A 259,005-nucleotide genomic window follows, 5' to 3' on the forward strand; every position below is an offset into this window, starting at 1 on the left:
GTACACACGTCAGTGCAAACGTTGGGTGGAACCATCCTTCTGAACTTCACATGGTCCACCTTCTTCTGCGCTATACCAATTTGCACCATAAGGGGGCGGTGGACACAGTCTGAGCCCATGCAAAGTCGAGTGTAAAAGGGGAATAATAATAATAATAATAATAATAATAATAATAATGAACTACCTTGATAAAAATACATTATATACATCAGTGTTATTGCTGCTGGCTAGATTTTTATTACTAACAGTTGTTTAGTACGAATTTAATACAAATTATATTTATAAATATGTTTATACTATTGTATTAAGTTCTCAAAAAGCGAGGGAATATCATTTCAATTTATCTGTTATTAACTAATTTATAAAATATATATTTTTAATTGCATTATGTTTCATTTTATAATGATAAAATGCAAAATAATATTTAATATCCTACGACAGAATATTTTTATCACTTGAAATAATATTTAGCAATTTTAAACAAATTAATTTGTGGAAATGCTTACAGGCAATCAAAGTGTATTACATGATGTAATGGTACTGGAAATAAAAAGGTTTAAATGCCAGTAAATAAGAGGCATTGATCAAAGACAACCAGTATTGATGAGGACTGCAAGGAAAAGTCTTCACCAAATTTTTTTTTGTCCAAGACAAATAACAGATGTAAAACTTGTTTTTCAGTGTAAATGCAATTTAAGTAACATAATTTCCAGTAAGAAACAGGTTGCCTAGTTTGCAGATGTAATTTGTCTCATTTCTCCAGAAGTCTGATTGTCAGCAACAGCCTCATAGGTCGATGTGCTGATGTGCCTGAGCGGATTACTGAGAAATGACTCATATGCTCAAATACGCCTCAAATTCCTTTTAGCTCTTGTGTGTCAATTAAGAAATGCAACTAGAAAGCAGCACGTGAGAGAGAACAGACCGATGCCTGAACTGGTCTTCTCGTGTTGGAGATAACCCCCCTCCACCAGTGTGTCAGTGACACGGTGGGACACAGGGATCCTAACACAAATGCAGGTGTCCCCTGACGCCTGCCAAACCATCTCCTTGACAGGGACGCCATTGATTAGGATCAGAGGATGCACGGCAGGACGTGGGAGTTGGGGGTGTGACGCCGTGGTGATCAAGCACCTGGATCCCCCCCTCAATGCTCTGTCCTCTGTTTATGGGGGTTTCCCTCCGCAGCCTTTCATGTGAGATGCAGAGCGAATCACCACAATGCTCCTTTCATTCCTCCGTATGCGTCTCCTCCCTCTTTCCGTGCCTCCCATGAGCTCGTCCCTCCTGCTCCTAATTAGAGGAGAAGGGCCAGTCACCCAGGCATATGGGGGATGTCACACTGTTTACTGTAAACTTCAGAAAGGTCTCTGCAAGCTGGGATGGGATGGGATGTGCGGGTGGGGGGTAGCAGGCAAACAGCGCTTCATTCAGAAGCTTTTTGGAACCTTCCCTTATTCGAGAATCTTCCACGCAGCAACATCATCATGGATCGAGAAGCTCTTCAAAAGCACATTATGAGAAGTACAGACTGCAGATGACAAAGGACACTGAGCACTGGAGTGCGTCCTGTCCAGGGAGTCACCAGGCATCAGGTGTTGGTGGTGGGGCTTACAGCTTATGCTGCTTTTTCAGACTATGGTAAACAAAACAAATTGGAAGTCAAATGAAAAAAGGAAAACGCAGACGGCACTCGGCAGTCCAACAACCGCTGAATGCACAAAACCGAGTGCCACCCATCTTCTCCTCCTCAGTCCAATGTCCCTTTTCAATGGGAATATCCATAAGGGTAGCAGGTGGTGAAGCAGTTAGAACCTTCATCTTATTCTCACAGGACCCAGGTTTGAATCCCAGATTCTGCTGCAGTATCCTCAATCGTACTAGCCCTTGTCCCATGGTGAGCTAGAGCCGAACCCGGCAACACAGGGCGCAAGGGACACACCCAGGACAGGATGCCAGTTCATCACAAGGCACCCCAAGCAGGACTCAAACCCCAGACCCACCACAGAGTGGGACTCGGCCAAGGCCGCTGCACCACCACACTGTCCTTATCAGTAACAATGACCAAACTATAAATGAATGAATGATGAATGAAAATTATTAATCCCCAGAGGGGAATGGCACCAAGTTGCAGCAGCACACAGTATAAAACATGTATAAATTCATAGAGCAAACACCGTGAAGGAATAGGTAAATAAGTCGAGACAAAAGAAGGGGTGGTAAACATGAAAGGGGAGATGAAGCTCGCCATCACTCAGTCATTAAGAGGTCACCACCCCAGTAGTGTGATGACCATCATACAGTGTAATAAATGTGTAAATAACTTTAATAGCTTACTTTTTAAACCTGGGATTCTAAGTCTCTTTGGAGAAAAGTGTCAGTTAAATGAATAAATTAAATTTAAGGAGCAAATGATGGACATTGCGCCCATTTCCTCCCAGCTTTCCTTCCTAACTGGTCTAGCTTAGCAGGTGGAAGGTTGTATAGAGGTTAAAGCTGCTGGCTTTGCATGTGAAGGTTGTGGGTTTGAAGCCCACCTATGGTTGTAGTCTCGCTGAGTATGGTACTCCCCCGATTGCTTAAGTGAAATTGCCCAGCTGTTTCAATGGGTAAATCAACATTAAATGAAACAGGGCAGCTGGCAGTATAATGGTTAGCCCTTCTGCCCAGGGACCCAAGGGCTGTGGGTTTGAATCCCACTTCTATCTGCAGTACTTTTGAGAAAGGTACTTACTCTAAATTGCTCAAGTGAAATTACCTAGCTGTATCTTTGGGTAAATAATACAATGTAACAAGTTTTTTTCAAAGTTCTTAGTTATGTTGACTTTTGCATTGATTATGATTAGTTAAAGTTTACTGATTACAAAAATGCCACTAGTTCTTCTAGAGGGATAGTTTTAACCACAGAATCTTGCAGCCATTCGAAGATTCTAGAAAGTACTGGAATATTTGGTGCTTGCAACCCGATGCCAAAATTTGCTAATTTCAAGAATGTGGGATATTTTTCTAAAAACTGACATACATATAGTACAAACTAATGCCAAAAGTAGGCTTAATCTAACAAACCTGAATGGAAAAGGCAAAAAATCCGCACAAAAAATTTTTTGTTACATTGTGTTATTGCAAGCAGCTTAACACTGTAAGTTCTTTGCAGAAAAGTGTCAGTTATATGAATAAATGCTGCCTATGACAGAGATCCTCTTTGTTATACTATTTCTGTGCCAGCTTGCTTTTGACTTGTATAACTGGGAAGGATGAACGAGAAAGTGGCTGCGATCACGTAAGGGATATCGGCACTGGCTGCGAATTTCAAGGCGTAGCACAGCGGGACGAGCGCGGAGCCCACCGGGCCCCTGTGAGCAGCAGAATCGGGGTCTGCGCTCTACATGTGTACAAGCAGGACTTGCTTGTAGCAGCAGTCGACCCTCTGCACCATCATTAGTGTTCAGTCGATAGAGGGACTGCGGCCCTGTCGGCCCACCCTGCTGCAGAGTCAATAGCGTCAATGATGGAACCACGCTCCGACATCAATCTCTCCGGTAAAGGGCTGTGGAGGAGTTAATGTGAGTGGGCTGGGGGCCCCCAAAGGGTCCATCAACCTGCTGCAGCCATCCGGGCTCATGCGTCTGTCTGTCGCTGCATGGGGGGGTCAGAGGTCAGGCCGCACCTACACAGTTAATGCAGACATGCTTCTGCAGAGGTGTAGAGCCCACTGACAAAGCAGCTGTAACATCACTACACATGAGCCTGTGTGTGTGTTTATCTATGTGTCAGAGAACCTTCTGGATCTTCTTCCCACATTCAGTAGGCCCTTTTTCACAAATCAATACTGTGCTTAAGTTGAGACAAAGAAGTCGATGAGCTGATGGCTCCTTGGCCGTGGGTTTGGATGTGGGTTCACATCTCGCTCAGCTTGTGTGGAGTCTGCATGTTCTTCTCATGTTCAGTGCATTTCCTCCAGACGCTCTGGTTTTCTGCCGCTGTCCAAAGACATGTTTCAGCTGAACAGGGACTCAATATTTTTCCCGTAATGCATCTGTGTGACTCAGTGAGTGTGTCATTGCCCTGCTGCGGACTGGTGCCCTGCCCAGGGTGTACCCTGCCATATACCCTATGCTTCTGGGATAGGCTCCAGACCACCACAACCCAGCCCTGGACAAGTGGTTATTGATAATGGATGGAAGCGTAGCCTGTATATTTGTGTGTCCATGTGTTTCAGAGGTCCTTGTAGACTTTCTTGCCATATTTAGTTAGACTGTTTTAACCAGTCAAGAATGAGCTCAGATTAAAACAAAAAACATTGATGGATAATGAGGGTGAAAATGGCACGGTGGTACAGCAAGTAGTGCTGCTGTCTCACAGCACTTGGGTGGTGTGAGAGAATGTCAGTTCAATCCCTGCTCAGTCTGTGTGGAGTTTGCATGTTCTCCCTGTGTCTGTGTGGGTTTCCTCAGGGTGCTCTGGTTTCCTCCCACAGCCCAAAGACATGCTGTTGAGGTTTCACCATAGTGTGTGAGTGACAGAGAGAGTGTGTTTCACTGGTGTATGAGTGACCCATCGTAAGTAGTGTATCTAGCAGTGTAAGTCACCTTGGTGAATAAGGTATGTGGGCTAGTAACACTACATAGTATGCATTCTAAGTTGCTTTGGATAAAAGCATCTGCTAAGTGAATAAATGTAAATGTATAAGAGATCCTGAGCTTTCGCCCAATGGAAGAGTTTAACTATCCAGCTGATCTTATGCAAGTTGTGCACCAGGGCACTGACGGAAAATTAAATGTAGATCTCCAGAGCGCCCACACCCGTTGTTCACACCCTACGCTCCATCACAGCCCCTCCGTGTGCAGAGGGTCGTCTCAGCAAAGCACAGGATTAGACTGAGAAACAAGGAGCTGCTAATGAGCGGCGGCCATCGAAACGAGTGCATCAGCAGATGCTATTGTTTGAGCCGAGAGGATGGTGATTGCTTTCCGTCGGGAAGGACGCCGAAGGACAGAGGCAGAAAGCGAAGCGCGGACACACGCGGTTCGGGCGTGAGTTTCAAAAGTTACCGTCGGCTTGGCTCTGTTTACATCGCCAGCTGTCTGGTTCATTTCCCCGCACTGGGTGCTGGCATTCTGCGTGGAAGAAACTGGCCAACATGAAGTTGCTGTCATGGGAATCAATCTTCAAAAGAAAGTGGTTGCATGAGCATGTCTGTTTAATAGAAGGGATGGTGTCCATGCTAGACGTGCGGGAGCAGAAGATAGACTTGAGAAATGAGGACATAGTGCTTCCTAGATTGGATTCTATGTCGGTGTGTCAGGGAGATGCGGAGAGGTGGTTAACGCACCCTAATTGGCCCGGAACTAGGCGCACACATGCAGCGTGCATTGGGCTTCCCAGAACAATATCTGGCCCCCTCCCCGCTCCCTCCCCCAACCCCCACGTATCCAGGGGGCTCGTCCACCATCACCTCCCGCCCCTGAACAACAGGCAGAAATGCAGTCGTGCCAACGAAGCTGCGGTGGCAGCGCTCCTTCCTGAAAATTGATAGCAGGAGAGGAAGCGAGCGGCTGCCTGTAGAATGATGTCAAACCATGTCCCTGCATGCAGTGCGGTGCCCCGCTGTCTCTCAGCATTAGCCCCACACTCAGTGAGGAGCGTGGCGGCCGGAGGGAGGCCAGGCTGATGAGCAATGATATTATTTCTGTGGGAAATGGAATATTATTATGTAGACGGGGGCGAAGATTACTGCTGTCACTCAACAGAGAAAACTTGCAGGCCAATAAGACGGAGGACTCGGGATAACGGTTTCGATCCCGTTTTAATGGAAATGAACAAACTCGCTGTAATTCCACTCGCTTTAATGAATTGGATTCCGTGCAGAAACAAACAAGCAGTAATTAACAATTGCCGATAAAGCATTGCTCAGCTTCGGACCGTAATTAATTGAATGCTTCCAGAACGTTCCAGACTGAGGGCAGAACCATGTTGCCAACATTTGTGAACAGGTTTATTTCTCTATGGCCACAGGAAGACCCTTAAAGGATGGAAGTCTGGCTCTCTCAACAGAAATAGTGTGAAATAACATAGTTCCCCAGTCCACTGGCTTCATTTGCGTTAATTAAGCCACTTTTCTCGAAAGCAACTTACAGTGCTAAGCTTCTCACCATTATTTACCGATTTATATAGCTAGGCAATTTTTAAGTTTATTGATTTTGCTGACATGTTTCTCAGAAGTGTGGGTTGGACTGGGTCCTGCTCTCCAGTAGGTCTGGGGTTCGAGTCCCACTTGCGGTGCCTTGCGATGGACTGGCGTCCCATCCTGGGTGTGTCCCCTCCCCCTCCGGCCTTACGGCCTGTGTTGCCGGGTAGGCTCCGGTTCCCTGCGACCCCATATGGGACAAGCGGTTCAGAAAATGTGTGTGTGTTTCTCAGAAGCAGCTTACAGTGTTTATGCTGCCTACCATTATTCACTCTTCTGTATAGCTGGCTTATTTTCAGCATCTTTCTCAGGGGAGCTATGGTAGTAGGTGGAATTCAAACCCGCATCCTTCAGATTCAGAGGCAGCAGTACTATGTATGCTTCAGCTTCCTCATTTTACTGGAGCAATTTACGGTCAGTACCCCTATGCAAGAGTACTACAGCAGGTAATGGGGTTCGAACCTGTTTGCTCTGCATGGCCTAGAGAATTCTGGGTGTGCTGTCATTATAACACTGTCCTCCACAATACCCCTCTTTTCAAAGCATCCTATATGATGTTACTTAATCCTTGACTTAATGCCTTCCTTCTCTTAACTTCGACTAATAGCTAGTCGACGGAATAACTGCTGCAGATGAGCTGCCAGAAGAAACGCCGAGACATCGGGGTCGCAATTGATTGTAGTTGCCATGGTAACAACTGTTACAATACAGGCTCTGTGTGTCTGAACGTGTCTGTGTGTGGCATGGGAGTTCTACTGTACCGTTGCTATTTTTACATTTTGGAGTTCACAAAGCGGATACAAGATAGGAGAGAACAGTCAAGGGTCCAAATGTAGCTACGATGGAACACAACGCAATAATGTCAACAGCGTCTTTCCAGTGAAGTGGTGTCATTACAACACTAACAGGCACAATCCACCTAAAGCAGACCTCAGGTAATCTTACTTCTGTCCACAAAGATGCCCACGTCTAAAACAGGAAGGAGACCATCTCTCCCAGGCCAAGATTCTCAATTAAACCTTGCTTTTTATTACTGCAACAGTGCATTATGGGTTAGAATGTCCACTCTCGCAGTTAACCAGACACCGGCTTTTCTTAATGAAATCTTTGCTTGCTAATCTGCGCTGCCAGATAAGCAAAATATGATATTGCATCGCTCACGAAAATGAAATTAATTTGCTGATAGATGTCTCTGGCTGGCCGTCCCTATGGAGGAGGGCAAAGTAAAAGCGAATTGAACGTCTTTGCTAAACGAGGCGCATTCATTAGAAGGAGAAAATGGATGGTTGATGAACAGATGAGTCCTCCACTCACGGCACGTCCTCCTTCCGTGCTTCATAGTGGTGAAAGGCTCTTGAGTCCTACAGTGGTGAAAGGCACACGAGTCCATCAGTGTGGTAAAATGGGTTGATGAAGTGGCAAGAGACTCAGCGTGCCGTTCGTCACGGCGGCCGTGGCACCCTCGAGTTTTAAAATGTCACTGTAAAACAAATGGCTGTCAGCTGGTCCCTGTGCGGAAGTATGTTGGCGGCAAAGTTCGGCCGGGTCATACAAACAAATGATGTAACTGCGAAGAACAACACCCCCGTGGTCTTAACTCATATCATTGCGTGCTTTGGAGAAAAGTGTCGCTCACATGAATAAATAGCAATACTGGATGAAAAGAAGGTGGAAAAGGACACAATGGCCCTTCTTCTGCTTCGACAGTTCTGTAGGATCTTAACAATTAGGCATCATTACATATATTCCCATGGTCCATTGTCATGGTCCGCTCTACGGCCCACTGGTGCGCTCCCTGTGGGCGGCCCCTCACGGAGCCCGAGTTCTCGACGTAGCGCAGCTGCCTCAGCTCAACAGCCAGTGTTGTCGCGCTGCTGCATCTGGGCTGACCCCTATTAGTTTCCTCGAGACTGAGACAAGTTCAAGCAGAAAAACTGGCTGGCTTGACCGATAAAACCAATTAAGCAACTGCGCTGCACATTCTTCCAAAAATTCTGGAAGGTGTCCTCATGATGACGTCACGGCACGCGCTGCCAAGAGTGCATCCCAGCCCTGCCGGGCACTTCTCTCTGTTTATGATTGCTTCCAGACTTGCTAGCTCTGACGCACATGCTTGCGGGGGGGGTGCGGAATGTGTGCGTGGAGGGGAAGGTGTCAGTTGCCCCTGTTTCTCTGCCCTCCATATCCCCTGCACCCCATTTGGCAATTTGGGTGCATGGGCAGGAAGGACAAGCTTGGACCCGCTTCCTTATCAGAGATCAGACAAACAAGACAGAGCCTCTGCAGTGACCAGGTCGACATGTGCCTCAGACTACCTGGAGAAAGCAACAACCCCCCAGCAAACAAATAAACAGTCCCCAAAAGCCCAGAGACAATGTGCGTGATCATGTGGGGGAGAGTTGGTGGTGGTGGGGGTGTAGTCACCAGTAAACAAACACAATTAGAATGGGCTTTCTGTGTTTAACTGTGGTTCGTTTAAATAGCAAATAAATACTTCATATGTTGTTGTGCCGGCGTCAGTGCAATCTGATGTAGGCCGCTGATGTATTTATTTTTTTTAGGAGAGAAAAACTGACCCATGACCTCTGACCTTTGCCTTGGAGCCCAAGCAGAGGCTCAGTCTCCCGCTCACAATACGGCGGACCGCGAATCTGCCGCGTCTCGCACTGTCAACGGCGGTCTTTGGGCGCTTCTCCTAAACGGCTCTTAATTGATGTGCACAGTCCTTTTGTTTAATAATTTAAAAGCTTGTCTCATTATTCTGCCATCCCGAGATGTGAGTACATCTTCCCTGTAATAAACAAATCAGCTGAACACTGCAAATGGCCTTGTTTCATCACTCACTCGGTGAGAGTGTGTGCATGCGGGTGTGTGTATCTGTGTTTATGTAGGTCTGGACCTACTCTTTCTACCCATTCTCATTTGTCCCTGAAAAGCTGGCAGCAAATGGAGAGTCAGACAACAAAGTTAAACAGCACATTTGGAAATTTCAGTTTTAATCAAAAATACACTTTGCGAAAGCACAGAGAGAAGTAGGCGACTTGTTTCTGGAAGTGCTTCCCAAAGCAGGCAAAATTTACCTTGAAGTTCATTCACTGAAAGATTTATTGTGGTTTCTGCTGCCAAACAACTGATGAGCCTAGAGTGGAGAAACTTAGCAAAGTGCAGGAAGCCACGAAGGACTGCATGTGTCCTGAGCCGGCTTCTTGACACCTTCGATCACCAGCCCCCGTCGGAAGAAGACAATGCTTTTACTTGGGCGGCAAGTGGCGTCATGGTTACAGCCACTATCTTGCACTCAAAAGACAGTGGTTTGAATCCCACCCGCTACTATAGTACCCTTGATCAAAGTACTTACCTGAAGTGATACAGTAGAAATTACCCAGCTGTACAACTGGGCAAATAACTGGAAGTAGCTTAATGTACAAGCCTATCACGGCATGTCATCTTGGAGAAATGGACCAGATAAATGAATAAATAATAATATTGCAGAAAGAGAAAATGACTTTGACAGTACTGTAGGAGCTTAGCAATCGGGTAGTTTCACAGTCTACAAATAACCGCTAAAGACACCGTGAGTTGGGTGGAAGTGTTGTATCCGAATGATATATTCCTTATATTCAGTCAATTTCTGTGTAGTTTTTGCTTGATTAGGTGCTATCTGGATTTATGTTTAATGCATGAGAAATAGCTGTCATCTCCCATCCCCTAGCAGTGGAGACCCACTGGGCACTGTTGAGCCACCGCACCCAAGAAGAAGAACACTGGTCCTTCCCCTCTCTCATCTTGTTTCACAGATGGATAACAACCAGAGCTCCTCCCTGTCATCCTCAACCTCACACCTGTTCTGTGCACACAGTCCTCCCAGAGATGCGTGTCTGCACAGCACCAGTGGGCAGCGTGACTCCACCTGGATGACCTGGACAAGAAATAAAAAAGCGACACACGGGCATCATACATTTCTGGGAACTGCTGCAGAAGATCTGAGAAGACTTGACACCTCATTTCCTGATCAAACTTGCTCACCAACTGGCTCGTCGGAAAAAACCACTCACATTTTACACCGGGATTCTGTGCATCCACATTTGGATCGGTAAGTTAATTCTACCTTACCAGTATTGCTTCCATTTTCAGCAGCGTAGGCCCCTGCGTTCCCGTGTAGTCTGTGTGAGCGGGGAAAGGGCCCGGATGCGCAGACATTAAAAAGCTCCAGCTTACGGCTGTCAGCCGCTGCCTGTTGACGTGACCCCGACAGGTGAGTGTCGGCCGAGCTGACAGAAACTCTAACGAGTCAATTACGGCCCTGCTTGCGAAAATGTCATGGCTGCATTCATCCCGCGCGGGCAGCGCCGTGCGCCGCAGCCTCCCGGCCGCATCAATATGCACTTGACATTCGGCTGATCTCACCGCGATTTTACGGGAGAACGAGAGGGGAGGGATACAGCGAGAGGGAGAGACAAAAAGAGAGAGATGAGCCTTTTCCCTGGGAGGAAACGCAGAAAGGAAAGACAGGGCAGCTGATGAGCGTGGTGCAGTAAACAAAGCAAACAATCGCAAGAGCACAGGGCGACCTGGCTTGTGCGCCGCGCCGCGCCCTTTCTGCTCTCCTCCCCTCCCGCTGAGGGGAACCCGGAGAACTGAATCTGCCGCTCTTTCGCTAAGAGGATTTCAGGTGCGTCTTTGAGCAGACCGGCCTCTGTGTGCCGCACGCCCGGGGCCAACTCTGCCTCCTGGAGCTGTCAGATATACGTTTCCATGAGCGTATTAACCGTGCGCAGCTTCACCTGAGAGGCAGGAGTTTTAATGCTGCCCCTGGGAGAAGTAGGACTCGGGTTGGGAGAGACTTCAGCTGCTCCAGGCTCCCGTGGAGGAGTGAAGGGGGCAGAACCCCACCGAGGCACAAATACTAAACCCTTTTTTCAGATTTAGGACCAGATTATCAGATTTGTCACTTTTACGCATGATGGTGCCACTGCCTGAGACTGAACACCTTTGTGTTCATGGTTATCTCGATCTAACAGCGAGGGGAGATGGGGCGGAGAGGAGAGACGGGGCGGGGAAGGGGGGTCCACTGCTTTGCGCATGACTTTGCAGCTACAGAAAGGCCTTTCATTGCAATCTCAACACGCTGGGCCGCAGTGCAACTTCCGGGTTGCCCAGGGACAAGCCCAGGGACGAGCCCTAGGAGAAGACGCGGGATAGTCATTGAGTGGTCACTTTCACAGCCTGGGAGGGGGGGGATCTTTTCATCCGTGTGGCAGACGAGACCACATGGAGAACAGGCGGGCTTCAGGCCACCAGGAGAATGAATGAGATCAGAAAAAAAGGATCTCTATTAAAATATATATATATATACATATATATAAAAGGAGAAAGGAGCTATTTGGTGTTTCCATTTAGATTGTTTATAAAGTCTTTGAATATTGATTTTTTTGGATGGACAACTGGTAGTGTAATGGTTAGAGCTACCATTGGATCCAAAAGTCGCAGGTTCGATCCCCACCTCCAGCTGGAGTACTCTCGAGCAAGGTACTCACCCTAAATTGCTCCAGTCTGCCAATAGGAGCAATTTAGGGTAAATTATCCAGCTGTATATATGGGTAAATAATTGTAACCTTAACATTGTAAGTTGCTTTGAAGAAAAGCATCAGTTAAATGAATAAATGTAAATGGAGGATAAGGTACACAAAGTACTATTTGAAGTACAGACGCTGCCAAAATGCATCTCTCGAACGAGAAGACGGTTGTAGTTGGCAACAGACCATGTAGTGATTAAGGAGCTGGACAGATAAGTCAAAGAGTGCCCATTCGAACCTCACTCCCTGCTGCTGCTGTAATACCTTTCATCAGGTTACGTGTCCTGAACTACTCCGCAAAAATACCCAGCTCTAAATGGGTCAAATACTGTAAGTTGCTTTGGAAAAAAGTGTCACTAAGTATTGAATTAATAATAATAATTTGCAGAACTGCTTCCTGGCCCTGTTTATTTCATGAACCCACAAGCAACAAGAACATTTTTAAAGCCGTTTGTGATGCTGAATAGAAATAGAAAACAAATTCCAGTCACACGTCTCATTGGCTTCAAAGGCAGAAGTGAAAAAAAAAAAACAATATTCCTCTTTTACTCCATTAGTGGAACGCAAGCAGACCCACAAATCAGACCTAAAAACCAGCGATTCTGTGTCGATCGGCTAGAATCCACTGACACTTCTGGTTGTGTTGCTATACGAAACAGGCCTCGTTTTTGTGAGATCTCGCTATGGATGTGTTTGATCAACAACAGCTACCTGGACGTATCTAACTGCTATACCACATAAAACATGACAACAGAGCAGAGCTTTTTTCACACTGGAACGTCCCTCTTGCACCATTTCGGAACAATCCGTGTCATTGCAGTAATTCTGTGCGGTCAAAACATCTTTCCTTTCATTGCGAGTGTTCAACGCTCATTTCCTCTTCAGCATCGCAACACAAAGAGACCAACGAAACATTTGACAAATTGGATTAATAAACACAGAAAGAAGTATCTTCTCTTACGTCTCCACCATTACAGGCTGACAGTTGAGTGACTAATAAAAGGCATGTTAAACACTGTCAAACAATCACACTGCAACCTTAAACACTGGCACAAGTGACAGCAGCAATGTGATATATGAGCATATACTGTATACACAAAATAATACAATGGTTAGGGTATTATTTTGTTGTTTCAAGATAAACAAAATCGGCCAGGGAAAAGGGGTTAATTTTCATAAATTACAACGAAATAATAAAATGACCCAAAATGATGTCTCTCAGGAAATAATACTTTAAGCCCAATCCCGTTCGGCGGAGTCTCCACAGGACGGCTGCAAGCATGGCGTTTTCAAAAGCACCTTCACAGAGTTTCTCTCTTCTCCGACTTTTTACTAAATTACACCGGCTGTAATAAGTTCAACAAATGCATTCAGTCTAACATATTACCATGTTTCCAAAAACGGTTTCATGCCATTTGATCAGGTACAAAAAGTCCACTCGACAATGGAACTTTTATTGACTTCAAAAAAGCGGAAAAAGAAGTTCAGCAAAGCTCTTGTTGCCTGAAGACAAAAATCCCATGACTCACCAGAACCAAACGTGTGGGTATTTCCTCAGCTGAGGAAAAACCAAAGACATGTGGACTCATAACTGACCAAGAGCAAATTGTTATCCCGAGAACACTACCTCAGCTGCTTGCTTTGGCTCTGCTCGCGGGTAACTAACACAAACACTTACCAGAAGGCCTCACCCTGGACTCCTAAAAAAACTGTAAAAATGTATGACTATGTAAGTAAACATCATGACCTTTTAAAAACAAAATGCACCGGAGTCTAGAGAAAATCTCGGAACATAAACACAAACATTTATTTACATGACACCTTTCTCCGAGACAACCGGCAACATTTGTACGTTACGGTATTAACTATGATTTATACAGCAGGGTGTTTACACTGTAGCAGTTGAGGGTAAGAACCTTGATCAAGGGTATTGCAGCAGCTACAGGGATTCAAACCTGGGACCTTCCAGCTGCAAGGCTACACCTCTATCCACTACACCTTCTGTTGCCACCTGCTGCTCCAGATTTCCTCACAATATTGGTGGGAACAGGTAAATTAAATTTCCTTCTCTTCTGGTGAACACCTTTAATCACAATCCACATTTTGTTGTGAAAACTGTTAGGTTCTCTACAAGACTCCTGTAGAAGGCAATAAGAACATTTCTTTCGGACGTGGATGTTGCCGATCTCGCCCGCGGCGTAAGGAGAATTAGATCTTAATAAAACAAAGATAATTTCAGCATCCTTTCCCTCCTGAACAATAACGGTTCAGCCGCGGTTGCCATGGCGCTGCCGGTCAGGCGTAAGAGCAGGAGGCGGCAGACTCTCACTGCGTGGCCACCGCTGGCGGCGGCCTCCATCCACATGGAGCGAGACCCGCGCAGATGAACCCAGAACCGGCCCAGGGCTCCAGTCGCGCTATTACCAAGTGCTCTCCATCACTGCCTCGCTCTGCTTGCAGAAACAATGACTCAGTTAGCAGGCTGCAATTAGCAGCAAGTTGCGGGAGTTACTGTAGCACCGCTCCTGCTGCTATTAGATTAAGAGCGTGCAGCTCATGTCAGTAAGTGAGTTGAAGGCAGAGGTTCTGGAGAGGAGCATATCACATGACAGGATATTATGTCATTTATGATGTGGTCGCAGTTGTGCCGGTGTCACTGTCCTATCCGGCAGGGTGGTGTCCGGGGTTCCTGTCCCATCCTTGTGCTCAGCGACGAAAAGGACCAGCTGGAGTGGCAAGGGTCACCGTTGCTCATCCCCGCGCTCTGACACAATCACTCATTTATCTGCCCCGATGAAACACCGAGTTGTTTACACGACGAGAAAACTCAATCAAGGTGCTGAAATGCGATCGCACCTATAAGGGCCCTCCCCTTGTTTCTGAGGCGAATCCAAACAGCATTTGTGGTTTATCCTTAAATCGGTCAACGATGGGCGCTATTCTGCGTCCGAGGATGTAACGCGTCGCATCAACGCACATCGAGAGCTGTGACATCATTTAGCTGAGCGTTCAAGTGGTTTATCTTGTTATCAAGCACATGATTTCAGCTTCCTTTCTTCACACCGCTTCTTATCCACCCACCCGCGCCTTGATCCATGTGTCATTCCTCTCCAACTTCACATTCCTTTTACAATGTTACCGCTTTAAAGACAGTGTTTACTTTAAAACATGAGAGTTTTCAACAAATTTGTCAAAAACGACAAGAACCAGTGAAGTGAACTCATGAGCTGTTTCAGCCCGCAGGCAGCTAACTCGCGACTGATTAACTCGGTTAACTTTAACTGGCCTGTGACTCTGTCAAGGCTAAATCTAAACAGATTCTAAGTAGACGAGTTTCATACAGAAAACTCTGTGGGATTTTATATTTACTTTTCAGTTTAACTGATTTTGATATGGACTCTACAGCACATTGCTTCTGTAACAATGCTGAGAAATAACTTTTCCAGGTGTCCGCCTCCATGGTTCAGTACCGCAGAGGTGCCCTTTGACCTTTCCCAGTGCACGCGTTGCCAGAGTCGCTCGGGGCCGGTCGCTGGAGCGAGGCGGAGACAGGTGATAATGAGCCCTGCTGGACCGTACCTTGGAGCCTAGAGCGTGGCGAGCTGGCAGCACTGAGCCGCGGAGCAGCTCGCTTCACTACCTTCTCCCATGACCACCTGGGAGATGGGGCCCCTGGGATTGGGAGGGAGGCAGCAAGGTAAATCGCTGAGCTTCGGTACCGTGACTCATGTTGTCGGTAACACTGGAAATCAGCCTTGTGAAGTAAAATAAACACAATGAAAAGAGTGTGTCTCTGACCTGGGTAAAGCAAACACACTTGATTGGTGTGTGTTTGAAGAAGAGGGGCGTTGGGGTGACCGCAAGGGCAGACAGCCCACACGCAGGGCCCCATGTCCCGTGCAGCGGATGGGGTGATGCTGGAGCTCTCTCTCTCACCCCTCTTCAAGTTGTCTGACGCCCAGAACTCCAGACCCTGCTGCCAATCTGCTCTCCAAGGCCAAGCTGAAAAGAAGCAAGGGCCACAAGGGCCACAGGGGCCACAGGGGCACGAGAGGAGGATGTGAGTAGAGTGAGAAGGGCAGGCAGTTGGGGGCGCGACGGCTGAGGGTGATGGACGGAGGGGAGAGGTGAAGCTTTTGTTATGTCTTACAGTTCTGCTGCAGCCATTAGCGCTCTGCGGAATGTATATGGAGAGACTGCTGGAGGGAATCATGTCTCAGAGGAAAGGTCAAGGGTCATCAGAAACCGATTAACAGATACCGGCAGACTGCACAACACACATCCTTCAACCGGCTCCGACGCTACGGTATGTATCGCTGCCGTATTTATTCACAAACAAATTTTGAGCCGGTCTGCAGGCGACGTTACTCCGGCAGACACTTATAACAGACAGCAACAGGCCGAGATTATTCAGGCCTGTAAAGAAATACCGAGGAATGTAGGTCAACTATGTCCAGAAAATACAAAATGAAAAACAAATAAAAGGTCAGCGAGTTCCCCCACTTGGGGTTGGTATTAACAACTGCAGAGTGCGTGAAGAGATTTTCCTCAGGGTTCTTGGATGAGAATTTAAGATTCTGTATGGGTACCAAACCCATAGCCGGGGCCAAACCAGCTGTTGAGTTCACGCACGGTGCAGAACTGTTATTTATTATTCTCATGATGCATAGATTTTATTTGTAATGGCAAACAATTTTACCAATTTATGTGCTTGGAGATTTTAATTGAGCAATTCAAGACAAGTACATTTCTCAAAGTCTTTTACCAGAATGCCCAATCGAGTAGAACTTGAACCAGCAACCATCTGGTTACAATCCATCTTCCGAGCTTACGAGGCTTCTCGCCTCTCAGGCTGTTCGAAATAAACAAGACTGTGCACAGCAGCACTGAGTTTCTGTAAAAATGTTGTTCCTCCTTCATCTGTGAGCTTCATTTTCTTACAGTGATGAAATTTTAGCAACATCTCTGAAAAAAAGGAAAAATTTGACCCTTTTTTTCGTCACAGGTCCGATTCCAAAAGAAAAGAAAATATGCACCAAGTAAATGAAAGTACGCTAAGGTGAAATTACAATAACAAACGTAACCCCAAGAATTTATTTTTTAACTTTGGGTCACAATAAGGGCTAATTGCCTGCTTTACCAAAAGTGACATTTTTCAAGTTTAATGAATGTCTCGGAGGTGACGGCTCCACAGAAATCAGGTGAGCGTGTTTCCAGTATAAGCCCCATCCATCTTCACAATCTACCCGCTTTACCCCCCCCCCCCCCCCCACACACACAAACGGGTCTGTCTGACATCCTTGGTCTGGTGTTTATCAGCAGCTTCGGTAATGGATACCAAAGTAATGGCACACCAGGGAATATCAAACGCCGGAATTCCAGAAAATCATCCGAAAGTGAGGGACCTGCGGACTCTCAGGGTGTTTTATGGAGTTCATGAGTATCTAGTCTGGGGTGAAAGAATTAAAGGCTGTGTTTGCAGACCATGTTCGTGTACAACATGACAGCGTGATCAAACAAAACTGAAAGAAAGCCGTAAGATTTAGTGATGTAGACCAGGTTTTTACTGTTGCCAGCACTGATTTGCAATTCCATCCAAAGTATAATGATCTCGCAGGTACTGTGGTCGCCAGGTCACATGTGTCAGGTTGACACCTACCTGGCAGCAAAGGTAATAACACATAATGAGGTCAACAGGCCACAGTACATGTGGTATTTTATCAGGAAAAAAAACACATATATATATATATATATATATTATAATGTATAATGTAAAAGCTGAACATTGTAACTGTTAATTTATCCCAAGGCATGATGGGATTTCCTTAGTCCTCCAGCTGCATCTCCCCATCACGGTCCCACTTCCACACTCTACAGAAGTTAACGGTCGGCACCACAGACAGAAAAGGCTTTGCGTCAGAGGGTGGAGTGTAGAAAAGAGAGGAGGGATGCTTTGGACTCCATGAGAAGAAACTGAGCGCTCTGAGCGTGACCACAGGTGCGCCCTGCTGACTGCCTGGAACAATTTGAATCTCTAGAAGCTCAGCATGAAGTTCCCGGTGCGTGCCAGGTCGTTGGTGAGGGTGGGTAAACTCGGTCTCGCAAGTGGCGGTGCACGGGGAGGGGGTGAGGCTCAGGAAGACTCGGCGGTCTGTGTTTACACTGGTCTTGACAGAAGCCTGGCATGCACACGGTCCAAGTCAGATCAACGCTCTGTGCCGGTGTTGCGAGGAAAAGAAGATGAATGTGTTCTTTACTAGTGGAATTTGTCCGTGGAGTTTCCAGTACTAAACCCTGGCTATTCTGGCCCATTTGTTTATAATCCCTTCCATTATTTGCTGTAGGAAGGCAGAAGTTATTGAGACATCAGTTGAAAAACTCAAAGCCAAGCCACCAACAGCCGGGCCGTTGTAAAACAAACGACATTCCCCCTGCATTTACCCATGTTCCAGTACAATTACTCCAGTAATCCATCGAGGATCCTTGCATGACAAAAAGAATATTTACATACGGGACCTGTCAACTGGGCAAACTGGACAACACTTTCATGAGACAGAGGAAACAAAACAACACACAGTGTTGTAAATCTCTGGGACCTGCTGCAGAAGAGTGGGGAAGACGTTTACTTTTATTCATTTAGCCGACGCTCTTCTCCAAAGCGACATACAACGTTAAGCTACTTACAGTTATCTACCCATTTATCCAGCTGGGTTTTACTGGAGCAATTTAGGGTAAGTACCTTGCTCAAGGGTACTACAGCTGGAGGTGGGACATGGTGCCTCATTTCCTGATCAGACTTGTTGTGGAATGTCTTTTGGAATAAAATAGTTTCAGGTAAGTGGACGGAAATTTTGGACTGTGAAGGTACAGAATGTGTATATTAATGTATGAATGCTTCCGTAGGTCAGTATTAAAGTAGGAAGCCTTTAGTGGTTCTTGGCATGTGCAGTGGATGACTTGGTCTGCCGGTTTGATGACCACTTCCCTGCTCTATGGGCCAATACAGAGACATCCTCAACCTCAGCCCCACTCAACCCACTTCCACCTCCACCCTTAGCCTTTGGACCTGACTTACTGTGTTGAAGATGCTCCTGGCACATGTCCATGGCAAGACATACAGTTTTGAGGTTGCCATAGCAACCGCTTGGGGGGTGGGGGTATATGGTTGCATGTTTCCATGGAATCTTACTGCCTTTCTCCAAAGAGCGGGAATCGAAGGGAGGACAATCTGCGCATACTTTAAGGCTGGGGATTTAAAATTTACACTCCGTTAACAACCCCTGATAGGTCTCAACAACAGAGAGGATTAAAGCTGAAAACTTTTAACAGGGATTTAACAGGGATGTAGAGGGGAAATTCACACTATCCCCTTCACCACACAGGCGGCGTATGCAGGGCTGTATGGCGTTCGCCATCTGATTTAACGCTTTCCATTGCAAAAATATTGTGCAGAGTGTCAGATTTTTTGGAAACGATCTCCCTTCTAAGTCGTTACATGGCTGCGATGCACCATTAAACAGATGCTGCCGGTTCAGCCAGTAAATTGAGTGGAGCTGAATGAGATTTTTTCTCATGAAGACGTTCAAACATTTCTCACTACGGAAAAACTTATTTAAAGTGTTCTTAAAGCCTTCCCAGCAAAAGGCGGTTTACTTACATTTCGAGCCAAGGACCCATTTCGGAGTCTTTTTACCGAAATCCCGAATGACTCCTCTCTCCAATCACCTCAGCTGGACACTCAAGCGGTTTTGGATCGGATTTAGGGCCTCTTAACCAAATCCGTTTTAACCATCAACACATGTTCATGCGCACAATCTACACTTGCGCTGACTGTCCAAAAGTAAATAACAAAATAAAAAACGAACATTAAGCAGAATTTCTCATGGCTAAACATCCATCCATCCCCACAATGCGGTATGTTGTTGCCAGCAGAGCTAAACCGGCCCTCAGACATGGGTTTGTATTTCTCAGAGCGTGGTGGTTAAGGATGTGGTCATCTTTAACCCCTGTAGTAAAGGAGAACAGAGTCCTGTGGTGGTTCACCGATGGAGAGAATTCTGCTGGGAACACGCAAGGAACCGGTGGCAAAGACTTAAAGCCACATGATTCTGGCAACCAGTCTGCTTCCTGTACCCAAATCCACTGGAAAATGAGGGGCGCAGGTGTTTGATACCAGGGGGTCAAAGTTACTACCTATAGTGATCTCACATTGTGCATCAGCTGTAGTCCACAAATGATCCTCTGGTCTCTGGCCAGTGGAGCTGAAGCAGAGGGATATATAAAATGAATTCAGATTTGTGGGGAATCATACAACCTATTTTTAGGTCTGATGAAAACAAACAAAAAAAAAATGCTCTGGCAAGAAATAATTCAAATATTGTATTTCACATACACAGAAACAACAGATGAAAGGTAATTATGAAAGACAGCGAGAATGAAAAATATCAGTCTAAACAAAACAAAAAAGTAACAGTTTCATAAATAATGCTGCAATGAGAAAAAATAAAGAGGTGTTCCAGTGTATGCAAGTTTTTCTATCTTGTCTGAGAGAACAGAAGACTTGAGGACAGCATTTCGGAAAGTGAGTCAAGGTCTGGGTCACTGCTTTGTCCAAAGAACGAGTCACAACAGGACACATCTGTTATGGTGCGACACACAGCCAGATAAACGGGAACTTTTCAACCACAGAATCCATAACTGAGTTTAATATAACAATGAGCACCATCCAAGAGAATGATAAACCAACAAAAATCACATGGTTGGACTCCAATGAGTTCACAAAGCAGTTTGGTGTGGGATGGGTCACCTTGTTTCACTAACACGTCATCCATGTAAAACATTGCACCGCTCTTCCTTTCTAGGTCTTGATTGACTGATAGTAAGAAACTGAAATGTAACACAAATTGCTGGATAAATCAAAATTCTACAGAAAGCCGAAAACAAGAAGAAAAAAAACACACTGTCCAAGAATTTACATACTTTTAAGGATTCGGAAACTAATGAGAACATCTTAAACCACATCTCCAGAGAACACGCATGAATATAAAAAAAAAGAATCACAAAACCGGCTAATGTATGCCGGGCCTCTCTCCACTCAGCACATCTACAAAAACATGTTAATCGACAGAAACCAAACAGATGAATTAATGCAGCACAATGCCGCCACGACATCGCAGAGACAGCAACAGTGGCATAAATCACCCTAGACGGCAATGGGGCCACACCACAATTCTGTGTCCCAGGTCCTCAGAAAAACGTGCCATTCTCTTGCACTGTATCACTCGCATTTTGAAAAAGACCGAAACACCTTGAAAAACGCAAAGAAAGACCTTTTCTACAGACAGGAGCAGCGGGTAGCTCTGGTGCCTCGTCATTCCAGGGCTGCAGGTTCAGAGATGGGTTCATACCCAGCTCAGTTCTGTGTGGAGTTTACACGTCCGACCCATTTCCTTCCACTGGTGGCAAACTGGTGACTTTATATTCCCTGTAGTGTGTGTGTGAGAGACTGCTCTGTGATGGATCGGCATGCATCCAGTAAGTACCCTGCTCACATGCTATGCTTCTGGGATAAGCTCCGGACCACTAAGACCCTCCACTGGACAAGATTTTGATGAAAAAAAGTCCTCTGTGCCATAATCCACCATCATTCTTAAAAACATAACTCTGTGGCCTCTTGAAAGAGGAAGGAGGGAGAAGCTAGTCAGTGCCTTCGATACACCACGCGTTTGCTGAGCAAGACATCGACACGCATGACCTCATCTTCCTATTTTTAGTGAGTTGTTTAACGGAAAAACAGGAAGGTCAGCAGAACAACCTGGAAAACCTCTGATGTATCATCAGAGCCCGAAAGGTCACGTTAGGTTATGCGAGGGTGGAGGTTCAAGCGAAGGCTGAACTTCAGCACTGCGGTGGTTGTCTGTGTTCTCACTATCTGCGCTCCACGGCGGTGGGGGGTCTTGCGGTTACTCTGACACGATCTCAGGAAGTGGTCCCAGCACTCTGCTGCTTGACCCCACATCATGAGACTGCTGGCGAGGAGCCTAGCCGCAGGAAGTGTGATACACAACAACCTCCAACCATCCCTAGGGATTCAGGCCGACCCTCCAAAAAAAAAACACAAAGATTGACTTGTTTCTCTGCAAAGGCCTGTCCTCAGTAAGTCAGAAGGGCTTTCCCTAATGACAGTTTATGGTTTTCATGGGTGCCAAGCCCACGGCTAGGATGGAAACAGCTGCTGAAATCACACAGGGCACTCTGTTGTATTTATTAACATTCAGCTGTATAGCTATGCTCACAATTTTACCCCTGTGCGCAGATTATTGAAGGAATCTGGTTAAAGTAAGTCGCTCGAAGGTTCCTTCAGCGTGTCTCCTTTCGAGAACAGAATCAGCAACCTACTGGCTATTCTGCTATCAAGCTATTATTGTTTAACGGAACGCTATTTCTGGCCTTAGGTTCTACAGTCATGGCGTCGTGTGGACAAAGTTGTGGCTACTCATTCCCTAAAACACGATCCATTGGAGACCATGGGAGCGAGTGATGCATCCAGGGTGACGTTCCGCAAGTCATAGTTTGCTGAAGTCTACTGGTCCCGGGAAACCAGCATTCACAACGAAGGGAGCAATTAGGCAACGGTTATTTTTATTTCCATCCTCCCACTGGTAGGAGACCCATATTAATGGATAATTAATGTGGAACCCTGGGTGGTCAGAATGTTTTCTTCAAAGAGCATTTGAATTCTGTGGGCTACAGGGAAATTAAGCAGGGAAAAAAGAATCTTTTCAGAGAAAACTTTAAGTTTAAATGCATCCCTACTTATAGATGCACATCCTTTAAACCTCGGGAGAGGGCCATGGAGGTGTGTTCCAGCTCGGAGGGTAGGAGTCGCTGAGCTATGGATCTGGTGCTGCAATCTGCAGCACCTGCGCTCCACCCGTAAAGCATTCAATTACGGCAGCACACCCCACCCCACCCCACCTGCAGGATCAGCCCGGTTACCTTCAGGTAGGGTACCGCACTCTTTATGTTGCAACATGACACCTCATTCACCATCCAATCAGCCGACATGCACACGCACACACGCATGCACACCCGCCAACGCACTTCACAAAGCAAGGCAGGCGAAATCTCAGGCAGGCCATTACTGTCAATTCTCCAAGGTTCCACACTTTTTACCCCTGACCAAATCTACAAAGGTGGTGCTCCTTGGAAAAGGCCGCACTCTCCAGATGTCTGCTAAGCTGAGATTCCCGAGTGAGACTGTGTGTGCTCCCTCCACGTGGCACTCGACAATTCTTGCAGAGGGTTTCTGCAGAGGCTGTACCCTCACCAGTCCCCCAGATTAATGCTGCAGGTCTGATAATGCACAGCGGCAGCAAGTTCTCAAATCCATACAGGTACAGATGCCTGAGTGTGTGCGTTTGCTGATGCAAAACGAGTCTCTTGGAAATGAAGCACTCTTTGTACCAGCAATGCAAAAGTAAGAGTAAAACACATAGCGCATCACTGCTCCTTTAAAAGCACGCTTGGATATTTTCACAGAGAGAGATGTGGATTTTGTGCAGCCATTAAGAGATGATGAACAAAGGACACAAATCAACAACAAAAAGATGAAACAGCAACACAACAGCTAGAGCATCTGTCTGCTGGTAGCGAGGTGTGGCGAGAAAAGCAGACAATTGCCAAGGGAACCCAAGCCGTCGGATGGGAAGGCAAAAATCACACAGGAGGGAGGACATTTCTGAGCAAGTGTGTGTGTCTGAGTGTCTAAGTGTGTGTACGGAGTAGCGTAACTGAATGCTGAACAAATCATCGCCCTCTCCCTAAGGCCAATGACAGCTGGATGGCTGCGCCCATCGCTTTGTGTCTGCTGTGCGGAAGACACACAGAACATCCATGGGGAGCCTCCGTTTCAGGCCTTTGCTGAGTCACTCGCATCAGAGCTGTCGTCCCATAACTGTTTTAAAGGCACGTGTCGTCGGCGCTCCCAGTGGAACTTTCACTGAAACGGAGACAACAGAAACGTATCGAAAGGACTGTTATCCATGTGCGGACGCCGGTCTGTGCACTTGCTGGTTGCGGAGGAAAAGAATGCACATGTGCTAAAATAACATTCTTCGGCATTCGGCGGGAAACAATATATGATACTTCATTGCAGCTGTTGATACAGGACAGGGGTTTTCACACACTAATGGTGCGCCTTTGCATTAAACAAGTGGCTGTTGGTAAACCGAATCAGCGAATAATGATGAAAACTTCAAATCGCTGTAATAACTTTCAATAATAGCGGAAACGGCACTATCATTTTCCTCCCTAAATGACTTTGCAGGGAGCTGTCAGCCAGCAGGGATTATGTCGTCTTTCTTTCGCCTGCAGAATCATAAAAGCCACCGAGCAGGGAAAAAAAAAACCTAAAAACTAATAACAGTTTTATTGCTGTAAAACCAACCCGCGCACAGTGATGAAAATACAGTTTTCTGCAGGCAAGTCAGTTCAGGCTATTCTTTCAAAGGTATTTTTCTGTAGGGGGAAACTGCAGAAAAGGGAAATTATTTTTTTTTCTCTCAATTTTTTCATTCCTACTCCCACACTCCTGTTCAGTCACTGCAGACAGCAACGTATATTGTTATGAGGTTCATTAGCTACACAGCACTTTGTCAATAATAAATATGTACTTTATAACAACACAAAAGAGAGGTTATGACTTGTGTAAAATTTTCAGGCGCCGCTCAGGCAAGCATCCATCCTTGTGTTTTACCATCTGCCCTGTTCAAAAGTAAATGGAATATTACACTGAGGTACCAGCCAGCACGATTTGGGAGGGTGACCATTCTCATTGGCTGTAGAATACAGTAATAAAAAGTGGAACATCCGGTACATCAGAGGGAGCTCGGAAGGATATGGATGGGATCAGGGTGTCAATTCATTAGGAAAGTCACACAAAAGACCATGTGCTAAACCATGTCTATCTCTCCGGTAAACACAACATCACATTTCTACAACACAAAGAGGACCAGGTTACATGATGCTTAAGTTCGTGCATCATCCAACCACAGCAGTGCAGAATGACAGCAATTTCCCATGTTTAGGACAAAAGGGTCTTGCTGGGATGAGCCAAGAACCTGTGGCATGCAGGAGCAAAGACCACGCCTTCTGGATTGTTGGCTACATGTGAGTAGGAGATGAGGCCCAGGTGTGGCCAAGGCTGCTGCTACACTATTTTGTGCTGAACTTAAAACTCCAGAAGTCCACTCTTTGCTGCTTCATGTCTGGTAACTCCCTGGACCTGAGGCACGCCGATGTGTCACAGAACCCCTTTGGTGCTCATCTTGCCCCATTAGGCCCTGCTTCCCGGGCCCTTGGGCACTGGATCGTGGAGCATATCTGCTAATTAAACACAGGCCGATAAAATGGCCTGTGCCATTTCAAATTAACGATGCAAAGGCTGCCGCGCATGATCAGCCAAATTAAATTCCTAAGCGAGAGCCCGTAGACATTCACAGCACAACTTAATTGTTAGAGATGATTTAATAATTAGCTGAATGTTAGGCTCGTTTTATCTCGTATAATTAAGATATACTTTATCTTTGTTTGATGGGTTAAGTAAGGGTGAAAATGTTAAAACATCACATTGGAAAGGACGGACGGCAGATTGTGAAAACCGACGAGGAATCGGGAGCTTTTACGCAATGACAAAAACGCGCAAATACGTAAATTTTAAAATATATATTTAATGCAAAATGCTATATATGCACAATAGCTGTGATGAAACAATCAGGTTAATCTTGTTACAAAAGCTCAGAGTGAATCTTGATAGTAGAAAATGGTTTTATGCTGTAGCTAAACAACGAGGGAGGATGGACCACCTGCTGTGTTTTACGGGTAAATGATGTTACACAACAAACCACCCACTGTGAAGTTTTCTTTTGGATAGCAGCCTCTGTGCATCAAATGCAGGAGCACCATATGATGGTTGACTGTTATAAACATATTCACAGAAAAACAACATTTTATATACGCTTGGAGTCATTTCACAATGTATGCATAATGATTCCAGACATCATCCACAATGAGTAATTGCTTGTCCAATTCAGGGTTGGGATGGTCCAGAACCTATCCAGGAAACACAGGGAGCCAGGCAGGGCACACCCTGGACGAGAAAGTATTATAATGCATTTGTGGTTATTAACAATGGTTAGATCAGTGCCTAGCATCAACAGTCAGTTTCCATTAGAGAAATGCTACCCACAGTATTACCCTATTGGTACACTGTTGACCATTTTCCTCTGATTCCTCGCATTCTCACTGCTCACGAAGATGTCGTGGAGTGGCTAGACAGGATAAAAGGGGTCTCATCTCTATCCCAAGGGCTTGTCTGCAAACCTCAAGCCCTGATACTGATGCCTTTCCTGCTACTCCAGACTCCAGATGGTGTTCCTTCATAGTCTCAGGGATGCTCTTCCTCTTGCTCATACAGCAGCTTGTTGAGGCTGTCAAGTGTTGAGGCTGCTGAGGTCTGTTTTAGCATCTCGTGTGCTACAGAAAGCTGAGTTGCTTATGTATACGGCCATAACACAGTTGCAGTCATAGTCTGTTTTATTGTTAAATATGTGCAAACTTTCAATAAAAACAGCAAAGCAGTCCTTCATCAAAAATTGAACGACTTGCGAGTTTTGGGAAGCACTGACAGGTGGCAGTGACACCTGGAAGGAAGTGTCTCCAGGGGCTGCAAAGTGAAAGAAGAGGTTTGAACAGTAAGTGTGATGGTGTGGCACCGTGCCAGCACCAGCTCGGCCCACAGCGGGCTCCGAGCCCTGAGGGAGCGGGCGCCTCTGACATGGCCGTATTGATGCGTCCGCAGAGCGTCGTATTCCAGGCCATGGAGCACTCAAATCAACACTGCCAAGTCCCGGAACAGCCGTCAATCAGCCTGGCTGCACGGCCGCGTCTTTCGTCGTGTACCTGCAGTGCAGGCGAACTGATGGAATGGGCCTAAATCACCTCACAGACATTCAATTTAAAACGCCGCTCAAAAATTTAATTCTGCCCTTCACAACATCGCCGGAAGGCATCACTCAAGCAGCTCATGAATAGGAAGTCTGTGTTTATAACGCTCAAAGAGAGATGGCCAATCCAAACGGGCACACAGACCATCTGAAAAATAAAAGGCCGCCTTCCCGAAGCCATCATTTTCTTTCATGTCCCTTTTTTTTGGCAGAATTTGTGGCCACGCGACATGAAATTCCAGAATATAGACAAGACATCCAGAGGGCTATAAAAGGCAGAAAAGAGCCCCGCTTGACATCTATAGTACACATAGATGAGCGCTAACAGCTGTTAGCATCTTAACGTGCGAGGCAGAAGCTGGGCTTTATATTCCCTGTTGGCACAGCACCAGCAGGTGAGGATTACACTGCTGCTTTTATGTTCTCCTGTCGAGGGTCCTGGTGCTGCTCTTCCCCGTAGGTGAACCGCTCCAGACGGCCACGATTCATGGACTTGTAGCGAGTGGATCTGAGGGGCATGGGAGGCGAAGGGGGCACATCCTGTCGTAGAGGACCCCTCCGCTGAGTTGGGGGCAGGTGCTTCCCAAAGTCACCGTGCCTGGGCTGCAAGGGCCTTTGCTCTGGCTCTCGGGGTTGGTAGTTATCTTGGGAGGGGTAACTGAGGTACCCAGACCGGGAGCCTGAGAAATGTGCAGCATCCCCTTGGACACCCCATGATTGCGAGAGGTAATCCTGAGGATCCGATTGTCTGTAAAGGGGGGGGAAAAAAAAAAAAAAAAGAAAACACAGGATTTTGTTAGCGCAGTCATCATTCTGCCATTCGGCTTCTCCTCTGCAATAGCGTTTTCTGAAAGGTTTTTTTTAATCACATTTTACCCACAATCTCTTAGTGCTGTCTCCCTCACAGAAGTCACACAGCAGGTTTCACACAGTGGGCACCTGTTGTTTCAGAAGGGGTCAGTGATCTGAGACTTGGAGGTCTGCTCCACACAGACATGGGCCAACATGGGTCTATAGATGAGGGTGAAGGGTAGTGGAGGCATGGAGGAAACACAGGGTACGAGGCACAGACTGCATGCTAACACAGTGTTCTTGTTCCTTCACTGAGCTGCCAGACTGTGATGGACTCACTGAAACTAAACAACACATTCAAATGTTCTGCTAACTGTTGATTAACAATGATAATTAACGGTAAACAAAGGGCTTGATGCGTCTGTACAGCAGGGCCCGTCACATTGCCTTCACACCGCCTACTCTTTTCCACTGCTCCTAAGGGGGGAGGTGTTGGATGGGCAGGCAGCCGGCTGGATGCGGTCCCGGGCATGGGGGTTGCACGGCAGGTCTCAAGGGGGGTGGGGTAGGGTGGAGAAGGGGAAGTTGGGGTAAGGGACGATTAGAGGTAATCCCTGGTAACATGAGGCGCATGGCTGCAGCCTGGGACGGCTCCCGTTTCATAGCAGTGTGCGGAATTTTCCAGCTCAGATGGACTGGTGAGATCTGCAGCCAGGGGTGGGGGCAACCCCTGTGGTCAGCACCTGGATTGCACCTGGGTTCCAGTGACTGGAGATGGCAGGCAGGGCTTACGCTCTTCAGTTCACCCGAACCTTATAGAGCACACATATATAAAATATACAGCATGCGACAGTGTGTGTTAGCACGTGTGGGCGGGTGTATGTGTGTGACAGGCACATCTCTTTTCAAGACTTACTGTTCATCTTGCTGTTTTCTGCAGATATCAATTAGCTGTTGTACACTTTGCAGGTGTGAGCCACACACACAGAGCCCTGCAGGACTGGCAGGAAACCACAGCTCCCGAGGCTTGAGCGAAACCAGCCGTCCCTGTATGTATCAAGACCTCCCAACACTCCACTCTCAGAGATACGAGAACAGTCATCTCAAACACCATGTGCTTCACCTGTGGTGATCAGCCTCAATCAGCTTAACAGTGGGATGGCCATGGACATTGTGAGGGTGTGGGATAAGGTCGTCTTTCATGTGTGAGATTATTGACCAAGACTTTCCAGATGGAGACCTGATTACTGAACCATCTTCATGACCGCAAGAAAAGTCTGATACCTCCATGTGAAACCTCCTTTCAGCACCTCTCACTGGATCTCCATTTGGAATAGTGCTTCACAGATGTCCTGCTAAGATAAAGTCTATTTCAACACCATGGTTTCAGAGCCATTATGCCTGCTAGAGATGAGACCACCTATTGTTTATGACTAGGCCTCAGAGAGGCAAATGGGCGCCAGTATCAGGGGTCAAGAAGGCAGAGTGGTAGTGGTGGGCTACTATTGTATGGAAGGTTGCTGCTGTAGAAACACTCTGTGAGGTCTCCTGAACTGGACAGATGTGCAAGGGAAGCTTTGGCGGAAGGAGAGAGGCTGGGTGATGACTGGTCTAAAGCTCAGCAGCAATGTAGGAACCTGAGTTAGAGTTAAAAAAGAGCTCATTAAATTGCCTGTAACCTATTAGGTCTCACCCCCGAAAAGCATCCCTTCTACACCCTGGACAAGGAGCTGCACATGATCTGCACATAGGAATACTTTCCATCTCACACCCATGATGGATTCCTAGCTTCCCGGAAATGGAGCTCCTTGCACCTGCTTGCGGTATCAGAAGGAAATTCCACCAAGTTCAAGTTCCCTCCTTCTGCTCTGCCTGTAGGATGGCTGCTACCAGCTGCCCTGCTGAAGAGCGTGAGGGAGTTAGAATAGGTATCAGATAGAGGAACACAGAGTAATATACACTGAAATGCTGTAAACCCCACAACAAAAAGATGAAACACCGATGCTAGAGACGTGTGGGAGTGACGACTGTGGAATCAACAGCTCGGCGGCTGTAGCTCCTCAGGTAAAGTCAAACGCAGTATGACGGGCTGATTGCCACCAAACACACATCAGTGTCACGGAGTTCAGGAAAACAAGTGTGGTGAATGGTATGGTGAACGCTGGAATTACACTCACAAAGAACAAATACGGAAAAGGGTTAGAGGATGGTCACAGGACCGTGTCTGCTCAGTTCTGCAGGGACATGAAAGAGGCACCAGAGTCCTCTTCAGCTCAGCTCTCGGTGATGGCGCTGACAGAGGTCAAAGTGCATGGGAGAATGCTGTCTCATTAACTGGAACTGTGCTGGGTAAGGGTTGGATTTACCTTTCTCAGTCTTACATTTCAGACCTCCAGTACTTCAGGAGCTCTAATAGCTGATTTTAATGCCATTAGTAGTTAATATTGGATCTGTTTGCATAGCTTTGGATCTGCTGGGATTGAGGCTTTTGTTTTGCTTATTGTCTTATTTATCAGGATAATTTCATTTGCGACGAACAAATGAAAGTTTGAGTGGAGGAGAAGTGAGTACTGCTGTTGGCAGCTGGGCTTCTCTGATACAGTTTAGCACTTATGAAACTTGAGGTAACCAGGTTTCATCTCCAAAATCAGATTTCATTACCGCCTCTCCATTTCACCGTAATCCATTTAGAATGAAATAACACCGGAGGTTTATTTATTCTGGGCAGAATGAGAGACCACAACAAAAGTGCAATGGGGGGTTGGGGGGTGAAAATAATGAAAGAAAAACTGGCTGTGTCACGGACAAACCTAAAGACGCAACCTGTAAAACGATAGAAGCTATGAGGGAATATGCTCAGCACCCGGTTAGGGTGGGCATAGCTTCTAGCAAAGTCCTTTAATGTTGGACAGGTTGACGCAAGAAAGGCTACGAATGCTGCCCCTTCATGAGTCCTCCTCATCAATCAAATGCAGGCAGGATGGGGGCACAGCGGGCAGCACTGGTGCCTCACAGAACCTGGGCTATAGTTTTGGGTCTGGATTTGCATTTGGATTGTGTGAAGTTTATTTTTTCTTTCTCCCTATATTTGTTTGCATTGGTTTTGGGTGGATGCACTAGTCTCCCTCCAAAGACATGTGTGGAAGAAGACAAAAGCAGACCCCTTCCATACCCACTTCTAACATGTAAACCACACAAATGGTTGACCTTGATTCAATGGCACTAATCCTACCCGGGAGGCCAGTTTTTTCACCTTATCATCTGCTAGAAGGCAAATTTACCACCTATTTAGGTAAGACTTGAACTGTCCTGCTGATTAACATAAATAAATACAAAGAAACTGTGTTGCTTACATAACCCTTTTTGTGTCCCTATGCCTAATGTGAATGACACTTCCCCAGAAAGGAGCTTGTTACCCAGGGGACACCTGGGTGCATGGCTAACACCTCGTCCTGACCCTCTTGCTCGGTTGGAAGCCCTGTTGTTTCAGCTGTCTGCAAAAACTTTGTGCTTTAACTTCTTGCCCCACAGACAACCCCTTGACCCTGAGGGTCAAATGACATCACTGCACTTCCCCCAGCACGGATTATGGGATTGGGAGGACCACGCAGGTCTGTTGGTTTTCCATTAGAGGCAGGTCATAGAGGGTGATGAACAAGGTTCAATTTCAGAGAAAATAAGAATTCTTACTCTATTTATTTATATACTGGGGCTTTAGATATATCTATAGCAGAGCTGCCTGAGCAAAAACCTTTTCAACTTGAATGAATTCCGTGAGCTCTTATGAAGTCTATTAAGTGCTAATTGTTTGCTGGAGCGTTAACAGATGGTAAGGTCCTGGCTCTTGCAGAGTGGACACAAGGATGTGAATCCTGTCACTTAGTTCACAGAACACAGATAATAGGGCCCTCTGATGTACTTTTAAGCAAAAAGGTCACATAAACGGTGGAGTGAGATGGAGTAGATCAGTAAATCAGTGGCAGTTTCATAGCCGGCAAGGAGAAGTGGCCTTTGTGGGATCTTCCACACGTGTGTGGAATACTTTGTGGCCACAAAGGCGCGGGACATCTACAGGTGTGTGAGCAGGAGGAATCCTGCATTGCACGAGAAACAGGAATAGCTCTGGAGGCCTGCAAACAAAATACCAGCCTGAATGGGTGGAATTACCCAAGGGAGATCTGGGAATGCCAGAGGTCAGCACCTGTTGCTAATAATGTCTGGGATGGGGATTTTCAAAGACGCCCGAGATATGCCAGGCCTTTTGAACACCTAAGCACACATTCTAGAGATTTCTATAACACCCAGCCTCTCCTTGTGAGCTTCACTCAGAAATGATACCTAGGTACTTTGGGAAGGCGCACAGACGTTACAATTAACCCAGATTTCTCAAAGTCATTAACCCGGCGTTTGCCTCGCATCACTGGGCCGGCTCGGAGAAGGCGAGCCGAGAAGCGTTCCAGGGAAGACGACTCTAATGAAAGTCACGCCTGTGCTCTTATCCCTCTGATTGGAGGGGGTGAGACTCTGTGCCGTGGCTCATATTTCACAGCCCATCAGCCACGGGGGACCCTTTATTCTCACCTCGGTGCGCTCCCGCGGGAAAGCGTGCTGAAGCCTGGATCAGCACCTTGCAGCTGCGTTTGCTGCCGTGTCTAATGCGTTTGCGTCAAGGTGTAAACTTAAATCTCACGTCCTGAACCCTTTCAAAGGAAAGACCACTGAGACACATGAAAGGTTTGAATTTTAACTAATTGCCCATTTCTACTTAAAACACTGTCTTGTCTTACCCAACAACCCCCAGAAATGTCCTCTCTGTGTGTGTGTGTGTGTGTGTGTGTGTGTGTGTGAGAGAGAGAGAGAGAGAGAGACTGAGTGAGGGGTACTGTACCAGCCTTCATGGGTGAGGAGGGGGTGTGTGCTGGTTGCCACAGCAACACCAAATAGCCAAGACAATAAAAACACATCTCTGCTTCCTCTACTCACATGGTGAGTTTTCTACACAGGTCTGCAGTCCAATATACCATCTTACTCTTTTCTTCTTTTCCCCACTATTTACTTCTCACTCTACAGCAACAGTGCTTAGCATGCATTTCTTATTCAGATGAATAATAATGAAAAGCTGGTTTCCAGTGATTGCTTCTGAAAGAATTGTCCATTTCGGTTGCAGTAAAGCACATATTAATGGTGCCGTTAGTCGCAGGCGCACATTTGATTGCTCTAGCAGGACAGAGCCATCAATCACACCCCCAAGGATGCCTGCTCTTTCAGAAGGGCATTAAATGTATTATTTTTTAAAACTCTAAAAGATGATGATGTTCAAACCGATTGCCATCTGTAACTTATCTATAAAAGGTTGAGGCAAAAGAATAAGAAATGAGTCTTATCATCTTTCCTCCCACCTGATGCCAGCTTGCTCTAGTATTAAGACTAAACATTTAGATTACACGCTGCATTCAGACATGCAGACTTTGAACTCTGCAAGACATATATCAGATGTTAACATGATACTCCAGTCAGGGTTGCCCATACATCTTTCAAATTTTATGAGATTGTAAAACAGAGAAAAAGCAAAAAAAAAAAAAGAAAAGATGGATTTTTTTTCAGTAAGTCTTAGTAGATTAAAGTACCGCTCCACTTTCCATTTCCCAACATTCATCATAAGATCAAGATCACTATACATCAATGATATGTCAAGAATTAGACCCGGAGTCTTCAATCTGCTGTCGGCAACCTGGTGTTCTTACTTCTCATGTTACACATGGTGCTGTCTACGCCCTTGGGAAGATTTAAGAACGTATGGCAGACTGCTTGGTTGCCCTCATGCACCTCAAGACAGAAGCACCAGGACGTGTACAAACAAAGGGAGTAAACAGCAACTCTCCAGATCACCTGCCTGTACGCCCCGGCATCAGAACATGCTCCAGGTTGATTTTGGCCCTTCAGAGTACGGAAGCAAGCGGTGTGGCAGGTTTGTGTGGAACTGGGAGTGGGGTTGCTTTTTAACTAGAATGCTGAAGAGGCAGGGCAACACATCTAGGTGAGAAGTGCAAATCCAAATACTGTTACTACTATTCTGCATTGGGCTGTCATCCCACACAGGATGTACCCTGCCTTTTGCCCAGGATAGGCTCTGGATTACCGTGACCCTGAATTGGACAAGCTGTTACTAATAATGAATGAATGAATTCTTTTAATTAATAGCCTGTGCTTTTATCCAAAGTAACTTACCATTTTTTGTCATTTATGAATTTGGATATTTTACAGTGCAAATTCAGGTTAAGTCTCTTTCACGCAAGACCCTCCATGCCTTGACAGCTAGCAACCTTCAGGTTACAGGTGTGTGTCCTTAACCGTGCTACCTGCTGCACAGCGTTGGAGGGGAGTGCGCTCCCTCTCGGCCGAGGTCAGACATGGAGGCCACCATCTGTGCATTAATCATTCAATTATCGCTCCTGCAGGGAAATCAAAGGGACTGCCGAATCTGCACAGAACTTTGCCTCAGATGGATAATCCGATAAGCTGCAGGGAGAGGTCAAGGGCCAGCTCTGATTGGATAGCCCAGCACTTTGCCGCATGGTCGGTGCCCGCACGCTTTGCCTTGGTAACGAGCTTAATTGGGTTCATATGGAGGAGCGAGCGGCTGGTGACCGTGGGCCCTGCGATGCAGCCCCTCCCGCCATCCCCCCAGTGCAGCCACCAAACCACAGGGCTCCTGGGATCCCACCAGACTGCAGCGAGACACTGACTCACTGCTGACTGAGGGGCGGAGGGAGATCACCAGCGGCAGCGTGCTGAAAGACCAGCCAGACTGAAAGCTTGACCTGTTTGTCACAGACAGGAACACTGGTGCTGAAATGCCCTGTTGCAGCAAAGTGGAAGAAGAAAGAGGCATGAATGAAGACCCTATGGGGTTTTATGCAAAGTTCCGTGTTGAAAAATGCATTCCTCTCTTTTTTTTGTTGGGAATAAATGTACCGCGGTGCAGTATTGACGCTGCGGGGCACTGGGAGCCACTGGCTGAGTCGCCACTATATTTTGGCAAGAAATTGCAGTCAGTCTCAACAGAAGAGCCTGATACATCCCCTCCCTCTGAGTGAGAACTGTCCCAGGTGAGAAAACGTGAAAGGGTCTCACCCCCCACCCTACCACCTCACGCTGGAGTGAGGCCTCAAGCACGTTGGCGCACTCACATCTGCGAAAGCAATAACCCAAGAAACCGAGGAGCTCTATAAACGCGACCGCTGTTTGTTCGGTGATGGGGTAGGGGTGGAGGTGTGGGTGGGTGCTGGGGGAGGCACAATGAACGTTTTTCACTGCATTCGACGTGCTGCTTCCCGCTCTGCTCCACTGCTTCTCTGTCTTGGTTTTTGTTATGTCTGGCCTAGCTGGTTTTTGGTTGCAGGAGCAGACGAGCCCCGAATAAGTGGATGTTTACCGTGTTACTCTCCTGGGACTAGGCCAGAAGAACTGTGCAAGGTGTCCGTTCATGTTTCATTGTTGGTACTTTTACACTCCTGAGTGTTGGTCAGGCAAATTCTTGGTGTGCTTAGAAGAAGGAGATAACTCCAAAAGCAAAAACTTCACTTTAATAATGAGCCTTAAAGAGAATTACTGTGGTATGTCAGAGCTGGACAGAGTTGTGACCTATATTGGTGCCCCAGCTCATCCCTTAGTTAACCCTGAAAACTCACAGGGTCATGAGAGAGGGCCAACACCAGCGAGGGGTGGGCTTACCTGGGGAGAGAGGCATACTGTCTTTCCATGCTCTCATAGCAGGTCACTAGTTGAGTGTTGTATCCCCCCGCAGGCTCCTAGAGCAGGATAATAAAAAGGATCAGAGATGGAGACCGAAGGTGTGGTAGTTGAGTCTAGAGCAAAATGTACAGTAAGGGGGGTAGGTGTGAGTGGTAAAATGACAGGGTAAAGACAAATGGGCCAGAGTTCAATGAGGTACGCTGGGCTGTGTATGTGGGTTAGCTGTAGGGTAGAGCAAGTGCCGTTGAGTGGTTTTCATGGTAATGGAAGGTATACAGAAGAGGTTTACCATTTACTTCTTCAATGCATGCCTTCAGACTGCAATCACAGGGAGAACATGCAAACTCCAAATACCATGATCCAGGTTCTAACCTACACCTGAGCTGCCACGTATGGGTTTGCTGTAAGCTTATGAAATGGCGGCTCCACTTCCTGTTCATACAGATGCTTGAGCCTGTAATTAAGGGCTAATAGAGGCTGAGAGTGCAGAGGGGTCCCCAGGGGCACCTCGGCATTCAGACTGCTGTGGCCCGGGCCCTGAATCCATATAGAGTTACTGCAAACAGGAAGCGGCTGGCCGCCATCCCGCCCAAAGTGCCGCAAGCAGCTGGAGGAAGGGACATGCTGAGCTTGATGATCGTGGCGACCTGGTTGAGTACAATAATCCTCCATCCTCATCCACTGGCAGAGGAGACTTATTGCAGAAAGGCCTCTGAAAAGATCCCAGCTTCTTCCAGCAATGTGATTTGTTTAAACCAGTGTCCTATTTTTCAACACTCCTTTGCTCACGCACTGAGATTTAAACTTTACAAAGGACCAGTAGAATGGAAAGGATGACTTTCTCCTCTTTCAGAAGGGGAAGGAAACAGAGAGACCAAACAAGCCCGAAATGATTTGAGATGCATCAATTTCCGACTAAAACGACCAGCATGTCGACACAGTAATTTCCCACACTGTGAGCAGTACCACCCGACGCATGGAAAAAACGACGCCGGCGAGATGAGTGCCGTTCGACAGAGCAAGGTTAAAACCATTACGGGAAACGGACTTCTCTCTCCGGGGGCAACGTGGGGGAAAATGGTGCCATCCGTCTCAATGATCCCGGCTTAAGCATCCTTTCTCCCCGCTCCAGCATCACTCCCAGATCCCCCCCTTTCATAACGGCCGCGGGCCAGGCTGCATATTAAACATCTTCTCCGATACAGCGATGCCTTCGAGGCTTCGGGGCGGCAGAGGGAGAGACTGAACGTGGTGGCGGTGCGAGGGTGCCTGGGAACAAGAGCTTAAGAAACAGACGGCTGGGGGGAGAGCTGTGACACTGACGGGAAGGTCTATATCACACGTGTCAAACACAGTCCCAGGGCACCCATGAGTGCAGTGTTTCGCCATGGTCCATTCCCATTGGTCCAATGAGTCCCTTAATTATCTTCACTATTTATACCACTGGGTTTCCTGCTAAAACACTGCACCAAAATAAGGCATTTCCTGCATATGTAGCACAATGACAGATGTACTTAATTTTCCAAAAAAACTCCAAATATGTAAATGAAGCTATTTATGTCATTAAGGGAGAACGATGGAGAGATAGAGTCTGGCAGAACTAAGCCTGGTCTTCAATCAATCAGTCAATAAGCCAATCCCTCGATGACTCAATCCATCGTTATCTTCTCCTTATCAGGGAACAGAGAGTACAGCAGACACAAGCTTACAACGGCCCTGAGGAATGCCTAGCGAGGCTTTTCGAACCCAAGACATAGCCTCGCGCAGATGAGACCTCAGGTTCGCCATGGAAAAGCACAAGGTAGGCGGGGATGTAAAAGCAGGGTCCAGGAGAATGGAAAAGGGAGTAGGTCAAGGTCAGTGCACCACATCTGACAGGATAGAGAACTTCATCTGATCAGATTAAATTGTGATGTTCTAGGTCAGATCTGCCTTATGTAAAACAATCTACTGCTGCTCTGGAACTCAGCATGTTCTGTGGAGCAGGCGTGATACTCCAGTTGTCTCCACATGCGCGTGCGTGTGTACACACACACACACACACACACACACACACACACACACACACACACACACACACACACACACACACACACACAACCGGAACATCCAGTGGTCAGCCGTTCCCAGGACACACTAGGCTGTGTTCTGAACTGACCTTGGCACAGTCCTCACATTGGCAGCTCAGCACCGCTCACTTTTAAGACGGGGGAAAAGTGGGAACTCGACTCGACTCCTTGCTATGGTAACGATGCCTGGGGCCACAGTGCAAGTGATTCTAAGCTTGTTAATGATCTGTTTACATTCCTTTATCGGAACACATCTGTAATTTTTGCCATCAATTCATTCTGCGTCTGCGCCTGCGTATGTGTGCCTACCAGCTGTGCGGCAGCAGCACGCCGGAGTTTGTGAGCACTCGAATCCCGACTCCTGAATTGCATATGCATCTAAAGTGATTAGATCAATGAGATTTAGCGTGCTCCAGGGGCTGAGCAAACAGAAATGGGGGAACGTGAAAAGCAATGGGGTCACCGAGGCCACGATAGCTGGGGTGATTTACTTGACACAGTAGCATTACTGCGGCGTCATTAGCGCTAGGAAAAGAAGAAAAAAAAAAAAAGAAAAAACATAGAAACAAAATCTGGCCAGCAACCATTCTCCGTGAGTCATTTAGTATTTATGCCAAGTGAAGGAACGGGGTTAAAAAAATGCCACATTAGAATTTAACAACACCTCACCGAGAACGTTCCGGAACAATAGGAGTCCTGGGTGCAACACAGGACTTAACTGTTATGTTTTCCAAAGGTAAAAGTGGAGAACATGGACATGAGTGTTTGGCTCTGACTGCAGGACTCTTTTAAATTTTTCAGATTTACCCAATAATATGTCAGATCAGTTAAAGAAGTGGCAACGTACTCCTTCATTTACTGTTTCATTGAGACAGGACGTGAGAGGGGAACATTTTCAGCTATCTGTATGACTAATGGTTTTCTCAAAAAAGACTTACAATATTGTTAAAAATAAGAGTTATGTACTGAGTTGGCCATTTATAGAGATCGGTAATTTTCGATCGAAGTACCTTGATCGAAGGTATGGCAGCAGAAGCAGGGATTCAAAGCTGAGTCCTTCCAAGTTGCCTATTTATTCACTCACTTATTTGGTTACTTTCTCTGTGTATATATATGTCATATTTGTGTATCAGTGTACATTGCTGAAAAGTGAATTTCTTTCTGGGATTAATAGTTTCATTAATTTAGCTGATACATTTTGCCAAAGCATCTTAGAAGTATTTACCCCTTTATACTACTGTGTAACTGTACTAGAGCAATTTAGGGCAAGGGCCTTGCTCAACAGTATTACAGTGGGAGGTGGGTCTTAAACCTACAACCTTCAGGTCTAAAAGCAGGAGTTCTAACCACTATTCCCCTTGCTGCTACACATTCAGCCCTTCTGAATACCTTTCTCTGAATCATTGTATAATTTAGCAGACGCCTTTGTCCAAGGTGACTTACACTGATAGACACTATATTAAGCTGGTTATAACAATGTTCCCACTCACACAAAAAAAGCAATGTAACACACACGCTCATTCACTCACATGTTCACACACCGTTGCAATTCAGGGTCACCAATCCACTCGAAACATGCGTCTTGGGACTGTGGTAGGAAACACATATGAACACGGGAAGAACACGTAAACTCCACAGGCTGAGCCACGTTTCGGTCTACACCTGAACGCAGAGCCCAGGAGCTGTGAGGCGCCAGCGCTACCTGCTGAGCCATCGTGCTTCCCCATCGTTGTGAGTCCTTGAGTGGAATGTTCTTCATGAATCAATGTTACACATTCTGCTCGCACCACTGAGGGAAAAACAGAAGCATAACAGAACCAACTGCCCTTTGTGTACAGCTCTGCAGCTTGCTAGTATAAGTATAGCTCGAGGGTGGAGAGCAGAGAGAAGAGCTCCCCTGACACACCCCTCCTTGCCCTACAATACCCGTGGAGGGTACTGCTCTGATCTGGGAAGGGGAAACTCGTTTCTGTGTCCGCTGCTCTGACCCCCAGAGTGGAACGCTTCCATAATGAGCCCCCAGAGCGCTTCGCTGCCACGCACCATCAGGTCTCGGGGGCAATTACAGTTATGTCGTACGAGTGTGATGTCGTGAGCATGTCCTCCCAGAGAGGTGATCACCGAATCCTTCCGCCGGAGTCCTACCACAGCTCAGCTTTGATGGAAATCCCATCCCTTGGGCGTGAGGCCCAGGGGCCCGGAACGGTGGTCTAATGGCATCTTTATTTACAGGGAGTGAGGGCCAGACGGCTGGATTGGCCTCCGGCGTGGGGAAAAAGGGAGGGCAGCCAATTCCTGCGGCGCTAATGGCAAAAGAAAACCATTTCATGCGGTGGTGAGCAGGTGAGTGGCACCAGCGGTGGGGCCACATGGTCCCACTGGACTGACAGGTGCACATCTCCCACTTCGGCCCAAAGGCGTCCGCAGTCTCCCATAGGGAACAGCAACGGGGTCCATCAGTGCAAGTGATTTATAGGAGGCACGCAGCAGCGGCCCAAAGCGAGAGCTGACAGAGATTTAATACGTGTGCCAGGCGCCGAGTACGGGAGCTCTAATTGAATACAAGGCCAGGAGAGGGGACCTGTGTCAGATTATCATGCAGAGAGGTGGCCTGAAATACTCTGAGATTTCCTGGCAGGTAATATTTAAAGAGCTGTGTAGCCCTGACAGGTGAGGGATCTGGGCTATTATTAATATCAGCCCTGATGAATAGGCCACATTAATCCATCACAAACTGCGCTCGTAAAACCAAGTAAATTACACGCCTGGCCAAGAATTACACAGGAGCCCTTTAAAATATCCCGTGGAAACAAATAAAGGTATTTAATTTGCGTTAGGCTCTGGCTTTCTTGGGTAACGAGGCGTAAAGGACGCGCTCGGGGGCGCTGTTTCAAGGTGTGCGCGGTGGCACCTGCGGCCTCTGTGACACACAGCAGTCATAACTGTGGTGTAAATGTGCATGAGACACGTTTCTGGGACACACCACTGCTGAGTCACCAGTGGCTTTTTCTTTGACGGCGCGGGATAATTGAAAAAAGGACCTGCAGCAGCAGCCAGCAGTGGTTAAGGACATGTATGTGTCCCAGGAGGGGTTCTTGCTGTAGTACCCATGAATAAGTTCTCACTCTCAGAGGTGGAACCCCATGTTGCAGTCATTTGGGTCCCTGCTTTACCCACACACACACACACACACACACACACACACACACACACACACACACACACACACACACACACACACACACCCTTATTTCTTAAGTCTCTTATTTGAGATTAGCCAGAATGCTGCCAATAGGGAAGTGATGTGAGATACAGACTATATTTAAAAAAAAAATAGGAGGAGGTGGGATGGAGGCGTGAGAACTGAACAGCACTCAGTGGAACTCTCCAATTTAATCAAGAGGAGAAGGGCAAGGGTCAACGATACGCTGACGCTAACGTGCACGGACATTAATCCCGGCCAGGTGGCTCTAACTGGCAGCGTGTCGGTGGAGCTGTGAAAACAGCCCTCTCACATGGATGTCTGCTGAACAGAAACATGGGCAAAAAAGTTCCTGATTATTTATAATCTCTATCCCATCATGGAGAGCGTACGAAAATGAAAATAATGAAGACCTGACTATAAAACTTGTGACATACCTACAACTTGTACATTCAGAGAGGAGCTTTACATCAGTGAAATGCTCCTAATGTATTCAGCAGGCGGCAGAGCAGTCTGTCGCAGCACGAAAGTCAGCTTTTAAATCAAAGCTGAGTGCTGAAAACCGAAGGACTTTGAGCAAATGGCAAATGCGGATCATTAAGTCACGTACTGGAGAAACTCGAGTGAGAGTCGTGGGTACAGCACTTTTCCCTCATCTCAAGGAAAAGAAAGGTTTCCAAAATGCAGACCGCACCTCTGTGACATGGGTGGGAGGTCCGCCAGTCTCCGAAAGGCCCACTGGCGTCACGCAGAGAAACCCTTCAAATGATGTGCAGTTGCCTCTTTCCCATTGAGCACTCTCCTCGTGAACGTAGCATCTGCTGTTCCTGTTGCCGGCGTTTTCCGTGAAGCACGGCAGCACCCGAGCGCACGCTGGTGTCTTCCACTCCTCCACCAGGTGCTCTCCAGGGGCGTCCATTTTCGGAGCTAATTAGCAGAATCCCGCTGCAGGGCCGCACCCGCTAGTCCCAAACACAGCCCCTGCCAGCATCAATCAGGAAGGCTCCTGTGGCTGTTTACACACCCCAAGCACAATCGCACTGAAGCCTTCACATTCCAGAAATGTACTGGAAAAACTCTGCATTTAGACTGGAGACTGGAACCTTCTGGAGACCATTAAGGCAGTGTGAATGGGAGAGCTGGTAGTGTAGTGGTTAGAGCTACTACCTTTAGACCCAAAGGTTGTAGGTTTGAGTCTCAGCTCTGGTTGCAGTACTCCTGAGCAAGGTACTTACCCTAAAATTGCACAAGTAAAATTATCCAGCTGTATAGATGGGCAAATAATTGTAAGCTGCTTTGGAGAATGGTGCAGTGGGTTGGACCACCGTCCTGCTGTCCGGTGGGTCTGGGGTTCGAGTCCCGCTTGGGGTGCCTTGCGATGGATTGGCGTCCTGTCCTGGGTGTGTCCCCTCCCCCTCCGGCCTTACGCCCTGTGTTACCGGGTAGGCTCCGGTTCCCCGTGACCCCGTAGGGGACAAGCGGTTCTGAAAATGTGTGTGTGTGCTTTGGAGAAAAGCATTAGCTCAATGTAAATGTTTATCCTCTAAGCTGCATTTGAAGACCCACCTTAGTGCGAGATGATGATTGACACTTTTATCTAAAGTGACATACAATGTTAAGATATTTACAGTTATTAACCAATTTATACAACTCCGCCGTTGCCGGTCCCAAGCCTGGATGAGAAAGGAGGAGGGTTGGGCATCGGGCTAGCGACCCATCCCATAAAACCCATGCTGCTAAAGAAACGACGACTATCTCCTCAGCTACTATTCCTGCGAGCAAATCAGGTCCTTGCCAGATGACGGCGTCGGAGCAAACCAGCGATGGGGTCCAATGCTTGAAGAAGGATGCGATTTTCTTGGCAAAAACGATTACTAGACTTGGCACCTGGAACATTCGCACACTTTACCAAGCCGGCCGGCTTGCCCAACTCCTCCGGGAATTCGACAATTATCGTCTCCATGCACTGGGAATTAGTGAGGTACGGTGGATCGACAGTGGACAATTGGTCAGTGACAGTAAGATCATCCTGTTCTCCGGTCCTACAGAGTGCCATGAACGAGGTATCGGTATCGTTCTGAGCAAACGAGCGGCTGAATCCCTCATCAGATGGAAACCTGTGAGTGACAGGGTAATCACCGCACGCCTCCAGACCAAGAACATCCAAATTACTATCGTTCAAATCTATGCACCGACTGACAACGCTGATGACGCTGACAAGGATGAGTTTTACGGCCAACTACAAGATACTCTCAACGAAATACCTCATCGTGACTTGAAGATCCTCCTTGGTGATTTCAACGCACAGCTGGGCGGTGATCGAAACGGATTTGAGTCTATCGTTGGTCCTTTTGTATCATCGGAACGTCTGAGTGACAACGGCGAGCAGCTGATCTCGTTCTGCGACCATAACAACCTGGTAACACCTTCTTTCAACATCGTCTTATTCACAAGAAGACGTGCGTGTGCCGGACGGCGTCACCTTTAATGAGATCGATCACATCTGCATCAGTCGACGATTGCGGAAATCTCTCCGCGATGCACAGGTCTACAGGGCAGCGGATGTTGGCTCTGATCATTATCTAGTCCGGGCGAATCTCAAGCTCAGACTCAAACACCAAAGACAAGTCGTGGTCAAGTGTCCATTTGCCTTAGAAAAGCTTAAAGAGCAAGATACCACCAAAGGGTTTGCACTTGACCTCCGAAATCGGTTCGAGACCCTTGCTGATATTGCCAACATTGAAGACAGTTGGACGATGATGAAAACCATCTCATCCAGAGTTGTGCAGACAAGAAGATTGGGCGCTGACGGGGAAAGATTAAAGAACGATGGATCCAAGACAGGACATGGCAACTGATCGATGAAAGACGAAGAGCGAAACAGAGTAGGGATCAGGCTGACGCTGGGAAAGAACAAGCACTCGCGACTACACTATACGCCGACCTTGACCGTCAAGTCAAACGATCATGTCATCGAGACAAGAAAGACTGGCTCCTACGAAAGGGGGCGGAGGCCCAGGACGCGGCGGATCGTGGCGACTCCAGAACACTTTACCGAATCGTTAGCGAGCTCACAAGATTGCGGCGCTATTCGAACATTCCAATTAAAGATAAACATGGAAAGCTTCTCCTGACCAAAGCCGAACAGGACAAAAGGTGGATGGAACGTTTTCGAGACATCCTCAACCAGCCTGACCCACCTGCCACGTACGATTTCACCGTAGAAGAGGCGCATAACGACCTAAATGTCAACATGGGCGATATGTCGATCGAAGAGATGAAGATGGCCATCAAAGGGTTCAGGAACAATAAGGCGGTTGGATTCAGTGAGATCAACCCAGAGCTCCTGAAAGCGGGTGGTCAGCCCATGGCTGTGCAGCTGACCCGCCTATTCAACATCTGCTGGCACCAGGGGAAAGTCCCCGAGGATTGGAGAAAAGACGTCATTGCTCGGCTCCCCAAGAAAGGCAATGTCACCGACTGTGCAAATTGGCAAGGCATCACGCTCCTTTCGGTTCCAGGGAAGCCTTTCTGCGCTGTTCTTTTATGTCGTCTGCGCTGCGCCATCGACCAACGGCTGTGAGAAGAGCAGGCGGGTTTCCATAATGACCGCTCCTGCTGTGAGCAGATCTTCACCCTACGAAATATCATCGAGCAATGTGTGGAATATCGCCATCCAATTTATATCAACTTTATCGACTTCAAAAAGGCATTCGACAGTAGCCATCGAGACTCGTTTTGGGCGATCCTCCGGGTCTATGGCGTCCCAGAAGCCTTCGTCACTGTCCTTAAGGATCTGTATCTAAACTCCTTATGCTGCGTAAGGACCGATGCAGGGCACACAGCTTTTTTCGAGATCACTACTGGCGTCCGCCAGGGCTGTATCCTTTCACCGATCCTCTTTCTCGTTGCCCTTGACTTCCTCATGAAAAAGGCAACTGCGTATGTTGAAGCAGGCATCCCTTGGACGGATCAAGATCGCTTGACAGATCTAGATTTTGCTGACGACGTGGCCCTGCTCGCCGAAGACGAAACCCAGCTCCAAAACTCAACCGAGAGACTCAGCCACGAAGGCAGTAAGATCGGCCTGCGTATCAGCTCGGAAAAATCAAAGATCATGAAGACAGGACCCGTAGGCGTGCCAGCCAACATCACTGTTGATGCGACACGACTGGAGACAGTGGAGAAATTCACCTACTTGGGGAGCATTGTTTATCACGATGGTGACGCCAAGACTGATGTCCGGTGCTGGATCGGGAAAGCTTCGGCCGTGTTCCGTCGCCTCCAGCACATCTGGACATCAGCTTCAATCTCTCTCAAGATTAAGTGATGACCATACGACCAATTTATACAGCTGTGTAATTTTACTGGAGTAATTTAGGTACCTTGCTCAAGGGTACTACAATAGCAGGTGGGATTCGAAATTACAGCCGTTAAATCCACAGGTGGTTGATCCAACCAATATATTCCCAGCTCTTCCTATCATAATGTCAATGATGATGATGATGATGATCTTGATGAGGAGATAATGTGATGTTGTGACAAGAGGGCTAAGTGGCTAAATTGATGGATTGCTAATCTATTGTGCTCTACAGGTGTGGGTTCAATTCTCATGGATGTCTTTTAGGTCTCAGTTTGGTTTGTGTCTTTCTAATGTGTCCCCATGTAAATGAGTGCAGAGTGATTTTTCAGGACAGCAGGTAGCATAGTAGTTAGAGCTACTTACTTTGTATTTGAAGGTTGCAGGTTTGATCCTCAGCCTCTAGTACCTTTGAGGAATGTAATTACCCTTCATTGCCCAAGTAAAATTATCCAGCATTCTATGAATGGGTAAATAATTGTAACTTTAACATTACAAATTGCTTTGGAGGAAAGCATTAGGAAAATGATGAGCCTCCTTTTCTGTCTCCAACCACATGGGATTCGGTCAGAATCACCTCATTGTGGTGCAGCACTGTAGCAACTTTCCCACTTGTGCCATTCTTTTCGTTCTTCTTTGTACTGCCACCACTTGGGTTGGGTGCATTATATAAAACCTGGGAGACCCTTGAGTGTGCGGGTGAATGGAAATGGGTTTGAGAAGTGGAGATGGTAAAATTCCATACGTTGTGTCTCTTCTCCATTCGCCTTCAGTTTGGAAACATTAATTAGGCTCAGCGACATCTTTACTGGAGTCCAGCGGAGCTCTTGTTGATAGAGCCGCAAACGCCAAACAAAAATCCACTCCACTTTAAAAGGCAAAGTTAAAACCTAATTCAGAATGTCAAATGCCCATGACAAAATCCAGACTAATTAGAAATACGTCAGACGTGTGGCGCACACTTAAATCCTGCATCCCGGCAATTAACATCCCTGAGGGATAACATGCAGGAAGTTGATGTACTTATTTGCTGCGGCTTCTTTAGCGCCAGTGGGTTTCACAAGACCCACTTCATTTATCCCAGTGTTTGTTAAAAGCAGTCGTTTGAAAAAAAAAACATTTTTAAATGTCATCTCGAAACGGGTGCCAGATTAAACAATCTTCCCCCATAGTCTCCTCTCATGTGATAATGTTCTTATGCTAAAAGCTCTCAGAATATAAACTGGACATTTATTTCATTATTTACACTTAAATAAATAAAATAAATTCATACATAGTTTTCAGGTCAGCGTGTTCCTCTAAAAGTTGATTTTTTTTCCCCCCTTTTTTTTTAAAGAAAACTTTCCCCAGGAATTTATCTCCCTTTGTTCTTGTAATCCATGGGAGGAACTTTAAAGAAGGGGAAGTTTGGGATGAAAGGGTCTATCTGAGTGGCTTTGGCTTAGAGAAATTATCTCCTTCTGCTGCCCCCACCCCCACAGCTGCCACCCCCCCTTTTGTTCGCTCTCTTTATCAACCATCCACCTTGAGCACTTTCAAGGACAACTGGCAGGTTTATAAAAATTTTAAACACAAGTATTCCAAACCTGACAGGTAGGTGAAATTAATTTCACAGTCCTTTGATTCCCCTCCCCCTGGCCAGCCCTCTATGATGCCGGTGAGAACACCATGTTAATTCAGGGGAGAAACGGGCTCTCTGGCTGGAGCGGGGCTGCATCCACAGCGCGCATCCCCTGTCCTTTTACGTTTAGGGAGTTTGACGGTCAGCCTGTGCTCAAGATGCTTTCTCAGCACCTGAGCTGCTACCAGATGGAAGCTTTCTGCAAAGACTCTGATTTCGGCGCACGCTGACTTTGAGGGAAAGTCCTTGGCTAAGAGGCAGCTGGGTACTGGGAGGCAGTGGAGAACCAAAACTTATCCAACGTCCACTATTCACTAATACCTTTAGTCATTTCACTGAGGTTCGCTGGAGACAAAAATAACGGTGAATCATGTAAATATTGCACAAGCAAAGATTTTCCAAGCCTTGTGTTCTTCCGTGACGTATATAAATATTTAACAAGAAGTGAGTACAGTAAAAAAATTAAAACGGACACGTGTCAGCTCCATAACACAACGTCCATGGAAGGGTGACGAAGGACTCATTGGGGTCATAATGCCGGCGCTGAGCTGTACTGCAATAAGTGTGACGTTATGGTGGTCACAGAGCTGCGAGGGTCTTGTCACTTTTTAAAGGGTTAAGGTGAAAAAAGAAGCAATAGACCAAATCTTGGGTAAAAATGCTTGGCCTAACTATGCCTTATTTGACCTGACCAAGTCATTCCAGCTCTGTAAGGAAGGGTCAATAAGAACATTATCAGCTGTCATCCTGTCCGTTTCAGCTGGATTCATTTAAGTGGACAATGGCCTCCTCACTGGTATACATGCAAGTCCACATGTGGCATACAGAACCGGCATGGAAATCCCTCGTGTTTCTCCTGAACTTGAGACATTTCCTGCTTATTAGCTCAATGGGTGGTATAAATCCTTTGATGTCCTACAGCCCAAATATGGAATGCTAATGTGTACCCCTTAACCTGGGTCCCAGGGCCTATTTACCCCTCATTTGTGATCCCTAAATATTTCAGGCTGCCCTGTCTCTTTTGACACTTTACACTTGATGGAAAACACATCTGCCATGAAGCCGTCATAGAGCTCCCGCCCAATTTGAGAAGTTTTTTGAGCTTAACAGTCTGCAGACTTTCAGTTTGGTCTCCTGAGGCACAGAGAGCTTCCTCACCCCTGATGCTGAAGAGCTGTCCATTGGAACTTGTCCAGTCGACCTCCATCCATGAACATGCTCATCTGAAGCTCTTTGGCTTCATTTGGTTCATAACAACTTCACCCAAACGTTAGCTTCCAAGCTCAAAACTGTAACGGGGACCTCTCAAACAGGACCAACACTCAGGCTGTATAGTATGAGAAATTCGGTTATTGGTGGGGGAGTAGAGCAACAAACCTTGAGTAATCCATCTTAACTGTTAACAGAGACACCAGAGGGCCTCATTGATAATGGTCAGCCTGCAGTGTGAAGAAAGTGTAAGTCTACCTGGAGAGCTGAAACAACATGTTCCACAGGCACAAAACAAAGCAAAGAATTGCTTTTGGGGAGGTATGGTCCCAGTACACGCTCCGTCAAGGATGGATGGCATCCTACCGTCTGTCTCATTCTCCTGCTGAAAGTGCCCCTCTCTAATTGGCCCTCTGGCCTCCCGAGAGGAGCAGCGTGGTCCTGTCAGCTCGGATAACCAAAGGCATTAACTGCAGACTTATCTCACCCTCCTGTTGGAGCCCCAACATCTACACAGATCTCCTCAGCAGGTATGTGTTGGTTTCCCCCAATGCCTTCACACAAGATCATGTGACTGACATAGCACATGCCTGTTGTAATGATGACGTATCATGATGGAGACTAAGGGGTTGCTCCTCCCCGTTGGTCCTCGCTCCCGCGCGCGCAGGCTGATATACTTGGCCGTGTACACATTTAAGTGCGCGAGGCAAGGAAATAAAAAGTCGAATTCCAAAAATAGTTCGCCTGCTTCCTTCGTCATCCACCAAAGAGATACTCCAAATATACTCACTGTCCAGTGTCCAAACCTTTCCTTCTAAGGGTGTTCATTCACAGTTCGGGCGCCATTTGTAACGATCCGGCTAATGAGTTAGCCCAGATCCTCACGTGGATTCCAGAAAGGCGTATAATTATATAAATCCAGACGGACACGGACAAAAGGAAGCTCTTCTTTTTAATATCTTGTAGGCAACTATGGATGACATATTTCACACAGCTGTCCTTACAATAAAATAAACAACATTAAAGTAATCTCCAAAACGTGCGAGGCACAAAATGTGTACACGGCCAAGTATATCAGCCTGCGCGCGCGGGAGCGAGGACCAAGGGGGAGGAGCAACCCCTTAGTCTCCATCATGATACGTCATCATTACACTGTCCCAGAGCAACAGTGAAAATACCTGAACCCATGCTGCTGACTACAGCTTTAACAGCAGAAATCAAGACGACAAGCGGTTAAGGAGCTGGACTGGTTGTCTATAATCCAAACCACATTTACCTGGTAAGGAACAAAAAATAACCACTGGCTGAGAAATTTGGATTAAAATCTCATTACTGTGATCCTCATCCAAAAATAGTCCTTATATAATATGTCATTATCAGAAACCTGAAGTGATAGCCATTTATTGATTAATTGCATTGGCAAACCAAGATTGGTATCGATTTGTATTTCTGAGGTGGCCAATTGCATAAAAATTCAGTTTTGGGCAACTGGACTGTCATCGTCACCAACATGGATGCAGCAATAACTCCTTTTCCACCTCTCCTTATCGCGAAGAAGTGATGAGAAGGAAGATAGCTGTCACCTTGCGACGAAGGGTCCAGGGTTTGAATCCTGACTCCTGCTGTATTACCGTTGATTAAGGTACATATCCTGAACTGATAAAGTAAAAATCATCCAGCTGTATAAATGTGCAAATCATTGTATTTAGCTTAATATACAAGCATAACATTGCAAGACGTTGAAAAAGCATCAGCTAAATAATTAAGTCACTCACAAGTTCACCCATAAATACAGATCCAGAAGGGTCTGCTGGGACAGGCACGCCCTCTTTCTTCATCCACAGGAACAAAATCCTCTAAGAGTTCTGACACAGAACACAAACTTTGACAAATCGGTTAAACTTCCACACACGTAAATACCCAGAAACGAAAGATGACGTCCTCTCACTCTGGCTCATAGTCCCCCTTTCATCTGCAATCCACATCAGTTTTGTGCACGGCAGGAAATATACATTTCAATGTCAGAATCCCAACACTTATGGAGGGGGAGGTGAGGACAGACTGTAGCTGTTCTTTAAGGCATTGTTACCCAGACAAACAGTAGTCACTTCCAGGCTAGGAAACCAGACACTTAGATTCCATGGAGGTTCAAAGTCCAATGTAGTGGAATCAGTAAACCTGGGGGTAGGGGTGACTCAGAAACCAAAGTAGCACAACCGAAGACCAGCTGGACACTCCAAGTAGCGCAAACAAACAACCCACCAAACCATGCCTCAATACATCACTTAAAAAAGCCAGGAGGATATCAGAAGAGACCAAACTTCAGTATGGCCGCCCGATACTGGTCATCTCGGTGAGATTGGATCGAGAGTGTGTCCCTGGGTGAGGAGCTGGAGGGCAGGTCAGCGGTGAAACATATTTGACCCCCCATTATCACAGAGGGGGCTCTGTTCATTAAATGTGTTGTGTAAAACCTACAGCCGAGGCCAACAAGACCACCCTCAGAGGTCACATGGGGTTACTGAGGGGGACAACAGAGGCCCTGTTTCTCAGAGTCCCCTCAGCTGCCCCCCCCAGGGGATCTATGGTGGCGCTGAACTTCAAACGGTAATCAGTCGCAAATCTGCCTACAGTGCCACGCACACCTAAATACAGGAAGAGAGAAACACATGAACACACACCAGTGCAGTACAGAAAGGCAGGAAAAACCTGGACTCAATTACAGAAACACACAGAAACACACAGAGATACCGAAATGTAGAAATACACAGCCAACTGGATTCATTTAAGCGCAAAAAAACGAAATGGAGCCCTACGTGCACACACAGAGATGGCGAAAGAGAAGCAAGAGAGACACACACATAAGTGAGCGAACGTATGGATGCAGCCCACTTCTCAGCAGGAGAACAAGTTTGGGAATGCTGTTGCTTAAACTTTTCACACAAACACCATGATGTGTAGAGCTGAAAGGCTCTGACTCCTGTCAACCCCACACAAAAAGTTATTTCAACATCACGACTTAAAATAGCCCCACATAAGATTATTGTTTTTGGTCTGTAATTTTTTGTTATTTGCTGTGCTCATGCTGACCCCTGACTCATGACACTCAGTAGTTTCCTGGATTCCTCTGAAATGTCAGACAACAGATCCGTTCTCGATCCGACGTGACGCAAGAGTCGGCACCGAGGGGTCCGAGGGGCCCCAGCCAGGCTCCGGGCTGAGCGCAGGCAGTAATCCAATTAAAACGGCCCAATTATGACTTATTGTGGAGTGCATGCCATTCTTCCCCCCTGCCTGTCTGCATCTGGGTCCAGACAGTCATCTGACCCAGTGCTGAGACGCCCAGGGCCCTGACATCCTGAACTGTGGATGACCACGTGTCCACCACTCGTTCCCTCTTCCCCCTCTGCGCCCACCTGCCCTGCCATTCATCGTTCTCCTTTCGATGCACTCGTTTCCCTCCACTTGTGCAATTTCCTTTGGGATTAATAAAGTTACGAACGATGCATCCATCATCCCTTCCTCCTCTCCCTGTACCATGGGACGTCTCTCCATTTTATACCAACTTGCCAAATGAGTTGTTACCACTCAGGATCTAATCATCTCAGTCATGCCAAGCACTTCATCACACACTTCATATGCATCCATAGCTGTTGTGTTAAAACATTTCTGAACTGCACAATAGCCATCAATTATATATGCTCTAACTTAAGTAAAACCACGGGGGGTGTGGTGGCGCAGAGGGTTTGGCTGGGTCCTACTCTCTGGGGGGCCTGGGGTTCGAGTCCTGCCTGGGGTGGCTTGCGACAGACTGGTGTCCTGTCCTGGGTGTGCTCCCTCCTCCTCCAGCCCTCCGCCCTGTGCTGCTGGGATAGGCTCCGGTTTGCTGTGACCCCCTCTTGGGATGAGCGGCTTCAGACAGTGTGTGTGCGTGTTAAGTAAAACCCAGCACTTAGAGGCCCTTCCTACAGGCACTTCTTCCTCAGATTCAGGAGCATATTTTTCAACACAGGGATCTAGGTTGAGGACCTTTGACTCAGTCTGGCTTTGAGTGCTTGTGTTGATCCGACAAGGTCTGAACTATCATTTTGCAGCAATATTGTTTAACTAGGGTTGGATCACACGCAGCAAAAACACGGTACAGTTCCAATAAAGCTACTGAAGCTGCATTATGTTGTACTACTCATCAGTTAGATACTTCTGATCCAAGCGGCATCCTTTCCAGTCTGTTTTCATTCTTCACCAGCCAACCTAAATGCAGGTTATTTTACTTGGCACAGTGTGCTTTGTTCGCTATAGCCGCCTTGAAACATAAGACAATATACAACTGGAAATTCCCCAGAATACATTTCTGTTTATAGACTCGTAGGGCTAGGACGACTGCGGTGTGCTCCCCACACAAAGGCAGAGCAGATGGCAGTGGGTGTAACAGAGCCACCCGAGATGGCACCACGCAGACGGGACACCTGGGGAGTGTGCAGTCTGGCGTCGACCAGTTCTAAATGCCCGCACCCATCCACCTCGGTGGAGTGTTCAGAAACACGGGTAACGACGGAGTGGCTGTGCAATGCAGGCAAGTCAGGTGTCTGAGGCTGAGCGGTCCTACCTGTGTGTACGAAGGCCTTGGGGTAAAAAGAAACAGCTGGATGCTCCCCGGGCCTCTGCTCGGAACTGTAAGGCTCACAGTGGCTTTTCAATAAAATTTACAATGACTCGCAACAATGAAGACTCTGCACAAACAGCACATGAGGCCCAGGACATCTGGTTTCATTCACTCGGTTTTCAGCAGCCGAGGAGTTCTGCATTCTGAAGTCAGGATGACATTATTAACTATTATTTATCTGACATCTTTGTCTAAGGTGATGTACAAAATCTGGTTTGTACTTTCAGCGATTTACACGGATTTACCCATTCATACTGCTGGGTAATTTTTACTCTGTCAGTTCAGGGTATGTACCCTGATTGAGGATAAAACATGCAGAAGCCGAGTAATTGAAAACTGAACATTCAGGCTGCAAGATGACGGCTACAACCACTGCACTACCTGTTGCCCAAATGTCACGCTTTCATTGGTTTACATGAAAGCTGCTCAGAACCTCCAGCTTGGCTGGTCCATCGTGGTAAATACAATGCCAAAAAAAGGGGCCCCGGAGCAACACATCCAAACCTCTTACTGTTGAAAGAAGTATACAGAGAGCTGAGGAGAAGTTGTGGTGGAAATAGCATGTTCTCACAAGGTGGCATTCCAGTACACCGGAGTAGAGCAGTCCACTTCATGAGCAATGGGTGCAGTAAGACCCTCCTGCTCATCTCCGGCAGGATTTCACAGACCCGAAAGCAGCACTTCCAGGTTGCTAGAGTAGAACCAGCACCAGTCCACCGGATCCAGCCACATTCCAGTCCTCCCAGGTGCAGAAAAAAGCCCATTAGCCATTAGATGGGCCTATGGTTGCATTTGAGGGGTCACGGTCACACCAATATTCCACCATAATCAATGCTCTTGGTATAAATTTCAGTAAAAAAAAAAAAAACTTAAGACACATCATGACCACTGCACATTGTTCATCACCTTATTTCATGCAGATCACATCATAGTTATTTCCAAGCTCTCAAATGTTCATTACAGTGAGCTTCTTCTAAAATATATTTTTTTGAATTGTGTTTGCTTCTGTTTTAGTCAAATGCATAATTTCCCACAATCTCTGATTTAGACATTTAAACTTATGCCCATCCTTCACAAGTAACCACTTGTTCAGTGCAGGGTTGAGGTAATCTAAAACCTATCCTGGAAGTATAGGATGTGAAGCAGAGTACACCCTGAATGTGACATCACAGAGTACAAATAAAGATATGACAGATTTACAAACTGAGGCAAACTGCATGATTTGATTCCATTTTGCTATTTTTTGTGCAAATATACATGCAGTGTCTTTTTAATAGAACATGGGCAACAACTTAGCTTAGCAGGACCTATGGACCAGTGTAAGGTGGTGTGTTTTTGGAAAGCCGGCACTTTCTCTTTCAACCTTGGTCGGGCTCTCACAAAGGGCCCCAGATTCACACCAGCATTCTCATGTTCCCACTGGTGTTGTGAAAGCCTTACCGAAGTGCTTCCCTCCCACGCAGCCCATCGTCTGCTGCAGACCTCCAGCCAGGCCTTATGTGGAACGTGGTGGACTAGGATAAGAGAAGCACGGGGCTTTCCAGAGGAAAGTTACACCACGGACCTCAGAGCTCACTTGGGTCATCTGTCATGTCTCCTGGCACAAGGTGAGGGGGACAGTGAGATAATGAACAGGAGCATCTCAATTCCCAGCACAAGACACTGGTGTGTGCTACACCACCATTACAGAGCTTCGGTGGACAAGTCTTGTGCTGAAACAGGAATATCACCTACCCATCAGTTATGCCTCTCTGGGAACGTTTATCAGATGTGTTTTGGGCCAACACAAACTGGCGGAGAATATTTTAATGCCTTTTTACGCATCAAACGCCAGCAAGACAGAGACCGCCTCCTGCACTGACGGCAGACAAAGGGATCCTTGAGCGTTGTCAGAGGCGGAATGGGCGTCCCGCTCAGACTCCATTAGCTCTCATAGCTTCCTCTCCGCCCAGCTCGCAGAAACAGCACGATTTGGGTCAATCAACGGGAAAATTAGCCTGCAAATTAATTCTCCAGCATTCTGATCCCATCACAGCCGTACGCTGATCAAGAGAGCATGTTGTCAGATAGAATCTAACGAAACATTACACTCCTCACGTGCACATCTCTTTCCCACTATGACCACCCTTGCAGTAAATTTGGAGAACCTGCAGTGAGCGGCACCATGGTTAATCCAGACCGAGGCCACAGAAAGATATGCTTTAATTTCTTTGTACTTGTTCCTTCACTTGCTATTTCATAGACTGGTTTCCAATTATCAAACAGACCAATTTCCTGCAGAACCTAACCTGAGAAAGTGAAATTTAATAACTGTCCAGCGTCTCCCTCTGTAGGACTTCCTGTGTTATCTGTTCAGTTCAAAGTCATGATTTCCAAAAATATTTTTATCACCGCAGATTAGAACTGTCTCCATATAAACAACTATATTTGCTTTAGAGAAAGCTTTTACACATTAACACGTGGTTTGATTATTTTTCCCTACTCTGTGTGTGACACAGTCCTCCCAGGCACAAGTGCAAACAGTAACTGTTTTAGTAAGAGCGGTCATCCCAACTGGAAGTCCCACCCGCAGCTCTCTGCCTGAGCAGCCGCTCTGACTCAGGTGGGGGTTTGGAGACAAAGTGGAAAAGCTGACGGTCAGTTAGTCATCAGAGAGGTCATTCAGAGGGATGCGCCCGGCAAGAGCAGCTCACTGTACCATTGCCCATCTCTGTGAAGCTGTAACGCCCTGGGGGTGATGATTCTTTGAGATCCAGTTGGAGTTCCATAAGGCGGATATCTTTAAAGTCTAAGTACTGCAGTTCTTGGATCCAGCGCCCCTCCTTCTACCCACGAGCACCCTGGCCACACCCTGCATGAGAACGAGAGCTGCGGTAAATGTGACTCGGGTGTGAAGCCCATCAGCCGAGACTGCGCCAGCGGCCAGACAGCTGACTCTCTTTGCCAGCTCCACACACACTTTGCCACAGCAAGGAACAGTGCTCCACTAAGAATCTGCAACATCGACAATAAAAGTTAAAAAAAGCTAATAAAAACAGAGCTGCTGAAACTACATGAGACATTCTGGGGGAGATTACATCACAAGCATATTCATGCACAGCCCAAATTCCAGTAACTTTAAAAAGGCTGCTTGCGTTTCAGGCCCAGCAGGTTTTTGGATTTATTTATTTTGCCTGTTGCGCTGTTATGTAAAAGCCTGTTATATATCAAAAAGGGCTTATGTGTGACTGTCAGGCATAGCTGGGGTCTGACGGAGTAGCGAACGGAGGACAGGAACAGACAGAGAAGAGAGCGGAGGAGAAGAGACTCAGGCCTACGGCACGTTAGCTACGAACATGGCTCTGCCCCTTCTTGCGCTCCAGTACATCACGACTCCTCCGCACAGCTCAGCAATGTTCATAGGTTCAAACATAGAAGCTCCTAACAAAGACCTAACAAGTCAGTTAGAGGTGCTTAAGCAGAGTCACAAGACCTCCTTAGCTGTAAAACCTTTGGAGTGGAGGCTACATGGAGCGCTACCTACAGCTACTCTTCACGACAAAGTCTGGAACTGAACTGTGAAAGGAGGCCTTTGAGGAGATCTGGGTGGGGAAAAAACAAATGAGAAACACTTTTTTTCAGAGAGGAAGTCTGCACTGACACCGTCGATGCTGTTTAGCGTAGAACCGGATCTAATTAGCAACTTTGTGGCTCTTGAGAAGAAACACTTGACGAGGGTAGGATACGACTCGATAACATGAGATCCTGACATGAGAACTATGCATTGCTGTCACACACTATCACTGTGATACACGCAGACGTCTCCCTGGAAAGCCAGACCCTCGCGTGCTGGTTCAACACATTAGAGGATGTGTGAGAAAGGTGGAGAGGTATGGTGAATGCATCTGTGACAACTTGAGGCACTTTTAGGAGGAGCAGCGACAAGTGTTGAACACATGCTGGCAAGTCAGGCATCCCTGTATGAGTCAAACTGGACAGAAGAGTGAAAGCAAAGCAACACTCTGGTGTCCTACATCTGTGCGAACTGCTCAGAAGATCTGGGAAGACATAGCACCTCATTTCCTGATCAAACCTGTTAATGGAATGGCTTGTGAGCAACAACTAGCTTCCAGCAGGTGTACTCAAACTTTTGACTGGTACTGTACTTCCAGCGACAAAATCTTCCTCAAATGGTTGTGGTCCCAAAGCACGGATGTTAAGATACGGGTGGTCAGCCAGAGTACCCGAGGTTATATAAACATGTTGTAACTGAGATGTACACAAACAAATTAAACTAGCGGCTATGACCACACAACCCGGTGCATTTCTGAGAATCTGCGAGAGCTTATCCTCCAGTTCAAGAAAATCATAGAAAGGATGGAAACTTCCAAGTATGACAACATTTACTTAAAAGGAAATTTCAGCATGACCGAATGAACTGTTATTGTTAGACAGCTCTGGTTTTATTTACATCACGCTGGATTGCAACATTATTCAGAGTTTCGGACAGAGTTTACGGCACAGGCAGATAAATCAGCCGCTAGACCAACACGCACTGGGTAGCCGCCCAGAGAGCCATTAAATCCTTTAAATATTTAACACTGGAAAATGTACTGAAAGAAAGAAAAATAAAGCTTTGGAGGGGAAGAAACACTTTGAGAAGAGTTGCAGCAGATCAGAACACCAGCAATAGCAGGAGGCAGGGATCCGCCTCGACTGGGCTACGTAAACCCGGCGAACGGGTAGGCGAGCGGGCACTATGTGTGCGGGAGTGTGCGGACAGCCGCCGTGCCACAGCTGTTGTTTAAGCGCTGCTCCCTGTTGTTTTATCTTCACCAGCCTGGTCGGTTAGCACCATCACACCCCCACCCGGACTACTAGGAGACATTAAACCACCAAGCCTGGTGTTTACTTTATAATCACTGTGGCCATTTCAACAGCAGCAGAGCGCCACGAATGACGGCGAGACCAAGTATGAACCCTGACGTGCAGTTTTTACACTGTATGGTAGGAGAGGCTGCCGCAACGCGACATTTCACAACCCCCGATATCGGAATCCCTCTCTTAGAATAAACAGATTAAATCGAGCAACCGAACCTCTTACTTAATGATTCATCTCATTAGTCTGTTTGCCTCTGCTGTGTGCCGGTTGTTAGATCCAGCCTCCTTGTGTAATCCCACATCCACAGCTCTCATGCCCTGTGCTCCCTTTCAGTCAGGAAGCTGTTTTGCCTTCAAACCTGCACACAGAAAAGGGGGCTGTGGGGAAGGGGAAGGGCAAGGTGTGTGCGTCTCTTTTTCTGTGTGTGTGGATCACTGGGCCAAGCTGTTGTGACAGCGCTATCTGAGATATAAAATAATTCTGCGAAAGGATGCTCTCTGGCCCTATATGTTTTCATAAGGAAATCAGCAAGATTGGGAAAGCGCCCAGGTTTTCTATGAGTACACAGCCTTTTGTTCAGGAACCCGTTTGCCGCCCTTCCTTTAGGGAGATACGCGTTTGTGTTGAGCACAGGCGCAGGGTTTAAAATGTCACCATCACAACGGTTCTCATACACAAAATAACAAATCGATGACCTCGTCCTGGTAAAGAGTAATGTGCATGCATAGGGCAGATACACTTTTAAATGTCAGGATTAATTGGTGCAAACAGATGAGGGAGGGATAGCACTGTACACAGCTTACCCCACAGGGGGCAAAACGGGGCACAAGCAAAACGACACACCTGTCTTTTGAAGGACAACACCATCGCATTTTCATCTGGGTTTTACATCAAGGACAAATGAAACTTTATTTCTGAGGTAGGTCTCTGCGGAGACAGAACAGCACGGAACACGGAGAGGAACACACGGACACACACAACCTCATAAAGACATACTCGCTATCCGTTTCAAGAACGGAACAGCTCCACCTTTCAAATGTCATCAAATGCCCTGCACCTACTGGCCACACCCTGAATGGAAGCACAACGCAGTGTGGATCCATACCTTCCCGTAGAGTACACTATTCAGTGTGAATACACTAAACCACGAGCACAGATAAATACATTCAAACAAGCCTTTATTTTCATAAGGCTATGTGTGAAAGGACTCACCCACAACCATTCCATTTGGCAACAAAATTAAAAATGAACAATTATTCATTCTGCTTTCTTTGACTGCAACATGAGTAAAATTATGTGTCAGTTACAAACAAAATGATAACTATAATTATAAAATTATAAGGGTCAAAACTGTAAGTACATTAAGTTGCTGAAAAGTGTTAGCCAAATAATAACATTCTAAACTGTATTTTCCATTTCTTGAGTTTAATATAAACAACATCCACAACACAAGTTCATCCTCTGCCACTGCCTATTTTCCAAGTGGTTTGTCCCTGGTGGTATTTACAGAACTCAATTTCCCATCATCCCCTCTTTGCCACCTCATCGTGGTGAACATGTTGCCACTTTACCTGCATGTAAGTGGGTTTTTTTTGTAAACGACACCAAATATACAAACACACACACATTTTCGGAACCGCCTGCCCCATACAGGGTCCAGAGCCTATCCGGCAACACAGGGCGTAAGGCCGGAGGGGGAGGGGACACACTCAGGACGGGACGCCAGTCCGTCGCGAGGCACCCCAAGCAGGACTCGAACCCCAGACCCACCGGAGAGCAAGACTATGGTCCAACCCACTGCGCCACCGCACCCCCACACCAAATATATTTTGTACAAAAAAAACATGTCGAGTCACTGAATAAAGTATATTTACATTTATTCCCGTAGCAGATTTTTGTCTTCAAAGTAACATACAACTCAGAGTGAAAAAAAAACTGTTGAACACTGAGCAGATGAAAAGCTTTACATATAGATGATTGTCAAAGGAAAGTTTGTCTTATGCTGCCAGTTTGCTAGTACATATTACAGAAGGAGCTGCATATAGAAGTGACATTCAAATAGAAAAAGCATAGATGATCACAGCAGATGGTGTTGGACTAAGATGTCCATTTATATGTGTGAAGCCACTGCATCATACATCTGTGCACCATTCCACGGTTAGAGAGACAGTGGAAATTTCAATGTTTTATTTAGCTGAATGCTTCACCAAAGTTGAGAAACAGTGTTAGAAAATCAACTCTACAACGATTTACCCATTTTTGCAGAAGGCTATTCTTACTATAGCAATTAAGGGTATTGACAGTACTCAAGAATAACATGTTTGCATCCAAATCTCTCCTGTTGATGTAACAGACTTCTTGTATTGTTCCCAGCAATGGCTGTCATTTTGAAAAAAGTATCTACTGAATGAATCAATGTAAATGTAAGGGTAAGTATATCACTGAAGCATACTGCAGCAGGAGGGGGATTTGGATTGGGAACCTTCATCTTGGAAGGCAACAACCACCAGTACTACGTGACTTGCTGCTCTATATGATGAGAGAAAGAGGAAGGAGATGTCAGAGGTGATCGACAGAACTCACCCACTGGGGGCCATAATCCTTGGCTGGGCTCCGGCCCTCCGGGCCCTCATAGGTGGGCGTGGCCCCCTCTGGCCAGGCCTCCTGGTACTCCCTCCTCAGCTGCTGGATCTGGTCAGGGCTGCTACACCAGCAAGCAGAGAAAAGTTGTCCACTGAGCATCATGGGCAGTTCTGCTGACACCACACACCTGGAAAAGCTTAGCCATCAACATGTGTGCCACAGTATCCCATCTGTGCCACCAAGCATGGTGGGGGGTGGGGACATGGGGGTGGTGGTGCTGAGACAGATGCTGAGAGATGAGAGAGGCGTTTCCCCCAAATGAGACGCTGACACTCCAACCGTACAGTTTCCAGCACAACCCCCGCTCATCGTGATGGTCTCCGAATACAACTCCAGCTACCCCCAGCCCTCTTCCTTTCTGCTATCTTTATCTTCCTCATTGTGATGGTTATTTTCCATTTGAAATGCCATTCTTCTCCCGGCACTGAATGTGGTGAATTCTGTGACAGCATAATTCTGTAATCACAGAGAATCTGGAAGTCGTGTGGACGGTTCTGACAGCTGCTTCAATAGACGCGCAACATTTGAGGAGCTCCATTTGGTTTTAAATAGGTGTAGTTGAAAATGCAAAAAATGGCCCAGTATGATGAACATAAAAGGAAAACTGGTGGTCGTGAACCGTTTATGACAAACAAGTACTCATGTAAATACTGGAATGCAATTTTCCTATGACAAGCATGTGAGTGAGGGTAAAACCTAACATACGGTATGAATTCCACTCCAGTTTGTCATACGGCTTGTACCGTGTTTATTTAAGAATGCAATTTTCATCATATTTAGATGCATCTAGATTTCTGCAATAGAGCAGCTGTTCCCTTCCGTTAAAAGAACCCAAAAGGCAGAATTTGGGATGGTGACAACGAGCTTCTAATGTCAAAAAAATCTGCATTTTTATATTTTCTCAATGAGGACTGAAAGCTAATGAAGTATAAATGAGGCTCATAGTGGAGAAAAATGCACAGTTTACAACACCTTGCCAGAAAATACCGCCATACAGAGGACAGCGTTGAATTTGTGGACAGGCACGGATATCTGTGAACAAATAAACCAGATTCATGTTTCCGTGCAGATCACTTATCACACGCTTCTCTGGAAAGCCTGAAAACCTCATATGCCCTTGTCTGAGAAATGCCCCTTAACTAATGGGTTAAAATGTCTTTTTACGCAGAACCTCACATATTTGCAGTGAAATATTTCACGTTTGGTTTCATATAACAGATGTACTCAGATGAAAAACAACCAGAAAAGAGCGAAATACAGCATTAGGAATTACAGGACTATAAAAAACTCGCCGGAAAGAAGCCTGTTTTTGAGAATGTAGCGCATTGCCGGTTGCAGGTTGGTTCTAGAACATGGAAGATGGCGTTTGACAGTACGTATGTAAAAGACAATTAGAGTGGTCACCAACTTCTCATGAGCGCACAGAATAAAACAAAGATCAAATTTCATGAGTTGCACCCTGGTTACAGTACAACCCTACAGTGTTCTCTCCAGAGCACGGGTTCTTTCCCAGGGTTCATTGACCTACTGGGCATCTGTGAAGCTCTGTCTTGCTTTGAAAATAACACAGCCTAGCTAAATAAAACATTAAAAAAGCAAAAGATTACTATGCTATCACCATCTACGATGTAATTCCATGTCTTCTTCAACATTTTTCTTGGAGATGTCCTTAGCTTCATGAAATTCTTACAGCGATCCATGGCCCAGAACCTCTTCTCCTGGGTTTACATCAAGTGTATATTAGATTATTTTTAGGCTCATGTATAAGATTGTTAAACGCATATTAAATTAGATATTACTACTACACTGAAACTAAACAAATGGCAACAGTTACTTCCCTGCACAGGAAGATATATGTCTTTCTGTGGAATCTCACTTGACTCCATAAATGACTGTAACTGAATAGTTAAGGGCGTCTTGACACGAACATTAATGATCACAAGGTTAGAAATGAAGAATATGCAGCCAAACTGTGTATTGTAATAGTTTGCCTAAATTGCATAAGGAAAATACTGAAGTGAAATGACAGGCATGTTACAAGAGTCTGTTGTGTCGGCCTGTTTTGATCAGAAGCAGCTCGACACGCCAAGGACATGAATGCCAAAGCTGGCTGTACAATGCTAAGACACCAACTGAACTAAATGGCGCAGGGGCACAGTGGCGGCGTGGCGGGTTGGGCCGGGTCCTGCTCTCCAGTGGGGCTGGGGTTCAAGTCCCACTTGGGGTGCCTTGCGACGGCCCGACGTCCCATCCTGAGTGTGTCCCCTCTCCCTCTGGCCTTACGCCCTGTGTTGCCGGGTAGGCTCCGGTTCCCCGCGACCCCATATGGGACAAGCGGTTCTGAAAATGTGTGTGAGTGAACTAAATGGTACCAGCACGGCCAGCTCTAGCCACCATTAGCATTCTCATAAGATGCTCCTCAATTCTGTGAGGCCTTTAAGTAATTTTCTCATTAAAAAGATATCATCCAAGGTCCAGCTGAATCTCTTACTAAAAGGAAGCCTTCCAAAACACTGATCCCTGTGGACAAAAAGCATCTCTAAGTCCAGATAATTGGATCGATGAGTGTCTCAAAATGCTAAATAGCCGCAACTGAAATATGTGCTGCTACCTATTGGACAGGCTCTGCAAACAAACCAATAAGGCAAGTGACCATCCAATTAATCTAGCGGTAAGTTCTTGTTTTTAAGAAAAAAAAACGGTCTGAACATCCACCCCACATGTTAAATATTTTTTGGGCGAGGTGCTGCAGCAGCTTTCTGTGGACTGATTGGAAAGAGGTCATCAAATTGTGGACCACCGTCCGCTCATCTGCCTATGGGAGCGAGAGCCGACACACAGAGGACCTTCCACACCTTCTCATCACCTGCTCTACCATAATTTAAAGGCCAACAAGAAGTATAATACATGACAAGAGGGCTAGAGGTTTGAATCCCTATCTGAATGATTCAGGCAGATGTCCAACATCATGAAGAGTCTTAATGATTTACTAAGGGGCAGCAGGTAGGATAGTGGTTACAGCTGCCTCATTCAAGTTTGAATCCCACCTTCAGCTGTGGTGTCCTTGACTTTACCCTAAGTTACTCCAGTAAAAATGACCCAGCTGTATAAATAGATAAAAAAATTGTAAGTCGCTTTGCAGAAAAGCATCAGCTAAATGAATGAATGTACTAGGTAGACGGCATAGTCATGTTCACCCTCCGGATTCATTTCTGCGTCTCTGAGAGCAGCGGACTCGTATGTCCAGTAAACCTCATACAAGGGAGTTCCTGAAAAAAGCGGGAAAGAAAAATGTTAACAACAAACCAGTATTTTAAACTTCTGGAGCACAAACACAAGCCAGTGTTGCCACCCCCCAGTAAAACTTTGTCGAGCCACAGTTAATTTACGGCGGGACAATGCTGCGTTTTCTCTCCTCCATGTCACGCCGCGTTTGGCAGACAACCAAGGAAGTTGTTTGCCTGAGATAAAGCTTTGCCAGGAATCTCGAAATCCCCCCGCAGACGCGTACGCCGAGCACTCGATCCCACTCGAACCCAGGCACGCAAACATAAACATCGACGCCTCCACAACAGGGTCCTCCTATTGTCAACACGGGCTGGCAGTCCGTGGGAGCCGGCGATTTACTCTCGCGCCTCCGTCGGCAGCTCCAGACACAGGCCACCTGTTTTGCGACTTGTCACTCGGGATGGTTGCGCCATTCCCTTTTAACCGCACACTGGCTGTGAGGAAAAGCAGGGGGTGGGGTGGGGTGGGGTGGGGTGGGGTGGGGTGGGGTGGGGTGGAGAGTGAAGGAGAAAGTACGGAGGGTGGTATCTCTCAGGGTATCCTGGGTACTCACTGTAATGCGCGTTGGCTGGCAGGGGCACAGCAGGGTTTTACATGGCAGGACAACTGACAGCCCTCAGGGATCCTGTCCAACTTTTAAATTAAACTTTTGTATTTTTCCCCAGCATCCACCCAATCCTCCTACAAAGCATTCAGAATTGATTCTCATATGCTGCTAATTTTCTGTTTAAGCTATTTCTGTATTGTTCTAACATAATATAATAATAAGTAATATCATTATAATATAATAAGTTTTCTTGCTGGTTTATTTATTTTGAAATTCAGAACACAAAGGATACCCCCTGCCTAACTGCTGGCTAGAGCTCCTCCTTTTTTTTGCACCTAAGTCGCTCTGGACGAAAGCATCAGCTAAATGAATAAATGTAAATGAAACCCAAAGCGTGATAAATCATCAGCAGTGAAAATCAAATTTTCCAAAAAAACCGAAAGGCTCTGGATACACACTGCAGTACTGACATTGTGAGTGGGACGGTGACACAGCGGTTACCCTGTTGTTGCTCAGTGCCTCAGCTGTGTGTTCGGGTGCGAGATTGAGTGCGGCTCAGAGTATTTGGGGTTTGCACATTTTCCCTGTGTGCACGACCCAAAGATATGGATGAAAGAGGGCAGCGGCGACCACTTCTGTACTCTCCCTTACCATGAAAACCCTATGGGTTCGGGCAGTAAAGGGCTCCTGCTATATGGCATCCCTCGAAAACACCTGAACCTTTGAGTGATGTCCCTCCTGTGGACGGAGCCCTTCACCTCGGGCTGGAGGGACGCAGCCAGACCGGACCGCAGATACTTTGCTGTTCTTTTTGTCTAGGGAATGGTTAAATGGTAACAGCGAAACAACGGCTGCTTTGTTCAAGCCATAAAAAACACAACCAAACGCTCAAGCCTTTTCCCCAGACCCCCCCTCGCTCCATCAAAGACGCACAGCGAGCCGTGTGCCCTGCTGCCCCCTCTGCCACGCCGAGCTGGACATTTCTCCCCCTGTATGATATTTTCCTGGCAGATCCACCCATTAAGCGCTTAGGGGCACGTCAGGCTTTAACAAAAACTTGACGAAAGGGCAAATTAAGGAAGCGGCTCCAGAGAAAGGGATTAAATTAAATCAAAACAAAAAAATACGTCTAGTTAAGAGCGGGCAGGATGTGCCAGGCATTCCTGAGGGATGAGGCGGTGGGAACGAGCCGGGATGCTCCGACCCGCCGATCCCCACACGCAGGGCACAGGAGAGAGGGCTTCGCACCCGCAGCAGTTAACTCTTCCGGGGCAGCTAACTGCAGAGGAGTGGCCTGCGTCTCTCACCATCCTGCATACCCCTTCCACCATCTTCCCACAAGCTTTCTACTGCCTCCCCCTGCCCTGCCTTCCACCCACAGTTTCACGTCTGTTGGCCATTTTCATCTCATCGCATCTGATTGCCCGCTGCTCTCAATACAGTAAGGTGGCGGAGACAAGACCCCTGCAATGTGTCACATTGGCCCACCTGTCTTACCACCAAGACCAGCACTATTCTGGCTGCAACACACTGGGTACAACAAATAATGAGAGAAGATCAAGAGAGCAGAGGGTACAGTGTACCCTTGTTTCCGGTATTTATATTTATACAAAATTATATGTATAAATTATATATATTTATGTACATCTTTTTTAGCATTGTGTACACTGTCTGTTTATATTATTTATTGCACATATTGTCACCCTGGCCTTGGCCTTTCTACTTTTGCGCTGTCTTGTATTTGCACTCTTCTGTTTGTAACACTGTATGTCCTATGTGGCATGGAGGTTCAAGGAGAAACAGAAATTCGTTCTCCTGTATGTGTAACTCACTTATAGGTGGAGTGACAATAAAGCTGACTTTGAATTAGAATACAGAATTTGTACGAGATACAGAGGTGATTGTGGAAGATAATGTGATAGAAGTTTTTGGAGCATTTAGGAGATCTGGTGAGAACTGAGTGTCAGAGATATAGGTCTGAGACCCTTCTTGAATGTTAAAAGGGATTCAGCAGTTCTGAAGGAGACAGGGAGCTCATTTCATTTCATTCCTCCTCTGCAAGAAAGAAGGTTAGGGGGCTGGTTCTACCATCCAATTTACTTTCATCAGCCATGGAGTGTCCTTCTTCACAGCTCTCCAACTACCTCTGTGAAGAACGGGAGGCGCGGAGGCATGGGGGACATTGGGTAGGGGTCAAAATAGCGAAGAACCACAGAGACGCAGGGTAGCCCTCAAGAGGCCCAGATGTCGTGAAGCTTTGAGGAACGAGGGTAAAGTCATAACTCTCGGCTCTGAGGTCCATTGATGTAGGGCCCTGAGAGCGCTGTGAAGGCTCCTCCTCCGCCTCGCCATCCCCCACATGCTCCCTCATGGCTAGTTTAACACGATTTATGGGCCACCAGCAGGAAAAAATGTTTTTAAAATAAGAGAAAACAAAACAAAACCCCAGCAACCCAGCTGCAGAGTGCAGCTATTGATTTGGGGTCTGGCGATGAGAGCGCTGTCATAAAACAGAACCTCGAGGGATTCTCACTATTTAACGCTGTGTTTAACGGGGGACGCAGTGCCCTGTGCTGTACATTAACCCCTCGACAACAGAACACGATCTAGCGTCACTTTCCATGCACATCCATCTCTGCGGGAGCCACTTACATCTCGTATTCTGAGGCTGTGGGTGGAAAAAGGGTCGCACCCGGAGCCACCACATGCAGGGCGTAGAGGCACATCTGACAGTACGCTTGCTGTAATCAGGTGCTTATTTATCCAAAGAGACAAAGCACAGGTCACACTTTATTAATTCAATTGGACCCACTACTCAAGTAGCATTTATTCACTTAACTCATGATTTCCTCAAAGGAATCTTACACTGTTTGTACAGTCAGCGACTAGCATTGATTTACCCATTTATACATCAGGGAAATTTTTACTGTATCAACTCAGAGCAGGTGCCTGGATCAAGCGTACTAAAGAGGTGGGATTCGAACCCTGGTCTTTGTGTTGCAAGGCAGCGCCTTTAACCAACATGGCACCAGCAGATAGATCACCTTAGACAAGGGGTAGAGCATGATTTTGGTCTCTACTGGGGCTCTACTGTTTTACTCTACCTACAGCAATGGTGTATGTTTCTATATAAAATGTAGTGGCTTTAATAGCAGCAATCCTGACTGCTCCATGTACTCCATCTCACACGGCCCAGGCTTCCGAAGTGTAGCTTTTCTTGCAGCTAGACATTTCTTTGGCCGATGGATTGAAGGCACTGATTTGAAGAGCAAAATAAACCATGAAACCTGGACTAGTGAAGTCCTACTGCAAAACAAGCACCCCAAACCTCCGAACTACACGGAGACGCACGTCTTCTCTTTCCATTAAAATATACCTTCGCGATGTGAATTTTCATCGAAACGAGGGACTATGAGAGCAACAGGCAATGCGGTGGTTACAGCTGCTGCCTTTGGACCTGAAAGATCCAAGTTTGATTCCTACCTCCTGCTGTAGTGCCCTAGATCAAGGTCACGTGCCATCAACTCGGGTTTGAGTCTTGGTGACTTGATAGACCAATGAATTAAAAAGGGCTCAGTTTTGTGTTAGTCTGATGAGATCCTCGAGCATCCATACCGTATGCGCACGTTCCATGTTCCAAGTTTGACCATATCCCTGCAGCTTCTGATCCTTTCTTTCGGTCTAGCAACATCAGCATCAGGACGACCTTGCGGCTTTGATCCATCAGCGTCACAAACACTAGACGTACTAGAACTGACCAGTTGCTCTTCCCTAGTGGCATGGTGAGTGCCTTCTGACCTAGGGAACCATCTTCCAGCACTATTTCAAGTTTCTTGTTCACTGTCCATCAAGTTTTCTTGGCAAGATACAGAAGTAGATTGCCTGGCCTTTCTTCTGCGCAGTGTAGATTCAATGCTGTTGCCGTTGTCACATGGAGTGTGATCTTCCGCCTCCAACACTGCCCATTTACTGCTGCCCAGATGGGTGGAAACCATTTAGTCTGGCACCTCTGCTAGAACCTGTCCATCTTGGGTGGCCCTTCTGGTAGTCAAAACTACCGACAGCATAGCTTCCAGCTAGATCAAGGTACTTACCCTAAAATTACTCCACTACAAATTACCCAGCTGTAGAAATGGGTAAATCACTGTAACTATCTTAAAATTTGAGAAGAACATCGGAAAAATGTAAACGTTAATATTTGAGACCGTCATCAATAAAAACCATTGGAATGAAAGTGTACCACACAAAGCCAGTATTTATCATGGTCCACAACAGGTCACCATGAGAGACAAAGTCACCAGGCTGTTTTACCTCACAGCCAGTCCCTCCCTTACTCCCAGACCCTTCATGTTCAATCCACAGCTGGCAGCTGTGACTTACAGTAACGCACCGGTGTAATTGTTGCGGTAAATCACGCGATGTGCGCCCCAGCTCCGCCCCCATCCAGTCTAGGGAGCTTTGGGCACAGGGCCAGGGTCTCAGCCATGGAGGATGTTTATGGGCTGGCAGTGCTCACCCTCCCTCAAAGATCCCCACACGGTCGGCAAAAGGCAGGTCTGAGTCCCATTTGGGGTTCGAGTCCTATGTGGGAATCTGTAGTGGCGGTACCTCCAATCTCAGAGCATCAGTAAACAAATAAAAAGATCATCACCACTGCGTTACCCTCTCCGTGACCTCGGGGGGAGGCCCCACTCTTCGCCCTCTGCCCTCTGACATCTCCATGCCACGCAACCCTCCTCCCACCCCTGCCAGCCTGCAGCAAAGAATGGAGCGCCATTACAGAAATCCATTTCCTAATCCCACGAAACATAATTAGAGCTGCCACTTTGATGGAGCGCACACCTTGCTGTTCAAATGAATAACACTATCAGTGTTTAATTGGGATCTCGCTGAGCCACCGGCTCCACACTCCATCACGCATCGTGTCAGCTGTGGGACAACGGGCCAGCCCCACCGACCAGGTCCCGCCCACAGATCAGAGAAGACGAAGCAGTGCTGGGAACCTGCTGAACAGGCCCCGCCTCCTGACCCACCCCTGCTGTTCAAACCCCACCTCTGGAGCCCTCGCACTGGCTCCACCCCCATGCTACAGACTGTACTACAAGATCTGCCACACAGCTCCCTACCCACAGATTTGGGCCCACCTCCACCACGCATTCCGCACCGAGGGCCCCACCCCTGCCGAGCCAGAGTCAGAGTGCAACAGCTGCTTTCTTCTGTCCACCGGTTTGATGTGCAGTGGCGACGGGGCACTGGGTGGCGTTTCCACGGCAGCTTGGCATCGTGCCGCCATTGAAGCAACGCAATCATTAAAGAAGCATTTACTGGCCAGGGTGCCTGCATATCGCAGGCGTTGTGTTTCTCACACCTGCTTGGTCCAGCAGTAACGCAGTGTCCCTCCCCCTGCTCCGCCCACCGCCCCACCCTATATTGTCAGCACTACGTTTCAATGAGCACAATCCCAAGATTTTCAGAGCCTGTTTTCACCTTGCAGTAATACTTTTTATGCAGGAAGGAAAAAAAAGTTCAGGTCAGCAAATCTTAAGTACTCTGCCAATGGTGGCCACATAAATCTGCCAGGAATGACACCTTTGGACAATCGGTGCGCTTGCTCTCCCGGTCGGTGCCTCACTCTCCCCCTCTCGGGGACCCTGCTCCGCGCTCAATTTATTGTTTCATTTCAGAAATAGACTGTGAAAAAGCTATCAGTCAGGGCCGACGGCGGAGCACAGCTCCGATTTACACGCTCCGCCGTGTCACCGATATCTTTTTAAGCGCAGAGCGAGGTAGGGGAGTGCAAACATGAAGAGTCCCCCAGCGATTCCGGGAACAAATGCCTCCTCGTGCGCTTCGCAAACAAGCAAGACAGGAGTGGAGGAAGGCTGCCCCAGGAGGGCCCTGCTATTGTACCCTGGAGTGTTGTACTTCAGAACATGACTTTGCCCCAGCAAAACAGCCTGCCGTACGCATGAGGAAAAACTCTATCACTTTAAATACAAGCCTCAACAGAGACAAAACAATATTTATAGTAACATTTAAAAATGAGCCATGAAGTCCTGAATACTGAGTACTTATATCTGAATTACGATTTACAGTTTTCCTATTCTCAGAATGAACTGCTTTACTCCCTAAACTTGTCAGCGATCATCTGTTTAACTGGTCCCCCCAGAGCAGTGTGTGAGAGTGCATGCGAGAGTGTGTGTGAGTGAATACACATTCACAGCACAATGATCTCTCCACACGTGAACGCGGGGGTCCCGAGGTGTGCGTGGCGTTCTTTGTCACGTGACACATCGCCGTCATCACGTCATTCCTTAGAGGCCCCCTTGGCCACATAAAACTTAGTCTCGCAGGCCTGTCATCACACCGATGACTGATGAACATCCATGTGGTCCCAGCGGAGTACGGCCAGCTCACAGAACACCTATGGCATACGAACGTGTCCGTGCCCCAAGCTGACAATATTACAAGCAAGAAAGAGGCGAGGTCTTGCGTCAGTAGCCCCTCCCCTTCCTGCCTGCAGCCCTTCCCTTGTTCTCCCCTAATCTCCTCAAACCACGAGCTCCCAACTGGGGTGGCATTTTCTCAAATGAAATGTGACCACGGTAGACAGGCTCTTCTGACAGCCAGCCGTCCAGCCCTCTTAAATGGAAGCGACACTTCTTTTTAAATGCCATCTGCAATTGAGGAAGTAATGAAAATTATTTCAGCCAGCATAACATTATTTAGACAGGCTGTCTCAGTTTTTTTCTGCCTCTGTTTCAAAGGTTTACAGGGGTAGCGTTACCCATGCTGACGCTCTGGCTCAAACACACACACACACAGAAACACGCAAGGGCCGAAGCGATCACGTGACAGCGTTGAGGAACGGTACAACAGAGGAGGTCGGAACTGTTTATTAATCAGTGAGAAATGAGCTCTGCTTCCTCCTTCCCCTCTCCGTCTCCCTGTGTTGCTTCAGCAGCTTCACTAAAAGGGGGGCAAAAATTAAAAACAAGTCTTACAGCTCTTACCACCAAGCCATTAATGGTGATAATTATGAAATCAGCTTAAATGTTCTTAAATTCATTATCAGTTTAAGGGTTGATGCATTAGGGGTGTTAGCTCTATTTCTGAAATTTTACAGTAGAGCATAATGATGGTGCCGATTTGGTTATGACTGTATTTACTGACAGACTGGCATTCCATTGAGGGCGCACTCTGTCTTGTACCTGATGCTTCCCGGATAGACTCCGGACCACCGTAACCCTGCATCAGACAAGCAGTTGATGGGGGGAACTTACTGATTTCACAATAGCTCATATAGAACACGATTTCAAAAGTACTGATTTCAGAATACCTGTAGTATTAAAAAACTGATACCACTTTGTAGTTCCCCAAATATTCCATTTTAACCTCTACTTTATCTGACACCTTTTATGGTGGTTTACCAGTCTATACAGCAGGCTATTCTTACTGTTTCAGCTCAGGGTAGGTGCCTTGGTCAAGGGCACAACAGTGGGAAGGGGGTTTGAACCTGGGGACTTTGAGCTGTAAAAGAACAGCCTGAAACATCTTGCCTTCAGATTGGATTGTGTGAAATGTTACTGTGCTAGCTGAATAATGGTTTTGACCCAAGACAACACTGGAGTAGATTTACTCATTCAGCAGACACTTCTCCTGCAAAGCACATTGTTCAGCCACTTACAATTACCCGGGGACATGTGTCATTCTTCACTTCATTAATGTAAGAGTACAAAAACCTTAGGACACCTCCGAAAAACTTGCTTGCTTTGGTGCAGAAAGGGCATAAATGCATGTATGTCATTTAGGTACTGATCAGTTCATAATGGATCTGGTCACATGACAGCGCAAGGGAGCAGAATCTCCGAAAGGTCAACAGTCTAGTCAGACAAAAGAAGGTATCGAGCTGCATGGTAGAGTCAATAGTGTCTTTTCGAGAAACCAGAGTAACTAAATGAAGACGTCTGCTGAGACATGCACCTCAAATCGGATGTGACACATGCAATTCTGAAGCGTGATGCGTGCGAGGGACAAAAGAGAAATTCTGAATTCAGCACCATATGCACTGATGTGGCAGATGAGCTCCTTACTGCGACTGACCGCAAAGGTCTGAAATTTTCATTCCTCATTTCTCAGGAGGGCAACAGGTGGGTCAAGCTGTTGCCTCTGGACTGTAGGCTGCAGGTTCAACTCCCCCCTCCAGCTGTAATGCCCTTAACCAAGAAGTTTACCCTACCTTGCTCCAGTAAAATTTACTCCATTCTATGTAGGTACGAGACAAATGGAAGGGACTCTTGATATATTATAGAGAGCTGACCTGAAAAGTGCCCTTTGCCCACCAAACCCTCAAACCGGACCTTCGCCCCAGGAAGAAACTCATCCCCCACTGCCGAGAGCACTGACCGCACTAATACACCCCAGCGTATAAACCCTGCGTGTCACAGTGACTCAGCCAGACTGTGAGCCATAACTAAATTACCTGCACAAAGAGGCAAAACATTCTGTGAAAGAGAGAAAATGTGGAAAGAAAGAAAGGAGGGAAAAAAAGGAAAATTCAGAAGCGACGCAAGATGGGAGAATGAGAGAAATGGGCTAACAATGCGGAGAGGCACTTGAGCGCACTCATAATGAAGTCTGATGAGTCAGCTCCTAATGTCCCGCCAGCCCACCGCCACAAACAGGCGCGGACCGAGCTACACCTGGCGCGTACACGTCGAGCCCCTCCCCCCCAGCCCCCAGACCTCCATCATTACTGCAGGACAGAGAGAAAAAGGGAGAGAGACTAGGGGGAGGGGGGTGGGAAGAGGGTGGGGGAGAGAAATTGGGCAAAGATACAGCGACTCTCAAGAGGAAGCCTTTGCCACCCTGTAAAAGCTCTGGAGCGGCTGCCTGAAACACTCAATCAGGCCTGAGAGCGCCTGATTAATTAACGGGCAGAAAAGCACTCCACCGCTCGCCCCACCAACGATAAAAGCTTTTCTTTTCTCTCCGCTGATTTATATATTTATTTTCACCGCAAGACGCTCAATTGCAAAAGGATGGGGGGGGGTGTCGGTCTATGTTGGATGCACTCCATGTGAAGAGAGAAATCTTTTTCTTCCCTTTTGTAGAGCCTTGTGTTTTTTTTTCCCGCTAAGTGAAGTGTGAGCACGGCGAGGAGGAGCGCCACTCGGCTGCTTTGTTCAGGCACAGCGGTGCGGTGTGTTATATGGGCTCACCTGTACCCCGGTGCACACAGCGCGGGGGCCTGAGAGCCCCACGCACACCTCCCTCCCTTCTGCCCTGCAGCCCTTTGCGTCTCCTTTACCCTATTCTATACATGGAGGTATATGCTGTTCTTTGCGTGGTTAAACGAGAGGACTACCATGTGGCGCAGTCACATCCTGGCATCCAGGTTCACAGCATCTCGCCAGCAAATTCACTTACAGTCCTCTACCACTAACTGTCAACAGGGAAAGCAGAAAGTTTATTAATTAAACGCTAAACTTAATATCTGCTAAACACAGACGTCCTTAAATCAGTCTTTCATGCTCTGTTTACACCAAATAAATAGCCTTTCAGAAGATAAAAAGTAAAGCAAAAGTAAAAGCAGGAGATTACTAATTGTCAAGAGACATTCTTCGCCACCATAAACTGTGTTTTCTTTCTGTGCGAGGAGCCCTGTTGAGGTTGAATACACGGAAAACTCGAAAAAAGTCAAAATTGTGTTCTGGAAAGGTATAAACTGGGGAAGAGGGAGGTTTGGCGCTAAAACACGTGGTAGCTGGTTCAAATCCCATGCAGCTAACTGCTGTTATACCCTTGGGAAAGATTAAGTATTTCAGATGAACACACGAGCTAACATGCACACGTTTCACTTAATCAGGCCCGTTAATCAAACGTGGAGGCCAATGCGTGTCTCTGGGACGCGGCTAGCGGGGTGCGTGCCGGACAGGCCGTGACAAACGGCTCAGTGGGACTCTGTGCTACTCCACCAAGCCCAAAGCAGGGAAACGAACACGTGCGGATCAATAGTACAATACGTTCAGAGACACACAGCCTCCCCTGGGTACGGAGAGATCCGTGTTCAGGAGCCGACTGGGATTATAAATCAAGTGCAAACGCCAGAGTCAATGAAGCTTATCCTTCTTTGGGCTCACAACGCCTGAAATACATTCGGAAGCCAATCGCCCAGGTCCTCTTACTGGCTCTGCTCTTTAAGTGATTGGTTTAATTGTCAGTGACTGACAGGTAGCTCTACTCCTGCAAAGGGAGGGTATTTATGGTGACTAGTACACCATGCTGGACTTTCTAGGAATAGGAGCAGATCATCAACACAGCAATCACAATATGTGGGGTATATGCAAAATCATATGAACACATCACTCACACACAACCCACACACCAACCACATACACATCACCCTCATATAAAACCCACACATTAACTGGTCTTATATAAAGAAGTAACACACACACACTCGATATGTGTAACACTCACACAATCCAGCCACATAAAAACACTCATACATGCATACAAAACATAACAGTAACCCACCAAAACCACATATAAAACAGTCACACATACAGACCACACGTATAACCAGCACGGAAGAGCGCTCACACTTTCGAAGCCACACACCACAGGCACAATGTGGGTTTTTGTGAGGTCTGCTGACGCTGCTCAGTGCTGCAGGACAGCGGCTCATATGGCGTTCCTGTCATGTGCTCTACGCCGTGTCCTTCCGCATGTGACCTCAAATGGTGTGTACATGTATCGTGGTCCACATTTGAGTGTGTGTCCGTATGTTGTCCAGTAACAGGGAAAAGCGTGAGCACACATGGGCAACTTGTGTATGGGCTCAGCTGGACAGAACAGTGAAAGCAAAGTAACACACAAGAGCCCTGCTACAGAAGAGCTGGGAAGACATGTCGGCTGTGCGTGGGTGTATTTGTTTGATCAAAACTGTCTCGTACCTGTCTGCCACTGCAGGTCTCTGCTTGTTGACCAATGAGTACAGTCCATCACTGTGTTCCTCAGCTGGGGGTGGAACGGGGACTGGATGAGGGGGCGTCTTGCGTTCCCCGCTGTAGGGAGACGGCGTGATGGGCACCGGGTCCCGGAAGTTATCAATGCGAGCGTAGTTGGGATCCAGGTCATCGTCTTCCAGATTAGTCAGGATTAACCCATCTGGATCCTGAAGTGTGATCTCAGTTCTGCAACCAACAGAGTAGCTGGTGTTCACACAACTTGTCGGGGTGGCCACCCAACCTGCACTGCCTAACAGCTCACTGAAAGGACATGCAAAAAATGTAGACACCTGGAGCACGAGCAGTCTGAGCCGATTAACAAGCAGACGGTGTAGCCAACAGGAAGCCGCATGTTTGGCCTGGTTAGTTGGTTGCTACCGGGGCCGGTGACTGTTCTCACTGCACCGCGCAACAGCGATTTAACAGTGTTAGACCCTGTTTACAGCACATGTACTTGTCAGTAAGATGGGATCTTAGTCCTACTTTCTGGCAGTTTCACAGAAAGCCCTCACGGCAATTACCTTTCCTTCTCGCTATTAAAGAAATATACCCATGAGCATTATCATGGCAAGATGAGGAAATGCCACGTGGGGGGAAAATATACGGGGGAAGTCTTTGGCTCTTTGCACAGTGCCAATTACATGAAAGGCTGTGCAAATCAACCCAGAAATAATGACACAGAGCATGTTCCTCTCTGCGGACAGACTTCCTTAAATGTTGCTTTCGGTGTGCTGCGCCGAAGCTGGAGTGCGGATGCGGAGTAGGGGGTGGACTTGTGAGGGGGCAAATTGCCCTTCTTTTCAGATGAAAGCCTTTGTTCCCCAGGCATCCAAAACAAAATAAATTCCCTACAGTTCTGGGTGCTGTACTTGGATTTTAGTCATCTAACTAGGACTTCAAAAGCGCCCCAATCTGTTCCCACAAAACCGAAGACCTCCTGACAAGAACGATACAATATTTAGATTAAATCCTCATTCCTAATTGAGGCCGATGTCTCTCTCCACCGCTTGGGCTATGCGTGTCTGATTAAGAGGCGGTCCGACAGGACCCTCCAGGATCTCACCGTCTGAAACCTGGAAGGGGACAGGCGAGTGATTCATTCTGCTAAGCGCTTAATTGAGCTGTCTGGACAGTAGCAGACATGTGGAACTAGCTCTCTCAGTGGCCGGGCTAATCCAAGCCCCCCGTCTCTTCTATGGGAAAGAATTACCCCTGAGGAGTATAGGAGTATGATGGTGGTGATGGTGGGTGGGCTGCTGGTAGTTGGCGGGGTTGCCATGGCAAGGAATACACCTGCTTTCACAAGATGTCTCGGTACACAGAAAAGCCCTGATTCTGCAGTGTACAAGAGCTAAAGAACACAGGGAAGGAAGTGGATTGAACTCATGCAGTCATTCTTCCAGGATTCTGCAATGACCTGCACACACACACACACACACACACACACACACACACACACACACCTCACCTCTCTTTTTCTTCCTTGATTATGTCCAGCTGCACTTCACCCAGCTCCTCCAACTTCTGCTTTGCTTCCACCTTGTCCTTTTCCTCCTTATTTCTCCCAAACCTGAATAACAGAGGAAAGGAAGTGGAGCGAGAGAGACTGAAGCAGGGAAATCACATTGAATGGAATTTCACCCATTTTACCTATTCACAAACATCCAACCAGCTGCCATCTAACCCCCATCCATCCATCCATCCATCTTCTGTAAAAGAACCACAGTCAATGTGAAGTTTATCCCAAGAAACACAGGGTACAAAACTGAATACACCCTGGATGGGATGTCAGTCCACCACAGAGCACCCACTGAGGGCAATTTAGAGGGACCAGATAATTAATCAGAAGAGCAGATCTTTGAATTACTGGAGGAAGCGAGACAACCAAAAACCGCCTTCCATTAAACAGCTGCACACTGTGGTTCTGCTCTCGAACCAGAATCATGCTGAGTGCTGATCGAACAACCTGAGAGTAACTGCGGTGGACATAATCACTCTGTCACAACATGGCATCAGTCAAGCGACTAAGGGATCTGCTTATTCCCCCTGAACAACACACACTGTAGCGTTCCGTTCACTGCAAAATGATCAGAAGAAACACTCACAGAAAACGTCAGATCTAAAGTATTTGAGACTACGATATAATTTTTTGATAAAATTTTTTTGCCATAAATTTATAGAGAGAATAACAGAAGAAGAAGTCTTGAAACATGTTTCATAAACAATTAATGTTGCCACTATCACTATGATAAGGAATGAAAAGCAAAAAAAGAAAAATAAAACAATTACAAAAGCACTAATAAGTTCCAGACAAAGTAGCAGAGATTTCATTAGGGTTTTGAAATGAAAGTGCTCCTGCTTTATATGCAAAGAGTATTTACAACCTCTGGCCTTAATTAGACGTGAGCACAGCAATGTCTGCATTAAAGTGGCTCTGCAAAGCTGAGAGGAAGTGGTGATTAGGCCCCTGTGGGGCGGGGGCTGGGGGTGCGGTTGCAGGTCGGCATCACTCTTTGGGAAACAGCATCGTGCAACACAACGCCTGCAAGCTGAGGAGGTGATGAGACTGGCAGTTTTCCCCTGCTGACAAACACGGCAAGGTGTGCGTGCCGAGAGGCGGGGTGGCACCGACGGATGCGGATGGCGTGTCTGGCATCGGTGTCAGCTTCATTGCTTTTGAGGTGGGAGGCAAGAAGAATGATACTCTGCGTGAAAAACATGAGCAAACAGAGCCCGCGTTCTCAAAACTTGGCCTCTGCCTCCAAAGGCCGTGTGAAAGGTGCACTGAGTAACTGCCGACACGCTCTGGTCAGGAGGGGTGAGTGACAACGTGGACAGAGAGACAGAGACAAAATGACGTGCAGACAGAAACCCTCTCATGCCCCCTACAAATACCAATTTACCACTTTATCAACAAACCACAGACCAACAAGTAGTTTAAAGGTTCGAGCTCTCACTTTGCACACTTTGAATCCTGCTCCTGCTGTAGTACCCTTGAACAAGGTACTTACCCTGCATTGCCCCAGTTACATCACTCAGCTGTATAAATGGATAAAGAACTATATTAGTAGCTTAGTGTACAAATCTAAGATTGTCACTCACTTTGAAGAAAGCTAAATGAAACAACAATATTAATGATAAATTGATAGTTTAATTATAAACTGATAAATTGATATAATAAGGGGATATTTGGAATTCAGATTATTCACCCACATTAATTGTGAGGTCAAGAATTGTTCCCCACTGGGAATCAACTCGGTCAGCTCATTTTCTTTATTTTTTTTTTTTTTTTTTACAAGCCTAGTCTCCTGACCTGTAAACAAGAGGCTGCTCTGGCCCCGTGAGCCACGCTCAATGGGCACCGGACGAGCCATTGGTTTATGACAGTTTGTTGGTTCTATCATCCTTATCACTGTGCATGGCAGAAGAAATTGTGTTGTACTGTGGGAGTATCAGATTTTTGGGTACAGTCCTTTTCTCTGATTTCTGTAGGTAAACCGCACAAGTAATCTGATATGTGGAGTAGACAGCAGAAGGCAGTAGGACAATTGTCTGATGCCCTGAAAACGGTAAAACAGCATGAGTCGTTTCCCTCTTGGGGCTGACCTTGATAGGTTAAAGTGACACGCTACCATTGTTGTCTTTATTCATCAACAACTGAGACACCTGGCTGTTAGCAGCCTTTCTGAATGCTGCCACACCTGGCTGCCGAGAATCCGATGCGCCCCAAGGGTCGTACTGACTCTGATACCTCTCCGAATCGTTGAAGGTGCAGCAGCAAAATGGCCGACCAGCCAACCTCGAGCCTCAAATTCAGATCTGGCTGCAAGAGTTCATTTGTACGGCATAAGGAAATTTGGCACGGAGTGACACCCAGTGCTGTGTCTCCTCTCCTCCCTGACACCCCGAGCCTCGATTCCCAGCCCTCGCATAACCTAATTACTGTATTTATCTCATTAAACCGGAGCCATTTCATAGCGCGCTTGGCATGCAAACATCGCAACCTCCATTTCAGCTTTCTCATTATGGTGCTGGCATGGCGACCTGAATGTCAACTCACCCCTGAGAAGGAGCACACAACATGCTGGAGCTGCACTTTGTATGCAACAAAAAGACACAATAAATGATATCAATAAAAGCGTATAAAGAGTGCATAATGCTGATATAGGCTAGAACCCTTTTTTGCAGTTCGGTGAGGGGCATTCAAACTGCATTTCACATGTGCTCAGTAGATTCCTCTCATCTTTAATAAGCGGTTGGCAGACACTCATATTTCCCATAGTTTCAAAGGGAAGCTGCCGAGAGGACGACCTAATGCACATTAAACGCAGACCCGCTGACATACCCTTCAGTCCAATTAAATCACGACTTCGACAAACCGGCACTCTTTCAAACAGTCCTTCTGATACTAAACTGAGGGAAAAAATAATAACGTGAACAAAGACTGAAGGATCCTAAAAAAAGCAAATCAAAGCAAATTAAAAAATAAAGAGAAAAGACCGTTATTAAGCTGTCAAAGACCAGAAGCTGGGATTGTGAGTCTGTTGTACCTGCAAAGGGTTTCAAACCACTTTCCACACTGTGCCAATTAAAACAGGGCAAATTTGGGGAATGGTGCAAAACAGAGGAGTTTGTGAGGACTTCGCTGACTGGGGGTGGTGGGATAAATTCAGCCAGACTAGGGTTTTACTACACCACAGGGTAAACACTGGTTGCATTTCATTACAGTGTATCCCAGTGTGTAATGGGTTTAGGGTAACATCCTAATCCAGAGAGTCAGAACAGCTCATCCCATCTCCAGCAGTGTTCATCCCAGTTAAAAAGGCAGCATTTACCATAACAGTGATCTCGCTTGTTTCCATATATTAAATCACATCCTGTCACCTTGAATGAGTATTAGCGGGGTAAATGACAGCAGTCACTTTCCCTATCTGGAAATTTGTCATTAATGAAAGCTGACATCTATATTCGAAAATCTAGCTTTCATTCTGTCCCCTTCGGGCCTACAAACTTCGGTGAAGGTGATCTGGACCCCTCTCCAAATGATTTCTCTAAGACAAGAGACACTTGCAGAATCCCTACACACATGCAGGCCTCATCAAGCTGTGAGAGGGAGGTGGAAGGAGGTTGTCATCAAGAAGGGAATCTGCCTTGTTGTACTGCTTGTCGTACCATTTTCAGATCATTTTCTGTTCCATGCTTCACTGTAAAAGCCTCACAGACAGACACCACTACCCCCACACACAGACAGATGGTTCAAGATGTGCAGGGTGAAGTGCTTGCGGTACAGACATCCTACCTCCTTGTGCTGCAGCTCTGACCAACTCTATCAAAGCCCGGGTCCAGCTCCTCTCTTCTCCAGAATGGCCCCACCCCAGCTCCTCCCATCCCTATGATGGCCCCACCCATCCCTTCCCACCTCCACAATAACTCCACCCAGTTCCATCCCAACTCCACCCCAGCTCCACCCCAGCTCACCCTGCATCATACCAGCTGCGCACCAGCTGGTTGTTTGAAGGTTATTTTAGATTGCTCTCTGACTTCCGGCTATTCAAATTTTTTCAGGCCAAAAGGGCAGTCAGGGGTGGGGAACAAAGTGACCTTAAGGAGTACTAATGAAGTTTCAGCAGACTAAAAAGTATGTAATGATCATGTCCCGGAGCCTGCTGCCTCCCTTCAGTGTTGTGGAAGACAGAGTTTTGGTAGTTGTCACATTAAATGCAGGGTGATGCATATCACAGTACAGTCATCTGCTTGGGAAAATGGGCAGGGCCAGTCACATCTTTGTAAAAGTGTGTCCCATTCTATTTTACACTCAGGGGCTGGGAGAACGGCTGCTGGTTGAAAATAATTACAATTCCCTGTGGCTTCCCCATTTCTATGGAAGGCACTGGAAATGCCTGGAGGACACAAGAGAGAGGAAAAGAGAGCCAAAGAAAGAGAGAGAGGGAGAAAAAGAAAGACGGCAGAGCTTTGTGAAACTGGTCTGTGATGCCAAAGGGCCACATACCAACAAGAATTTGACTGTTCATCGAGGGTGGCATCAAGTTAGGAGACTGAAGAGACCAAATAAACAGCAAGTTAGCAGCTGGCCATGATGAGCTAATCTAGCCCAGCTGTGGTAACTGAGGAGAATGGGCTGGCGAGTGGAATCCAATGGCCGCCTCTTAGCCTTGCCCCACACAACATCACGTCAGTAGGTCTGCTTGTCTAATTCATTCCACAGAGCTGTTCTACTCCATAGCACCTCAACTCATACTCTCAAAATGACAACTTAATTTAACCCTTGGGCTGTGTTCCGGTCAAAATTGACCCATTTACAACTTGTCCCAGTCATAAGTATGGTTTCTTTTATCTTGCCTTAAGGCTTCATGGCATCTTCCATGCTAGGCATCTGAATACATAAATTTAATGCTCAACAGTTTCACTGAATTTTGCATGCTTTATTACAGTCTCGTACATCTGTAGTGTGTTTGGTCAGAATGAATGCGTGAGTCGTATCATTGCAGGCCTTTAAAGGAGGTCTATAGACTTCAAAACTTAAACTATAGAATTTAGTAATGGCTAGAAATTAAGTTAGTTAAAAGGAGAGAACAGTATAAAGTGATAACTTGGTTAATTATTGCTTTACAGAAGGGCTGCCAAATTTTGGATGGGAACACCAAAAATAGAAAGCGGTCCTTAACAAGGGTTATGGAAAAGTACAAGCCCAGAAAGTGTTGTCAGCTAAATAATTCTTTCTGCTTTATTAGTAGTGACTTAAAGCGCACCTTGAAAGCTCTGTGTGTGAAGACCGTGCTTTCACCGATGTGGCCCAGAGCAGCTAGCACAGGAGTGTTAAAAAGGCTCATCTTATTATGTCTCCAGTATGAAAATCTATGTACCACTTGAACAGATGGATCAGCGCTAGAGCCACACAAAGACACCAACTCTCACAGCGGATCACACATATACCAGAACACATACAAGAACGTGCACTCAGACAGTCACACGCAAACATACAGTTTTCACAGGTTCCATAGTGTGTTTGAAGAAAAGGAAAAACTGCTGAAGAAAGTGTGCCTGACTGGAGAGAAGGATGCAAAGACAAAGAAAAGGCAACGCTCCAGGGAGAGCAACATAGTGTCTGAAATAAGTAGCTTAGGAATATAAGCAACAGCAGGGCTTCGGGAGTGAGGCGTGAGAAGTTAAACCTCTTCACACAGAACGCTACCCTAATAATTAGATTACTCCGTATTTTTATCTGGGTCCTGATTGGCTGTGGGGCTTCGAGCAGAATGGCGGTCCTGTTTCCCATCTGCCCTCTGCTGTGGGGGTGGGGGGTGTTGGTAACAGCAGGGCTGTCAATCACCACATCAGTATCCAATTGCAGGACACAACCAGATTTTGCCTGGTCAACATGAAGAGCAGCGTGGCTGTAAAGCTGGAGGAACCCACACTGATCTCTCGCCACTGTCTTCAGGGCAACAGAGTGTTCATATGGAAGCAGAGACGAGAGAATTTTGCTGCCCTGCCAGAACTGAAGAAATGAAAAAATAAGGAAGACGTGGTGTAGAAAGTCACGCACAGCTGCCCCTCGAAGCAGAAGAGAAAGTAAGTGATAGCAGAACCCCGAACTGCACTGCTTTGGAACGGGTCACTGCGGGTCTCTTATCTCTTACACAAACACAGCCATAAAAAAGGCCAGACTTGGCTCACACACACAAACACACACAGAGTCTCGCGGCAGGGTGGCCCTTGAGCCTCGAAGGGCTGCAAACACACACTAAGGGCCAACATGAGTGGCATGTCTGACAGTGTTGACTAGTGTAACAAAGGGCTCAATTGAATACACTCCGGTGGTAGTAAGCGCCGCCCATCTCTGCCTCGGCCTGTAATTACTACATAATGAGCCTTTCTTTTCTTCTGGGTTTAATTAAATTTAGCTAGGCTCTTTACTCCTTCACATCACCCAGCCAGAAAAAAGCAGTATATGCTTAATCGCTCTGCACATGCATCTCAGTCAGAATCAACCACTAAAGACAATGGGAAACAATTATACCCACTCTTAGGCAAAAATAAAATTGACTCATTACTCTTTGTTTAGCATTATGCCTACTGCTGACAAATACAACTGCACGACCCCTCCCCAAGTCTGAAACAGACACGCAGGCACATTATTTACATCAAAGAACTGAGTTCTTACTGAGTTCTACCAAAGCTGAAGTTAACAAGCCCAAATTGAGGCCAGCGTGGTCCACGGGGACGGAGCAGCCGAGCGAAGCTCACATGGAAAACTGCTGCCACTCAGAGGTACCAGGACACCTACTAAACCCCCAGCAGAAATAACTGTGAAAGGGGGATAAGCCCCCAGGACAAAGGAGAAACAACAAAGACTCTTTCATATTCTAGGCCTTGACCTGGATAATATCGAACAATGTGGACGCCATTATTTGTAAAAATCAGCAGCAGGAACGTAAGCACCATGAGTCTGTCCACTGATCAGTAACACATCAATCAAGTTTGCAGACCGCGATATGCCTGAGACACAACAATGGAGCGACAAGGGAAACATGTATCACCCAAATGGGGTAGTTGGACCCTGCAATCCATTTAAATTGCTCATTTCCCTTCTCTGGTGCTCTTTGTGCTTTGACATCAGGACAGGGACCTTTCACTGGCTGACCCATCTACACACATCTGCATCTCTTGTAAAGGTCTTCTAAAGGGAAATGACACTTGATCTGTCTCCCATTGTTTGTGGTGGTCAATAAACAGGTGGCAAATACTGTGTCCACCCTCAGGTGTGCTGGCCAGGAGGTGGAGGGTGAGAACCCTTCCTTGGAACAGAAACCTCTATTGTCCAGTGCTCCACCCTCCGACGTGAAGTAGAATTATTGACGCGTGTTTCCACGGTGCCAGAGAAAGCAGAGCAGGTGGCTATGACCCAGGACCCATCCAACCCCCACCACAGAGGAAGCCAGGGTGCGTAACCCACACCACTGAAAGCCATATTAGAACCCCAGGCACCAGAAAAGGATGGCAGCCCACTGCCTCCACTGACCTCCCCCAGTCCTTAACCTTTCCGATGAGGCCTCTTTTCCGTAAGACTCCTTAAGGGAGCAGACACCATAATGGCAGAGGAAGCCAATCAATCACTCTTTTCTTGATGACGGTCATTTGGGCCATAATTAAGGTCTGGCGCCTTCTTCAGCCTGGAGTTCAGACTTACCCTTTCATCTCCTGTGTCTAAGCTGCAACTCTGCAAGCACATGCAACACTACTGTATGGATGGACCAGCTTTCTCTCACAGTCGCTGTACCTTTACAGTAGATAACCATCTTCTGTAGGAGGTGATAGTGTAGAGGTTATGGAAAGAACAGGCCCTGCTATTATTACTTGTAAGTAAGTACTTAACAGAAATTGTGCTCTAGCTGTGTCAATGCCTTGAACTCTAAGTGCCTTTGGATGTAACTTGTGATTAAATGATAACATTTACATGATACTATTCTCCAAAGTAACCTAAAATGTTCTGCTATGACTATTTACCAATTTATATAACTGGGTAGTTTTTACTGGAGCAATTTAGGATAAGTACCTTGCTTAAGGGCACTACGACAGTAGGTGAGATTCAAACCAATAACCATTAAATCCGAAGACAGCAACTCTGGACTCTACACAGCCCATACTGTATAAGAGGTGCGATACTGAGGTACTTCAACTCAACAATTTTACAAAGACAAAAAAAAGCCAAATCTCATGTCTTGGTATCTTTCCATATATTTTCCAGTTCCCAGAAGCTCAACTGTTACACTTCCAGTGAACTGGGGGATGCTGATCTCCACCTGCAAGCATTTTGAAAGCCTATTGCTACGGCATGGGTAGAACAGCCCTGTGTGCCCCAATGCTGCCTTGTTTATTGAGGACAGACACAAGGTCCTGCAAAATTTTCACCGGTTTGAGGAACCTGGTTGGTCTAGAACAATCCACAGAATATTACTGATCCAGTTTAAACAGTTTCACACTGTGCATGACTGATTAGGATGGAGATGTGTGTTGAAGCTCATGTACTGTTGGATAGGTTGAGTGCCATCTTGGCAACCACTTGGGGTATGCAAGTGGTCCACCGCTGCCTTCTTCTGCACATGTCTTTGGGATGTGGGAGGGAATCCATATGAACACTGGAAGAACAGGGACACTCTGGTTTTGAACCCAGATCCAAAGCACAGCCCAGTAGATGTGAGGCACCAGAGCTGCCTCTTTGCCACCATGCCACTATTACATTGCCTGGCTTGTAAAGTCATCGGGATGAAGGTTTGTGCTACCCCAGAGCACTGTACTACACTGCGTTGCAATCTACAAATATAATGTTAAACACACTAGGGTATTTAACAGTGTATCACTCTCACTGGGAAGAGCAGCCATGGCTCAGCAGAGGGGAGCAAGAGTATGAAACATGCCCCAAATATGCCACGTGACACCACCCTCCCCATGACACCATGCATCCTTTCTGCATAGATTAGCAGAATTTCACCCCATCAACAGATATTTGCTGATCGCACCTCGTCCGATGCGCGACGACTGCCAGGCACGTCTGTGGAGGTCGTTTTGACAGCGCTGCTAATTATGCATTGCAACGGTGTCGCAAGTGTTGAGCGCATGTGGAAGACAATCTCGTATCGGGATGAATGCTACCAACTGGCACCATTACTGCACATTAACAAGGTGCTGATCCACTGCGTTTGCCTGGGGGTTTGTGGGAGTGAGAGGGGACAGGGAAGTGGCTAAGAAGCTAGGAGACATCTGCAGATAACTGGTGATGTTCTGAGAGGGTACAGGACGGCAATACGTAGCTGGCTTCTGCGATGGACGTGTGAGACATGCACAGGTCCTAGGACACTGCTGGTAGCAAAACCTGTGCTCATGGCAGCCTGTACTAACAGCAGCCTTCGTCTGCATACGGCTGTGCCACCAGGAGACTGTGCTGAAAGCGGCCTGTTTGGTGGCCGTTCCACGTGGACGGCATCCAGCCAGCCTAATGCTGTCTGAGAGCCGCTTATTCGTACAGTCGGTTAACAGCCCTTGCAGCTAAAAAGTCAGTACAATAGCTCCTGAATTACAATATCACACTGTGTGAGGCTCGACTGCGGCACAGACCCTCACAAGCCATAGCTTACAAATGACCATCACTAAGAGCCCAGTGGAGGGAGAGAGAGAGAGAGAGAGCGAGAGAGAGAGAGAGAGCCACCACGTCCCACCCACTTTTATCAGCTTATAAATATGTATGAACAGGCTATTCTCCTCCTTTGAATCGGAGACACTTTTTACTCCCTGACACTTGATTGACGGAGCATATCGGCACAAATAAATGCACAAATCATTTTAGGAACCTGTCCGATTCATGGAGGAGGGAGGAAAGAAGTAATTTATTTCCCTTTGGCCGCCTTACGCCTGAACGCGGAGACACCGATAATGTAACCCGGTCTGGGCTAGCGATGACGAGAAATGAATTTCCCTTTTTACTTGCCTCAGAAAAAACTAATATAATATATACTGTATTTTGGATGTTCCATTTGGATTTTACGTGAAATGGGCAAAGGGCTTTAGATATAACTCTAATATTATAAAATGTTGTGTACAATAAAAAATGTATATATACATACAGTATGTGTGTGTGTATATATATCTATGTGCAAATTTAGCAGATTTCTTTGGATATATAATAAAAAGCATGGATTTATTTCAAAGAACTCATGAGGAAAACATGGCTACTAAGAGATTGCTCTATTAATTCCTTCACTGGTTATGCTGCCATTTTTGTGATGGCCATAGGCGTTAATATTAATTTGTTTTTCACATCTTTTTTAATTTTTCTGTGCTTATGTGTCTCTACATGCCAAAGGCTGTGTTGGCAAGACTGTAGTGATGACATGCTGATGGCAACACACTATTAGTAAATTTGACCTGAAATTGACGAAGCTAAGTTGGACGCATCCTGTAGGCTTTACCACTATGAAAATTGCTGGAAAATTAAGATGTAAAAACACAAATATGTACAATAAACTACAGCCTCACCTTAAAATACTGGCAGTAATAATACTATTTCACAGTTTTATCAAAAATAAGTGCTTTTTTGTTATTGTAAAATGAACTACTTATAACTATCTTGGGCCAGCCTACTTTATGGCCAGCAGATGAACACTTTACACACTCATGGTACCTGGGAGTTCAGATGATACTTACTGCTTCCAGAATTCGTGGCTTTTTCAAACTTGACCATTGTGAGCACACAGTGCTGTAGTCAAAGCAGTTCATGAACATTTCAGGACATGCGCTAATCCACTTCATAACATGCGCACGCACGCTAAGAGCTTACTGAAACCACATATAGAAAGACAAGCCAACTGTAATGAGCTCCTAATGCAGAAGAATGCTGTACATGCAAAGTTCATGAGATCTCCTTTCCAGGTCAGGAGAGAAGGGAGGAGTTTAAAAGAGCAATGATTACCTGAGGGTAAGAAGAACCGCGAAAACAGTCAAACTACAACTTCTATTTATGTGTACAAAAATGCTTTCCCTCACAGGTTGCGATCATAATCTCAATTGACTTTTCAGGAGAAAACATAGAAGCTAGACAAACATTTCATGTAGAGGATCTCCATCCATCCATCCATCCATCCACCCACCCATGACTTGTCCAGAGCTTGGTCCAAACTGGTCCACAGCCAATCCTATAAATATACAACATGAGGCAGGGTACACACTGAATGTGATCCCAGTCTTTTACAGGGCAGTTACACACAATTATTCACTTACACATACATACACTGAGGGCATTTTAGAGCCACCATCTGAAACATATCTTTGCACTGTGGGTTGAAACATACAAAGGAGCAGGTAGCATAACAGTTAAAGCTGCTGCCTCTGATCTCAGGTTTGAATGTCACCTCCTTCTGCACAACCCCTGAGAAAGGTATTTACTCTCAATTGCTCCAGGTACAATTGCTCAGCTGTATAAATAGGTAAATTACACCGTAAGTCACTTTGGGGAAATTAATTAAATGTCGATGTACGTAGAGAGAACCTCCTAACTCCTCACAGACTGAGCTGAATTCAAACCCATGCATGAATCCAAAATCCTAAAAATATCCTAAAAATCCTAAAAAAAAATCCCCTCAGACTTCCCACTGTGCCATGCTGCTGCAGTCCAACATCAGCCATCTTCACCAGTGTGAGAGAACCACAGGGTACTATGATCACATTGATTAAGTCTGGAGCTCACACACTTGTACCTTCCTACTTAATCCTGTAAGCAACCATAGCAGGAGCAGGAGGAATATTTGCAAATGTACTCCAAGCCTCCTGGCACTCTCTCCCTCTTTCTCTAAAGGACTTTGGGCTCTCCAACATCTAGTGACTTCCAAGCACGTTACAACCAGTCCACTGTTTGTGTCTGCCCCACCCCCAACTCCTTATGAAGCCAATTGATCATGCTACAAGTTTGCGTCCACCCCACCTCCACCGCCTATGGCAGCAGAATGAGAGGAATGCATAACCGAGTGAACAACAGGAAACTAATCTGTCCTTTGCACTGGTTACTGCATCCTCGCCCGGGGGAACCTTACAGCAGAAAACAGCAGCAGGGCAGGACAGAGCACTTCTGTGCATGCTGTCATAATGCAGAGGCATGGAATGACTGGTCGTGGAGAAATGACGCTCCTGGAGGAGTTGAGGTCCACACAAAACACCACAGCTGCCTTGTAACAGCAGTAGTTGTTAAACACACACATACACAGAGCCACACACTCACAAAGTGAGAATACTTCAAACTGAAAGCATGCACTGATTCATACAGGGGCAACGGAAACATGCATGCAGTCAACAATATTGTGACAGAAATCCAATTTGGAGTCAACAGTGATGGATGTCACACCCACAGTCTGAACAGAAGCATCTTCCCCTGCCCTCAGCTCTGCAGAACTTTACACATTAGTGCTTAGTGGGAGGATGCAGACAGCGGCTGTGCCGCGTGGCGCTCTGATCCGTTCCCATCGCCCGCTGCCGAGGGATGGGCTCCAGATCGCAGCAGTGCTGCATCGCTAATGGGCTTGGGTTCGTGCCGGCTTTGCAGAGCGTGGCTCCGGACCTCAGAGAGGACAACCCGGAATATCCGCAAACAACGAATCGGCGCCGTCACTTTCATGTCTATAAATCCGTAGCTAAATGGCCGTGGACTAATGAAATAAAGCCCTTCCTCTGCTGTCCTTGCCTGACAGGGCCTTAGAGCTAATTGAAGGGTATAACAATGTTCAACTGTGCTGCTTACGGAGGGCGGAGGGGGGCGGGTGAGCCGGGACGTCAGGAAACCACGGAGCTTTATTTACCAAGGAGTCGACAGCTCTGAAGTTTGCAGGGATGAAGGGAGCAGAGGGAGGAGAGGCGGCTAATGCATCATAAACACTTTTCCACGCAAACATGTCAGCGGCGCACGCCGTCCTGGCGGGGCTGCTTGATTCCAGCACTGTGGAACAAAGGCAGGCTGCTGACAACGACTCCTTCCACGAAGAGTCACGTCGCTCCCAGATGATGCGCGGAAAAAGGCACTTTCGGCTCGTTGAGGTGCTGTGTTACTTGTTAGCCACCTCCCCACAATTCCTGGACCCCTGGACCAAATAGACAAGCGTCTACGGCTCTACTCTATGGGAGGAGATGGGGAGCTGCACTGCTGGTCCCCAGGGGGGTCGATGTCAATGAGAGCTCATCCCAAGGGTACCTGGTCGAGCATTAAGCGGGATGGCGCACAGAGAAGATCCTCCATCACAAGCCGTCTCCATGACAGCAGGAAGCTGGGCACTGAAAGAGAATATTTAAACAGCACCATCTGTAGCGCATCCTCAGGGCTCCGTTTAGAGCCTATTAGCGGACAGATGTGGGGGCTGGAGATGTGCCCCTCCCACCATTACAGGCAGGTCTTCTTCCATGCTAGTCAACCCACAACCCTGTGGAGAGGATTCACTGCCCCTCCTTTTGACTTCAATGTCTATGTTGGTTTTTACAACTGCGAGGAGCCTTTGCAGCCCTCCACAGGTGTAACTCAATGCTTTCCAGTGGTCCTAACAAGGTTCTGGGAAAGTACAGATGTTGAAATGGCAAAAAAAAAAAAAACAACATCTGCATCCAGGAGGATTGGGCTCCTTAGGCTTCTCTCTACTACCTCCTCAAACTTGTTTCAACATAAACTGATCACTCACTAGGGCACAAAGTAGTCTCATCAGCCTGCTTGGGAACCGGGGGTTAGATGCCTTCATCTAGTAGAGAGCACATAGTGCAGGGCAGTAATCCACAGGGCAATATCTTGTGTCACTGTGATATGGAAGTGTGGATGTGTGTGACTGGGGGTATAACTGCAAGCTGTTGATAAAGAGGGCTAAGAGTAAAAAACAGGGTAGTGTAATGCCAAATAGGTGTAATGGACTAACAGAAAAGCATATTTGTAACATGAGGGTTCAACGTAGCGATAGAAGAATCCCCTAGAACCCCTGCTATGTGTCTTTCTGGGGCTCAGTAGAGTTATCTTGGAAATACACTTGTCTTTCTGTTAATGGGAGACCTACTTTTCGGTACATATATAGAAGAGGGAGAATCTGTTTGTTTGGTTGAATTGTGATACCCAGATAATTCTGGAACTCTGTTCAACTCAGCATGCATGCCTTGAAAGGCTAGTGAAGGAGAAGCAGCAATGAAGAAGGAGCAATGAATGATCTGGGAAGGTGCAGTGGGAATATTGTTAGAAGCTAGTGAAGGCCTGGTAAGGGATTAGTAAGAAATCAGAAGATTGAATAGTGAGACTGACCAGTTGGAGACCACTGAGGCACAGCTGGTAGAGTAGTGGTTAGAGCTGCTCCCTTTAGACCCAAAGGTTGCAAGTTTGATTTCCGGCTATAGTACCCTAAAATTGCTCCAGTAAAGTTGCCCAGCTGTATAAGTGGGTAAATGATTGTAAGTAGCTTAACATTGCAAGTCGCTTCTGAGAAAAGCATCGACTAGATGAATAAATGTAAATAAGAAAGTGAGAGCTGCAGGACGCCAGTGAGCAACTTGCAAGAGATCAGGGGAAGGTCAGCAGTCAGAAAAGCTGACCAGAGGATGACCTCCAACAACGGCGCCAGCTGCTCTGCCAGTACTTGTTGCAGGGTGACTGAAAGAATGAATCTACCAGCCAAGCCTCTCATTAGACAGAGACAATCGTTTGTTTTGATATCCTAAATAGCGTTCCAGTCCATGCACGTGAAGCTCATAGCAAACCCTCGGCAAACGTCGGAATCCGAGCACTTCCAAAGAAAAGCTCCGACACTCAAACAAAAGAGCATTAACCACCTTAAAAGGAAAAAATCTAATCTGTTATGCTTCAATATTACACATACATTTTTTCCCAATAGAAGTCATAGTCACATGCTTTTAATATGAGTTTTTTTGTTGAAGACAGAAAGGCTCCATTGAAGAGCTAAAATTATTCAGTTAGACTAAATTAAGGTTACACATTACAAAATCAATGCTTCACGACTCTTGGAGAGAAAAAACAGCAAATGTACTTTTAAACGTATAAACAACGGTCCTTTGACGGATCTTCAAACATTTTGCTGTTTCATTAAGGAATGTTTTTCAGTTCCAGCTTTCAGTTTGGCTATGAATTCAATTATATCACAGTAATGATAATGAGATAAAATGTCACTGACTACAAATAACTCGTTTATTATGGTTATAGTGCAAAAAGTTGGGCAAAAAAAAACTGCATATCAACCTGAGTTTGACAAAAGCAAAAATGCAAAGCAAGGAAACAGTTGTAATTATGGAGCAAAGACTCAGTGTGTATTGGACATATCACCCTGGATGTTTATATCCTGGATGTATGAGAGAGAGAAAGGGAAAAATCTGGCAAAAATTCCCTCCTCTCCATCTGTTTGGAAGATGTAAAAGATCCTAATGGGACCAATCCAGCACCTGGGGCCTCAGTATCACATGCTGTGCAGGACGGTGGTGGCTGTCAATGGAACCACCGCCACCCCCTGCACTCCCACCATTGTGCTGCCATCAGCCACCACAGCGTTCATTCTGCTGCTTCTGCCACATGCAGGCCCACTGCAAGAGCTAAGTGCTTCACACCTTTTTAGAACAACGACATGCTGTGTGACATCTGTGCTTAGAGGTGGTGGGTTGGCTTGGGGTGGTGGGGGACCTTGTTGGATAAAGCCATTCTGTTTGTACCTACAGCTTTTGGTCCCCCTTACTGCCAGACTGCAGGTGCCTTTGTACCATCTGAGCCGCAATCCTCACTGTTACTGGAGATAAAGCACTAAGAGGACCTGTCAGACTGCCATTCCCTACACGGCCACAGGGGCGGCGACTCACTGACAGCCTCTCCTAAGTAGGCAATGTGTACCGCTTGCAGAATGTACACACTCCTGCTAATAGCGGAAAGTGAGCCACTTGCAAAATCAACAGTCTACTGCTAACTGCTTATCCACACCATCTCCTGTTGACAGAACAATTGTGCAGCTAACAGAAAGAGGGATGCGTACTCTTCGCAGGACCATCTGTGCTGTCTGCTAACAAATACATGTTCATTGCTAACAGGACAATCATTAGACCTGGGGCTCAGCGTAAGGCACGATGTTTTAGCACACTGCCACAATCACACATTGCCATAACTGCTACATAACAGATGGAAGTAGGCGGGGCGTCAGTGTGGCTCCGCCCACGATCCGCTGTTCAGCTTTTCACACACATCGCAGGTAACTCTAATGGCGGAAACTTTGAATAATTGTGCGTTAATTTCTGTCCTGCAGCACACTGGACGTGTACAGTAGCTCCGGGCTGCACGCGCACATCGTCCTCCTGCTCACAGTACAGGAGCGAAGAGAAGTTTCTGGCTCTGTCACATGCTCAGTCAGCAGTGGGCGCTAACGCACAAAGCGATCTCTTAGCAACACGAGTGGCGGCTTGTCACCGCCAGAGAAAGGAAACGTCAATTTCTCCTCAGGCTACTTATTAATGTAATAAGCAATCAGCGCGAATCACAGTCAGCCCGGACCCTGGCCCCCTCCCTAATCCGCAATGCGCCCGTCTCGCTGTAATTACAGCGCCAACAAAAATGAGGAGTTTTCAATAACCTCTGCATCAGTCACCCCACCCAACCAGCGACAGTTATGGCCTGGAAAAAATGCTTATCTCCACAGAACAACAGTGCTCATCACAATGGTTGCTCAGCCTGCGGTGGGGGTGAGTGGGGAGAGCCTCTGAGAGCCCCGGCCAATGGCGAAGCACGGTGTGCTTTCGGGCCGACCCGGCTGCAGCGTGACTGAACAGGATTAACCATCCCAGTGAGCTTCGCAGCAGTCTGGGCCGGCTGGTCCAGTTCGTGGAAGTTTCACCTTCAGGAGGACGGGGGGCTCCAGTGCGGGCTGCCAAACGACGGGTGTGGCTGTGGCCCAGCACTGTGGCTGGAGAGCAGCTGTCAGAAAGCCAAGCTGAGCAATCAAGGCTTCCCTGCTGAAGGACAAACGCACAGCTTACCACACATTCTGACAACACATCCAGGGGTGGGCAAGTTAAAGAGGAGCTTTAGTCATGCCGTTTGATGTCTAACAAAAACACTCGCAAGATGGTTTTGAAGCGTTGGTTCAAGTCCTCCCTGCTGCTGTTGAAAACTGGGGCTGACATTGCGAGATGAAGGGTGTTCTTATATGTGTATTAAAACTGTATAGTTCATAGGAGGAGTCAAGGCAGTGGATGGATTTCATGGCTGCTTCAGGATTGTGGGGTTTCTTGGTAATGGAAAAGTTTGCTCTACAGGATGGTTAACCACAAGATAAACATGTCTGTCTGTCCAGGATTAATGTGGTCCATCATCCAGGGTAGGCACCAGGGCTGTAGAGCTGAATGGCAGCCTGTCTGCGATGACCCAAGAGGACCACAGCAGTATACTACATCACACTGTATCACCTCTGAACCCAACAGATGTCTTCTACTGACTTCTCAGAGCACAGCTGAATTTTTAACCAAGAAACAGAGGGAACTGCCCTATCTTACGTATTTTGTGTTATCCTTTTCTGCTCCTCACCAACTCCCAGCCTATTGAAACTCTCCGTTTTATACCAGCTATTACCCAACTTCACCTCTCAACAGAACCATACTATCCAAAGGCTTCCACTGAAACAATCCATCAACTTTTCCGCATTTTCTAAGGTTACTATCATACCTGAGCAATCGAAACCCCTTTTTTTTTGCCTTCTTGTCCTGCTCCTTTCCATCTCTCATCTTCTTTTCATCACCGTCCTTCCCTTTGCCTTTAGACTTGTCTTTCTTTTTGCCTTTGAGCTTTTTCTTCTTGTCCTTTGTGATGTGCTCCATGTCTCCAACCCTCTGCCTGGATGAGCTGCTGGCAGGCGTTTCCTGGTCGGAGCTCTGGTCAGACAGGTTGTCTGCAAGGAAGCACCAAAACATCATGAGAACATCGTCATCATTCTCACACACAGATGAATATGAACACTGCAACAGCCTGGAACACACAGTGAAGCTACTGTTACTTGGTGCATTTCCAAAGGATACAACTGAAGCACATATTCTTCAGTGTTCCCAGGCTTAGAATGTAAAATTCTCTCAGCACTGGCATGAAAGTCATGGATGAAAGCAACATCATATTATCATATATTCCGAAACATTCAAACAAGAATGAGGCTTTAAACATCGGCTGATTAGTCTTATTCCAACAGCTGGGTGCCAGTTGTCTCATAAGGATAATCTTTTACAAAACAAGTTATGCTTCTTTGTGGTGATTGATTTTCCATATTGCCCTTTAAAAACCATTTTTAGGCACTAATACTGTGTATATGAGATGGAAGAGAATGGTCTCTCTTTCTGAATGCACTAGCGTGGCCATCTGTTACCGTCGAGCCTTGATGAGGCTGTACCAACTGGGTATTCAGTCTCATACTGATGGCCCCTAAGAGCTCAGGTTGCTTGCATTTGCTTTGCTGTGAGGCCAATCAAAAGGGCAGTGTGATGCTGGAGGCTGCCAAAAGAGAAACGCTTCGGTGTTCAAATGGAAGGAGTACAGATGGAATAAGACTTGGAAATGCTGCAAGGGCTCTCGCCATATTTTTGTTTCCGTTGTACAGCGGTGCGATGGCCTTCCTCCATTAACTCACGACCACAGAATCCCTGTCACAGAGAAATGAAGAATACCTACAGATCTTCAACAAATGACTCATCTTTACAGACTACTCTTTAGCCCATAAACACCGAAGGCTTTTGACTCTTCTGCTGCAGCTTACTCTAAGCATTCAGTAAACATATGTGCATGTTGTAGGACATAAGATAACAAATTGGTTAAGGACATGGTCTTGAAACCTGAACATTCCTGGTACATGTCCCAGGAGAGACCTTGCCGTAGTACCTTGAGAAACTACAAATGGGTTCTGATCTGAGTTCTCTTTACTTCCCAGCCCTTTGCTGATGATCTCTGTTTTCATTTTATGTGCCTGTTATAAGTTTTAAATTGCTTTGGATAAAAGCTTCCGCATAAAGGATAAATGTAATGTAAATGGTGGTTGCTAACAATTTCCTACACATCAGACATATTTATGAACTAAGAGCTCAGAGCTGAAAATGACAGTTTTGCCTTTGCTAGATGTTGGAAATGATATGACAGCGATTAAATCTCATTACTATGCCTTCAGCCTCCTTCTGTTTTTTTTTTGTTTTCCTCTGTTGCTCTGGATCATTTCGGTGCTCTACACATACACGTTTTGAAAATGGATGCGATTGAGTCAGCCTGAATATGGGTAATACATTTGCATGTATCCCAAACCTGTGCCACTGCATGCATGCTAAGCTGTGGTCATAGGCAAGTGGGTCACTTTTTTCAGGGGTAGGCATTGCGGTCAGGAGTGGGACTCCTGGTCGTTACTGGGGTCAGAGTGGGATAATGCGGACAAAAGCATTAAAGCAGAACAAAAGGCTGTAATCTGAGCTGTATTGGCGATTGTCTGTTTTTTTTTAAAGAAGCATTGGCTTCTCAAAGCCTAAAATTAAAATGTAAGATCGGGGCAATTCTCTCCATTTCGGGTACAAAATTAATCCTGTGTTCCAAGGGCCCAGGACTCACATACAAGAGAACAGATATGGTCTCCATTGGAGCCCAGAGCAAGCGGGAGGTAGATCTCTTATTGTCCCACACGAGTTGAGTTGGGGGGGGCTGAGTTGGCACAGAAATTATTTGATTTTGTGTGCTTCTCCCAGAGTGTGTGTTATCTTCCCCCATACGCGGGCTTTCAGATATGTTTTTGCATCACAAATGTTAAGCAGGGCTCTAAACATTTAAACTCACGTCATTTCATTCCATCAAGACTTGTTTCAGCCCATTATTGTTCTCTTACATAAAGGGATTTCACATTATTCTAGTGAAGTGCTTTTCTGGTTTGGTTGCCATGAGAGAACTGACCGTAATGCTTATCTAACCACACAGCCCTCACCCACAACCTGTACGTTATCACAGATGATGAGTGTTTGGCTCTGCAGAGTCATCTGATTTGATATGATTTCTGAGGTGTACCTTAACGTGCTTTACTCTCAAGTCAAAATTTCTAGGTAAAAATTGTAGACCCTTCTTTTTTCCAAGAAACAGTGTAAAGCAAAGAATCAATACGTTACATTAAAGCTCTGAAGTGTAATTCTACAGGGACTCCATTACCTTTTAGCTAAAAGTGTCATGCCACTAATAGGTTTGTCTTTAGTGTGTTGTCAAAACGAAACCAGTTTCTAGGGATCTAATGAAATTTTTAAATTCAGTTGCTACTCCATGCATTTTGACTTGAACTGCATCGCTTTCATACGAAAGATTCACACCCCAATTGTTATTCCTTTTGAACAGTGCATCTTTATTTCTGCAATACTGCAGTGTTGCTAAAGCATAACACAAAATTGAGTAAAAGTAACTTACAACTGCAGTATAACTATGAGGTATTTTTTAACATGCCTGTGTTGGCATCACAGTACAAGTGCTCACCGTCATCTGTCCCGGGAGGACCATCGTATGACTTGTCGATGGCGGCACGGAAACTCTCATTGCAGCCGCGACCCCGCACCATGTGGGGTCGTGGCTTGTAGAAGGGGGTCTGGGCCTTCCTCACCTCCGATACAGCAGTCTGCAGGCTTTCCAGAGAACTGGATTTCTTGAGGCCAAGAGTGGCACCCAGGTCCTTTGCTAGAGGTTCCTCTGAGGGAAGGGGGACAGAAGGGTTTGGTCAGGAAACCAGAGAAGGCAAAGAGAGATGCTGGTGGAGAGGTGATGAACAACACTAGATGATGCATGGAGGGTACAGGGCAGGAGAGGAAGGAGATGCCAAAGAGGAAGAAGAAGGACCAAATGACGGATGACAAAGAACAATCAGATGAAAAGGAGAAAGCAAAGGAACAAGGAGAAACAAGAGATGAGCACCACAGATAAGAAGGCAAGCAGCACATAAATACAAGAAAGAAGGAGAGCATTAAAAAGATGAAGGACATGAAGATAAACAGAAAGAAACGCCAGAATTAGAGGTAGGCAAAGAATCAGTAGGATAAGGTACAACACAAAGAATAAGATGAAGATAAGGGCTGCAGGAAGAAATTCACATGGAAAAACAGAAAATAAGGAAAATGTCTCATCATTCAGGAAAATCTATTTGCACAAATGCTGTGGTGGAAATTCGTGACTTGAATAGCCCCCCCACCACCACAAGACATTTGTTTTTCTCTGAGACAAAGCGGAGGGCTGAGGGACTGTTTCCTCAACTACTGCTGACAAACATTTCTTCACTGCAATCTGTCCCCGGCAGGTTGGGGGAGTTCAGTTAAGGTGAAGAAGGGGAGAGAAGGAGGACAGCTATGAGTTTGGAGTCTAAAGAATTTATTCTTGAAGTCCAGTGCAATCAGTTAATCCATCCATCCATCCATCAGCAATAACCGCTTTCAGGGTCATTTTAGTTCACAGCCTATCTAGAAGCATAGGGCACAAGGCAGGATACACCCTGGGCAAAACGTCAGCTCATTGTAGGGAAATCACACACTCTCTCACACACACTAAACGCAATGTGGGAGGAAAAGAGAGCACCCAGAGGAAATCCATGCAAATGCAGAGAGAAAGAGACTCTGATTCCCTCCCCTGGCCAAATGCACAACTCAGGAGCTCTGAGGCTCCACTGCTACCTGCTGCACCATCATGCCCCTCCCCATGCAAATCAGCAACTACAAGAGGTCTGCATTTAAAGTTGTTGTTTTAAATGTTCTAAATGCCATTTTACTGTATTTTTACATTTTTGTTTAAATATTAATCTGATGTATATACGGGGGTGCGGTGGCGCAGTGGGTTGGACCGCAGTCCTGCTCTTCGGTGGGTCTGGGGTTCGAGTCCCGCTTGGGGTGCCTTGCGGCGGACTGGCGTCCCGTCCTGGGTGTGTCCCCTTCCCCCTCCGGCCTTACGCCCTGTGTTGCCGGGTAGGCTCCGGTTCCCCGTGACCCCGTAAGGGACAAGCGGTTCTGAAAATGTGTGTGTGTGTGTGTGTATTAATCTGATGTCTCTCTCTATATTTAAGAGTTTACAGGTTAGGGTATAAAACAGAGCATACATACACTGTTGTCTGTGAGGACTGAGAATAGTCATGATGATCATTTTCTTGTCAGGGGTGGTCATGCTGGGCTTTGAGCTGTACGTTATTCATCAAGGCAAATGGGAGGGGATGGATCAGTGGGTTAAATTCACTTTCAGCGCCATTTACGAAATGACAAGCTGAGGGTCGCACTGTTGAGGGAGATGGTGGGGAACACTGCGATGGGGGGCAGCGGGGAAACGCCTGCCTCCTGTTACACGTGCCAGTGCCAACTCTCCGACTCCCAGAATCCTCCTCTCAACACAATCAGGGACAGCAGCTTGCCTCGCAAACCAAATCATTAGGTAAAGTAATGCAGACCCAACAATGCATCCATGAATCAAGAAATCATCGTATCGACAGGAGTGTGGGGTCTGCATTCCAATGAGCCTTACCTTTGGACTCTAATGCCCTGTCTTTGTTTAGCTAATGGGTGTTTAAATGAATCGGGAAGAAAAAGAGTCTTTTTAATCTGGGCTGTCTCAGGCAGGGATATGGGCTGCCTGCTGTCGTCCTGCAAGCTGCTGTGTGATGCCAGCCAAATTTATGCACATGCGTAATTTCAGTGAACCAGCACAATGGATGGTCAGCAGGCCTCACAGGTCACCGTGCCAATTTTACACAGAGGTGAGAGGTTCCGCAGGTCTGATTCCCAACAGCTGTGCGGCACATGATATCTGCAATCACACGTGTAAGTGTGTCCATGTTAACTGTTATTACTATTCATATGAACAAGTTACAAGTGCTACAGTATAAAACAACATAAGGTATGGCTTTGAAGCTGAGTTTACAAATGTAACTCATCCTTTGGTCATTCAGACCCCTTAACCATGGGCCAGAAGAGAAACATTGCAAAGATGATATATTTTCACACTGATCCATTAGTCAGTAAGCACATGCTCATAAGGAAGAAGGAAACACGAGAGTTGGCGGGAGGCCAAACCATGGCAGGGGGACACCGCTTTCAGAACCCGCTCAGAACCGATCCTCACAATGACGACAAGCTGCCTCAAATTCAGCAGAGGGTAAAACGTACATAGGGCAACTTGTGCAAAACCTGCAAGAGAAGACTTGGAGAAGGTGGAGAGAGAAATAACGTTCGCTGTGGGTTGACTGAGCAGTTTCCTTCGTATTTGGCGGTTAGCCAAGGACATGGGTTTTGGTTTTTAAAATGGATTTTTATCAACACTATTTAAATGGGACACATTTCCTCCATTCTGGTTATTTTTCAGTTCAGTGAAAGTGCATTTTTGTGGAAGCCTTGTTGTCTGGCATCTTAACTCTGCCCCTGCAGCCACCTCCTCCCACTAATTGGCCACAGGCTATAAAGCGACATGCCGCTTATGGTGTGCTAAAGGCGCCCAGTCTGTGATTGTGGCTATCCTCATTGTTTGACATGAAGTAGCTTCTTACAGATCACGCCAAAGACTGTAGCCATCATACATGCAAAAGTTGGAAAATCTCTACCAAATTGTTCCACTGTGCCCCTTTTCGCACTGAAACCGTTGCCTTAATGTCCATTATAAGATCAGGGATATCGGGCACCTCCATCTGCTTTTGCATTTTAGCCATTTCTGATTACGACGTGCTTTTTGAGACATTCTACATCTTTACAGCTTATTGTGTATTCAGCGCCCATCTCCACATACAAAGAGGGGAATTAAAATAGCTTGTGTTTGGAGAGTTCCTGCTCTTCGACACATTCATCAGGGTGATGGATATGGGCGCTGTGGAGCTGTAGTTATGGAGAGTTACCATCACATACAGAATTTTCCCGCATTGTAGATTCCAGACACACTGCCCAGTACTGTGCTTATGCTGGAGGATCGATGTGCCAGAGATAATTCACCAGCCAGTTAATCCCCAATTTGTTTAATTTAATTTGGTCAGAACACCTCCGGTAGGGAGACCTTCTTCACCATGGATCATGGAAATGGTGGAAGGTTAACAGGCAGATGGAGTGTGCCCTCACCAGAGAATCTTTCTTTGTCTGTGGAAGGCCAGTAACTTCCTGTGTGAAAGGCACAACCATCACATGGAGGGATGCTAAGAACATGTAACACAGGTCTGTTGGTCATTCATGGCAAGAGGCTGGTGAATGGACAATTCTGCAGAACTGATCTTCTTTTAGCTGATACTTTTGCTTTTTCAGAAATGACAATGCAAAGTTTGCTCACTGAGATACTAGAATCTCCATCCATCCATCCATCCATTACAATTTAGAGTCGCCACCTGAAACACATCTTTAGAGTGTGGGAGGAAATCTGTTTAAACTGCACACAGACTGAGCAGGACTCAAACCCATGTCCCAGCCCAGGGAAATGGATGCTACAGGATTTCTCAATTCATATCTGCAAAGACTAGGAAGGACCATCAGAAACACTGTCTGGAACCCAGCAGACAGTCTAAACAAACTAATAAAATGAGGCCCATGCACCATTACCCCTAATCACGTTCAGATTAGCAGTCTCCAGTCCTCCTCTTGTTGGTCCAGTCTATACGTAGGTCTTAATTCAGCCTAATAAGATTCAAGTATTCATTTCCCTAATTAATCCAATTTAACTAAACTAATTTGCCCATGCTCAGTATTGATATTCACAGAGGTTCAATGAGATGTGGAAAACCTGCACAAACACAGACCGGAATCGGCGAGGCCTGCAGCTGACCGAGTGCACCTGCATGGTTCGGAAGGGGAAACAAAAATCAATTCGCCGTGTTTAATTATCAAACGGAAACCTTTCCCAGGGAACCTCCAATCAATGGCAAGGTTCAGTTCAACACGCTAAATGGTGATTGTCGGATAAAGTACGACTAATACTTTTTTGGAGGGGCGACCGACCTCCTGTGAGCGAACAATTTACTTCTTTCTCCTCGTGCTTGATGATGCATGATCCAAAATAACACACAGGGGACCTAAAGTCACACACTGACTTTTTGGGGCAAAGCAGGCTTTATTTGAAATAAGGGTTATAAATAGCGGCAATAGACGCTCCACTAGGCATGCTGACTTAAATACCCTCCTTGAAAGCAGGATTTGTGTCACAAATGTAATTACGGCTGTACGACTGCGGCCTGATAGAATTAAGCAGCTTTTAGGGCTGCTGCACTGTGGCGACGCACTGAGCACTGGCGCTGGGCTCTGCAGCAATGGAGAGGTGTATGTATCTCTCTGTGTGTGTGTATGTGTGTGTGTGTGTGAGAGAGAGAGAGAGAGAGAGAGAGAGAGAGAGAGAGAGAGAGAGAGAGAGAGAGAGAGAGAGAAACAGAAAGCGAAAGACAGGTAAGTCCACAGGTGTGGTTTCATGACAGAATTTGTCTGTGTGCCTATGTGTAATTTTGGAAAGAGATTAGTGTGAGTGAAAGCAAGTGTGTCTGTGTGTGTTTAGTGTTTACTATTTGCTATGGAAAGATAATTCCAGGTGCGAGTCTACGTGCTCAAGTCTGGTTATGGAAGAAGTGCATAACCATGCCTTATTGTTTAGTGCCATTGCCTTGCTGAGAGACCCAGGTTCAAATCCCAATTTGTGCTGCAGTAACCTTGATCAAAGTACTTACCAAGAGTTAAATAAGTAGAAATTAAATGTATCAATGAGTAAATAATCTAAGCACTATGATGCCAGCAAACATTTTCTCCCCCACAACAGAACCTCATGTCCCAGAATCCTTTACGGTCCGACCATTAAACCGATCCATCAACAGTCGCTTCGACGGCTTCACTTCACCGTTGACACTGTCAAAGACAACCTTTCATTTCTCCTTATTAATCTGCATTTGCAGACAGACAATTAATGTAACAAACTTGAGTGCCAAAACGGGGGGAGGAGTGAACGCACAATCGCATGCGAAAACATAATTAGCAAGATAATTAATGCTTCATAAAGGAACAGTTAAATGGAAATGCCTCTGTTCTTGGTCACAGTTAATAATCTCAGTCAGCACAATTCATTTTCGTTGTCACAAGCTGGTCCCCAAGAAAGCAACTTCAACAGATGCTTCATCAGTTCCTTCTAGTACATTCAGCAAAATGGTTCATCACCACAGCGACCCTGCTGAGCTACGGACGTCCATCAACACAAAGGAGAGACTGTGCCCAGCAAGATGCAGTTGAAGATTTATCCCTTCCGTAATTGCTGGTGACAGATATTGAAAGGAGTCCTCTAATTGGAGCTCACCTTCTCTGAATTAGGGGTGGAAAGGGGGAAGGCTTGGAGGTGTGGCTGCCATGTTCCAGGGAATCGTGGAGTAGAGGAAAGAGTCAGGCCAAGAAGAGCCTCAAGAAACCTTCACCTGGAGTCCAAGTGACTAGAACTCATCAACAATGGCCTGGAGATGCCTTCATGGGGAAGCTCTTCACCTCATCAGTGCAACTTAACAGAATTGATGCCTAAACCAGCTTTTGGTGCTTCTTGAGGGTATTGATCATGTAAAGACCCAAATAACTTCAGAAGAGTATGAGATACGGTGGGGGAGCAAACTTTAATGACAGTCATGAGGTGCTGGCGAAGTGAGGAGAGATATTCTCGGTTTCCAGCAGCGCCCTCAGAGGTGAGATGCCGCGGAGTGGGTGGATGTGTTGGGTGGATGTGATGGAGTGCGCGGGCGCTCAAGATGGGCTGTGCCAGGGAAAGTGGGCTGGGGTGGGCGTGTGGTGGGGGGGGTGCAGCAGAGGCATCCGCCGCACCGCCGTGCGCGAGCAGCCAGATGGCCTTCCTCGCGACAAATGAATCCATCAATCCAAATCAGTCCAACATGGCTGCTTTCAAGTCAAATCAGAGACGAGCTCCACTGGAAAGAGACAAGAGGAAAAAAACGGAGAACAGTGGGATCAACAGGCTCCCGTTTGGCAGAGAGCTGTTGGCTTACGTGGAAAAAAACAGAAGAAAGAAGCCGCACATGTAAGTTTGATCTGAACCATGGGCGTGGACAATGGACCGAGTGACGGCCCACTTTGTTCTGCAAGTGGAGCGCCGAGGAGGAAAGGCTGCTGAGCCCTACGCGCCTACTCTGGGGGCCTGAGTGCGGACCAGGGGTGCGTTGCACCAACACAGATAAATAAAGTGAGGAGAAAAATAGAAGTTAAAATATCAAAGTAGCGATGGCTCTGGAACGGAGGAGGTGTGTGTGTGAGTTGGGTATGTGGGAAGTGCTCACAGGCCACAGTGTGGAAGGAGCATCAGTCCTGGGCTTATGCCAAAGAGCAGGTTGGATGGAGAAGATGATGATGGGGTACCAGTGGGGGGGTCAGGGTGATGTATGGGAATGGCACAGAGGGCAGATCTCACACAGTCATCCAGAGGTTCAGCTCTAAACAGTGGGTGAGGGTCATCACAGGATTGGCAGAAACACAGAGGTGCAGACACGCACACACACACGCACGCGCGCGCTCCCCCTGGCCCATAAGTAAATGACTTTATATTCCAGCCTTTTTAAACAACAATTTCCGTAATTCCGTGTTAATTATGAATTTCTACCCGTTTCTCCTTTTTTCTTTGTGTCTTTAAGAATAATTAAATGAGGTCCACATTTTCAGGCTGTTGCAATTATAGCTATTTAATGAGCACATGGCACAACCCCCTAACCTAACGAATAGTATTTCCCTCATTTAGGTAAAAAAGTCCTATGATAAAATATTAATTATACCAGAGAAATTTTATACAAATGAATAGAAAACTAATGTATCAATATGGAAAATTACTCAGTTTTACACTGCTGATTTTTAGTGATGATGAAGCCACACAGCTGGTACGAGGAGAGCAGCCGTGTTTTCGGCCGGTGATTGCAGCTAGCTCCTCTGGGCCCTTAGTACTTGCCGGTGCTGGTGCGTGAGCAGGGTTTCAGGGCGGTCGGTTGCCCTGTTCTGGTGCTCCGATGTCCACTGGCAATGGGCAAAAATGAGAGACACCCAGTAAGGCAAGCGCTCGAATTCGCCCTTCGCCCCGGAGTCATAGCCACCGGAGGGGGCGGAATCAACAAGCCTGACGGAGACCTGAGCGCCCCCTCCAGACCCGAAACCACCGCCTCCCACTCACCAGCAGGTTTTAGGCAGATTAAAATGGGATCGCCAGGCCTCTCAGGGCCATCCTGCTAATTAAATATGTCAAAGCTCGTAAAGAAGAATTTGGGCCTTTATAAAACGATGGTCGGGCAAACACACACCGTCAGCAGAGCGTTCGGCAGACTGTCGATAAACATTAGCCTGTGCATCAGTAAAACCCCTGCAAGTGGATTGTTTTATTAAAAATATTACTGGCCCTCTCGTTTATTACAGGTCTCCAGGAGAAAAATCACAGAAGCCAAAAGGAAAATGTAGAACATTATTCAAACCCCTAACCTGTTGTCTCTGGGGTACTCGTGTGTGTGTGTGTGTGTGTGTGTGTGTGTGTGTGTGTGTGTGTGTGTGTGTGTGTGTGTGTGTGTGTGTGTGTGTGTGTGTGTGTGTGTGTGTGTGTGTGTGTGTGTGTGTGTGTGTGTCACACCAACCTCAGTAACCACCCTGGCTTTGGGTCTTTAAGATGACCCATCTTTCTCGGTCATAATGGAAGCGAAGGCCGCCTCGAGTCCCCGATCCTGTCGCTTTGCTCGATGGGAAAACACACTCCGCTCCCAAAAAGCCTCATTTATCAAACCCCTCTCTCCGTTTTATGGATCTGCTTTATTTCCCACATGCTGCAGTCAGAACACGTTTCCACGAAGCCCAGAACAATGAAAAAATCATTAAGCAACTGTTTCTCCTCGCGATGCGCTGACATGAGATCAGTGTTCCAGAACCTAATAGGGCTGTAACACACACTGGAGCGGCACCACGCTACTCCCAGCATCTGCCTCCATCTCTAATGTACCGTGGCGCTTCATTAATGTAACGACGAGGACAACTGGCACACGCGCGTGACTGACACAGGGCGAAGTATTACACTGGCCAGACTGAGAGGAGCTACCTTTGCCGGGAACCTGTGGCAGTAGGGGGTGCGGAACGGAAGGGGACTTTGAGAATGAGATGGACCATATGGGGCAAATGTGTTCCATTAGTTCCAGCGCCACACAGGGTCCGGCGACCTCAGCGGGCAGCCTGCGGCAGATCTACGGCGACACCCATCATCGACGCAGCAGATTGTCTCGCATCCTGCAGAGACACGAGGAGTTCAGCAGTATACGGAGAGCGCCGACCCACAGGGCCAAGCAGCGAGGACTCTGGGAAACTTCACTGAGAGCGATGCTGGAGACCTCTGAGGTTTTAATGTGGTGCGGAATGGACTCGTCCACCAGGGCGGCGCTGGTGCATTCTGGCTCGAAGTGGGATTAGGCTGTGTGTGGGTGAGGGAAGCCCTCCTTGAAGATGTGCAGGAGGGGAGGGGAGGGGGAGTGCATTCCTCACCTGACTCCTGCCCCCTGGACCCCTTGGGCCCCCGGTGCGCCGCCTGAGCTCCCACGTTGCTTTCATCTGGCACTGGGGGGTGGGGGAAAACAACATAAAAAACCCTTTCAACTCAAGTTACCTTTTAACGACAGGTAATTGCAGACACATGGCGGACTGTGAAATGGGGATCAATACAAATGCAGTGCTGGGCCTTTCTTCTGCGGACTTCGGGAGGAGATGGGTGCCCCGCTGGGAGGAAGCGTGCGGAGAACAAGGGTGAGAGACACCTGGGGAGGCCTGGCTGGCCGGCAGCTCCGGGGCCCAGGGGTCAGAACGCGGAGTAGGACAGCGGAACACATGAGCGAGACCACACTGCGAGAGCACTGGTTTTGGGGTGCTGATGGAGTTTTCATTCCATACGTGTGACTTTTAAGTACTTATTCATTTCTGTAATTTTTTTAACGACTGCGGTATGTTCAGCAGTTTATTTATTATCTAACACTTCAATAAGGTGACTTTCTGTCAGGTTTGTAGCCTACACCCAGCTGCCTACACTTCTTTACCCATTTATAGAGCCGGGTAATTTTTACTGCATTAGTTCAAGGTAAGCGACTTGATCAACGGCACTATGGTTAGACAGGGATTCGAACCCACATCCTTTGAGAAGATGTTCACTTCCAGCATGGAGACATAAAAACTGCTCTAACACTCATTCCTAACAGGGAACACACTCCAGTTTCCATTTAAGAGGGAGTGTGTTAAGCTGGCTGTACCTCTGTGCAGCGCACGTCTGCTGTCGGACCCATCACACACTGCACACACTTTCATATTGCAAGGAAGAAACACACATCAAAAGAAAGAGCAAACAAAGGGGCGGGATCGCACTCCAAATGGGCCTTGGCTCTAGCGAACGCTGGCTCTGTGTCCTGATGGACTCGAGCGCCAGGACCGGGCCAGAGCACACTAATCCCGAGGAGCGGACTTTGTGGGGGTGGGGGTCCAGCTGCCTGAGGAGGGCCACCGGAGGACACAATAATGGGCTTTCATTACGCTGCAATTTCTTTTAAATAATCCTTTCCATTTTTCATGAGGTCAATTTTTCTCGCGGGAAGAGACGGAACGGCAGGCTGGGTGGCGGAGGGGCAAACGGGGGGTACTGAACGCCCTCCGGAGCATTCCACAAATTGACCCCCGTCCTCACCGCTGCTACCTCCGCCCACCCCGCACATGTGGAAGCGCAGGCAGAGCGCAGGCATTCTCAAACACAGGAATAAACACACAAACATAAACTCACATGCATGAACGTGCAGAGAAAAAAGAGAAATACACACACACACACATACACACACACACACACACACAATGGGTCCTGGGTATAATCCAGCTCAGGCTGCGCTCTCCGTGATGAGACGCCGAGAACAATGGGCAGAACGGTTGCCAATCACGGCAGGAGCGCGGACAGGCCGAGAGCAGTGGCCTGGGAGAGAGCGATTGTGATATCATTGTGCATCTGAGCGGCGCGCTAATTCCCCACACACAATGAGGGAAAAGCATCCCTCGCTCTGGCGCAAAAACAGAGGCGGCCCCCGCTTCGGCTGAGCTTCAGAGAAAGCGCGCGTCGCGGCCGGCGGACGAGCGGGAACGCGCCGTCAGAGACAATGGCCCATTGTGAGACGTGCTGTTTGCGCACTGCCTGCCTCAACTGCGCACATTCGCCGGGAACGTGACAATCAGCTTATAGAAATCTCCGTAATGGACTCATAATGAAACACACTCGGTGGCACACACGAGCACGCCGGCGCCGAGCAGGATTTCCGAATCAAACAAACACAGCAGTTGTTGATTTAAAAGAGCTGCGTTGCAAAATGCCTTCATTAAAAGCCAGGTAAATAGTTTTTTTTTTTTTACCTTCATTTTTACCCTTTCTAGGAAATCCTTAACAGGATTTATCCATTCCCCGGAAAACAAGGCAATATTAGCGGGTCAGTGAAACTCCAGAGCAGAAGTGAACTGTACTTGAACAAATCTCTCCCATGACCGCTGTGGCCTTACTAATCATGGTGCTCTAAACCCCCCACCACAGGTGCTGGAGAGGAGATACGGCGTACAGACGCCCCATGGACACGATTAGTTCTGGCACCTGTGAAAGGCCTCGCACCTTAATAGTTTCTCAGTGGAGACCCGCTGGATTAAATTTGGTTTCGTGGGGCACTTTCAGATCACAGTTTTTTTGGGGAAATCCTCCAAAGGCCGAAGCGATGGGATAGGATTTGATGGGGAAGCTGCTGGTCCAACCCAACCTCTCTGCTCACCAGGTCCTCCGTAAGGGTTGGGCAGCGCTACACATTTACACCCTTGATTCTGTCCGCATGTGACTCAGAGAGTGTCTACTTCCATTTTCTGGTTTGGGCTGTTCCGTTTTTCATAGACCCAGACAGGGAAAAAATTTAACCACATTAAGACCCTGAAACGCTATCCAGCGTCAGGTGCCGTGTATACTCTGCCATGATTGGCACTTGGGTCTCGGGGAAGAAATCGTGAAGGAAAAGTCACATGCGACTGGAATCCGTGAGGAGGAAGAACCCAAGACTATTACTACCACTCAGGGATGGACCAAAGTTCTTCACTTCCAGAGATGGACAAGTAAAACCGCACAATCATCTCTGATGCTCTACAGAGGCTTGGATCCTCTTACAACCTCATTTCAACAGAGTGCATCTGTGACAAACGGACAGAGGGAGGGAGGGAGGGAGGGAGGGAGAGGGATATAAGTGAGACACCTTGGTAATGAAATCCAATGGGCTGCCGGTGAAGCGTTGTGCTGAAGCCATTCAGTAAGGAAGGCCAATGAAGTGTGATGGGAAAAGTGCTGCATCCAGTGTTTTAGCCAAATGAAATATTACTCGCTCTCTGTGTAATGAAAAAAGGAAAAAAAGGGTCATCCTTAACCAATAGGTGAGAATGTGCTGCCGTGATCACTTTTCGCCCGACACGGTCAATTCTGAGACTGATCGCAACAATCACATCCGTAGAGGACGTTTCGATTTCACTGCGGCGCTGTCCCCACGATGTCGCGGCCACTCCGCTCATCGCTCATGTTCGCCTTGCTTGATAAACCTGAGTCTGTGTGTATCAGGAGGCAGGTCCCTATGGCATTATGGTTCAGTGCAGTACACCTGGTACAAGGATATGGTGTGTGCTCTATCTCATGATGTGTGAACCTTGATTAACCGCCAACACGTCTCACAGGTGATGCTGCTAACTCCACTCCTCGGGAAATGAAGCGCCATGTTTTCTCAGCTCTTTGAGGTGTAGGACACTTGTGGCTTGTTTTGTATTCACTCTTCTGTCCAGTTTGTGCCACGCAGGTATTTCCTAGGTTGTCCAGCTGGACTCGCACTGTTCACCGGTGCTGTACCCCACCGCACCGCAGCGCAGAGTCCACTGCATGCTGACACTGTCTGAGAGGCTGAGGGCTGGGATGAACAAGAAACCACTGAAATAGATCTGCCCAGGTCACCAAGATACACTTGAGGTCTGGGACTTTGGGGTGGAAACTCAAGGATTTCTTCAGCTCAGGGCCGCCTGAGAGTAACAGCTCATGACGAACCCAAACCCCACCCAGAAACGTTTGCAGTTCCCAGAGGCCCACTGCATGGTGGGTAAACACACTTTTGAAGTAAGCTGTGTCTACAGGGCATGCTATTCTAGGTTAAAACCATAGAAATTGACCTTTTGCAACAACTATTTATTGGAAATTGCAGACAGCACTGGAAAGTGCTGATGCTTTGGCCATTTCCTCATTTCTATTTTTTTTTTTTTTTTTGCTGTTCCCGATTTTCAGCCAGACTTTTTGGAGCACCGTGAGGCAAAATATCAAGCCGCAGTGTGAGGATAAAGATATTTACGGACGAGCCTCCTTCAGCACTTCTTAAACGAAGCGCTACGGATGAGCAGGGTCAAAGACACGCACCCTTTCCGCAGCACTGATCCGGCCACGGCGGGGCCACTTCCCTGCTTCACGCGCCAGATGCTATTTCAGTCTTGCTCGTCCTCTGTCTGTCTCCACGGTGGAGCTCACCTCAGGCTCCCGGCCTCACGTCCACACGGCTGGAAATAGCAAACGCCCGTTTACTCCACGCGGACCCGTGACGGGCTGTTTTTAGCTTCGGCTGTTTGGCTGTGACTCACGCAAACGTTACGGCGCCTGCAGCTGCTTCGCGTTCCCACTGCATCTTTCCTCTGGTCCACTTCCCTTTTCAGTTTAATTTTGTTTTTATTTTAGTTTTACTTCTTTTTCTTTAGTCATATTTTAAATGTAAAGCAATTCTTTGCAATTATACCGCTGGATATTCCAGTATGGTAATTGGGGTCATGTATAACACTCAAGAATTTAACAGTTGGACTCCATTACGGGATTTAGACCAGCAGCCACCACGCATGCAAACTGATGACAAAATCTCAGTACAAGGCCTTCGGAACACAAACTGCAGCTCAAGCTGAACCGGGGTCCGAATTCTGCGCCATTTGACGATCACTGACCAATGGGATCACTGACCAAAATGGGAACTCCCATTCTGACCATTCTCCACAACTGCGTCACGTGACGTCCACCACTTGTTGCGCATCAGAGAGATCTGCCACGAGCTCCAGTTATTAGATCTGTGATATCTGTACATGCAACACAAATTAATTGTGTTACGTCTAAGGGACACATCGATCGGCACCCTAACGTGCACTTTGGCCCGTCGCTTAGCATTTAATATCAAAAATGGGCTCGCTTCTGTTTCCTGAGTGCCTGCATTATCCCCCTTTTTCCACGCAAATAAATGGCAGTTGAACGAGCTTCGGCGAGGCCCGTGACTGTGTACGTGTCAGCATGAGGGAGGCAGATATGAAGCTCGACACGTTAAATCCCCTCGACCCAGCAGGAACACATATGACCTTTGACAGCCACCACTATCTCCACATCACCTTCTCACATTCGGTTCCTATGAGCTGTTAGCGCACGTTGAGAGCTAATTCTGGTGTCACGTATCCTATTCAAGAAAAAACTCTTTCACTCCCAGCATTCTCACGCATTTTTGTGTTAAACATAAACAACCATTAATTACCAAGGACATCAGTGCGGACTTACGTTCACTAAGTTTCACTTATGATTTATACATTTAATATTTGACTAATCTTTAAAACTTCATTAATAATTCAGAGGAGTATTTATAACTTTAAAGTTTAAAATCTTTAGCGGGTGTAAATGCCACATGTATTACTCATAAATGGAAAGTAGGACATTAATAAATGCCTTGCTAATGATCTGTGTACCTATATGCTGAACGTCTTCTGAATGTTTCATGGCTCGTGTGTGAGACGTTCCCTTTCTTACCCAGATCCATGCTCTTGGAGGATCTCACAGGGTGGTGCTCTAGCTGGCTGGTTGGACAGCTAGCAGGATGAGGAGGCTGCCCCGGGTTCGAGTTGGTCTTCCACTCTAGGCTGAAAGGAGAAACATTAAGACACGTTTTTTGCATGGACATTCTTAGCCATTCCAACAAACCCAGTGAGATGGAGGGTGGCGGGATTTATCTTTGCATTAAATAGCTCCCTTCATATTTCAGAGGTTGCTTTTTATCCATCCATCCATCCGTCCATCCATCAAATAAGTTGATCTATCCGTCAAAATGAGAAAACCGCGAGGCTTTCATATCTCTGGAATCTGGGCTTATGGGAGGCCCATTAATCTTGCCATTTCTATGCCAGGCATGACATATGTGATATGGATGGGAGGAGGAGGGAAAATGTAGCGGAGGACGGACGGGAGGAGAAAAAGAGACTCTTTTTACCTTGGGGTAGTGTTTTCCACACCGCTCTCCAGGCGAGGAGGGAGAGGAGGAGTGTACTCATCATCCTCTTTTTCCTCAGCAAGCTCCTGCCTCCCATGCGGGGCTGCCACACGCAGGGCTGGACAGAAGACAAGATGCAAGTGATTCTACACGCCGACTGGATCGGACTGGGGCTCACAAGACGGACACCTCTCCCTGGAGCTTCACCCATGCAAAACGAGATGCTTATCGGTGACTTCTTCAATTTACATTTAACTGACACTTTTATCCAAAGCTACTTACAGTTATTTTCCCAATCATACAGCTGGGTAATTTTACGGTAAGTACCTTGCTCAAGGGTACTACATCTGGAGGTCAGATTTGAACCTGTGACCTTTGGGTTCAAAAACAGCAGCTCTAACCATTCCATGCAGGGAGCTGCTGTTCTCTCTCTAGAGTGACGTTTTTATCTCCAGAAAGTTCCATGTTAGTAAGGAATGCTAGTGGCTACTTTCACAGATTGGAAGGGAAATTTCGCACATTTCTGACCATCATGTTTAACTGCAGTCCCCATGACTGGATATGTGTCACCCACTCCCCTCCCATTGGAATGACCTCACACAGTGGGCAGGGCCAAACAACGCTCTTGGAGATGTGTTCTCCACATGAAGAAAGCAGGGACTTTGATATATGGAAGATGTTTATTGTACAGGAAAAATAAAAACGAGGAATACATTACATGTAAAAAAAAAAATCAAACAGATAAATACATGGAGATTAATGTCACTGGAAAGTAATGGACTGCGTAGATAAAAAGAGTGGAAGACTCTGTTTGGGAGTTAACAGCGCAGAGCGCTGATCAGCTATCTCCACAATCAGATTATACCCGCTTGGTTTAAAAATCAAATGAATAAATAAATAAAAGAGAACAGCAGAAGCATGGTGCTCTTCATGGAGCACAGAGGAGAGAGTGCTGATGGGACGAGTCGTGTCCAATGATATAGGGATGATCCTGGACTCAGTGAGGCCCAGGCCTGCGCTTTTGACAGAAGGCTGGCTCCCACGGGTGCTTTTGGATATGTCACCAGCGCTGCTAGGACCTGAGGTGAAACCGCAGTGCTTCTCCTAACATCCCAACTTTTAGGTGGCTGGTTATTACCGTTTGTGTACACACCGTCCTTTTACATCATTCGTTACCACGGAGACGCAGCGTGAAAGTGATGCATCGCTTCTACGTGCATTCGATCATCCGCTGGAACACTAGTGCTGACTGCAGATTAACTGATGCTAAACTAAAACAAAGTAGCCCCCCCTCACTGGGGCCGGTTGCTCCTCTCTGCTACCCATTTATCTCGTGTAGGGCCTGCTCTCGGAAGCGAGGGAGACGCTTCTTCTCCAGATGATGAATCAATACCTCCGCGGACCGTGCCGGGGTTATTAATCGAAGGCACCCGCATCCCTCTGGGCCAGCCAGTTCACGGGCAGGCGCTCCCTCATATCACATCACGGATGGCATTGTTACCGCTTGCACTACACCAGTGGTAAAGGGGGAGCGCTATAGGAAGCACAAATGCGGTGTCGAGACACACGGCTGACTGATGACTACACAGACTGACCGTCATCCAATAATATCACACAGTTCAAAAGTGGGAGGGGCCTATTAGGGCCACACCGCCAAATAGTACTCTAGCCAGTGAACATCCAAGCCTTTGATCCCTGTGGACTTACCTGTGGGGTAAAAATGACCCCTCTTCACAGGTAAGAACTGCGAAGGACAAAGGAAGCAAAACAAGTTGCAAAGAAACATACAAAAATATGTTCTAATAAATATGATATTTATTGTAAGTGGCTAGAACTTGAATTTTAGTGTTAAATAAAAAAAACAGGTGTAGATATTAAAAAATAAATCACTGAAAGGGACTTAAATAGAGCGGATTCCTGGATTTTGAATGGAAGAGCCTCCGTCCTTATTACAGTTTTATCCGAGGACGGAAAGGAGGCAGTTTGTTATTACGATCGACAGTATGAGCTGATCCTACTGTACGTACAGTGCAAACAATCCTGCAAACGCTGATAAGCCCAACTTACCGATGCATTCCATAAACAAAACATTTCAAGGTTAAAACGTCCCGAGTACATAAAAGCTGCGTAAACACGCCGCAGAAAGCAGCTAATGATATTTTTTCCCCTGCTAATAACGGCTGTACTCTGGACGGTTCTCCTTCCCCATAGATGGGTGTTTGCGAGCTCAAGAGCAGGATGAAACAGTTTAAGCACTGAGTCTCCTTTTGAATTAGCTAAAGCTTTTCGTGTTTTGCATCTCGGAGAATAAAGCACTGCTGGGGAACCGTTTTGGGCTGCAGCTGCGAAACCGGTACTGATCTTAATGGCACAGAACCGTCTGCACCGCTCATACACAAGATGCATCCACATGCGCGTAGAGGTAAATAAGACATATTCCACATGACAGGTGGTGGACACTTAATTGCTCAAGAAAATGGAGTTGTGCTGAGGGGATGGGTGTGGGGGTGCGGGACACTGTCAGAGCCATCCTCTGGTGACTGTAAACAGAGAGATCCCCAAGGAATGGGGATATATGCCTTTTATCTTTGCTGGTAAGGCTGTCTCTAAACCTGCTGGATCCACATCACAGTCTTGTCCAGTGTGGCCTAACTGGTCCATCAGAATGGGATACACTAAGGGTCTAGCGGGAAAAATGGTACTCTCATGCTATTACACACACAGAACCACAAAACTGTTATTCATACACACCAATGATAAATATAAAAACAATCAAGTGGGAAATGACTAGGAATCAAGACCAACTCACCTCCTGACGTCTCGTAGATGCTATTGGTCACCATGGGAGGCTGGACCGGGTCGCTGAGCCTGTTGTTCACTGCCAGCCGGGTCACGCTACGGTCCGAGTTTGCGGTCATGTGGTTCTCCTGGTATCAAGGGGAATGGTTAAATATCTCACACTGGCAATGCAGCCATCACGTAAAAAGAACAAGGATATTGTTTTTAGTGGTATATGTTCTTGGTGTGATATTTATTTGGTCAGTCAACATGTAATCCAAAGCAGCACACAGTTTGCTACGTTTACTCAGCTGCATGTTTACTGGAGCAGTTCCAGTTGTGGACATTAGTAAAGGCAAACCCCCTGGTGGGAGAAAAACCACCAGCAGGCTCTATGTCAGAAATCAGAGCCTCAACCACCACATCACCTACGGTCTCACCGCCAACACTGCAGTGTACAAATTTGCCACAGAAGCTTTACAAGGAAAATTGTCGAGACCAAATATACAGGGTGTGGGTTTGAAGCCTACTGCTGCCATAGTACCCCAGAGCGAGGTGCTTACCCTGAATTGATACAGTGAAAATTACCCAACTGCAGAGATAAAAAGATTTACCTAAGGAGCTTAATATACAGCCCTAACATTATCGCTTTCCATGGACAAGGGTGTGAGATAAATGAAAGACCAATAATAACTGAAAAACACAAAGAGAAGCAGCCAAAATGAACCATGCTCATCTACCCATGAACTCAGCTTCACTCCCATTGCTCTCACAGCACCCGTGGTCAGGAGGAGGAGGACGAGAAAAGCAGAATTTTCCACACTAATGGGAAAGTGCACTTAATTCAGTCGCTGAGTGAAGGTGTCTGTTCTCGGAGGGACTGCAGCCACTCCGGCAGACTCGCTCATTTCCAATCCGCTTCCCGGGGAAAAAGGATAGCAATTCACTTCATTACTCTGCCCTGGGCCAAAATGGCATAAAATATGTTAATGTGATGAGTAGATTTAAAATGCAGAGGACAATGCGAAGCACATCAGTCGCATCTCCTAATGTGACGGTCAGGCGCTGTGAGGCGCCCGGCCTTTAATTGAGCATCATTAGGAAAGCAAAGTGGCTGCACATACTGTTCACTCCCAAATAGTGTAAATTGCTTCTTGTTGTTCGCGGACTGGAAGAAAGAGTGAACCCTTCCCACACACCCTTTTGTTTAATTATGCTGCCCTTTTCTGAGGGCTGATCTCAACCCACATTTTGAACAAATGAAAAGAAAAGGCCTCAACAAAGGACCAGAGAGCTCTGTTAATGTGCCTCTCTGCGAACACTCCTCTTCTCTTACTGCTCTTCTTGTGGGAAGGACCCCTGGATGGATTGAAGGACCTGCAGCGCAAGGCACTCCATCATGGCGGCTTGTGTGGATTAGCCCAGAGTGAGATGGGAACTGGGCACTGAAGGGCATGGCTACAGCAGCAGGCACACGTTACCTGACGCGTGGACCTCACATGCAGAGATTAAATGAGATTACCTGGGATCGAAGAGGTCTCCCCAGCCAACTCTTCCATTTGCCACCCAGCCTTATAAGAGCAGAGCACAGGACTTGCAATTTTTGTAAGAGGGACAATGAGACAGGATATGAGAGAATATGAATGAAAATTAACAGGAAATTGAGAAAACGAAAAGAAATGAAAAAACACAAACATTTTTGAAATCTGCACATCCAACCAGAACCAGGGTGTCTCTTCAGTGCATAGTACTTTATCATCAGTAATCTCCCCTCAGACTTCAGCACCAGTTTGTCCAGTCCTTTCACCCAAGTCAGCACAGACACATCCTCTTAGTCCACCACCATATTCCTACTCCCTGTGGACCTTTTTTTCTACCATTAACAAGAACCTATACCTTTGAACTTACATTTATTCATTTAGCTGATGCTTTTCTTCAAAGCTACTTTCAATCATTTACCCATTTATACAAGTAGGTAATTTTTAGGATAAGTACATTGCTCAAGGGAATTACAGCTGGAGGTAGGAATGGAACATGCAACCTTTGGGTCTAAAGCTAAGAACTCTAACCACTACCCTACCAGCTCCCCCACAGATCATAGAGTGATTCATGCAGAGTTATTCATATTACAAGAACCATGTCAACTCCTGCCCATTACATTTTGTGTCCTCACACAATAGCTATTTATCAGAAATGTCAGGCAGGAATGATGTTTTATTAAATTGTTACTGTAACTTTGCATATGTGTGTTTGCTGTCAGCAAGCGATCGTAGCTCTGGCTCTGATTGGCTCATACTGTTCAGGATACGCCTACTCCAACATGGTGATTGGTCAGGATCATGAAGGGTGGGGCTTGCACCTTCCACATCTGTAATATTACAGGCAAACTCATTGAAAGCTCCTTTGAATTCTTCATCCACTGCACAGCCAGCTGTCTTTAAACGAGGTTGATGTTCCTTTTTTACCACAAACACACGAAAAGAAATATTAGTGGAACCATTGCTTTCCTCCTAGGATCATGAACCCCGAAGCGCTTCTACTCGACAGCGAGACACTTAAAGGGGCGCATTTGCTGTGCATGCATTTGCAAACGTGCACCAGGGTGGGGGTAGTAATTACTAGCACCACAAAGAAAATGAACATATATAAATAAATTCATAAATCACACCTGAGGAACTGCGGTGCTGTACAATAATTGGAACAGCTGTCACATTTTGACTACCAAAACTGCCATTTAGACTGCTTTCAAGGCACAGAAATGCCAAGATGGAATCCCCTAGTGGAAGGCGTCAGTGAGTCATTCTGCCAGTACAGCTACCTTTCTGCACCGTGTCTGGTTTGATGTGTGATACACCTTGAGGTTGTTTTGCTGCGTGCCTTTTGTCTCTCTATTCAGGTGTTCGGTCCCATAATTAGCGAGAGTAACGGTTTTACATGTGTAATCATGGTGACTGTCAAAACAGAATGTTGGGCCAACTCCTCCGAGGGGTGGCTACGGGCTGTCATTGAGTGATAGCTGAGAAGCGAGCCTTAAACTCTCCCTCCGACAGGTGTGAGAGGATGACAGCGCTGGGTCTCCCATGCCGTGAAGCTCAGAACAGCCCCATCATGCACCGGGAAAGGGGCACATCTGCCCCTATAATTTGACTGACAAGACTTGTGGGATGAAGGAAGAAGGAGAGAAAGGGGCTAGGTGGGAAAGCGGGAAGTGGGGCGGTCTCTCTGATGTTTGTTTCCCGACTTGAGTGAGCGGCGACTACAAAGACACAGCAGGAAACACGGGGCGTGCGATGAGACGAAGCAGCCGGGGCAGGATGAGCGATGGGGACAGAGGGTTGAGGAATGGGAGAGCAGAAGAGAATATGTACAAGTGGGGTGGGGGCATCTCTTCCCACGGCCCTTGGCTGTGTGTCCAGGGAGTGGGGGATGCTGCGCTTGCCATTCCATCTGTCTCACTAAGCGCCGGCAGCCATGGCTACAACCTTAGCATCGGAGCCCATCAATATGAGATTAGCGCAGGTCTTAATCAGAGAACAAAGATGGGATTTCAACCTGCATCTTAAAACAAAGGAAGGCTGCCGGGGAACCCCTGGCCCCCCACTGAGCCCGAGACGACCTCTTCTCGTGGTCTCGGGGACTTGATAAGTCTGGAGAGGGACATGGGACAGGCGGGGGGTCCACCGGGTGCTCCCTGGGACAGATTTCATTATCAGGCCTCATGGTGTAATCAGATTACGAGGGGGGTATTTAGACGGCTGCCTGAAAGCGCTGGTGAAAGGATGTGATTAGATCTGGCTGTGGTGTAATAGCATTTCCCTGCAGACTCTGAAGAGGCGCGGTGCGGGACATCTCTTCTAGAGGAGCAACCGCCGTCCTGATCCGCTAAAAGCCTCTACACCACTGCCAAGGCTTTTAAGTCAAGATCCCCCCCCCCACCCCCCACGTCTCTCTCGCTCTCCTTCCTCACTCAAAGTTACACTCTCTCTTTTTCGGGCTCTTGTTCCGCCCAATTTTGCAAAATTAGACTTAATTGAATTAATGTAGATGCAGACGCATCTCTGGTGGTCCTGTGGAGATGGAGGCAGAATAATGGACGTGAGGAAGAGGGAGATCTTCCATTTAATCCTCATCCATTACACTGGCAGAACCCCAGGTGTGCATACGCTCATGGCCGTTTCTTTAGGTTGTCTGAGACAATGGGAGAAGTAAGATGTATACAGTACAAAGTGAAACTTAACAAGAGGAATGCATACCATAATATATATTTAATTGCCATTGCCTGGAGAAGACCTATAAACCGGGAGGGAACAAGTTTCGGATTTCCGTTCAGAAGGACAGTGCCGTTCATGTTGAAAAAGCACCAAATCTTACAAAAAAAGGTTATATGATGCTGCTGTTAAAAAAAAAAAAAAAAAAACACTCAAAGTATATTGTGTCAGTGTCATTATATTCATCCACTAACCGGTTTCCAATGCAGAGTCATGGTGGACTGGAGCTTATCCCAGAAGGAAGGGACACCAGTCCATTTGCAGGGAAATTTCTTACACACACACAGACAAATTTACACTTCGATTTGCCAGCATTCCTGAAACACATGTCTGTAGTGTGGGAATAAAACCCAGGTGAACCAGAGGAACACAAGCAAACTCCATACAGACAGAGCAGGATATGAACCCAGGTTTTGCCCGCAAGCCAGGAACAACAGGCAGCACCACTGTGTTGCCTTGAACTCACTACACTGCCAATGATAACACAAAGATTTTTAATGTCCTCTGGTTTTGTGTGAGCTCTAATGAAGAGCATTCAGAAATCACGAGATCTTTGGCATGGAATGTGACCACTTATTCTGGTGGACTACTGTAACTATAGCTGGCAGGCACTCTGCATACACAGCTAGTGGTATGAAGTGGTTCAGGAGGGGTCTGCAATAACCATCAACCTGGAACTCAGCAGCCTGTGTGTTTGTGTGTGTGTGTGTCTCTGTATGTGTGCATTAACACAGGCCTGTTCTTAGCTTGCCGAGACCGACCGTCGCTCGGTTCCAGAAGACAGCCAAGCGGTCCTTTATTTCATGTGTTTTTTCAGCATCAGCAGTCAAATCTATTTATTTTGTTTCAGAGATTTCAGCGATGACCTAATAAAAGTGTAAAACTCTCGGAAAACTTCTTGACAAGACTGATGCAGAGATGTACTGCTGAGAGATTCAACGCGCCTCTTCCTGAAAGTTCAAAAACACACTGCTGACAGTGTGGTGACGGCGTCCGCCACAGGGGCCCACCTTTCCTTGCTGTTCCATGGCCCGCATCACAAGCAGCTGAATGGTGCCTCGCAGGTTGCCCTCTGTGGACATAGAGTAGCGCAGGGTGTCCATAGCCTCATGGTTGGACCTGCCCAACAGGAACTCGCCATTCACAGCAATCAACTGGTCATTGACATGTAGGCGGCCATCCTGCAGGAGAGCAAGGAGAACAAGATCAGGTCAAAACACTGGTTGAGATGATTCATTTGTCATGAACCACTGCTGCAAAGGAAGCAGAATTTTGGAAGGAGATGGGGTCACAGTAGTGTGCCCTTAGCTGGGGGTCACCAGTCCACTAAAGGGTGCTCATGGCAACCGAGTGTAGAGTCACCCTTCCACCGGAACAGTATGTCACTACAGTGCAGGACGAAGTGCTCACGAGCTCCATGCAAACAGGACCGAGGTTAGATTCAAACCTGTGGCCCTGGAGGCTGTGAAGTGACAGCGCTGTCCGCTGAACTGCTCAAGTCTTTCCAAAGCACGGAAAATATTGATTTAATGAAGCTCAACAATGCACACAAAGCATGCCGTGGAACTGCACTCATGAAGTGGCATCCAGAGGCTGGCATGATCAGCCTGTACACTATGTCACATTTACACAGGGAATGAAAAGACCGTTTGCTCTGATGCTCCACCAATGAGCTCAGTCCAGGATGAGATGACTGAGTGGACGAGATGGGGTCTCGCTGGTACGGCCGCATTACCGGATATGCTTTTTACACGGAGCGCAAAAAGCCCTCAAGTTTATTACCATGAATATTAATTGGTGTTTCATAAAGGAGCTCCGAGACCTCATTCTCTTATCTCGAGGCTTATGAAGGACTGCCACTACACAAAGGGTTTAGTGGAGGGCAGGAACAGGCTGGGATTGAAACAGCCTGATGTTACACACAACAAAAATGAAAGCCGGATTACTTTGTTGATTTGAAGGCTTCATTTTTTATGTATAGGTTCTTTTGTGCTGGTCTCATAAGCTGCATTAACACTTCAGTCTCAGATGGACATAATTTGATTCTCAGCAACATTTTTAAAAAGGGTTTTCTTTGAGTTTTATGCACTGAGGATATAGTGCGCGGTATAAAGTGTATATAGTTGCTGAAATTTAACCTCACAGGACCAGAGGATGTAGATCAGGCCAGAAGGTGTAAAGTGTTGCTAGGAAACTGCTATGTACCATAGAGAGGACCATGATGAAGAAAGAGTTGGGAGGATCAGGCGAAGGCCCATCTCCTGGACTGCTGCAACAGACTTACAGATAGGACTTCAATAAGGTCTTCCCTTCTCATTGACCCCTCACTGACCTCTCATTGATCTGGCCCTTGCACTTCCAACCCCTGTTAGTACTGACATGCTGTCATGTTCCTCCTGAATTCCTGAACTCAACACTGTAGACTTGGGCTTGACCAGTGGTGAGGATCCACATCTCATGGATCCCTCTGCAACTGACAGAAGGTTACGGAGCAGCAGCTTGCATAGTCTTTAGAGGCCCAGGTTTCAATTTCCCCTCCTGCTACAGTAGCCTTGATCAAAGTACTTGCCCTGAATTGATACAGCAAAAATGACGCAGCTGTATAAATTGTGAAGCATTTGAATTAGTACAGTATACAAAGCTGATGCTGTATGTCGTCTTGGACATTTACATTTATTCACTTAGCAGACGCTTTTCTCCAAAGCAACTTACGATGGATACTATATGGTGTTATCGGCCCACACACCTTATTCACCAAGGTGACTTACACTGCTAGATACACTACTTATACTGGGTCACTCATCCATACATCAGTGGAACACACACACTCTCTCTGTGTCACTCACACACTATGGGGGAACCTGAACAGCATGTCTTTGGAGTGTGGGAGGAAACCAGAGCACCCGGAGGAAACCCATGCAGACATGGGGAGAACATGCAAACTCCACACAGACTGAGCGGGGATCGAACCGACGTTCTCTCAACCACCCAGGCTGTGAGACAGCAGCGCTACTCGCTGTGCAAAAAATCTAACCGAAATACTGGTTAATAATAACGATACAGAACAACTGTATCTTTTTGGAAAACAAATCTGACCAAAAGCTAACTCTGCAGCCTTGATAAAAGCAACATAAAAGACCTACAGAATGGCTAAAACACAAAAGGAGCATTTATGGAATCTGTTTACCGTGAAAAGAATAATGGACACATGTGGAAAGCATGCGAGTTATGATGTACGGTATTATCGGCTCTTCTCAGGAGCAACAATCAGCGTAAATGGACTCCTGCCCAAAGCAATATTAGGAGCCAGCGGGGACAGAGACAGCTGGAGCAAACAGAATGGGTCATTTAAACACACTAAATATGCAACTGCAACAGTACGTTGTGAAAATCTGCAAATGGTGCCTGGAGTGCTGATGATGACAATTGTGATGATACCATTAATTAGCGCATTAATAAAACGGGGCAGGGCTTTTGGAGAGTCTGTGAGAAGGGGGAGGAAGAGAAGACAGCTGTGTCATTCGTAGCATTCTTAGCCTGGGAGCTGGTACAGACATGGGAGAACAAGATACAACCACTTCGGATGTACGAGGACAGATGGAATTCATTATTAGCTTTTAAGTTTTGAACCAGCAGTAATGTGTTTGTTGGGCTGTTATTAGTGAGGGCGTCAACTAGCCAACTCTGGGCCTCTTTGAGAATGATCTCCATGATCAGACACAGGAAGTGCTTGTGGGTGTCAATGGAGCGGGTGATCCAAAGAAGTACAGAAGCTCCTCATCACATCTTATTCATTACATCCTCCGCAATGAAAGTGAGACTGTTATGTCAAGACACCAAACAAGTCCAGCCAACTGCACAAAGCACTTAAAACCTCCACATTCCATCCAGCTGTGCACACAGTGTGTCACTCCCTCTGTACAAACCAACCCTCCACTCCCAGCATCCACTCCAACCAAAGCTCCCCTACTTAGGCATGTAAGGTTGAGAGGAGCCAGAAACTTGGGCAGCTCCACCCCATCAGGTACCCGCCCAGGCCCTTATCTTCCGCAGAGGACTGCTCAGAGAGGTACTGAGAGGACACGTGATGAGTTAAGCTTCATCTCTTTTCCTTCTGGATGAGCAGGAGCAACCGGGAGGGGTGAGGCTTATCCGCACCGTAGCACAAAAGGAGGAGAAAAGTGTGCAGGGTGGGGTGTGAGGGGGGTTAAATGATCCCCGTGCCCGTGAAAATGGGCAAGGATTGAGAAGTTCTCCAACATTTTCCAGGCTGCTTATTCAGTACAAGTCGCAGATGCACACAGGTATGCGTCTGCCGGATGCCGAAAGCGGGCCGACGACACAACTTAGGCAATATGGATCTTGCATTATTGGTATGAACAACGGCAGACATAATCCAGCACGCAGATGGTGGCGAGGATTAACGCTGTACTTCAGTGTTGAGCCACACCATGTGGCTCCTCCGATGTCCTACGGCAGAGGGCATCACACTCAGAGATTACAGAGCCAATGAACTGGAAGGCAGCGTAATGAACTGAAGAAAATCGAAATGCATCCCAAGCCTTGATAAATAAAAGTAATATATGCTTACAAAAAATCTGCTAAAAAATTTGCTAACTTGGTCAATAATTTGCCGCTACTCATTAGTACAGTAATTTTGGATGAAATGGCGCGATGAGGGAAGAAAGCATTCATGAGAGAGGCCGAGAGAGTGAGAGAAAGAGAAAACATTATAATAAAAAAAGAGAGGTAGTCATGTCCCTTACTTTACTGACAGTATTTAGACTTTATATTTTCAGATGTTACGACATTCATTATATGTATATCTATTGACTCAACAGCAAGAACAAACTCATCGGGGGGTGTGGTTGGTGCGGCAGGTTTGGTTGATATCCGCTGTGTAGTGGGGCTGAGGTTCGAGCCCTGCTTGGGGTCCCCTGAGATATACTGGTGTCCCGTCTTGGGTGTGTCCCCTTCGGCCTTGCACCCTCTGTTGCTGGGTTAGTCTGGCTTGCCGTGACCCCTGCTCAGAACAAGTGGTTGTTGTTGGATGGAGTAAACTCATTACACACGTGATGCATGTTTGAACTGAACTGAGTAGAACTGGAGGGAATATTGCTGATAGGCTGCCAGTGTGTACTGAGCTCCGGCCCTGTGGCCCCACACTCCGAGTGATGGGTTCAGTTTCTCAAAGTGCATCTCCCCAGGCACATGCCCCTCCAAGGTGTTGTTCGCTCTCTCACAAGGTCAGAGCTGTGTGGGTGGCCAGAGGCAGGTGTGATCTGGTAGGTCAAAGGTTGCAGGCCAGCAAGTACCGGAGGCTTTCACTTTACTAAGAGAACGTTACCACGGCACATCCTAATCCGAGCAATCGCGTACCAGGATCATGCTCTCGGATAATCATTGTCTCAGTAAACCGATTCTGCTCCAAGGTACTGTATGCAGAGTCCTAGAACTCACTGCTGGTATCAGTGGTTATTAAAATAATGTTGCTTGGAATGTTCAGCAGAAATGTTAGATAAAGGAAAAAAAATGTGATGCACTTCCTCTATTTTCATACTCGGCAATGCTGATCGTCAACATGTTTTTTATCTACATTTTCCTGAAAAGGGAGGTAACGGGGATTTCTTGAGGTCTGTCAAATGTTCAGACGTCCTCACGTGGTAGCAGATACAGGCTTCACTGGAGTCCAGTGTGTGTAGTCACACGGGGTCACGGAGAGAGGCTTTACACACATTGAAATTGCTGTGTGTGCAAGCACAAACTTTAAAAAAAAAAAAAAAACATAGGAAGTGTGAAGTGTCACATGAAACTCTCTCAAGGTTGAGGTCACCAGCGTGGGAGGGGAGGAAAGACATCCCAACTGAAAAGTCCCCAAGGACGGGAAGTGTTTACTCAAAATCGTGATGCGTGACCATCGCTACAGATTACCAGGCAAAACAGGGGGGTTAGGGTTAGGAATTCAAAACTCTTCAGAAAATTTATACAGAAACATCACAGGCTGTAAGCCAGTGGTTAGTAAGCATGGGACAGGCCACTGGAGACACCTGCGGATGGATCATGGAGAAGAGAGGGAAGGGCATGGGCTGCAGAGTGGTGGGAAAGGGCCTGGAGAGCTGCCCTCCATCACGGTATCTATAGGGCTACATGGGGGTCAGGATGGGAACAGCTGTCAGCAAAGGCAGCAAGGATCCACAACACAATCAAAACCAATTTAGAAATCCTTGATGATATAACTCATAACATACTTCAAGGTGATGCAATTGGTTAAATAAAATGCATTCAACAAAAATCCATGTTATGCAAAACAATAAAAAATCTGTAGCAGCACAGCCTGGGTTAGCTGGTGAGCTCAGGTTGAGCTGTGAATTTCCATACCTTGTAGGCCGCCCCCCCGTGGATGATGGACTTGATGAAGATGCCAAGGTCCTCCCCCGTCTCCCGGGACTTATTCCCCTTCAGGCTCACTCCCAGGCCAGCGGAGCCAGTGTCGTTCAGTGGGACTTCGAACATCAGCGGCTCGGCCCCCTCCTCCGACAGCTGGGTGATGGCCTGGTCCCCTTTCTGAGACAGTGGTGGATTGGGGTCGGGGTCACGGGGAGAGAGAAATGGTCATGTCTTCCCAACATGAACAGAAGCAGCACAAAGCGAAGCACTCAGAGCTGAATGTTATAACCTTTTCATGTGAGGATCTGAGAAAAGTGAGGAGACGAGTGCAGCCCTCCAGGCCGCTTTGCTTGGGTTCATTTTCTAACTACCGCAATCTTTTTTTTCCACCAGCTCATAATATGAATAAAATGGCCTGCGCACCCGGAGCTAGATTTGGTTCCAGAGTGAAAAAGTAGAAAAGACAGAGGGGGGGCATGGGGGGGGGGAATAAATATCTTTTATTATATCTCCTCAGTGAAAACAGTCTTTTGTCGCCAAGGAAACGGCGCTGTAACGAGAAGCGGCTGCTTTGCGCCAAGACTCGTCCTTCACGGTGAGGGTGGGAAGCTCAGGAAAGAGAAGAGGAAAATGAGAAAAAGAGAATTTCGGGTCTGCAAGTGATCTGTCAAACAGCCCAGTATGATAGGTTACACCTTAATGCAAAATAAAGGGGCGCACGCGGTATTAACCACATATATGTCTGTGTTACTGCCCCGCTATGCCGTTCATGAGCCATTTTCTGTAAGGCCGATTCCCTGACAAACTGCATCAGGGGTTAGCAGGGAGTTCCCAGCGGTCTTAGCTGTCATGCAGGCGGGGGCCTTTAAAGACGAGAGCTAGGGAGAGATTGATAGGGGATGAGCTCAGTAAGAAGGGGTCTACGTGGTCAGCATGGGCCAGGCTGTGAGCTGTTTACTGTGGACTTTACGGGTTAGATGGCATAAGATTCATGCCGAGTCATGGACTCTGCCAAACGGCACCAGTACACCAGCTTGTCGGATCCTGTTCAAGAGGAAGGGTTGAGGGCAGGTGTTCTTGTTTGACCCACGACTTGACTCAGACGTCGGTTTCTTATCTTGTGCCACAAACGGAACAGCAAAGCGTAAACAGGATTTGTGTTTGCTGTCAAACTGTCAGAGTGAAGAAACCCTGTTGCGCCTCATGGCCCCATTGTACCAGTATCAATAAAGGAATTGGGGGCACATCCAGCAGGAACAGTGAGACATGACCCACTCGTGTCTTCCACGACTTTTGTGGAAAAAACCTGCAGCCACGAAGCACGAAGTACACCTACGTACCTACACTGCACACTGCAGCTGAGCTCATCTGTCACAATGGGCCTGTCTGTCTAGGGTGGGAGCACCACTCTGCTAACACCACACCGCTTCAGAGGAAGAGCATCATGGTGGAGATGGTGATGATGTGAGGGCGAACACATGTCTCTCTCGATCTTAGCCTAGCGCTGAGATAGTCCTGCTCTCAGGGATGACGTATCAATGTTCAGTGTGATCAATTATAGAAACACACACTACAAGCTGTTGCAAACCCATAAAGCCATGGATCTGAATGTGTTAGACAGGTAAGACCTGCTCATTTTAACAATTGTCAGTGATGCAAAATAACTGGAAAAACGCTGAGAGCTGAAGGACCCCCATTCTTCGTCTCACACCGTGTCCTCGCTTGACCTCAGGGGACCCCCAGCCTCAGAGGAAACCTCTCAACGTAGAGAGATTGGACTAAGTCATTGCTCTGACTGAGGCACGCTAATCCTATAAAAACAGACACACCCCAAAGCCACCCGCCGTATCAAAAAAGACCATAAAAGGGCCAGTTGTTTTGTGTATGTGTGTTTGTGGTGTGTGGGGGGTTGTCCAAGCGATTACACGCACTCTCCCTGTCACTCAGAATTAAAGTAAATACAGTTTCAAAGCACAGGATTAAAGGACAAGCGGAAGGCCGTTAAGATGAGATCGGGTGCGCTTAACCACATGGACGGCATTTCTAAGCCTGATCACATGCAAGTGAGGAGTCATGGCCCTTAATCCTCCTTCTGGCCCGCTGCCCTCCCCGTAGCACAGGCCCCGTGTTCCTGCCAAATGGGAAGGAGATCTGGCATTATGGGGGTGACAGGTGAGGTAGTGGGTAGAGTTGTTGCCTTGTACTTGAAGGATCTGGGTTTGAATCCCCACTCTTGCTGTAGTACTCTTGAGCAAGCTATTCACCCTGAATGGATGGAGTAAAAATTACCCAGCAGTACAAATGGGAAAATCATTCTAAGTTACCTATAACACAAACTAATGCTGTAAGCCACTGCGGACAAAGATTTCAGCTAAATAATGGTTAATCATCACAAGCATCTTGGGTGGAGCGGATGGGGATACTATACATCACTGAAACCCCACCAACAGAATGTGAACTGTGTGTGTGTTTGTGTGGCGAGACGGCTGGGGGTGGCAATGTTTGAACAGCATCCACAGCATGATTCATTTACGTATTCTGGCAGCACATTCCTCAGCACACATCTAAAGTCATGAAATGCAAAAGTCAGCATTACTGCTGCGGTTTTTGTACCCTGGATCTCCACCTGCTTTTTATGAGTCGCGTTATTCTTACAGATGAAGAAAATGCTTTGTTTTCCCATGCGAAGGGGTTTTGTGGCAAGATCTTTGTGTTCGGAGTTCAGTGTGCCGAGGTCTGCGGACATTGGAGCGGGTGGGGATGGGGGATCCTCGCCTTTCTTTTCATCCAGCTGTGGCCGAGTTCGTCCTGTGGGAGTGGAGCAGGAAGGGCCGAAGGGGCAAGGACACCAACTGCAGGTTGCCCTCCGTGTCCTGCCTGCCGCAGGCCGCCATGTGCAGCCTGACCCCTCCATCCTGCTGGAGACCGATAAGCTTGGCCTTCCCAGCCCTCGCTGTCCCAGAAGAGGTGGGGGGGATATGCCCTGGGGGTGGGCAGGAGGACAACTTGAGAAATCAGAGTGGGTTGATGTAGCTCTTCCTGACATTCATTTTGTGCTTAGCTGGCACTTTTATCTAACTTAGAGCCATTTGTTCAGTGGCGTATTTTATTAGACAAATTCAGATTAAGTAGCTTAAGGGCACCTCATGGGACTTGAACCAACTGCCTTCATGTTACAGAACGTGTTCTGAGCCCATTCTACCTGCTGCCCAGACAAAGCAAAGTCTGAAGTTGAGTGATCATATTGTTTCCCCATGTACAGAGGAGGCTTCCAACTGCACTCATTCGTCATTTCTAACCCAGAGGACGATATATAAATTACTGAAAAACAGAGTGAAGAATGAGGAACAGAAAAATGAGAAAGAACTCTCTGTCCTGGGTAAACACGGGGACTCTTGAAAGCACTGCTTCCTCTAAATACATCTTGCTCAGATGACATCTTTATGGAATCCAAACGTGCAACTTGGCATCTATTGTGCCGGTTGTGAAACCATCAACCAAGAAATGAAAACCAAGCAGATTGCATTTCACATCTGGCGAGGGAAAAGCCTGCATTTACACCATTTTTCCCTGCTTTTCATCATCAGAATGATGGCATCTGTGCCAACAGTGGGAGAAACTTGACCTGCCCATCTCTGCTGTCTCCCTGTGCTAACAGTCCCAGGTCCAGTGACCCTGGTAAAGCAGTCTGGCTGCTAATAACTAAAGGGTGGTTGATTTAGCTACGAGAGTCTACAACTATCAAAAGTGAATGGACAGGAACCAGCCGACCAATCAGATCCCAGCTGAGGTAGACTTCAGGGCTTAATGGAGTAGATATTAGAGCAGGGAATGCAGAACCACATGTGAAGGGAATCCAGGAGAGAATGCTTTGCATTCAATGAACCCAGGTTCAAATCCCATCTCCTGCTATAGTACCCTGATCAAGGTCCTCATCTTAAATTGGAAATCATTGTATGTCACTAAATTATTATCCAATGGCATTCTAGGCATTCTGACATCTGGTTTGACCAAGTTTTATCTGTCCGATATCTCTAAATGACATTTATGTCCTTCATTCCCTACAACTACACAATCTTTCCCAAATCTGTTTTCTCACTGCTTTCTCCACACACTTTCACCTGGCACCACAAACCCGCACCGCCACCCTCAGCCGAATCCCACCCATCTGATTCTATCTGGCTCACAATAAGCTGAGGGGTCACACTAAATGAGTCTGCGTCTCATTTGCTCTTCATTAACAGGGATGCTGAGCTGTGACAGAATGCTTTGAGTATAATTGCAGCGAGTCATTAAGGCTGAATGTTGTTTTCAGCTCCCATTTAGATCATATCACATTACCTCAAAATTTATTTGATTACCTACGCTAACCAGACAGAAACAGTATTCAGGTGGGAGGCACGTTGGCATGGATGTAATGTTCCCCCCAGCGTGAACGTCTCAATCTAGCTCTGGGGAGCATGCAGCCCAGCTGGGACCAAATTGCTCACAGCAGGCCGGTAAGCACAGCTAAAGCCCGAATAAACACGGGAGTTGGCCTCAGACACACACACACGTCTGGCTGGTGTGAGACCACAGCGTTGCACACGGGTGGGCTGTCTCAGACAAAGAGACAGAGATTGATCTGAAGCCTCTATCTAATATTCTTCATTCGCTGAAGTTACTTCCATCCTGAAAAAGTTTCTATTCAAACTTGGGTATTGGTACTTGTACTTTTGTTCTCATGTTACACAGGGTCAAGTTGTGAATTTTCCAATTTATTTATATCATTTTCAGTTGAATTTTCTTCACTGGTCTTTTTTCTAAAATTTCTGTTGGTTGCTGAGTTTCAGTAATGAGTACGCAAAGTGAACCTAAGAATTGGACTGGACTCAGGAGTTTTAGAGTGTGGACCTGGTGTTCCTGAGTGTTGGTGATCGCTAATACTATGACAAACATTACTTGTGTTTATGGGATGAACCTGTCAACAAGTAGCTTTGAACAGGAGTTTGTGGAGAATCCATATTTTTTATTTCAGTCATTTTAAATTTATATAGTTCAAAATACACACACACACACACACACACACACACACACACACACACACACACATTTTCAGAACCGCTTGTCCCATACAGGGTCGCGGGGAACCGGAGCCTACCCGGCAACACAGGGCGTATGGCCAGAAGGGGAGGGGACACGCCCAAGACGGGACACCAGTCCGCCGCAAGGCACCCCAAGCAGGACTCAAACCCCAGACCCACCAGAGAGCAGGACCCGGTCCAACCCATTGCGCCACTGCGCCCCCCCTAGTTCAAAATATTAAACTAAAAAGTCTTACAACTTATTTGTTATTTATTATAGCTATATCTGAGACTTTTACAGAACAGAACCTAATAGGTAAATAAAGTGAAAAATGTCTGTATTAAGATTGTACTGACCTAGTGGTAAAATAGACTAGAACAAGTCAAGTAACGAACTGACTTTTGACTCTAACTGTATTTGTAAGGTGAGGTCCCAGGGGTATTTTCCATGTATTTTCCATGTATTCTGAGTGGACGTGGAGGCTGTTTCCAAACCACTCAACCCTTCCTTCCCTTCTCTTTGAGGCCCAGCACCCTTCAGCACTGCTGCGAAGGTGGATGCTAAACCAACAGCTCTTCATTTGGGCTCAGCTCATTCAGAATCCACTTCAAAGCATGGGGAAAAAAAAAGTAGTGTTCGCATACACACAGACACACGCGGACATGGGCGCGCATAAATATGCATCAGCTCGGCATGCCTCTAATGAACAGCCCGTGTGGTTCTGCATTCCCTTCCGTCCAACACAGTAGATGGGACCTGGAGACAGCGGCCCGTAATTGGCTCTCATATCCGTCCCGCTGCTATGTTCCATTGTGTTAATACGGAACAAGTGGGCCAAGGAGACTGGAGAGCCCATGAAAGGAAGCGTGATTTCGAGTCTGCCTCCTGCTGTTTCTGCACGGGCAGAGCGCACAACAGAAGGGCCTACTTTTGAGGGATCAAAGGCCGCAGGGGCCAGGGGAGGCGGGACTGTGTAAATTGAACTTGATTGTTTAAGTTTAAATGAATGCTTTCGGTTGGAAGGGGCAGGGTGGTGGCAAAGGGAGTGGACAGTGTGACGGGAGTGTGACCACGGTTTTCGCAGGTCCCAGAAGCGAGCACCATTCCGTGTTTGTGAGTGGCTGAGGAAAGTTAAAGCCATGACAGGAAACAATACAGGTAGCCGAGGGAGGAAGTCTGCATAAGAGATTATGAGCAGGTGGCCAAATACCCCGACTGTGGTCATGTGCTTCTCCTGTCTTCATAATCGCGGTGCGTCAACTACTCTCAGTATCGCTTCCATCCTGGCTACTGGTATGGTATGGTGCTCAGACATGTCAAGGTTGTCGCTGAACAGTAATCCCCGCTGGACTGAACTCACACACTGAGTGGTTGGTGGAAAAATAGTTTAGTGCATAACTCACTCTCATTCACTCACTCACTTTTGTCAGCTCCTTTTTCAACGCAAGGTTGTGGTGGCAGAGAACCGATCCTGGAAGCATAGAATGTGAAGCACAGTATACCCTGTACAGGACACCATCACAGGCAAAGCAAAAAAAAACTTCCATTTTTTCTGAGAAACGTTCCAGTTGCTTGAAATATTTGTTTGTGGTTGCGGTTTGTAGTTGTTTTGGAGCAGCCAAACAAGTGAGGCTGAGTTAGCTGAGAGGGGGACCAAAGGGGAGCCAGGGTGGGCCGGTCCCACGCCGGGGCTCTCCGCCATGGTGAAAAACCAAGCAACACACTGGTGCGGTTGGAGGTCTCTCAAACAAAAGGGAAAACGATACTTCCAGGGGGGCGTTGATCATCTCCATCTGGGTGAGTGTGTTTTGAACGCTTGCCTTTGTGTATAATATGGTCCACTACAAAGCTCCCCGCTCCGCAAGCCCCCCCACAGCTTTTAACATTTTTAAAAAAAAAGGAGAAAAAAAAAAAAAAAAAAAAAAAAAACAGCCAAAAGCCGTGGTGGAGATATGTGAAAACAATGGAGGCCAGCGCCTGCTTCCTGAACGGGACACTCGCTGCCCTCTTCTCCTCGAACTTTGTTATTTTAGCAAAAGTGCTGAAGGAGCCAGAAAGCCGGGCTGGGCCTGGCAGTGAGCGGAGGCACAGGAAGAGCCTGCATACAGCTGCTGAGTGGATGGGCACACTTCACACAAGCCAGCCTGCTCCACGACTTCCTGGAGGACCGCTTCAACATGTGTGCCGTGCCTGGCGACCCTGCGGCCGGCTTCCTGTCTGCCGCACTGGGTCACTGGCCCTGGTCAGGGGAACGGAAGCTAATGTTGCAGTGCTTGGCTGGCAGAGTGTGTATTTGTGCGTGTGATACTATGTGAGTCTGCACATGCCTACTGGTGATGGGAGCTGGGTGTGGGATCGAGGCCGGGGGGCACAAAAAAGGACAGTGGGTCAGGAAAGGAAGAAAAGATGCAGAGCAAGACGTGTCACGGGGGAAGGCGACTGAGACAGAGGCGCAACTGAGATCCAAAAACAAGGACCCCCCCCAGAGGACAGGGGGCACAAAGGAGGGAAACGCAGGAGCCGCCTGCCCTCAAGGCCGGCACAAGGAAGAGAGGCGGGTGCCGGGTGCCCAGAGCAGGCTTTTCCTCGAGAGAGACCAACAATTGTACTTAGTGGGACACTAAGCCAAGGCGCATGCTAATCTAAGACACCCCCTCCCAGCAAAGGCACGACACTGCAGAAAAACCCTTTAATCCAGCTCAGGTGTGGAGACAAAGGCATCCCTACGAAGACCTGCTGTCAGCGTAAAATGGAAGGGACTCAAGTATGAACAGAAAGAGCAAAGAAACTTCATATAGCCTTTTAATAGGTTATTCTGGGGTGAATTGATCGTGATCAATTAATGAACAGACTTGTCGATTAACTTCTATAATTAAATCTTCTGAAAGGCTACTGCCATTGTCCACAGTCAGCTCTGGTTAGACATCACAGGGTGTGTGAGAGGTAATTTAATGAACAATGAGGGCTGATTCTGGAAGAGTGGTGGACCATAACTGACCGAGCCAGTTCATCCGCAGGCTAACCAGTAGGGGGGATACGCAAGAGACGGGACCCTTACCAGCTCCCGCGGCAAAAACACATCCTCCTGCCGGACCACCACCAGTGACACGGTGTCCCCCTGCTTGGTCCTCCGCAGCATGCCCACCAGCTCATCCTGTGTGCAGCCCGTGATGTCCACACCGTTCACCTGTGGGGGACATGAGGCTGAACTCGCTTTCAGAAACCCACCGCTACCATTCAGAGGCCCATCATGATAATCAACCAGGGTTATGAACAGTGCCAATTTGGAGTAGTCCCCCATGGCCTCAGCATACCCAGTCACACCGTTATTCACATCTCCGCTGTTCTCAGAACTCAGTGTGAAGTGTGTGAGCTAAGACAGCTGCTACAGAAATAGGATGGCTAATGTTTTATCAACAATCACTCACTTCAAAAAGTAACGTTAACCTCGGAAATGAGAGATCTGCTTTGGAAAGCCTTTGTGTGGATTTCCGCACATTACCAGCGTTAGTCATAATGCTGTGCTGAGTGAAGAAGGGTCCTGTTCTCAGTTCTCTTGCTGAGCAAATTTCCAACATCCTCTCTGAATCCCGAGTACAAAACCTGCTCCTCGCTCTAAGGTTCAAGTATAGAACCTCTTCCTTTTCTAAGTCCTTGGTACAGAACCTGTTTCCTCTGAGTCCAGGGTACAGAATCTGTTCCCTCTCTGTTTTCTGGCTATAGAAGCAAAGTCCCAAATATAGAACCTGCTTCCTCCTGTTCCCTCAGGATGACATACCTCCAGGATTCGGTCCCCTGACTGCAGGCGACCATCTTTGACAGCTGCCCCACGGGGGAGGATGTTCTTCACCAGTATGGGTCCTGATCCATGTACTGTTGAGTCTCTGGTCACAACAGTGAAACCTAAACCCTCAGGGCCTGAGGAAAGGAGGGAATAAAAGAGTGAGGCATAGAATCACAGAGGGAGGAGGTCAGCTTGGGTGACCCAGCTGACCACAGGCAAAGTCAAATCAAAGTAGAGTCGTTAGCATATGACGCAATGCCTGGAGCGCGGCGTTGGTGACTGTGCTTTAACGCAAAACAGTATGATCAGGTGCTACGGTGTAGCACCGCAGCTGGGGTACTTAACCTGCAGCCTCTAGCTTACTGCGTTTTTGCAAAAGCCTCCAGCTCAACTATTCCCCCTGCCCAGCTGTGTGAGGCTGATAAACGTCTTCTTCAGGAACAGGGAAGGGAGTGGGAGAAGTGCTGGGCGGGTGCGGGGTAGGGGGGTCACTGGGGATTACAGTGGTCTCGGTTTAAAGGAAATAGTTTAATTTCACGTGTGAACAGATCACACGGTGAGTGAGGCATGGAGGGCAGGAGCTTGGCAAAGAGGACTCAAAGGACATCCATCCCTCAAGCTCCTGTCCACTGGGAAATGCCACGTCAACATGTCCAAAGTTCAATAGTTAAAGGAATATGACTCAGTGAGCGAATGAATGAATGAATGTCATTCAACACAGTTAAGGAAACTGAGGTACCTGAAGACTAATTTTGACAGGGATTCCTGTCCCTGTTTTGTCTTGATCGGGAAATAGTCAAAGAGACTCAAGAGTGTTCAGGGCCCTGTCCTCCTGCTGAAAATGCTCAACCCTTTCTTACCTTTCTTCAGGTTAATCTTGAGTCTCTTCCCCCCATTCTTGTTGGCAAGGCCAGCCAATGGGGACAGGGCTGAGCTCATCTTGTGTGTGGCGGACGGTGGGATCTGCGGCAGGGTTACTGGAGCTGCTCCCTCCAATCTTTGGCCAATCTGGGACTCACTGGCCTTGGCTACTGGGTCAAAACACTTCCTGTTGAGCTTCCCCCGAACAGGAAGTGGTACCTTGATCTTGGGGAGTCCACCCTGACTGGGCAGGGCGAGCTGGCCAATAAGGCTCTTCTCATAGCGCTCCCTGTTGGCAATGGGAAGCACCTCCAAGCACACTGTGGGGCACCGCATGGCCTTTCGGAATACCTCCTGTGACCTGTCAAGACAAAGGGTGCGCTGTGACATCATTGCCATTTACAGTAACATCACTGCTATTTACAATGAGGTCATGGCCAGATGCAGTGACATCACTTTTCAGCAATTGTGTGGTTTTAGCTGTCAGTGAAATGCACTTGCAATGAAAATCTGGAAAGATCCTCCAGCTGTGCACTATTTTTTCTATCTTCAGTGACTATTTCACAAAATACCCAGTAGCAGGAAGAAGTAAGAAAACCTTTTAAAAAACTAATCCCTTCAAGTGTCTCCAGATCAGCAGGCCTGCAAAGCTAATAAATAATCAAAATATCAAATATGAGATCAGTCACACTGCACGAGACTGAGCACCTGTTTTTCACAGGTTTGAATTGGGCACATTAATAAAAAAATAAGAGTTCAAAGGAAAGATTTAAAAGCAATTAACACTTGGATTCTTATTAGGGGATTGACACTCAGGTGGTCTTGGATGTGAATTCTGCCTTCAGAAGGTGCTATTATTCCCACAGGGCTGCCAATCTGGTGCTATTATTGTGTAGATTAAAACAATCCATTTAGTCCTCTTCTATTGGCACCCTCTCCCAACTTGCATATCCTGAAAGGATTACCAGAAATATTCAGACAAAGAAAGCACTTTTGCGATATTTGTTTCACTTGCATGTAATCATATTTTTTAAACCAGTCCAGGAGGAAGAGGAGGAAGGAACTCACTGTGCGAAGGACTTGTCCATCAGGGGCATCTCATTGATCCTCACGATGCACTCATCCTCCTGGAAGATGCCCTCCCTCCTGCAGCGACTGTTCTCCTCCACACCACGGATGAGAAGACCCAATACCCTGCCGAGAGAGGAACAGATATCATGTAAAGAAGTGCCAGAAGTGGACTGGCACTCCAACCAGGGTGTACCCAGCCTCACGCCCTAGGCTTCTGGGATGAGCTCTAGACCTTTGTAGCCTTGCACTGGACAAATGGTTCTTGGCAATGGATGGATGTGTTACTGAATATTTTTTGCACAGAATGTAGCCACTGAATCAATGGGGGGATGTCTATATTGTGTAGCTTTTACTGAAAGTAACTTTGGAGCCGCAAACAAATAGAATTTTAAGCAGTCTTTCATTCCCAAATGAGTTCATAAGTGAAGGGATCACAGTAATAAAATTTTAATAATTTAGTTTTTAACTAGGAGCATAAAATCTAACACTCAACCCTGCAGCCCCGAATCCAGCCAACAGCTCATGTGAAACTGAACTCACGGTCTCTGACCGAAAGAGCAACACAGGAAGAAGAACAAGGCCTTGACACTAGCGGGGGCCAACAGGGGCTGACGGCCAAGAAAAACGTTATAAAGCACTTTGAAAAACAAGCTATGGTGCGCTGTGCCAGACAGACTACATGCGGCCTCAAGGAGTCCCAGAGAAGTAGGAAGGCCACGTGTGCCGAGGCTGAGGGAAGGTCCACTGTATTGACTTAACAGTACAATGCCAAGATTGTACCTCACAGCGCTATGAACCAGAGAGGTGTCACATCTTATCCATATCTATGTGGTCAGGGTCTTTGGTTTTTGTACATATTCTCAAGGTCTTAAATTTTCAAATATAGAATAACTGTTTCGTTCTCTTATTTAGCTGACACCTTTGTCCAAGGCAGTTTACAATATTAATTTCGTAGACTAAAGAAAATTACTACGTTTTGTGCCTTGACAGGGTGTTTCCAGGGACATTCTGGTGGTGTTGTCAGTGTAAGGCCTCCATGGGTGCATTGATGCACTGAGACAGAATATAAGCGTATTATTGGCAAGATTATCACCAAAGGGATTGATGTGTCCTTCTTTATATGCACACCTTGTAGAATGGGACGTGTCCAATATTGTGTCCAACACAGTGGACGAAACTGGTTACTAGCAGCATTCTGGTCCCTAACCAGCAGTTACTGTATGTGTGAAATGACATCCTTCTCACGAAGATATGGTACCCATTTTGATTATTCTTATGTATTTGGAGAGAAAATGTCTTCTAGCAGGAAGGGGGTGCAGTGGCGCAGTGGGTTGGACCGGGTCCTGCTCTCTAGTGGGTCTGGGGTTCGAGTCCTGCTTGGGGTGCCTTGTGACAGATTGGCGTCCTGTCCTGGGTGTGTCCCCTCCAGCCTTACGCCCTGTGTTGCCGGGTAGGCTCCGGTTCCCCGCGACCCTGTATGGGACAAGCGGTTCAGAAAAAAAAATGTCTTCTAGTGCTGTGGTCTACACCAGAACCTCCTACAAAAATGTTGCTGACTCAGGTGTCTAAAGTTTGTGTTTGACCTGCATACAAAGTGCAATGAATTTTGCAACATTTGCTCAACTTTTCAGAATTTTAAATGGCATCACTTGACCATCCTGAAAATTACAGTGTTTTGCTGTGATACTGTGTTGTCCTGTATCTGCACTGTTCTCCGTTTACTGACTGTCTATACTGTTGTCGCGCGGTTCAGTTCTGCTCTCTTTCCAGTTGAAACTAAATAAATGATGGTTTACTGATTCATATAATAGTGAATTCTTAGTATATCATCTTACTATGGTAAGGTCACTAGGCCACCTGTCTTAAAAATGCTTAATATTTCACATGAATTGTTTTTAAATAATTGACGGTGTACATTAGAGGACTGTGGTATATTGTGTAAATGGGTAGGCAGAGGACTGCAGATTTCAGAAGAGGTGTTTCTTGGATTCAAGAGGTGGTTGAAGAAGCAGCACCAGTTAAACTGCTCTGCCTCCTGCTGTGTTAATAGTGCTGCAAGATGAAATAATTAAGATAAGAAATGACAGATTGAACAATGAGATTATGCAGAGGAGTGAAATCCCACAAGGTGGTATGATGGAATGAAAGACTTTGCAGATGAGCGAAGCCTCTGGGTCGAGAGTTCGATAAGCAGTAGTTTGTCCAAACTGGACGCGTCTCATGGCATACCAGCGTGATGCCACCAGCAGACATCACAGACAGTGTCCACCCACAGCAGATGGAGAGACCCGCTAGCCCCCCGAGGGAAGAGCCCAGAAGAGGGGGTGTTGGGTCCTACAGCTCCAGGGGGAGCAACGAGGAGCCACAAGAGGCTCCGTCCCCCACAGGAAATGGAGCCAGGAAGCCCGTCGGCACAGATGGTGTGTTCACTATGCCAGGGCCTCGTGTGCAACTGGAAATGGGACGGGTTATAGCGAAGAACACGTTACACGTGCAGCATGATCGCTCCCATCTGTACTGGGGTGTGGCAAACCTGTTCTGCTCTGGAGAACAATGCTGTCCACACTTGGAATGGTATTTTTTTGTTTAAATGTGAGATTTGATGATTGTCCTCGTTTGCACTTTGCCATTACAAGCCTCAAGAGCATTTTGCCACCCACCGCCACCTATCCACTCTTTCAATTCTCCAGCGGGCCACCGTCTGAACTCACAGGAACCTGGTCCCCATTTCTCTGGAGACCCGCTTGCCACTTCCTGCCACGGAGCAGCTCCTCCCCCCATGCCCCCATCCCCACCTCCCTGTACTTAACTTTTCACCCCTCTCATTTTCTCCTGCATAACATCTTAATGAGTTTCCTTGAGCCATCATGACCGCTGTGCCCCCCACAATGTACACACACAAACACATACACACACACACACACACACACACACACACACACAGGTCCTTCAAAGAGAAGTGTGCCTCAACACCTGGGCCTCCCCAACAGTAGAACAGTGAGAAATTAAGTCATCATGGGACCATACTGCCAGTGAACAAACAGCAATGATGTGAATCTTACATTGTTTACTTGGGTTACATCAGAGTGTGTTATGTGATGCACATGCAGATGTATGGAAAGATCTGGGTTCACACACACACACACACTTTCTGAACCACTTGTTCCATTCGGGGTCACGGGGAACCAGAGCCTAACCTGGCAACACAGGGCGTAAGGCTGGAGGGGGAGGGGACACACCCAGGACAGGATACCAGTCTGTTGCAAGGCACCCCAAGTGGGACTTGAAACCCAGACCCACCGGAGAGCAGGACCCGGTCCAACCCACTGCACCACCGTGCCCCTGATCTGGGTTCAGATGAATACTAATATAGAATACATATATAAATACAGACAAATATGTCTAAGTGAGACTGAGACGCATGCATGCACGCGCGCGCACACACACACACACACACACACACACACACACACACACACACACACACACACGTCCAGTCAGAGGGAGTGCAGAGATGTGTGACCGCTTGCTTACCTTCCGCTCAGAGAGGAGAAGTATGGCACGACGTGAATCCCCAGGGGGCCGTGCTCACCACAGATCTCCACTGTCCTGGTCACGTTGCTGCCGACACACACACACTGAGCATCCATAAAATCGTATACACACATCCAACCTGAATATACATAAAGTCATAAACAGTGATCACCTAACACACACACACACACACAGAGCAAAAACATGCCCTATAGAAGCAAAAGTGGACCAGGAATGCACTCTGGTTCAGTGAACTGTCCCATACACATACACGTGGCGAGTGCCATAGAGGGGCTGCTATAAAAGCCCACCGTAGTGTAGGAGTGTGTCAGAGCACAATGGGTCACACTGTGCGCTACGCCGCTGCAGTTCCTCCACGTCTGTTCAGCTTCATGCTGCTGAAACGTATTGTTGACTTTCCACTTAATTACCCTTTTTGCCCCCCACCCCCTGTCCCAGTCTGACTAAGGGAAGGATACAACGAAATAACACCGGCTTCCTCAGTCGCACGACTTCCTTTATCGCCTTAATATGGACTTCCAACAAATTCACTGACCGTCTGGAGTTAATGAGTTTATCTGGCTGACCACATGTGCACTCCCCTCCCATTAATCTGCCGCTGACCTTTCACTTTTCCTCCGTTTCCCTCTCCGGCCCGTACCTGCCGCCTTGCCACCCAATCATTACAGTAGTCTAATTGCCAAGGAAACAGTCCACGTGTTACACAGGTGTCATTAGCCACAAAGTTAGCGGCTTCACCATCATTCTGCAGACCATCTGACTATTATTATTATTATTAGTAGTAGTAGTAGTATTATTAATATTGGTATTATTTAGCTTCAACCTTTGTCAGAGGTGACTTACTATACTAGTTGCATTATACTGAGTACCTACCCATCCACACAACAAAGTGATGTACCACGCGCATTCACACAGACTCATTCAGTCACACACACACGCACGCACGCACGCACGCACGCACGCACGCACGCACGCACGCGCGCGCGCGCACACGCACACACACTAAGGGCAAAATGGGAGTCACCATTTCATGTGAAACACATCTTTAGACCACAGGTGGAAACCAGAGCACCTGGAGGAACCCCACATGAATACAATCATGCACACTCCACTGGATTCTAATGTGTGTTGGAACCCACAGCCCAGGAGCTACAAGGCACCAGTGCTACACCCTGTGCCCCCATGCAGGATGCAGATTTACATTTATCTACTTAGCAGATACTTGTCTCCAAAGCAAATTCCAATGAACTCTATGTAGCATTATCAGCCCACACACCTTATTCACCAAGGTGACTTACACTGCTAGATACACTACTTACAATGGGTTATTCATCCATACATCAGTGGAACACTCTCTCTCTCTCTCTCTCTGTCATTCACACACTATGGGTGAACCTGACCAACATGTCTTTGGACTGTGGGAGGAAACCAGAGCACCTGGAGGAAACCCACACAGACACAGGGAGAACATGCAAACTCCACACAGATTGAGGGGGGATTGAACCCACATTCTCTCATACCATTCAGGCACTGTGAGAAAGCAGCGCTACTCGCTGTGCCACCATGCCACCCAGTTGGACCTGAAGGTTCATGACATGGGGGTAGACGAGTGAGGCTAAGAGGAGGACACATTGAGTGGAGTGGAGAAGCTCAGGTGAGAACCAAAGAGACCCAGGTGAGAAAGCTGCTTCCCCCTCCATTCCAGCTTCATCAGCAGCCTTGAAGTTGTAATTAATGAAGCCCTGACCAAAGGAAGAGATATCAAAGCGCCAGCATCCCCACCAGGAGAGGAAGTGGATGGAGAGAATTAATTAGCAGCTCTTAATAATCCACACGTGAATTCGTTTGTTTTTGGTGGGGGGGGGTGGGGGGGACTAACGAAGACATACCCCCACCGAAACCCTCCTTCCTTCCCAGTTTTCTCCACTTGCCCTTCAGATCCACTTTCCGGTTTTTGTTAATTGGCAAACATGAGCTAGGATCCAGCACAACGTTGTAAAGATGAGACAGAGTGAGCGGTGGAGGAGGAGATGGGAGATGGAATGGGGCGGACCACAGAGGTGTGGAACCACAAGGTGTTTCCTTCATTCACCTGTAGACCTGGAGGGGAAGGGAGCAGGGGCACAGATGCTCAAGATGCTCATCAGCAGCCCAAAACACAGAGGCTGACGGCCGAATTAGAGAAACACACAGAATATAACAAGGGGGTTTTATCTGTAGTCACTCTTAAATTTCTGAACATGCTGAATCCAAAGCGATGCCTCCAGAAGATTAAACGGGAAGAGCTGACATGTATGTTTTTTTATTTAATGACCGTTCCACTGTGGTCACAGAGGGGACTTTGCTGTTACTTGTAAAATTATTTCTGCTGTCATTTTGGGGCTCCAGAGAGCAGGACCTCCACGTTCACTGGCTCCTTCCTGCAGACACAAGAGAAGCCATTAACCACGACACTGTTGTATTGTTCTCGTCCACCTGTTCAGGGGCAATAGGTGTCTGATGGAAGTCATCCTGCTCAGTGTAACATCGCACTCGCACCTCTCGCACCCAAACCCATCCACCCCCAGATCAACACATGCTGTTTTCCTGCCAACCTCTCGGTGCCAATCCAGGGCACCCTACGTCCTCCTGCCACATTGCGAGACCTCGTTGTTCTGTGGCCTCCCGCTCCCTCAGCCCTATCCCCCACTCCCTTCATCTCCCTGACACCTGGCCATAACCCCTGGCTCGTACCCCCGCTCTCGGACCGGACCGGGATCGTTAATGAGGACGAGGCCTGTCGCTGTCTTCTCATTAGCTCTAATGGGAGGTCGCACCACAAACATTCGCTCCCAATTTGCATTCAGACAACAAACAGCACAACAGACTGGCACACTGGTGCTGGATACTGCTTGTTAGCACAGCAGGGGAAGAAATAAAAAAAGAAATAAAGAATGAAAGGAAGAAAGGAAGAAAACTTGCATGATAGTCTTTTTTTTTCCCCTCTGTTGACTCACTGTGGCGACAAGAGAAAGTCACACAAACAGCTGAATACTCGCACCCGGGGTGTCGGAGAGGCTTTGCTCTCCAGGCTAGACTCCAACAGCAGGGTCCAGTTCTCATTCTGTTGGGCAGAGACAAGCCAGCAAGGCCAGTACAGACACTGCAAATCGTGAACGCCAAGGCCAGCATCCTGGATTCACGTCGCAAGGACATATGAAGTGTGAGATGATGGGTGAATAATGAGATCAGGAGCGCAGTGCTGGAATACCGCGGGAAAAAGAACTCGGTGCCTGAGATGGAGCGAAAAAGCACTGAATCATCTTGTAGGAACAGTGCGAGTGTCAGTGTCCATCTTCTGTACAAATCGCTCAACTATTATGCAAATTTTATGGCCGTGTACTTCTAATCTGTCACCTAAATGTACTCAAAAACTGTACTCGTGAACTGTGATAGTGGTCACATTTTTCCATGGTTGAAACATCACAGAATATATTTACATTAATTCTTTTCGCTGATGCTTATCTCCAAAGCATCTTACAGTGTTAAGCTACTTACAATTATTTACCCATTTATACTACCAGGTAACTGTATCAATTCAGGATAAATACCTTGTGCAAAGATTTATATTTACATTTATTCATGTAGTTGGTGCTTTCCTCCAAAGTGACATGCAATGTTAAACTACTTACAATTATTTACCCATTTATTCAGCTGGACAATTTACTTGGAGCAATTCAGGCTAAGTACCTTGCTCAAGGGTACAACAGCAGTTCGGTGGGATTGAAACCTGCAACCTTTGGACCCAAAGCTAAGAGCTCTAACCTCTACAATATTAGCTGCCCCACACGGTTCAGCAGCAGTACGTGGGATTTGAACCTACCAATGAGTTGAGTCCATTTGTAGGTAGGTTTAACCTACCACTACCCACAGGTTGAGTCTTTGCATTCGGTGCTCATATCTCCCGGTTGCTTAGGAAAAAGGAGGAAACCATGCCCCAGCTGTTTCCTGAACATCTTCCACAGGGTCGTGAAGTGGGGGTTGGAACACACCCCTCAGCCCTGGAGTCATCTCACGCACTGCCACTGAAGAATTTCTCTTCCCTCTGCCCAGTGTCCAAACTTCAGATCTTCAGGCTCAGAGAAAAACCCATTTGGAAGGTAATTTAAAAGGCTTTGGCCAAAGAGATCCGGTCCTCTCCGCCATGTGCTCGGCGCACCACGTTTCCTTGATTAGTTCATTACTACTTGTCTGTCTTTTTCATGGCCTTAGAAGCACCAAGGCATCACACTTTGCACCCATCGCTGATCCCACTGTGCGGCAGGATACGCCAAAGGCAGTGCAGTGAATTCACGGCCCACTAAAAGCCAACCTGTAGGCGGGATGACATTCCTTACGGATTTTTTGCAATTTCAAGGATCGTTTGCTGCTGCATCGCTCGTGCATTTTTTTCCCTTTTACAGTTAGAGAGGGGAAGTCATCTCGTTGTGCAGGACGCCATGGTTACGGGGGATGCCTTGAGAGACAGGACAACGTTTTTGTCCCATTTGCAGTAAACAAGGTTAAGCTACAGGACTGCTACTCTGCTTGGGGCCAAGGGCCCCAACACAGACACCTCTTTCACATGCACACACATGTCACACGACTCAACGTTCTGCTGCATTCTGTCTCCTCTTCGCCGCAACCTTCTTGATTCCTGATACACTGGATTGTAAGTAACTCTCGGGTTATGGTGTATTTATTATCATTTATTGATTTAGTTTATGCTTTTCGCCAAATCACCTTCCAGTCTTAGGTTTGTATCCTAAGCAACATTATAATTATTTACCCATCTTATACAGATGGACTTTTTTTACTGTATCATTTGAAGTTAAGTTGCTCATGGGTACTACAGCAAGATGTGGGGTTCAAACACACACACACACACACACACACACTTTCTGAACCGCTTGTCCCATACAGGGTCGCGGGGAACCGGAGCCTACTCGGCAACACAGGGCGTAAGGCCGGAGGGGGAGGGGACACACCCAGGACGGGATGCCAGTCCGTCACAAGACACCCCAAGCGGGACTCGAACCCCAGATCCATTGGAGAGTAGGACCCGGTCCAACCCACTGCGCCCCCCCACGGGGTTCAAACATGGGTCTTCCAATTACAAGACAACAGCCTTAACCAGTACGCCACCTGCTGCCTCTAGTTATTTTTGTTGAATACCAACACTTTGTATTCAGCACAAATCCAAGAGCAAAAAAATGAAAATCTATTTATACACAGAGGCCTTGGAGTGAACTGTAATCTCGTGAACATGTCCCATGAGGCACACTGCTCCCTCCTCTTAACGCAGTATCCTGATTCCTGTACGTCTCCGCAGGCTGACCCCAGCCAACTCATGTTTTCCATAAGAGAACACTAAAAACTCGGGACAGGCGGGATGTCCTGAATGAGGCCAAGGCTCCCGTCTAACTGCATTGGAGCCATCGCACGCGTGACACGGGCGTGGCTCGGTGGTACACAACGGATCTCCACCCAGACCGCCAGCATTAATCCTGCCCTCCCAGTAGGATAACAAAGGAGAAGGCCACCTCTAATCCCAGACCAGCTCATTAATCCTCCAAATACTCATTTACACCCGTTTGTTTGTTTCTAAACCCCGTTTCGATCCACTTTTGCAGTTAACTAATGAATTATTTACTATGCGTGGTAAGCACAGCCTTGATCTCTGAAGAAAAATTATGAAATGCAGCAAGGAGGAGAAAACACACACACAGAAACACACAACACCAGACAGTGATCCTGGCTCTTACCTGAGAGTGGTCTTGCTCATTGTGGGTGTGGACTGCTCTCTTCGGCCGTCCTCCAGCCCTCCCCGCTTTGTCAGCAGGCAGCTCATTCCCTGTCACAACACAACAGCTCTGTTTGGTTTTTGCCTCGATTTTCCACACTCCTTGATTTTGGCTACCGGTTGTTTGCCTTTTTCTTTTCCAGCATCCTGTGCAGCAAGGCATTGAGAGTGTAATTACACAGGATCCCCCTGGTCTTGCTGCCTCCCCATCGATTCGCACCCTGTCAGAGTGTTCACATAGCAGTGCACTTTGATAAGCTGTACGAATATCAACTCATTTCTCTTCTCCCCATCTCTCTGTATCTCTCCATTCCTCCCTCGTTCTGTGCCACCCTGTGAGGTGAAGGCCATTAAAATGAGTCCTGTCACACAGCGATTGCCTGTGGTACAGCCTGGGAAGCAAACAGACTTATGCAGTAATCACAGTTTTTAAGAAAGTAAAACTGTACACATACGTATACCGGTGTGGTCCAATTACGCCTTTCTACCCCGTCGGTTCCTGTGAGTCTCCACCGCAGACAATGAATCCAAGAACCACTTTCTCCCCAAACTGTGGGGTCCCCGAGGCCCCCCGCCCCTGGACCCCCACCCCCACACCCACCCCTGCCAAGCCCCAAAGGATGATGCTACAAAAGGTGACCCAGTTTTCAGAGCCCAACCCGATTGTGGGCATGGCCCTAATGAAGCGCTGATCAGGCCTAACGGCTCATCTGTTCCTCTTCTTCTCCACCAGCCACGCAGTCAACATGTTTTTGTGCAAAGTATAAGAAGAGACAAAGAAAAACAGCAGAAATCAAATGTGACAAATTCGCCCGGATTCATTTCAGGTTCACAAAACACAAAGCGCAGCATTGGCATTCACATAAAAAAGCTTGTTTTCATATTCTGGATAAGAGCAAAACGCAAGCAAATCATGGAGCACAACATTCTACCCACGAACACAGAATTTCTGGGTCCTTCTTGGACATTTACACACAGAGAGTTTTCATTTGTTATTCACAATCAAACATCAATGAGTGAAATGGAACAACTTCACTGACTTAAAGAACAGAAGATGAAAAAGCAACTGTAATTTGAACGCGTGCGTGCGTATGTGTGTGCTTGCCTGTGTGTGTTTACATGCCCAAGTGGAGAATGTCACCTGTCAGGGCTCGTTTGAGAGCCTGAAAGACGGAAGGGTCCACCGGGAAGGGGTGGAATCCCACCGAGCGCAACTCTGTAATGGATGGAGGTAGCCTCCCCTGGGGGTGGGTAGGGTCATGGCAAGCTGGGGGCCCTAATGGACTTCCCAGTGACCCTTGGCCCCGTCACATCCATACTGCAGTCTGTCAGTCTGGTCTCTGTACCCGTGTGGTGGTAACACTACTCTCCAAGGACGGATGGGATATGTGTTTATGTGTGTGCACCCACTGTAGTTCACCTAACTTCTGGGGACTAAGGGAAACATTTCCAAAGTCATAAAAATTACATTTTTTTAAAAAAAATTAATCAGTAATTAAAGGGGGTGCGGTGGCGCAGTGGGTTGAACCACGGTCCTGCTCTCGGGTGGGTCTGGGGTTCGAGTCCCGCTTGGGGTGCCTTGCGATGGACTGGCGTCCCGTCCTGGGTGTGTCCCCTCCCCCGCCGGCCTTACTCCCTGTGTTGCCGGGTAGGCTCTGGTTCCCCATGACCCCGTATGGGACAAGCGGTTCTGAAAATGTGTGTGTGTGTAATCAGTAATTCAAAAACAATTTAAAATGTTTCTTCAATTGCAGTTATTGCATTTATGTGGAAAATGTCTGCAATCATATAAAAACAGATGTGAACATGTGACTATGTGTGTTCATGTGACCAGTACATCCAATACATTTCTAAAGACAACTGCAGATCGCGTGTCAGATTTCAAAAAGAAAAATCGAAATGTATGACCTAATCAGATATAAAATCAATAATCCAAAAGGTCAGATATGTAAAGAAACAGTAATGAAATGGCCATTGATACCTTAAATTTTAATTTTATTCACCATTTTAAGTGTAAGATAGAAACATGGAAAACAAATGGTGAGGGTCTGGCAAGGGCCATTTCAGAACAATTCCTCCAATATAAAAAGTAATACTTCATGAAAAAATACTCTTTACCCCACACAAACTCAGATCCAAACAGCTTCTTTCACTTGATCCAGTATATATTTTCTCAAAGGCTTATTGCTAACTTAGCAAGGAGAACTTTCACAAGTTTCAGGTTAAAAGTATTTCTGTGTTTAAAAAAAATGCATTACAACATGAATAAGATTAAAAGTGTTTCCAGAGCATGATGAATGTGAACATAGTCACTTAATATGAAAGTCAGACAGTAAAATGTATTACTCTGATAGCATTTAGCGAGTAGCTCAGCTGGAGCGCAAACGGTCGCCCTGCCAAACTGTTAGCTCTATCTAATGCAGGGCGCAGCCGCTGTTAAAAGCAAATTTAGATGAGGTGTGTTTCCCGTGTGAAACTCCGCTGCTTCTCGAAAACACTCTTGTCCGCTAAAGCTATCAGAGTTTTGAATGTGCAGTTAACAGAAAACCTCCTTGTCTGACAACAGCTATAGATTAGCGGTTAGTAAATTATCAAGGTGCGGCACACCCAGGCAGGAGTTTCCTGCTGTGATGTGGAAGGTGAGAAGGGCCAAAGAGTGCCCATCCTGGCCAAGGTCACAGTGCCACGGGGCGCGGAGCCAGGGGAACACACGCCGACGGCCCCGAAGCCACGCACCTCCCCACAGAAGCAATTATCAACATCCAACTCCCAGACAGCAAGGGACGCCCGACAACACGGCCGTTGAGGATGGGGTCCCTCATCTCCGATCAAAATAGCTGAAGCTTTGGGGGAATGGACAGGAGGGGTGATGTAGGTGATGGGAAAGGAGCTTTGGCCAACTAACACTAATACTGACGTCTGCACACCCTCTGGCCCTCCGCTTTCACCACATATGGGCTGCAGAACATAACACGCTGTCTCCGCCGAAAGAATTAAATTACAACTGAGTAAGAGAGACATTGAACAAATAACTATAATTTCCTTTCATCCATTAAACCCAGGTGGTTTTCTGAAAGAGAAAATACTCCCAGACCAATTAACAGGCTCTGAGATTTCCCTCCTGGGAATTCCTTGCTAATGACCTGAGGTGCCGCTGCAAGACAAATAAATAGCTACGTAAGTGTGACGGAGACATGCAGCATCCTTCACCTCCTACATGGAAAAGCTCCTGTTTAAAGGCAAAACACTTCAAGTAAAGATCTGGGGGACTGCCTGATCCAATAATGCACACTTTCCATACCTCGCACTTTCAGAAGGCCCGTAATCTGTCTGAGAACAGCAGTTATCCACTTTAAATTTCATTTACTCATGATTTAGACATAAAACAAGGCTTCGGTGGGGCCGTGGTGAATTGTAAACTTTGATGCACTGCTAACTTAAACTGTCCCATAAACCTGGAAGCGTTGTTGCCTTTAACTTTCCTGAAGCAGTGGGAGTGTTTTGTACAGTTATAAGTCAGAGAAAGTCAAAGGTTATGTTTCTGAAAGGGTCAACAAACAGAAACTTAAGAGGAAGAAAATATTTCCGGGACTTTCTTGGTGTAACCTGCAGCCCCCAGTTGTCTGTCCATAGAGCCATTTGTTGAGGCCACGAATCTCAGTAGGAGCGTACCACACAAAAACCACAAAACAGTCTCTGGCTCCTCATCGTAGAAGCATCATTTCCACATTTTGGGCTCCTTAGGAAGTCACTTTTGTCGTTATCTGCCGTCACGGCAGATAAATGGAACCAGGTGGAGTGAGCAGCTATGCTAATAGCACCCATCAACCATTTTATTTACATCTTTGTCTGAACCTCCTGGAACCCTGATTTACAGTGGACATCAGTGCTGTCTCCTAAAAAACCCTACTGCTGCTTTAGTTGGCTCTTGAAACCATCTGCAACATCCTCTAAGGCTCCCATTGAGGAGTACTGTTCTTTTTGGTAGTTCATGGAAAAACAAACATGCTCTAACTTGGGAAATACGGTGTTGTTGGTTCTATTAAGAGTCTTCATTGGATGTCGAGGTTAATTCCAATTCAGAGTGACTGAGGTTATCTGACTATGATAATGAAAAAAAGCAAAGATGTGTTTACAGTGTTTTTATAGAGTGCGTCGTGAAAAAGGACACCCAAAGCGGTGCTGTTCATTGGCTCAAAAGCCAAGTCAGGACTCGTTGCTCTTAAGCCAGTGGAAAAAATAAAACATGTCTTTTAGAATAATAAAGATGGATTTCAGAGGATCAGACTGATCGCAGATGTTCATCCGTGACATTGTTTCCTGTCACCTGGTACACAAAAACAACAAAAAAAACCAGTCTGTGTGCCTTCCATCACTCTAGATGGGTAAACGCATAGCCAACTGGCATATTTTTTCTGCAGCAGAGGGACAGCAGAGCACTGTCGGGCTTTATCTGTTTTACCGGCAATGGACAATTAGTAAAATTAAGGTGACTGTAGGGGGAGGGTAAACAGAAAGGGCCAGATAATCCCTTCCCTGGTTGCTGATCCACAATGGCATTGGAAACCACGGCAACTACAACAAGAACCAGTGGACCAGGTTAAGGTCATTTAATGCAACCAAACCCCTGCAGCCAAAAATTGGACACCTGGTCGAAACAGGAGTGTTTGGTGTTGGTCCGCAGGGGTCAGGTCTCCAACGTCCTCAGCGAGGACACGTGGCAACACATCAGGAACACACCATCCCCCATGTAACATGTCCTGTCAAGTTCTCCAGCTGTCCCTTGTCATGCGCACATACACACACGCAAGCAGACATACACACAGACACACATACACACACCCACCGTCATCCCTTCTAGGGTGCGCTGGGACCCATCACTGAAAACTGCCACTTTAATTATCCTCGGTAGGGCACGGAGAGAGAGCGCTTGCTGAACTGATGTTAATTGGGGGTTTGTGAGCGCCAGGCTGCTCCATTAGGCACAGCGCACTTCTAATCTCTGTGTGTGGGTCCCTTTAAGTAACAGTAGAAAGATTCGAAGCAGAGCAAGAGCGTGCAGCGGCGCCTCCCGAAGACAGCCCCAGCTGTCCCCCGGGCCAGTCCGCTTGAAACAGTAGGATAATGAGACGTCTCGGGCGTTGTCAGGTTTCATTTAAGAGTACTGCATGTTAACAGGTAGGAGCTACTCCGCCCAACTCCAACATAACATGACAGCAAAGGCCACGCACCTTCACTCTCTGGCCACTTTCTGGAATACGCCCTGAATACTAGTCGCAGATGGGCGATCACAAACAGCACGTGAAGCAGATTTACCCCACCGTGCAGGGTATCCTCACGCAGGAACGATAACGATGCTGGGCTGGGGGCGGAGCTGCTGCTCTCACCGTCGGCACATGCTGACAGGCTACAAGGAGTCCCCTGCATCGCCCTTTGCCAACGTCACGTCATGTTGCGCCGCGAAGACACACAGCCTCTGCGAGTAATAAAGGCGCAGACGGTTCTGAGGGTTCAGAAATCCACATGGTCTAAGATGAAAAACGCCGAAGACTGCGCATAATGTTGCCGACACGGGGAGCTGTAACTGTCACTACATTAGACACGGTGTCTCAGCCAAAATGGGTTTACCTTCAGGTCTCTGCCTTCCGGAAAAGCAGCAGACAGTGTCGAATAACAGCGGCAGATCTCAGTGCAAAGAGAACACGTGTGTTTTATACACATTCTCTCTACAGGGCCCTCGTTACGGGGACATAGGTGCACACTGCTCTCCCTGCACACCGATCCTCCAGCATCACAAATGAGGAGTACTGAGGACCACCCTTCAGGAGAAGAGAACTGTTCTATCTCGGCCCCCCAAAGCCCACCACGTCTGAACAAATGGCAACCAAAACCCATGGCAACAATATTCGTCAAGAGCGCGCGGTAACTGCGGCGGGGAGGAAAAAAGGTGATCGAAATTCATATTATAATTCCCAGCTTAGGAATATTTTATTCTAGTGGCCTGACAGACCAATGAGGCGAAACAAGTGGCTTCTGCTGAATCTCACAGAGAGCAGTAACCTCAGCAGCTTCCAGTGCCCCATCTATCGCGGGGCTGTCTGAATAATGAGCCCTGGACTTGCAGCCGGGAAATTACCCAGCAGCCCCCTCTCTCTCTGGCGACAGCCTTGGTGGGGAATGACCGCTGCAGGGATTCGACCATATGACCACAGGGATGCAATCGGAGGGTCTGAAGTTCATACGTTTTATCCAGGCTACCGAACAAGAGTCCAACACAACAGAACAACAGAGGAGCCAAAACATGCTTTTAATTAGTCCAGACGGAGCCAAGCAGAAACACGCTCAAAAACACGCTCAAAAACTGCCATTAAAACAAATTAAATTTAGTGTTTTTTCAGTTCATGGAATATTTAAAAACTGCTGTTTCGCAAGAGAATACTACGTGACTTATTCCTACAGAATCAAACCCTCATTAACTCCTGCTGAAATATTTAATCTAATTAAAGGAGCACTCAACCTCCGAAACACGCCGCCATTTGTGCCGAATTGTCTCTTAACTAGGAAAAGGCCAGGATAATCTCTCATGCAAATCGGCGCTGATAGGGAGGGCACCAGCAAACGCGCACACGCGGACGTCGCTCCCTCGCTCCCCAGCACTTCAGTACCTCACGCAATATCTCATTACGCTCACAATTGCGCTCGCGATTCGATTATGCTTATGATGCTCACGATTTGATTATGCTTATGATTGTGCTTTTGCTTGCCTTAAAGCCATATGAAGTGGGGGATCTGTGGTGCCTGAACAGCTCAATTGATTTAGCGGAGCGATCGATTCAAAAGCGATTCATCACGGGTTCGCCTGCGGGGGACGGGCGCCGCTTCTGCGAGGTCTCTTCATACTGCAGAACACACCGTTCCCGATTAGTCACGCACACAGGTGATGCACACACTCTGCAGGGCCTGGTCGGGCAGGTCGGCCTGCTCGGCACCTTGGTCCCGCTCTCCAGGGCGTCGGAAAGTTCAGAAAAAGGAAAGGAACTCCACAGCGCTGGGAACAAGATAAAATGCTCATAAAATAGGATTTTACGTGAAAACGCTTGACTCATTTTCTCATTAGAAAGTCTCACGAAGGATCCCCTGACAACGGACGCCTCGGTTCTGCGGGGGATTATCCAGGTCTTTCCACACAAGCCCCAGCGAAGCTAAAAGAAATAAAGTAGAAAGGATTCTTTAAAAAAAAAGTTTTTAAAAAGAACAAAACAAAATATGACATTAAATCCCCGACAAGGTCTCGCATCTGGTCTTAGGCCAGGCTTCTGAAACCACATGAAAGAGCTTCAAAGCGCAAACGGAATCCAAACCGAAGCCTGAATCAGCACTAAAACACCTGCCCTCACCATCACGGCCCCCCCATCACCCCCCGGGCCTCTCACACACCTCCTCCCTACGGCGCCACCCCAGACTCCTTCACCACTGGCAACTGTCGTGCAAATCAGCGGCCTGATACCAGAGACGTAGACCTCCTGATCTGCAAATGGGAAATTGTGAGTCTGTTACTATCTCATTTTACTCTGCATGAGTGTGTGCGCATGTGTGTCCGTCTCTAGACAGGAACGTCCGGAGAGGAGCCGGCCCTCTGATCTTTGCCTGGTGTTGTGAACCTTGAAGAGAAACAGGCCGTCTCTGGGAGGATGAAAGCCCGGGCAGCGGGCCATTAGGCGCCCACCATTGTTGTCCACTTTTGGGGAGAAGGAAGGAAACAGGTGTGAGGAGGAGGTGAAGGAGACAGAGAAAATAATCACCAGGCGGAAAAACAGCCGAGCTGCTAATGCGCAACCGCTTCACAAAGGAGAGAGGGATGAAGGGCGATGACAAACACCCAAACACCCATACAGAGCCCGAACAATGGGGAGAGGGAGTCCGTCGGGCTCCCCGAAGTGTTCCTGTTCCGGAACGTTCCGCTATGGCAAGGAAGCATTGTTGTGGCATGTCGGTCTACTTCAGGCCTCTCTGCTGTGCGTGTCACGGGTCTGTTACCCGCTAAGAGGGTCTTTCCTGAGCGCCCCCAGGCGGGAAGGGGGATGAGCAGCTGGACCCTGACGGATGAGGACATTTCCGAGCCCAGGGAGAGGGACAAAGCCCATCCGTCTTCCTGGAAGGAGTTCATCTGACAGGCAGTGTCCACATAAAGGACACATGAATGAAGCCCTGGAAACATGGTGCTCCAGCAAGTCTGAGCACTCGCAAACAAAGGGAGGGTAAATAACGCCGATCACCCGATACCCTCGGAACGCGATCGGATCGCTCTGTTCCTCCTTCTGAACAACCGGGGAAAACAAACAAGGAGATTCAGCTGAACGGGGCTCGACTTGCTGCCACAGTCTGAAGATAACGACACACGGTTAGACAGGATGAGCTATGTTTTTCACTCTATAAGGCTGACACTGTGCCGTACTGAAGTGACCGTGGGGGGGAGTCAAAGGTGGCTGAGAGAAACAGGCCGGGTCACCGTGATGAGATGAACCTGGTACCTAATCTACAGCATGAGGCAGGAAGCAAGGAGTGTGTAATTGTGCGCGTGCACACACACGCACACACACAGAGAGACACACAGAGAGGCACACAAAGCCCCAGACAGCGCAGTGCATTAACACCCTCCAACACCGCTGCCCTTACAAACTAAAATAATAAAAAGGACAGTCTTAAAAAATGAGCGGTGCACACAATGACTGGAGTGGTAATCAAAACAGGTCCATCTATTTCCAGGCAGTCCATTAAGCAGAGCGGGGAGAGAAAGCCCACGCCTTCGCAGGGAAATGGGCCTTTATATGCTCATAACTTCGACTTGTACACCTACAGTAAATACACCGGGCACACACATAAGGGAAGAGTAGTGCTCTTGTCTCTCTGATGCATCTGCCGAGATCCCTTGTACCCTCTTCGGTGTGAGACGAACACTGTGCGGGGAAGTGAGTTTGGTCAAGGTAGACAGATGGTCCATCTCATTGTCGTTTCCCATTCTCCTCTCCTTGGACCCCCCCCACACCTCCAATGATTCGGCCCCTATCACACATACATCCAGTACACCTCCAGAGAGTTGGCCTCTCGTGTTCACTCACCGTGGGCACGGGCCAATTGCCGGGGTCCATTGACTGAACACTCGCTGCCTCGGCCAACGGTCTGAGGGCGGAGTCACTGCTCCGTCTCACCACCAGTGGGGTGTCTGGGATAGGAAGGAGAAGGAAAAAGCACACGTTACAGTTATTTATTCATTAATCAGAAGTTTTTTTTTTGAGTTACAGTGTTGGGGTTTGTACAGTAAGCTACTTACAGTTGTTCACCCATTTGTCCAGCTGGGTCATTTTTACTGTCGATTCAGAGTAAATACCTTGATATTTCCGATTTGATTTGAACAAGGTCTTTCGGAGGAAAGGCAATAACTCTACCCTCTATGGTACCTGCTGCCCTAATTCTAAGTGTGTATTGGTTTGGTTTCAGGGTAAAAGGGTGTTGTGCAGCAATGTATGTGTGTATGCACTTGTGTGTGTTTATGAAAATGCGTATTGCAAGGAGCTCTAACGACTAACATGGACAGGGAAGCGAGAAACACAGACATAAACTGAAAGAGCCACTATATAAGCCTGCATGGGGATGTGGACGGACTCGCATTTATCCATTTTGCCATTTTTTTGACTGCATTAAATTATTTTTCCCCCACAAGAACACTACATTAGAGCAGACACGCCTGTTTATAAAACCACTGCCACAGTCGTAATGATGCTGCCAAATTGCACAATGGTAAAATTATTTTGAGTGAACGTCAATTTAATCTTTACCACTTAACGTTTTTAAGGCAATTTACAGACTTGGGTTTCGTGACGGGCCTGTAAATAACGGCCATTTTCCCCAAAGTCTCGCCAAGCCTCTTTACAACCACTCAGCTTCCCACAGGTGCCTTGAGGTGGGGAGGCTGGGGAAGCCAGACCATCATTCTGCCCCCCAGTGTGGCTGGTGGCCCTATCCCCTGTCCACATCCATCACTTAGTCCCCATCCACAGTTTAGACCTTCTGCTCATCCTTTCCCAACTGCCCATTGGTTCAGAGATGCAGTGCATTGGGGGTGTCTGCTGTTTCTTCAGACAGGGACTGTGTGTGCATGCACGCGTGTGTGTGGGCTTGTTCATCTGGCCCTGAGATTCGGAAGTGGCAGACAACAGACTCTGTAGCAGATCTAAAAAAAGTAATCCGAATTCTTAATTTGGCACATAGCCTATGAATCGCAGCAGGAATGGAAATGCTGTTTTTTGGGATCAGTGTGTGGCTCCTCCCATTTCCCATCATACCTTCACCAAACAGACTTCACAGAGAGAAGTGCGAGACGCAACAACGGCAGCGGTCAAGAGGGCCGCGGCGAGACGTGCTGCTCGTCTTCTCGTTCAAAGGACCCATCCATCACGGAGTCAGTGGAAAACTAATTAAAACTCAAAAAAGCGTCTGACAAGCAACAGCACGGGTCAAACAAACTCCGATTGTGATACAGCTACAGGAGCTGGAAACACAGGCTGTTTACTGATGTCTATTAATATCGCCACTGATGAATGTGCTGGCAACACAGACTCCATTAGGTGGTGACAGGAGAATAATTAGGCGCACTTTGTTTCGTTTAAAGAGAGCTGCGCGTGCCGTCTAACGCTGTTTCCCAATCCGAATCAAGCTCCTGGAGAAACATCTTGCCCTCTGCCATCCATTTTCTTTGTTACGCTTTTAATGCGTGGAATTGTGAACAATGAGTAGGAAGTTCACCATGCGGGCCTACTTCTTCCCTTCCAGCGAAAGGAAGAAAGAATAAGGAGCTGATTGTGGAACAACCAGCCCGTCTATGCCCTAATCACAGGTCTGAGAACAGCTTTGTGCGGAGCGGCCTTGAAGAATATCCTCATCAATCTGATTAAATAATGGAGCCAAATGCAGGCAGCGCCTGAGATGCTGTATAGCACTAAATACCCCGGCAAAGCGCTGCTGGCATAGTGATTAGGCTTCAGAAATGGGGGCAAAATGATTTTTCTTTCTGATGCTTCCTCCGACATCAATCATCGTCAACCATAAGTAATTAGTCTAGCTGGAAAATGCATTAAGACTACACTTTCATATAATTTCATAATTTAGCTAAAAAAAACGTTGCATTTGCCCCCCCAGACAATCAATCAATCAAGTCGAGTGAATTTGAATGCATCATTTTCCATGGAGATATAATGGAAGGGATCAGTGGCTGTTGCAACGGTGACCAATGCTAAATGTTAAATACTGTCCGAGATCGTCTGTTTCAGTTACTGAATGTAGCAGCACCTTTTTTAGGTGGAGTGTAAAGTTTTAGTACAGCTGTTTGAAACCAGACTTGCCTAGGTAGTAAAGTACAAAAACTGGATGTCTGAGGAGTGAAAATTGATCTTTTCAACAAGATGAGTCAAAATGTGGGCAAACTGTTGAGTATTTGTAAAATGCAGAGAGGCTGACCAAATGAGTTGTGCTGGTGTATTTTCCACTTTCCAGCATGGTGGCGGAAGTATAATGGAATGGGGATGCTTTTGCTGGTGATTTTTAAAAAGTCCACAATATCTTTATCAGCATGGCTATCACAGCGTACTTAAGAGCGGCACTGTTCCAACTGTGTTACAGCTATTTGGGCAGTGGTTCATTCTTCAGTAAGACAGCAACCCAAAACACAACTCAAAGCTGTCTGACAACTATGAGGCTAAGGGAGAGAGTGAAGGACAAGTCAAACTAATGACCCAGGACATGAGGCAGAGTCACATATGAAAAAAGACTCGTTTCCAGCAAGTGTGTCCAGTCTTTTCACTGGTACTGTGTGTTCCTGTCTATTTTGTGGTTTACAGAAGGGATGTTGTCATGCTGCCTCCAAAATCTCCATAACCATTATCCCATCTCGCTGACCATGCATATATTGCTTTATTTAAAGGGCAACCTAGGAGAAAACTGGGTGTAGTCTGCATTTCCAAATGTCACGGTAACCATTCTTTCAGAAACCATCTGAAGGCCAAAAGATTTTTAAAGAATGCAGAAGCAAATTTGGAGTCATACTAAGTCCTACATTTTGGCAGACAGACTTTAGCAGGTATGGCTGGGGCTTTTATTTTCTCCTTCATTTTTAGAATCGGACATGGAAAGTTGACCTAGTATAACCGAGTGTTACATTTCCATAAACATCCTAAAAGAAAACAAAGAACCTTTTAAAAAAAACCCCAGAAAGGGATTACATGGCGCCTAAAATCAATTACGCTTAAAGCACAACTGTGAGCGTGTAGAGGTGCCGCTTGTGATCTGGAAATGACCCTGACCCCAGACTCAAACCACACCGCCTGTGAGAGAGTGATGTCTGAGACCGCAGCGGGCGTCCCAGCGCAGCTACCGAGACCCCTTCCCTCCACCCCTAACCGCAGAGGGACCAACAGACGGCAGTTATTTAGGGCATCAAAGTCAAGCTGCCTGAAGTTTCTCCTTTTTGTAGCCTGTCATTTTCCGTAAGTTCCACCGCATTCTTTCTATTTTCTCCTCAAGTCCTTTAAGGGAATATCTGACAGACGTAAATACACATGCTGCCTACAGAATCCCACATCAGTAGGTGAGGTACGCAGGAAGCGTGCACTTAGAGTCCAGCGAGACAATGAGAAGCCTGAAATTATACAGACTGTAAAGGTTCACCACTGCTTCCCACCCAGAGGATCCTCAGTTCAAATGTCCCATCATTCAGCTACACAACAGCCAATGCCTTTCTCTGCTATTCCTCAGTTGGCTTTTTCCATTTGTGAGGATTGCTTACAGTGGTGAGGCCCAGCTGGAATTCGAGGTCACCGCGATGGATCCGACTCGGGTCAGGATGTCAATTGGGAACGGTTGCAGGTGTCACAGGATAATTTATGGGCCAAGAACATGGGACAGATCACAGAGCTCACAATTTCCCAACTGAAAATTAAACCAAGGGACTTCTACTCTGAAGGCTGTACTCCGGTATTGCTCCAGAAAGACATACAATTGTAATCTCCTTTGAATTGAAAACTTGGATATTCAACAATACTATTATTGTTATAATAATAGTAAGAATAATAATAAGAAGAATTTATTAGTATTATTATTATTATCTTGGACAAAGAAGTCAGCTAAATAAAGACTAAGAAAAAGTAGAATAAAAAGAAGAGGTATGGCAACAACAACAACAACAATTGTTCTTGTCTTGTTATTTTGCTTCTTTTTTTTATATATATTTGATTTACGCTTTTGTCGAAAGGCTATCTATATACAAATTCCAGAAAATATATCCTCTCTCTTTACTTCAATCCAGATTGAAAGAAGCAGATTATATACTTGGCAATTTAGTAATTGTGTGTTATATGGTAAACTGTGCATTTAGTATAAAACTTCTGTACATGTGCTGTAATGTAGGAGTCTATAAGCAGAATGCATGTCAAGAAAAGGAGCCAAGGGGAAGATGGGAGTTCAGTGCTTGTGTAACATCCCTTCATCAATAAGTTCTTCAGAACTCAACTATGCGACGCTCTAAGAGAAAACAAGGTCAGTAATTCTGCTGCGAGTGCAAGACTCGGAGTGAACTCACCCAGAGCGAAAACTGAAAATAGCTCGCAGTGCTTGCAGACATCTCCCTGACAGAAACACTTCACAGCAAAGAACGCATTCAAAGCGAAAACAAAACACGTATAAAAATACACCCTCAGAAATGTCAAAAATTGACAGTTGTCTTTAATTGTCTCCTACCCTTAACCACAGAGGAAATTACAGGCCCAATGGAAAAAGTATTTAAGAATTTCAATCCCATTTTGTCCAGCTCTATATGAGAAAGGGCGCTGCCCAAGACTTACCATGGTGAAACACAGCCCTGGACCAAAAACGGAGCTCCTCTCGCTATGTCAGGGTGACCTACCTGAGAAGGAGCTCATTATAAACCAGTAAGCAGCTGGAACTGGCTTCCTGTGGTGGAGCTGAGTTACACCGCGGTGCAGAAACTCAGGGCTGGGTTTGTTCTGGGGAATTAAAAAGTACTTTGCCAGTGGAGAGCTGTACTTTCTAAACAAATACACTGCTCTGTAATAAAGCAGGGCGTTACAGCCCTGCAACCCAGAACAGACAGCCCTGGAAAGCAACTGGCCGCCGGGGTTTGGGACACCGAGCGCAGTGCCACCTGTGAGACGTCTCCGAAGTTTCAGCTGAAACTTCCGGGTAGTGCAACTACCAGATGTTCCTCAAATAGATCATGGAAAGACATCTAGAACTGACAGAGAAGGGGACCAGTACCAATACAAACCACAACCCAAGCCACAAAACTGGGGATTTGTTTCAAAAACTGACTGCATGCTGGATTCCCCAAGAGAAATGCAGGGCAGTAAAGCAGATAGTGCAGTGTTTTGGACTGTTATCTCATAATCTGAAGGTTGTTGTTTCAAATCCCTTTTCCTACAATAGAACCGACGATCAAAGTACTTACCCTGAATTGATGCCTGATTAATTATAATAACAATATCCTGCTGTATAAATGGGTGAATAACTGTAAATATCTGAAAAAGGCATTGGCTAAATAAAAGTAAATAATCATTACAGTACATTGGAAATAGAAACCTCTGACAATATAAGGTCAGCTTCTGTCAGCGCCTCCTACATTTCGGCAAGGGAAATGCCAAGTGTGTGCAGCAGCTGTGTGATCCCTGAAGCTGCAGATCTCCTTATTCAACAACCCCTAAATCTGCTGCCATTGCTTACCAGGAGTGCCAGTTCATGAGACCCAAAAAGACCTGGGCGAAGGAGCCCAAGGCACTGCAGGGGAGCATGGCTCTGCTGTAGCAATAATGTTTTTAGAAAACCGGTTTGAGTTTACAAAGCCCTCACCTGTTTTATAGCTGTGATGGATGTAAAATATAATCTACGTCTAATGTTCTTGACTAAATCATGGAGGCTATAAATGGAAAATCCAACATTCCGACCAACACAGATTATATTAGAGCACAGTTGCATTTGTGCATGTCTTAATTTCCTTAAGTGTCTTTCTTGTAGGAGGAAAACGGATCACGTCAGCACGAATGGAGAGCTACAGCACAGCAGGACCGGGTCACTCCGGGATCCAGCCCAGGTACTGCTCTAACCCAATGAAAGGGTGTAGAGAGGTAGGGAACCCGCATGTCACACATATCGAAAGGGAATGTTTTCCTGTTCATGATATGCTGGCCACCCACTCAACCCTGGTGGTAACCCATTAACTGAGAGACCTGGCCTGGGCCTGGACCAAATCACTGGGAGTGAGAAGGGGCAGGAATGTAGTGCATCTCCATGGATAACAGGTGAGCAACAGGCTGGGCTTCAGCTGGATGATCCTACAAGACAGGACTAAGTGAGCGGGCAGACATGAATTCAGGTTTCATTATCAGCCTCAATGCAGGATGTTGCTATGTTGCACTTGGGTCGACTGAGAACTCGGACCAGTCATAACCACACGGTGATTTTACCTTATTATTGTTATTCACTTGGCACATTAGTCCATGGAAACCAACAGCAGGTTTGTACTGGGGCTGCAGGTAGTGTAATGGCTGCCATCTTAGGACCTGAAGGTTTAATTCCCACCACCTGCTCTAGTACCCCTGGGCAAGATACTAAACTACTCTGTCAAAAATTACCCTGCTGTGTAAATGGGTAAGTCACTGTAAACTCCTTTAGAGAAAATCATCAGCTAAATTAATGGATGTATGTATACTAGACTACTCATAATGCTTTACACATCTATACAGCTGGGTAACTTGTACTGTGTCAATTCAGGGTCAGTACATCGATCAAGGGTACTATAGCAGGAGGTGGGATTTGAACCCAAGACATTCCAACTGCAAAGTGAAATCATTAACCACCACACACCCTGATGCCCTGCAACCTGTAAATACCAGAATTACTGTCTCTGCCCTTGTTGGCTCCATGAACTCTGTTCTCCCTCAGCAGGTGGGGGGACCCAGTTGGCTGTTGTCCTGGACTGAGCCCCCCCAAGACTAACTGCTTATTTACTGCCGTGGAGAATGGACAGAGGAGCCTTGGCTGTGTAATCCCAGACATCGCCTTGATGTGGAGCTGAAGAAACAGGAGCTGTGTAGAGGAGTTCCAGGCCTGTGCTGAATTCCACATTTCTGAAGTGACAAATTACAAGGGTGGCCTCTCGCTACACTGGGCAGTAAATAGCAAGAGCCAGTTTTGAGGAGGAAAAAAAGACCCCACACCCCAACATTTATACTCTCACTCACCACACTGCTGGCCAGGGGCTAAACATGGGTGTTTCACACACACACACACACACACACACACACACACACACACACCTTAGTACAAGGGAAAAACTTGCAGATGTTTTCTGCATTCACGGTATCTGAGAGATCAGGTTGTTTTCTCCGGTGGACCAAAATCAAAGACACATGGTGGGGGGTGCGGACCCCTGAGGTGGGACAAAGGGGAATCAAGGAAGCGGCGTGTTTGTTTAACCCTTTCACGTAGTTGAACACCGAGTCACGCCAACAAGGGGACGCTATTTGGGGCATTAAGCGAAATCCTCCCGAGCGAAACTAGATACTTGAACATTTGCGCCTAATTATTCAACTGAGGGAAGTGTTATCCAAGATGAGGGACGAGGTGCAGGCGCACAGGAGAACAAAGGGCTGGGACTTTACTGCACTGTGGAGCCGCCAGTATGTAATAGGGAAAGTCCCACAATTCAAATGATTCAGCAAAGGGAAATACTAGAACGATAGGATATCTGTACATTGGAGCATAGCTCCAGAGCCATTGCACACACACAGTCAGAGCTTGGGAAACTTCAAAAAATAGTTTTATACACTGTTAAATGGATAAGTATTATGGCTAATCATTATTTGAAACAGCAGACACACATGGATTTAAGACAGACCATCCTTTCTACTGTGTCCTATAAAATGATAAGTCAGAAGAGTGATGTACACTGGTGCCTGGCGTATTTTAACTGTTCAAAGCAATGTACAGTGCTAGACAAGGAATTTTCACTGATTTACCTATTTATACAGCAGAGAATTCTTACAGTATTGTTTCAGGGTAAGTAACATCATCAAGGATACTACAGCAGAAAGAGGATTGGAACTAATAACTTTGAGACTACAAGGTGACAGTGTAAACCAGTATACAACCTGCTGCCCCATCCAGGTGACAGGAGCCAGCTATAGCCTCCAAATTCTCTACATATAGATGGTGTCCAAAATTCTCCACAAAAACAGCAGATGACTGGGCTTATGTGCCTGAAGAGCACGAGGCAGAAACGGACAGAGGGGAAAAGGAAGGGCAGTCCGTGTTGGTGTGATGGTCATGGACATTTCCCTCCTGTTCAGCCACAAGGGTGTAGGACCTGGATGGAAGTGCCATCCAGGAGGAAGTTGAGAACAACGTTGGAGAAGACACTATCATCACAAGAAACGATTATGGACAAGAAGAAAGATGGAGAGAGAATCAGAGGTTGAGAAACAGTCTGAAAATCTCAAACTGAGGTTGTGATTACCAGACATATTGATGAACCACCTCTCCTTCACTCATACTGAAGCCCCATGGACGGTCTGCATTGGTTTAGTATCTAATCCACTTTGACTTTTAAGCATCCATCAGTCTATTATCAGTAACTGCTTGTCCAGTGTAGGGGTGCGGTGTTCCAGGGTCTATCCTGGACAAGCACAGGAACTGAGGCAGAATACACTGTAGATGGGATATGGGTCCACCATAGGGCAATCACAAATACCCATTCACTCACATATTCACACAGGGTGGGCAATTTGGAGTTATCCAGAATCTACAGCTCTATAGAAACCTTGCTTCCTGAAGGACCTCCAAAATCCTGTCATTGTAGACGTGACTAACAATATTGCCTTCAGCAGAGGGTAAACAGACGAGCCATTACTTTTGGTAATAATGGGCCCTGTCTTAAACATCTACTGGCTTTAACAACATGCAATTGATCAGAGAAGATCACAGCCTGTCTTCCCATTCATCTTCAACCAGCTGAGTTTAAATGTGTGTGTGAGAGAAAGAGCGAAAATAGCAGCTCCTAAAGTATTTCTTTAAATGAGACACTGTTCCCAGAAGAAGGAGAGCAATCCATGGCATCACCATCATTACCACACCTGTTCCCAACCTGAGTGTCAGTTTGCTACGTACCGGACATCAGAGCGGAGGAGGTGACCTCAATCTCACTTCCTCTGATTGGTCGGAACATGGACAGCGGCGCATCGCCGCAGCTCCGCACCTCCGGCCTGTGGGGTCCTGTTTCACGGGCGTCCGTGGGGCTCACAGCACCCCTCTGCAGGGCCTCCCGCTCCTCGTACACGGCGATGAGCTACAAAGGGAAGGAGAATTGGCCGTCATGCTGTGCAGACGAGAACTCCGCCAACACTGCTCTGCTGCTGCAGTTGCTCACGCAAACGGCGACTTCAATTTCCCTTCAGGCAACAAGCGTGACAAACTCGGGCTTCCTGTTACTTCACAGTAATGTCAGGAGGATCGCCTGCCTTGCACGGAGCAGGGGGTGATGTGCAAATCACACACAATCTCATCCAGCAGCAGCAGTAACAACAACAACAACAACAACACAGCTAAATGAAATACCGCATGTTTTTCAAGACCTGCCTCTCTATGTTGCCATTCATACAGTACCAGTCAAATGTCTCAGTCCAACTGCTGGAATTTTTTTTTCACTACACATTTAGCTAACGAGTTTGATCAGGAAACGAGGTGCTATGTCTTCCCAGAGATGTAGAACACTTTTGCACTGTGTTGCTTTCACTATTCTTTCCAGTTCCTCCCATACAGGTGTTGCCCAGGTTGCACAGGCGTACTGAAATTTTCGACTGGCACCGGAGTTTACAGCCAAACTACCTTGTGGATGAGGACACCATAGAGGACATCCAAGGAGCCCAGCATGGTGAGGCTATGGTGGTTGTGCTCTGAGTGTGACAGGGTCCATTCGCGGAAGGGTGTGTGTTGGGCCACTTGTATGCCGGCTATATAGGGTGAGTGAGGCCCATTCACGGGAGCACTGAGTCGGCAGATAGCGTGGCTGCGCGGCCCGTTCTAGGGGTGTCCATGGCACTGCTCAATAGAAATCTCATAGGCCACACAGACCTCCAACCACAATGGGGACTTTACTAGTAAAGCTAGAGCCTTCTGAACACACACACACACACACACACACACACACACACACACACACACAGAATAATACACACGTGCATGGACGCAGGTATAGACACACACAGCTGCAGACACACATACACACCGTGGGCTCCAACCCAAACAGATATACCACAGGTACGAAATTACCTACTCACAAAGCAAAATGAACAGTGGGACAAACAACATGTTCTGGAATAAACACAAACACCCTGACACACAAAGAAGCACATGGACTGACAGGACACAGAAAATACAAATAGATATGAAAGTACATATGAAACAGCAGGCAACACTTGGGAAAATAAACCACCACCCATTGGACTTTCTCAATTGAAACCTTTACGAATCTGTAATAACTGAACCTCTAATGTTCAGGGTATATACAGGGTGGAGAGAGAAAGAGAGAGAGACCTTCCACACACTCGAAGTTAATGGAAGCCCCGCATAATGAGCCTACACTTCATTAACAAAATCTCCTCTGCTTCCATTTACCAACGTCAGGCTGCCCACACACTGCAGTGCGGTATGATAACTGCCCCCCCAGAGTCCACTGCAACGCACCCCCCCACCTGCCAAATCTTTCCACTTCCCACTATTGAGTTCCCTTCTTTTTTCTGCTTATGCCACACTTTTCTCCCGTCCCCCAGCCACAGCCCCAACGATCGATGGGAAAGGGTTTTTGATTTATCCGAGAATAGGGCAGGGGGGCGCCCCGTTTCCCCGCTCGCGGGGTGGCAAGGGGGAGGTGAGAGTGTGCGTGTTGTGGCGCAAATGTCATCAATCAGACTGGCGAGCAATGGAGGCGTGCTTCCTGCTGGCGGCTCGTTTGCTCCATGCCCGCCCACATGCTGGAGATGGAGGGGGAGGAACACACAGGTGGGCCACGCCACCGGGCCTTGATCCTCCCACTACAGCGATTGTAAGTTCATAACCTATTAGGAGTCACAATTAATAATCCCACACAAACGTTTGTCTGTCCGCCTGTCTCTTACTCTCTCTCTACAAATAGTTAACACCCAGATGCTTCACTACAACCAGCTGTTTAAACATACAAAGTGTACAAGTGTAAGCTATTACTTAGATAAGATCGTCTGCTAAACATCCCACTAAGCAGTAAAAAGCCAGCACCCCCAAAATCCCACCTGGATGTCGGAGTTTTGGTAACGAGCACCGATGCGCTCCGTACTCCTAATCATGATATAATGTGCACTATACTGTAAGTCATCAGTCTACTTTCTAGTTACCAGTTATATATAACATGCCACACACAAACCTTACACATCACGAACTACTTCCTATGAAAGATTTACACGCCTAGCACATGTTATATTGAGCCCGAGCTCCTTTTCCATGGCTCAGGTGTTGCTGCCAGCACCATGGGCCCAGAGTTGTTCATACTAGAAACTGGGACTTTGTTAACTTTGTAAATATCATCTGCTGGCACCTAATCCACCCTACCCTGGTAAACTGGGCCTGATTGCAATATGAACTTTTGTTTGAGCAGAAACAGCCTGGTAAATGTTTGGTTCCCATTTAACTGCAATCAGACAGAAAGTTGTCAATGCCGGAGTAGCTGAACCACATTTAGAGGTCAGCGCCACAGGGCCACAAGACCGGAAGGGGTTCCACAGGCAGGAAAACTCAATTGAGCCAGACCTGGAGCAGGACCTGTCACACAAAAGGCATTAAATCATCGTTTGAAAAGCCCCCTCTTTACAAAGATCCCTCCCCTGATGAAAACGCAGTTGGAGTGAGATGGACCAGAGCACTTCTCCTGTAAGTCGTTTCACCCTAATGACTCGAATCCATCTGGTAAATTACCAGCCACTCAACAAGCTGGGCCCACAACAGGCTATGCCATTCTCCACCCAGATCCTTAGTCATCACCTGTGATGAGATGTAAAGAATTTAAGCTGTTCACCTCTGACCCCGAAAAAGAGTTTGTGGCACTACTTAACAAAATTTAGCTTATAAAACACACATCACACTGATGATTCAACAGGCAGTTCCTCACTCTTAAATGCCCTTTCCTCCTGTCCAATGACTTCTGACTCGATACACAAGCACATGAATCAAGATCCTGTGCATCAGGCAATCATTGTCTCCCATACAGAGCCCAACAATGGCACACAAAATCACTCTAGCAGAGGCTGGGGGAGTGTCTGGTTGCTACAGAGCCCACAAAACACAAGTAAACACACCCACAATGTCCAATATGGGCTGTTAAAGTCCACTAAAGTAGAAATTTTGAGTACAGCTCCTGAAAAACTAGACTTTCCTAGGACAAAAACAAAACAGAAATTGGACATCTGAGGAAAGGAGATTGGTCTCATGGTCAGATTAATCAAAATTCAAAACATCTGGATCCAATCAGGAGTATTTGTAAGATGCAGAGAGGCTGAGCACATGAGTTGTGCCAGCACGGTTGCTACCATCTATTATGGTGGTGGCTGCGTGATGCTGTGGGGCTGCCTTGCTGCTCACAGAGTTGCTGATCTTTACCAAGTCCATGGTAACCTCGACTAGCATTGGTTTCATGGTTATCACAACATGCTTCAGAAGTGTGCTATTTCATCAAGATTACAGCTAATTGGGCATTGCCTCAATCTTCAACAAAGCACTAATCTCGGAGCTGTGTAACAACTATCTGGTTAAGAAGGAAACTAAAGGAGAATACAAGACATATGATGCAGATGAAAAACGGTGCCAGTTACAAAAAACAATAGTTTTGTGTGAATGTACCAAGGCTTCTGAGTGGCACTTTCTGGAGGGGAGTATTCCTTCAGAGCATCTGAAGAGAACCACCTGTTGCACACAGAATGATGGGTCCTTTCTTAAACCAGAGAGGTAGGAGGGTGGAAAGGAAGAGCGCTGGCAGCATGACAAAGCTCCATTAAGGCCTGCCTCTTCTGATGAATTCATTCCTTTACTTATGATGAATTAGTCTGTTCTCCACCGCAGCTCTCATTAACAGTCGTGTCAAGACGCCGGTGCAGGAAATGAACGTTTAATGAAAGAGAAAAACAACAGGATCGGAGAGGGAGGGCGCCGCGGAGCACTGGGGTAAAGCAAAGGGGTGGAACTCCAAGAGGCGAGGGGTGCACCTCTTCATAAATCTTCATAAGTCCCTCATACCTTGGGGGAGAACCGAAAGCTCATTGTCATTCCAGCAAACAGAACTGTTCCTAAATATTAAGAAAGGATGCCACAGGCCAGTGTGTGCTGAGGTGACCCAAGGTGGCCTCAGTGAGGCAGGCCGAGAGCTGTTGAGGAGCCGATGAGCGCACACACTGCAGCCGGGCAGACCTGCATGGTGTGAGGTGAGAGAACAGCGGACCGAGGAGCAAACCGCACAACCCCGCATTAACCCTGCGGCCAGCTGCCAGACGGCAGTCAGAGCATCGTTCCTTCATGTGGTTTGGGTCAGCAAGACCAGGTGGGCCAAAGTATGTGTGTGTGTGTGTGTGTGTGTGTGTGTGTGTGTGTGTGTGTTTGAAGGAATGGCAGTTCACATCCCTATAAAGCTCCAGAGGCATAAAATGCTGCGGCATGACAGCTAGGAAAATGAACACTCAAAGCATTTACTCAAGATGACAGCAGGCAGATATCCAACTGTCAGTCTGCGTATATGTGTGTGTGTGCGCGTGTGTGTGTGTTCCTGCTCATGTGCGGCCAAAGCAATCGTCTCAGAAATCCCCCTAATTGTCGCAGTCTGACAGGTGATTGACGTACAATATTTTTTGGTTTATTATTCTCTCATTACAACTGAGTGGACACCCTGTTGCCCCCCGCAGACTCTTCCACGAGGCTGCATGTCCATTACAGAGACGAAGACGAAATTGCAGGTTAAAGCCCCGCACTCCTGAGCACCAAAGCTATGAACACATGTCCAGAATTATTTAAGAAAACCGACATCTTTTCACCAGAAGAACAGAAAACCTATCCACATCACAGGCTTCTTGACCAGCATGGATGCAGTCATCAAGGTCCTTTCTTCAGAAGGTCCTTCCCACCATGGTGAACCACAGCAGTTTCACACAGGATCTCTGTTTATTTAGCACAAGCCTTTCGAACCTAATATCCGCAGCAATGCTCACGTGCACTCCGCACGTCATGTCATATCTGTGGGAGAAAAGGGCTGGCTTTCCGCTGCGACTTAGAACTCTTCACAAAGAGCAAAATACAAACTGGTCTTCGGATGTGGTTGAACAGTTCACAGCAAAGACAACATGGTGCACGTGCATGGGAAGAGCGGGAGATGAATAAAGTGCGATGAACAGAACAATGTGACCTGTAGGATGCCAGTGGTAAGCCAAGCTACAAGAATTATTATTATTTATTCATTTATCTGGCACAACAAAATAACTCATTATGTTTGTACACTAAGTTACTAACAATTATTTACTAATTTACAAAGCAGCGTAATTTAACTGTTGTGATACAGGGTAAATACCTTGATCAAGCGTACTGCAATGATTTATCCATTTACACAGTTGTGTAATTTTTTCTTCACCAATTCAGGGTTCGTACCCTGCTCAAGCCACCTGCTGGCCTCACGGGTATGCACCAGAAGCAGTCACTCTGGTGTGTGGGGAGTGCACCATGCCACAGAGTTCTGGAAGAGTATAAATCTCCGCTCTGCTCGCCGCTGTGGGGTCTCGCCCATTATTGTGGAGGAATTGCCCAGTGGGCGGGGCCACAGATTTATAACGCTTACGGTCCACCTACGGCCGGTGCAACCGAAACATCGATACGATGCGTGTTCTTATCATCTTCTTACTAATGTAATCCATTACCATAGATAGATTGCCCCCACCAACCATTGACATGTTAATCAACCAAATGCATTACCGTACAAGGAAAAAGCACACTTCAAAAGCTCTCTGTATTGGGTTTTCTTCCCCCCGCAGCGCTGGATGGCTTTAAAGACCAATGCATCAGCACAGGGCGCTGAAAAACTTCAGGCCCTGACTGCTTTATCACTAAGAGCGCAGGGAGCATTTGGGAGTGAGGACCCTGGGTCAGCTGAGAAGTTCCTGGAACAAAACAAAATTTAAATGGATCACGGTGGTAGCTGAAGCTACAGAGGTGCTGTAACTTCAGCAGGAACCGCATTCAGATGAGGGTGCACCTCTCATTTTCCACAGCACTGGTTCCTCAGCATCGACGTCTTGGCCTGATGCTTCAAGTTAATACAGACTATAAGTTTAGCCTTAAGGTCATTATTCACGCAGAGCGATTAGGGTTGCTCGGCGAAAAATCTCGACGTGAGGTTAGCGATGAAGTGTTGGCATTGAGGAATTAACGGTGCAATTCTGGACTTTTTTCCGCAAGGACTGAATGACTTTTCAAGGACCAGTGAAATAGAAATTTAACCCGAAAGAGGTGATCCAGCCACGTAAAGACATTGCACTGGAGAGTTCTAGAACATTGCATGGCGAGGCAAGGGAGATTACCATCTCCTGCAGGATGCACTGCTCTGAAGGTGTCCTTTAAGTGGAGGCCATCCATCACAAGGTAAACAAAGTGAAAGTGAAACTTTCAGCACCCACAGATATGGCAGAAGTGTGCACAGATGTTCTCCTGGGAGGGCGGAGAAGCTGGGGGAACGTATTAATCTGACGAATATGGGGGCAGTTGACACCCCTGAGAGAGACCTGCTCACTCCTCGTTCATTCGCCTCCCACAATGCTGTCTCCAGGCACCAGAATTGGCAAAATTTATGAATTCCCCTCGCCATACTCTACATCTCGCTTGTTTTATGTATGTGCACTTTTTTTATGTTGCCTCACAGATTACAATGCATAAACAAAGACGTTTTTGCCCCCTCCTCCACAGCAAAAACATTATTATTGCCTACAGCAAGAAATACATCAATGTTAAGTGACAAAATCTTTTTTTTTTTTTTATTTCCATAGCTGGATGTAAGGAAAAAAATGAGGTTGAGGTTTGTTGTCACATAATGTAAGTCTGCATAGTGGAATGAGGGTTATATTATACGGGTCCGAGGTGGTGCCTTGCGTCAACGAGAGCGAGGCCACCGCAGTGTGCCGTTCAGGGGGAAACCGGCAACAGAAATAGCTTTTCACCCAGAGCAACTATATAATCATAATCATCATCATCTTCGTCGTCATTGCATATTTGATGTTTGGACTCGGGTGTGGAGAGGAAATAAAAGCAGGTCGGTGGAACGCTGTGGTGTATTTTTCATCATTATTATTATTCTGTGGCCACCTCCATCATACCTACAGCGTTATATTTTCACCTTTGATGAATATCCAAATGCTTACTCATCCAGAACAGTCAGGAACTGCTAAGAGCAGCACGGCCTAAAGGGAAACGAATGGAAAGTGTGATCCGGTGCCCATGACCAAGGTCCAGAGCGGGGTCGGGCACCCTGCGGCTCTGAGCAGGACCTCAGAACCCGCGGCTACAGGGAGGGGGTGCAGCTCCGCTCCCTAAAGCCCCACTCAGGTCACACATAATACCTGTCCCAGAGGCTGTGTAACACAGGGGACTCATTTGCTACCTTCTCTTCTCTCTCACTCTTCTCCTCTCTTCCACTTCCCCACCATCTCTTCTCTCTTTCATGCCTCCGCACCCCCCCTCCGATTTAGCTGGTAAACCCGAGGCGAGGAGTTCGGCCCCCCGCTGAGCAGCTGTAAGGAGTGTGCACCGCCGACAGCCCCTCCGCAGGGAAACGGGCAGCCCCTTTTGCTGAGAGCAGATTGACAGCACCACCTAGCTGTCAGCAGGCTCACCTGCAGGCTTCCCCATGTAAACACCTCCTTCAGTCTTCCTGCCCTTCAATTTCAAATCCACTCAATATCTTTCCAAATATCTGGCATGTCTGGATGACTTTTTTCACATTTTTTTTATCCTTCCTTTATCTGTGAATGCAAACATTAACAAGTTTTTTGCTTTCCCCTTTCCAAACACCCCTACTGAATATGGTAATCCCTCCATTATAAGTATTTGACCAGCTTGTGTTCCAGCACACAGTCTTCTCTGGTTACATAAACTGAGCAAACAGGCACAGAAAGAGACAAAAAAAAGCCACCTTTTGCATTTAAATTTAATAGAGTGATGTTCTTTAGCGGGTACAGTACTAGCTCTTAAGAGATTAGTGTGGGATTTGGTTGCTCTGAACTAAGAGCACTTGAGTTCAGACAGGGAACGTGTTCCTGACGACTCTCTTGTCACCCACATGACCAAACTGCAAACTGCCTGCTGAGGCATGGAACCATTCAGAAGTTTGAGTTTGGAAACTAGGTTTTTACATAACACATCCATCTCATAAATTTAAGTTTTCCTTCAGTTTCCTTCTTAGCCATACAGCTATTGCACAACTTTGAGGTGTGTTTGGGGGCAGTTTCCACTGGAGAATAGAGCACTGCCCAACTGACCAGAACCTTGATGGAATGGCATGCCTCTGAAGTGTGCTGTGATAACCATGCTGGTTGAGAGCTCTATGGGTTTGGTAAAGATCATACCGCTACATTGATAACTTCATAACTAGCAAAGAAGCCCCACACCATAACACTGCCGCCTCCATTCTAGACTCAGCCCACGCACTCTACCACACAGGGGACAACTAACTCACCTTCTCTTCATCTCACAAATACTGGGCAGTTGTTCCCAAGTAATACAAATTTCAACTCACTGGTCTGTAAGACTTCCATTCCTGAAAAATCCTGGCAAATCCAGTTTCCAGCAGGAGTACTAACACTTATGACTGGTACTGTAATTGTAACTATATCCCACTCCTGCACGTTAGACAGCCATCTCTGTATATTTTGTTTATTTTAAACCCCATCCCATTTACATTGCTGCCACACCCTTTTAGGTTCTAGATTTGAGGTTCTAGGTTTGCTCAAGCCAGAGGAGTGAGGGGTCCTGGAGGGCCCGTGCAATGTGCTGACTCACAGTGTTTCCTGTGTGCCGATTCACAGGCAGTTTGTGTTGCCCGAAACACACACACAGAATGCAAATGTAAACGACGCGACAGCGCGCACTGCTGAGAGCGTGCCAGGCCTGCAGAGGAACTCCGCTCCGCTTGCCATCTGTCACGTGGGCCCGGTGAGCAGAGGGAGGTCCAGCACCTCGTATTTCTGCCACCTTGCACAAACAGAGCCAGGCCCATCCATCACAGCCAGGGGCACTAACGTGTTGCCAACGTCACTGTGCTCTCTAGAGCTGCCTTTTCTTATTCCGATTCTTCCTGTGGTTCTATGAGACCGCCACTGGAATTCAGTTGGAGATGAGTATGATGTATGGATGAGTGACCCACTGTAAGTAGCGTATCTAGCAGTGTGAGTCACCTTGGTGAATAAGGTGTGTGGGCTGATAACACCACATAGAGTTCATTGGAAGTCGCTTTGGAGAAAAGTGTCTGATAAATAAGTAAATGTAAATGTATGTAAATGATTAGATATCAGGACGGAGAACCTTTCCATACACACATGGTGGCAGGGAACTTCAGTAGGATTTCCACAAGTGCATAGTGAGCATGGGCTGGAATTTCACCACAGCATCCAAACAAGCTCAGTCAGCTGAATGGCTTCTTTTTCTCTCAGAACTTTTCCATACTCTTGGGGCCCAGCTCTTGTGAATCCCAGAGGAAGTTGTGGTCGCAGTGCTGACCTACAGATTAGGGTGAAGAAGACCTTACCATGGGTCATGGTAGACCCTATGATGTGTTGCTTCTCAGGCCAGGGTTCAACTCTATGGTCAAGATATTATCTTTGCACCCCAATAATCGAGAGGTGTTTAGCATCAACCCATAAGCAATTTCTCTTGATTATTCTCTTTGTCCTTCTCTCTCCGTTTCTCATTTCAGTGCTCAGGGGGAATAAGACGTTGACAAAGCATGAAAGCAATACCACCAAACTTGGGTTTTTTGTTTTGCCATAGACAGGTCCTTTTAGGTCAGGTTTCAGTCTGGAGAAGTAGGAAACTCATATCCTTCACCTCCGCTGGTTTCCCCTACTGGGACAGCTTAAGGCTGTGGGAGCAAGTCCTGGAGGAAGTCACTTTAAGAGGGACATGGAACATCCAGCATGAGCTAAGTTCCGCAGACTGCACATTCCAACATATTCTCAGCCTACTCTCAAGAAATGTCATAACCACAAGCAGTCAAACTGAATGTTCCTGCATTGCTCTATGGATGATGACTTCCAACCGTTCCAACATTCCATCTTCAGCTTTTCCGGTCCATTAAATCACGAACGTATTTTTCTGCCATGGGCTGTTCTTTCCTTTCCTGCTAATACAGTGAGGTGATTTCTTGTTTTCCAACATTTCACTCTTGACTCAAACACGGCAGAGTTCTTCGATCCAACAAAATGTCAGGAGTAATCCAGGTTTACGACGTGCCTGCGGCTCCAGGGAGAAACGGCTGACACGACAACTCAAAACCAGTGACCGAAGATGGGAGTCCCGAGACCTAAAACAAATTCTCCAAAGTGTGTGTGATAAACGCAATCGCACGTATTGTTTTGATAACTTAGGAGGTCTGCTTATGTTGCTAAGAAACTAAGACAAGTTGTTTTTCTTGGCTGAAAACTGGCACTGTTGTAGTTGTACAGACTTCTGGGTGCCTTTTCAACAGTAAAAAACTGAGTTCTGACCTATTAGTGTCTCCTTATGCTACCCAAACACACAAAGAGTATGAACGTTCACTCAGAGCATTCTGGGAGGAACAAACAAGAGAAAGCACAGAGAAAATTAGCCAACAGAGGAAAACTTAAAAATGATGTACTATATCATTAACAGGAACAGAAAATACCATAGTACTTAGAGCTGATGCCTTGCCAGAAGGTTGTGGGTTCAAACCCCTACTGTACTGAAATACCCTTTATCCAGGTACTTACTCTGAACCGATACAGTAATAACAACCTGCCATAAAAATGGGTAAATCATTGTAAAGTTGCCAATTTAGCACTGTCAGTTTCTTTGTACAAAGGTGTCAGCTAAATAAAGGTTGTAACGTCTGTTAACTGTGCTGCTACTGGTAAACTTCAGGCATTTATTTCTGAACTAAATGTGTCTAGTAAGTCCTTCAGCAAAGGAGAGATGTGAACTTGCTGTCTCTTTGCATCTGTGCTGAGCGCAGTCTTTAATGTGGGTCTTTGTTTTACACATCAAGTTGAACGCAGGTTACCGCGGCTGACTGGAAAAGCTGTTCCGACATCAACGTCCTTTACAGCTTGTGAACTAGATACACAATTAATTTTAGCTGTGCTGTTGTCAGACGCAATGCAAGTGGAAGGCTGCTGCTTAAATCATAACTTTGGCAACACGCGGGTTTTCTGACCTTGGGGCATGCGGTACTTTGAAAGAGAGTGTAGAAAGTCCAGACGGGTCCAGACTGGACAGGGCTTTCAGGCACTTCCGCAGCCACAGGTCAGTATCTTATTCAGGGCCGTTGTGGATGTGTGGATGTAAGGAGGGGGTCCCTCCACACGCACACCCTGTCGGTCTGACCGGGAATCAGCACAAAGGACCATGGCCACCCTGGCAAGGGCAGCAAGCGATGTCTCATAAGCTGTTTACAGGACTGTGAAATCCCCGGGGAGACTCGGTGATGCGGCGGCTCAGACTAGAACAAGACCGCCGTCTATGAGCTCCTGGGACGCAAACTGCTGGCTGTGGTGATGTGACCCGGGTCAGAAGGAGCTGCCGTTTTGGTAATGCAGAGCAGCCCAAACTGCATGTGAGCTGCCGCGGCGGGCGAGGCGTCAGAAGAGCTGTCTTTGGGCTCCGCGCATGACGACGGACAGAGCGTGCTGATCTGAATGCAGCTCAGTGCGGGCCGTCCGTGATTCTCCGCGGAGACCACAGGCGAACAAGGAGAGCATCCGAGTAGATGTTCATTCACTCCGAGTAGATGTTACGCTGAAAGTGTGTTTGGGTGGGTGGAGCTTAAGGCCCGGGCTTGACGAAACGCAGCGAGCATGTTAACATCAAGAGATCATTTACAGCACCGCTGTACAACAGCACATTAAAAACAATCAATACACTGCCTCTAATTAATCTCCACACACATCCACACTGCACATAAACACGCATGTCATCATGACACATGCTGCTGTATGGCAGTTAACTGTGGGGGGTGCCTTGTCTATCTCATTATACAAACTGTGCTATAAAAGCATTTCATAGAGCTCATTTAACTACATTCATGAACCAAAGATCTGACAGAGAGGAGGTTTAAAAAAAAAAAAGAAGAAATCACCACCCACAGTTACTATTCTCAGAAGTTGCTTTGGGGTTTTTTCAGTTTTAATATACATTTCAGACAAACCCAGCGCTGCTCTCCACCTCGCCTGGATCACGTTGCCTGGAAACTGCATAAATGGCAAAGCCATTTCAATATCCTTTCTCATCTTTTCCAAATGTATTATTTAAACATTTAATATCACCCAAACATCACTATCCGCAGGACAGGGTGGGATCTGGCCGCAAAGGTTCACTTTCCAGCCTTCCCAGACGTCTTGGAAAGAGGTCTGTGTTTCCTTTCCTTGGAGACCACCAATCTGTCTGGGGGGTGTCTGAACACGTGATGATGACAGTGAGGATAACAGAAATAAAAATACAACAACGGAAAACCACCACTGCAATACTGCTATTGCTGTACAAACTACAGACATGATGACGGTTTCTGTTGCTATTATTATTATTATTATCGCTATTCTTGAATTTTTCAGCCAGATTCGGAAATCTTCACGAGGAAGGTTTCGAAGACTAATACTAGTGACCAAGCCAAGGTTTTTTCTGTCAGTATAAATGGCCTGCAGGTTCTCTCAACCCAGCATCCCACCATCAAATATTTCCACCTCCTACCTTCACCCCATCCCCATCTTTGTTGCCTGTGTATGGAGCCGTAATGGGGAGTCAGTAACCTCATCCGTGGGCGGGTGTGATCCCGACATTGGGTTCAACGCTGCAGAATATAAACGTGAAGCAAAGCAGCCTGAAGACACTCAGACAGCGTAAGAAAGCACACAGACATGGTCCAAGAGCTGATTATTGTGCAGTTTCCTCTGGGATTAATGAAGTTCTCATTCATTTTTTTTATTTATTACTATTAAAACTGCAATTCCTGTTCACCTTGACCATGGCTCAACAGCAGCATTCAGCACATGTGCTCCATGAACATTCCTCAAAAGACATTTTTCGCTTTTGTTTTAAAAATACAAGTGCCTTTCAGCAGGACGATCAAGTCCACACAGTACATCTCCGCACCCCGTCCCATTACCCTCTGGGGCTTCCGCCACAGAAAATGAATCTACATAAAACTGCTCAGCTGCCACAAGTGATTAAGAAAAACGACAGAAAGACAGAAGGAGTAATTACGATGCCGCTCCTTCGCAGCCATTATACTCAGGGCCTCGTAACCCTGCCATCGTTCTTTACAGCGAGAGAGCTCTTCGCTGTTGCCATGGAGAGCCAAATTTCTCACAGCATCCTCTCAGCACACCCCAGCTGCGGTGGGCTGAGGATGGAGGACGAGAAGCAGAAAAAGGAAAAAAAAAAAAAGAGAAAAAGAGGGAGTGGCACAGGAGATAGCGCTGGTGTCTCACGGCACCTCGATTCTGTGATGGGATGTGGGTTTAATACCCGCTCAGTCTGCGTGGAACTGGCATGTTCCCTCTGTTTGTGTATTTTTCCCTGCACAAACAAAAGACATGCATTTCTGGTGAATTGGGGACTCTAAAATGCCATTTGTTCTGTGTGTGTGTTATGGTGCTCTTTAGCACATTGACATTTATTCATTTAGGAGGCGGCAAACATGTAGGTGCAGACGTTCAATTCTCGAAGAAGTGCGATTGTCCGACGTCACCATTTAAAGCAGTAAAAATCACATGCGTAGCAGCACAGAGAACCGCTGGAGTGTGTCGTAAGAGAACACGTGGCAATTTGGAGGTTTTACTTTCACCTGTAGCGCTCTGAGATTTGTCATGTTCTGGACACCATTCTGGTAAAATTTCATGTCTCAACTAAGGTCTCCGCCTCTTGTTTCTGCGTATTTGGATGGATTCTTCAGGAAGTGTGAACAGCCGTGGCCACAAAGGGGGGGGGGGAGTAATGAAGGCCATCCTTTAGCATGCCGCAGGCATGGGGGTGAGGGTCTAAATTAGGGTGCGTTTGGGGCCTAATGAAGCAGAAATGCTTGAGCCGAGCTCTTAAAAGCAGTGCTGGGCAGTGAAGCGCATCGCAGCCCTCGCTCAACCAACCCAGCCAGGACGGCGACCTCTTCAAGGTGACCGATACGTGTTTTAAAGGTTCGCCTGCGTGTGGCCCGACGATTAGAAAGCGCGGTTATCGCGGACTCGGCCCGTCGACGCACTCACTGTGAAATTACACCGCCGGGGTGTGGAAATCCAGGTCGGGAGCCAAACTCGAGGGAAGGCATGTGAGACGGAGGAAACACACTGATTCATAACGAGAAAAGCCGCTTTAATTGCTGCTCTCCGTACGTCAGAAACCTTCGGATGACGAATAAAAACGGCGGCTTCTTCCTGCGCGCACATGATCACTTACCCATTTATTTATTTTCAAAGAAATGTAAAATGAGCACACTTTAGCGGCACAATTTCAGGAGCACCTCGCAGGCAGGCCTCGCGCGCCGAATAAATTAAGTGGGCAATTCAGAGGAAGGACCATCTAATCAACAAACCTATTCATTACTATAATTATTCGGTGTCGTGGAGGCTTTTGTCAAATTAAATAATAACAGCGAGGACGGCAGGGCCGCTCTCCGATTGGAGCGGACGCCCTGCACCCAGGTGTTGCGCATCTTCCTAATTGACAGGGGAAAACAACAGCGTCCCGCACGTGTCCACCGCGCTGCCGCCTTTCATTAACCCCGTGAACTTGACGCACGCTTCTCACCTACACACTGTGTCTGGAGGCTGAAATACTATTTGTCCCCCCAATAAAAAAAGAAAAACATAGACATGGTCTTCACAGTCAAGATACCCTTTGATTTTTATTTGTTTTTTCCCCTCTTTTTTGTCATTAGGCCCTGTCTGAGAGGACTGAGGTGTACAGGAATTCACAGGCCTAACAAGTGTCTCCCCCCTACTGAACCAAGCTGACCCCCCCCCAAAAAATTTGGGCATAATTGCAGTGAATTACAGTGCATCACTGTAGCAATGAAGGATCCAAAGAGAGGCAGGCTTTCAGTGTGAGGTACACACATCTGGGGGAGAAAGAGCTGTAAGCTCTCGGCACCACAACGCTACCATCTTACCAGGACAGGGACCCAGGTGTCTATGATCCAGGCCACCTGAGACCGAGTGGCTCCCGTGTGCCTGGGCACCAAACACAAACATCCTGGACAGTGTGCATAGACACGGCCCGCTGTCGCAGTGTCACAGCAGCGCTCTGAACAGGGCCAACAGATGGCTTACCCCGTATGAATTTATGGGTGGAGAAAGAAAGAAAAAAAAAAAAAAAAAAAAAAATCACTGCGCAGCACAAAATCTACTCAAAATCAGAGTGGCTTTCATATTAATCCACTTCACAGACTTCAAATCGCATCGCACACGGGTAATTAAACTAAAAAACAACGGTGCGCACGAGGAGCGCATTCAGATTTTCTTTTCGTATTATTTTTCTGTAACCAGTCCTGCATCACGACCCCCAGGTGCTGGGTTCGAAACAGTCATTGTACGCAGCAGAATTTACACGTTGCCGCCATTCCTTCGCCCTCCCTCTCAAACTGAGCCTCATCAGCAATAATTCAGGAGCTTTGCGGGGCCGTGTCACCGCCAGTGGTGCCTGACACAATTTAAATCACGGTTAATGCCTCTTACCTAATGAACTCGCAGTCAGGGTTCACATGGCGCACGCCTAATATTTGCCACGGCGCGCCTTTCCCCATTAGCCCCTAATGAGCGCCTTGATTTAGAGCCGTAATAATGGTGAAGGGCGCCGCAGCCGCCGTGTTCCACACCTCACCTCGGCCACACTGCGACGCCGGGTCAGAGGCAAGGCAGCGGCGCAACTCAGTGCTGGGCCGCACCACGCCGTAATTAATCCTACCGGACTCCCGATCCGTGGATGCAGAGAGGAAAAATGGATTTTTAATCGCTCCTGTGCCCTTGACAGAGCTTCCGGCTGTTTCTACTTTTGCCTCTTCCCCTCGTGCACAACGGAGACCCCGTTTCTGAACCATGAAACCTTTAAAAATACATTTGTTTGCTGACATGACACCTTTATCCAGAGCAGCTAGTCAGCAAAGTGCAAAGTCCCCTCCCCTTTCATACATGAGCTCTCTCAGTACTATTAACATTTATACATTAATTAAGAGCATAAGCCACCATACCAAACTGTTGTAGCGTGTATGCATTCACACAGCTCGCTATCTGCAGTGGTAATTTAAGTTTTTACTCCTCATTCTTAGTTCGACGGTATAGTGCAAGCAGCTCTCTTTGGAGTTGATCCAACAAACTTTTGCATACAGTTCTAGGTTAAAGCCCAGGACGTAATGTGCTACCTACTGTCTTAAAAATGCAACTTAACTTCCTAGTTAAAGGGAAACATTCGGCTTGTCAGAGTCTCAGCTCGGACCGTGGGCATAATGCAAACAGTCGGTAATGAGCCTCAGCAGGGAGCAAGGGCCATGTGGGCGGTTTACGGAGAACACGGAGCTCACCGCGGGTTCGCTGTGTGACGCTGCACCGGAGCTCGCCACCCGTGGCGACACGGATGACGGGGAACGCCCTTGTCACATCTGACCTGTCTGCAAGCATCCAGGAAAAAAACAGCAAGCTACAGGTAACAAGTAATTCGAAGCAGCACAAGGCACAAGGATGAAAGGAAATTACAAGTTTTACTAGATAAAAAATGACAGCTTTTATCTTCAATCTTACGAGGGGGCGGAGTCACATCATACCATTTAGAAGAAAACTGATTTTTTTTTTGTCCTTTTGTACCTGTATTTCAACATAATTGTTAACACACTCAAAATAAGAATGCTTCAAAGGGCTCCTACAAGCTGACAAAACAGTGATGGGGTGTACACGAAAGTCAGCGAACTAACAGCAGTCCGGCATCGGCCCCAAAACCAAAGGCCTGATTGCTCAGGGACTGTTTAATGGAGAAGAACACACACACACAAACACACTACACTGAGCACTGGCAACGACTGTTTACTTCACACTCGGACTTTCCCGACGCCTCGCAGACGCGCCGAGCTCCAGGCACAAAACGCGGCCACTCAGTGAGCCTTGCCTCTCCATCCTCGCAAAAGGGGGCGCTTCTCCTCTCTAAAGAGGTGCTATTATCGTGCAGTCAGCCACACGCTGTCGTTACGATCACTCCCCGCACGGGCGAAGAGGGAGGGAGAGAAAGAATGACAGAGAGACACGCGGACGCGCGACCTTCGTGGACGGCAGAACGTGCGGCCCTCTCAGGACCCCTGCGGAGAACAGCCGAAAGGCCAAATCCATTCGCGCACCTCAGGCAGACGGAGGAAACAGTCAAGCAGGAACAAAGACGGGCACACGGCTCAGTCCGTAAAGCACCACAAATTACTGTAATTACTTTAACAGCCCAGCATCTCAGGCTGCGCGGATAAAAGCGCCGCTCTGCTGATTACCTGCCATGTCACGCAAGTTACTCAGCCCTTTTTTCGACACCCGGGGCACCATCTCAGCTCCCTGCTCTCCCAAGAAATGGTGTTTCAGTCAATCAATCAATTACTCAATCAGTAAGTCAATCAATCAGTCAGCTATTACATCCTCACACAAATGAGGGTAGGAAACCGAACCGTTTATTAAGTTTTGGCTGGTAAAAAATGTAACGTCTTGTAAAAAAAAGGATCCTGCTGGTCATGAAGGCTGATAAAGAATACCATACTCAAAGTACTTTAATGATGTTCGAGAAACAAGCACTTTCATCCAGTGGATTAGCCAGGAATTTTTTATGGAGGGGCTGATGAGATAAAATGTAACATTAATTAATACCCCATATATAACAGTTCAATTGAGTCTGCCACATACAATTGTACAACCTAATTAATTACGAAACTCTCTTTTTATCTCAGTTTATAAAGTCAATTATAAGGGTGCATATTGACTATTACTATATTGGAGGGAATTATGTCCTAACAGCTACCTAAAAAGCCAAAGTGGTTTAATCCGCTTATTATATGGCTGTGTAATTTGTGCAGCGGAATTTATGTTTTTTTTTTTAATGTCTCCTTAGTGAAATATTTGAACGACTGCTGTGTGAGGCTTTTCCGCATTGTAATCCATTATGGACATTCTACACATCGTTATATTTTCGTAAGAGCTTCGATAGCTCAGATGGTAGAGAATTGGACAGTTATGAACAAATAAAGCTACAAACAGATTTATAGTCCCAGTTATGTTTGTAGGCTGAGTTTCCAGTTTATTGGATAGCTTTGGTAAAGATTAATAAAATGGATGGCTCAATTTATTTAAAAAAATCCTGGATTTTAAATGGATAAAAGTGCATAATTGTTTTCATGGACAAAGGGATGCCATTCCAGTGCCTCACATCCTCTGGGTAGTGGGTTCAAAGTCTGCTCTTACTCTGTGTGGTTTCCACGAACCCCGGTGTTCAGATGGGGTTCCTACCATGGTGCAAAGATGTGTTTCCAGTGAACTGGTGAATCTACACTGTCCTACGTGTGCGACTGTGTGTGAGTCCCTACAATAGCTGGAGACTTTACATTTCATCTGTTTTTAAAAACCTCACAATGAAAGTATCCTTATAAAAAGGGGTCAACATACATGAAAAAAATAATTATGGCAGAGCTCCAGCTGCATAAAGAATAATAATTATAATACAGCCCCACTTATTTAAAAAAGAATGAGTATAATACGGCCCTAAGCAATGCAATTCACACACACTGTCCGAAACCCACACACACACACACACACATGTTGACTGAAACCGCTTGTCCCAAGCAGTGTCGCGGCGAGCCGGAGCCTTACCCGGCAACACAGGAGGGGGAGGGGACACACCCAGGACGGGACGCCAGTCCGTCGTAAGGCACCCCAAGCGGGACTCGAACCCCAGACCCACCAGAGAGCAGGCCCCAGCCAAACCCACTGCACCACCACACCCCCCATAATACAATTCAGGAAATGAAAAAATGATTCACAAACATTAAGAGAATTAATTGAAAGCAAGGCGAAAAGTGGTATTTGGGGAAAGTCATGTGATGATGCCTTTGCTCCCCGTCTGCACGGGAGTTCAGGGTCGCATGAATCTACAGCAACACAACCTGCCACGTCTCTTACACACACAGTGCTTTGGCAAACCGTTGTCTAAACACAGTTTTGGATTCACGGTAACACACGATAAATGAAAATGGAGGGTGGAAAAACGGCAACGGCGAGAAATGAACATTTATAAAGCCATTAAGCAGTAATGGACTTCCCATCCACACAAGGGCACGTAAGCTGGAGCTGATCTGTATTCCGCCACTCAAAGGCGAGGCATAAAAAACTGAGGACAGAGAGCTTCCATCATTTCTACAGTCATTAATGTGACCGAAGGCGTCCGGGCCGTCGGCTGCCGCCGGTCTCTGGGGTGCGGGGTTGTTCAGGTAAAGCGCGGTACAGCCTTTTGCAATGACTGCTCACTGATCAAAAAGAACTTCAGAGGAGCAGCTCCAGAAAAAGGATCAGAATTAAAACCTGAGGAGCAAACAGATCTGATTCGCAGTTTAGTTCATTCATTGCAGCGGCCACTAATGAGACAGCTATGGGACCGGAGGGCAAATGAACGCTGCGATCAAGGGATTCCTCCGTGAAAATATCCACAACGATTATTGCCAGCATCACTCTTGGTTCTCAAAACACCAATAAAGAGCGGAAAATAGAACCTTCAACAGATTTTTTTTTCTTTAATTCACACCTCTACACACTGCAGCACATACATAATTTAAAGTTAATTATAAACCTCTTAAACATCTGTTCTGTAAAGATAAGTCGGTGAAATATCACACAAGCAGTGGTGCATTTATTGCTGTGCTACACTTAAGACTACAGATAGATTCATGTGTAGCTCATTGGAAATTATGACATATTCCATTTAGATGAGAGCGAAAAACACAAAATTAGTCCACGGTTAATGTGATTAGTACCTTTGTAGCTGTTGGCTATATTTATAATGACTTTTCGAAGAGCTGTTGAATGGCAGCTGCTGTACTCTATGTATATCACTGTATCTCTGTGAAGATGCTCCCAGTTTGTATCTCCCATTAAACGCCGAGGCTCTAATTAGGATGCAGTCCCTGTGAAACCCGACGTGACACACACACAGTGTTCACGAGAGCAACTATGTCCGCCTGAAATTGCCCCACACTCCTTTCTGAGGCACTCCAGGTATCAGCACTTTAATCATCTTAAATAGCCTCGGTCACACAAATGTGAACGCGGTTTACCATTACGAGTCGAGCGGCTACGGACAAATCGACATGTTTCACTGAACCGTGTCTAAAAGGAGGCTCTGAATTCGCTGGCCGTGCTCCTGCTGAATCCCATTGTGTTCAATGCAAATGAGGACAGGAGACCTAACTGACGGGCCTTAGGGCAAAGCGGGCGCCGGCTGACACTGCGGTCCATATAATCGTCTTTAGGTCTCTTAGTTGGTCTCTTGTAAATGAAAACAAAGGTGTGTACAGGACCAGTGAACAGAGCTGCTGCTTTGGACTTGAAGGATCCAGGTTCAAGTCCCTACTACTGCTGTAACGCCCTTGATCAAGGTACTTACGCTGAACTGACGCAGTAAAAAAATACCCTGTGTAAATAGGTAAATCACTGCACATAGCCCCTCCACACCATAAATCAGTTGGTAGCGTAGTGGTGAGAGCTGTTACTTTTGGACCCAAAGGCCGCAGGTTTGACACTGACCTCCAGGTGTAGTATCCTTGAGCGAGGTACTTACCCTAAGAATATTGCTCCAGTAAAATTACCCAGCTGTGTAAATGGGTAAATACCTTAACGCTGTAAGTTGCTTTGGAGAAAACTGTCAGCTAAGTGAATAAATATGAATCCCTTTAGAGAGGAGAATCAACGAAGTGAATATGTAACACTAAGGAATATTGTGTGACCCTCGGCCCACATGTCCAGAAACCTCCTACAAGAACATTACCTCTGCTGCATTTGCCTGGCAAACAAAATCTTCAGAATGAGCTAAAAACACAGAAATCTCAGCACGAATAAACGCAGTCAACAAGGAAAACTTTCATTTTTAATCCAAGGAAAAGTGAGACGCGATGCGAAACGGCTCCTGCCAAATCCAGCGTTGCTGGCGGGTTATTGGAGGGGAGGGAAAGGCGCGTTTCCACATGAAAAGGGGCACTAACTATGGGAGAAAAGCAAAGTGCGGCGAGTCGTCCAGCAGCGCACCGCCCCTTTCTCTGGAGTCCGTCCCTCCGCACGTCAAAGACGCTCTGCTCAGCCTTACAAATTAGCGCCATTACAAATGCCTATTACCGCTCCCCGCCACTGATTGCTCCACGCGAAGTGGGCATTATTCCACGCATGCACTTTATGGGGACGACAAAGATATGGGTCTTGAAGCTGATGAGTGGGAACGTTTCAAAGGAGCAGCTGCAGAATCCATAGAGCCATTTGCATATTATAAACATAACTAGGCCTTGATGGCTGAAACGCACCATAATGAATAGGCAAATTAGTAGAGGTGGCGGGATCCATTAGTTCGCATTTTGATTAAATTTCCCATGAAATTATTTTTCTAATTTCCAAATTATTGTGTTTTTTTTTTAAGTGATGATGTCCTTCAATGGGAGAGAGAGAGCGAGAGACCCTTCGCGTTGCTGAGTCCATTTCCCTGCTGCTTTCATGAGGCCGTAAGTGAAATGAGCAGCGTTCCACCATGACATGCAAATTTGTTGCCACTAACAACTGTGGCGGGTTTATTTCCGCCACCGCATCATTTTTCTATATGTAGTTCATTGAATTTTTGCGACCGTCTAGCCTTTAACCCCAGGCAACTTTGACCTACACATTACAAATAAATTAACTATTTTTCCATCACATTAAGGACAATTTATTTTTGCTTTACAGTATAAACAGTGCCATTCATTTTACTTATTGAATGTTTTTATTATTCCTATGTCATCTACATGAAAGAGGAAAACATCCATCTCTCACTGCCATTTCTCGTTGTCTTTCAGTGGTATATTGTAAATAGCAGGAGTGTTAAGAAATGTATTCATAAACGCTCTCTTCGAATCTCAGCTAACCCTTACGATCCCTACTTCAGAAGCACGCAAGGTCAATTTCCGTTATGATTTCAGGGTTCCCGTGTATGGAACAATCTTCCCATTTATTTGAAATCATACAGTATTCTTCTGCTGGATTTGAAACTAGGCGAGGAATATTTTACAGAACCTCCAAATACATGACACGGCTAAGATAATGTTAGATTTTATGTTTGCGCCTGTTATTCTCCATCTGTTATTTTCTGTACAGTCTCTTCCACTACTTGAGTTGTAGCCCTTCTTACGATTTAGGGGTCCTTTGACAAGCCTGCTGGTCATTTCATCCTCCCCGGCACATTCTGTTCGTACTTAATGTAGTTTTATTCCTGTATCGTTTTAATTATGCAAATAAATCAAATGAAAATAAAAATATAAAAGCTTGTGTGAAACCATACCGTACATAAGTTATACTAAAGGTAGTGTATACTATACACACCTGCAATGGACTGATGCCCTGGCCAAGGCGTAACCTCGGTTAGCCTTGTGCCTGGTGATCCTGGGATTGGTCTCGGACCACAACAACCCCGACAAGAAGTTAATGACTGTGACTGAGTGAATAGCGTATACACACAGGATATACTGCAAGGATGGTAAATGAGGAGATTTGTGGATATGTATATAACCTAGACTGTCGATATTGTCCCTGTGTATGTATGTATGTGCAGTTGTATGCTGTGAAAATGTGAAGCCACATGTGGCTGTGGCAGATCAAGTCTTTCGGCCGGCTGTCAGAAGCCCTACAGGACACCCGAACAAAAAGGGCTCCACTCAAGGTTTCTGTGTCCATCTTTATGTTCTGCTCCATGAGGTATTCACTCACTGCCCAATTTTACAAGGATGATGAGAAATCAAATGGAATCTCAGAGTATAGTGTGTGTGTGTGTGTGTGTGTGTGTGTGTGTGTGTGCGTGTGCGTGCGCACGCACACAAAGGCAAGAGCCTTATAAGTATACCTGCTGAGAAAATGCTGGAAGAGGGTCAGAATCATGGGGCCAAGAGCAAGGAGCCCAGCGCCACTGTCACTAGAACACGATCACATACAGAACACAGACACATACGTTTGCGTTATACCCAACACCACTTCCCACCCTGCAGGTCTTACAGCACAGCTTTGCAGGGCACAAAGCACACAAACCAAGGCGGCCTATTATTATTTTAATTATTAGAAGCATGCTGGAGATTATGGGAGAGCTGTGTCATCTTTTGCGCCATGTTCAGAGAACACAACCTGTTCCAGCCCTGGGCGAAGGCTGGTGTCAGATGGGAAATGGTCTATGGTAGCATATGGTGGCTCGGAGGTCTTCTCTTCACCTCACATTTAGGCCATCTTCATCTCGGTGAGGCACCTCAACCGGCCCCCTGGGCAGGTGAGAGCAGCTCAATACCCCCAGCCTGCTCAACTGTGACAGCAGTGAATACCCCATTACTGCAGGTCGCAGCCAGGGGACACAACAGGGCGATCTCGAACGGTCATCAGTGTGCTTTGGACATGTCTGTGATCGATCTCTCACCTCAAGCAGTAACCGGAACAGTGTTGAGGGGAGGTAGTTTCAACGGCCAGACAGGACGTTCTTACCCATAAATGAGACTGGGACAGGATACAGACACACACACACATACGCTCACATCAGTGTTGGGTGCCAGGACACACCGGTGGCAAGTCCTGCTTCTCTGTGTGCCTATAAGTGTGCGTAAGTGTTTAATCGACCCAACAAAGTACCCGTAGCACCTGGAACCAGCCCCCGAAAGGCGGGGGTGGCGGGGTCCAAGGGACACCAGGGATTCCACTGATAGCGCCGCCGCATTCATTCATGATTTCCACTGAATATTCATGGCAGTGCGACGCGCGACAAACACCAGGGGCTCCCTGCTGCGGTGTAATGGGCCCTGCCGGCAACAGCTGTAATCAAATCCCAGCTCTGGGCCTCCATGCAAAATGCAGCAGGTACGAGGCCTCGGTGCAAAAAACCCAGGATAGGGTGCGGCCCTCACGGCTCAGGGTGGCGCAGCACCACTTTGGACATCATTAACTGCTGGGGGGAATCACATTAAAGATCAGCCAGGGCTTGTGGGTAAACACCAGGACTCCTTGCGAAGGACCCGCATGAACGTCTGCACCAGATTTCTGATCTGAAATCTGAGCTTGAGCCACATACGCAAAGCCGCCTGGGAGATCCACGGAGAACACCCGGGAGCTCCTCACTGGCCCTCGCAATCCAACCGTGTCCGGGAGCAGGTCATCTTAAAGGCCAGGGTACCCTAGGTCCTGGATCGGGGCCCAGAGGAGCCGCAGAGCAACACCACCGAGGTGGAAGCGGCGCATTAGCAGTCCGGCGAGCTGGACGAGTGTGATTGATTTATGCCTCGACCGGGCCAAGGGGCCGTCCCGCCTCATGATGAATGACTGCAAGTTTTAATTAACCTTCTGAACGCGCACATCAATATCATTTCAAACACGCAACCGTGTTTTTCCTTCTCCTCCATTACACGGTAACCTTTACGGGAGGCGGAATCGGCGCGGTTCCTTAAATATTACATTAGGGAGAAACTCCACACACTTTTGCTGTGGGGCGCTGCTAAATAGCACAGCAAAATCGCGCTGGCTGAATTCTCGCTCTCGGTCCATTTCCCGGCGCTCACGGCTCGAGAGCCACCGGAGAAACGAGCATCTGTAACACAGACAGACTCTAGAGGGCACAAGAGGGTAAATGTACCCTCCCAGCCCAGAGCCGCTTCCTTCATTAAAATACCGAGTTTTTTTCATTTGCATTAAGAACACCAGCTTCACGGCTATATTCCTTTGCAGTCTTCAGATATAGATTTATCGGCTCTGACTGTATACAAACCCAAGCGCTTTGAAATAAATGCAATTTCCCTCCAGCGATGATTTCAACATTTAATTGCACAATTTAGTTTGCTAATTAATTTATTTGTGCTGTTTATTTATTCATGCCCAAAGATGTACATAAATGTATTTATTCTGTTACAGAAAGCTGTACTGGTTTAACTGGGAGCCAAAAGCCCTCCAGCAGACTGGATTTGAGTGGGATCAATAACCACGGAATTGGTTTAAAAAAGTCTTTACTGCGAACAGTCCAGTGACCACACTGCTGTACTGCTCTTTACTGGGAGCTATAACCACACTGCTGGACTGAGCTTTACTGGGAGCTCTAACCACACTGCTGGTCTGGTCTTTACCGGGAGCTGTAACCACACTACTGGACTGAGCTTTACTGGGAGCTATAACCACACTGCTGGACTGAGCTTTACCAGGAGCTTTAACCACACTGTTGGACTGCTCTTTACTGGGAGCTGTAACCACACTGCTGGACTGAGCTTTACTGGGAGCTATAACCACACTGCTGGACTGAGCTTTACCAGGAGCTTTAACCACACTGCTGGACTGATCTTTACTGGGAGCTCTAACGACACTGCTGGACTGATCTTTACTGGGAGCTGTAACCACACTGCTGGACTCATCTTTACTGGGAGCTGTAACCACACTGCTGGACTGATCTTTACTGGGAGCTGTAACCACACTGCTGGACTGATCTTAACTGGGAGCTGTAACCACACTGCTGGACTCATCTTTACTGGGAGCTCTAACCACACTGCTGGACTGAGCTTTACCAGGAGCTCTAACCACACTACTGGACTGAGCTTTACTGGGAGCTGTAACCACACTGCTGGTCTGGTCTTTACTGGGAGCTCTAACTACACTGCTGGACTGAGCTTTACCAGGAGCTCTAACCACACTGCTGGACTGCTCTTTACTGGGAGCTGTAACCACACTGCTGGACTGCTCTTTACTGGGAGCTCTAACCACACTACTGGACTGAGCTTTACTGGGAGCTTTAACCACACTACTGGACTGAGCTTTACTGGGAGCTCTAACCACACTGCTGTACTGCTCTTTACTGGGAGCTGTAACCACACTGCTGGTCTGGTCTTTACTGGGAGCTGTAACCACACTGCTGGACTGCTCTTCACTGGGAGCTGTAACCACACTGCTGGACTCATCTTAACTGGGAGCTGTAACCACACTGCTGGACTCATCTTTACTGGGAGCTTTAACCACACTGCTGGACTGCTCTTTACTGGGAGCTCTAACCACACTGCTGGACTGATCTTTACTGGGAGCTGTAACCACACTGCTGGTCTGGTCTTTACTGGGAGCTGTAACCACACTGCTGAACTGATCTTTACTAGGAGCTGTAACCACACTGCTGTACTGATCTTTACTGGGAGCTCTAACCACACTGCCGGACTGAGCTTTACTGGGAGCTGTAACCACACTGCTGGACTGATCTTTACTGGGAGCTTTAACCACACTGCTGGACTGAGCTTTACTGGGAGCTCTAACCACACTGCTGGACTGCTCTTTACTGGGAGCTGTAACCACACTGCTGGACTGATCTTTACTGGGAGCTGTAACCACACTGCTGGACTCATCTTAACTGGGAGCTGTAACCACACTGTTGGACTCATCTTTACTGGGAGCTGTAACCACACTGCTGGACTGAGCTTTACCGGGAGCTATAACCACACTGCTGGACTGATCTTTACTGGGAGCTTTAACCACACTGCTGGACTGAGCTTTACCAGGAGCTGTAACCACACTGCTGGTCTGGTCTTTACTGGGAGCTGTAACCACACTGCTGGACTGATCATTACTGGGAGCTTTAACCACACTGCTGGACTGAGCTTTACTGGGAGCTTTAACCACACTGCTGGACTGATCTTTACTGGGAGCTCTAACCACACTGCTGGTCTGGTCTTTACCGGGAGCTGTAAACACACTACTGGACTGAGCTTTACTGGGAGCTTTAACCACACTGCTGGACTGATCTTTACTGGGAGCTGTAACCACACTGCTGGTCTGGTCTTTACTGGGAGCTGTAACCACACTGCTGGACTGAGCTTTACTGGGAGCTTTAACCACACTGCTGGACTGAGCTTTACCGGGAGCTGTAACCACACTGCTGGACTCATCTTTACTGGGAGCTTTAACCACACTGCTGTACTGCTCTTTACTGGGAGCTCTAACCACACTGCTGGTCTGGTCTTTACTGGGAGCTGTAACCACACTGCTGGACTGATCTTTACTGGGAGCTTTAACCACACTGCTGGACTGAGCTTTACTGGGAGCTTTAACCACACTGCTGGACTGATCTTTACTGGGAGCTCTAACCACACTGCTGGTCTGGTCTTTACCGGGAGCTGTAACCACACTACTGGACTGAGCTTTACTGGGAGCTTTAACCACACTGCTGGACTGATCTTTACTGGGAGCTGTAACCACACTGCTGGTCTGGTCTTTACTGGGAGCTGTAACCACACTGCTGGACTGAGCTTTACTGGGAGCTTTAACCACACTGCTGGACTGAGCTTTACCGGGAGCTGTAACCACACTACTGGACTGAGCTTTACTGGGAGCTTTAACCACACTGCTGTACTGCTCTTTACTGGGAGCTCTAACCACACTGCTGGACTGCTCTTTACTGGGAGCTGTAACCACACTGCTGGACTCATCTTAACTGGGAGCTGTAACCACACTGTTGGACTCATCTTTACTGGGAGCTGTAACCACACTGCTGGACTGAGCTTTACCGGGAGCTATAACCACACTGCTGGACTGATCTTTACTGGGAGCTGTAACCACACTGCTGGTCTGGTCTTTACTGGGAGCTGTAACCACACTGCTGGACTGATCTTTACTGGGAGATTTAACCACACTGCTGGACTGATCTTTACTGGGAGCTGTAACCACACTGCTGGACTGCTCTTTACTGGGAGCTTTAACCACACTGCTGTACTGCTCTTTACTGGGAGCTCTAACCACACTGCTGGACTGGTCTTTACTGGGAGCTGTAACCACACTGCTGGACTGAGCTTTACTGGGAGCTTTAACCACACTGCTGGACTGAGCTTTACCGGGAGCTGTAACCACACTGCTGGACTGATCTTTACTGGGAGCTTTAACCACACTGCTGGACTGAGCTTTACTGGGAGCTTTAACCACACTGCTGGACTGAGCTTTACTGGGAGCTGTAACCACACTGCTGGTCTGGTCTTTACTGGGAGCTGTAACCACACTGCTGGACTGATCTTTACTGGGAGCTTTAACCACACTGCTGGATTGAGCTTTACTGGGAGCTGTAACCACGCCACAGGGTGCAACTGTACTATTTGATGGCTGATGGCAGAACTTGGAAACAACAAGGCAGCAAGCTGCATCAGGGCAGAAGGGGAGAACCAAGTGCGGCTGTGATCCGTGTCGGCTACTGTTTCACCCCAGACGCTCTCCAGTGACCTCCAGATGCCGAGTCTGGCCCAAAGGCCACTCTCCATTCCTGACACGTCAACCACCAAGATTAATGGCCCCTCCGACCAAGAAGAACAACAAGCTGTGCGGCGCAGCATTATCACTTAAACACACAGCAACGCGTAGCCGTAGCAAAGGGGTCAGCTGTGGGCTGCACTGTGTTAATTTTTACTTCTCACTTACAGCACAGTGCATGTGAAGGAAAAGAAAAAGAAGTTGGGGTGGATGCAGAACGGGAAGTGGGCTGACAGTAGCCACGGGTGGGGGAAGCGACAGCAAAGTCACAGACAAACAGACAGACGCTGGTGATCCCATCTGGGAAAACAGTCGCCATGGCAATGCCACTTCTGGAGAGAGTCCGGGCTCCTCATCACAAGGCGGCTGAGATTTGTGGGATTTGTGTACTGTGTCGCTCCGCCAGAGTGAGGGGTGGGAGGGGCGCACGTCATCCCGCAGTCTGGCATGTGAGCGATGAAACTCTACGGCCTCGGGAAAACAAAAAATCATTACTAAATCATTACAGAACGTCCAGCAAACATGACCCACACCCCTCCGCGTAGCTGACCTTCTGGCTTTTCAATTAGATGTGTTGTTTTTTTAATGGAACCACGCAAAGGACAGCTAGGAAAACAGTGACGGCTGATGGGGTTTGCTGCATTCTTGCTTCATACATTATGGATAAAACATCTGTTTGTGTGCCTTACAAAAAATGAGACCTTTATTTAAAAATGTAAGCAATAAAAATAAAAACAAAAAAACGGCAGTGACGTTCCTTCTGAAGTCTTCTCTAAAGGTCTGAATTTGCCACCTCAGTACACACACTGAGCACATCATAATAAATACTACAGAACGGAGTCCCCAGTGAGTGGCACTACATGGAACGTGATCTGTCGGAGGCAATAGCGAGTTCAAGCCCCGCTGAGTAGTTCCGCGGTGTGGAGAAGAGTCACACTCCAGTAGAGATGCTCCCATTGGGCACCGTTTGGGGAGGGATACTGCGGTGCATCACTTCCACGACGCAGCCCCTGTCTGCCAGCTGCCGACGGCCAAGTTAATTAGTCTCCGAGAATCAAAAGCTCTGCAATCCGGTCGTAGACCTAATGTCGGAGACAAGTCGGCGAAGAAGAGAATGTCCTCCTGTTGTTCCGTTAAGCACGCTTCAACAGATTGCTAATCCTTCCGGCATTAGAACAAAAAGAACAAAAATAAAGCGCGCTGAGATATGATCCCACCATCTGATCACACTGATGACATCATCTCCAGGCCTGAGTAAGAAGCACTCGCTGAACTGTTCGCAGAGAATCAAACAGGAATTGATCATCAAATATGACTAAATGAATGAAACTAGGGGGTGCGGTGGCGCAGTGGGTTGGGCCACAGTCCTGCTCTCCGGTGGGTCTGGGGTTCAAGTCCCGCTTGGGGTGCCCTGCGACGGACTGGCGTCCCGTCCTGGGTGTGTCCCCTCCCCCTCTGGCCTTACGCCCTGTGTTGCCGGGTAGGCTCCGGTTCCCCGTGACCCCGTATGGGACAAGCGGTTTGGAAAATGTGTGTGTGTGAATGAAACTATTAATTCCAAGGAGGAATTCTCTGTTTCCAGCAGCATACACTGTACAACATATGTGAACACAAACAGACATTCACTGAAGACACAGGGATAGGTTGTGTTTTTTACATTCACATTCATTTATTTAGCAGACACTTTTCTCCAACACAACTTCCAAGGAACTATATGTTGTGTTATCAGCCCACACTCCTTATTCACCAAAGTGACTTACACTGCTAGATACACTACTTACACCGGGTCACTCATCCATACATCAGTGGAACACACACTCTCTGTCACTCATACTACAGGTGAACCTGAACAGCAGATCTTTAGACTGTGGGAGGAAACCAGTGCACCTGAAGGAAACCCACACAGACTCCATGCAGACTCCGCACAGACTGAGAAGGGACTGAACCCACGTCCTCTCACAGCACCCAGACACTGTGAGACAGCAGCACTACTGACTGTGCCACCATGCTGCCCATTCACAAGTAAATAAACAAGTGTATTTACACTAGAGAGAGCATAGTGAATTGAGGTGGTGTATTGATGAGGTGTATTGACATGGCATTGCAGCTCAGTGTCACTTAAGACATCATAAAACAGTCACAAAAAGGTCACAAATTCATCTGAGCAATTTGGTTCTGCAGGTACTAGGTTTTCCAGGTTGTGAACGGATGAAGGGGTGGGATTGGAAAGACTCTTCAGATGGTTCTTGAAGGAATGCCCTTCTTTCACCTTTTCACAGACATCTCCAGCATCCCAAGGCCTACCTTGTCCTTGTCCTCCACCACCTCTGTCAGGACATCATCTGGATCCAGGATCCCACCATCACAGTACTCCAGGTGGTGGGTCTGCACCAAGAGGTGTTCTTCCTGCAGGAGACCCAAGAGGACGATCAAAAAATTGACTGTATTCCCACTACACAGCACACAGAACAAAGGGTCCCCTTTCACCCTTTTAAATCAATGTGTTTACCCTACATTTATTCATTTAGTAGACACTTTTCTTCAAATTGACACACAACTTAGTGAACAGACGTGTCTCTCCAACACACAAATAGCTTGAGACCGTTAACTGTGAAAGAGTGAGCAGGTGGTGGGTCCCACCAAAGCAAGGCCTTGAGTGGGCAAGGCTCGAGAGCAGACCGCTAAGCTAAATGACTAGCTGAACCTTCATCACTTCAGGAGCTCCACCGGCTCACAGCTCCTCCGGGCGCCTTCCTGGCCACAGCAGTACTCTCAGTTGGGAAACAACAAACTATGCAAATGAAAAACAACAAATGTAATCAAACACAGTTCCAACTTTGTGCCAGGGTTCTGTCAGTAAACTACAGCAGCCATTTTGGATGGGATGGGGATGTTTCATAGAAGTTTTCTCGCCTTTTGGGGAACGCTAAAACGGCTTCCAAACTTCTGTTACCGCTGCACCTGGAAAGCAGTAAACGCAAGGGAAACGTTTTCTTCCTTTTTCACCAGCACAATTTCCCCAGACGCAACTACAGCGTCACTTCTAACAGAAACAGACTAAATAAGAGCCGCAAACCCCAAATTGGCTTCACCATTTACCTTTCTGTATACAACAACTTTTGTTTGACACAAATCTGTGTAGCCACAAAGTGCTTTTCATTTCAATTCTCCAAAGCCTTCTTGGAAAAAGTGATAAAACCCAAGTGACTGCTGCTTTTCTGCTTCTTAAACTCCATTTCAGGGACTCTTTGGACCGACTCCAGGCAAAGTGGCATTTTTATAACAGGTAGTACAGCATGTCTCCCGTGTTGGACGTCATTGTTCACGTATGTCTTGGTTACCTCCTAAGCGCAAGAAATGCATTTTAGAGCGACTGTAAAATCCCCGATCTTTGCTTTGATCACTACAGCATTTCACTCTGGAGGCCTGATTTCACTGTGACATCTTTGTTTAGTTAGATATTAATTCATCTGGGACTTTTCACCAAAGCGACTAACGATGTTAAGCAATTTATAATGATCTACCTATTTATAAAGCTAGGTAATTGTTTTCTACTGGGGAAATTCAGGGTAAGTGCCTTGCTCAAGGGTACTACAGCACGAGGTGGGATTTGAACCTAGACAGCAGCTCTAAAAGTATGTCACCTGCTGCCCACATGTACAACTCACCACTGCCTGTTTGAACAGATGGTTTTCTTCATGGGGATCTCAATCGTGAACCCAAGGAAGCTTTCTCCATGGTTCTGTTCTGCCAGTGTGAATTAAGACATGTGCTTCCCTGCCTTCCGCACCTGACCCTCGCAGACCTTTCTCTTCTGCTCTCTGACCTCGACTTTCTCTAGAGCCCCACCGCTGCCTTGTATGTACTGGAAGAAGGGCACCTCGCAGAGATGGGACTAACGTGCCTTGTGTTTCACACAGCAGACACAGCCCTGCCCCTTTGCCCTACTACTTAAACCACTACAGTAAAAGGTTAAACCTGACCTTAACCAGTGAATGTGTTTACTGTTCAGTGTAACTTCCCTGCAGTCACATGGAGGAAGCTGGAAGAGAACATGCAAAGAATGCACTCACCACCTTCTTCTGCCGCCTTCTTCCTGGTTGAGAGGGTTCCACATTTACACATAAACATTTTTTTCTTTAGCAGATGCCTTTTCTCCAGAACAACACACGATTGCTGTTATTTAGCTGACCCCTTCATTCAAGGTGACCTACAGTGCTGGATACACTACACTGAACACCCCACAGTCCTTCACCAGTCTATACGCCAGATCAGTATTACACAGACTTAGCACACACTACAGGCCATTTAATTCCTTATGCTTCATTTATAAAGGAACATCAGAAGCTGCCATCCTCTGATTTTATAGCACCTTGTGGAGCTCCTGAAGCTTGCAGCTCCCACACCCTGGAACGGAAGCTGAGCTTCACCGAGCAACAGTCCCATGACACACAGCCCTTCTGCATGGCTAGGGAGACCAGGGCATCAGGCACAGCAGGTGAAATGAGGAGGATTCCACACTTCTCAAGAGTGGATCTGGTCAATAAGACTCCAGGGTGAGGCCTACTGGCACATCTGCCCCCGGGGAGGACATGCGCGGAGTTCGGAACACATTTCCAGGATGGTCCGTGAACACAGCCAAGGATGTTTGGTCCTTTCCATTCAGATGTATGCAGATAGCGGGGCCTCGGGGCTCACTAACTCCAGTCCTATTTCCGCTCCATGGAGCAGGCCCAAAGGCCATGGCTGCTTTGCGGAAACAGACAGACCAGTCAGGATCTCAACGTTGAAGAGCAGTACCATGGTCCTGCAAGCCTTGTTGTACAGCGGCCATTTGCAGTCGTGTGCCCGGAGGTACAGCTATGCACTGGCACCACCGATTGCTCATCACGCTGAGTTGAGCCAAGCTGAGGGTGTAATTACGGGGTAAATGGCAGAGCAGAAGCAATTGGAGGGAGACCCCTGTCTAGCTTGCCGACTGCTTCATTACCCATAAGTCAATGGGGCACTCAGCTCCAGGGGTCGTGCTTCTAGAGAGAGCCCAGTTTCTGTGACTTGAAAAAATGGACCACACACACAAACAGACACACAGATGCTCCGCAAACAACTAAAGCAGCTCTGACCTGACCTCTAATCCACAGCCATCCCTTTGGATGCAGAAACTCGGATATTCAGAACGCAAAGAAATCCTGCGTAACAACTCAAATCGTAGGTTACTCTAGGTCATCCAAACACTGCTGGTGCTTCTTGAAAGTTTGCCTTTTTGTTTTTTCTAGTAAAACCCTTCTCTGTTATAGGATGGTGTGTCTGAAATGAGCAGATTGCGTTGGCTCTCCGCTTCTTAGCACCCCTGCCTTTACCTAGGCAACCGCACACCAAGCTGTTGCAATCAGCAGCATCTGCCCGTGTTTGTCCCGCTACCCTGCATGCGTTTCCACACTGCTTGCCCAAATCTTTTTAACATTTGGAGAAAATGTCAGTCTAGGATGTTTTTTTAATTAAATTACAGCTGCAGACGATGTCCCAGCATTCCCACCGAGACGGGAATCACACCTGGGCTCCTTCCCCCTTCTTCGCACAGCTGCTCGCAAACAATGCCAGGGCTCTCCAGAAGGGCTCGAGAAGGTTCCTCACGCAGTACAAATGTCAGCGCGCAGCCCTCCCGCTCGTAATTAGCGTGAAGATTATCTGGGTTTGCCTTCCACTTTCATTATGCTCTGACCTTCCTTCCAGGCTTTAATGAGTGGGAACGCCACATTCGGCAACGTGAAGGCAATTGCAAGTTTTGGAGCCAGAATTGCACCTGAAAACCATCCTAATACATTGTATGTCAACAGCACTCAGCTGCCCTCCAAATCAACTGGCCTCTCTTCTGCCTTGGTGAAGAAGAGCTCAGGTCATCCCACTCAGGGCTTACAGTACAATGCGGTTTGCATCGGAAAAAATAACCCGAGCAGTGAAATAAGGGTGACCATGCCTTTTCATGCAACACCCATGAACTCAAGAAGTTCAATAAAGCAGCATAGTCTAAGAATGAGACAGAAGGGGATAAAACTAATGAACCGCAGACGATTGCCTTAACATTCTGCCTGCATGGGGGGGGGTCTTCATTAAAAAATTCAGGTGGTGGTCACCACCTATCTCAGCAGAACCCTGTGGGCTGAGAATTGGTTTTACTCATATATAGCTTGTGGTTTAGCCGTGGGTTTAATTTAATAAAGAGCAAACCTCGACACACAGAAACTATAAGCTGTTTGCCCATGTGGAATAAGGTACTTCCTATTCGTTAAAAGCTAAATAAGATGAATATTTTCCAGCTGAGTGCTCAAGTCTCGGAGCAGCGAGTGGATGGTGGGAAGGGGGGTGAATCACTGGCGGTGGTGGTGCTACAGGAAGAGGCCATTGTGGAAGGCAAGCGAAGGGTCCTTATTGTGATCAGCAAGGCGCAAGCCAGCAGCGTCACCTCACAGTTGGACCCGGAGCCCAGTGAAAGGAACAATGAGTCAACCAGGACGTGTACAATTGCAAGCTGACACGCAGCAATGGCTCAGTGGCAGGCCACCACTGTGACCACTGGAAGCTGGTCCTTGGAGGAATGATGTCACCTTTTGTCAGTGTCAACAGGGAGGAAACCCATTTACACAAACAAGACTTGCACGTTAAGGACAACTTAGCAATAATTAGGGTAGGATCTCTATGAATTTATCCGAGGAGACCATTGTAAAGGGTACTTTTATGCAACCGATGTAACTGCTTTTTGTACAATGACATCACCGATGCAGTTGAGACGTGTGTGATTTATTGTTTCTAGAGCTCTGGCCTTTCAGGAAGGGCAATATATGCATCTCACACTTAAATACCAAGCAAGTGAAGTTGATTCTGCAGGATCAACCTTTGGGCAATAATTCTGCAAGTACATACCAAAATTGTTGCACATAATTTTTGATCAGTATCTAAGTGTTCAATTTGGATTTTGCAGGTGTGAATAATTTACTGACTGGGCCACTGTCCAGTCAGCAGTTACTTTCTGCCTGTAATATTCAAGTAATGTAATTTTCCACTCAGATAATGACTTTAATACATCAACTGAAGCCTTGGACATAGCTGAAACCTGCAAACCACATCCTGTATTAAACAGATTCCCGTCCACGTGAGACCAACTTGACAAGCCATCGGCTCCTTTCCACACAAATGTTCCACACAAGTTAGTCACGTCTGCTGCCCAGTGCTCCCCTCTGACACCACTCAGAAAACACCCTTCTTGTTCAAACCTGCGACAGTTATTCCCATATCATACACATGTAATAAGGCACAGAACTGGAGTCTTTCCAGGCATCTCTGTTGGTTTCTCTGTAAAAGTCTCTGAAATGTTTCACATCCAGTCACTGTTCCACAACCCTGGCATCACAGACAACCAGATGGGTGAGTCCAAAAGAATGCTCATAATCCACCTGCTTCAGCTTGCTATTTTAACAGAACCTCCACTTATTACAAGGTTAAGGTGAGCTAGGGACATGCAGGAACTAGCTCTGTAGGACAGTAAGTCATATACTCCTACTATGATGGAGAGTACCGGGTAAGCACTCGGCCAAAACATCCCAAGGTTCTGAGGCAGCTCTCAAGGGGTTTGCAAGGGTTATTGAAACCCTTCACATGCAAGTTACAAAGGTACAATGGAAATGTAGGGCTCGCTCAAATTAACCTCTGAGTCACAATGAATCAGTGACTGCGAGGCACCTCCAAAAATGTGAAAGAGGCAAGTCCGCAACATCCAGGCCTCGACAGCCCAGCTGAACAGTGACTCAGAGAAAAGACAGTGATTTACACTGGAAACTATGAGGACTGGCAAAGATGTGCAGTTTCTGGTTCTTTTTTATAGACCTGGCACCGACAACCTACACAGGACCAAGAGCAGCACCACTTCCTATGCTGAACAAATTGTGATGTAGAAATTTAAGGTGCAGCCAAAGCTCAGTTCAAAAGTTGTATCTTGCCACGACAGTCGCACAAGTCAAACTGAAAAAGCCCATTAGGTAAATCAATAAAAGGAAAAATGCAGGCTGTATGAGAGTAGACATTTTACTTTGTGGCATCATGTAAATGTCAAAATTCCTCAGCCTATTTCATAAGTGGAGCAAAGCTAGTGTTCTTTGACATATAAGCTTGATTTCTCACCTGGCATAAAGGATTTTTAAGCAGAAGACTCTTGGAACTGGTTTGATCTGCCCCTTAAAGTAATTTTTGAACTACAGCACTGCCTGCCTTCGTCTGCATTCTTCGTCTCCATCAACTGGTCTGGAGTCTGCAGTAAATGTCAACTTAAAGAACACATTTTAGAGCTGCCATCAGGTCCACATCCCTGAATATGTTTTTTTATATATTCCAACCTCAGTGTAAATATACATGCTTTCACCAACAGGTATGTGTAGATGACTCTCACATTGCAGGGCCTCTTGAAGTTCTGTACAATGACTTGTCCAGCTTCAGCCATGAAGTTCTGTACATTGCAGCAGGTAAGCATAGTAAAGACAGATCTAACAGATGCTGCCATTGGTTCGAAAAGTGGTCCAAGGGTTGGCCTTGCTCTTGTACCTCTGAGGAAAAGACTTAAAATACTATAAATTGCTCCAGCAAATTGCCTAGCAGTAGTGAAACTGCAAGTTCCTCTGGATGAAAAGGTAAGGAAAGAAAAGGCTTGGCATCTTCTTCTAGTGCTGTTTTATGCTCATGGAGATTAAACTGCATCCTTCGACTGCTTTGTAAAATATAACTGGCAAGTCGCATGACAGATGAGGACGAGTTTCGTCAGCCAAGTTGTTCTGACACGGTTTCCTCTGATGACGAGTTTGGTTTTTAGGGTAGTTAGAGATAGCATACTTATCCCAGAGATAATGATTTCTCTTTGGAGGAAGAAACATCCCAACCCAAACATCTTCTCTCCTTGCCGGAAGGCGCTCAGAGCTGTCATACTTTACAAAAATATTAAATGTTATATTTGAAAAATCTGGCATTTACGTTTCAGATAAGGACTGGTGCCAACTGCCTGCTTGATAACTTATTGAGATTAGAATCAGTTAATATCATTGATAGAGGCTTAGCACTGTACCTAGGCTGATTTAGAACAGTGATAGAGAGATGCTGCTGGAGCAATGCCTTCCTCTGTAGTTATAAGGAATTAATCAATACCCTCTCAACCAATCAGAACTGAGGGTTTATGGAGGCCATCATAAAATCCATTACAATGTAAAAACAACACAAATAGAAAAAACAAAAATAAAAAAGTCCAGCATGAGCTTTGTCTTTTATTACTTCACCCAGTTCCACATTGGGAGATGTAACCACTTGACTATGGACTCAGAACATCTGGATCCATCAGGTTTGCGCTATCAGATCAAAACTCCGACATGCACATAAAGTAGAATGGCCTTTGGCATCCTCAGTATGCCTGATGAGGAATCTCTTTCAACAACCCAGGTGAGGATGGGTTCAGCCACACTCTTCACCTTAATGGGAGCTCCAGGCGCAGGGGTGACGGCTCTACTCTACGTGGGTTCGCCCAAAGGGCAATGCACTGCGTGCGCTGGCAGCTGCGTCAGCACACAGGACTGGAACTCCCCTGTCTCACAGTACAGATCCTGATGAGGATAAAAACTGGGCAAATAATCCAACCCGCATTTGCCTTTGTATTTGAGTAACTGTTCCTGACCACTTCCCCTGTCCGGCTGCGGCCTGCAGCCCCAACTTCCCACAGTAGGCTTTAGTCCAGAACACACTGTGAGGGAACACACAGATTTCAGTTGGAACTCTCTAGAACTGCATTGCGGCATGGCTATGGTTTGAATCCTGCTCAGTCTAAGTGGAGTTTGCATGTTCTCCCTGCATCTGCGTGGATGTCCTCCATGACGCTCTGGTTTCCACCCACATTCCTCAGCCACAAGTTTCAGGCAAACAGGCAACTCTAAATTGCTCTTACTGTGTGTGTAAGTATGTCAAGTGTGTTGGATGGGGGGTAACTGCAAGCAGAATAGAGACATATATCAAGCACAAGACGTTGCCTTGGACAAAGGCATCTGCTAAAAGCAAATAAAAAAATAAAAAAACAACAGTACAGTATCACTGGAGACTCAGAATTCATTAGATTTGAACAATATTCACATAGAAATCCAACTGCAGTGTTTCTTCTGGTGTGAAAAACATTGTTTAGCAAAGAAAATGCCCCAAGAGATAACACTAGAGGGAGAATCCCAGTCAATGCTCTTGATCTGGAACCCATGTTACGGATGCAGCTTTTTCTAGGCATTTCCATACATAATATAAAGAACAAGAGAGAAGTTAAGTTGCTCTGGCAGCGAGTTGCAGTGAGTACGATTCCACATTTGAAGAGCAAATCCCCCGAAATCTCTGCACTAAGTATCCCCTCTGAGGTGATAGCGTTCTTCTAAAGGGAAGCCATGCTCAGCAAAGCAAACTTCCGGAGATTAGTGTGGCATTTAGCTATAAATCTGGCCATTGTTTACTACATTCTAATCCGGAGACACATTAAACACATAATTACGCATCTGCATTTGAAGTGTGAGAGATTAACGTAACGGAGAGGAATGGAGGCACGTCAAGAGGAATTTAATAGGAGCGTCTGGGGTAATGCACTACTCTCCTCCACTCTGCCCACTGTGCAGCACTGATTTACAATCTCAAAACATGTTCCTAGCAAGTGTCGGCTTGTCCAGGGCCAGTTTGGTGCCAGCTACAAACTTTCCCTGCTATCAGAGGAACATAGAACAGGCTCACCTGGAACCTTCATCAGTGATTTAAGGTTAGGGTAAGGTTTGGATTCGGGTACTGTTTGGATTAGGGTTAGGTTTAGGGTAGGGTTATGATAAGGTTTGGATTAGAGTAGGGTTAGGGTTAAGGTTAGGGCTCCTGATTAACCTTTAATGCAACCTGCACTTTTTAAGAGAGATCACATGGGTCATATTCTGCTCCTGGTGTACAGTGACGCACTCAGACCACCCACAGTAATAACCACAAAGCAAAGAGTCTTCCACAAAGATCGCGTCTAACTGCACTACGCTTTGTCGTGGTCCACGCACAACTCAGTGATGTAAAAGTCCAGTAATGGCATGTTCCCCACTAACATCTTACTGAGATGCTCAAATGCCAAGTGCTTACTTCTCAAATATCAGTTCAGAGAAGAAAATAAATGACAAGTTGGCCAAGATTTTTATATAGATTACGCCAGGGTGGCTGTTCTCTGAGACAAAATGGGAAAACAAGTTGCTGAAAGCTGATCTTTGAGACACACTCTGTGGCAGATGAAACACCTTTAGTTCAGTATTCAGGTTGTGCAGGCAAAAGAAGAAAAAAAGACATAAATCAGGATTGCAGGGGCTGAAATCACATGGGCCAGTTCTGATCAACAAGGCTTTTCAATTGCAACGGGACACCGATCAATACAAGACAAGCTGCCGCATGCCTTGGGGGTGGCATCAAGCGGCACCTCTGAGACCTTCTTGGGAGGCGTGCACATAGGAGCGGGTGAGGAACACCACAGGGAGAAAGGTGCTCCCCAACAGTTGGTCAATGTGATGCATTGCAGTCCGAGTATTTAGCATTAGTATTTGTATTCATGAATTCGTTCATTTGTTGTTAGTTATGAATCATAAACTTGTCCAGTGCAGGGTCAAGGTAGTTCAGAGCCTATTCTAGAAATAAAGTCAGTCTGCTGCAGGGCAATCACACACTCTCATTCACTCAAATATACACACACTACAGGCAATTTAGAATCACCAATTCACCTGAAACGTATTTACGGACTGTGGGAGGAAACAAGAGCACTTGGAGGAAACCTACGCAAACAAGGAGAGAACATAGACTGAGCTTGATCTGAACCCATCACCTACTGCACCACCCTACTTCATTATTATTAGTATTAGTAGTAGGAATAATTCTTTATCTACTATTTGATGCCTTTCTCAAAAGGGACTTATAACTGGTTACCCATTCGTACAGCAGGGTATTCTTACAGCATCAGCTGAGAGTAAGTACCCCACAGGCTGGATACAAACCAGTAACCTCCAGGTTTAAGTCAACATCCCCAACCACTATTCTACCTACTTTTTGAAACTCTGTCACAAGAATAGCTGAAATATTTTATAATAAAACTGTGCCACTTTCTGTAGCAGAACCGGAATCATTAACCTCGGGCAGACGGAGCATTAATGCTATAGCTGTCAATCCGTCCTCTTACACAAAACAGCAAGGCTGAACCGTGGCAAGTTTGCTGTAAAAATAACCAAATGGCCTTTTACAAGCTATGGTTATGTCTAAGCATGCGGTCTACTTCATCTTACACAGGGTTTGCCTCCTAATCTGGAAAATGTGGTGTGAAGTAACTTACCAAAGGTGTGGCGTGAGTGCGGAGAGAAGACACGCAAGTGGCGACTAACAATAGCAGTGTGGGGGCACTAGTCCGTTTAACAGATGTCACAAAATGAAAGAGTAAAAAGTAAAAAATACAAACCAATCCCAGCAGCCAGGAATACAGTGTATCATTTGGAAAACAGTGGAAACATTTTGTTTACCAGCTCTTAGGATGGGACCAAAACCAAGAAACTAATGTGAAATTGGGAGTTTGATTGGATGTCATTGTATGTATTCAGCCTTACAATTACAGACCCTCAGCTGTCACTCGGCCATCTTTTTCCAATATCTGTCAGGCCCTGGGCAACGTGCTGCTCTCCCAGAGCCATGTGGGTCTGGCGGTACAAATGGGACCCTGTGGACAGGAACCAGCAGCGAGCGCACCCGGAGAGAAAGCCATCCTTTCTGGCTGGTGTGGGCATGGCTATCATTAGGCCCCAGAGTCCACCACACCTCCAGAAAAATAGAGGACATGACAAGAATACTAAACACAGTCATAGACACACATATGGGAAACAATACACACACACACACACATCTTCAGAGCCGCTTGTCCCATATGGGGTCATGGGGAGCCAGAGCCTACCCGGCAACACAGGGCGTAAGGCCGGAGGGGGAGGGGACACACCCAGGACGGGACGCCAGTCCGGCGCAAGGTACCCCAAGCGGGACTCGAACCCCAGACCCACCGGACAGCAGGACTGTGGTCCAACCCACTGCGCCACCACACCCCCCTGGGAAACAATATATATCTGCATATACATGTGGGAAAGAAAAGAACCACACACATACAGTACTGTGCAAAAGTCTTAGGCACTTAGATGTTTCACAAAAATATTTGTTTTAGGTGGTAATTTAATGTCTTCTGCATTAGTGTCAATGAGAAAGAGCATATTTTACATTTCCAAGCATTCCTTTTGTAAAAAGCTACAGTATTACAGTAATTGTTTTGTATGTCGACAAAGAAAGTACACGTATGTACATACACACACACACACACACACACACACACACACACAGTCTGAGACCTTTTGTCCTGAGCGGGGTTACGGCAAACTGAAGCCTAACCCAGCAACACAACGCGTAAGGTTAGAGGGAGAAGGGACACACCCAGGATGGGACACCAGTCCATCGCAAGGCAGCCCAAGCAGGACTCAACTTCCAGACCGCCAGAGAGCAGGACCCGGCCAAAACTGTCGCAAACCCACTCGGGATGAGCAGTTGTTGACGATGGATGGTTACTAAGCTTTGTAGGAAGTTTATTAATTAAGAGCATTATTTTTGGAAGCATTCTCACTTTACAGCTTTCTTCCTCAACCAAGTGCCTAAAAGTTTTGCACATCACTGTAGCCACACACCCACCACCCACATACATGCCATAAGACAGCAGGAAATGCACGCATCTGTGTAAACACACTCATACACGGACTGTTCGCAAGCAGCGCTGCCGATAATAACGCTGAGCATGTTCGTTTTCTACACCCATTACATTGATTTAACTTCGCTGTTCTTTCCCCCTCCCTGCTTATAGAACCAACCCCTCACCTTCAGGTAGTAAAAAAACCACGGCATGCAACTGATCACTAACACCAAACAGCTTTCAATTCACAGGATGTGGAGGTTGACACTCCCCACAGAGCTTAGTGATGTAGCTCGGAGGGATGAGTGTTCATTCCCACCGACATGGTGCCACCCGCACACAGCCGTGAAACAGCACCTCTGCACTGTTGAATTAGCTGCTATAGGGAAGTGGGTTGCCTAATGGCGGATGTGACTGTCTGTGTGTGTGTGTGTGTGTGTGTGTGTGTGTGAATAGCAAGTGTGAATGGAGTTGCAGGATGACCTGTGTGAAATAAGCCTCACAGAGTCAAGGAGAGTGAGGGTCCCCTTGTGAAACCCTCCCATCCATGCCGCCCCCAGGGCAGTTTGAATAATGAAGCCAATATGATCTGGCACACTGAAAGGAGCGTATCACTCAGGAGGGTCATGGGGGTCAGTGCACCGCAGACAATGCCGCCTGAAAATCTACGGTTTAATTCACCATCATGCCGAGGGCTCGGGAACGAGTGTCATCTGTCACAGCTCAAATAAAAGTCAGCTTTTTTCGCAAACGCATTTTAACTTGACAAAGGCTTTCCTATCAGTCGCTTCTGCAATTTCCCAAAAGGGTTTGAAAATGAAGAACTATGATAACTGCATGTTATCTGTTTCCACAAACCTGCCAAAACAATGTAAATTATGGATCTACCACGTTAGAGCAAAAGATTTTCCTTCACAGCAGAACTGAGCCAGATGTGAGATATTTGGGTGGGGGGCACACATGTTTAATATAATTCCCAAATTGGCATAAATTATTTGCTGCCATCTACAAATCAAACACATGACACTGAACTTTATAAAGCAACACCACCGCCACCAACAACAAAAATTTGTTGTTGTTTTTATTATTATTATGATTATTATTATTATTATGGCCACCCTGGGTACGGTACTGGCCACCAACAATAGTCTGTCAAAGACTTTGATCCTCTGCCATCATCATCAACAATAACAGCAATGCAAATTATAATAACAATAATAATATCTTTATGATTTACTAAAGTCAGAAATGTGATGTTTAAGGCCAGGAAACAATGATTTCTCAAAACTATTAAAAACTGCAATATTTTCTTGTATCAAAACATCAAAAAAGTATCAGAATCTTGTAGATAGGTAACTTAACAAGAACAGCAGACTAATGTGTTGCTGAAAAAACTCATCACAGGTTCAGTGGGTCACAATGTAATGTAGTCTGTCCTCTCACTCTGAAGGTTGTTGGTTTTGATCCCAATACCACCCTAATACCCATCAGATCAAAGGTATTCACCCTGAACTGCGGTGAAAATGATCCTGCTGTAAGGGGCAAATACGTTGAACTTGTAATATATGAAGGTGTGAGATAAATAACAATGAAAACTGATCACATCACTGTGCTGATGTTTGGATGGGACGGGGGGTGCAGCGGTTAATAACGAGGAGCGCACCACTGAAGCAGAATGTTACAGCAATGAAATCATTGTACAGCAAGTCCGCGGTGACCTGCTCAAAAACGGACCGGTGGTCACGTGCTCCGCGCGCGCTCAGCGCTCCTCCGGAGGCGGACGGAGCTCGACAAGCACTACGCGCTGCGCGCGCTGTCAGTGAGTGCGCAACCTCCAGGTGCCATCTCCGCCTTTACCTGTTCCAGCGTTTTGCTGTACCTCCGGGTGGCTTGTTGGATCAGGTCCCGCACCGTCCAGCCCTCCCTGCAGGGCACGACCACCGCGGTGCGCCTGAAGGTCACCGTCACCTTCATGTCGGGGGCGCGCGGCGAGGATGCCGATGGATGACGACAATGCAATGGCGATGATGATGATGAAGTGTATAGATGACGTTTAGTCGATTATGCCAATAATGATGATGACGGAGTAGCGCGCGCGGACCGCTGCGACTCAAACAGGTGTCATTTGCGCACGGGGCAGAGCCGCGGATCGGCTCGCACACCCAGCTGTGACCGCTGCCGAGACACGCTCGCAGCTGCGGGTCCAGGGTGCAAGTGCGGGCTGTCACTCTGAAAGAGGAACATGTTCAGGGTTCACGGCGTCCTCAGTCAGTCAGTGCGGTTCCGCTATGGCGAGGCGCGCGCCCCGGCGCGGACGTGCGCACGCGGACACCTGTCACGGTCCCCTCGCTCGTACGGAGGACACGGAGCCAGAAGCGGTGAGCTGAGCGCTCCGCTCCCTTTTTCATGTTCACCTTCTTCCGCGCTGCAACGGTCCTCTGGCTCTGCTCCCTTCCTTCGGCTCCTCCAGTCCTCCCTCGGGCGCCACTTTTCCAGAAGCGCTACTTTCTCACTGCCGCGGCAACCACTTCTGAACCCAGTTACCCGCTACATGCCCTCTCTTTTGGAAGAAAAGAAAGTAAAACTCCTGGAAAACTTGTGCGAAGCGAGTGGAACCCGGGCCATTAGTTCAGCGCTTGTTAAAGGGACAGCGAACCGATTCCACACAGCAGGGCTCGCGGGCGCGCTCAGCAAATTATTGTCATGAACCTTTACTTGGTCGACACCTTTGTAAGGCCACCCACCGTAGTAGATAAGCAATGGTACAGTGACTTATCCATTTATAGAGCAGGGCTTTCACCCTGTGTCAGCCTGGTCAATGCAAATACAAGGGTACTGTGCCGAGTACAAATTGAACCAGCAACCTTATGATTGTGAGGTGGCAGCTATAATCACTAACCTTAACCTGCTGAGTCTCAAGGCTCTCCTATGTATGTATAGCCCATTAGTGACAAATAATCCTGTGAAGAAATTTCTGAACTTCAGGTACATAATTATAACGGCAGGGAGCGTAGTGGTTTGAACCATTCCCCGCTGGAACTCCTGCTTCTGCTGTAGTACCCAACTCAATGTTCTTAGGTACTATAAAAATGGGCAAATCATTACAAATCTGCCTATCCATCGTTGCAATTCTTCTCGGACAAAGGCATCAGCTAGTCGATAAATAATAACAGCAACAAAACAAAAACAAAACTTGCCTAGAGCCAGCAAAAATGGACCTGAATGGGGGAGTATTGTTTTCTTCCATACTGAGAGAAAATGTTGTTTTATTTTTCTCAAAATCTCATGTGCAAAGCATCTCCTGTACATCTCTCCGTTATCCAGCCATTAAATTCTATGGTTCTCGGTGACTGACTCACTGAGGCAATAATCCGCCTGTGGCCAGAGAGCTGCGCTTTCATTTATCTGAAAACACAATCAATTAAAATAAGTCAGGCCAGTAATGCTTCTTTAATATGGGTGCTGGATGGAAACATCAGTTCTTCAGGTTTTGTGTCCTAACATATGTTGCCTACGGGGCTTGGCTACAACAGCTTGCACAGGTGCGGAGCACAAATAAATATGTAGGACCGCCGACCGGAGGAAAGATCGATTGAAGACGTGGGCCCGTGCCAAGCAGCTCCTTCTGCTACAGAGAGGATAATTAGTGCTTAAGCTGTTACACGCATCTTACCATTCAAATTCAGGCTCTTCGGATTTCGGAATATAGGAGGTCAGACACCCCTGACCTTGTTGATGGTACTTGTGTTTTGCTAAGAAAACTTTTCTGTATTTTATCGGTATTTTCTAATTTAAGTAATATAATACCAGTGTTTTCTTATAATTCAAATATTCATGATACTTCTTTCCTTCCGTGCAACGGCATCCCATCCGGGGTGTACCCTGCTTTCCACCCTAAGCTTCAGATATCGGCTCTGGACCACTGCCATTCTGCACAGGACAATCAGTTATTGATAATACAATGCAACAGAATTTTTCAAGGTTCTTCCTTATGTCCATTTTTGTGTTTATCATGATTAAAGTTTACTGATTATAAATATACCACTAGTTCTTCTAGAGTGCCAGTTTTAGTTTGGTACTTTACAGCCATTGGAAAATTCTAGAAGGCACCAGAACATTCTAGAAGCCATCAAATTCTAAAAGGTACTGGGATATTCAATGGTTGGAACCCGGTTCCAGAATTTGCCAAAATGTACTAATTTCAAGAATGTGGAATATTTTTTCTTAAAACAGACATATGGTACGAACTAACGACAAAAGTATGTTTAATGTAACAAACTGTATGGAAAATGCAAAAAAATGTACATAATACAATTTTTGATGCAGAGGCAACTGATGGAGGGGTGCAGTGGCGCAGTGGGTTGGACTGGGTCCTGCTCTCCAGTGGGTCCGGGGTTCAAGTCTTCCTTGGGGTGCCTTGCAATGGACTGGTGTCCTCTCCTGGGTGTGTCCCCTCTCCCTCTGGCCCTATGCCCTGTGTTGCTGGGTTAGGCTCTGGTTCCCTGTGACCCCCTAGGGGACAAGTGGCACAGAAAGTGTGTGTGAGAATTGATGGATGAAAGGATAGACAGACAGATAGATGGATGAATAATTCTTTGACTAGTAACAGTGTCCCAATCTGTTATTTTTCCCTAGTTGTAACAGATGTGACGTCTTCCTGGCCTCCTGTGTGACTTCCATCAATTTTTCTTACAAATTCTCTAATTTTTCTCTGGTTTCTCACTGTGAGTGCCCTTCTGGTTCCCTTTTTCTTCGAGCGTCAAACACAAAACATCCGTGTGAAAGCCATTCGTTCAGCAGTTTCCCTGAAAGGTTTGGCCCCTGGCTAATTCTCAGTAGACATGCAGAAAAACCATAATGTTTAACAGATGGTATGTCTTAATTTGAAATTTCTGTCTCATAGGTTGTTTCATTAGCTCCAAGTTTTTGTACTATCCATCAAAACTGTGTTCATGACAGGAGGGGTTCCGGAAAGTTCCGCACACTCACGTGAACACCCGTCACTGATGTTCCACTAACCGACGAGCACGTTGTGAGCACTAACATTCAGTCAGAACTGCTGGTGATGAACATCGGCACTTTATTTTTAGTATAAATACCTACATTTTTAGTGTAAATATAAACTTGTAAAGCCGGTTTTTATTAGCATAAACGGGGCCGCTGCCCAGCTACACAAGGAGCAGCATGTTGTGTTTCTTTGGAAATGGTTGCTATGCGTGTTGCTAGGTAAGTTGCTGAAGTTTTTACGGAGAATGACTTGTTTAGCTTAGCGGTTAGCGCCTCATCATTTTACCGTCATTGCATTACCTCCATTACGCAACTGTGTGCAAAGTCCCTTTTTGGGTAGTTATGCTTAATTATTAACCGATTGTTTTTGCGCTGTGAATGCCTTTCTCATAAGCACAATGAATCTCGGTGCAGCAAGTGGTAGGTAACAAACTAGGTTTACTTGAGTCACATGTATGCAGCTACGTCTCCTTCTCTTAATGTAATGCATAAATTGTACTTTTGCTGAGATGTCCGTTGCTTTGGACAAAAGCATCAGCTAAATGAATAAATGAAAATGTAAATGTAAATAAGCAGAAGTAACAGCCCAACGTTAGATGGTGTGTGTTGCCTCTGTTTGTTTCTTTGTTTGTACTGGTCAGTGATTGAATTTGCTGATCTTTCTTAGTCCTTGTGAAGCTTACAGTTGCTGCGGATCTCCACTACAGGGTTTTAGGATCCCAGTATGCTATGAGGTCCCTCCTCTCTGCCCTCAACTTCCCATTCTGGGCCCTCTTTAGAGGAAGTGTGACGTCATGTGTGTCGCCCACAACTACAGAGCACATGGGTCCGTGGCCGCATGGTCTTGAGAGGCTGCCACCAGGTTCCTCCTGACCCTTCGCCATGGTGTTGTCTAACGTAACGAACCAGTCCGACCAGTTTAATATGTAAATGAGCGTGAGCGAAGAAGAAGGGGTTTTATCGTAGGGTATTCAAATAGGGGCAGAGAAACAAGATCACCTTGCATCACTGATGGCTAAAGAATTTGTGGACACAATGGACAGCATAGGCCACTGGCCAAAAAACGGGATGGGAGACAGATTTTAGTTTAGTTCTGCAAAATTGTGTAAGACCTGTATGCTGTATGATGAAATATTCTTTGTGTTTTGGTTCATACATCGCAATTCTTTTTTTTCTCCTTCCGAGAGTTGCAGGATCCATAGGAAGGGCCGTGGTCCAAGCACATGTCCACACCAAGGGACACCAGACTGCAAGATCTCTGAGAGTCCTTTGTTTAAGGGTACTGCGCTGGGCAAAGGAGGGGGTGGAGAAACTGAAAGCAAATCAATGTGTCTGTTCAACATGTCTGGGAGCTGGAGTCACCACCACAGGGGTGGTGGGTGGAGTGGAGGGGGCAGGGTCATCAGAGCCCCGATAAAGACGTCCCGCTGAAGCGTTTGATTTCCTCCTAATTTGCGGTTTTCTGCAATTTTCACTTCCCGTCATCCATCCACTCGTTAAAATTGCTCGTCCACCCACATAACACTTAATTACTCAAATGCCTCCTGGCCCACGGTGTGAGTGAGGCGAGGCTGCGGGGGTGTGAATGGGGGGATGTATAGAAAGAGGGTGGCAAAAGCTAGACGTTCGCAAGGTGGTAGTGTTGTTGCAGGTGGTGGGGTGGGGTGGGGGGGGTGCAGACACCTAGAGACTGATTTCTGATAATATCTTTATATGTGCCTGGCACGGGGGGGGCGGGGGGGATCAATACCTCGCCTCACTTCGATTTCGATTAGCCGAGTGTTTCGGAGTCGCTGAAAGGCGAGGCTCCACTTCCGTGTCTCTGCGTGCGGCGAAGCGGGCCTGTCGATACCGGTCATTCGCTTGTTCTGCTGCAGCTTAAGAGAATCAGCAGTATGGATCACCGACAGATTTCCAAAGAGAATAAGCATTTCTGTGTGTGTGTCTGTTTTTTTGATGGGAGGCAGGAGAAACACAGCGGATGGGACCGATCATTCTAAGCTCTGTTTGGGGACTAAAAGGGCCCCCCCCCATGGGTCCACTGCGCAGCCAGCTCGTTGCGCTTCCTTCGTGTTTTCAGGGTGAAGAGAAAGCCTTTTCACTGTTTCTGCTTGTTTTGCTCTCGGTGACATGCGATACGTTGTATGCGTTGCGCCTGAGAGCCCTGTGCATGGAAATGTTGTTTTAGCAGGCAATTTACATTGCATCAATATTATTGGAGACAAGTCCACAGGAATCAGGATATGAAAGATTAATAAAAACAAAAAGGGCACTCTGACATCTATTTTCATTTTCTTCTGCGGTTGTGGTGGGTTGTTTTAATAACCAATTCAGTTTTCACTTAAAAAAACAGCAGCTCGATAGTCCTAACACAGCAAGTGTGCTGTTTCCATTAGCGGCTCCCATTTGACCTGGTAATGGAGTTGCCTCAACGACGGGTTCATTGTTGGGCACATGGGTCACACAGGGAAATCTCAGCTAAGCAGAGAGTCCCTCACAAAGGAGATCCTGCCGCTGCAGATTAGTGGAAAAAGCCCATATGTATTCCTCAGGGCTTTTCTAGGGAAAGCATACCATGGGTGTCAAAACAGGACTGAAACGTCAACTGACGACAACAACAACTCCAAAGTGATCCGAGACCTCTCCTATGATTATTTTTACTTACTCATTTAGCTGGCACTTTTCTCCAAAGCGTCTTACACTTTGATGTTGGTATACTATCACATACACACACATAATGTCTGCAACCGCTTGTCCCAAATGGGGCTGTAGCAAACTGGAGCCTAACCTAGCACCACAGGACACAAGGCTGGAGGGGACACAGCCAGGATGGGACACCAGTCTGCTGCAAGGCATCCCAAGCAGGACTTGAACCCCAGAGCTACCCCACAGCAGGCCCTGGCCAAACCCACTGTACCCCCCCCTTTGGTATATAATGTGTTCTACAATATCCATTTAACCAACCAATTTCAAGAATTGCTTGTCTTGAGTGAGGTCATGGTGAGCAGGAGCCTATCCTGGAGACAATGGGTGCAAGGCTGAAGGGGCATCCTGGACAGGGCACCAGTCCATCACAGGGCCACAGGCACACAGCCAGGTGAAGGTACTAGAGAAAGTGCACGGCAAGCTGAAGGGCACTACAGTCAGAGACAGGGACGGAACCAGCAACCTTTGGTACCAAAGGCAGGTGCTCCAACCATGACACCACCAGTCACCCCAGCATCTCTTTACTAATTTTAAAACAAAATCTACTTACAGCTACCTGTTTAATGTTTATTGGTTTTTACGGTGGTATGTGACTGATTAACCCTACTCAGGAATCATGTGTCTGCATCAAGATCCTTCCATCTGCTGCTATAATGGGCTTTTCGTCTTGTTCCCTGAGTTGTAGATCAGTTTGGGAAAAGCTTCTGCTAAGTGAATAACTCTAAACTATATGATTAAGAATAACTATACAATTTGCACAGCTGGGTAATTTTTCGTGGGGAAATTTAGGATAAGTGTCTTGCTTGAGGTACAACAGTGGGAGATGGGATTCAGACCCATGTCATTTGATTGCAAGGCGATTTGAAAGCAGGTGAGGACTCTAAAGATTATGCTCCCTGCTACTTGAAGCAGTCCTTTGTGACATCTCCTGCTGCAGCAGAGTCTGTTTTTGTGTTTTTGTGCTCAATGTGCAGAAATGAGGCAGCACTACAAAAGTACAACCACATTGTAGTAAATACAGTACGTTGTCTCGGTTTCAGAGTACTGTTCATTGTGCAACTGCTAATACTGCTGTCAGTCAGTGGAGAATTGCTGTCAGTCAGCAGGAGAATTTATTAATGGAGAATCAATTTATCAATTTATTATTATCTCGGTGCCTTGCTCATACAGAGCACAGGGTGCACAATAGTTCCCTATTCCACTCTATTGAACGACGGTAGCCTCTCAGCTGTCAGTGTGTTTTGGTTCATGAAACGGTAAGCAATCGGGCATGAAGTGTATCAAAGATCAAAATTAGTTCCTTAGAGCAGTGGTTCAGAAATTGGGGAAGCAAGCATGGAGGGAAACAGGAAATGAAACATCTTGTAGCCAAAGGCTTGTGGCCCAGGCACTGGTGCGCATCTCCGGAATAGGAGGTGGTGTCACATATGGTAAAGAGACAGAGCAAAAAAGTGGAATCCTCACTGAGGTTCATCTCCAGGAAATCTGAACTACGCCCTCATCTGTAAGAGCTGTTAATAGTAGACATTACCCCCAACATGTGGACCACAGCATGTTGAGGTGGACACGTCCTGCGGTGCAACATCACTAAAACACTTCTCAAGTTTACATAAAAAGTGTATTTTTCGTTCAAGGAAATGAAAACAGTGGTTAGACAATAAAACAGTACTTTTTCCACTTTTCTCAAACTGGAGCAGCAGGTTGGGCTTGACCAGGGTTCAGAAGTCAGGGTTTGACTAGGGGATAGGGTTGAACCATCAGCCAAAACTGATCTGTAGCAGCAGCTGCATCCCAGGGTGCTTCTGTAGAAAAGACCAGTTTGGGAACATTTCTCACAGTCCTTCCTGGGAATGTTTCTCCTAAATATCAAAACCAGATTTTTGGACAGATGAACGAAAAAAAAAATCAGTTGAAGCAGACCAAACTGGAAGAGAATGCATGTTGGCAAACGAGAGCAGACCAGAAAGGAAAACATAATTGAAGAAATTCCCAAGTTTTCGGGCCCACTGCGTTACGCAAGCCGCAGCGTGCTGTATGTACGGGCGCGAGTGTCATATCATCTGTAGGACGACCACGCTGTCAGCGAATGCCTTTGGCCTGTCCTTCATACCACATGAAGCCAATGGAGAAGTGGAGCAGGAGTACAGTTGCTGCAGACAGATGTGCTCAAATAAACCTGCCTTCCAAGGTCTCCACCTCTGCATCTCACGTTTCTAGTCGTTTTTGTTTATTTTGTTGTGCTTCTCAGCACTTTTGCCTCTACGTTCCAGAATTAACCAGTCAAGGCACCCTGAAGATTCCTTACCCGTTAAGGGCATATAATGAGACATACTCTACACGGTCTTCTGGCACACAAATAGATTTCTGCAAATGGAGAGCGGTTCAGATTTCTCACCCAGAACACAATGAGCCCTTATTTCCACCAAGGGAAAAACAAGGGGCTCGCAAAACTCACACCTGGCTAAATGGCTCAAATTAGCACTCAAAAAAACTGCTTTTCTCCTCACGGGTGAAGAAAAGAGTGCGTAATTATAACTACATTTAGAAAGGAGTTTTTCTCTAATTTGAGTTTATTATATTACATTGTATATAGAATTTGTAAGGGCACAATACAAATTTGTGGTTCGAAACTATGGCAACAGGGACGTAACCATCGTGCTCGTTTTCTGCCAGCGAACTGTGGAATTGATGTATGTGTAACATCGATACAAACAATTATGCGCTATGTTTATTTTAAATCAAAGTGGGACAGACATAATAGCTATAATGAGAGTGCTTTTGTTCAGCACAACGGGTGAGCATAAGCGCAATGCCAGGATAACCATGTGACAGGCGGCAATGCCAGAGACAGCTGGCATCTGACATACCCCGGCAATCCGATGCCATTATGCCATTCTTTCATCACATAAAAATATCCGCTTCGTGGGATAGTGAGAAGACGCATACCATATTGTGCATCCTTCCAATGGTGAAGGAACATGTCTTGCAGTTCCTTAGTGATGAAACTGATCGAAATCACACACTGAGCGGGAGATGTGTGAGGATGGTTGGTAAACAGGGGTGAACTGGCACCAGTGCTTTGCACAGCATCTGCATTCTAATTATATCACCCAACTGGATGGTTTTAGATGTTTCTGTTCAGATTCGAGGGTATGAGCACAATGAACCATAAAGAGAATTGCTACATTGATGAAAGACAGGTCCAAGTGGTGGTACATGGTAGAGTTACCATAGTATGCTGCAGATGCTGACAGTCAGGAGCAATCCAAAACAATTTGAACTGTTTTTGAGAGGAACGATCACTCAAGCATGTACTGAATAAACACTTGCTAGACAACTGGTTCGATCCTTACTTACACATACTACTGACTGCCAAGCAGGACAAAGCACATCTCTGCTAGGAGGACATTACTTCACAAAGACAGCCTGATAAAGTTAGGATCACATCTTTGAGGGTGACCACAAAGAGTGAGAACGGCCAGATGCAAGCAGAAATATTCATTCTTTTTAGTATCTGTAAATTTAGTTATACAGGCAGTTCCCGGGTTACGAACATTTGACTTACGCACAACCCGTAGTTATGAACCAACCCCAGTAAAGCCTATTATATTAAAAATTCGAGTTACATACAATAGTTCGTAATAACGAACGGGCACTATACTTTGGGACGCGCATCAAAACATTGCGTGTCTACGAGAAAACCATCGACTGCTTACCCATTCTTTCCAGTCCCCCGCCCTTCTCCATCGCTCGTTCCTGACATTCATGACTCCCGACTCTGGCATCTCCTCCTCAACCACAACTCATTCGGTTTCACTCCGAGATCAACGTTTGTGCATCGACCGACCCACACCTGTCCCCGACCATGACTCTTGCCTGCTCCTTTGTGTATCAACAATAAAGATCCCATGATTGTGTCCACACATACACCTCAGCCTCCTGCCCATTCACTATGACATGTTTTTTCAGCCACGTTGCTGTTAATAGTGTCTTGTGTGTGTTATTGTATTTGGCTTTCATTATTATTATTATTATTATTATTATTATTATTATTATTATTATCATGACATTGTATTATTATTATTTCTGTATTGTTATATTAAAAATGTTTTAGTGTATCCGGAAGTGTTTCTTTAATGTTTTTTATGCACAGAAAGGTACACGATATACTGTATACTAAGACAAACATTTGACAAACTGACGTTAGATACAAACTGTACCTAAGTGTTCCGACTTACGTACAACTTTGACTTAAAGACAGACTTAAGAATGGAATTTGTTCGTAATCTGGGGACTGCCTGTACGTGCAAATATTCCTGCTTGATTCACAGTTGCTAAAGGAGCTGATCCATATAAAAACCAAACTTTTCTGCATTTTATTGAGGTGCAAAAATTCCAGAGGGACCCAGGGTTTTTAGATTCTATTGGTATTCTGTCGATTTGGTCAAGAGAGGCTATGGACAGACACCGCACTTCTGAATCCTGGTTGGAGGGAGGACTCAGGAGTTAATCTCTCCAAGAGAAATGAAAAGCTGACCTCAGGGTCACAACACTTTCGGTCGATATAAAAAAATAAAGCATTTTAATGCATAAGGCAATTTATTCTTTTGTATGGAAAGGGGGCCTTCAGTGAACTGGACTGGAATTCATAGGAATCACAGGGATCGTTTTTTGTTTCCAGGGTTCAGCATCAAATTCGCTCATCAGTCAGTGCCTGTCCCAGAGCTAATAACATTCTGTGGTCCAAACACTGTCAATTAAGTTATGCAAATGTATTAATTGCAAATGCATGAGTATCTTAATAAATCACCTAACCCCATCGCCCTCCCAAAAGCTATTCCATTGCAAGTCTATAGTACACTGTGCCATGCAATATATTTTCTGTGAAACATGTGAGTCGTTTTACTTCTGTGTATTGAGAGTTTACGGGATGGGAATGGGGAGCAGGGCAAGAAAAAAACCTAAAAAAATCAAATATGCAACCTTACAATCTAATCTGTAATTCCCTCATAATAACAGGCATAATTATACTTTAACAAGGGTGTGATGTCTGTTTGCTTGAAATGCAGAAAAGTAAATGAAAAGGATGAAATAAGTCACACCAATGAAGGGCATGTAGGAACCCTTGCAGATACTGACTGTTTGCTGGGGTCAGAGTGAAGCTGCTCAGATGGAGAAGCCTTATCTAAAACTGGACCATGGGGACTATGGGTGAAAGGGTACATGTGATTTTTATGTGAAGGTAACTCAGAAGTGGTGTCCAAACACTAGTATTCAGATGCTGGACCACTGATGCTGATGCTGAGCAGTGAAAACGGGTTTGGCTGTTCCATCTCTAGTCCTGTTTGGTGTGTTCATGCTGACATCCTGTTCACCGAGACAAATCAGGCAGTGTGCATGTCAGCTGCCTCGATAACCTCGACACCCAGGGGTGTTTCCACACCTGCTTTGTTCTGCTTGCACTGTAGATAGAAATTCCAACTGTGTCTGATGTCTTCTGTCGTGCTCCAGGTTTTACTTCTCAGACAAGACAAATGTTGCTATGGTTACACTAACATATTTGAACTCTTCACACTTGTTCAACTATTGTTTTAGCATAATTAAGCCTGTAGTTGTGTTCAGTTAAGTGAAAATGTTAGTGGTGGGATTTATCTGTCTATATCAATAAGTAAATGAAAAAATTGAAAAATCAATCACTCAGGTCAACATATGTAGCCTGTATGTTTGTACGTATGTATGTGTCTGTCTGTCTATTCACAGACGTACATTCAGGCACTGGAGGAAACAATAAAAACATGAAAAACTGCAGATGAGACAGCCAAAACCCAGCCCACTGGCCAGCTTCTAGGCATGGTAGTGAATGTGTAGTGGCATGAGCAGCCACCTTGTGGAAGTCCAGTGATTGCTTTGTGTAGTCCTATAATGGTTAAAGAATACAAAGCCATTTTACACGGCCACACAGAGCCTATGATGCACTGTTCTGTCACATTTCACCCATAATCCAAGAGGATATCACACCGATATCACAGGCTTTAAGAGCAGTTTCATGAAGATAAACTCAGATGTCTTCCAGGGCCTTCCCAATGACCACATCTTAATATACTGTAATTGAATACTGGAGCTCTCAAGGACAGTGTGGACTGAGTAGATTTCCGCTTCCATGATCCTTCAAAAAAACCAGACGCTTTCCTTCTCACTGAATCCGTTTCCTCTCTATTGACGGTTCAGAACCTCAGGACAGCATTGCAAAATATAGCCGATGTTGTCTTGAATGCAAAGTGCGGTGATACCCCTTTTCAGTCGCATGATATTCAAACACTGTTTGGTGTTTGCACCACTTTGGCCACCATTTAACATATACATTTGTATAAGGAAAGAAGCCACCAAGGGAAAAGCCTTACATTTAATTGTGAAAACTTCAGATGACTCACTGTCATTCTGTGGTGTATCATGGAGTTGAAACTGAGCCTCTCAGTAAATATAATGAAGGACTGCACTGTCACATAACACACTGTTGAGCTGCAGACAGTAATCTCAAATATTAAATCAGATATATCAGAGGGCTCGCGAGGTGACACTTTGGAGCAGCCTGAGGTGATAAAGAAGAGCTCATTCAGTGCTGCTGACATCCTTTAATTGGACCCTGAAGTAATGTAAACTTCCCCATCTTGTGGATTGGCTTCGACAACCATCATTCCTTGGGATGGAAGACGGGCCCAAGTGTGTCATGCTGTCCATTGTCCATCCTTAATACCAGACCTCCATTTCAAGATCAAATGATTCACTGTTAACTACAGGAACTTGATTATTTACATTTATTCATTTAGCTTAAGCTTTCCTCCAAAGAAACTTACTATGTCAAGATACTTACAATTATTTATCCATTTATACAACTGGGTAATTTTCCCTGAGAAATTTAGGTTAAGTGCCTTGCTCAAGGGTACTACAGCTGGCAGAGGGATTCCAACCTGTGACTTTTGGGTCCAAAGGATGTAGCTCTAACCACTACTGTACCAGGTGCCCCCTGGTTATTGACTTTAATCAGAGAGTATTTATGTGTAGCTGAAATTTTATGGCAGCATCGTAAACAAATTGGCATCACAGTGCCACAGTAGGTGGTTCTGATCGCGAGTTCCGAAAGGGGTTGAAATCTGGCTCCGTCTCTGTGGAGTTTTCATGCTCTTCCTGTGTTTGTGCAGGTTCCTTCTAGGTGCTCTGGTTTCCTCCCACAGTCCAAAGCTTCATTTAAGGTGAATTGGCAATGTAAATGTGATTGAATGGGTGTGTGTTATTGCCTTGTGATGGACTGCAGTTCTGTCCAAAGTGTACCTTTCCTCACACCCTGGATGGACTTCATACTGTTGCTTCCCAGCACTGGACTAGTGGTTTTGGGTAAAGGATGAACAGATGGATGCATGATGATTCATCTATTATGGACCTAATGAACCACAGTTGAAAGCTGGTGAATTTCCAGTTTTTCAGAGAACGAAACATTCGGAGTGAACAATTATTTCTTATATCAGAAGCTGATCCTTTATCTCAGGACAAAGTTCTGCAGTTCTCACTTCCAAACCTGAGGACATCTTGAAACTGAAACTGTTGTAGGAAATGACCAGTCCTGAAGATACAAAAGAAGACCCTTTACTGAGATTTGATTATCCAACCTTTGGCACCAAGTCCAAATTCCTTAACCACAGAGACACCTGCCCTCTGTTGGCTGGATTCACGCTTATATTGTGGAATCATTTTGTACAGCCCAATTGAGAAGAGGAAGATTAATGACTTTACAGAACTGTACAAATTGACTTTGGATGAGGCTACAAGACAGCTTTTAATACATCACCCAGGTCCCCTCCTTCTTATGCCCTTTACACTGAAGTGCCGGCATTATCGATCGAAGATTTACCAGAACCATCAAATAAGTAGAGGACAAGGTTGTGGATCATGCAGAGACTGTATCAATAGACACAAACAAGTGTTTAATGTCTTTCACAAAGATTATCAAAATGTATGCTGAAAATCTTAAAACAAACAAATAACAACAGCAATAATAATAATAATAATAATAATAATAATAATAACAACAACACCTGCATGAATGCACACGAATAGTAGGAAATACCACCTACAGGGAACTCTTGTTTTGCACATTGCAATGTTTAAAAGTTAATATACCCAAAAACCCACAAAGGCCAATTAATCAGAACTACAAAAAATCTGACTGCCAGCATCAGCCACATGTTTAAAATGTGGGCAGAGGGGGAAGTTGCATGACTATTGCAAACTTATTCATCCTGGCGATGTGAAGCGTGATTTTAAAACTTTATGATTGTGCAATATAGCGAGCTGTAAAACTCATTTCCCCTCCAGTAAATAAGCAATAAGGCAGAAAAAAGAAATAGCTGAGCAAGAACTCGGGAGGATTGACAAACACAAACAGCACACCTAAAATTCAAGACTCCACAGAGGATGTTCCTGGAAAACATAATCCATTTCCTCGCATTCAAAGAGACAACCCCGTGTTCCAGAGTGTGGGGAAAAGCAGGTCTAGCGACGAAGACCAGCAGAAAATATCATGGACTTTGCCAAATCTTTTCATGCACACTGTAGCCGCAAAATATTAATGAGCTGCATCGAAAGGAAGTTGAACATGTTTGATCACCACACAGTTTATGGGCTCATTTTCCGGACACAGATTAAACCTAATCCTCTAGTAATGGGAGCATTTTCAGCAGCGAATAGCTGTCGACGGCATGCTGAAGGGAAGCAGCCTTTTAGCCTTGAAAGACAGAAAAACAGAGCACCAGGTGATATGCGATCAGAACACGCAAAACAGCAACAAGGTGCCTTCGCTTTGGTCTGAAATTTACTGGGCAAAAATGACAATATTGTTCGTGCTCGAAATCTGCCTTTGTTTTGTATGGCTGAATTTCTGCAAATATCTGTATGAGAAGTGAAATGATGGTATTTATTACATTTATTTATTTAGCTGATGCTTTTATACAAAGTGACTTCCAATGTTAATGTCACAGCAGGAGACAGGAGACGGATGTCTGGGACCCAAGTGCAATCGGAAAAAGGCGTAGTCGGACAGGTAAGGTTAGGTCGATGCACAGACATCGTTCATGGGACAAGACAAGAAACGTGGTCGAGTAGACGGACCCCAGGGTCGAAAAGCCAGAACGTGAAAACGGGCACAGTGAAGGAACGGGAAAAGGCCGAGGACGGCGAAGAGTCGAGATTTTGAATCACTGCTGCTGGAGCTGCGGTTTCTTGGAGTGAAGTTCCACAGTCAGGTGCGTCGGGGCAGCTCCTTCATATCCTGTCTCCCTGATTCACCGCAGGTGCCGTCGTCAGCCTTGAGGTTGTGGGCGTTACAGTTAAGCAACTTACAATTATTTACACATTTATATTTATACAGCTGGGCAATTTTACCGGAGAAATTTAGGGTAAGTACCTTGCTCAATGGTCCTACAGTTGGAGGGGGGATTTAAATCTGCAACCGTTGGATCCAAAAGCAGTAGCTCTTACAACTAGGCCGCCAGCGGTCCAAGTGACAATTTGTAATAATGCGATAATCAGTAAAAAAAAAAAAAAGAAAAAAAAGAGATCAGTGCTCTGGAAACTTGTGACCATAGGAGGTAACACCACTGGCCAGTGTGTCAGGGGGTCTCCAGCATCTGGGTCTGGGGTCTGAGGCTGGTAAGGATCAGGACTGCCCCCTGGAGGTCTCTAGCTGCATTCGTACTCCCCCGTGTCAGTAGGGGTCCTGAAAGTCCCCAGTGGAGTCAAGGTGAGTACAATCACGGTAATGAGTGAATTATCTTAAAAGAAATGTCACTTTGAGATCTGCAGACGGCAGAGAGGCGCTCACCGTGTTTTAATAAGACAGAGAGTAGGAATTACACCAAGAATATCAAAATTATTCACCACATGGGGGGACATCTTCTTTAGTGGCGTTCTTCTGAAGTGAATGACCACATGATGATTTTCTGGAGTGATCTTTTAAAATGATGACCAACTGAAGCCGGGGAAGGGTGTAGAACAGGCGTGAGGCACTCAATCTGCATGTGGAAAAACAGTCAGTAACCTGTCACAGAGCCACTCATGCGCTGTCTCTGTCTTTCTTGTTTACACGTACACATCTGCTCACACACACACACACACACACACACACACACACACACACACACAGGGCCTTGAAGCAAGATTACTTGGGACCTTGGGCCTGGGCTGCAATACCCCACTTTGGCCTGTAGGGGGTACTCTTCCTAGCTTCAGTGTGGGCCACCCAACAGCAACCCCCCTCCTCCTCCTTTCCCCACAGGGAGGCCTCGGGAATAAAGAGCCCTGTGCGTTCCGCCATCCACGCTACCTCTGGGGCCCCAGATGGCTGTGTTTCGGGACATTTAACACCTTGTTTGACTGGGGGTGAGAAATGTTGACAGATTAGGACGCTGAAAACAAATGGGGCGGCCGTGTTGCTTTACCCTCCGGAGGGACGCCCCTACGTCCGGCTGCCAGAGAGCTTCAGAGCCGACACAGGGGGGACCCGGGAGGACCCAGCGGGACCCAGGGAGCCTTCTCATCTTACCGGCTAGGAAGCGAAACCCAGTACTCCCCAGTTCCCGTGTTCCTCAGTGCAAACACTAGAAACGCATCCAGAATTTGTGAGGGAGTGGTGGGGGGGTTACATGTGGGTAGGGGGGCTGCTTTGTTTCTCTGAAAGGACTGAAGTGCTTGTAGGAAATTATGTACATGTGTAGTTCAGACCTTCATGTCAGTGACACCCCACAAGCTTGTACCTCATGGACACACAAGACACCCACATGGAAGACACCCGTGTTCATGTTTGAGTCAGCCAAGCTCGTGTTTTAAGAAACATTAAATCGTTATATGTCTCACACCTTTGTCTAAGGTGACTTACAGTGTGCGTTTTTATTTTAACCTATGTACAAAGGTTGACCAGCATTTTTACCCCTAAGAACTGAATAACTACACCCCTCTGCACCAGTGAACTTAACACTTTATTAACTACTACACCCCAGTTCCATCCATACATGAGCATGAATGAAATTTTAATCTCTATTATTACCATTTCTAGCCTTGATTCATATGATTTTTTCCTTTATTAACTCCAGTTAAAAATAGAAAGACTATACAGACACATAATTTGCAAATAAAACAACCACAGTACCAACAAACGCCTCAGTATACTCAAGAAAAAACAAGATCATGCGAACAAAATTCAATGAATAATCAACAAAACAAACATCAAACACCAGTTAAAACATCACATACCAATCATGACAACTTTGCTTCAATTCATTGCAGCCATCGTCCGACAGCCAAAAATTCCACAACTCATACATTCATAAGCATAATAGCACATTATCAGTACTCCAAGAGACTGCAATAAAGTACTCATGACTTTCAGTATCTGCCATCAGTACCATATATTAAAATCACACTATAAAACAAAAAAAACAAAATTAAATACAAAACAAATCATTATCAATAAACAGCAACACTCTAAAGCAGTATTAAACATCAACAATACTGAAATTCAATAAAATTCAACCTTGACTCATCTGATACCTTTGTACAAGGTAACCAACAGTGTTAGATAAGCAACTGTACAATGATTTACCCACGCATATGGCAGGGCATTCATACTGGATCCATTCAGGGTAAGTACCTTGACCAGGGGTACTACAGCAGGAGTGGGATTCAAACCTGAGTCCTTGGATTAGAAGGGTTCAGCTCTAACCTCTGTGCCACCTGTGCCCCATATTAATTATAATTTGGCTGCATAAGCAACTAAGATTGAAAACACTTATGTATGTGGATGACCAAATTGTTCCATTATCTTCCACTTGAAGAATTAAAATTTGATCTTCGTGGCAATTCAAAGGAATTCTGGAACGCCTGGACACCTTCTGGAATGTATTACACAGGCTGATGGCTGCATGGTCATACCTGTGAAATATTGCAACCTTTTGACCTGCCGCCCTTGTTTCATGTATGTGGATGTATCTGCAATTTCTCGCTGTACCACCTCTGCCTCTAAATTGCGAAGACACAGGGCTGCTCATGAAACTTAAAAAAAATATATACATGTATGGATGAGTGGTCATTGGTAATCATCTCTTCATTAAATTTCAATAACCCCTTTGTTCTGAGCGGGTCGCGGTGATTCAGAGCCTATACCCCGGAAGCACTGGGCGCATTGGGGGTACATCTTGGATGGGACTCCAGTCTATCACAGGGTCACTAGTAACTAAATATAACAATCTATACAGTACCACATAAAGTACTGTACTGTATAGCTTCTATACATCAGGATAAAGACCCAAACCACTCCATTGTAGCTTCAGACCTGCCTTTATATATTTAATCATCAGCTAGTGGCAAAACCTGCTCTCCAGGCCTTCACCTACCAATAAGCAAACTTCTGCAAGTTAGTTATTCCTGTGAAATATAAATATGAGAAAACAGCTGAATTTTTCATTTCCAGGAACTCGGAGCAGACTGCCTAGATTCTTTCCCCAGTAATTGTAGATGTGAGGGAGACCAGGGTGTTCTCAGATTAAATTTTCCGCTGGCTTTGGTCAGTGAGATCACAGGACCAACACAGTGGGAGGAAATGCTTTTTTTTTTTGCTAGGCGCCAGGGTCGTTCTCCGCTGAAGCTCGTGCAATTGGACACACACTCCTGGCAACAGGGACGGCTGCTCACTGCACCAGTTGGAGCACTTTCCCTTCTATTATGTACCTGTCAGTGGAAATGAGTTATTGTACAACAGTGCAAAAGATGTGCAATATAACCTGTGTTCTTTGTCACCATTGTCACAGTATGTACATAAGAAGTTAGTTGCTCTTTTTTATTTAGTCACAAAGTTACATAATACCACTGCACCATGTCTAAACACTGTATCAACAGTACACAGCTGTATTTATTCACTTAGCTGGCATTTTTCTCCAAAGCAACTTCTAATTATTTACCCATTTATAGAGCTGGGTAATTATACTAGAGTAATTCAGGGTAAGTACCTCATTCAGGGTACTTCAGCTGGAGGTATGATTCAAACCTGTAACCTTTGAGTCCAAAGGCAACAGCTCTAACCACTATGTTACCATCTGCCACCCTCTAGAGTACTGTTATTAATTCATTTATGTGATGCTTTTCTCTAGAGTAACTTGAAATGTTACAATTATTTACATTTATTCATTTAACAGATGCTTTATTCTAAAGCGACGTACATCTCAGAGAAAAATACAATTTATGCACTACATTAGGTGGGTGTGGTGGTGCACTGGGTTTGACTGGGTCCTGCTCTCCAGTGGGTCTGGGGTTCAAGTCCTGCTTGGGGTGCCTTGCGACAGACTGGCATCCCATGCTGGGTGTGTCCCCTCCCCCTCCAGCCTTGTACCCTATGTTGCTGGGTTAGGCTCCAGTTTACCGTGACCCTGCAAGGGGTTTCAAACAGTTAGGAGAAAGAGAGACATAGTTGCAGGCATGTGATTCTTAAGTAAACCTAGTTTGTTTCTTTCAACTTTATGCACCAATGTTCATCGCACGAGTATGTGTATTAAACTGTTTTTAGTGGTGGATAGTTTTACCAGAGTAATTTAGGGTAAGTACATTGCTGAAGAGTACTACAGCAAGAGTGGGATTCGAAATTAGGTCCCTTAAGTATAAACGAGTGGCTCTAACCACTACGCCACCTGCTGCCCAGGTTAGCACAATGTAGGGGTTGTTGAAGGACACATGGCTCAGGTGGACAGAGTGGACAAAGCGGACCAATGACTCACCAAACTTGATGAATACAGTGGACTCTTTTGAAAGTCAGCTTTGTGGGGATCAAAGTGGACTTTTTTCTTTTTTTTCCCCCCTGTGAGATCTACATCGTGGACTACCCTCTTTCAAGGAAATGTGGTGCAGCTTTGAAGTTCGTTTATGCGAAACTGGGGATTTAAGGCTTAGAACTGAACGAGTTAGTACCATGGGTCTGTAATAAGGCCTGACTGCGTCGGACCCACTAACTAGATCTCCAGTGATGGAGCAGCATGAGGCATGCTACCGTATTTACCCTGCATGGCAGGGGTTCACTACAGCAGTTAACATAGCACACCATGTGATGCGGAGTAACGTCCGGTAAATACTGAAAAGTTACCATGTTCCTAAGACAGAGAGAGAGACACCACAGAGGGTTCAGTGGAAGAGGATCCAAATCAGTAGAAGTGTCTCTCCTGGATTGTTTACCATCACAACCCAACAACCTCCTGACCCCTTCAACTCCTCCCTGTATGACCCCTAAAGCCCCCAGTAAGGGACAATAAAACCATACAGCACAAAGTCCTCAAAAATGACAAAGCTACTGGCAGGGATGAAAACGGAACTCTGACTGTGGGCCACAAGGCTGAAATGACCCTTCCGTCCCAGGTTGGACACGTTCCCTCTCATCCTATCCTACAAAGACCCAGATGACTTGACCTCGGACACATTGTGGTGACTTTAAAGGACTCAGGGTGGATGGAAGTTGGTACCTGAGACGTGTCTCCATTGAAATGCGTTGAACTGCCAAGCATCTCTCCCTAAATCACTTCTTCCTGAGTCTCCACAGACTTCAAAACAAGAAAGAAGAAAAGGAGATGAATGGTGCTTTTAGAAATGGAGGCCTTGGCCCTCTTTATAAATCATTTCATATATTTCATCTCCCTTTTCCTAGGTAGACTGTGCTGAGAAGAGCAGTGAACCTTGGGATAGGGCACAATGGAGTATTTTTTTGTCCTTTACACACTTTAAAAATTTATTTCCAGCCTTTGTCTTGGTGTGGATCTCCGACCCACCACTGACCTCTCCTATCAGATATTTGTTGCCGCCATCACTGTGTTGCTGGATTGCCTTAAATCAGCCGACCACTCTGCTATTGCACATTGGAAATGGATTTCAGGAGCATTGCCTTTTGATTATTACACTGTAATGTCTGTCTCTGTCTGTCTCTCTGTGTGTGTGTGTGTGTGTGTGTGTGTGTGTGTGTGTGTGTGTGTGTGTGCACGCATGCGTGTGTTTTCTTCCAGGCCCGGAGATGGAAGTGCAGAGAAGGCTTTGGATGTTAAGTCGAAAATGAGCTGAGTTGCTAAGCTGCTAAGCACAAGTGACTTTTGGAGGGAGCTTGGAAATTATGACTTCGGATGAACCTTAAATATCCTGCCAGGGAGAGCCAGCGACAAGCTTAACTGCGACTCCAAGAGTGTCCCATATGCCTCGTGTGCTTTCAATGGTTCCTTCTGTGTCTGGACCACAAAAAAAAAAATTAAAATAAAAAATCAGTGGCAGGCATGTTTTTTTCTACTGTCTCCAGACAGTTTTTAACCAGTGAAATAGCACAGTCTCACGCCACACGCCATCATCGAACGCTTCGGGCCTTTTGGAATTTCAGAAGAGAAAGAAAGAAATGAATTTGATACAGCATAATTGCAGGGCGCCCTGCCGTTTCTCTACTTGGTACGACAGGACGGCCATCGGACGGGAGACCGGGAGGATGCCCTCGGGGGAAACGTGCTGCAATAGGGTGTCAAATAAAGCTACAGGGAGAGCTGGTGAAAAATGAATGCTCTTTCAATTGAGCACGACTCCCATTCTCTCTTTATTAGAAATGTGATTCTGAGTCTTTTTTCCCTTTTCCAAAGTAAATGTAGAAAGGGTGGAGGGTGGGCGAGACTTGGGTAAGCACTCCTCTCTGCCCGTCACATAAAAATTGCATTATTGTAAGGAAAGCTCCTCTGGCAAATGGGGTGTCAGTGGATTATCCTTCCCCTAAAGTGTTAGATTTGTCTGCGTTTGTGTGCTGTGGTTAGGGCTGCGGGGGGGTTATCATCACCTCAGCTCTATCACTATATGGCTCAATAGAACATCACCAGCACACCATCATTTTCTTTCCACAACATCCCTCCTCTTCACAGCAGTGTCCTAATGCTGGATCGCCTTCTTTTTCACACTTACTGTGTGGTACAGGGAGACCGTGTCTCCAGGATCCACGCAGTGAAATTTACATTACTCATTTACATCACATCTATTCATTTGCATTTGCATTTATTCTGGCAAACCTGAAGAAATCAGTACTTTTGTTCACCTATGCCAGCTTCCTCTCCTTGTGCTTACCTTCAAAGCTGTATCCCTGACTGTATCATTGCTTTTACATTAATGCATTTTTCAGATGTTCTTCTTCAAAAAAGGCATACGAATCAAAGTGAGTAAAAGTACATCTTGCAACAGACGAAGAGCATTAGATACAGACACACAATTACCAAAGTACTGTTAGTTCCGCTGGTACCAGTGTGTACGTTTTTCAAGTTTTTGCCTGTAGAACTGAATCAGACTGTCATGCTGGAACAATGGAAGTAGGGGCGAAGGTGAGTAGGACTCAATCGCGGGTTCCGTTAATTAACAAACAAAGCCAAGGAGCAAGTAGTCGGGGACAAGTGAGGGTCAGGCGATGGGCATTTAGGGTTTCTTGAGGCAGACAAGGGACGTAAACAAGAAGACAAAGCGAAGGTCGGTAGCCAGGAGATCAGGAACTTCGAAAGGACAGGAATCGTTTTACACACGGGAGTAGCGGTCGCTCGAGTGAAGTTCCACAAGCAGGCGTGGAATCCCAGTCCTTTTATCCCATGCTGCCCTGATGAGAGGCAGGTGCGGGCGAGGTGCACGTGACAGTACCCCCCACCCTAGGAGCTGGCTCCAGCTGTCTGACAGCCCCCCTGTGGACAGCCCCTGGGCCTGGATGCCGGCCAGTCCGGATAGTCCTGTGAAAATCAACGCTTAATACTGGGTCCAGAATGTCCAGTGCAGGGACCCAACTCTGCTCCTCTGGACTGTAGTCTTCCCAGGCCACCAGGTATTGTAAGCCCCCTCACTGCCATCAGGAGTCACGAAGGGCCCTGACGGAGTACGAGAGAGCACCTTCTATCTGCACTGGCAGAGAAGGCGCAGTGGTCTCCGAAGCCTGAAAGAGAGACGTATGGCACGGCTTAAGGAGGGAAATGTGGAATGTGGGACATATGCATAGCGTTGGGGGCAATTGCAACCAATAGGTCACCGGGTTGATCCGCTGGAGCACCTTGAACGGACCAATATATCAAGGGCTGAACTTCTTGGAGGGGAGCTGCAGCTTGATGTCGCGGGTGGACAACCAGACCCTCTGCCCAGAGAGGAAGGAGAGGGTGCGGCGGTGCCGATCGGCCTGTTGCTTCATCTGTCGCATGCTTTGTGGAGGTGTTTCCTTACTGCACACCAGGCCCATTCACTGCCCCGATGCCAGGCATCGACCGCAGGCACTTTGCTAGGTCTGGGATGCCAGGGGAAGAGCAGGAGTTAATACCCTAGGAGACAATGGAATGGTGACATATCCATAGACTTGTGGGACAGGCCATTATGTGCGTACTCGGCCCAGCGCAGGAACAGGGACCACTGATGTTGTCTGCAGCAACAGTAGCTTCTCAGAAATGGCCAATGTCCTGATGGAGCCTCTCTACCTGGCCATTAGCCTTGGAGTGATGCCCTGATGTGAGACTCATAGAAACCCCCAACTTACACCAAAATGCTCTCCAGACCCTGGAGGTGAATTTGGGTCCCCTGTCAGACATGATGTTTTCTGGGAGACTGTAGAGCCGGAAGACATGGTGGAACAGGGCCTCCGTGGCCTCCAACAATGTAGGGAGTCTGGGCAGGGGATCAGGTGACACGACTTGGAGAAGCAATCTACCAGGGCCAAGACAACAGTGTTACCTTCTGAGGGAGGCACATCCACCAGGAAATCCACCGCCACATGTGACCAAGGTTGGGTTGGAACAGAAAGGGGATCCAGCAGGCTTGTGGGCTTCTGGTTCGCGGTCCGTGTCTGGGAACATACTTCACAGACCTCCACATACTCCTGTACATCAGACAGAAGTGAATGCCACCAGAAGTGGCCTTGTAGAAGGGCTAGAGTCTGGGGGGTGTCAGGGTGCCCTGCGGCAAGGGACTCGTGGCTATTGCATCAGAGTCAGTCGCATGTAGACTGGCACATATTCCTTACCCTCTGGTTTGTCTATGGCCCAGGTTTGGTATCCTGTGCGGCCTGGAGGTCCTGGAGGAACTGCCATCGTATGGGGACAACCACGTACTTCGCCAGGAGGATGGGCTCTGGCGATTATGTTGGCGGGTCCTTCTTGGGTATGCGAGACATGGCATCGGATTTGGTGTTTTTCAGGTGAACCAGAAATGGGTAAAAAACAATACCTACCTGGCTTGGCAAGAGTTCAGTTGGCATGCTGACTGCAGATAGTCCAGGTTCTGATGGTCTGTGAGCACCAGGAACGGATGTGCTGCCCCCTCCAGCCAGTGACACCATTCATCCAATACCAACTTGATCATGAGCAACTCCAGGTTGCCTGTGTCATAATTGCATTCAGCTGGGGACAGCTTATGGGAAAAGTGTAAGCAAGAGTGCAATTTTGGGGGAGTTCCTTGCTATCGGGACAACACTGCACCAACCCCTACTACCGATGCGTCCACCTCCACCACAAAAGGCAACCCGGGGTCAGGATGTCGGAGGATAGGCGCGGTTGTAAAATGCCCCTTGAGTTCTTGCAAGGCACGTGCAGCTTGATCATTCCAGGCCAGCCAGACCCCCTTACCTGAGGCAAGGGCTGTGATGGGGGTAGTGATTGAACTGAATCCTCTGATAAAGCGCCTGTAGCAATGAGCAAAACCCAGGAACTGCTGCAGGGCTGTGACCATCTCGGGTCAGAGCCAGACAGTCACCTGGACCTTCTTCGAGTCCATTGCCACCCCCTCGGCACTTAACAAGAACCCAAGGAAGGAGACCTGCGACTGGTGGAATAACACTGTCCAACAGCTGTGTTAGTACTAGTAGTACATGCTGCAAATGTTACTCCATAGAACGTGGGTATATCACTATGTCATCCAGGTAGACCAGAACACAGCGGTTGACCAGGTCTCCCAACACGTGGTTAACAAAGGCTTGAAACACAGACAGCACATTAGACAGACCGAATGGCATGACCACGTATTCATAGTGCCCAAGGGAGGTGCTAAATGTGATCTTCCATTCATCTCCCTCCCAGATCCGGATAAGGTTGTACGCGCTCCACAAGTCCAGTTTAGTAAACACCCGAGCCCCGTGGACCTGTTCTAGAGCTGCGGTGATGAGCGTCAAGGGATGAGGATACTTGATTGCGGTAACGTTTAAGCCCTGGTATTCTATGCATGGGCACAGACCGCAATCTTTTTTCCCAATGAAAAAAATCTCGGCCGAGCCATAAGACATGGAGGATCGGATGAGCCCCGTGGCCAACGCCTTGGTTACATAATCCTGCATTACTTGCTGCTCGGGTAGGGACAAAGCGTATATTCTACCTCTAGTGGGCGTGGTGCCCGGCAAGAGGTCTATGGCGCAGTTCCAGAGCAGGTGAGGTGGAAAAGCTGCAGCTTTGCTTTTGCTGAAGACCTCCGCAAGGTCTTGGTACTCTCGCGGAGTCAAAATAGGCCTGGCTGTCTCAGGGCTCTCAATGAAAATGGCCTAACACAAGAGAGTGAGACAGGTTTCTGTACACTGCAGCCCCCACTCCACTAGCTCCTCCTTGTGTCTCCCCAACATGCAAGCTTAATGATTTGGTCAATGCCTCCATCACACCGGAGCCCAAAGGTTGCCTGTCTAGTGCACTGACCCATAGCATTACATTACATCCCCGTATCTATATGCCATGGGAGCGCACAAATGCTGAGTCCATAAAACAGCCCGCGGCCCCCAAATCCATCAATGTGCGCTCGTACTGCTGGTCCCTTCCCAGGACAGGACTATTGGCACCGTTAGCTGTGTGCTAGAATGATGGGAGCCACTGACCTTTGGCCCCTTGCGGGAGTCTGTCAGTGGCGGGGATCAAATCAGGCAAGAGGCATGGAGGTGTCCTGGGTCCCCGCAGTACAGACACAATCTGTCTCTGACTTGGCGCTGCCTCTTGGTCGAAGACAACCGTCCTTGTCCGAGCTGCATGGGGTCCAGTGTGTCCTGGGGTCCCTGAATATTGCGGGCACCTCCCAGGACTGTGGGACTCTCTCCCAGCCCAGGTTGTCGATGGCCACGGCGGTCTCAACAAACCTGTCGAAGGTCCAGTCTTCCCCTCAGTGCAAGACTCGTCAGCAAGGAAATCAGATAAGTAATTTTGCTATTATCTGTCCGATAGGTGTGTGGCAGGCTGGCAAACACTAGCTCGCACTGGAGCAGGAAGCCTTGGCGAACGTCAGGTTTCCCGTCATACCTGTCGGGCAAGGCCCGTTGAGGGTTCGTGGTGGGGACGGGTGGAGCCAGAGCTGATGCGGGAGCCGAGGCTGCAGGGGGCGGATTAGGGGCGGTGTCCTCACTTACCGCTTCCACAATGCCCTTTGCTTGAAGCGCCAGGATGAGCCCCCACAGGGTTTCGGAATGCTGCGATAGGGTCTGGTCGTGCGAACCCAGCAGGACATCCTGTGCAGCGGCTGCCGTTTGAGGACAATCCAGAACTGCTGGTTCCATTTGCGAGGCAGAACCTTTTGTCATGCTGGAACAATGGAAGCCGGGGAAAAGGTGAGTAGGACTCAACTGCGGGTTCCATTTATTAACAAACAAAGCGAAGGAGCAAGATTAAGGGCAGCAGTTGGGGACAGGCGAGGGTCAGGCGATGAGCATTTAGGGCTTCTTGGGGTAGACAAGGGACGTTAACGATGAGATGAAGTGAAAGTCGGTAGCCAGGAGATTAGGAACTTCAAAAGAACATTAAGTGTTGGCCATACGAGAGTTTGGTCGCTCAAGTGAGGTTTCCGCAAGCAGGCGTGGAATCCCGGTCCTTTTATCCTGTACCGCCTTGATGAGATGCAGATACAGGCGAAGTGCACATGACGTAGATGCAAAATGCAAAGGGGGACAAAACAGACAGAGTGAAGCTAATTTATACAAATGTTATGTAGCTATTATGAGATCAGGGTGAGAAATGGGCCTGAAAGATGGGGGTTTCGAGACCCTTACTGAATGCTGGAAGAGATCCAGCAGTTCTGAGGGAGGGAGGAAGCTCATTTCACAACATCAGAGCCAAAAGTTTTCCGTTTACAATCTGTCCTCTCTCTTAGCTGCAGAACAGTTACAGGTCATTGGAGCTGGGACCCTGAGTCCTAACAGAAATATGAGTGTTTTACTTTATTTAAGCATGGACTAGACTGAGAGCTCTATCATGCCTCGAGCCTCTTCTTTGGTGACCATGGTATTTAGTAAAAATTACCCAGTTGTGTAAATGTGTAAGTTATTGTGAGCAGCCTGGATTACACAACTAACATCTCAAATCGCACTGAACAATGGCATCTGCTACATGAATATTTTAATGTACTCAATAATTCCAAACACACACACACACACACACACACACACACACACACACCAGAACTGCACGTCAGTCAAGGGTGCCGTCATGTGACAGTGTGTCAGCACGGCTGTCATCACAGCGCAGCTGCTGCTAATTAAACATTTAGACCTGATGTTTTTGGGAATATCCTGCTTGGATATATTTGCATGGCTGACTTCAGTGTTATAATACATGCAAATATCATACAAATATGCTATTCATATCTGATGCACTTTATTTGATAAAGTGGCTAATACAGGATTGGTTATTTTCGGGGAACTAGGATACTGATCGCCTAGTAATGAATTTAATAAATCCTTACAAGCAGTTTTCATAAAACAGCCCTAAGACTGCACCTATAATTATTTTTTTCCATTTCACTTTGATGAAAACTATCATATCTAAATTCAATATATATTACATGGAAGTCCATATATAACTGAACAATATTAGACACGACTTGAGGAGTGTGAGTTTGTCGGTTGCAGATGTGGTCCTGAGGAGAGTGTGATGGATGGAAATGGCAGTTCTGGGTGGGTGGAGAAGTGTGATGGGGTTTAATGACGAAGGCCTCCGCAGGTAAAGGCCACCACCAACCGCGCTCTTTTATGCGACTAAAGCAGGAGCAATCAATAAGCACTTAAAAAAGCTGGCAGACCAAAAAAAAAAGACGAAGAAGAAGAAAAAGAAAGAAAAGGAAGGAAAAAATCAAGCCTGTAATTTGTATTTCAGAACATGTATTAAATTGTGCACTGAAATGTCAGGATCTTTAAAAAGCAAATATCTTTCAAATAGCTTTTGGCTTTAGCTGTTCTCTCTCTCTCTCTCTCTCTCTCTCTCTCTCTCTCTCTCTCTCTCTCTCTCTCTCTCTCTCTCTCTCTCCGTCTCACCTGTCCTTTGCAATCAGCCCAAACGGGCCTTGCGTTCTGTCATTAAATTAGATGAGTTTCCCCCTCGACAGCTTCCTACTGCCCTTTTTTTTCCGAAAGACCTATTCCACCTCCTGTTTTTTCCAGCATACCAAAAAAAATCTTCAGGCACGACGGGCTGCATTTTTAATGTGTAAATCTTCACTACCACATGAGTGTTTTTGTCCTTTTGGACTAATTCAAGCTGGGTGGCTCTGCGTCTCGGGATGGGACTTCTCAGGGGACACTTCGATTTAGAAAAAAAGCCCCCATCGTTTAGTCTCCACACGGCGGCATCCCCGCTGGCAGGACGCTAACAGATGGCTGAGGGTCTGAGGCCCAGGGAATAGGCGTCCTTGCTATGTTGAGGCTGCAAAGAGCTTCAGCTGGAGCAAACCACTGAAAGGGTCTCAGATGAGGTCTGCAGCATTAGCATGATTTGCTGTGACACTGACTATGACTGTAGTAGGGAGCAGATGGAGGTGCACAACAGTTTTGATTCCCCCCCATCCCTCTGTATTACAGTCAACAAATGTCATTACAAGCCTCTCTTCCTTAAATAAAGAGAAAAGTGACGGCCGGGCAAGAGGGGAAATGGATGGTCCAGGAGCCAGGAGTCATGAAGAGCCATGAATCAGAGCTGCAGAGCTCCACATGTGGTAGATGAGCCCCCTAGTGAGGCCCTCCTGGAGGGAGGGGCAGACAGGGACTGAATGCCCAGCACATCTGTCTCCATCGCTCCCGTCTCCGGTCCGGCGAGTCTCCTCGGGAGCCGCACCTTCCCGATTAAGCGTTCGCAGCGGACGCTTCTCACAGCCCCATTTACCTCCCCAGTTCACTTTGTTTCGGTTTGGATCGTGGAATCCATCCGTCTCCCCGCACATATTACCTAATGGCCTCTTGTTAAGGGTAAAGGGAGCAGAGGCATCACGGGAAAAAAACAGCTCCATTTGGGATGAGGATTAAAATGACTTGTGCTCATCATGTAATGTGTTTTTACGCCGGTGGCCAGAAAGGACTCGGGTGCTTCCACGGCTCTTTGAGCTCATTTTCGAGCGACAGCCTGAAAGGGCAGAGCCGTGGGGCCCTCGCCCAGAAGCACGGGAAGGGCGCTCCTCAGAGGCCGACTCCTTCACGTTTAATTAATTCCTTTTTAATCAACTCACCCTGGCTGACGGAGTGCTGGGGAAGGCGGCTGGGGGGTAGGGGGGGCTCTCCAGGTGAACCCTCAAGAAGGCCTATTAAACAGCCACCCCCCCAACCCCCACTCCCACCACCAAACACGCTCCCCTTAATTAATCTGCAATGCCACAAGTACACTACCTTCCAGCTCTCCCGGGTCCGAGGAGGGTAAACACTCCATACATCAGCCGAAAGCCGACAGGCACCGAGCGCCCAAGTGCAGGGCAGTGCCGCTCTCCGCACGTCCTCGCCAGTGAGGGCCGGGCCAGCAAGGGGAGGGGCTTATTAAATAATGCGTTAACTATTTACATTTTCACTTATGACACAGCTGATGCGTTGATGCTTTTGTGGAGCTGTTGTTCTGTACTGCTTGTTTAGGATGTGTTGTGTTTCTGTGTAACTTATTCCTGAAATTAGTCTGTGTAATGGTATATTACCCCAACACACACACGCACACACACACGCACACGCACACACATTTGTTTTCACCTATGCCTCTATCTACTCTATTCAACTCTCCCCTTTCTCATTTGGGTCCTTTGTCACCATGTTCAGATGCAACACAGTAATGATGGTGTCAGACCGGGGTAAATTGAACATGTTCTGTGGTGAAATATGACCACGCTGATGGATGTTTGGAAATGAATGAGTGAGGGGGCCAACCTCTCTTCCCAGTATTGATTCAGAGCCATAACCCCCGGACACACACGTATAGTCACACACAACAACCACGTCAGATAATGCAAAGCTGCACTTTAGGTCTTGGAAAAATACTCATTAATTAAGCACCAATTACTAAATTGCTGTTTCCCTTGTGCTGTTGTTGCCTCGGAAAATAATCTTCATTAAAGACCATGGCAAGAGTGGGAGTGTATAGAGTTCAATGTCGGGGGGGGGATTGTAAATAGCCCCATGAGTTGCCTGAACGCTGTGCTTAGCATTCAAGTCAACAAGGGACCCCCCCCCACCCCCTTCTTCCCAGGAGCACGGCAAGGAATCCATTCGTGAAGTGCCGCATTAGTAACCATTAATGCAGCACATTGGCACTTTCATAATTGATTTCTCCATGTAACAAATGAAAGGTATTAGATTAGTAATTAATATGCTGGTAATAAACCTTTGGAAATGATTAATGGTTCGTTTCATGAAATCAGTTGTCCCAACACATTGTGGTCTGGCTGTTTACTACAGCCTGTATTAAAGGGTGTGTTACGATGCCTGCATCAAAGAGCCGTTGACGACCCGAACACCAAACAGTTAAATGATTCATAAACTGTAGGGAGACTCATTCCCTCACTCACTGTTGATAATCACTTATCCCAGGGCAGGGTCGCGCTTATTCAGAGCCTATCCTGGAAGCATAGGGCACAACACGGAATACACCATCACAGGGTTTGCAAGGTGAGGCTGTGCGGCTGTGTCACCAGTTTCCAACACGCCTCTACCTGTGCCATTTTTTTCTCTCTCTCTCCGTCTCTCCGCTGGTAATCTCACGAAGTGCCAGGTCATACGCACTCGAAAAAGCAATTACACCAATTAAGGCTTCGGATTAGCGAAAGCACACTCTTAATTGACTCTGTGTGAATGGCTACGCTGCAGACCTGAGTGCCTTCATGTGGAAAAAGAAAAGAAATCAGTGCCTTGGCCTCCCCGGTATACCGATGTTCCTAATTGCAGCTCTGACGCCTTCAGCGTGTCGGGTGGCACCACCGCTCCTTCTTCTCCTACAGGCCCCTGGAACCAGCGGACCACTGAGCGGAACAGAGCAAACAAGCAGCCCTGGCTGTCGGTCAGCTGTCACCGGGACCGGAGTGCGGCCTCTGGCTCTGATGGGCACAGTGGGGTGCAGATTGCGGCAGCTCTTGATTGGATGATTGCGGGCAGCAGGAGATCCAATCAGGACTTTCAACAGGGCTGCAGGTCAGGTAAAGCGTGGAGCTACGGTGGTGTCGGATGGCGTCGCAGGTGTCGCATTTCCCACCGCACTCCCATGGGCTGGTAGCATGCAGGCAGGAGGCATATGGGCTGGACACTCATTGTCAGCATCCGCCAAGGAAAACGACATAACCATGGCAACTGAAAACCAGGGCACTTCCATTCTTTGGGAATATCAATAGTGTTCGGAAACATTTTAAAACCGTCTTCATCCTAGAGATTTACTTTTCTTACTCTACGTCTTTCCCAAGCGCTCATTACTCATTACTCAAGTTTCACAGCTTAATGAGCCATAATAAAGGCACTCTCGCAGCGCTGTGCTATTCAGCGTCCTCACCTTGCACGTTCCTGCAAGATTGAGAAAACATAGCCGACAGGTGCTGTCACCGAGGAGAGAACATCGCTTTCTCATAACTATTGCAAATATTCAATTATCCACTCCCCCGGCAAAAGAACACAAGATAGGAGACATAAAAAGGCGCAACTTTGTATTTATTTTGACAGTTTCTCATTTGTGGCCTGTGCGAACATCACAAAATTGTGCATTTCTTTGTTCCACAAGGCTGCACTCCCTTTACTCTAGCAGGGCTCATAAAATGAGCGATAAACACTTGGAAAAGGTCTGTGTTTATTACACGCCGCCTCCGGCTCAGCCGTGTCACAGCTCTCCCATCGACGGCATCTTCCGAAGATGCAGAAGGGGGTTTTTCTGGGGTCATGCGGACAGAAGAACGTCACTTTGGAGATGCTGGTCACACCCCGCCAGCCCACTCAGGGGAAACACAAAGCGGAGGGTCAGCCAGAGACCCCCCCAACAAAGCTGGGCCAAAACCCGCCACTGGAGAACCGGGACCCGAGCACAAATCCCTCCGCGGAATATCACTTTCCATCGAAGTGCACATTGTCGTGAGACACAATGAGCCTCACATGATTCCTCTTCCTCGTGTCAGGAGTGCGCTTATTGAAGCGGTCATAGATTTCACACACCGCGGTCAGCGACGGCTCGCAACATTAGCAGCCAAGACGAGTGAAACCCCGATGAGACGCCGCTCATCTATAGCGAGGCGTGCTACGGAACAAGCGTGCGACATTAGCTGGGGGTATCTACTGCCAGCCGAACCATTAACCGTTCATTAATTGTGCCTGTCAAACTGAGTTTTCCACTTTTGCCAGAGGAAGCATCAACCCCCTCCTCCTCCTCCTCCTCCTCCTGTGCTCCATATGTGGGGGGACCCATCCTCAGTCTACAGGCTGCATTTACTGCTCACACATGTTCACATGCTACCCCAGTATGGGTGCCAATTATATGTCCTTTAATTGAATTCCAGGAATTTAGAATGAAAAAACTCTTCTGACTATTCTCTGTAATAGTTGGCTCATACAATTGACTCCACAGACTTCGAGATCTTGGTCCAACTCAGAAGCGGATGATGAAAGAAGAGACGCCAGGGTGGGGTGGGCTGGGTGCAGCGGGAGCCATGCGGTGCACTGTAGGGTACACAGTGCCATCTAGTGGTGAACACAACCCGCCTGGCTTTTCACAGCCGTGGCGCTACTGACCATTTCCCTCTTTCCATGTGTTCTTTGGACCATGGTATGTACGTGTTGTTCGGATCCAGCCCAGAAGCTCGCATTTGACCCAAGATCCTTTGGAGAGGTTGACCCCCTTTGCTCACCCGTCTGCACGCTTTACCATGTTAGCGTGTACCGCGGGCCGGAGAGCTCGACAAACAAACACTCGTGGTACCTGGAGAAAATGCAGAGTTCATAACCACAGTATGACTGAACGCGGCAGAATCAGTCATCCGAATGAGCGGATAACTTGCAAGGAACTGCGGCTCACGAGAATCGGGCTACGTCGCTGGAAGAAGCCTGCAGGTGTGTGTCGCGCTCAGCTTTGAAACGCACCAGAAAAGCTGCCTTCGCGGAGTCGGGGAAATCCTCACAGCCACGTTTCCCCACTCATCAGCATTCTTTTACATATTGGCCCGAGACGGAAAAATAATAGCATCAGGATCAAAGAAACAATAAAAAAGTGCGACGGCAGAGGAAGGAAGAGAGAGAAAAGCCATTAGCTAGTCCATCATTTCCCTAACTTTATTGCATTTGTGAAATTGCACTCCCAACAGGCTGGGGAGCAGCAAGTCATCCATCAGGCCTGATTATATCATTTGGGGGTAATTGCAAACCCCCCCCACCTCACTTGCTCCTCCCCAACTGAGCCCTGCTCCACTCCCCCCGCCCCGCACCCCCATCCCGCGCCATGCTAAACGGCAATAATATTTCTGTTTATCCACACAGACAGCCATATGCACATCCGCCCCGCTCGGCGGCAATCAAATTAGAGTCCCCCTGCGATAAATCACTGACAAACTGTTTATCAAACAGAAAGGGCTCAATTCAATTATTAATGAAAGAGATTCATTTGGACCCTGTTGTTGTACCAGGGATCATAGCTGGAGGGCCACAGCGGGTCACGGGTAATTTGGTGTGCGGCTTTAACATATATACCCTGGCGCAAGATTGGAGGTAATATGAAATAAACAATGTCACTAATAAGGCCTTGTCATGAAAGTTTCTTTTCCAGGTCTGATTTACATATGTAAATGCTGGCGAGCAGGGGAGCCAAGCAATCTGTCCCCATCCCATTAGACATGAGCAAGGGAGACGGTTTCGCTGCCACCGTGCTGTCGGTGCAAAGCCCGTCCAGGTGGGACCCATCATCGGCAGGCAGCACTGGGAGGAGGTACACTTTACCTGGGTGCTGTTGTCTGTTTTTAACGCAGCAGGGATTGCTGTTGAGGGCCATTGCTGGAGGATCACAGCGGCACGCTCAGCACACTCCTACTCCAGCCTCCCGGCTTTTAGGCGATCGGGACTTTCTCCTGGACAATCCTAATCTGGGGGTTTATCCTTGACGGTGTAATCTGTGTGGGATTAGCACAGGGGCTGTTTGACGACATCTGTAATTGAGATTACCGTCATTCCCAGAAACAAGAGCACGCCGCTAACCTTCTCAGTGACTAATGTTTACTGAGACGCAGACGGCGTAATTCATTTTCCCCGGCTGGGGAGGAGAGCAGATTGGACAGTATGGCAATTGTGGGCCATGTTCCCTTCAGTATTACACTGCTCTGGTTTTTAGAAGCCGCTCCGCAACGCCCCGCGATGGGAGAGCGAGCCACGGAGGATTTGAGCTGGACCAGAGCTCAGCGGCACGATTATTGACCCTTCAAAATATCTTCCAATTACAGGCCATTTAAGTGGATGTAAGGGCTGCAATGAGGACTGATAAAGCATAAATTGTAAAAGCAGCCTTCAAAAAGCTATGAAAGGAAATCTGATAGCATGTTAGCCTGCAGAGTCCATGAGCGTAATTAAATGAGAATAATGAGCACAGACCATTTGTTTACATGAGCACAGGACTGACGCAGAGGAGCAGCTGCACTCGGGAGGAGAGAAGCGCTGTAGCGCATGTCCCACAAAGGGGGGGTGGTGTTAGGGGCCCCCGCAGCCTAGACTCAGCGGCTCAGTCCCCCTTGGGTCACCACGGGCGCTGCCGCTCTCATGCCTGCAGCATGGGCGTTGCATCGGCTCTCCGCCAAGAAGGGTGTCCGTCCTAGACACGGTTTCCGGAAAGACCTGCCTGTTCCTGTTTGTTAGAAAGGTGTTTTCTACCACGGTGAAGCAGAGCAGTTAAATGACGAGGTGGTGACGAGGTGAAGGGGGGCGGGTGGCATCTGTTGGGTTTGCTGTTTAGCGGCCAGATGATTCTCGCCAGTGTGTTTACATGCCATGCCGAGGTAGGCTGACACGTCCGGAGCAGTAAAGAGCCGCTCGGTGCTGTCATAACGGCCCCGTGCCCTGGCGCTGATGACAGCACCGCTTCCTGGCAAATCTGCTGGATGAGCACAGCCCCCCTGACATTTCCTCCACAGAGCAGCTTTAACTCTCGTCTCTTTGGCTGCTGTTGTTGTTCTGGCTTTTTAATGGCCAATGTTTTTGCTTCCTGTTTTTCTTTATTATTTTCCATGGGCAAGATCAATTTTAAATCTCCTTTTTTCTCGCTGCTAGACTGCAACGGTGGGGACAAGGTTCAGAAAGACAGTGGGCTGGAGCCATATGTAAAATACCTTCCAACGTCAGGGCATAGAGGTGCATATATAATCCATATCCATCACAGACATTCATACTATCAGTCATAGGGACAGTCATGCCATCATATAAACAGTCATATTACAAACAATATAGGCAGATATACAATGTCATATAAGCAGTCATAAAATCAGTCACATACAGTAAACAGTCATGCTGTCAGTCATATAGAGCAGTCATAGTGACAGTCATACAACAAGTCGTATAGGCAGTTATACAATAAGTCATATAAGCAGTCATACTAACAATGATATAGAGTCATGCGATCAGTCATGCATGCAATCATGCTATCATTCAGTCACATAACACATCATATTGGCAATTATACAAGTCATGTAAACAGTCATACAACCAGTCATATAGGAAGTCATACAATAAGTGATATAGGGTATTATACAGTCACACAGTCATACAGGTTGTTGCGTATCAGTCATAAAGGTAGTGAAACAATCAGTCATATGGGGGTTATACAATCAGTCTTCCAGGTGGTCTAATAAGAGTCATATAAGCAGTCCTACAATCAGTCATACAGTCAGTGAGCCAGTGTCTGTACTCTGTACTCGGTGGGAAAGAGGCTGTAACACAGAACCACAGACTTCTTTTCATGGTTTAAAAATCAGTGAAGAAGCATCGCACTGAATGGCAAGTGAGATGAAGAAGTGCAGCGTTTAGCGCTTACTGACTCAGTCAGAGGATCAATTCCACAGCACACAATAGTGCTGTTCCATTTCAGGGAAGATGTCTGGAGTGGACACCAAAATGTCCCTTGCTGTTGTAGGACAAACAGTGTAACGTCTCCTTTCGATATTTTAGCACTGTTAGCCTCCTTTGTCTGAGTGCGGCGGCATTTTTCTAAACGTTAATTTCTGCAATAAAGACTCGTATTAATAAGAACACAAGGCTGATCGCAATACACTCTGAAAGCTGATATATCTGCTTCCTATCAGTGCTCATTTACTGCCGTTCTGCGGGACACCATTTCACCCCCCACGTTTGGAAAAGGGCCTACTGGATGCCGCCTTAATGTCTGAAAGTAAAAAAAAAAAACAAGCAATGAAAACCAACAAAGACAACTTTTAAGATAATTACCCAAAACTCAGCAGTTAATATTCTGCTAAATATTTCATGTTATTTTGGCTTGAGCGTAACATTTACATAAAGTCCTGAAATCTCTCTCCTCCTTTCTGCTGCTCTCTCACTCTCTCCATTGTGTCAGTAGTGCAGCCACACTGCTCTCCATTCCTCTCTCGCTTCACCGTGTCCGCAGTATGGTGGCGCTGTCCCGTGTCTCTGTGCACGGGTTCTGACCTGTCACGAGGCAGGGTGATGCATGCCTTTAATAAGCACTGTTTCGCACCCAGGGTAACACTGGGAAATCTCCAACTTTCTAATCTTGTGAAAACCCACACTTATGGCACCTGAATTTATGGCTGTATGAATATATTTGCGCCCCCCCCACACACACACACACACACGCACACACACACACACACACACACACACACACACACAAAAATAGGTAGAAAAAGAGCTGCAGGTGGTTAAGAACTAACTTATGAAGGAAACTGATTCAAAGGAGGTAAAAGGGATTCAGCAGTTTTGAGGGGGGTCCAGTTTTGTCCTGGGGGGTTTTGTCCTACACTCATGGTGTCTTCTTGCTTGTGGGTGGGCTGTCAGGGCCACAGTCTGCGGCCACATTGAGGCAGCGAAGCCATGTATCGGGTGCTACAGACAAACACTGTTGTTCATGTCATTATGAGACGGGGATGGCAGCGAAGGGGGGGTAACCAGCTGTCGCAGGACAGTGGGGGTATGGTGGGGGGCTACATGCTTCCACGTCTCCCCAACAGATGGGCCCAGCTTGTTGGTAAGAGATCTGGAACCATTGTTGAAGCCAATTCAGAGCAAACCCCCCCGTCATCCAAACTGGATTGCAGAAGGCAGAAAGAACATGTATCAAAGACCTGTTCACTGGGGGGCGGGTCAGCCTCTCTCCACCCACTTCCTCCTGTCTTTGTCTGCACCTTCACGGCTCAATAAAGGCCCATTTAGAAGCTCAGCTGCCGGTGTGTAAAACCACTCCAACTTACTAGAGCATTACATTTCAGAGCTTTTCCAATAAGCTTTGATGATTGATTTTTAGCGTTCCCTGGGAGACAAAGATGATCTCCACAAGTAGTATAAAGTTGAAGAAACCATGTCTAAGTTATTATTTTCAGGAATGACCTCTTCTCCTTGCAAAAGTTTTTTTTTTTTTTTTACTTTTTTCATCTAGTTGACATCTTGCCCCAAAGCGATTTAGAGTGTTCAGATTGTACTAACACTGTAAACGTAACACTAACACTGTAGATCTAACACAGCTATGCTGCTCCAATACACTCCATGTCCAATTATAGCGGCTCGTATTAAAACCAAATGAGACAGGACACAGACACATCTAAGAAATTTTAAAAACAGCTGTATTTTGGAGAGACCATAAAGCTGGGGGCATTCAGAGTAAGGGACAACCTGGATTCACACGTCATCACACAATTGCTCTCCGAAAATGTAATAATTTCTGCTATACTACATTTACAGAGCTTATAGTATTCATCTAACTTGGGTTATGTGACCAGTTAAAAAATATACCACTAGCACTTCTCCTTGACCTTGAACCTGCAACCTGTCAGTTGTCTATTTTTCTTCTCATTATCATCTGGTCTAATTAGACAAAAGGTCAGTTCATTGCTGATGCTCCTCACAGGTACACAACTACTCTCCCCTGTTATGAAGTATTGATGTTTAGAACAGTCGTCCCATGTGGCTGTGGAAGGATCCATCCCTCCCAGACAGTTGGAAGACATGCACTTCCCCACGGTAGTGATTCATCCATCAGAACCCTGATCTTTATTCATGACAGGTCAAACATACCCAAATCAGTATAAAAATGTCACAACTTTGCCCTTGAGGAGATGCAAGAGGAACAGTTCAGTCACATTTGGATCCTTGCAGTGCTAGGAATGAATGCAGCTCCAATAATTACTGAAAAATGGAGAATATGGGCAAAATAAAAAATTTATCTCAATTAGTCCTATTCTATTTTGTGTCTGGCAGCTACATCAGTTCAGATTTTTATTCATTTGGTCTTTGACATCCACTCCCAGCTGTGACACCGGTCCAGTGTGATGAGCTGAGAACACATTTAAAAATTACATTGTGGCCTTGTGAGAGACTGAAATGCACTGCATTGTGGGAACAATGTACCCGTGCTCTAGTTTGTGTTCTGTGGTCTTGTTTTGTGCCCTCATGTGTTTGCATCTTCGATTCTCCACAATTATGCTTTAATTTTGTGTTTATTTCTTTATTTAAATGTGACACTAAGCCTTAGTCTGTTTAAAGCCAGTCCACTAACACTACCTCAAAATCATTTTTTAATAAAATTTACTATGTATGTAATGTAGTAATTAATAATCGCTATTTCTTTTATTTTACTGTATTGCACAAATTTTTTCCAATGACATTAAATGTGGGGGTCCGGTGGTGCACTGGGTTGGGCCTCTGCCTGCTCTCTAGTAGGTCTGGGGTTCAAGTCCTGCTTGGGGTGCCTTGTGGTGGACTGATCCCCTGTCCTGGGTGTGTACCCTCCCCCTCCAGCCTTATGCCCTGTGTTGCTGAGTTAGGTTCCGTGCCTCTGTTCAGGACAAGTGGTTTTAGTTAATGTGTGTGTATTAGACATCATTTTGGGTGTCTTTGTGGTGAACTTGGGATGGGCTTAAAAAGAACTGGCATGCTTTTCCCAATGGAATAAGTAATATCATTATCAAGTTTTTTCTATATTTGCTCTATTTTCAGAAACAAATTAGGATTGAATAACAGAGAATAAATGTATAGTCTGTGCAAGGTGAATTTTTCTCTTTATGCACTACAGAAAAACGTGACGTCACAAGAGACCACGCTTTGGGCAGCAGTAATGCACCTACAGTAGTTCTAGTGGCAGCTGACAGCCAGTGAGACAGGTTCCTGCATGTGAGGCACTCTACAGTAACTATGGTACCTGGGGTGTCACCGGCTGACGCTGTGGTTTTTTTGGTGACCTTCTGGTGCTAAGCACTGGGATGTGATTGTGGATCTGAACACCATAACCCCTAAATGAGTCAGCCTTATTAAGCTAAATTAAGCACTTGATGCAATATTTAAAAGAGATTGCTCACCTAATTCAAAGAATTATAAGCAGGACAACCCACTTATGGAGAAGGAGCACAGGAGCGTAGGTGTTTTATTTTCTTTTGTCTCGGGAAGAGGAAGAAAATCGCTGTAATAAGTCACTGCGCACGGGGGGTACGGAACAGTGGGAGATAAATCTCCTCTGGACCACAGTGCAGAAGGCAGCTTCATGGCCAGCTTGGCTCCCTGACCCAGACTGAATGCCACACTCAAACACATACATACGCCCACACAGCCGCCCACACGCATACAATAACACAGACAGGCAGACAAACACACCCACACACAAATAAAAATTAATGCATGGATACACACGCTGGCAAACAGACAAAAAAGAGACACGCACATTCACACAGAAACAAATACGGGCAGAGGCAGACACATATACACACACTTTCAGTGTCTCCCTTGCAAAGAGGAATATTTGCTTTCCATATCGCTCATCCACACTCGTATACAGTATATAGACAGTGCACTGTACACTACCGCCCCCAGTAAACCTCTCACTTGTGGCCAGATATGATTTCACCTTCAGAGCTCAGTGCTGCCAAGTGTATGAGATCCCAGTAGCCAGTCAGAATGTCACTGTCCTGCTTTGCGCCTGTCTCTCACACACAGCGACACACATGCTCCCCTCCCGTAGTCACACTCTCCTCAGTAATGAGCATTGGAACTGCACACAGGATGAACTCCAGCCAGCAGCCCCTTGTCCTTTGAAGACCAGGACTGTAAACACCTTTCATCAGCAATGCCACATGTCAGGAGAGTGAAGATGGCTGAGAACTGTGAGTGAGCTGGGATGAGTTAAGGACAAGGTGGTGCCATGCCACGGTATGAAGAGAGAAGCACCCCCTCAATATGTTGGCTCATGTTTATCGCCCGTTACCGTGCCGACAACAGGATGTTCCTGGAGTGGACTCCGGTCTGGATTCTCAACTGCCCACTCAACAGGTGCTAGAATGCCATTTATGACAGGTACTTTTGTGCAGAGCTCTGGTGTGGTGCTGATGTGAGCGGAGGGATTTATAAACAAAGGGTTCCTAGCAAGGAATGTGCCACTCTGGGGGTCTACAAGACCTTGAGTGAATGATGCCTTTGCTGAATCTCATCATTTCATACACCCGTATAGCCCAGAGCTACACTACTCCACCTCTGGCCACCTCATAGTCTCACTCACAAGAGGTCTAAAATCAATAGTCCATGGGTTCTTGGTTTTCATACTAATGTGGTGCAATGAGCTGCTATTCTCCCTCAGAACTGCTGAGTCCTTCCTCCCAGCATTCAATAAGGGTCTCAAAGCATATCTTTTCAAGACTCATTTCTCTCCTGATTGCCTAACAGCTACATAAACTGACCATGGAATTCCATGGTCTTTCTAGACTGATGGATGCCAAAGAAGAAGACATAAACTGGCATCATACCATCTGTCATGATTATCTTTGTATTCTTTTCCTGACTACTATGTACAGCTATAATGTGTGCCTAACAAAAATGTGGTACCAGACAAACAAGTCGCACATCTAAAGCTCTCTACCTGCTGTGAAATCCACTTTTGTTTATTTTCAGTTGTATGTTACTTTGGAGAAAATCATCTGCTAAACACATAAATGTGAACGTGAACTTTTAAGAAATAATTTTTTTTTTGTCCTGTCGGGAACCTTGGGATGGTGTCCAGTGACAGACAGGAACTGCATGGGACATTGATTCCTAAGGCTAATGTTTGGTGTAACCCTGAGCAGCTAATAGAGCCCAAGGAAGAGGCCCTTTGGAGGCTGAGTCATATAGTGTATCTGGCGCAACGCTAGAGTTGGAGGACCCGAGTGACATGGATGGGTCACTGACTGATCGATGTCAATAGGCTATCCCAAGAGCAGTTCCCTACGCTTCTGTCTTTCCATGGAAGAAGGAAAAGGTTTCCACAGCAGAGGAAATCATTCCCATTAGAAGACCCAGGCACAGAGCTGAAATCAAGAGAGCCAGAGTACGGCATCTGGTTAGTACATTTTCCTTCTCATCTTTAATAGATTATTAATCATTTCCTCAGTATCTTGGAACTTCAGCCCTTGAACTTGGAGGCTGGTCTGATTTCAAGGCAGCGGTTCCTAGCACGCCATGCCAAGGGCTATAAAACAGGGTCATTCTTCAGCAAGGACATGGTGGATCTCTCAGCTGTAGCAAAACTGAAGAACACAGACTAAACCAAGACCTGCCTGTCTGCCTTACTACTGCAAACAATTATGAGAAGCGAAATAAGGGCTGTTGAGCTGCACTACGGAGTGGGTTCTTTACCCCAGGATACAACCTAACAAGCAAATGTAAACAGGCACAAATGGAAGTGCTCAATAAAGCTTCCTGTTAGCTGCAAGCACTGTTCTGGTAAATTCGAGACAGAACCTCAGCTATGCGATTTTATTATTCTCCTCCTCACTTTCAGTTGTACTCAGACAAAACAACAAACACACACTCGCCTGCCTTCGGTGTTCTTTTGACTGCTGATTTTTATTCATTAATCCATGTAACCTTCGAATGGTGGAAGTCACACTGAGAATCCCATCACTTGCATTTATTTGTTCATCTGACGCTTTTCTCCAAAGCGACTTACGTTGTCAAGGTTAAAATTACTACAAGCTTACAATTATACACCTACAGTATTTAAACAGCTGGGTAATATTTTTTTTTTTTTTACTGGAGCAATTTAAGGTAAGGGTCTCATTCAAGTGTACTACAGCCTGAGATGGGGGTCAAAACGGCAACCTTTGGGTCCAAAATTTCTAAGCTCTAAGCACTACACTACCAGCTGTGCCACTTCAAGGACATGGCAGTGGACCTAATTAAATGAATATGTAATAACCACGTAAAAAGCAACAGCATAAAGCGAATACTGTACATTCTCAGTGATTAAGTAGCAGAAATATAAGCATAGTGAAATCCTTTAAAGGAATTCTTGCCTAGGGAGACTTCCTTCACAGCAACTAGAAGGTATAAACATGCACACTGTGTTTCTAAAAGGACTTTTAGCTGGTCTCTAAAACTGCTAAGTGAGATTCATTTGTCCAAATTTCTTTAACTGGATCCAAGTAAATGGTATATTACAGTTAAAAGCATCTTTACCATAGTCTAAGTGATCTGTGGGTAATTATAAATAAATAAATAAAACATGAGTAAGCATTTAAACATAAGTTCTGTGCCTCATTAGAAGATTCTGTTAGAAGACAATTAAGATGGACAATGCCCAACAATGGCCTTTAAACAAAAATACGCTAATGAGATTGTGCTATGTTGAAAGTGAGCCATCTCATACAAAATACAGCAGGGTATGAATGATTTAGCATTAGTAATAAATGTAAGCAAAGCAAGGAATAAAATAGAAAATATCTACAGGAATGGTAAAGGTCCTAAATATAAGCTAAACCTCACTGTAATGTAAATGTGTTAAAAAACAGAGAAACTTTCTTTGCGGGGATCTGAAAAGTATGCTCTAATCCTACATTAAAAGCTCATCTTGAATTTGAGATTTTTTTTTTTGGTTGCCTGCTCAATATGAAGTTTGAAAGAAAGGCTTTGACATAACAAAAACTTGATTGTTGTAAGAGGTTACCACCTCTATTATCACATCCTGCAGTGTGGGGCATCTGTGGTGCAGAACACATCTACTGTATTTTCTGTGTAATTTCCACTGAAAGAACCTTGGTCCAAGTCAAATGCATTTTGAAAAACGGACAAAGCCTCAGTGGCTTCCGGTGCTGAACAGTGACTAATGATGACATCACCTTTTAAATGTACATTAGTATCCACAATGTTGTGATATAGGCTGTTGATGTAAATCTGAAGCAATAAAGGACCATGAGTTGAGCCTTGCGGTACACCAGCACTTAAAGCAAGTTTGTTTTGTTATACCGTCAAGCTGAGAACATTATGATCTGCCACTTAGATCATTTTTTGAACCAGCCAATATTACTGAATGACACCGCTGAGTGACTCTCCAATATCTTCTCTATAATATTTAATGATAAGCAATATGAAATGCATTGGAAAAATCAATATACCGAGGCACAGTGGTGGATGGAATCAAAGGAATGTCAGTGACCATTTTCACAGTAGCTGTGGTCATGAATTGTTTCGTTTTCTAATCTTCATTGAAACTTTCTTAGGTGGAGGGGGCACGATCTTGTATGACCTGATGATAAATTATAGAATGAAGACACAAACACCAGTGGGAACTGTGACGCAAAGGCCCGATCGGGCTGTTATTTCACGCATACAGTAGCGCGTTCTGTGCAGAACACTCTCCCGGAATGCAATAAAACGTGTGCCTTTCGTAGACAACTCCTGTGCCAAAGGAAGCTTGTGGAGGCAGACACAAGGAGAGCGGAAAAAAAAACTGATTAAAAGTTCATCAGATCTATCATGTCGAGCTAAGAAAAAACTGCGGCACAATGATGCCCACAGGCTATCCCAACAACGGTTCCCAACGCTCCTGTCTCCAGCGTGCTTCCGTACGAGAGGAAGTCATTCCTTATTTAAAAAAACACAGCTCGGGCTCACTGGCTTGCTCTGATGATGCGAAGCAGGGCGTGGGGTGTCTGAGAACTCGGGCCTGGGTGCCTGTGAAGTGCTTCCAGCTTCACACTGACTCCTGGCTGCTTCCCTGAGGGCCTGTCTGGCTAAAGGGCGCCAACCTTGCCCGGAGGGTAACTGAATCACTGAAACACATTATGATACAGTCTAGATGCCAAACATGAAAAAGATGTAATTATCCTTACTTGTTTATTAATAGTCTGCATTCCACCTAATTTACGGCAAGAAAAAAATAGAAAAGAACAGCGGGGCTGGAGGGCCAAGAGTTCAGCTCAAGCAATACTGGAGTAATAAGGACGTGATACGATCAGCATGCCTCTTCCCGAGGTTTAACAGAAATATGTTCCATATGTGTCCTGATATGTGCACACATACATACACACACAGTTCACAGAGCCTCCCTTTTCATTTGCCTACGCACACACACACATACACACCCCCACACACACACACACACACACACAAACAAACACATACAAACAGGAAAACCCTCAGAATCAACAGCCCATCACCTGAATGCTCCTAGAGACACTCGCACCGCACCCGTGCAGCACCGACAGTATCCATACGGTGGGTCTGCTATAAATTGGACTTCACCATGGGAAAGTAGATTAGGTGACCAGTATTCCAGGGAACTTTGGAAGGGCTTCTGAAGGAGTCTTGCAACACAGAGCAAACAGGGAGGCACTGGAGAAGCAAGCCATCATCTAATAACTTCCAGCCTGCTGGACGCCTGCTGAGATCATGTAATGTTTATGGAAACTATGAGGAGAGAACCAAAAAGTGAATATTCACAATCAACACAATAAAACATGTTAAACAATATGCCATAAAATGGTTTCCACCTGTGAAAATAGAAGTCTGATGGATTTGCACAGGAAAGGAGTTTTATCTTCAGGATGACAATACTGAGTGATGAGAGGAACCGCGTTCTGCCGGGAAGTAAGCAATGGGACGTCCCAGGAGAGACACGGAAGGGAGTGGGATGTCTCTGAGACAAGTGACCTCTGACTCTCACTTGTATAGCAACCAAAATAGAGATCTACTCGATGTGTTCGTACAGGAAGCCTCCAAAGCCCCAGCTCTGCCTACATTCAGCATTTTTACCTGCCTTTTTTCCTGACTGTTACCTATAATTGTTGTGTCAAACAAATATTGCTGTACACAGAATAAACTACCCAGAAAACAGTAATTATCCTCTTTGGTTTAATTATGCTATTTGTGTGCTGTCTCAGCTTTAAATGACCAAACTATATTATCAAAAATTGTGAAATCAATTGTTATTCAAGCACAATACTTTTCATTAGTCGTTTGTCCCTGGAACGACGAGATGAATTGTATCAGGAGGATAACAGATAACAAGTACAGCCATCAATGGAGCATGCTTTATTATCTAGACCGAGCGTATCTGGGCCATCGCAGAGTGATTAACATAATAATACGCATTTCTGTGTGGTTTTGTCAGCTCTTATGCATGGAGGGAGACTAGGTGAAATGTACCTTTTGGAGCATGAACCTTGCAGATGTGGGCAAGGAGTTTCGAACGCCTCATCTATGAAATGGATACGCATGACATTCGGTTCCTTAGATTTATGATGCAGTTCAAATATTGGCTTCCCATGACAGTACGTTGAGTCAACATATTCTGTTATGGGCCACCCATGACTGGTGGAGCCCATAACTAAAGAATACATTTCCTGCTCACATATGTGAGAATAATCAACACGTTTTCCATGGCTTCGTCAAAAGCAGGACTTGGGTTGCGATTCAGCAGGTATGTAGAGAGGGACAAATCAGACTTTTTGTGAACGATCCTTTGAATGGTTGAACGAATTCCCTTCTCATATGAGCACACTGCTCTGAGTGAGATGTTCCACAGAAGACAGTATACCTCAGTAAACATCAAGCTGTATGAACGTGTCAGACTGTGCCCTCTCTTAATCACTTTGGACACATCTGCCAAACAAGGAAGTCATTTAAAAGCTGAAGATGTATTATAATGTGACTTTGAAAGTAGTGGTAGAACAAAAATTTGCTTGGTGCTGCTGAGATCCCTACTTCGATGAAGGGAGTCTTACTAATTGAATCATTTTGCTAATGTTTGCTTTAAATAAGCAGTTATTTATCCACCATCAGGCAATGATTTGATTTGGATAATGAAGCCAGCTAATAATTTAATTACACATATATCTCTGGCTCCAATTCGTTTGGCATAGCAGTAGAAATCGATTCTCTTTTAAATAAAATGTCTCCTGGCCTTCTTGTTATGTTACAATTCATGGGTGCTTTCGGACCGTGATTAGCCTAGTGGGCAGATCTGTTACATTTATGTATGTCAGTGTCGGTGAGGCTGCTGTCAGGAGAGTAACGTGACCGATGTGATGTCAGCAAAGTGCAACTTTTGTTCTTTCTCTCAAGTTCAGACTGTAAAGCCACACAAATTCACCAGCCTCTTACTGTGTAGTGTCGTGGCTCACACTTGCGAGCTGGAACTTCTTCTCATTTGGCTGAAATGACACTACATTTACATTTATTCATGAGGTGGGATTCAAATCTGAGACCTCCAAGTCCAAAGGTGTTGGCTTTATCCAGTATGATGCCTGCTACCCATTGGAATTCTAAAATGTGTGTTATGTGTCTTGACCCATCTTGCCCTGTATGGCAACTGTGTTGCACAGTGATGGTGTTTCCTGCATGGGAGGATGCCCTGGGGTCTGACCTTCCATAGCTCTCCATATTTGTGACCCAGCGTCCAGAAAATGTGGTCTGCAGGCGTGTTCTTCCCCAAGTCCAAAACCTACCTGTCTTTTTCTGTGACAGTGCCACACACACACATACACATTTTCAGAACCGCTCATCCCATACGGGGTCACGGGGAACCAGAGCCTACCCAGCAACACAGGGCGTAAGGCCAGAAAGGGAGGGGGACACACCCAGGACGGGACGCCAGTCCGCCACAAGGCACCCCAAGCAGGACTCGAACCCCAGACCCACCGGAGAGCAGGACCCGGTCCAACCCACTGCGCCACCGCACCCCCTAGACAGTGCCACACATTAAAGAGAAATTTAGAGCAGGCCAGTTATTTATTTTCATGGTACCAAAGAGGTCACTGGTCAGGACACTGGGATCTTCCTAGCCAGGTTACCCAGAATCCTGTGCGGGAAGAGAAACATAGATCCCCAATTTGAAAGGTCAACTGCAAAAGTGTCTTACCTGCCCCAGAGAGCTGGTTGGGTCATTCAGTTGGGGAAGAAACATAACTGTCGCGTTCCTGTTCTGCTTTCTTTCACAACACAGGCTCTTTGCAACACGTCTTGCCGCCACACTCCATTCCAGCATTGCGCGCTAGAAGAGACGTCTTCGGGAAGGAGGACATGAATATGCTAATGCCTCAATCTGCGCTGCAGTCTGTGAAGAATCCGGGAAGTCGTGTAAGCCTGTGGCCATAGCACTGCAGAGAGGTAACTCATCCGTCCACGTTGCAGATATTAAAAAAAACACTTTGCACAGAAGGCCAACAAAGATTCTGTGAGTGGAGGGAGGAGGGACCCAGAAATTATTTGTCTGCCAGATATAACAGCAAGTACATTATACTGTGCGATGAATGAAATTCAAGATTAATTTGACAAGTGTTTTCTGAAAGCAAATGAAAGCGTCATTCAGAGAAATTTTAGGAGAGCAGGTGACGGTTAATGGTGATTCGTGCGCTGAAGGCTGTCAGTTCAAGCCCTGGGAGGAGTCCTCCTCTGGTACCCTTGAGTAAGGCATTCAGCATCATCTGCTAAAATTTCCAGCTGTAAAACCTTTGAGTCTCTTTGGATGGAAGTGCTGGCCTGTTGAAATTATGATCATGAATTTTAGCCTGTCTTGAGAGCAATAAACCCCTGTAGATATAGTCTTCTTATGAGACCTTTTACTTTTTAGGCTCTCAGTGCTTTACTGTGACATTTCGAAAGCAAGATGATGATGTCATTCAATTTTCAGTTGGATCTCTTCTCTTAGGGCAGTAATGCCCTGTCTGGGTATTGTTGATAAATGACGAACAAGAGTGTGTGACTACATGATTGACTCACTGGTAATTATCGTGCTCAGTAATGAGGGAGGCCATTACATCAGTTTGATGTTCCTGTTCAATAGGTCCCCTTGTTCGTTTTTCTTGTGATACAGCCAAAAGGATGTTTTGTGAAAATACAGTGTGATGATGATATAATTACATGAAAGCGATGGAACACAACTCCGCTCTGCATCTGCCAGCGGCTCGTTCACACCGCCACTAACGACCTGCGCTAAAGACGGTGAGAATCACAAAGCACCGGGCGACACCCACTCCAACAGGGGTAGACGTCATTAAACACACCATGAAAGGAGTGCGAAGGGATCCGTTATTGTAGCCCAGGATCACTGAGGGTTTCTCCTGGGAATGTTACCCCCACCTTGATGTGCAAAGAAGTGGAAATGCGGCATGATTGCCACCGGGTAAACAGGAGTCCTTGGCCCTGGGCGCTGCGGGGGCTGGGCGCAGGGTGCTGTTCTTGCCGTAAGGATGAAGAAATAGTGCCAGCAGATCTGCCGTTAATTAAAAGTCATTTGCATTTCAGTATTATGTGTAATATGTTAACTACATAAGAAGCCCAAACAATGCTCTCCTCCGCATCGCCGGATCTGTGGGATCTGAATGTGCACCAGTTAAGTACATGTATAGAAAACGCTGCCATGGTTAAGACAACATCAGTTCTCTGTGCTGCTTCTTGTGGGATTATTGTATTTTTACCAGTGGTTCTTGAAAAAACTTCTCTGTGTGAACTGTAATGTGTGGAGTCGTGCAGAGCTTAGCTCCTGCGATGTTTGCAGCTGGGTGGACTTTGGTTCCTGAGATGTGCAAAACTGGGAAGCGCTTGGTTCCTATGATGTTTGGAGTTGAGTGGAGTTGAGTTCCTCTCTCATGCCAGGACTACATCACTATGGTCAGAAATGCTCCAGATGATTCCATAATGCTTCAGTGATTTTCTGAAGGAGATGACGATGTTTGACATATGGGGGAGGGGGTAAAGGAACATGTTGAGCTGCAGTAAAGACACAGCCAGAAAATCAAAAGTGATGGGATTCCTAACACTCCTCCCACACACACAAACACACAACATGGTAACAGGAGCCTCTATAGAGAAGGCACACAGATGGCAGGCAGTCCATACGTGCTTTCACTCTGACAGCGAACACAGTGGGAGTGGGAAACTGCAAGCTCCCCCCCACTCACACACGCGCGCGCACACACACACACACACACACACACACACACACACACACACACTTCCATAGTGTGCACACACTTTGCAAGCTGTTTCAGCCGTGTATAGATTGGGTTTTTCCCCTCAGCGTGATTGACACTCTTGGGTGTGTTTCGCTGCATGAAAGATCCCACCGGTGTTGTGTGTGCATGCTGGGTGTGGACGGGAGAGGGAGGTAAACACCTACAGGGTTTTGAGCGCTGGCTCAAATTAAACTTCTGACTGTTGTCTGCTGGACTCGGTCTTGGGTTTCATCTTTCTACTAATCCCTCACAGCGAGGGGCCACATCAGAGGCCTCGGCTCCTGTTCGCCCAGCAGCCCTTACAGGGGAACTCACAAGGACGCCTGCATATCAAAAACACAGTCAGGGGCTCGTGATACATATGGTAGCAATTTGGGCGCCATATGTGATTGGTGGGCAGTGCATGATATGTGAGCAGGGCAGTTCCGGGGTAGATACATTTCCTATTCATTTGTTACTTAAGAGGAACAAGGTCTCGTCACCATAATTTTCCAAGATTAAAAACCCCACTATGCTATTAGACATCATACAAGGTCCCCATTCCATTCCAGGGCTCTTAGTGTAATGAATAATTTGGAACTGACAACTGTAATGTCACATATAATGTGATTGTGTGTGTGTGTGTGTGTGTGTATAAACGTATATGTATTTATAGTTTATAATATTTCTGCTGCGGAACCAAGAAAAACAAATGACAACCTTAACAAAGGCAAGATGAGCTTGAACGCAACCTCATTATGAATTTTAGTCAATACCCCCATCTAGTGTCAGTAAAACAATGTCATGGATTTTGAACCGCTGTTGATGTTAGTTATAACTCAGCGTGAAATATTATGCCTATTAATGTGACATATTTCCACCTTAGGCATCTTTATCGAATGTACGGATACATTTTTTTCTATAATATTTTATATGGAGCATTGTTACTTTTGACAGAATCATCAAATTTCAGGTGCCAGGGCACCATTTTTCCTGTTCATATGATTTTTTTTTTTTGCAAACATAAATGTCAGGAACTCGGGAGGAATGGGGGAAGCAAATGCTGAGGTGGATCACACACACCGATGCTGTTTTAATTATGCATATTTTTGCACTCGTTTTTTTTCTGGTGAACTGAGACTTCACTATCGACAGACTTCTTCAAATTTGTCTTCTCACAATGTTTTGCCTCCAGCTCGCATTATTTTTTCACATTATATTCAGTCCAAATTTCACAGTTGATTATTAAACAAGGGTTAATATTGTGGCCAGTGAGGTTATTGTTTTAAATTTGCACCAGGATCACAGAAAGCAAAGAATTGTTTTCTTTTGGGCTTTTTTGCCAAGACAGTATAAACAGAACAGTGATTTTGCTACGCAGTGGGCAACATCCTCCACTGTGCCACTCCCACATGTCCATGAAGCATCCTTGACACATTCAGTCACATCCAACCTTTATGGATTCAAGTACAGTTTTGTTCCTTAGATTTTTCAATAAAATAGAAATTAAGCAGATCTCTTTGGACACATCTGGGCATTTCACCATGGCTCTGAGAGCAAGTAACGAGAATAGACACAGTGGGGACCTAAATCAGGGCCCACAAACATGGCTTTGATTGATGTACATAGATCCAGTAGAGCAGAAGATATCCCAGGGGAATGGAGAAACCTCCGTACTTGTTTTTTGATTGTTCGTGCTGTTCTTCATCTGTCATAGTTGTCAGATCA

General features: G+C 46.6%; 1 protein-coding gene across 1 annotated transcript; it reads right to left on the reverse strand.

Annotated features, from left to right (window-relative positions):
• Positions 1-25,534: 25,534 nt before the first annotated feature.
• On the reverse strand, positions 25,535-208,504 carry LOC108918456 (partitioning defective 3 homolog B-like). Its single transcript, XM_018725718.2, has 23 exons — positions 207,733-208,504; positions 194,400-194,501; positions 163,468-163,645; positions 154,359-154,462; positions 145,202-145,290; positions 139,398-139,484; positions 135,861-135,986; positions 134,792-135,153; positions 133,926-134,065; positions 133,206-133,334; positions 125,075-125,260; positions 119,707-119,877; positions 114,460-114,577; positions 111,651-111,768; positions 111,194-111,303; positions 105,829-105,900; positions 96,836-97,045; positions 94,028-94,250; positions 76,259-76,360; positions 74,737-74,976; positions 59,884-60,004; positions 35,295-35,371; positions 25,535-27,516 (listed from the first exon to the last, which is right to left on the reverse strand). The coding sequence occupies exons 1-23, from the start codon at positions 207,847-207,849 to the stop codon at positions 27,171-27,173; spliced, it is 3,528 nt and encodes a 1,175-aa protein (XP_018581234.1). The 5' UTR covers positions 207,850-208,504; the 3' UTR covers positions 25,535-27,170.
• Between the last annotated feature and the right edge of the window lie 50,501 nt (positions 208,505-259,005).

This window comes from Scleropages formosus, chromosome 14, assembly GCF_900964775.1.
Source record: "Scleropages formosus chromosome 14, fSclFor1.1, whole genome shotgun sequence".
Taxonomy (NCBI): Eukaryota; Metazoa; Chordata; class Actinopteri; order Osteoglossiformes; family Osteoglossidae; genus Scleropages; species Scleropages formosus.

Coding starts and splice junctions, on each gene's coding strand:
- LOC108918456 (XM_018725718.2), bottom strand. CDS start 207,849: ATGAAGGTGACGGTGACCTTCAGGCGCACCGCGGTGGTCGTGCCCTGC. Junction 139,485..145,201: donor ATGAGCAAGACCACTCTCAG/GTAAGAGCCAGG, acceptor GTGTGTCGGCAG/CAACGTGACCAGGACAGTGG. Junction 111,304..111,650: donor GTGGAAAACACTACCCCAAG/GTAAAAAGAGTC, acceptor TTCTCCTTTCAG/CCTAGAGTGGAAGACCAACT.